The sequence below is a fragment of the Oncorhynchus mykiss genome, chromosome 19 (genome assembly GCF_013265735.2).
Source record: "Oncorhynchus mykiss isolate Arlee chromosome 19, USDA_OmykA_1.1, whole genome shotgun sequence".
NCBI lineage: Eukaryota > Metazoa > Chordata > Actinopteri > Salmoniformes > Salmonidae > Oncorhynchus > Oncorhynchus mykiss.
Window position 1 is genome coordinate 43260925 of NC_048583.1, and position 281722 is coordinate 43542646.

A 281722-nucleotide genomic window follows, 5' to 3' on the forward strand; every position below is an offset into this window, starting at 1 on the left:
CACTCCCCCAACCCACAACATAGGGCACTCCCACAATCCCACAGCACAGGGTACTCCCCCATCCCACAGCACAGGGCACTCCCCCCATCCCACAGCACAGGGCTCTCCCCCATCCCACAGCACAGGGCACTCCCCCCATCCCACAACACAGGGCTCTCCCCCATCCCACAGCACAGGGCACGCCCCCCATCCCACAACACAGGGCACTCCCCACATCCCACAACAACAGGCACTCCCCCCATCCCACAGCACAGGGCTCTCCCCCATCCCACAGCACAGTGCACTCCCCCCATCCCACAGCACAGGGCACTCCCCCCATACCACAGCACTTGGCACTCCCGCCATCCCAAAGCACAGTGCACTCCCCCCATCCCACAGCACAGGGCATGCCCCCCATCTCACAGCACTGGGAACTCCCCACAGCACAGCACAGGGCACTCCCCCATCTCAGAACACAGGGCACTCCCCACATCCCACAACAACAGGCACTCCCCCCATCCCACAACACAGGGCATACGCCTCATCCCACAGCACAGGGCAATCCCCCATACCACAGCACAGGGCTCTCCCCCATCCCACAGCACAGGGCACGCCCCTATCCCACAGCACAGTGCACTCCCCCCATCCCACAGCACAGGGCACTCCCCCCATCCCACAGCACAGACCACTCCCCCCATACCACAGCACTTGGCACTCCCTCCATACCACAGCACAGGGCACTCCCCCCATCCCACAACACAGGGCACTCCCCCAATCCCACAGCACAGGGTACTCCCCCATCCCACAGCACAGGGCACTCCCCCCATCCCACAGCACAGGGCTCTCCCCCATCCCACAGCACAGTGCACTCCCCCCATCCCACAGCACAGTGCACTCCCCCATCCCACAACACAGGGCACTCCCACAATCCCACAGCACAGGGTACTCCCCGATCCCACAGCACAGGGCACTCCCCCAATCCCACAGCACAGGGCTCTCCCCACATCCCACAGCACAGGGCACTCCCCCCATCCCACAGCACAGGCCACTCCCCCCATACCACAGCACTCGGCACTCACTCCATATCACAGCACAGGGCACTCCCCCATCCCACAACACAGGGCACTCCCACAATCCCACATCACAGGGTACTCCCCCATCCCACAGCACAGGGCACTCCCCCCATCCCACAGCACAGGGCTCTCCCCCATCCCACAGCACAGGGCACTCCCCCCATCCCACAGCACAGTGCACTCCCCCCATCCCACAGCACAGGGCACTCCCCCCATCCCACAGCACAGGCCACTTCCCCCATACCACAGCACAGGGCTCTCCCCCATCCCACAGCACAGGGCACGCCCCTATCCCACAGCACAGTGCACTCCCCCCATCCCACAGCACAGGGCACTCCCCCCATCCCACAGCACAGACCACTCCCCCCATACCACAGCACTTGGCACTCCCTCCATACCACAGCACAGGGCACTCCCCCCATCCCACAACACAGGGCACTCCCCCAATCCCACAGCACAGGGTACTCCCCCATCCCACAGCACAGGGCACTCCCCCCATCCCACAGCACAGGGCTCTCCCCCATCCCACAGCACAGTGCACTCCCCCCATCCCACAGCACAGTGCACTCCCCCATCCCACAACACAGGGCACTCCCACAATCCCACAGCACAGGGTACTCCCCGATCCCACAGCACAGGGCACTCCCCCAATCCCACAGCACAGGGCTCTCCCCCATCCCACAGCACAGGGCACGTCCCCCATCCCACAGCACAGTGCACTCCCCCCATCCCACAGCACAGGGCACTCCCCCCATCCCACAGCACAGGCCACTCCCCCCATACCACAGCACAGGGCACTCCCCCCATCCCACGACACAGGGCACTCCCCCAATCCCACAGCACAGGGTACTCCCCCATCCCACAGCACAGGGCACTCCCCCCATCCCACAGCACAGGGCTCTCCCCCATCCCACAGCACAGTGCACTCCCCCCATCCCACAGCACAGGGCACTCCCCCCATACCACAGCACTTGGCACTCCCCCCATCCCAAAGCACAGTGCACTCCCCCCATCCCACAGCACTCCCCCCATCCCACAGCACAGGGCACACCCCCATCCCACAGCACAGGGCACTCCCCCCATCCCACAGCACAGGGCATGCCCCCCATACCACAGCACTTGCCACTCCCCCAATCACACAGCACAGGGCACTCCCCCGTCCAACAGCACAGGGCAATCCCCCCATCCCACAGCACTTGGCACTCCCCCCATCCCACAGCACTCCCCCCATCCCACAGCACAGGGCACTCCCCCATCTCACAGCACTGGGAACTCCCCACAGCACAGCACAGGGCACTCCCCCATCTCACAACACAGGGCACTCCCCACATCCCACAACAACAGGCACTCCCCCCATCCCACAGCACAGGGCATACGATTCATCCCACAGCAAAGGGCACTCCCCCATCTCACAGCACAGGGCACTCCCCCATCCCACAGCACAGGGCACTCCCACATCCCACAGAACTGGGAACTCCCCTATCCCACAGCACTGGGAACTCCACACAGCACAGGGCACTCCCCCATCCCACAGCACAGGGCACTCCCCCATCTCACAACACAGGGCACTCCCCACATCCCACAACAACAGGCACTCCCCCCATCCCACAGCACAGGGCATACGCCTCATCCCACAGCACAGGGCACTCCCCCATCTCACAGCACAGGGCACTCCCCCCATCCCACAGCACAGGGCACTCCCCCATCCCACAGCACAGGGCACTCCCCGAATCCCACAGCACAGGGCACACGCCCCATCCCACAGCACAGGGCACTCCCCAATCCGACAGCACTCCCCCATCTCACAACACAGGGCACTGCCCCATCCCACAGCACAGGGCACTCCACCCATCACACAGCACAGGGCACTCCCCCATCGCACAACACAGGGCACTCACCCCCATCCCACAGCACAGGGCACTCCCCCCATCCCACAGCACAGGCCACTCCCCCCATACCACAGCACTTGGCACTCCCTCCATACCACAGCACAGGGCACTCCCCCAACCCACAACATAGGGCACTCCCACAATCCCACAGCACAGGGTACTCCCCCATCCCACAGCACAGGGCACTCCCCCCATCCCACAGCACAGGGCTCTCCCCCATCCCACAGCACAGGGCACTCCCCCCATCCCACAACACAGGGCTCTCCCCCATCCCACAGCACAGGGCACGCCCCCCATCCCACAACACAGGGCACTCCCCACATCCCACAACAACAGGCACTCCCCCCATCCCACAGCACAGGGCTCTCCCCCATCCCACAGCACAGTGCACTCCCCCCATCCCACAGCACAGGGCACTCCCCCCATACCACAGCACTTGGCACTCCCGCCATCCCAAAGCACAGTGCACTCCCCCCATCCCACAGCACAGGGCATGCCCCCCATCTCACAGCACTGGGAACTCCCCACAGCACAGCACAGGGCACTCCCCCATCTCAGAACACAGGGCACTCCCCACATCCCACAACAACAGGCACTCCCCCCATCCCACAACACAGGGCATACGCCTCATCCCACAGCACAGGGCAATCCCCCATCTCACAGCACAGGGCACTCCCCCATCCCACAGCACAGGGCACTCCCACATCCCACAGAACTGGGAACTCCCCTATCCCACAGCACTGGGAACTCCACACAGCACAGGGCACTCCCCCATCCCACAGCACAGGGCACTCCCCCATCTCACAACACAGGGCACTCCCCACATCCCACAACAACAGGCACTCCCCCCATCCCACAGCACAGGGCATACGCCTCATCCCACAGAACAGGGCACTCCCCCATCTCACAGCACAGGGCACTCCCCCCATCCCACAGCACAGGGCACTCCCCCATCCCACAGCACAGGGCACTCCCCGAATCCCACAGCACAGGGCACACGCCCCATCCCACAGCACAGGGCACTCCCCAATCCGACAGCACTCCCCCATCTCACAACACAGGGTACTGCCCCATCCCACAGCACAGGGCACTCCACCCATCACACAGCACAGGGCACTCCCCCATCCCACAACACAGGGCACTCCCCCCATCCCACAGCACAGGGCACTCCCCCCATCCCACAGCACAGGCCACTCCCCCCATACCACAGCACTTGGCACTCCCTCCATACCACAGCACAGGGCACTCCCCCATCCCACAACATAGGGCACTCCCACAATCCCACAGCACAGGGTACTCCCCCATCCCACAGCACAGGGCACTCCCCCCATCCCACAGCACTTGGCACTCCCTCCATACCACAGCACAGGGCACTCCCCCCATCCCACAACACAGGGCACTCCCCCAATCCCACAGCACAGGGTACTCCCCCATCCCACAGCACAGGGCACTCCCCCCATCCCACAGCACAGGGCTCTCCCCAATCCCACAGCACAGTGCACTCCCCCCATCCCACAGCACAGGGCACTCCCCCCATACCACAGCACTTGGCACTCCCCCCATCCCAAAGCACAGTGCACTCCCCCATCCCACAGCACTCCCCCCATCCCACAGCACAGGGCACACCCCCATCCCACAGCACAGGGCACTCCCCCCATACCACAGCACTTGGCACTCCCCCCATCCCAAAGCACAGTGCACTCCCCCCATCCCACAGCACAGGGCATGCCCCCCATACCACAGCACTTGCCACTCCCCCCATCACACAGCACAGGGCACTCCCCCGTCCAACAGCACAGGGCAATCCCCCCATCCCACAGCACTTGGCACTCCCCCCATCCCACAGCACTCCCCCCATCCCACAGCACAGGGCACTCCCCCATCTCACAGCACTGGGAACTCCCCACAGCACAGCACAGGGCACTCCCCCATCTCACAACACAGGGCACTCCCCACATCCCACAACAACAGGCACTCCCCCCATCCCACAGCACAGGGCATACGATTCATCCCACAGCACAGGGCACTCCCCCATCTCACAGCACAGGGCACTCCCCCATCCCACAGCACAGGGCACTCCCACATCCCACAGAACTGGGAACTCCCCTATCCCACAGCACTGGGAACTCCACACAGCACAGGGCACCCCCACATCCCACAACAACAGGCACTCCCCCCATCCCACAGCACAGGGCATACGCCTCATCCCACAGCACAGGGCACTCCCCCATCTCACAGCACAGGGCACTCCCCCCATCCCACAGCACAGGGCACTCCCCCATCCCACAGCACAGGGCACTCCCCGAATCCCACAGCACAGGGCACACGCCCCATCCCACAGCACAGGGCACTCCCCAATCCGACAGCACTCCCCCATCTCACAACACAGGGCACTGCCCCATCCCACAGCACAGGGCACTCCACCCATCACACAGCACAGGGCACTCCCCCATCGCACAACACAGGGCACTCACCCCCATCCCACAGCACAGGGCACTCCCCCCATCCCACAGCACAGGCCACTCCCCCCATACCACAGCACTTGGCACTCCCTCCATACCACAGCACAGGGCACTCCCCCATCCCACAACATAGGGCACTCCCACAATCCCACAGCACAGGGTACTCCCCCATCCCACAGCACAGGGCACTCCCCCCATCCCACAGCACAGGGCTCTCCCCCATCCCACAGCACAGGGCACTCCCCCCATCCCACAACACAGGGCTCTCCCCCATCCCACAGCACAGGGCACGCCCCCCATCCCACAACACAGGGCACTCCCCACATCCCACAACAACAGGCACTCCCCCCATCCCACAGCACAGGGCTCTCCCCCATCCCACAGCACAGTGCACTCCCCCCATCCCACAGCACAGGGCACTCCCCCCATACCACAGCACTTGGCACTCCCGCCATCCCAAAGCACAGTGCACTCCCCCCATCCCACAGCACAGGGCATGCCCCCCATCTCACAGCACTGGGAACTCCCCACAGCACAGCACAGGGCACTCCCCCTTCTCACAACACAGGGCACTCCCCACATCCCACAACAACAGGCACTCCCCCCATCCCACAGCACAGGGCTCTCCCCCATCCCACAGCACAGTGCACTCCCCACATCCCACAACAACAGGCACTCCCCCCATCCCACAGCACAGGGCTCTCCCCCATCCCACAGCACAGTGCACTCCCCCCATCCCACAGCACAGGGCACTCCCCCCATACCACAGCACTTGGCACTCCCGCCATCCCAAAGCACAGTGCACTCCCCCCATCCCACAGCACAGGGCATGCCCCCCATCTCACAGCACTGGGAACTCCCCACAGCACAGCACAGGGCACTCCCCCCATCCCACAACACAGGGCATACGCCTCATCCCACAGCACAGGGCAATCCCCCATCTCACAGCACAGGGCACTCCCCCATCCCACAGCACAGGGCACTCCCACATCCCACAGAACTGGGAACTCCCCTATCCCACTGCACTGGGAACTCCACACAGCACAGGGCACTCCCCCATCCCACAGCACAGGGCACTCCCCCATCTCACAACACAGGGCACTCCCCACATCCCACAACAACAGGCACTCCCCCCATCCCACAGCACAGGGCATACGCCTCATCCCACAGAACAGGGCACTCCCCCATCTCACAGCACAGGGCACTCCCCCCATCCCACAGCACAGGGCACTCCCCCATCCCACAGCACAGGGCACTCCCCGAATCCCACAGCACAGGGCACACGCCCCATCCCACAGCACAGGGCACTCCCCAATCCGACAGCACTCCCCCATCTCACAACACAGGGCACTGCCCCATCCCACAGCACAGGGCACTCCACCCATCACACAGCACAGGGCACTCCCCCATCCCACAACACAGGGCACTCCCCCCATCCCACAGCACAGGGCACTCACCCCATCCCACAGCACAGGCCACTCCCCCCATACCACAGCACTTGGCACTCCCTCCATACCACAGCACAGGGCACTCCCCCATCCCACAACATAGGGCACTCCCACCATCCCACAGCACAGGGCACTCCACCCATCCCACAGCACTTGGCACTCCCTCCATACCACAGCACAGGGCACTCCCCCCATCCCACAACACAGGGCACTCCCCCAATCCCACAGCACAGGGTACTCCCCCATCCCACAGCACAGGGCACTCCCCCCATCCCACAGCACAGGGCTCTCCCCAATCCCACAGCACAGTGCACTCCCCCCATCCCACAGCACAGGGCACTCCCCCCATACCACAGCACTTGGCACTCCCCCCATCCCAAAGCACAGTGCACTCCCCCATCCCACAGCACTCCCCCCATAACACAGCACAGGGCACACCCCCACCCCACAGCACAGGGCACTCCCCCCATCCCACAGCACAGGGCATGCCCCCCATACCACAGCACTTGGCACTCCCCCCATCACACAGCACAGGGCACTCCCCCGTCCAACAGCACAGGGCAATCCCCCCATCCCACAGCACTTGGCACTCCCCCCATCCCACAGCACTTGGCACTCCCCCATCCCACAGCACAGGGCACTCCCCCATCCCACAGCACAGGGCACTCCCCCATCCCACAGCACTTGACACTCCCCCCATCCCACAGCACTTGGCACTACCCCCATCCCACAGCACAGGGCACTCCCCCCATACCACAGCACTTGGCACTCCCCATCCCACAGCACAGGGCTCTCCCCCATCTCACAGCACAGGGCACTCCCCCCATCCCACAACACAGGGCTCTCCCCCATCCCACAGCACAGTGCCCTCCCCCCATCCCACAGCACAGGGCACTCCCCCCATCCCACAGCACAGGCCACTCCCCCCATACCACAGCACTTGGCACTCCCTCCATACCACAGCACAGGGCACTCCCCCCATCCCACAACACAGGGCACTCCCCCAATCCCACAGCACAGGGCACTCCCCCCATACCACAGCACAGGGCACTCCCCCCATCCCACAGCACAGGGTACTCCCCCATCCCACAGCACAGGGCACTCCCCCCATCCCACAGCACAGGGCTCTCCCCCATACCACAGCACAGGGCACTCCCCCCATCCCACAGCACAGGGTACTCCCCCATCCCACAGCACAGGGCTCTCCCCCATCCCACAGCACAGTGCACTCCCCTCATCCCACAGCACAGGGCACTCCCCCCAAACCACAGCACTTGGCACTCCCCCCATCCCAAAGCACAGTGCACACCCCCATCCCACAGCACTTGGCACTCCCCCTATACCACAGCACAGGGCACTCCCCCATCCCACAGCACAGGGCACTCCCCCCATACCACAGCACTTGGCACTCCACCCATCCCACAGCACAGGGCACTCCCACATCCCAAAGCACAGGGCACTCCCCCATCCCACAGCACAGGGCACTCCCCCCATACCACAGCACAGGGCACTCCCCCCATACCACAGCACAGGGTACTCCCCCCATCCCACAGCACAGGGCACTCCCCCATCCCACAGCACAGGGTACTCCCCCCATCCCACAGCACAGGGCACTCCCCCCATACCACAGCACAGGGTACTCCTCCCATCCCACAGCACAGGGCACTCCCCCCATCCCACAGCACAGGGTACTCCCCCCATCCCACAGCACAGGGTACTCCCCCCATCCCACAGCACAGGGCACTCCCCCATCCCACAGCACAGGGCACTCCCCGAATCCCACAGCACAGGGCACACGCCCCATCCCACAGCACAGGGCACTCCCCAATCCGACAGCACTCCCCCATCTCACAACACAGGGCACTGCCCCATCCCACAGCACAGGGCACTCCACCCATCACACAGCACAGGGCACTCCCCCATCCCACAACACAGGGCACTCCCCCCATCCCACAGCACAGGGCACTCCCCCCATCCCACAGCACAGGCCACTCCCCCCATACCACAGCACTTGGCACTCCCTCCATACCACAGCACAGGGCACTCCCCCATCCCACAACATAGGGCACTCCCACAATCCCACAGCACAGGGTACTCCCCCATCCCACAGCACAGGGCACTCCCCCCATCCCACAGCACTTGGCACTCCCTCCATACCACAGCACAGGGCACTCCCCCCATCCCACAACACAGGGCACTCCCCCAATCCCACAGCACAGGGTACTCCCCCATCCCACAGCACAGGGCACTCCCCCCATCCCACAGCACAGGGCTCTCCCCCATCCCACAGCACAGTGCACTCCCCCCATCCCACAGCACAGGGCACTCCCCCCATACCACAGCACTTGGCACTCCCCCCATCCCAAAGCACAGTGCACTCCCCAATCCCACAGCACTCCCCCCATAACACAGCACAGGGCACACCCCCACCCCACAGCACAGGGCACTCCCCCCATCCCACAGCACAGGGTATGCCCCCCATACCACAGCACTTGGCACTCCCCCCATCACACAGCACAGGGCACTCCCCCGTCCAACAGCACAGGGCAATCCCCCCATCCCACAGCACTTGGCACTCCCCCCATCCCACAGCACTTGGCACTCCCCCATCCCACAGCACAGGGCACTCCCCCATCCCACAGCACAGGGCACTCCCCCATCCCACAGCACTTGACACTCCCCCCATCCCACAGCACTTGGCACTACCCCCATCTCACAGCACAGGGCTCTCCCCCCATCCCACAACACAGGGCTCTCCCCCATCCCACAGCACAGTGCCCTCCCCCCATCCCACAGCACAGGGCACTCCCCCCATCCCACAGCACAGGCCACTCCCCCCATACCACAGCACTTGGCACTCCCTCCATACCACAGCACAGGGCACTCCCCCCATCCCACAACACAGGGCACTCCCCCCATCCCACAGCACAGGGCACTCCCCCCATACCACAGCACAGGGCACTCCCCCCATCCCACAGCACAGGGTACTCCCCCATCCCACAGCACAGGGCACTCCCCCCATCCCACAGCACAGGGCTCTCCCCCATACCACAGCACAGGGCACTCCCCCCATCCCACAGCACAGGGTACTCCCCCATCCCACAGCACAGGGCTCTCCCCCATCCCACAGCACAGTGCACTCCCCCCATCCCACAGCACAGGGCACTCCCCCCATACCACAGCACTTGGCACTCCCCCCATCCCAAAGCACAGTGCACACCCCCATCCCACAGCACAGGGCACTCCCCCCATACCACAGCACTTGGCACTCCCCCCATACCACAGCACAGGGCACTCCCCCCATACCACAGCACTTGGCACTCCCCCCATACCACTGCACAGGGCACTCCCCCCATACCACAGCACTTGGCACTCCCCCTATACCACAGCACAGGGCACTCCCCCATCCCACAGCACAGGGCACTCCCCCCATACCACAGCACTTGGCACTCCACCCATCCCACAGCACAGGGCACTCCCACATCCCAAAGCACAGGGCACTCCCCCCATACCACAGCACAGGGTACTCCCCCCATCCCACAGCACAGGGCACTCCCCCATCCCACAGCACAGGGTACTCCCCCCATCCCACAGCACAGGGCACTCCGCCCATACCACAGCACAGGGTACTCCTCCCATCCCACAGCACAGGGCACTCCCCCCATCCCACAGCACAGGGTACTCCCCCCATCCCACAGCACAGGGTACTCCCCCCATCCCACAGCACAGGGTACTCCCCCCATCCCACAGCACAGGGTACTCCCCCCATCCCACAGCACAGGGCACTCCCCCCATCCCACAGCACAGGGTACTCCCCCCATACCACAGCACAGGGTACTCCCCCCATCCCACAGCACAGGGTACTCCCCCCATCCCACAGCACAGGGCACTCCCCCCATACCACAGCACTTGGCACTCCACCCTTATTTACTAGTTTAGTAAAGTCATTTCTCTATTGATTTATGCTTGACTGATTCTATGTGAGTATGAGAGAGTCTCAGACTAAGTTTGACTAATGAATGGAAGGCCTCTCATATATGGAAAATGTATACTTGCTGGAAAGTTATTGCAGCAGGGTCTTTCTTGGCCTAATTGGCTGCCAGCGTGATCTGCCTTTTGAATTGGTTCCAGTGGCATTTATCAACAAGGCCAAAGACATCATGCAGAGCTTTGTTTATAAAGGGGACACTTCTAAATCATGAGGACTGTCTGCCTTCCCCACCATGTGCGGCAGAGACAAGGTCACTTAAGAACCCATTCACAATTAATGTGTTTGTTTATTTCCTGCCTGGCTAGAATGGAAATGTTGTTCTGAACAGATATGTTTTTTAAGGGTTGCCATGGACAAAATAACTCTGATGTGATAAATCTGAGACAACTATGAAACAGTCCTCTTCATGTTGGTCTGGTCTATGTCCGAGGTTCTGCTGCCCTTGATCCAAGTCCCCTGGCCCAAATCACACTTCACTTCAGCAGCTGAACCAAAACCAGATGAATGAGGAGGGCATGGAGCTGGGCAATTAAATCTCAAGCACCTTAACATTGTGATTTATGCTAATGAGAGGCAGCTGGCCTGATCACATTTCAAATTTCAGTCGTTATGTTTGGTAAACGAGCTTCTCGGAGAGTTGGGCCGACAGAGCTGGATGGGACCGGCGGGAGACCCTGTTAACCTTCAGCCCGTTGCATTCCAGCTTGCAGATGAGTTCAATCTCTGCAGGGAAGGGCCGGCAGGCGGCCCTCATGGGGCTCTCCAAGCAGACCGCTCAGGAGGGAGAGTGAGAGAAGAGTCTATGAGGGAAGCCTGGCTTGTTGAAACATTGGCTTCCTCTGATTTCAGAGTAAGGGCCCCGTCCACTATAGACACAGTTTATTACACGGGCCAGAAGACACACAAACAGGGTCGCTGAGCCCCTGCCGTGTAACCCAGAACATCAGAAACAAGACAAAGACTGTGAGCGCTACCCACACAACACATAGCCCCCCTCAAGTCAGGCAGAAACCTTACTGATCAGCCTCAACCAACACTGGACCCTGGATGGTCAGTAGGGTCATTGAGCCATACGTACGTATACCTAACAAACACAGACTCATAACACATGGAAAAATAAAGTTTGGCGGGATGAATTGAGTCCTTTTGTGCTGCAGAAAGGCCCCGACTTCAGGCCTTACCTCATTTGCTGCAGCTGGCCCCTGGATCCCTAGAACTGCCAGGAGTCATCCATATCACACACTTTGCTGTGGGAGTAGCATGTACATTATGTACTGGCAGTGCCTTTGCCAAGAAGATGTTAAGAGCAAGCACGTGTCCAGTGATGAAGGTTTGGGAGGGTGAAAGGGGTGATTTTCATTAAGAGGTTGTGGATTTGAGGGAGCTCCACTCTGAAGTTCTTCATCTGATCACGTCATCTCTGTGTGGCTAGTGCATGAAGTCTTTGTTAACCTTAAACAACTCATACCCGCAAATGAATGAAACAATCCTTCAGCTGTGAAATAATGCAGTGTGGATGTAATGCCAGTACTGGATGACATACTTGAAACTCATTGCCAAGGGTGCTGAGTTCTGTGTAACTTTGAAGTGTTACTAGACTCCCACTCTCATTTTAACATTGAGAAATGTTTCCACTTCTTCTCCAGCAATCCAGGAACTGAACAATGACACACGCACACACACACACAAAGTCTATATCGGTGTGGTATAGTGCTCTCTCAAGCCAGTACTCGCAATTCCACACAAAACATTTAAAAAGCCAAGTATGAGTATCATGAAAGGAGAAGTGGCTGTCTTAAATGCAGGTTACCGTTTTTCGTCTTATATCTTGTTCTGGAGGCAGCTCTGCAGAGTGGTCACAAGTTGGCACAGCCACAAAGTCATACAATTTTGACTTTGCTGCTGGCCCATCTCGTGGAAATTGCGCTGTTCTGCCTCCAGGACAAGACTCATCCCAATAAATGTCAACCTTCGCCCATGTGACCTAGTTCCATTGCCCCAATCTGACAGCACCTCATTTGTGCAGTACAAGCTGTGTACACCGCTTCCATTTGGTCAGGGAATGCCTCTTTTATGTAAAGTTTTTACGACGGAGGTCTAAAATGATATCTGCTCCAAGGAGAAGCTGTAAAAAATAAAAGGTCATTAATAGAATGGATATTCTATTTAAGCTGTTCCAAAATGTTATTCCATCAAAACGAGTTCCATTTCTCTCGAACTTATAAGATTTGTATTCCCTCCCCTTTTCCCCAGGTCTTGACTGCTGCACAGCCTGAACAAAATCTGTATTATGTCTGCAGTTGGGCTGCTAAAAGGGAGCAGAGGATCTTGGTACAAATGGCAGAAGGTAGCTAAGAGATGGACATTTTACATGGTCTCCTCCATCAAGGGTAGTCACTGAGGCTGGTTCAAATTGGAACACTTAAAACTACGGAGCCGTGACTTAGAATGTACTGTTGATACTTGATTACAATGAGGACCCTACATTCTGAGTGTAATAATACTGTTTGGGTTTCTAATGGGAACACTTGAACTCTGACCCCAAGGGCAGCACTCTAATGGTGAAGGCTCATTCAGTCATTGTGCCTCTGACCAAACTAACGCAAATGTGTCACTACTGGGACAGTTCCACTGACAGGCAAATCCTCCGGTGTTTGTTCCCAGATAGAATTGATTAGAAGGTGTCAAATCCATAGAATATGATGACTCAATGGCCCCACAATGCTGACCGCCTCAATGGCCTCTCATTTCACAGCACAGAGTGATCATTCAAGGGAGGGATCAGTGAGGCCCAAAGCAAAGGCACAAAGACCAGCCTGGCCTCAGAGCCATACAAAGCACACTTTACATATTTCTGAGCACCTCTAAGACGTATGACACCCACTAATGGTCTCGTTACTTTAGACAGAAACAAAAGTAGGGAGATGGTCGGGGAGGATGGATGGGTGTAATCCGCGACAAGCTAGCAATCTGAAGGTTGCGTGTTCGAGTCATGTTAGGGACAGCTGTAGCAGTTTAGCTAACCCTTCCCCTAAACCCTTATTCTAAACTTTACCAAATTCACATAACCACCATTTATTTCCCCCCCATACTTCTTCTTTGTTGTTACAACGTAACAAGGTGCTTAATGATCTTCTGAGGTCCTTAATGATCTTCTGAGGTCCTTAATGATCTTCTGAGGTCCTTAATGATCTTCTGAGGTCCTTAATGATTTTCTGAGGTCCTTAATGATCTTCTGAGGTCCTTAATGATCTTCTGAGGTCCTTAATGATTTTCTGAGGTCCTTAATGATCTTTTTGACTTTGATTTGACACCGGGTGCTGTAGATGTTCTGGAGGGCAGGCAGAGTGCCGCCGGTGATGCGTTTGGCTGCATGCACCACCCTCTGGAGAGCCATGCGGTTGAGGGTGGAGCAGTTGCCTTACCAGGCGGTGCAGCAGCCCGACAGAATGCTCTCAATGGTTCACCTGTAGAAACCCCTCACTAACTGACCCTCTGAACTCATAGCAAAGCTCAACAGACACAACACTCAATCCACCAAACTCATTGAGTGCATGTACAGTAGTCTATGTTATAGACCTAGGAATTGCCACCAATGCTTTATCAGATGATAGTGGTCGACTAGCCGGGGAGTATTTACTGCATAGACAATATAACATGTTCAATATCTATGATGTTAGGAGCAACCTTAGGAGCCTCCCAGACAATAGAGGCCAGGGCCAGGCCAACCACCCTGACGCACAGGGCAACACACCAGAGGATCGGAATGAGCACCGTCGAATCAACCCCAGAGTCATAAGACAACTGCAGCTTCCGCTCTAATTAGATTTCACATGGGCAAGAGGAGAAGCGCTAATCAGCTCCAGTATATCTCCACTACACAGCCCATGTCAGCCCTGCTCATGCTGGACAGTACACAGCCCTGGTCAGCACTGCTCTCCTCTCCTAACACACTGGACAGTACACAGCCCTGGTCAGCCCTGATCTCCTCTCCTAACACACTGGACAGTACACAGCCCTGGTCAGCCCTGATCTCCTCTCCTAAAACACTGGACAGTACACAGCCCTGGTCAGCACTGCTCTCCTCTCCTAACAAACTGGACAGTGCACAGCCCTGGTCAGCCCTGCTCTCGTCTCCTAACACACTGGACAGTACACAGCCCTGGTCAGCCCTGATCCACTCTCCTAACACACTGGACAGTACACAGCCCTGGCCAGCCCTGCTCTCCTCTCCTAACACACTGGACAGTACACAGCGCTGGTCAGCCCTGCTCTCCTCTCCTAACACACTGGACAGTACACAGCCCTGGTCAGCCCTGCTCTCCTCTCCTAACACACTGGACAGTACACAGCGCTGGTCAGCCCTGCTCTCCTCTCCTAACACACTGGACAGTACACAGCCCTGGTCAGCCCTGCTCTCCTCTCCTAACACACTGGACAGTACACAGCCCTGGTCAGCACTGCTCTCCTCTCCTAACACACTGGACAGTACACAGCGTTGATCAGCCCTGCTCTCCTCTTCTAACACACTGGACAGTACACAGCCCTGGTCAGCCCTGCTCTCCTCTCCTAACACACTGGACAGTACACAGCCCTGGTCAGCCCTGCTCTCCTCTCCTAATACACTGGACAGTACACAGCCCTGGTCAGCCCTGCTCTCCTCTCCTAACACACTGGACAGTACACAGCTCTGGTCAGCCCTGCTCTCCTCTCCTAACACACTGGACAGTACACAGCTCTGGTCAGCCCTGCACTGCTCTCCTCACGCACTGGACAGTACAAAGCTCTGGTCAGCCCTGCTCTGCTCTCCTCACGCACTGGACAGTACACAGCCCTGATCAGCCCTGCTCTCCTCTCCTCATGCACTGGACAGAACACAGCCTTGGTCAGCCCTGCTCTCCTCTCCTAACACACTGGACAGTACACAGGCCATGTCAGCCCTGCTCTCCTCTCCTCACGCACTGGACAGTACACAGCCCTGCTCTCGTCTCCTAAAACACTGGACAGTACACAGCCCTGGTCAGCACTGCTCTCGTCTCCTAACACAATGGACAGTACACAGCCCTGGTCAGCCCTGCTCTCCTCTCCTAACACACCGGACAGTACACAGCCCATGTCAGCCCTGCTCTCCTCTCCTAACACACTGGACAGTACACATCCCTGGTCAGCCCTGCTCTCCTCTCCTAACACACTGGACAGTACACAGCCATGGTCAGCCCTGCTCTCCTCTCGTAACACACTGGACAGTACACAGCTCTGGTCAGCCCTGCTCTCCTCTCCTCACGCACTGGACAGTACACAGCCCTGTTCTCCTCTCCTCACGCACTGGACAGTACACAGCCCTGGTCAGCCCTGCTCTCCTCTCCTAACACACTGGACAGTACACAGCCCTGGTCAGCCATGATCTCCTCTCCTAACACACTGGACAGTACACCGCCCTGGTCAGCCCTGCGCTCCTCTCCTAACACACTGGACAGTACACAGCTCTGGTCAGCCCTGCTCTCCTCTCCTAACACACTGGACAGTACACAGTTCTGGTCAGCCCTGCTCTCCTCTCCTAACACACTGGACAGTACACAGCTCTTGTCAGCCCTGCTCTCCTCTCCTAACACACTGGACAGTACACAGCCCTGGTCAGCCCTGCTCTCCTCTCCTCACGCACTGGACAGTACACAGCCCTGGTCAGCCCTGCTCTCCTCTCCTCACGCACTGGACAGTACACAGCCATGGTCAGCCCTGCTCTCCTCTCCTCACGCACTGGACAGTACACAGCTCTGGTTAGCCCTGCTCTCCTCTCCTAACACACTGGACAGTACACAGCCCTAGTCAGCCCTGCTCTCCTCTCGTAACACACTGGACAGTACACAGCCCTGGTCAGCCCTGCTCTCCTCTCCTAACACACTGGACAGTACACAGCTCTGGTCAGCCCTGCTCTCCTCTCCTAACACACTTGGCAGTACACAGCCCTGGTCAGCCCTGCTCTCCTCTCGTAACACACTGGACAGTACACAGCCCTGGTCAGCCCTGGTCTCCACTCCTAACACACTGGACAGTACACAGCTCTGGTCAGCCCTGCTCTCCTCTCCTAACACACTGGACAGTACACAGCCCTGGTCAGCCCTGGTCTCCTCTCCTAACACACTGGACAGTACACAGCCCTGGTCAGCCCTGCTCTCGTCTCCTAACACACTGGACAGTACACAGCCCTGGTCAGCCCTGATCCACTCTCCTAACACACTGGACAGTACACAGCCCTGGCCAGCCCTGCTCTCCTCTCCTAACACACTGGACAGTACACAGCGCTGGTCAGCCCTGCTCTCCTCTCCTAACACACTGGACAGTACACAGCTCTGGTCAGCCCTGCTCTCCTCTCCTCCCGCACTGGACAGTACACAGCTCTGGTCAGCCCTGCTCTCCTCTCCTCACGCACTAGACATGTTTGGGTTGGAAATGATCATGACTCTGAAGGGGCGAAGCTGAGCAGAGCAGGAGCGAGCTTGGTGGGTCCAATGCTCCTCTGTCAGCTGTTACTCAGAGGAAAGACAGCTAGCTTTGCTTCTCCCAAACACACAGCGAAGTTATGATGATTGTCTTGCATGTAGCAACTTCTGTTCATTAATTCCCAAGAAACTAGGTCAAAGAAATACAAACATAACCTACTTCACTTACGTGGGATAGAAAAGAAATGGACAGACCATGCATGCTGACCCAACTAGCCATTTACTTTTGTGATTTTTGGAAGATGTGTGTAACAGTAATGGTGTTTGCATGGTGGAGACAGGAGATGAAAGACATACTGTATAAGTGTATCATTGTGGTTTGAATGGGATGATGTGGCCAACTCTCTGTTGGTTGTTTAAGATCTTATGGGAGAAAATAAATGTTGTTTCCAGACAGTCAAGGACAGGGAAACTGATGATGCAGCATGGATGAAAGGGGAAGATGAATGGGATTTGTTATATAACTTCTCTAGTTTTCCAAGAACTCAAATTGAGCTTGAACTACGTGTGCATTACCCATATCCCCCACATTGTGTGACACAAAGATCATATTGTTATGTCAATGTTCAATAATGAGTGCTTGCTGTTCTACTACTACTCAATAGTTAGCCGTTTATTATTAAGTGCTATATTATACATGCATGACAAATTGACTTAATCTAGCATAGCCTACTCAATCTAAATTTGCCTTGATTAGAATGACCATTACAAAAGACTCGCAGAATAAACAATTGTCTAATTCGCCGAAAATCTGAACGCTGTAGCCTTCTGTGGTATCCAAATTGCGTGCTACACGTGCGTTTTATTCAATGGCAGAATAGAGGAGCATATTTTATTAACACACAAGGAAATATTATATCATACTGTAACTTGGTAGCAATTGTGTGGCCGCTGAGCGCTTGGACCGAGGGGGGCTGAGCGTAGGCATCAATAAGACCACGAAGGGGGAGTTTCTTCTTGTAAAATGCACGCAAAGCCTCCCAAAAATTCCCGGTGATTTCAGATCCAAGAAGGTGGTCATATCCATGGGAGCACCATTCAAAGTCGAGAACTTTCACTTCGAGTAGTACTGTGGCTCCAACCCTGGAATCTCATTGCTGCCCGCGCGCGAAAAAAACCCATGAACTATTACAGATGGATTAAAATGTATCTGACATAATTTTCATAATCGATTGTTTTTGTAAGTACAGGGAAGCTATACATTTTCGATTTTATGAGCATATGTTAAACCTGCGAATTGATATACGTATATTTAAGATATTGATATCCATTCTGCGCAATGCTTACCTGGACATTATGAAGAGCATTTTGCATGCTTGGGAAAGAATAGGACTACATTGCTGCTAAATAATTCTGTTCGCCTCAATTTAACCACTTGATATCGCGCGTGGCTATAGAAAAAACGGAATCTTGATAAGTCACCAAGGTACACGCAGCAGCAATTTATTTTTTGACAAAAATATGAACCGGTTGTGGATTGCAGTTTTAGTGGTTTTAACCATTGCAGTTGTACGAATGTGTGACTGTCGGAAGGACTCAACAGGTGGTGGACAGGAGATGTGGGATCAGCTCCGGGCGCGAGCTAGGGGGCAAGGTCACTCCGCAGGGGGAGCGAACGACGCTGACCCCGCCAGACCATCCAGAGAAAGCTCGCACAGGTCCTCTCACAATGTATCGCCCTCCGGTCGCGGGGCTCCTGTGAGCTCATTATATCAACGAGATAACAGGCACGCGACGGTAATTAAACCAGTTCCAGCTCCCATTACAGAAGCTTCCCACCGGGCGGACGATTCCACCGTTGCACAAGATGCTGCGCGCAGAGCCGCAAGACAGCTCGGCACCCATCACTCATCACAGTACAGACCCCGAATAATTTACAGACAGAGCAACAAACCCAGCTCCACGCACACCAGGCGCCTTGCAGGGTAAGATTTTGCTTGTTATCGGTTGTAAAAAAAAAATGCCTGCAGGAGTGCGTTTGAGTTTGTCTACAGATGTAGGATCTTAATTTGAGCCAGTATGCTACAGCAGGAAAATAATCCTTTAGGGGTTAACAAAGGGAAAATAAGGGAAATCGTAAGGGAAAATCAAGACTGACATTTCAAAGTGGAAATTACAAACTTCTCAAGCCTTTGTAAACCTCAAATACACAACAAGTCAAATACACTACAAGTCTCCTGCAATGGTGTGATGACGTTTAGATCCTACATATGTACCAATCATTTAAATCATTTTTTAAATACATTATACCTGCTGTCTCTTCCCGGGGTTGTAAAGTGAGTATAGGGTTCAGTGAGTGTAGGCATAGGGTAGTTATGAACACCTGTATCAAGGCTACATAATTGTCATTGGTGTTCAGAGACAGTGATTGATGTTGGTGGCTTGTGGGGAATGTCATGAATAAGCACAAGTCCATTAAAGTGAAACTTTTGCTTAGTTGGTAGGCATACACTTGCTGTTACTCTGCTATACAACAATGATTGTATTATACCATCGAACAGGGTTCCCCAACTGGGGGCTGAATCTAGTTGGTGATCTGTAGTGATCTGTAGCCTATGCAGTTGTGTGCTTGCTAACTGCAAACTGTGTGCTTATATCACACATATAGGCTAGGAAACATTGGCTATATTGCCAGTGGCGTGTATTCATGGATGCCAAGGGAAGCCAGGCTTCCCCTTTGTCTCTGTATGTGTAGGCCATCTATCTGATGCTGTCTGGTCTAAAAGAGTATGACATTGTTGCGCCTCTAGCATTGAGTGCAAGGGAGGCCAGCGAGGATTTGGCCTCCCTTGATAATTTTTTTGTGTAAAATAATAGCCAATCAATGTTGAGCTAAACTGAGTGAGCTCAACTGTGAATGGCCCTGGAGCACCAAAACAAAAGTGTCAAGGGAAGCCAGTTTGTATTTGGCTTCACTCCAATCACATCGCACCGAGAGCATACGTTTTGACAGAAACTCTTTGTGCATCTCGTTGTGTTTGTTGGCCTCCGGTGGCTAGCTAGCTAGCTAAAATGGGCCTTTTCCTAAATTAGCCATGGATGGAGATAGGGATTTGGACCCGGCCTTAGGCCTATATATCACGGTCGCAAGGCATATGAACTAACAGGTTATAGAGCAAGTAATGCAATTATCACGACACATAGGTTGTAATATGGTGTTTTTTTCTGGCTTGGCTTCCCCAGTCATTTTACACACCTCTACTGTATATTGCTCTAATCTAATTAATGAAATAACTCTATATACTGAAGAAAAATATAAATGCAACATGCAACGATTCAAAGAATTTACTGAGTTACAGTTTATATAAGGAAATTAGTCAATTGAAATAAATGAATTAGGTCCTAATCTATGGATTTCACATGACTGGGAATACAGATATGCATCTGTTGGTCACAGATACCTTTAAAAAAAAGTAGGGGCGTGGATCAGAAAACCATTCAGTATCTGGTGTGACCACCATTGAGCCTCATGGAGCGCAATCACATCTCCTTCACATAGAGTTGATCAGGCTGTTGATTGTGTCCTGTGGAATGTTGTCCCACTCCTCTTCAATGGCTGTGATAAGTTGCTTGATATTGGTGGAAAGTGGAACACACTGTCGTACACGTCAATCCAGAGCATCCCAAACATGCTCAATGTGTGACATGTCTGGTGAGCACAGTATGCAGGCCATGGAAGAATTGGGACATTTTCAGTTTCCAGGAATTGTGCACAGATCCTTGCGACATGGGGTCGTGCATGATCATTCTGAAACATGAGGTGATGGCGGCGGATGAATGGCACGACAATAGGCCTCAGGATCCCGTCATGGTATCTGTGCATTCAAACTGCCATCGAAAAAATGCAATTGTGTTCATTGTAGCTAATGCCTGCCCATACCATAACCCCACCGCCACTCTGTTCACAACATTGGCATCAGCAAACCGCTCACCCACACAATGCCATACACATGGTCTGCGGTTGTGAGGCCGGTTGGACGTACTGCCAAATTCTCTAAAACAATGTTGGTGGTGGCTTATGGTAGAGAAATGAACATTAAATTCTCTGGCAACAGCTCTGGTGGACATTCCTGCAGTCAGCATGCCAATTGCACACTCCCTCAAAACTTGAGACATTTGTGGTATTGTGTTGTGTGACAGAACTGCACATTTTAGAGTGTATTTTTAGCACCCCCAGCCCAAGGTGCACCTGTGTAATGATCATGCTGTTAAATCAGCTTCTTGATATGCCACATCTGTCAGGTGGATGAATTATCTTGGCAAAGGAAAAATGCCCACTCACAGGGATGTAATCAAATTTGTGCACAACATTTGAGAGAAATAAGCTTTTTGTGCATATTGAACATTTCTGGGATCTTTTATTTCAGCTCATGAAACATGGAACCAACACTTTACATGTTCTGTTTATATTTTTGTTCAGTGTAATTTCGCTTTTGTCTCTCTCTGTGTTTTCATAATTTTCAGTCGATTCGCAAGTCGCTGAATCTCACCTGAGAAATCATCCGAGCTAGGGAAACAGCTCCCCTTTGTCTCAGTATGTGTAGCCCATGTATCTGATGCTGTCTGGACCAAAAGAGTATAACATATTGTCGCCGTAGCATTTGATTGATTGATACCAGCAAGCATTTAGCCTCCCTTGGTTTTTTCTAAAAGTATTAGCCAATCAGCGTTAAGCTGAGCTCAACTGTGGGTTGCCCTGGTGCAGCAAAACTTCCCCCAAGGGAGGCCAGTTTGGATTTGGCTTCACACCAATCAAATCACTTCCTAAGCAAAATGTCATTTTCAGAAAAACGTGTCTGTTTCTGTGCTGCTTATAAACATTGGCCCTTTCTTAAGAAATTAAGAAATCGGCCCTTTCTTAAGCCATGGATGGAGATGGGGATTTGGACTTTTGACTTAATTCTCTGTACAGGCCAATGATTATGACGGCGATTCTGATCTAACCATAAATTAATATGTTGTGCCATTGGCCAAACAGAACCACCATCGGTTGTGTCCATTAAAACCTATTTATTTTTGCTAAATGAACCCTCGTGCAGCCAACCCTGTTTGTTCCACAAGACAAAGCATGGCACACTTAGGAAAGAGGTGTTTACATTATAATCAGAATGGACTTTAAAAGTTCACCTTGGGTTACAGACATTACCTGAATGTTAAATGGAATATTTTTGTTTGAGTATGTCTTTACAGGGCCGCTCACCGAGCCCTATAGGAATCAGGTTAAATACAGTATATGGCCAATTTCTGAGGGACACTTTATTAGCAATATGAGGATCCATTCTAATTGAGGGATGAAAGCACATACACTGCTGTATAGGCATGGTGAGGAATGCCTAGCGGACTCAATGTCTGACATTGAGTGCCCTGATGTCCAGTTCTGCTTTTGATATCTTGCTCAGGTAGGCTTTGTTGCTTGGTTCCAGAAAAGCAAACACAACACATACATTGGTCTATGGTTCCCATAGCCTTTCACAGGGAGATTTAGAGACACTCAAGCACCAGTGTGTTCAGCACCAATGTCTTTATTACTGGTACTGAAAGCAGAGCATGAAGCACTTACGTCCACACAACACTATGGGCTTGATTCCATCATACTCGGTACTGTAACCAAAAACATCTTATTTATTGCACGTTTGAATTCATGTACTCAACAAGCCAATGTTACAAAATGTGAATAAAAAATCAATTCCAATCCATGTGGCTGTCAACAGGCTTTTTCACTGCACAAACAGCAGGGGCGCAACTTTCACTGGGGACGGGGCATGTCCCCCCCACATTCTGAAATTGCAATTTTGTCCCCCCCGGTTTTATAATTTGAATGTGATACAAAACGATGCACCGGTGTGCTTTAGGACCATGTGAACGCCTCCGAGTGATTGGGTAGGCTGTTTGGAGTGTTTATCCCACTGGATAAAAAAATATAAATAATATTACATCCCCCCCACTTCTAAAACCAAAGTTGCTCCCCTGACAGAAAGAGTGTTATTATTTGTTTATCCAGAAACCTAGTTACTAGTTTGATTGAATAGGGCACTGTGAGTTTAAGGGGGTGTAACAGTTAAGGTGACATAAATCTTCCGAGGCATTACCCCGTGGTAATTCACATTTTTTTCACCTCTTTCTGATTCATTAGCTTGAAATGAATCCTCTGCTGGTCGTTAGAGAGCGTGTGTCTGCATGACACATTTCCTCTTGGAATTCCCACTCTCTCCTTACTCACCATCTGGTTTCTGGTGAGCCCTCGGGGAGAGGGAGTTTCATACGGTGTACCTGTCATGTCCTCTCCAGCAAAGTCTGTCAGGAAGACCGCTGACTGCTCCAACTCAGAAAACTGCTCAACCTGGCTGCATGAAATGGGTCATGACGAGTGCAAATATGACATCATTGATATTTATATAGCTTTTATGAATGGTTTCGCTATGAAGAGCTTGGAATACTTTTACCATGCTAGTGTACTCTCCATGAGGCTTTCAGGAATGATCCATCCATATCAGGGCTCTACAGTGCGACCATTTTATTTGCATATGTGCCTAAATATTTCGCTGTGCACCCTGGAATTTTAATTTAGGCGCACCGGTGCACCTATAAAAATGAAGAATTCTAGCTTTAATACCTCAAATATTTTTTATTGTGCTCCTAAATTTCTCTGATTGCGCCTACATTTTTCAACTTAGGCACACATGTGCTCCTTCTAAAAAAGGTCAGCGTAGAGCCCTGCATATAAGCATCAACATCCCCACAGACCTGGTCTGTTTTGTGTGGTTCATATTCATAATTTATCTTTATAAAAATGTACGACAATTTTATGGGAGGTATTGTTTTCTAAGTATTGTGTAGTTCTTGAAAAGGTAAAGGTAATTAATTACCTTCATAGCAACTACTTTGCTAAAATCTGATTGGTCAGATGTGTATTCATTGTCAAAAGAGAACAGTTGACTTAATGCATGTTTGTGAATGTGGTCAGTTCATCATTAAATGTGCATCAGAGTAATTGGTCTCCATCCAGTGTTTGTCTACAGAGAGTCATCCATCCATCCATCCACAATCTAAAGAACTCTCAAACTAGAAAAACAACAGCTGTCTGACCAGGTGATGTTAACAGAAGGCAGACAGTCCTACTGTATCCCTGTGTTTACACTAACAGTTTACTAGTCATCTCCTGACTCAGCCTAGATATCGTACCGCATCTGCATAAGTCATACAATCACTCAACAAACTGCCATTAATATCTTGTGGCAAGATGATGGGAGGTCGATTTATGCAAGCACTATTGTTATAGGTTTGAATTTGCCCTGGAGTTGCTCTTGTGGTGTGGTGGCTTTTCATGTATTTCCCTGTAAAAATTGGCCAGTGCTGTTCTTACTGATTAAAGTATGTAAAGAATCCAGTTATTACAGTTTGCCTGGAGATTTATGTAATGCGCAGCCTGGGTGCTTTTCCTGTTTCTCCTCTTCCCTCCTAGGCTCAGATAGCCATGTATTTGTTTTCACTCTAGACTCCATGCAACACAGAGAGAGTGGTGTGTGGCTCTACACTCACAGATACAGTTTCATGCTTTGCCTGAAAATGTTATTGCTTCAAATGTAATTATGTTCGAATCTCTAAGGTGCTCCTTCAATAGGCCAACCACATTAAGGGATGTGGAACTATAGTGGGGTCAGAATTAAATCTCAGATAGGAATGTTAAGGTTTGAGACCATGAACACTCTAACCATTATTCCCCTTATGAATTATGAATTGTGGGGTACTGTACTTCCTGCATGCCAGTCCATTTTAAACATTACGTACAGTATATTTTACATATCCCATTTCTGTCTCTCTCTCTGCAGGCCTAATGTATGTGGAGGTCACCAGTGCTGCTCTGGATGGGCTGTGGCTTCTGGGACCAAGCGCTGTATAAAGCGTAAGTATTCATATCTGCCCTTAGGTAAACAATCATTCATGACTGTCTCTTGACCATCTCTCTCAATCATGTCTCAAGTTGTTAACTGCTCATTCTCAGGCTTGGCCCTGGGTATGAAACACACCAAATCCAATGCCTACGAACTGTGTAAGAATATAGTGTCAGATGGTATTACGAGTGTGTCAATATTCCCTCCATGGTCATGTTATTCATGTGGATTTGCATGTAGAGTTTTAACATGTAAATTACCAGTGCTTAGCATTTGGCTCGCTCTGTTGGACGCAAGGGCTTCATTTAGGGTGTAACTGCACTATTTTTACCACAGAAATATTGGATCTTAACTGCCGCGTAAAAGTCAATGGCAGATACTGGGGGGGGAGTGAATAATTGCCCACTTTTTAAAACACAATTTCGGCAGAATTTTAACAGCTTACAAGTGTTACCAAGCTTTTCATTGTAACATTCTTGACATCTGCCTTTTTACTGTTCTGTGGGTTGTTAAGTGCTCTGTATGCTTCCTAGTAGGGGCAGCAGCCTTAAAGAATCTCTTTTGTTGAGAGAGGATTGTGACCTACAAACCAGCTCCTGGTTGCAAATATTATTCTACAGCCTACCAAAACATTTTGAGAATGTTTTTCCTTTTATTTGTGTCTGTCATCATGTTGCAGACTTAAATATCAGGATTTATATGAGAAGCTGTTTAATAGAGAGTTATCTTTAAGCTTTACAAGCACAGAATGTGAAACCCTCACAACCTGCATTTCTAGGCTGAAACAGTTCCCACAAAGACAAGACAGCAGTACACACACACACATACACTGTCCCAAACTACAGAAGCTGATGTTGTTTGCCTATCAACTCAGTCAATAAAGTCACCTTATCCGATTACAAAGCAAGCTCATTAGCCAGCCTCCTCATTATCCCTCTCTCCCTCCCACCTCTGGTTCTGCCTCTTTTTCTCAAGACAGCCAAAGGCACACGTACAGAGGTGTCAATTACTTAGGTTACTTAGAAAGTAACTTGTCCCTTCTAAACCATTCATGTTAAACACAGTACTGTAGACCATCTAAGAAGGTCTCCATCCCACTACCATCTGGTATCTGTTAGTAGTTTGGCCCTCACCCAGGTGTGGCTGGAGGGTAGGGTACTATCAGCTGTGTAGTGAACCCCACACCACGACCCCGGGTCGGGCCCTGGCCTGGTGCTAACACAAGGACCCCCCTTAATGGAGAACCTCCTCCGTGGTGGTGGAAACCCCTCACTAACTATCACATTCTCGGAGTGTGTTACTGCAGACCCTAACAGGGCAGCAGTAGTTGGGGGCGGCCGCATGAGAAAACATTTTAACTAACCCTGGGGGAAAGAAAAGGATGTCAACTGGGCCATAAGTAAAAACATATCCTCACTGAGCCACGTCGAGAAAATTCTATGTGAAGAATTTGAAGTGGTAAGTTTCACCTGGGAAAGCGGATTTGGGACTGTGACTTTGTTGTCTTGTTGTGGTTTCTCAACAATACATGCTTGTTGAATCAGGTTGAAGTCACAGCAAACACTGTACATGGCAGGAGTTAGCTTGTTAGTTGTCCAGTTAGAATGCCAACAAGGATTTCTATTTTTATTTTTTATTGATTTGAAATTTAAGCCATTTTTCTCCCCAATTTCGTGATATCCAATTGTTTAGTAGCTACTATCTTGTCTCATCGCTACAACTCCCGTATGGGCTCGGGAGAGACGAAGGTTGAAAGTCATGGGTCCTCCGATACACAACCCAACCAAGCCGCACTGCTTCTTAACACAGCGCGCATTCAACCAGGAAGCCAGCCGCACCAATGTGTCGGAGGAAACACTGTGCACCTGGCAACCTTGGTTAGCGCGCACTGTACAGTTGAAGTCGGAAGTTTACATACACTTGTGTGAAGAGTATGAAGGAATGTGAAGGAATGTGTGTGGCGTCAATATGCGTGTGTGTGTGTGTGTCAGTGTGTGTGTGGTTAGAGTCCAGTGAGTGTACATGGAGCTTGTGCAAGAGAGTCAGTGCAACAAAGAATAATACAGTTGAAGTCGGAAGTTTACATACACTTATACCCTGACTACACCGCTCGCGTCTTGTGCGCGAGCATGGCAAAATAAATGTAGGAATCTGTATTATTCAATTATTGCACCCCCACTGCTCACACGCGTCAACGAGCATCTGCGTTGCCAAGGGCTAAAATAGAAGCCAGTCCTATTTCTGATGCAGATCACGCTGCAAGTCCTGCCTCTCCCATCTCCTCATTGGTTTATAGAAGCAGGTACCCACGTGCCATCTCCTCATTGGTTATACCCACGTGGGTGATTGAAAGACAAACTGTTTTGCCGGTTGTCGTGGTAATACAATGAAAGTGTAGATGCCAATCACCATATAAGTTCAAAGATGAAAAAGTCTGGAAGGAGGAGAGATGACGAGAAACTATTCGGTTGACCGTTTTATGTGTCGATTAATTGTCGGAGTAGAGGACCTTGTGCATTTCAGGTTAAGTAACAATTCAATGTTTATATCTCAGGACAAATTTGCTAGCAACAGCAAGCTAGCTAAATATAACAAATTAGCTAGCAAGTGCATGCTAACTAGCTAAATTGCCATACATTTTTAATGCTTTTCGACCTGTCCCCAAAGTAATGTAATTGGTTCAGAGTTTGTTTTGATATTTTAGCCTACGTGTCGTGATCGCGTTTGGTGTAGAGGGACAAAATCAATTTATGCACAATAGCGCACGAGCACAGCCGGTTTGGGTTCCGTGTTAGGTTGGAGTCATTAAAACTTGTTTTTCAACCACTCCACAAATTTCTTGATAACAAACTATAGTTTTGGCAAGTCGGTTAGGACATCTACTTTGTGCATGACACAAGTCATTTTTCCAACAATTGTTTACAGACAGATTATTTCACTTATAATTCACTGTATCACAATTCCAGTGGGTCAGAAGTTTACATACACTAAGTTGACTCTGCCTTTAAACAGCTTGGAAAATTCCAGAAAATGATATCATGGCTTTAGAAGCTTCTGATAGGCTAATTGACATCATTTGAGTCAATTGGAGGTGTACCTGTGGATGTATTTCAAGGCCAACTTTCAAACTCAGTGCCTCTTGATTTTCCCATGGTGTCAAGCAAAAAGAAATCAGCCAAGACCGCAGAATTTTTTTTGTAGACCTCCACAAGTCTGGTTCATCCTTGGGAACAACTTCCAAAAGCCTGAAGGTACCACGTTTATCTGTACAAACAATAGCATGCAAGTATAAACATCATGGGACCGCACAGCTGTCATATCGCTCAGGACGGAGACGCGTTCTGTCTCCTAGAGATGAACGTACTTTGGTGCGAAAAGTGCAAATCAATCCCAGAACAACAGCAAAGGACCAGGGGAAGATGCTGGAGGAAATAGGTACAAAGTCCTATATCGACTTAAACTGAAAGGCTGCTCAGCAAGGAAGAAGCCACTGCTCCAAAACCGCCATAAAAAAGCCAGTCTACGGTTTGCAACTGCACATGAGGACAAAGATCGTACTTTTTTGGGAAATGACTGATGAAACAAAAAAGGAACTGACCATTGTTATGTTTGGAGGAAAAAGGGTGAGGCTTGCAAGCCAAAGAACACCATCTCAATCGTGAAGCACGTGGTTGGCAGCATAATGTTGTGGAAGTGCTTTGCTGCAGGAGGGACTGGTGAACTTCACGAAATAGAATGCATCAGGAGGAAGGAGAAATATGTGGATATATTGAAGCAACATCTCAAGACATCAGTCAGGAAGTTAAAGCTTGGTCGCAAATGGGTCTTCCAAATGGACAATGACCACAAGCATACTTCCACAGTTGTGGACAACAAAGTCAAGGTAATAGAGTGGCCATCACAAAGCACTGACCTCAATCCTATAGAAAATTTGTGGGCAGAACTGAAAAAGTGTATGCGAGCAAGGAGGCCTACAAACCTGACTCAGTTACACCAGCTCTGTCAGGAGGAATGGGCCCAAATTCACCCAACTTATTGTGGGAAGCTTGTGAAAGGCTACCCCAAACGTTTGACCCAAGTTAAACAATTTAAAGGCAATGCTACCAAATACTAATTGAGTGTATGTAAACTTCTGATCCACTGGGAATGTGATGAAAGAAATAAAGCTGAAATAAATAATTCTCTCTACTATTATTCTGATATTTCACATTCTTAAAATGAAATGGTGATCTTAACTGACCTAAGACAGGGGATTTTTACTTTGATTAAATGTCAGGAATTATGAAAAACTGAGTTTAAATGTATTTGGCTAAGGTGTATGTAAATTTCCGACTTCAACTGTATATACAGTACCAGTCAAAAGTTTGGACACACCTGCTCATTCCAGGTTTTTCTTTATGGAATCATGTAGTATGCAAAAATGTCTAATATAAAATATATTTTGATTTGTTTAACACATTTTTGGTTACTGCATGATTCCATATGTGTTATTTCATAGTTTTGATGTCTTAGTAAAAATTGTAAAAATAAAGATAAACCCTATATAACCCTACATAACCCTATATATATATATATATATATATTGTCATAAGCGCAACGTGACTGCAAAAGAGACACGTTAGAATGTCAATTCTCATCAAATAAATTAGAAATCTGACAGAAATACGGAACAAATCATTTTTTGTTGTTGTAAATTAGTGGTGTTTTAATTTCTTTATAAAATGTGGGACATGATTATTTGAATGTGGGACTGTTGCGCACAATCCGGGATACCTGTACATAGCCCACCTATAATTTAGCCCAAACAACTACCTCTTTCCCTACTGTATTTAATTTATTTATTTATTTTGCTCCTTTGCACCCCATTATTTTTATTTCTACTTTGCACATTCTCCCATTGCAAATCTACCATTCCAGTGTTTTACTTGCTTTATTGTATTTACTTTGCCACCATGGCCTTTTTGCCTTTACCTCCTTTATCTCACCTCATTTGCTCACATCGTATATAGACTTGTTTATACTGTATTATTGACTGTATGTTTGTTTTACTCCATGTGTAACTCTGTGTCGTTGTATGTGTCGAACTGCTTTGCTTTATCTTGGCCAGGTCGCAATTGTAAATGAGAATTTGTTCTCAACTTGCCTACCTGGTTAAATAAAGGTGAAATAAATAAATAAATATGTGATCACCCTAGTCTGGTGGGGGATCTAGATATGGATTAAAATTGTTTTAAGAGTTCTTGTCCTGTTGTGTGTTTGGTCCAACATGGGCTTTTGTCCCAGATTCTTCCAATAATATCCTGATTCTGTCTCTGTGTTGTTGTAGAAGGATGGATGGTTAACACAGTTGTTTTTTATATGTTGTGTTGCTTAGTAAGTTACATCTGTCTAAAAGAGTTTGGCGCTATGTAATATATATATATAAGCAAAAACAAGAAATATATACAGTGCATTCGGAAAGTATTCAGACCACTTGACTTTTTCCACATTTTGTTATGTTACAGCCTTATTCTAAAATTGTTGAAAAATAATGAGGATCTGCACACAATACCCCATAATGACAAAGCGAAAACACGTTTTTAGTAATTTTTGCACATTTATTAAGAATAAAAAACAAAAATATCTTATTTACATAAGTATTCAGACCCTTTGCTATGAGACTCGAAATTGAGCTCAGGTGCATCCTGTTTCCATTGATCATCCTTGAGATGTTTTTATAACTTGATTGGAGTCCACCTGTGGTAAATTCAATTGATTGGACATGATTTGGAAAGGCACACACCTGTCTTTATAAGGGCCCACAGTTGACAGTGCATGTCAGAGCAAAAACCAAGCCATGAGGTCGAAAGAATTGTCCAAAGAGCTCCGAGACAGGATTGTGTCGAGTCACAGATCTGGGGAAGGGTACCAAAAAACATCTGCAGCTTTGAAGGTCTGCACGAACACAGTGGCCTCCATCATTCTGAAATGTAAGAAGTTTGGAACCACCAAGGCTCTTCCTAGAGCTGGGCGTCCGGCCAAACTGAGCAATCAGGGGGAGAAGGGCCTTGGTCAGGGAAGTGACCAAGAACCCAATGGTCACTCTAACAAAGCTCCAGAGTTCCTCTGTGGAGATGGGAGAACCTTCCAGAAGGACAACCATCTCTGCAGCACTGCATCAATCAGGCCTTTATGGTAGGGCGACCAGACGGAAGCCACTCCTCAGTAAAAGGCACATGACAGTCCACTTGGAGCTAGCCAAAAGGCACCTAAAAGACTTTCAGACCATGAGAAACAAGATTCTCTTGTCTGATGAAACCAAGATTGAACTCTTTAGCCGGAATGCCAAATGTCACATCTGGAGGAAACCTGGCACCATCCCTACGGTGAAGCATGGTGGGGGCAGTATCATGCTGTGGGGGATGTTTTTCAGTGGCAGGGACTGGGAGACCAGTCAGGATCAAGGGAAAGATGAACGGCACAAAGTACAGAGAGACCCTTGATGAAAACCTGCTCCAGAGCACTCAGGGGCTCAGACTGGGGCAAAGGTTAAACTTCCAAAAGGACAACGATCCTAAGCAAACAGCCAAGACAACTCAGGAGTGGCTTCGGTACAAGTCTCTGAATGTCCTTAAGTGGCCAATCAGAGCCCTGACTTGAACCCGATCATCTCTGGAGAGACATTTAAATAGCTGTGCAGCGACGCTCCCCATCAAACCTGACAGAGCTTGAGAGGATCTGCAGAGAATGGGAGATGTGCCAAATACAGATGTGCCAAGCTTGTAGCGTCATACCCAAGAAGACTCGATGCTGTAATCGCTGCCAAAGGTGCTTCAACAAGGTACTGAATAAAGGGTCTGAATACTTATGTAAATGTGATATTTCCCGTTAATTGTTTTTTATACATTTGCAAAAATGTCAAAAAACTTGTTTTTGCTTTGTCATCATGATGTATTGTGTGTAGATTGATGAGGGGGGAAAAACAATTTAATCAATTTTAGAATAAGGCTGTAACGTAACAAAATGTGGAATGTCCACCAGAGTTGTTGCCAGAGAGTTGAATGTTTATTTCTCTACCATAAGCTGCCTCCAACGTCGTTTTAGAGAATTTGGCAGTACGTCCAACAGGCCTCACAACCGTAGACCACGTGTCCTGAGCCCTGGTCCTTCGGGTTCTTCACATGTGGGATCGTCTGGGGGAGGGGGGGGATTGGCTAGGCCTGGCTGCCAATTATCATGGCTGCATCCCTGCCCAGTCATGGGAAATCCATATATTAGAGCCTAATGAATTTATTTCAATTGACTGATTTCCTTATATGAACTGTAACTCAGTAAAATCTTTGAAGATGTTCCATGTGGTATTTATATTTTTGTTCAGTATACATTCTAATCAGGCTTTGAAGTTCATGTTTGACGCTTTTGTCAACATGGTCAGATGTGACCGTGGTCTGATCCAGTTGATAGCTTTCATAAGACATATAGCTCTTTGGGTTTTTCTGCTTGTATTGACAAAGGCCATAAAGTGATGCGAGATGTAACTGTGGCCAATGGCCATAGAAAAATGTCCAATTTATATTCATATTTATTTACAATCATCATTTATCCTAGCTACACCCCACAGGACCGAAATGGTGCATCTGGTTTGGGGGTCATCCTCTGTTCTCTTTACAAAAAGAAGCCTCAGTCCCAGAGAGCAAGTTTTACTGTAAAGCCCTAATACTGCTCTACACATTTTTTACCTGTGCAGGTTCCTCCTTTTGCCAGAACCGGGTTTAGAAATGATCTTAGTCAGTGGCCAATACTCATTTACAATCACAATTCACAGTTTTAAATCAAAGCATGAATGAATACTTCACCAGCAAACCAGTAATTCATGAAATGAACCAGGAATGGTAAGCAGTGGGAATGCAGTCCATCTTGATAAACAATTATTGCCAGAAGAAGAGAGGCTGAACATCGGATTAGTGGAATTCCTTTGCTTTGTATCGTAAACAGCCACAGTAACCTGTTTCCAAAATATTAAACCCTCCAAATGAAATCAAATGAGGTGGAAAGAAAAGGTCACCTTGTTAGATGGAAGGACATTTATCTTTCTGATTTATTGTCACAACCGTACCAGAATTGGAATCCAGAATTTATAATTGAGTAGGAAGAAATAGACTGTCCCCTGTTCTACTCATGCTTCACTTAGATATCTCACTCTAATCTATGGACCTGTGGTATTGAAAGTAAGATTCACAGCAGTTATCTCACAGTGAACATGATCTGGGCTACAGTATTACACAAAGTTGATCTGAGCCAACTGAGCATTCAGCTCTCATCTGTTAGTAGTGTTTATTTCTGGTTGGTTAGGAGGTTTATTCCTATTCCTTTATTCCTATCAAAGTTGAAATTTAATTCCTGACCAACAGGTGTTTACATACTGAGTCTGGCACGTGTCCACCGGCCATAGAGACAGGGCTAGCCCTTGGCATCCACACCGCCCGGGTCACTATGCATCAGTGTCATTGGGTTTGCAATGGCTTCTCCTCCCCACAATTTAGAATGCCTCTCACAGGAGAGAGAGTCCCCACCGTGCACACTGTGTCCTCCTGACCGTCTCAACCCAGCACACTGAGTTTACCCAGTGTCATGGCACAAAGACTTATCGATCCAGTAAGCTATTTCTGCAGTCATACTTACTGTACCTACTATAGTAAAGAGAAAATAGTGCATGGTATGTATTGAATTATTTCATCATTCAACAAGTATAATCAGCCATGAAAGAATGGCCCCACCATGAAAGGCATAGCATTGCCTCTTGATTTAAATCCTTAGCTGTCTTTGAGAGGGCAGATGAAAGGTGCATCATTCAAGAAAAAAAATAACGTTGTTCTCAGCCTCTTAAGTAGCCGGTGATTGACAGAGTGAAATGCAGTAGAAAGGAGGTTCTTTTTGATTTTCCTTCCAGCTTTCTTTGGCCTGCTGTGCTGCTCAGGGCCCCATCCAACCCTAAAATAACTCTTCATGCAGAAAGCCTGCCTCGGTCTCTTTCATTCACCCATTCCTTGCTATTTCTCTCCCTCTTTCCAAACATAAAATTCTCACGTGGAATGTTTCTTTAATTCCATCATATCCTCACTGCTGTTGGGGCTAGATTAAAGCCTTCCAGTGCACTTCGATTTGGAGACACCGTTGGGAATTCTGTATATTTTGCGTCAGGCTGTGCTGTGCTGCCCATGCTCAGAATTACATACTTTGTTGTTACCTCATAACATAACATATGCCTATGTACATATGCTGTATAAATGAGTCGTGGGGTTGAAAACTGTTTAATTGGGGAAAATAGTCACATTTCACAGATGAATATAATATATGTGAAATTGTGTTAATTTACCTGTCAGTTCTTCTAAGAGTAATTTGTTTTACTGATTGAGTTCTTTTGGTCCATGTTGTAAAATAGACGGCTGGCTGTAGACGGCTGGCTGTAGTGTACATGTTGTCCGTGCATGTTGTCCGTGTCTTCTCTTACAACACTGAGCCCCAGTGGTTTACAACCATCCTACTGAAACCACATACCTGTCTGGATCTCTCATTGGGGACCTGTCATGAAGCTGTCATTGGGGACCTGTCATAAAGCCTTGGTGTGAAACAGAGTCCACTTTTAATATATGTTCCTCTCACATCAACATGTGTCCACCAGCTGGTAAAGTATCAAGAACATACATGTGTGAGCGTTTTGTAAAGACTACCTTCACATAAAGAGCTTCACAATCATGTTGGGTATTATAGATTCAAAAATGTTTTGGCTTGTTATTAGTGGTGCTTTCTTCCTACTAAATAGATGATTGTGCTCCAGAGGCTAGGCATGCATTGCTACAGCTCAAAATATGTTTTAGCGTGAAGTCTGTCTTTGCATCCAACCAGTGCATATTCAAGCCTATCATTGAATCTGACAGTGTTCCTTTGCCTCCATGTCTGTGGGCCAGTTGCTCATCCTTATCAAAACCATATATGCTTGTCAGCCAAGTCACCTGTACGAGTTTTTGTTGGGGGGAAAGATTTTTATGTTCCATTCAATTGTTTGAAGAGCATACACTGCTAAATGCATTAGCTGTATGAAAGAGATATCAGGCCAATATACTGTGGAAAATGTGGTTTATATGTATTGTCATCTAGCATCACACACACATAGAGTTCAGCCCGAAATCTCTTCGAAAGGAAAGAGCATACTCAGTTTATGTATATAGGGGATGTTGACCAAATCTGCCTAATAATGTGGCTTGTCTTTAAGCCACTGGCCTCTCTGGTGACGTTGTTCAGTCAGGGGTGAAATAATTGCTACACAGACAGCTGTGTAGGCCAACTCTGCTTTACAGGCACACTGCGGATTAGCAGAGGATTGCACAGTTCACAGTTCAGGGCATAACTCTCCCTGGCAGTCTGGATGGCTTTATGGGCCATTAGACAGATCCTGTAATCAATACACACACCATGCTCACACAGCCCTATCATTACCCACACACTGGACACTTTACATTACTCTTCCCAAACCAGGAGTCCTGCCTTCTCCTCACCAGTTGTTGTCTGTGTGGAGGTGGCAATCAGGTTATTTTTGGGCCTCCTCTGGCCATATGTTTTTCTAATTGCTACCATGGACCACAAAATAGCTAGAATGGGTTATTATGGACCACAACACAGCTAGAATGAGTTACCATGGACCACAACATAGCTAGAAGGAGTTATTATGGACCTCAACATAGCTAGAATTAGTTATTATGGTCCACAACATAGCTAGAATGAGTTATTATGGACCACAACATAGCTAGAATGAGTTATTATGGACCACAACATAGCTAGAATGAGTTATTATGGACCACAACATAGGTAGAATGAGTTACCATGGATCTCAACATAGCTAGAATGAGTTACCATAGACCACAACATAGCTAGAATGAGTTACCATGGACCACAACATAGCTAGAATGAGTTACCATAGACCACAACATAGCTAGAATGAGTTACCATGGACCACAACATAGCTAGAATGAGTTACCATGGACCACAACATAGCTAGAGTGAGTTACCATGGACCACAACATAGCTAGAGTGAGTTACCATGGACCACAACATAGCTAGAATGAGATATTATGGACCACAACATAGCTAGAATGAGTTACCATGGACCACAACATAGCTAGAATGAGTTACCATGGACCACAACATAGCTAGAATGAGTTATTATGGACCACAACATAGCTAGAATGAGTTACCATGGACCACAACATAGCTAGAATGAGTTGCCATGGACCACAACCTAGCTAGAATGAGTTATTATGGACCACAACATAGCTAGAATGAGTTATTATGGACCACAACATAGCTCAAATGAGTTGCCATGGACCACAATATAACTAGAATGAGTTAGTTATGGACCACAACATAGCTAATATGAGTTGCCATGGACCACAACATAGCTAGAATGAGTTATTATGGACAACAACATAGCTAGAATGAGTTACCATGGACCACAACATAGCTCAAATGAGTTACCATAGACCACAACATAGCTAGAATGAGTTACCATGGACCACAACATAGCTAGAATGAGTTACCATGGACCACAACATAGCTCATATGAGTTGCCATGGACCACAACATAGCTAGAATGAGTTATTATGGACCACAACATAGCTAGAATGAGTTACCATGGACCACAACATAGCTAGAATAAGTTACCATGGACCACAACATAGCTAGAATGAGTTACCATGGACCACAACATAGCTAGAATGAGTTACCATGGACCACAACATAGCTAGAATGAGTTACCATGGACCACAACATAGCTAGAATGAGTTACCATGGACCACAACATAGCTAGAATGAGTTACCATGGACCACAACATAGCTAGAATGAGTTACCATGGACCACAACATAGCTAGACTGAGTTACCATGGACCACAACATAGCTAGAATGAGTTACCATGGACCACAACATAGCTAGACTGAGTTACCATGGACCACAACATAGCTAGAATGAGTTACCATGGACCACAACATAGCTAGAATAAGTTACCATGGACCACAACATAGCTAAAATGAGTTACCATTGACCACAACATAGCTAGAATGAGTTACCATGGACCACAACATAGCTAGAATGAGTTACCATGGACCACAACATAGCTAGAATGAGTTACCATGGACCACAACATAGCTAGAATGAGTTACCGCACTGTCTCTCCATATACAGTAGTTGTTTTTCTGTGGATGAGGAGGTGAAAGGGATGTCTTTCTGTTTACACATTGGTTTTGGTAGGCAAACCTCTGTTGATGTAGGGCCACTAGAGAGGGGAGCAGAGAGCTGCTACACTGCTCCAGCCGTAGGAAGTCTGTCCAGTGTAATACATTCTTCAATTACATTTAGCTGTTTCTGTTTCTTTGTGTGTGATGTAACTGGTGTCATGATGCAGAGAGTGGATATGTCAGAAATCTCTTAAATGGAGAGACTAGAGAACTGCAAGACTTTGCTTTTTTATTGATTTACTTAACCCTTATTTTACCAAGTAAGTTGACTGAGAACACATATTCATTTACATACATAACACCAAACAAAAAGCTATCCCCACCTCTGCGCCCCCCCCCCCCCCCCAACACTGTCACAGTTTATTGTGAAATAAACTCAAATTACTTATTTGAAGTTCGTGGCACCACGTGGTTTTCTGTTTCATAACGAATTTGTGTCCAGTACACAATTTCTTCAACACAAATTCCAATTTGTTGTGGCTAAAGTTAGCTCGGTGACTAATGTTAGCTAGGCTATGGGTTAAGGTTAGGGGTAGGGGTTACGGCAAGGGTTAGATTTAGGTAACATGCTAGCTAAGTAGTTGAAGGGTTTTAAGGTTAGGGTTAGCTGACATGCTAAGTAGTTAAAGGGTTTTAAGGTTAGGGTTAGCTAACATGCTAAGTAGTTAAAAAGTAGCAAGGACTTTTAAAGTGGTCTATCATGTTATTTGAACACACAACATTTGGGTTATACACGTCGCATTATACACCTACCCACCCTCCTCGACAAACCCTCTTCCTATTGTTTCTGTCTTAAGTAACCTAATGTCTTTATCTGTGATTGAAATGCACTGTATACAACATTTTTGTGGTGACTTTTTTCTTGTGTCTGTCACGAATTTCACATAAGTAACTTTTATCTATTTCACAATCATTTGTGATAGCCTTACACTCTCCTGCACGCCACAGTTTAGTCAGAACAACACATAGCCAATCATATATCATGCTCCCTCCGGCTCCATGGCCGTATGGAAAACGTTGTGATGTTACCCCGAGGAGAATGGAGTTTGTGGGTTTTGGTGACCACGACCTCTCACATTCTTAAGTTACACTTACTGTAGTGGGCACACACCCCTAGATATCCCCCAGTACATTGCTCGTTATAGGCTGAAGTAGGGAGCCTGAGGGGTGTGGCGAAGAGACATACTGTGGCTAAAGGTAATGTACACAATGTCATGGGTCAACCTCAGGTTAACTAAACCCCCCCAGACAACTTGATGTGGTAGGAGAGAGAGTGAATGCCCTAACTACTGTATTCGGTTGAAAAATTGCACTGTGACAGAAAAAGTGAAAATATATGAAAAGGGCACCTCCATTTTCTGAAAGATTACCCCTTAAGGATTTACCATAAAGGGAAAAGAGCACAAAGTACACAGAACTACCACAAAGGACCAGTCATCAGTCAGTCCTGAGCTGAGCTCCCTCACTTCTGCTGGTAATGATTAGGCTGCTAGATAGTGGTGGGTGAGAGGGATGATTCATAACTTCTGTTTTTGGATGATATATTGGGCAATGGACAGTGACAAACTCTGAAATTCTTCTTATGGATGTTAAATGATGGTACTGAAATGTGCAAATGCTCAATTTTGAAAACAATATAACCTGTGCTTTTTAATAACATAAATAATCTGATCAATATCAGGGGTGCTAAAATACCAGTGTACCACAATTCTGCTGAGACAATTCTGCAGTGTTACTTATTTGTTAGGAAACATTTTAGACATGCTTCTTTCCACTTGTAGTACCATATACTACAAGTGGCAATATATCTAGCCGATCCCAGAATCCATAACACTTAACATATAAATGGCTTCTGTCCGATCTCTGGTTCTTACCCTTCAATAGAAATGATTTCACCTCCCAGAGCCTGGCCTACCGTTTAATTATTTTAAAAGACATCCATTCAGTAGCAAAATACGAGAGTCCTTTCCTTAGTCAGTCCAACGTTCAATAATTATGACAATGTGCTTTAATAAAACCTCCTGGGAGCAGGTCTTTGTTGTATTGTAGAAGGTGAGGGAGTGTGGTAAAGTGAGGGCCAAGTGATAGTGTTATGACTTCTCTCTGATATCACACACACGGCTCAGTGTTCCAGAGTTTAGCATGTTTCCATTCTTCACTTTGAACAGATATTTTTTCATATATTTTGAAAGGGCCCTTGGTGGTGAGCTCTTTAGTTATTTGTATTCTCTACAAAGTGAGCCTCAATCCTAATTTGTTGAATGGCTCCCTGGCCCTAATGTTCTGAATGGCACATCATTTCCTCCAACCGTAAATTGAGGGGTTCCCCAAGATTATCACGATTCCGCTGTCGTTATTTATATAATTTTCAAAAAGCACCAATATCAAGTTAGCGGAGGTAGTATTGTTGATACATTTGAGACATTTTTATATGTGTTTGAGTTTCAAATTTCCTGGGCTGAGAGAGAGGATTGTAAAAGTTTGTGAGGTGGAGAGAGGGGGCAAATCTTCAGCAAATAGTAATGGCCTGAAGACATGCACTCTGTTGGAAACGAGAGCCCGGCTCCATGCAGTGAATAGTAGGGCTGGGAATTGCTAGGGACCTCACGATACTTAGGTGTTGATACAATATGTATTGCGATTCTCACAATTCAATATGTATTGCAATTCGATACTGCGTTTTTTAATTTGACATTTTAAATTTCACCTTTATTTAACCAGGTAGGCCAGTTGAGAGCAAGTTCTCATTTACAACTGCGACCTGGCCAAGATAAAGCAAAGCAGTGTGACAAAAACAACAACACAGAGTTACACATGGGATAAACAAATGTACAGTCAATAACACAATAGAAACATCTGTATACAGTGTGTGCAAATGAAGTAAGGAGGTAAGGCAATAAATAGGTCAATAGTGGCGAAGTAATTACAATTTAGCAATTTACACTGGAGTGATAGATGTGCAGATGAGGATGTGCAAGTAGAAATACTGGTGTGCAAAAGAGCACAAAAACAAATATGAGGATACGGTAGGTAGTTGGTTGGATGGGCTATTTACAGATGGGCTGTGTACAGCTGCAGCGATCGGTAAGCTGCTCTGACAGCTGACGCCTAAAGTTAGTGAAGGAGATATAAGTCTCCAACTTCAGTGATTTTTGCAAATCGTTCCAGTCATTGGCAGCAGAGAACTGGAAGGAAAGGCATCCAAACTAGGTGTTGGCTTTGGGGATGACCAGTGAGATATACCTGCTGTAGCGCGTGCTATGGGTGGGTGCTGCTATGGTGACCAGTGAGCTGAGATAAGGCGGGGCTTTACCTAGCAAGGACTTATAGATGACCTGGAGCCAGTGAGTTTGATGAATATGTAGCGAGGACCAGCCAACGAAAGCATACAGGTTGCAGTGGTGGGTAGTATATGTGATAGACTGCATCCAGTTTGCTGAGTAGAGTGTTGGAGGCTATTTTGTAAATGACATTGCCGAAGTCGAGGATCGGTAGGATAGTGTTACGGTGCGTGAATGAGGACCCAAAAGCGAATTAACTTAAACAGAGCTTCTTTAATTACCAAACATAGGTAGGCTCAGACGGACCGGCAGATTCCGACAGGACAAGACAAGGTTACAGCAAACATGACGACAGTCTGGTTCAGGCATGAAACACAACAAACAAGAATCCGACAAGGACAGGAGCAGGAACAGAGAGAGATATAGGGACCTAATCAGAGGGAAAAAGGGAACAGGTGGGAAAAGGGGTGACGAGGTGGTTAGGAGGAGACAAGGCACAGCTGGGGGAAAGAGGAGGAGAAAAGGTAACCTAACAACGACCAGCAGAGGGAGACAGGGTGAAGGGAAAGGACAGAGACAAGACACAACATGACAGTACCCCCCCACTCACCGAGCGCCTCCTGGCGCACTCGAGGAGGAAACCTGGCGGCAACGGAGGAAATCCTCGATCAGCGCACGGTCCAGCACGTCCCGAGAGGGAACCCAACTCCTCTCCTCAGGACCGTACCCCTCCCAATCTACGAGGTACTGGTGACCACGGCCCCGAGGACGCATGTCCAAAATTCTACGGACCCTGTAGATGGGTGCGCCCTCGACAAGGATGGGGGGGGGGGGGGAAGACGAGCGGGGGCGCGAAGGACGGGCTTGATGCAGGAGACATGGAAGACCGGGTGGACGCGACGAAGGTATCGCGGAAGAAGAAGTCGAACTGCGACAGGATTAATGACCCGAGAAATACGGAACGGACCAATGAACCGCGGGGTCAACTTGCGAGAAGCCGTCTTAAGGGGAAGGTTCTGAGTGGAGAGCCAAACTCTCTGACCGCGACAATATCTAGGACTCTTAGTTCTACGCTTATTAGCAGCCCTCACAGTCTGCGTCCTATAACGGCAAAGTGCAGACCTGACCCTCTTCCAGGTGCGCTCGCAACGTTGGACAAAAGCCTGAGCGGAGGGGACGCTGGACTCGGCGAACTGAGATGAGAACAGCGGAGGCTGGTACCCGAGGCTACTCTGAAAAGGAGATAGCCCGGTCGCAGACGAAGGAAGCGAGTTGTGGGCGTATTCTGCCCAGGGGAGCTGTTCTGACCAAGACGCAGGGTTGCGAAACGAGAGACTGCGTAAGATGCGACCAATAGTCTGATTGGCCCGTTCTGCTTGACCGTTAGACTGGGGGTGAAAGCCGGAAGAGAGACTGACGGAAGCCCCAATCAAACGGCAAAACTCCCTCCAAAATTGAGACGTGAATTGCGGACCTCTGTCCGAAACGACGTCTGACGGAAGGCCATGAATTCTGAAAACATTCTCGATGATGATTTGTGCCGTCTCTTTAGCAGAAGGAAGCTTAGCAAGGGGAATGAAATGAGCCGCCTTAGAGAACCTATCGACAACCGTAAGAATAACAGTCTTCCCCGCTGACGAAGGCAGTCCGGTGACAAAATCTAAGGCGATGTGAGACCACGGTCGAGAGGGAATAGGAAGCGGCCTGAGACGGCCGGCAGGAGGAGAGTTACCGGACTTAGTCTGCGCGCAGACCGAACAAGCAGCCACGAAACGACGCGTGTCATGCTCCCGGGTGGGCCACCAAAAACGCTGGCGAATGGAAGCAAGCGTACCCCGAACGCCAGGGTGGCCGGCTAACTTGGCAGAGTGAGCCCACTGAAGAACGGCCAGACGAGTAGGAACGGGAACGAAAAGAAGGTTCCTAGGACAAGCGCGCGGCGACGGAGTGTGAGTGAGCGCTTGCTTTACCTGCCTCTCAATTCCCCAGACAGTCAACCCGACAACACGCCCCTCAGGGAGAATCCCCTCGGGGTCAGTGGAGGCTACTGAAGAACTGAAGAGACGAGACAAAGCATCAGGCTTGGTGTTCTTAGAGCCCGGACGATAAGAAATCACGAACTCGAAACGAGCGAAAAACAGCGCCCAACGCGCCTGACGCGCATTAAGTCGTTTGGCAGAACGGATGTACTCAAGGTTCCTATGGTCAGTCCAAACGACAAAAGGAACGGTCGCCCCCTCCAACCACTGTCGCCATTCGCCTAGGGCTAACCGGATGGCGAGCAGTTCGCGGTTACCCACATCATAGTTACGTTCCGACGGCGACAGGCGATGAGAAAAATACGCGCATGGGTGGACCTTGTCGTCAGAGAGGGAGCGCTGAGAAAGAATGGCTCCCACGCCCACCTCTGACGCGTCAACCTCGACAACGAACTGTCTAGAGACGTCAGGTGTAACAAGGATAGGAGCGGATGTAAAACGATTCTTGAGGAGATCAAAAGCTCCCTGGGCGGAAACGGACCACTTAAAGCACGTCTTGACAGAAGTAAGGGCTGTGAGAGGAGCTGCCACCTGACCGAAATTACGGATGAAACGACGATAGAAGTTCGCGAAGCCGAGAAAGCGCTGCAGCTCGACGCGTGACTTAGGGACGGGCCAATCAATGACAGCTTGGACCTTAGCGGGATCCATCTTAATGCCTTCAGCGGAAATAACAGAACCGAGAAATGTGACGGAGGAGGCATGAAAAGTGCACTTCTCAGCCTTCACAAAAAGACAATTCTCTAAAAGGCGCTGGAGGACACGTCGAACGTGCTGAACATGAATCTGGAGTGACGGTGAAAAAATCAGGATATCGTCAAGGTAAACGAAAACAAAGATGTTCAGCATGTCTCTCAGGACATCATTGACTAATGCCTGAAAGACAGCTGGAGCGTTAGCGAGGCCGAAAGGAAGAACCCGGTATTCAAAGTGCCCTAACGGAGTGTTAAACGCCGTCTTCCACTCGTCCCCCTCCCTGATGCGCACGAGATGGTAAGCGTTACGAAGGTCCAACTTAGTGAAAAACCTGGCTCCCTGCAGGATCTCGAAGGCTGAAGACATAAGAGGAAGCGGATAACGATTCTTCACTGTTATGTCATTCAGCCCTCGATAATCTATGCAGGGGCGCAGAGACCCGTCCTTCTTCTTGACAAAAAAAAACCCTGCTCCGGCGGGAGAGGAGGAGGGGACTATGGTACCGGCGTCAAGAGCTACAGACAAATAATCTTCGAGAGCCTTACGTTCGGGAGCCGACAGAGAGTATAGTCTACCCCGGGGGGGGGGTGGTTCCTGGAAGGAGATCAATACTACAATCATACGACCGGTGTGGAGGAAGAGAGGTGGCCCTGGACCGACTGAACACCGTGCGCAGATCGTGATATTCCTCCGGCACCCCTGTCAAATCACCAGGCTCCTCCTGTGAAGAAGGGACAGAGGAAACAGGAGGGATAGCAGACATTAAACATTTCACATGACAAGAGACGTTCCAGGAGAGGATAGAATTACTAGACCAATTAATGGAAGGATTATGACAAACTAGCCAGGGATGGCCCAAAACAACAGGTGTAAAAGGTGAACGAAAAATTAAAAAAGAAATGGTTTCACTATGATTACCAGAAACAGTGAGGGTTAAAGGTAGCGTCTCACGCTGAATCCTGGGGAGAGGACTACCATCCAGGGCGAACAAGGCCGTGGGCTCCTTTAACTGTCTGAGAGGAATGTCATGTTCCCGAGCCCAGGTCTCGTCCATAAAACAGCCCTCCGCCCCAGAGTCTATTAAGGCACTGCAGGAAGCTGACGAACCGGTCCAGCGTAGATGGACCGACAAGGTAGTGCAGGATCTTGAAGGAGAGACAGGAGTAGTAGCGCTCACCAGTAGCCCTCCGCTTACTGATGAGCTCTGGCCTTTTACTGGACATGAAGTGACAAAATGACCAGTGGAACCGCAATAGAGACAGAGGCGGTTGGTGATTCTCCGTTCCCTCTCCTTAGTCGAGATGCGGATACCTCCCAGCTGCATGGGCTCAGCACCCGAGCCGGCAGAGGAAGATGGTAGTGATGCGGAGAGGGGGGCAACGGAGAACGCGAGCTCCTTTCCACGAGCTCGGTGACGAAGATCAACCCGTCGCTCAATGCGAATAGCGAGTTCAATCAAGGAATCCACGCTGGAAGGAACCTCCCGGGAGAGAATCTCATCCTTTACCTCTGCGCGGAGACCCTCCAGAAAACGAGCGAGCAAAGCCGGCTCGTTCCAGCCACTGGAGGCAGCAAGAGTGCGAAACTCAATAGAGTAGTCTGTTATGGATCGATTACCTTGACATAGGGAAGACAGGGCCCTGGAAGCCTCCTCCCCAAAAACAGATCGATCAAAAACCCGTATCATCTCCTCCTTAAAGTCCTGATACTGGTTAGTACACTCAGCCCTTGCCTCCCAGATTGCCGTGCCCCACTCACGAGCCCGTCCAATAAGGAGAGATATGACGTAGGCGACACGAGCAGTGCTCCTGGAGAAAGTGTAGGGCTGGAGAGAAAACACAATATCACACTGGGTGAGGAACGAGCGGCATTCAGTGGGCTCCCCAGAGTAACACGGCGGGTTATTGATTCTGGGCTCCGGAGATTCGAAAGCCCTGGAAGTGGCCGGTGGATCGAGGCGGAGATGGTGAACCTGTTCTGTGAGGTTGGAGACTTGGGTGGCCAGGGTCTCAACGGCATGTCGAGCAGCAGACAATTCCTGCTCGTGTCTGCCTAGCATCGCTCCCTGGATCCCGACGGCTGAGTGGAGAGGATCCGAAGTCGCTGGGTCCATTCTTGGTCGGATTCTTCTGTTACGGTGCGTGAATGAGGACCCAAAAGCGAATTAACTTAAACAGAGCTTCTTTAATTACCAAACATAGGTAGGCTCAGACGGACCGGCAGATTCCGACAGGACAAGACAAGGTTACAGCAAACATGACGACAGTCTGGTTCAGGCATGAAACACAACAAACAAGAATCCGACAAGGACAGGAGCAGGAACAGAGAGAGATATAGGGACCTAATCAGAGGGAAAAAGGGAACAGGTGGGAAAAGGGGTGACGAGGTGGTTAGGAGGAGACAAGGCACAGCTGGGGGAAAGAGGAGGAGAAAAGGTAACCTAACAACGACCAGCAGAGGGAGACAGGGTGAAGGGAAAGGACAGAGACAAGACACAACATGACAGATAGTCAGTTTTACGAGGGTATGTTTGGCAGCATGAGTGAAGGAGGCTTTGTTACGAAATAGGAAGCCAATTCTAGATTTAATGTTGGATTGGAGATGCTTAATGTGAGTCTGGAAGGAGAGTTTACAGTCTAGCCAGACACCTAGGTATTTATAGTTGTCCACATATTCTAAGTCAGAACCGTCCAGAGTAGTGGTGCTAGTCGGGCGGGCGGGTGCGGGCAGCGATCGGTTGAAGAGCATGCATTTCGTTTTGCTAGCATTTAAGAGCAGTTGGAGGAGTTGTATGGCATTGAAGCTCGTTTGGAGGTTTTTTTAACACAGTGTCCAAAGGAAGAAGGGCCAGATGTATACAGAATGGTGTTGTCTACATAGAGGTGGATCAAAGAATCACCCGCAGCAAGAGTGACATCATTGATGTATACAGAGAAAAGAGTCTGCCTGAGAATTGAACTCTGTGGCACCCCCATAGAGACTGCCAGAGTTCCGGACAACAGGCCCTCCGATTTGACACACTGAACTCTATCTGAGAAGTAGTTGGTGAACCAGGCGAGGCAGTCATTAGAGAAACCAAGGCTGTTGAGTCTGCCGATAAGAATACGGTGATTTTACTGCGGTTCGATCTTCCAAACATATTGTTGCAGAGGGACAAGAGAGAGCCATAAGAAAACGAGATTGTATCAGTCATGGGAATAATAGTGCTAAACCATGTTGTCTCACAATTTAAAAAGAAGATGGAGAACAACCTATAAAAGGAAGAATACTGGAGTTTTGGCGAAGGTACAGCTGTCTAGCGCAAAAATTATATTACGATACTGACAAAAATTATATTGTGATATATTGTCAAATTATATCCCGATCTGTAACTGTATTGATTGTTTCTCCCATCACTAGTGGATAGGGGCTGCTGCCTACCTCAAGCTTCTCTCCGACACACACAGGGCCTTAATAGGTAACTCAGACCTGCTGTGCTGTGGGAACTATGAATGCTATTTGAATGCTATAAAGGTCCTATCTTATTTTAATATACACAATTTACCACTAAATCAATCAAGAACTCATACAATACAATATCTTCAAATACTGTTTAAGCATGCTTTTTTAGAATGTTTTTTATGGACTGTTGTATAGGATTACTTTGGCCACAGAGTGAATGTTGTTTGGAAATTAGGGATTCTGCAGTAGACCTCAGCTGTCATGGGTTTGTTCAGGACTGTTATCCCCCTGACATCCTTCCCTCTCCCTTCCTTAAAACTGCCCTCAAATAACTTGGACTGGAGATTGATTTTAAGGACAGAACTTGGACTGGAGATTGGTTTTAAGGACAGAACTTGGACTGGAGATTGGTTTTAAGGACAGAACTTGGACTGGAGATTGGTTTAAGGAACTTGAACTGGATTTCACATTCATACAGTTACATGTTTGAACTGACCTCACAAAGTAGAGCTGTGATTAATGGACAGTATCTGCTTGCTTTGATTACATGGAGTACATGCTTCCATTGAATGACCAGGTCCAGTAATGCCCACGTTTATGCACTTTTCAGCTGACTGGATCTGGAATCTGACGCTTTAAATTGCTCATTCAGTCTCAGTCATAATTAACCACAACAAAGACCCTGCCAGGTATATGTTTCCCAACTTCTGTTTAGTGTTTCAAAGAAAATGAGTATTTATTATTATTCCCCAATGCAATAATTAAACCACATATTTGTGAAATAGATGGAATGTAAGGCAATTAGTTTTAATGATGTGCAAGAAAAATCTGCACGACAGCAATTACCGCGACAAAGTGTTCACCAGCCAGGCAGGGGGGCAGGCCAGCCCCATGCAGCAGGACAGACCAAGGGAAGAGAGACAGACAGCGACACTGCAGCAGCCAGGCTTGTGTGGGACTCTAGTAAGAGTCAGAAGGGCCAGGGTCAGTGCCCACTGCCCAGCCAAGCCCATTGTCAGTTAATGGAATGCATGTTTGGTGCCACATTGTGTCACTTTAATGACTGCTGTTGGGCGACAGAGCTGAAGAGGGTCATGTATTCAGGGTCACATACACAGACTGTGATGTATACCAACCGTACAATTAGGCAATTTTCTAGGCCAGTTACACAAATTGATAAATTAGTATACATATTTGTTCCAATTCAGATGGCATGGTGTCAGAGTGGGTGTGGTGGTTGGGAGGGGTGGAATTGGAAGGGGGGGGGGGGTTGCTCATTTAATGAACTCTCCCTTCCTCATATGTCTTTGGACTGTTTGATCCTCAAAGTTTCCTCAAACCCTTGTAGTCTTTGAGGTTGAACAGACTCTGGACACGATGGTGGCAACAGGCCAGCCTCAAGTCTGGTTAGTGGATGATACATTTAACTCTTTGCCAAATAGAGACAAAGCATTTCTTATTTTATCCCATAGTGTACTAGAAAACTCAGATCACATACCAAGTTACATTTCCCTGACTGAATGTGTAGTTTACTTCATCATCATTTCCCCGACTGAATGTGTAGTTTACTTCATCATCATTTCCCTGACTGAATGTGTAGTATACTTCATCATCATTTCCCTGACTGAATGTGTAGTTTACTTCATCATCATTTCCCCGACTGAATGTGTAGTATACTTCATCATCATTTCCACGACTGAATGTGTAGTTTACTTCATCATCATTTCCCCGACTGAATGTGTAGTATACTTCATCATCATTTCCCTGACTGAATGTGTAGTTTACTTCATCATCATTTCCCTGACTGAATGTGTAGTATACTTCATCATCATTTCCCCGACTGAATGTGTAGTTTACTTCATCATCATTTCCCTGACTGAATGTGTAGTATACTTCATCATCATTTCCCCGACTGAATGTGTAGTTTACTTCATCATCATTTCCCTGACTGAATGTGTAGTATACTTCATCATCATTTCCCCGACTGAATGTGTAGTTTACTTCATCATCATTTCCCTGACTGAATGTGTAGTATACTTCATCATCATTTCCCTGACTGAATGTGTAGTTTACTTCATCATCATTTCCCTGTCTGCATGTGTAGTATACTTCATCATCATTTCCCTGTCTGCATGTGTAGTATACTTTATCAGAAAGGGCTGGATTTTCCCCAAAGCAGTTCAAACTAATGCTCTAGCAAATGTGTGGGTTTAAATAGAATATACTTCACCATAAACCACAGGAATATGGTCAAGGACTATTATTTAATTCCCAGTTTGTTCGCTTTTGTCATCATGTTGTGATGATTGACTGTTTGTATTGCATACTCTCAATTAGCATACATCATGTTGTGAGAAAGTTGTGATGAATTCAAAACCATGTGGTGCTAGTTTAATTCAAATTGCCATTTCATGGTAATTTTAGGTATATTGCTCAGATACAATTAGAGAGAGCGAGAGAACAAAAGACTGAAGCCAAGCTGTGAGCAATAATGCCTGAAGGGGTGTGGTATATGGCCAATATACCACGGCTTAGTGCTGTTCTTAGTCACAACACAACGCTGAATGCCTGAATACACACCTTAGCTGTGGTATATTGGCCATATACCACAAACCCGCAAGGTGCCTTATTGCTATTATAAACTGGTAACCAACATAATTAGAACAGTAAAAATAAATGTTTTGTCATACCTGTGGTATATGGTCTGATATACCGCGGCTGTCAGCCAATCAGCATTCAGAGCTCGAACCACCCAGTTCATAAATTAGAATAATCATGTTCCTTCGTGTGGCAGCCAAGGACTCGGTCATCCTCATGCATTAGAGGACACCTAGGAGGTCCATTCGTCTCTCACACCAGACAAACTGGACCCCATGTCTGAATGGCATCATATTGCTAAAACAGGAAGCCTACAGCAGGTAGACCATGCAGCCCGTGGGGCCCTTAGCTACCAGCTCTCCTCACAGTGCCAAAAGCACAGTTTTCCTGCCTGCGATCTGTCAGTGGCACGGCATCTGTGTCAATAGCATTCCACCACTGTGGACAGAGCACTGCAGTTTGCTTTAGCTACCAGAGAGTAGCAACCTGATTTAGTGTTTGAGAACAATGTCATCAATTCTGCAGTGCTATCCAGTGCATACATTTGTGTCACAAGATGGAAAGGTTGTTTGCTATGAATCTCATGCCGCAGGTCTAAGAATAGTGTTCAAGTAGCTAGAGTGAGGTGCAGGGAGGGCCCAGATTTGGACGTGTGCAGATTGTTTTTCCATAACCATGAAATTACCTCAACGATTGCTGTATTTGCAGACAATTGAGAACTATTGTGTATACATCAATCGTTGACCAGACAAGGAAAACACATCCCCACATCCCCTGTAACTGCACGCATTAGATTTGGAATCAGTGACCAAAGGAATTTCTAGAAAAACGGCTGATCATTGGAGCACCAGCAGCATTAAGCAGAGGGCCAAGTGATAGACTCTTACCTTAGTGAGAAATGGGTTAAATGTAAGAGATCACATACATTTAGACTTAACAGGGCTGTCTTGGGCTCAGGTGAAATTGAACATGACATTCCCTCCAGGCTTTGTACTATAAGGAAACCAGAGTAAAAGCAACGGCATGGACACACAACTAATTGGTCCTTGATTGAATCACTTAAAGTAAAGCCGGCTAGTGCTGAGATAATGTAGGCCATGTCTGGAGATGCTCTTTTATGTGAAAGGCCACATGTTCTAACATGACACCGTTAAAGATCTGCCTCCATCTCTCTCTCTGCCCCCTGCAGCCGACTGCCAGCCCCCCTGCCAAAACCGTGGCTCCTGCAGCAGGCCCCACACCTGTGTGTGCCGCTCTGGGTTCCAGGGGGCCCGCTGCGAGGAGGCTGCCCCAGAGCAGGTGTACATCCACACAAGAGGGTCCCTGAGGCGCATCCAGCCAGGCACCAACCCCTTCCAGAGGGAGCAGCCCAGGAGGAAACCCACGGAGAGGCAGGCCGTAGACATCCCCAGCCCTGAGACCACCAGGCAGTCTCTCCAGCCTGTGTAAGTCCATCATTGCACTGTACCTCCTTCCTGATGGAGTATTTAGACATTTATAGATGGTTACTCACTGACCTTATTTATATCTGTTTAGCTGGAGGAACAATGTGTTTTCCCAACACAAGCTAAACTCTTAGAAGAAGGATTCCAAAAGGGTTCTTCGGTTGTCCCCATAGGAGAACCCTTTTGGGTTCCATGTAGAACTCTCTCTGGAAAGGGTTCTACTTGGACCCAAAAGGGTTCTACCTGGAACCTAAAAAGGTTGTTCAAAGGGTTATCTTATGGGGAGCAGCCAAATAACCCTTTTAAATCAAATAAAATACAATTTGCGCCAAATGCAACAGGTTGTAATGATGGGGCGGTGAGTCGGAAGCAGGTGAAACATTTGAATAAAACCAAGAACACAACACTAACTTAAGGCAGACCGCCGCTACACAAGAACAATACCAACTGGTGAGTGAACATGGGAGAGTGACATATTAAGGGGGGAAATTATGAAGGTAGTGGGGTCCAGGTATGAATCATAATGATTAACAGGTATGTGTAATGATGAATCCCAGGACTGGTGGTTAGTACTCTGGCGACGCCGGAGGGGAGGAGCAGGAGCAGACATGACACAGGTGTAATCCTTACCATGAAATGGTTACTTTACGAGCTCTAAACCAACAATGCATAGTTTATTTTTATTTTTTATTTTTTTCACCTTTATTTAACCAGGTAGGCCAGTTGGGGAACAAGTTCTCATTTACAACTGCGACCTGGCCAAGATAAAACAAAGCAGTGTGACAAAAACAACAACACAGAGTTACAGATGAGATAGACAAACATACAGTCAATAACACAATAGAACAATCTATACACAGTGTGTGCAAATGTAGTAAGATTAGGGAGGTAAGGCAATAAATGGGCCATAGTGGCAAAATAATTAAAATTTAGCATTAACACTGGCGTGATAGATGTGCAAATGATGATGTGCAAGTAGAGATACTGGAGTGCAAAAGAGCAAAAAAAATAACAATATGGGGATGAGGTAGTTGGGTGGGCTATTTACAGATGGGCTGTGATCGCTAAGCTACTCTGACAGCTGATGCTTATAGTTAATGAGGGAGATATAAGTCTCCAGCTTCAGTGACTTGTGCAATTTGTTCCAGTCATTGGCAGCAAAGAACCGTAAGGAAAGGCGGCCAAAGGAGGTGTTGGCTTTGGGGATGACCAGTGAAATATACATGCTGGAGCGCATGCTACGGGCGGGTGTTGCTATGGTGACCAGTGAGCTGAGATAAGGCGGGGTTTTACCTAGCAGAGACTTATAGATGACCTGGAGTCAGTTATGAAAATTAAGTAATAAAAATGGGCTAAATAAATAAACTAAATAAACTAGGAAAAATAGTAAGACAATAAAAATAACAGCAACAATAACGAGGATATATACTGTAGAAGGGTTACCGGCATTGAGTCAATGTGCATGTAGGTAGGGGTAAAGGGACTATGCATAGATAAACAGAGAGTAGCAGCAGCGTGGGTGAAGAGTGTGAAGGAATGTGAATGAATGTGTGTGGCGTCAATATGCGTGTGTGTGTGTGTTGGAGTGTCAGTGTAGTATGTGTGAGTGTGTGGTTAGAGTCCAGTGAGTGTACATGGAGCCTGTGCATGAGAGTCAGTGCAACAAATAATAATACAGTTGAAGTCAGAAGTTTACACACACTTAGGTTGGAGTCATTAAAACTCGTTTTTCAACCACTCCACAAATTTCTTGTTAACAAACTATAGTTCGGTTAGGACATCTACTTTGTGCATGACACAAGTAATTTTTCCAACAATTGTTTACAGACAGATTATTTCACTTATAATTCACTGTGTCACAATTCCAGTGGGTCAGAAGTTTACATACACTAAGTTGACTGTGCCTTTAAACAGCTTGGAAAATTCCCGAAAATGATGTCATGGCTTTAGATGCTTCTGATAGGCTAACTGACATAATTTGAGTCAATTGGAGGTGTACCTGTGGATGTATTTCAAGGCCGACCTTCAAACTCAATGCCTCTTTGCTTGACATTATGGGAAAATCAAAAGAAATCAGACAAGACCTCAGAAACTTTTGTAGACCTCCACAAGTCTGGTTCATCCTTGGGAGCAATTTCCAAATGCCTGAAGGTACCACGTTCATCTGTACAAACAATAGTCCACAAGTATAAACAAAATGGGACCACACAGCCGTCATACCGCTCAGGAAGGAGACACGTTCTGTCTCCTAGAGATGAACGGACTTTGGTGCGAAAAGTGCAAATCAATCCCAGAACAACAGCAAAGGACCTTGTGAAGATGCTGGAAGAAACAGGCACAAAATTATCTCTATCATCAGTAAAACAAGTCCTATATCGACATAACCTGAAAGGCCGCTCAGCAAGGAAGAAGCCACTGCTCCAAAACCGCCATAAAGGCCAGACTACGGTTTGCAGCTGCACATGGGGACTAAGGTCGTACTTTTTGGAGAAATGTCCTCTGGTCTGATGAAACAAAAATAGAAATGGTTAGCCATAATGACCATCTTCATGTTTGGAGGAAAAATGGGGTGACTTGCAAGCCGAAGAACACCATCCCAACCGTGAAGCACCGGGGTGGCAGCATCATGTTGTTGGGGTGCTTTGCTGCAGGAGCGACTGGTGCACTTCACAAAATAGATGGCATCATGAAGGAGCAAAATGATGTGGATATATTGAAACAACATCTCAAGACATCAGTCCGGAAGTTAAAGCTTGGTCGCAAATGCATCTTCCAAATGGACAATGACCCCAAGCATACTTCCAAAGTTGTGGCAAAATGGCTTTAGGACAACAAAGTCGAGGTATTGGAGAGGCCATCACAAAGCCCTGACCTCAATCCTATAGAGAATGTGTGGGCAGAACTGAAAAAGTGTGTGCAAGCAAGGAGGCCTACAGGAGGAATGGGCCAAAATGCACCTAACTTATTGTGGGAAGCTTGTGGAAGGCTACCCGAAACGTTTGACCCAAGTTAAACAATTTAAAGGCAATGCTACTAAATACTAATTGAGTGTATGTAAACTCCTGACCCACTGGGAATGTGATGAAAGAAATAAAAGCTGAAATAAATAATTCATTCAACTATTATTCTGACATTATCACATTCTTAAAATAAAGTGGTGATCCTAACTGACCTAAGACAGGGAATTGTGAAAAAAGGAGTTTAAATGTATTTTGCTAAGGTATATGTAAACTTCTGACCAACTGTATATAAAGTAAAGGGGTCAATGTAAATAGTCTGGGTAGCCATTTGATTAACTGGTCAGGAGTCTTATGGCTTGGGGGTAGAAGCTGTTAAGGAGCCTTTTGGTCCCTGACTTGGCACTCTGGCACCGCTTGCCGTCTTGTAGCAGAGAGAACAGTCTATGACTTTGGTGGCTGGAGTCTATGACAATTTTTAGGGCATTCCTCTGACACCGTCTGGTATGTAGGTCCTGGATGGTAGGGAGCTCAGCCCCACTGATGTACTGGGCCGTACGCACTATCCTCTGTAGTGCCTTGCGGTCGGATGTCGAGCAGTTGCCATACCAAGCTGAAAGACAGGATGCTTTTGAAGGTGCAGCTGTAGAACCTTTTGTGGATCTAAGGACCCATGCCAAATCTTTGCAGCCTCCTGAGGGGGAATAGGCGTTGTCGTGCCCCGCTTAAGACTGTGTTAGTGTGTTTGGACCATGATAGGTCCATAGTGATGTGGACACCAAGGAACTTGACACGCTCAACCTTCACCACTACAGCCCAGTCGATGAGAATGGGGCATGCTTGGCCCTCCTTTTCCTGTAGTCCACGATCATCTCCTTTGTCTTGCTCACATTGAGGGATAGGTTGTTGTTCTAGCTCCACACTGGCAGGTCTCTGACCTCCTCCCTATAGGCTGTCTCATCGTCGTCAGTGATCAGGCCTATCACCGCTGTGTTGTCGGCAAACTTAATGATGGTGTTGGAGTCGTGCGTGGCCATGAAGTCGTGGGTGAACAGGGTGTACAGGAGGGGATTAAGAACGCAACCCTGAGGGGCCCCCGTGTTGAGAGTCAGTGTGGAAGATGGGGGGCCCGTCAGTAAGTCCATTATCCAGTTGCAGAGGGAGGTGGTCATTCCCAGGATCCTTAGCTTAGTGATGAGCTTGGAGGTCACTATGGCGTAGTCAATGAACAACATTCTCACGTAGGCTTTCCTATGGGGCAGTAGTCATTTAGGCAGGTTACCTTGGCTTTCTTGGGCACAGGGACTATGGTGGTCTGAATTGATTTAGCATTGATTTGATTTAGCCTGTCTGGTATTTGTAATCCGTAATGGTTTGCAAGCCCTGCCACATCTGACAAGCATCAAATTTAGTCCTGTATTGACGCTTTACCTGTTTGATGGTTTGTTGAAGGGCATAGCAGGATTTATTTTAAGAGTCCGTATTAGTGTCCCGCTCCTTGAAAGCGGCAGCTATAGCCTTTTTTCTCAGTGCGGATGTTGCCTATAATCCATGGCTTCTGGTTGGGATATGGTCGTACGGCCACTGTGGGGACGACGTTGTCAATGCACTTATTAATGAAGCCGGTGACTGATGTGGTATGCTCTTCAATGCAATCGGATGAATCCCGGAACATATTCCAGTCTGTGCTAACAAAACAGTCCTCTAGCTTAGCATCCGCTTCATCGGACCACTTCCATATTGAGCATGTTGCTGGTACTTCCTGTTTGAGTTTTTGCTTGTAAGCGGGAATCAAGAGGATACAGTTATGGTCAGATTTGCTAAATGGAGGGTGAGGGAGAGCTTTGTACGTGTCTCTGTGTGTGGAGTAAAGGCGATCTAGAGGTTTTACCCCTATTTGCACATGTGAGATGCTGGTAGAAATGAAGTAAAACATATTTCAGTTTTCATGCATTAAAGTCCCCGGCCACTAGGAGCGCTGCCTCTGGATGAGCATTTTCTTGTTTGCTTATGGCCTTTTACAGCTCGTTGAGTGTGGTCTTAGTGCCAGCATCGCTATGAAGAATATACAGTCGTGGCCAAAAGTTTTGAGAATGACACAATTATAAATTTTCACAAAGTCTGCTGCCTCAGTTTCGATGATGACAATTTGCATATACTCCAGAATGTTATGAAGAGTGATCCGATGAATTGTAATTCATTGCAAAGTCCCTCTTTGCCATGCAAATGAACTGAATCACCAAAAAACATTTCCACTGCATTTCAGCCTTGCCACAAAAGGACCAGCTGACATCATGTCAGTGATTCTCTCGTTAACACAGGTGTGTGTTGACGAGCACAAGGCTGGAGATCACTCTGTCATGCTGATTGAGTTCGAAAACAGACTGGAAGCTTCAAAAAGAGGGTGGTGCTTGGAATCATTGTTTTTCCTCTGTCAAACATGGTTACCTGCAAGGAAACACGTGCCGTCATCATTACTTTGCACAAAAAGGGCTTCACAGGCAAGGATATTGCTGCCAGTAAGATTGCACCTAAATCAACCATTTATCGGAGCATCAAGTACTTCAAGGAGAGCGGTTCAATTGTTGTGAAGAAGGCTTCAGGACGCCCAAGAAAGTCCAGAAAGCGCCAGGACTGTCTAAAGTTGATTCAGTTGCGGGATCGGGGCACCACCAGTACAGAGCTTGCTCAGGAATGGCAGCAGGCAGGTCAAATCAAATCAAATGTTATTTGTCACATACACATGGTTAGCAGATGTTAATGTGAGTGTAGCGAAATGCTTGTGTTTCTAGTTCCGACAATGCAGTAATAACCAACGAGTAATCTAACCTAACAATTTCACAACAACTACCTTATACACACAAGTGTAAAGGGATGAAGAATATGTACATAAATATATATGAATGAGTGATGGTACAGAACGGCATAGGCAAGATGCAGTAGATGGTATCGAGTACAGTATATACATATGAGATGAGTAATGTAGGGTATGTAAACATTATATTAAGTGGCATTGTTTAAAGTAGCTAGTGATACATTTTTTACATCAATTTTTCCATTATTAAAGTGGCTGGAGTTGAGTCAGTATGTTGGCAGCAGCCACTCAATGTTAGTGGTGGCTGTTTAACAGTCTGATGGCCTTGAGATAGAAGCTGTTTTTCAGTCTCTCGGTCCCTGCTTTGATGCACCTGTACTGACCTCGCCTTCTGGATGATAGAGGGGTGAACAGGCAGTGGCTCGGGTGGTTGTTGTCATTGATGATCTTTATGGCCTTTCTGTGACACAGGGTGGTGTAGGTGTCCTGAAGGGCAGGTAGTTTGCCTCCGGTGATGTGTTGTGCAGACCTCACTACCATCTGGAGAGCCTTACGGTTGTGGGCGGAGCAGTTGCTGTACCAGGCGGTGATACAGCCCGACAGGATGCTCTCGATTGTGCATCTGTAAAAGTTGAGTGTTTTTGGTGACAAGCCAAATTTCTTCAGCCTCCTGAGGTTGGAGAGGCGCTGCTGCGCCTTCTTCACCACGTTGTCTGTGTGGGTGGACCAATTCGGTTCGAACTTAAAACGTACTACCCTCTCCACTACTGTCCCGTCAATGTGGATAGGGGGGTGCTCCCTCTGCTGTTTCCTGAAGCCTATGATCATCTCCTTTGTTTTGTTGACGTTGAGTGTGAGGTTATTTTCCTGACACCACACTCCGAGGGCCCTCACCTCCTCCCTGTAGGCCGTCTCGTCGTTGTTGGTAATCAAGCCTACCACTGTAGTGTCGTCTGCAAACTTGATGATTCAGTTGGAGGCGTGCATGGCCACACAGTCGTGGGTGAACAGGGAGTACAGGAGAGGGCTCAGAACGCATCCTTGTGGGGCCCCAGTGTTGAGGAACAGCTGGGTGGAGATTTTGTTACCTACCCTCACCACCTGGGGGCGGCCTGTCAGGAAGTCCAGTACCCAGTTGCACAGGGCGGGGTCGAGACCCAGGTTCGAGTTTGAAGGGTACTATGGTGTTAAATGCTGAGCTGTATTCGATGAACAGCATTCTCACATAGGTGTTCCTCTTGTCCAGATGGGTTAGGGCAGTGTGCAGAATGGTTGCAATTGTGTCGTCTGTCTACTTATTGGGGCGGTAAGCAAATTGGAGTGGGACTAGGGTGTCAGGTAGGGTGGAGGTGATATGGTCCTTGACTAGTCTCTCAAAGCACTTCATGATGACGGAAATGAGTGCTACGGGGCGATAGTCGTTTAGCTCCGTTACCTTAGCTTTCTTGGGAACAGGAACAATGGTGGCCATGTTGAAGCATGTGGGAACAGCACACTGGGATAAGGTGTGAGTGCATCTGCACGCACAGTGAGGCAAAGGCTTTTGGAGGATGGCCTGGTGTCAAGAAGGGCAGCAAAGAAGCCACTCGGGGACAGACTGATATTCTGCTAAAGGTACAGGGATTGGACTGCTGAGGACTGGGGTAAAGCCATTTTCTCTGATGAATCCCCTTTCCGATTGTTTGGGGCATCCGGAAAAAAGCTTGTCCGGAGAAGACAAGGTGAGGGCTACCATCAGTCCTGTGTCATGCCAACAATAAAGCATCCTGAGAACATTCATATGTGGGGTTTTCAGCCAAGGGATTGGGCTCACTCACAATTTTGCCTAAGAACACAGCTATGTATAAAGAATGGTACCAACACATCCCCCGAGAGCAACTTCTCCCAACCATCCAGGAACAGTTTGGTGACGAACAATGTTTTTTCCAGCACGATGGAGCACCTTGCCACAAGGCAAAAGTGATATCTAAGTGGCTCGGGGAACAAAACATTGATATTTTGGGTCCATGACCAGGAAACTCCCCAGACCTTAATCCCATTGAGAACTTTTGGTCAATCCTCAAGAGGCGGGTGGACAAACAAAAACCCACAAATTCTGACAAACTCCAAGCATCAATTATGAAATAATGGGCTGCCATCAGTCAGGATGTGGCCCAGAAGTGAATTGACAGCATGCCAGGGTGGATTGCAGAGGTCTTGAAAAAGAAGGGTTAACACTGCAAATATTGACTCTTTGCATCAACTTCATGTAATTGTCAATAAAAGCCTTTGACACTTGTCAAATGCTTGCAAATATACTTCAGTATTCCAGAGTAACATCTGACAAAAATATCTAAAGATACTGAAGCAGCAAACTTTGTGGAAATTAATATTTGTGTCATTCTCAAAACTTTTGGCCACGACTGTAGATGAAAACTCTCTTGGTAAATACTATGGTCTACAGCTTATCATGAGGTACATTACTCAAAAGCAGGCGAGCAGAACCTTGAGACTTCCTTAATATTAGCGATTGCGCACCAGCTGTTGTTAATAAAGAGACAAAGACCCCCCCCCCCGATCTTACCAGAGGCTGCTGTTCTGCCTAGTAGATGCACGGAAAACCCAGCTAACTGTGTATTATCTATGTCCTTGTTTAGCCACGACTCAGTGAAACATAGGCTATTACAATTTTTAATTCCTGTTGATAGGATAGTCTCGAACGGAGCTCATTCAATTTATTCTCCAGTGATTAAACATTCGCCAATAGAACGGAGGGTAGAAGTGGATTATCCACTCACCTACTCAGTTTCACTAGGCATCCGGCTCGCCAACCCCTGTAACCCCCCATCTCCTCTTCATACGAATGACGGGGATTTGGGCCTGGTCCAGGAGGAGCAGTATATCCTTTGTGTCTGACTCATTAAAGAAAAATACCTTGTCCAGTTCGAGGTGAGTAAATGCTGTTCTGATGTCCAGAAGGTATTTTCAGTCATAGGAAACTTTTTCGAAAACATTATGTACAAGAAAAGTTAAAAACAGTGCAAACACACAAAATAGCACAATTGCTCAGGATCCCATAAAACGGTGGCTTAATAGGATAGGGGCTTTAATAGGATAGGGGCTTTAAGAGGATAGGGGCTTTAATAGGATAGGGGCTTTAAGAGGATAGGGGCTTTAAGAGGATAGGGGCTTTAAGAGGATAGGGGCTTTAAGAAGAGAGGGGCTTTTATAGGAGAGGGGCTTTTATAGGAGAGGGGCTTTAAGAGGATAGGGGCTTTAAGAGGATAGGGGCTTTAAGATGATAGGGGCTTTAAGAGGATAGGGGCTTTAAGAGGATAGGGGCTTTAAGAGAATAGGGGCTTTAAGATAATAGGGGCTTTAAGAGGATAGGAGCTTTAAGAGGATAGGAGCTTTACGAGGATAGGGGCTTTAAGAGGATAGTGGCTTTAAGAGAATAGGGGCTTTAAGAGGATAGGGGCTTTAAGAGAATAGGGGCTTTAAGATAATAGGGGCTTTAAGAGGATAGGAGCTTTAAGAGGATAGGAGCTTTACGAGGATAGGGGCTTTAAGAGGATAGTGGCTTTAAGAGAATAGGGGCTTTAAGAGGATAGGGGCTTTAAGAGAATAGGAGCTCAGTAAACATTGAATATGTAATACTGGGGTGGCAGGTAGCCTAGTGGTTAGAGCTTTAGGCCAGTAACCGAAAGGTTGCTGGATCGAATCCCCGAGATAACAAGGTAAAATTCTGTTGTTCTGCCCCTGAACAAGGCAGTTAACACACTGTTCGTAGGCCGTCATTGTAAGTAATACTTTTTTCTCAACTGACTTGCCTAGTTAAATAAAGGTTAAATATAAAAAGAGGATAGGGGCTTTAGGAGCTCAGTAAACACTGCATATGTAATTCTGGACTTTTTCCCAAGATGCATACATTCTGGATTTGTAACACACTAAATAATGGGGTGACAGTCAAAAAATCTTGGTTTCTATTCCAAGCAGACAGTGGGTCTTTAAAGTGTAATCAATACTGATGTTCTAGATCACTGACATCTGAGATTTGTTTAAATTGTTGTTGTTCAGAATCTATGATGGCAGTCTCACATGTGGGCATGCCAACCCCGAGGCGTATTGAAATGTTTTTGGCCGGTGTCATGGCATATCCTTCTTCATTTGAACATGGAATTTGTCTCACAGTCAAACTTGGACTCAAGTGTTGATTCTGCGGTTTATTCTGATAAAACGTTGCTCATATAAAAACGAGTATTGCCTCTAAGCTCCTCATTTATAAAATACGAACACATAATACTTTTTTCTCATCTAATGAAAATCATCCTTATTCTGACAGGAGTATGTAAAGGGAGTAGAAAGGCAATGTACTCTCCCCACCACCATTAGTTACACTACAACAACAGTTACATAGACAATGTAATACATGCTGTCATGTAAGTGCAATGGTATTCTCTGTGATGTGTATGTACAACATACGGCATACAGACGTTTTTTTATTCTGGTTTGCATTATGATTTGTGTTTGTTATTTGGTTGAATCAAACCAGAAGAGCGGGTCCATATGTTAAATGTTTAATACTTAATGCTTAATGCTGTGTAAAACCAGAGCTAAACAACCTAGCATGTCTTTCCTTCTTCACCATTGAAAAGAGCTGCTCCGTGGCTGAAAACCCATGAAGATCAACATGTAGAATGAAAGGAAACAGCGTCTGATTGGCCAGATAGGAAAGTCACAGTAACGCTTGCCATTTGCTATGAATATATAAACATGATTTGAATGAATAATGTATTTTCTTTGGGTTTGTGTAACACTATAAAAAATGACATTTATTCTGTATTGGACTGGACTAACAATGACTACCGATGCACATAGCGTGACAACTGGTCAGACTAGGCCCTCTCACAGCACATTCAGCTACTCTCAGAAGACCATTAATCAAACCAGAGAATGGCATCAGACTTTTGGCTTCGACAGCAGTCTATTTTTGTCGCAATTACTCTGGAAATGATACTCAAGAGCATTATTATGCTCACAATATTGAGTTTTTTCCTCCCTCCGCTGTTTGCTTAAGGACATTGTTAAGCCTGGAGGTCACTGCCAAATCTTCTGATTAAGCTTGTGTTATGGTTTGAACCGTATTTCTGACTGAGGGTGTTGAAATGTGATGCTTGTTTGTGTCTATGACTGTTCAGGCATATTGTTTGCTATGAATGGGATAGGTTTATCTTGTCAAATGCTTCTCTGCCTTGGATGAGAGCCCAATGGTTTTCTAATCCTCAGGCAGTTGTATAAAGTGCCATAATTAGTTTGAGCACTGAGGTCACCCTTCATTTTCAGCCAAAGTGTCATCTGGGTAATATCGTTCTCCTAAAACTCCGTATTCTATTCGATTACAGTTGACGTTTATGGTCCAGTATGTTCTAATAGCGAGTGCCTTTTACGTGGTTATGTCACATCGGATTTCTGTGTTATGGAATTACTCTGGCAAAACCCCTCTGATGCCTGTAGTAGCTTGAAGTAACCCAAGTAAATGTTTTGGCAGATGTTTTCCTAAAGCAGTGTTACTCTTTTTTCACTTGCATTGTTTCTTAGTCACGATAAATCTTGCTATACATATGTGTGCTTTGATATTCATTGAGTGGACATATTTGTAGCCTGAGTCACAGATCTGGGACAAACAAGAGAGCAAAACTGCACATTTTACATTAGAAGAGGAAGACACCATTACTGAGTCACACACAACCTGGCGATGTGCGGCTTGATCTCTCTCGTCTCTAATGGAGCTGACTAACACATCTCAGCAGGTGCTGTTAATCTGAAGATGAGCCATTTCCTATTCCACAACACAAGCCCGCTCAAATGAAAGCTTGTGGACGCCCTGGTAAACCCATCCACTTAGAAAAAAGGGGATTTGAAGACAGAAACAGGGCCAAACTATGAGAAGTATAGAAAACAGTGTGTATGTGGACATTTGGAAAATATTATTCATATAGCCCACTCGAAGAGTGGCAGCCCACATGAAAAAATACTACAGTTTACTATAGAATACTATAGTACTACTACTGTAGAATACTATACTAAATACACACTGTATTATCCCTCGAACATGTGTAGTACTTACTATAGAATGTTGTAGTACACTGTGGAATACTATAGTAAATACTACAGTATTATCCACTAAAAAACTATGTAGTAAATAACACAGGAATGTCCGCAAAAACACTATAGTAAATACTACAGTATACTACAGAATACAAAAACACTAAAGTAAATACTATAGTATACTACAATCCACAAAAACACTACATTAATTACTATAGTGTATACTCTAGTTTTCTTTTACTAGAGTATTTATACTATAGTTAACTGTATTCTACAGTAAATACTATTGTATTCGCTGTTGTGTTTCCCCAGACTTTAGCCTGGGGAAAAAACTACAGTGAAAACTACATTTAAAGTCTCCAAAAACACTACAGTGAATACTATAGTATTTATACCATAGTATACTTTAGTATTTTTTCATGTGGGAGGTTCACATGTGTCTGCATTTACTTAGTAGAGAGCTAGTGCTCAGAAGTTTATGTGATGTATTCTGTTGGTCAAGTTCTAGTGAGCAACATTCTCCGCTCAGGCTCTGTTGAAAGCCAGAGGTGGAGCAATTTACCCCTGGATCATCAGGGGACCTGGGGCTTTGTCTTAGATATCAGGTTTTGGTTGTGCTGTGGCCAGAGGTGTAGGAGCAATATGAGGTCACTGAGAGAGTGTAAAGCGGTGCCAAGCCAAAATTAACGAGTCAGGGTAGCCACCTCTGCAAAGATTACAACGTCCTGCAGGTTTTACCCTCTCTCCTCTCTTGGCTTGGAGAAGGGCACAACATCCCCAGACCACTGCCTCTGCTGCCTCTCCTCTCCTGCCTCCAGCCTGTCCAGGCCTTTCCTGTTCACCATAAGAGGGAAGGTGTGAGGTATGTCTGGGAAACAGATTTGGGTGGTTATGCCAGTAGCACCTAGTTGCTGACTTTGCCTGTATTGCATGTTGGGTTGTGCACTGACAATGGGGGCATTTTTATTAGCGCTTTCAAGCGGAGCTGGGCTTAAGGTGGGCCAAATTGGCCAGCAGTGATAAGGGCATGAGAAGTCGCCTGGCTGGCTGACGTGGAGTGATTTGGGAGTCCAGACGGCCTGCTCTCCAGACCTGCCAGTTGGCCTCCCTCGGTAATGAAATCACCCTGTGTGCACTGCGTCAGCAGCAGATGGAGAAAGCATACTGTCTACTGAATTTCGTGAAGTGGTTTGTCAACACATGGGAATATCGGGACGGTCTGTAAGACATTCCAGTAAAACAGGTGTAGATGTTTGCTGCACTTAACTCAATTTACAGAAGGCCTGTGTAGAGTAGTAAAAGAGGCCACTCGGGAAAGAAAAGAGTGTTCATGATGTTTGCAGATGACATGTTTTACTGTAACCATGCCAATAACATTCTGCATCAGGGTTTGTCACTGTTTCCACCTTTGACTGGCTATCATTAGCAGGTAGAACGCTGAACTCTTCACTGCAGCGGATGGACAGTTCCTTAGGAATGGCCTTGCCGGCAGGTGTCACTGATTGGTAGTTCTGTCACTTGGCGCCATGCTTGGGTTTGTGGCTACCGCTGTCTAAACAACATGGTGATGCTATATTAGTTATAATGACCTCTTTTAGTCAAAATTCGATCTGCACTTCATTCACTTTACCACTATATGGGAAGGCTGTTATATCCATTCCATTACTAATTGTCTGTCAGACTCTACTTGGAATTTGAAGTCGACTTGACTCACACAGGCAGAAATTCCCAGAGAGTGAGACACTTCAAATGTAATTTTACGAAACCCAAACGTGGAAAAATTAAAAAGGCAATCCTGTAGCATCAGATGTTCTTAAAAATATGTTCTTTCATGGTCACGCTAGCGAGATCCCACTGTAAAGGGCCTCCAGCTCTACAGCAGAGGAGGATAAACTATTATTGTGGATAAACTGCAAAGTGAATAATCAAATCAAAGTTTATTTGTCACTTGCGCCAAATACAACATGTGTAGACCTTACAGTGAAATACTTACTTACAGACTCTAACCAATAGTGCAAAAAAGGTATTAGGTGAACAATAGGTAAGTAAAGAAATAAAACAACAGTAAAAATACAGGCTATATACAGTAGCGAGGCTATAAAGGTAGCGAGGCTACATACAGACACCGGTTAGTCAGGCTGATTGAGAAAGTATGTAGATGTGGTTAAAGTGACTATGCATATATGATGAACAGAGAGTAGCAGTAGAGTAAAAGAGGAGTTGGTGGGTGGCGGGACACAACACAGATAGCCCGGTTAGCCACTGTGCGCGAGCACTGGTTGGTTGGCCCAATTGAGCTAGTATGTGCATGAATGTATAGTTAAAGTGACTATGCATATATGATAAACAGAGAGTAGCAGCAGCGTAAAAAGAGGGGTTGGGGGCACACAATGCAAATAGTCCGGGTAGCCATTTGATTACCTGTTCAGGAGTCTTATGGCTTGGGGGTAAAAACTGTTGAGAAGCCTTTTTGTCCTAGACTTGGCACTCCAGTACCGCTTGCCATGCGGTAGTAGAGTGAACAGTCTATGACTGGGGTTGCTGGGGTCTTTGACAATTGTTAGGACCTTCCTATGACACCGCCTGGTGTAGAGGTCCTGGATGGCAGGAAGCTTAGCCCCAGTGATGTACTGGGCCGTATGCACTACCCTCTGTAGTGCCTTGTGGTCAGAGGCCGAGCAAATGCCGTACCAGGCAGTGATGTTGCAGCTGTAGAACCTTTTGAGGTTCTCAGGACCCATGTCAAATCTTTTTAGTTTCCTGAGGGGGAATAGGCTTTGTCGTGCCCTCTTCACGACTGTCTTGGTGTGTTTGGACCATTCTAGTTTGTTGTTGATGTGGACGCCAAGGAACTTGAAGCTCTCAACCTGCTCCACTACAGCCCCATCGATGAGAATTGGGGCATGCTCGGTCCTCATTTTCCTGTAGTCCAATCATCTCCTTAGTCTTGGTTACGTTGAGGGATAGGTTGTTATTCTGGCACCATCCGGCCAGGTCTCTGACTTCCTCCCTATAGGCTGTCTCGTCGTTGTCTGTGATCAGGCCTACCACTGTTGTGTTATCTGCAAACTTATTGATGGTGTTGCAGTCGTGCCTGGCCATGACCAACATTTCAAAGCAATTCATGGGTACGGACGTGAGTGCTATGGGTCTGTAGTAATTTAGGCAGGTTGCCTTTGTGTTCTTGGGCACAGGGACTATGGTGGTCTGCTTGAAACATGTTGGTATTACAGACACAATCAGGGACATGTTGAAAATGTCAGTGAAGACCCCTGCCAGTTGGTCAGCACATTTTATTTCATTTTTATTTAACCTTTATTTAACCAGGTAGGCTAGTTGAGAACAAGTTCTCATTTGCAACTGCGACATGGCCAAGATAAAGCAAAACAGTTCGACACATACAACAACACAGAGTTACACATGGAATAAACAAACATACAATCAATAATACAGTAAAAAAATCTATATACAGCATGTGGAAATGAGGAAGGATAAGAGAGGTAAGGCAATAAATAGGCCATGGTGGCGAAGTAATTACAGTATAGCAATTAAACACTGGAATGGTAGAATGTGCAGAAGATGACTGTGCAAGTAGAGATACTGGGGTGCAAAGGTGCAAGACATGCCCGGAGCACACGTCCTGGTTATCCGTCTGGCCCCGCAGCCTTGTGTATGTTGACCTGTTTAAAAGGTCTTACTCACATCGGCTATGGAGAGCGTGATCACACAGTTGTCCGGAACAGCTGATGCTCTCATGCATGCCTCAGTGTTGCTTGCCTTGAAGCGAGCATAGAAGTGATTTAGCTCGTCTGGTAGGCTCGCGGCTGTGCTTCCCTTTGTAGTCGGTAATAGTTTGCAAGCCCTGCCACATAAGACGACTGTCAGAGCCAGTGTAGTATGATTCAATCTTAGCCCTGTATTGACACTTTACCTGTTTGATGGTTCGTCACAGGGCATAGCAGGATTTCTTGTAAGCTTCCGGGTTAGAGTCCCGCACCCCGGCAGCTCTACCCTTTAGCTCAGGCAAATGTTGCCTGTAATCCATGGATTCTGGTTGGGTTATGTACGTACAGTCACTGTGGGGACGACGTCCTCGATGCACTTATTGATAAAACCAGTGTGGTGTACTCCTCAATGCCATCGGAAGAATCCCGGATCCCGGAACATGTTCCAGTCTGTGCTAGCAAAACAGTCCTGTAGTTTAGCATCTGACCACTTTTTTAATTTTAAATTTTTATTTTACCCCCTTTCGTGGTAGTTACTATCTTGTCTCATCGCTACAACTCCCGTACGGGCTCGGGAGAGAGCCATGCGTCCTCCGAAACACAACCCAACCAAGCCGCGCCGCTTCTTAACACAGCGCGCATCCAACCCAGAAACCAGCCGCACCGGAGGAAACACTGTGCACCTGGTGACCTGGTTGGCGTGCACTGCGCCCGGCCCGCCACAGGAGTCGCTAGTGCACGATGAGACAAGGATATCCCTACCGGGCAGGCCCTCCCTAACCCGGACGACGCTAGGCCAGTTGTGCATCGCCCCACGAACCTCCCGGTCGCGGCCAGCTGCGACAGAGCCTGTGCGCGAACCCAGAATCTCTGGTGGCACTGCGATGCAGTGCCCTAGACCACTGCATCACCCGGGAGGCCCCCATCTGACCACTTTTTTCACTGGTGCTTCCTGCTTTGATTTTTGCTTGTAAGAAGGAATCAGGAGGATAGAGTTGTGGTCGGATTTATCAAATGGAGGGCGAGGGAGAGCTTTGTACGCGTCTCTGTGGAGTAAAGGTGATCTAGAATTTTTTTCCCCGCCCCGCCGCCCTGTGCAACTGGGCCCTGGACTTCCTGACGGACCGCCCCTAAGTGGTGAGGGTAGGAAACAACATCTCCACCCCGCTGATCCTCAACACTGGGGCCCCACAAGGGTGCGTTCTCAGCCCTCTCCCTGTTCACCCATTACTGCGTGACTATGCACACCTCCAACTCAATAATCAAGTTTGCAGATGACACTACAGTGGTAGGCTTGATTAACAACAACGACGGGGCGACCTACAAGGAGGAGGTGAGGGCCCTCGGAGTGTGGTGTCAGGAAAATAACCTCACACTCAATGTCAACAAAACAAAGGAGATGACCGTGGACTTCAGGAAACAGCAGAGGGAGCAGCCCCCTATCCACATTGACGGGAGAGTAGTGGAGAAGGTGGAAAGTTTTAAGTTCCTCTGCGTACACATCAGGGACAAACTGAAATGGTCCACCCACACAGACAGCGTGGTGAAGAAGGCGCAGCGGCACCTCTTCAACCTCAGGAGGCTGAAGAAATTCAGCTTGTCACCAAAAACACTCACAAACCTTTACAGATGCACAATCGAGAGCATCCTGTCGGGCTGTATCACCGCCTGGTACGGCAAATGCTCCGCCCAGAACCGTAAGGCTCTCCAGAGGGTAGTGAGGTCTGCACAACGCATCACCCGGGGCAAACTACCTGCCCTCCAGGACACCTACACCACCCGATGTCACAGGAAGGCCAAAATGATCATCAAGGACAACAACCACTCGAGCCACTGCCTGTTCACCCCGCTATCATCCAGAAGGCGAGGTCAGTACAAGTGCATCAAAGCTGGGACCGAGAGACTGAAAAACAGCTTCTATCTCAAGGCCATCAGATTGTTAAACAGCCATCACTAACATTGAGTGGCTGCTGCCAACATACTGACTCAACTCTAGCCACTTTAATAATGGAAAAATGTATGTAATAAATGTATCACCAGCCACTTTAAACAATGCCACTTTATATAATGTTTACATACCCTGCATTACTCATCTCATATGTATATACTGTACTCTGTACCATGTACTGCATCTTGCCTATGCCATTCTTCCCTTGCTCATCCATATATTTATATGTACATATTCTTAATAATTCCTTTACACTTGTGTGTATAACGTAGGTGTTCTGAAATTGTTAAATTACTTGTTAGATAGTACTGCATGGTTGGAACTAGAAGCACAAGAATTTCACTACACTCGCATTAACATCTGCTAACCATGTGTATGTGACAAATAAAATTTGATTTGATTCGGTAGAACTGATTTAAGTTTCCCTGCATTATTGTCTCCGGCTACTAGGAGCGCCGCCTCTGGGTAAGTGGTTTCCTGTTTGCTCATTTCCTTATACAGCTGACTGAGTGGGTTCAGCATCTGTCTGTGGTGGTAAATAAACAGCCACGAAAAGTATAGCTGAAAACTCTCTAGGCAAAGTAGTGTGGCCGGCAGTTTATCACAATATATTCTACTTCAGGCGTGCAAAATATAGAGACTTCCTTAGATTTCGTGCACCAGCTGTTGTTTACAAATATGCACAGACCGCCCCTCCTCGTCTGTTCTATCCTGCTGGTGCAGAGTATATCCCGCTAGATGAACATCCATGTCGTCATTCAGCCACCATTCCGTAAAACATAGGATATTACAGTTTGATGTCCCGTTAGTAGGATATTTGTGATCGTACCTCATCTAATTTATTGTCCAATGACTGCACGTTGGCGAGTAGTATTGACGGTAATGGCAGCTTTCCCACTCGCCTTCTCCGGGTCCTGACGAGGCATCCGACTCTTTGTCCTCTGTACCTGAATCGCTTCCTCTTGCAAATAAAGGGGATGTCGGCCCTGTGTGGTGTTTGGAGAATGTCATGTGCGTCCTCCTTGTTATAGAAACAATCTTTGAGTGATAGCTGTCCTGATATCCAGAAGCATTTTTTTGCCGTAAGATACGGTTGCAGAAAAATCATGTACAAAATAAGTTACAAATAATGCACAAAAAAACCACATAATAGCACAATTGGATTGGCGCCCGTAAAACTGCTGCCATTTCTTCCGCCGCCATTTTATGAGTGACAGTCAGGGGGTATCAATCAGTGCTGAGTCAATGTGCGGCGGTACAGGTTAGTCGAGGTAATTTGTAAAGTGACTATGTATAGATAACAAACAGCAAGTAGCAGCAGTGTAAAAACAAAGGGGGAGGGTGTCAATGTAAATAGTCCGGGTGGCCATTTGATTAGTTGTTCAGCAGTCTTGTGGCTTGGGGATAGAAGCTGTTGAGGAGCCTTTTGGTCAAAGCCTTGACCCTCCGGTACCACTTGCCATGCGGTTGCAGAGAGAACAGTCTATGACTTGGGTGACTGGAGTCTTTGACCAGTTTTTGGGCCCTCCTCTGACACTGCCTAGTGTATAAGTCCTGGATGTCAGGAAGCTTGGCCCCAGTGACGTACTGGGCCGTACACACAACCCTCTGTAGCGCCTTACAGTCAAATGCCGAGCAGACCTGACAGAGGTTCAGCGGAACGCAAGATTTCCTGTGGGGGCCTTTGCTCAGCTTAAGTAGTGAAACTTCCTTCCCTGCCAGCAAGAGATCCTGGTGGTCACAGCCAGTCTGTCAGCCCGTTTTATGAGGGTCAGGGCCAGCCATGAACCGCTCCACTCCAGGCTCAGTTGAATCGGTGATAAAGAACGGCATGGAGGACACATTCACTGCCTCCCCTGGGTCCTTCCTCTCTCCCGTCCCTCTCTGACATCAGGCCTCCACAGGAAACAGGCCAGGCCAGGGGCAGAGCAGGATGTGTGTGCAGCATGCACTGACATCTCTCCAAAGGTGATTTCTCTATGTGCTCCATGATTACATAATCACACATGGAGGAGGAGGAGGGACCTGGATCCTACTGCATGACATCCTAAATAGCAATCTTTTCACTTGTGCTAGCTTATCTGGAAATGGCAGATTTTTTATGGAATATCTACATAGGTGTACAGAGGCCCATTATCAGCAACCATCACTCCTGTTTTCCAATGGCACGTTGTGTTAGCTAATGCAAGTTTATAATTTTAAAAGGCTAATTTATCATTAGATAACCCTTTTGCAATTACGTTAGCACAGCTGAAAACTGTTGTGCTGATTTAAATAAGCAATAAAACTGACCTTCTATAGACTAGTTGAGTATCTGGAGCATCAGCTTTTGTGGGTTCGATTACATATAATAATGATAATGGGCCTCTGTACGCCTATGTAGATATTCCATAAAAAATCAGCCGTTTCCAGCTACAATAGTAATTTACAACATTAACAATGTCTACACTGTATTTCTGATCAATTTGATGTTATTTTAATGGACAAAAAATGTGCTTTTCTTTCAAAAACAAGGACATTTCTAAGTGACCCCAAACTTTTGAACGGTAGTGTATCATACTGCAGGCTGTAACTGTTTTCCTCATATCGGCCCACCTTTGTTGCTGGTTGACTAATAGGCCCAGTGGTTACAGCGCTTGTTGACTCAAGGCTTTACACTGACCCACACAGTCACTTTTCAGAGGAAACTGTGGTCAGTGAGGGAGTTCTCCATGTTAATCATGGAACAGTCATTCCTTTTTAGCCTAACCCCAGACAGACCACACCACTCTCACTACTGCAAGCTACTGTCAACATGCCACCGTAGGTGTTTACGGAACTGCCAGAAAGTATTAGTTTCCACATAAAAAAAATACTATAGTGTATACTATGGTAGGAATATTATAGTATTCACTTTAGTGTTTTTGTGGAGTTTACTATAGTATTCACTGTAGTCCGCAAAAACCCTACAGCGAATACTGTAGTGTTTACTGTAGTATTCTGTAGGCAGGTAGCCTAGCGGTTTAGAGTCTTGGGCCAGTAACCGAAAGGTCGCTGGTTTGAATCCTCAAGCTGATTGGTGAAAAATGTGCCCTGGAGCAAGGCACTCAACCGTAATTGGTCTTGTAAGTCAAATCATATTTTCAAATCAAATTGTATTTGTCAAATGCGCCGATACAACAGCCTTACAGTGAATTGCTTCCTTACAAGCCCTTAACCAACTATGCAGTTTTAAGAAAAATAAATGTTCAGTAAGTCACTCTGGATAAATGACTAAAATATAAATGTATACTGTAGTATTTACAGTTTACTAAAGTATAAATACTGTAGTAAAACAAGAGTAATATACTATAGTAATTACTGTAGTGTTTTTCCGGACTGTAGTACATTATAGTGTAGTATTTACTGTAGTGATTTTGAGGACGGTTGTATACTGTAGTATTTACTGCAGTGTTTTTGTGGGCATTACTTTAGTATTCACTGAAGTTTGTTTTTGTTTTATTATCTTTGACATACGTGGGTGTCACGCCCTGACCTTAGAGAATAAAAAGGATCTCTATGTTTGGTTAGGTCAGGGTGTGACTCGGGTGGGAAAGTCTATGTTTTCTATTTCTTTGTTTTTGGCCGTGTGTGTGTGTGTGTGTGTGTGTGTGTGTGTGTGTGTGTGTGTGTGTGTGTGTGTGTGTGTGTGTGTGTGTGTGGTTCCCAGAGGCAGCTGTCTATCGTTGTCTCTGATTGGGGATCACATATAAGTTGTCATTTTCCTTTTGGTGTTTGTGGGATCTTGTTTTCTGTTTAGTTTTTTTCCTGATAGAACTGTGTGCTTTCGGTTTCTCCTTTTGTCATTTGGTTTGAGTGTTTTAAAAAAAAAACATTAAATCATGAACACTTTCCATGCTGTGCTTTGGTCTCATTCCTGACGACAGCCATTACAGTGGGGGGCTTTCTCCTACTGGAGAAATACTAAATGAGCAAATGTTCCATAACGTGTAGGTAGGACAGGGTTGTGATCAGAGAGTTCAAAGCTTCTGCTCTTTTCTATACCCATAGGGAACTAAATATATGGTGTGTATATACTTTGAATGTACGTTTCTCATGTATGTGTGGCACAAACTGGGAAATGGGGGAGGGGAATTGGCATGGTATATCCAAATTAAACACTGTAGTATTTTCTATAGTAAAATGTTTTATGTTTTTGGGGACTGTAGTGTTTTTGCAGACATTTCTGTAGTATTTATTACATTGTTTTTGGGGGATAATACTGTAGTATTTACTATAGTACTCTACAGTATACTGCAAAATGATTTACTAAGTACTATACTACACAGTGGGATACTACAGTGTATAATATACTACAGTTTACTATGTAATTCTATATTAGGTACTATAGTATTCTATAGTAAACTGTAGTATTTTTATGTGGGTTGTTAGGTGATATATCTGTAGCTGTTATTGTTGTAGAATTAGGAGCAGTGTGAGACATGGTATTAGCAGTAGGTTTGCTGGGAGGCCTAGTGAGGGTGATATAGATGTTTTTTCAGTATACAACACACTGACGTCAGGCACGGATGTGCACACATCAAGGATGCAGAAAGAGCGCCATCCCATCTGCCCCCATTTAACATAGCTTACATTTACGTAATTATTACTTTTAAATAAAAATAAAAACGTTTTGGGGTTCTGATATGCTTACAATGTTGTTTTGATTATTGCTTGAAAAGTCGCTCAGATTATGTATTTGGCGGTCATCTTTGCAAAATACCTATTTTGAATGCAGTAATTGTTAGCTAGAATGTCAACGGTCATTGACATAGGCTGTAGCAAATGCAAGCCAAAGAGCCATTTTACTGGTTGAAGTTGTTTTTAAGTGTAAGAAGTTGATTTGTGATGATGACACAAACATTATGTTAAGAAGGACATTCATACAAGCCTTAAATTCCAATTATAATCCAAAAGTAGTGTGAAAAGCACTCCTAAGCAACATGTACATGGCTCTCTATGAGAACTTCTGTGTTCTGCCATTAACATGGCACGCATCGCTCTCATTTACAAACACAGAAAGGGGTCTATTAGCAATAGTGGTGGAATGGCAGCTGTAATGTTGAAAGCAAGGAAATACATTTTTCCTCATAACTACAGAGTAGGGAAAAATGTCAAAGAGCAAATCCCATGGTAGCTTTAGTTGAGGTCTCTGATACTCTTGGCACTTTGAATCCTGTTTGCTCTTTATGCTAAGCCGTTCTGCCTGGGAAAGTTATCCTGCCATCTGGTAGTCAGCTATCCTAATCAGGGAGGAAGACCAAGAGTCATCCCCTTGTCTCCAGATTCTGCAGCCAAAAGAGTATGCCTTGAGCTGGGGGAATAGAGGGCTATGTAGGGGGAGTTTGGAATCAGTGTTAATTCCCATATGTCATAACTGTTTAACCTTTACCCATTTCAGTTCAATCTGTTCTTTCTAACCTCTGCAGGGATAGACTGTAGGGTGTGGATCCCTGATCTGTTTCACTAGTCTGGGTGTGAATGAACTTAAATGAGGCCTGGGCAGGGTTAGTGTGCAGTGTTAGGGAGGGAGGGACGGGCTGTTTGTCTTTGTGCTGATGCTACAAACTTGACCTCTGGCTCGACCCTGGTCACTGATGAGCACTTTCACTTGTGATGTGAATGGATAAGGGCATTGTGTTTCTCTGCCAACTCTGGATTACAGAACGTCACATGGCAACGAGTGCTGACTCTGCTCTGGAGGCTACTTTGTCCTCACATGAACCCTTGTGGGGTTTAGGATGGGAAGGTGTGGGGATGTTTGGAATTTGTACAAACCAGCTGTCACATTTAAAGTTACTTGTTTCTGCATACTTGTTTGTGTGTTTATGTTGGTATTCTATGGAAGAGCTGGTTTGTTGTATATCAGTCAAAGTTTACATTTTACATGAAATTGAGGGAAACAAAAGAATGTGAAACAGGAAATTAGAATGTTTCTGGTGATATTTAAATTGTAATTATATAAACATGTACTAACTACAGTGTGGGTATACAATGCTACATACTTTTGCTACATACAATGCTACATATACAATGCTACATACAACTATTACAGGGTTAGACGACTGATTTGGGAGAGGGAAGTCAACTCAACACAAAGAAAGTAGCCTTTAGCACAGACACAGGGATATTGGCAGAGTAAGACTGAAGATTAGAGTTTGTTCCCCTGTTGCAAAGATAAACCCAACAAAGACCCATGAGTGGTTGACTTCCTTGTCAGGCCACAGGGAACAAAGGTTCTTAGAAAGCTCTGCAGCACGGAACAGATATGGCTCTATGTTCGCCAAGCTCTCTAGGGCCTCGTCAGACACCCACTTACTGCCACAGTGCCGGCCCAGCCTGGTCTGGCCCGGCGGGCTGTAGGTTCCAAGCCAAATCCTAATCCAGCACATCAATCAGCAGGCCTCTCTGATGCAGCTGTCGTTAGCAGAGACAACAACAACAATTTATGGGAAACAAAGTGTCCCTCCCACACTGCACTTCATCATCCAGCACAACATCGGTCTGAGTTCCCATGATGGGGCTTGGTGTTGAAAACAGGAATTATCAGTATGGCTGTGCATGCATGGGACCAGTTAATCCACAGAGGTTAGAGCGCTGGATCCCTGGGGACTAAGGTCGTGTCTACACTTGACACTTACATGCGACTTCTGCTATCAGAATCCAAAGATCACATTGAAAAGACGGGTCTCGACACAAAGGTCGCTTTGTAATCTGATTGTGTTCAGATCTGGCTGACCACTTCAGGAGGTGGTCATGGATGCATTGTATGCGGATTTCTCCTCAGTCTGGACCCAATCAGGCTGCCGAAAGCGCATACAGTGGGCGACGTCATCAGCACCACCCACAAGACTCCAGAAAACGTGTTTTGGAACAGAGAGGCACCTTTTCATTATAACGTTGGAGGAAATATGTTCCCAGCGTGTGAGGAATGTGTTTGCTGGCCTCATAAATGCTAGCAAGCTAGCTAATATTTAGATGAAAAAAATGTTTGGCTGGAGTTATGCTAACCCGTCTGCAATTCCTTTAGTGTTGCTTGATAGCTTGCCGACTAGCTACAGAAGTTAGCTGGCTAGTTAGCTACAGTAGTTAGCTACTGCCATCCGTTGTTGGTGAGTTAATATCATATTTAGCCTATTCTACCGTTTGTAGAATGCACACTGGCATTTTAATATAGCACGGGAAAAGGCAATTCAGACCCACGGTGGACACGGTAGACACATTTAAATGTAGGTGTAACGCGCTTGGAATTTCATGATCAGAACTCAAAACAAATCAAAATCAAATCAAATGTTATTTGTCACACACTCCAAATACAACAGGTGTAGGTAGACCTTACCATGAAATGCTTACTTATTTAACCAACAATGCAGTTCAAGAAATAGAGTTAAGAAAATATTTACTAAATAAAATGTAAAAAAGTAACATAGATATAACGAGGCTATATACAGCGGGGTACAGGTTAGTCGAGGTCATTTGTAATATGATCAGAATGTTAAAGCTGCATGAACTGTCAAGTCTAGATACAGCCTGAGGCAGTGGAACACAACTTCCAGCTCAAAATATCTAACAGTGTCCGCCTCTGGTCCTTGGTGAGCACTAGCTAGTTTATGGTGTGCTGCTCAATAGGTGATTACATACATATCTGACATGTGTGGGTCCCCCACTGAAAAATTGAATTTATCGCCGGTTCTTGTTTCCAGATGTCGGAAAACGATTTTTGTTGGACATTTTTTGCTGTTTTTAGGTTGTTCATGGCTGTGCATGCATGGGACCAGTTCATCCAGGCAGAGGTCAGAGAGCTGGATCCCTGGGGACTGAGGCAGTGGAGCACAACTTCCAGTGCAAAATATCTAACAATGTCCGCCTCTGGTCCTTGGTGAGCACTAGCTAACTTATGGTGTGCTGCTCAATAGGTGATTACATACATATCTGATGTGTGTGGGTCCCCCACTGAAAAATATCATTTATCGCTGGTTCTTGTTTCCAGATGTCGGGGGGAAAAAATAATTCTCTGGCCTTTTTTTGCTGTTTTTAGGTCGTTCTCAGTATAAAGAAATGTTTTGTATTGCTTTTAAATTAACTTCCTCGGGCTGTATTCATCAGTCTTCTTGTTTGTGCACCTGCTCAGCTTAAAGGGCCAATAACCAGTTGAAACAATTTTCCCCGCCACTGTTTCAGTAAACGCTGAGGGATGGGGGTGGAGAAATGTCATCACTCTCAAATTCATAGACAGACCTATGGATGCAAGGACTGACCATCCATGATATCAACATAGTTTTAACTCTGTTTTGAGGCTATACCGTGTTTGTTTACATTTACTTTGTTTACAAAAAATGGAGTAAAACAAGCTTATATTTTGGGTTAGGATGGGAACGACAGTTTAACTAAGCTCATGAGACATTTATACGTTAAATTCTTCAAGAATGAATGAGTACATACCATTAAAGGTAGACTCAGCAATATGATGTACACTACATGACCAAAAGTATGTGGACAACTCATTCCAAAATAATGGGCATTAATATGGAGTTGATCCCCCCCTTTGCTGCTAGAGACTCCACTCTTCTGGGAAGGCATTCCACTAGATGTTGGAGTACTGCTTAGGGGACTTGCATCCATTCAGCCACAAGAACATTAGTGAGGTCGGGCACTGATGTTGGGCGATTAGGCCTGGCTCGCAGTTGGCGTTCCAATTCATCCCAAAGTTATTTGATGGGGTTGAGGTCAGAGCTCTGGGCAGGCCAGTCAAGTTCATCCACACCGATCTCGACAAACCATTTCTGTATTTCGCTTTGTGCACGGGGGCATTGTCATGCTGAAAGAGGAAAGGGCTTTTCCCAAAATGTTACAACAAAGTTGTAAGCACAGAATTATCTAGAATGTCATTGTATGCTGTAGCGTTAAGATTTCCCTTCACTGGAACTAAGGGTGAGAAACACCCCCAGACAATTATTCCTCCTCCACCAAACATTACAGTTGGCAATATGCATTGGGCCAGGTAGCGTTTTCCTAGCATCCAACAAACCCAGATTCGTCCTTCGGACGATTCATCACTCCAGAGAACGTGTTTCCCCTGCTCCAGAGTCCAATGGCAGCGAGCTTTACACCACTCCAGCCGACGCTTGGCATTGTGCATGGTGATCTTAGGCTTGTGTGAGTCTGCTCGGCCATGGAAAACCATTTTATGAAGCTAATGACAAACAGTTATTGTGCTTACGTTGCTTCCAGAGGTAGTTTGGAACTCAATAGTGAATGTTGCAACCGAGGACAGACCATTTTTATGCCCTACGCGCTTCAGCGGTCCCGTTCTGTGAGCTTGTGTGGCCTACCACTTTGCGGCTGAGTTGTTGTTACTCCAAGAGGTTTCCATTTCACTTACAGTTGATTTGATTTGAGTTGACCGGGGCAACTCTAGCAGGGCAGAAATGTGACAAACTGACTTGTTGGCACCCAAAAACTGTGTCACATTGAAAGTCACTAAGCTCTTCAGTAAGGACAATTTACTGCCAATGTTTGTCTAGAGAGGTTGCATGGCTGTGTGCTCGATTTTATGCACCTGTCAGCAACGGTATGGCTAAAATAGCCGAATCCACTAATCCGAAGTGGTGTCCTCATACATTTGTATAAATAGTTTAGATGCAGAAAGTGAACAGCAAAGTGGGTCAATTTCCGCAACAACTACGAGCGCCGAAGTGTGAGGCTCAACATCTCTGCTGTTTTGGCCAAGCGGCTACCACGATGTCAACAGCGTGAATCGAACCCATGCACATGTGCAGATACTGTGTGTGACTGGGTGAGAGTGAAGTCTTGCATATAGCTCATCTCAGTATCTGCAATGCTGCTCGTGACAACCTCATTTTGCTGAGTCTACCTTTAATTAACATCCAAAAATGGATGTAGCAACTACTGATTGAAAATCTAGGAAGATCTGACATTTCAGAACAAAACCATGCTTTTATTTTATTAGGACTTGGCATCACAGAACACCTCTTCCTGCTGAGCTGTCTCGCTATAATTTGGTAAATTAATTATCAGAGCGACTGTAATATATTGGAGAGGTTTGAATGGCTTCTCAGTTTTCCATGTCTTTTGGGCCTATTCCCTGAACCAGACAAACCACAGGCCTCTTTTCCCCTCCCATCCTGTCCAAGCACAGCTCTCTGGCCTGCCTCTCACAGCCTTACACTCCTCACGCTCTCCAAGAAACCAGGTGGAAATTGATGGACTGGCGAGGGAGTCACATAATATGGCCCCCTAGGGAGGACGTAACAACAGATTATTTCACAGATTTTTGGCCCGAAGTAAACCGGACGGAAGAATAGTGGACAGAAATATAGTGGACAGAAATATAGTGGGCAGAAAAATAGTGGGCATGAATGTAGTGGACAGAAATATAGTGGACAGAAATATAGTGGACAGACATATAGTGCACAAAAATATAGTGGACAAAAATATGGTGGACAGACAAATAGTGGACAAAAATATGGTGGACAGACATATTGGACAGACATATAGTGGGCATGAATGTAGTGGACAGAAATATAGTGGACAGAAATATAGTGGACAAAAATATGGTGGACAGACATAATGGACAGACATATAGTGGACAGAAATATCGTGGACAGAAATATAGTGGACAAAAATATGGTGGACAGACATAATGGACAGACATATAGTGGGCATGAATGTAGTGGACAGAAATATAGTGGACAGAAATATGGTGGACAGAAATATAGTCATTCACTTGCACATAGAGCATCTCTGTTTACCTCGTTGGAATAAAGTTTAGAAAAAGTATATTCTGATGTAAATCATGAGGGGAAAAATGAAGGAAAAGGTTTTCAGTTCTATGTGGTTAGCACCTAAATCAAACCCATTAGAGTACCTTGTAAGGAGGAGAGGACACTGTGCTGTGCTCGCTCTCCTACCTCCGGAAGGCACAGTTTGTCCTCTGATTTAAGCCTTGTCCCCCGGGGGCACATAGAGGCTGAGGTAGGAGTTGGCATGGAGCTACTTCAATACAGCTCACTGATTTAATCTAACTCTTTTCTAATTCATTGCACCCAGGCAATGGCTGCTACCAACAGGATTCCTGGGAGGCTAGACAGGAGAACATGAATTAATCCAGCGTCTACGTCTAGTGTGATCCGCTCTGTGACGCACCCATAGATTTTCATGAGGGGAAAATAATCTGCCAGGAGCCACAATTAGCCAAGCGATAATGACTAGAGGTGCTATCAAAGCACAATAGGCCAATCTTGGCTTGATGTTTGGCCCTGTGCAACTATGTAATGAGAAGACCCAGAACTCTCTCCTGTTCTGTGGTTAGAACATTATGTCCACTAACCAGGTGTTTTTCTCTTATGAGATGGGACCAACAATAGCACTAATGTGCAGTGTGGTTGGTTGCATGCATACAGTGCCTTGCGAAAGTATTCGGCCCCCTTGAACTTTGCGACATTTTGCCACATTTCAGGCTTCAAACATAAAGATATAAAACTGTATTTTTTTGTGAAGAATCAACAACAAGTGGGACACAATCATGAAGTGGAACGACATTTATTGGATATTTCAAACTTTTTTAACAAATCAAAAACTGAAAAATTGGGCGTGCAAAATTATTCAGCCCCCTTAAGTTAATACTTTGTAGCGCCACCTTTTGCTGCGATTACAGCTGTAAGTCGCTTGGGGTATGTCTCTATCAGTTTTGCACATCGAGAGACTGAAATTTTTTCCCATTCCTCCTTGCAAAACAGCTCGAGCTCAGTGAGGTTGGATGGAGAGCATTTGTGAACAGCAGTTTTCAGTTCTTTCCACAGATTCTAGATTGGATTCAGGTCTGGACTTTGACTTGGCCATTCTAACACCTGGATATGTTTATTTTTGAACCATTCCATTGTAGATTTTGCTTTATGTTTGGGATCATTGTCTTGTTGGAAGACAATTCTCCGTCCCAGTCTCAGGTCTTTTGCAAACTCCATCAGATTTTCTTCCAGAATGGTCCTGTATTTGGCTCCATCCATCTTCCCATCAATTTTAACCATCTTCCCTGTCCCTGCTGAAGAAAAGCAGGCGCAAACCATGATGCTGCCACCGCCATGTTTGACAGTGGGGATGGTGTGTTCAGCTGTGTTGCTTTTACGCCAAACATAACGTTTTGCATTGTTGCCAAAAAGTTCAATTTTGGTGTCATCTGACCAGAGCACCTTCTTCCACATGTATGGTGTGTCTCCCAGGTGGCTTGTGGCAAACTTTAAACAACACTTTTTATGGATATCTTTAAGAAATGGCTTTCTTCTTGCCACTCTTCCATAAAGGCCAGATTTGTGCAATATACGACTGATTGTTGTCCTATGGACAGAGTCTCCCACCTCAGCTGTAGATCTCTGCAGTTCATCCAGAGTGATCATGGGCCTCTTGGCTGCATCTCTGATCAGTCTTCTCCTTGTATGAGCTGAAAGTTCAGAGGGACGGCCAGGTCTTGGTAGATTTGCAGTGGTCTGATACTCCTTCCATTTCAATATTATCGCTTGCACAGTGCTCCTTGGGATGTTTAAAGCTTGGGAAATCTTTTTGTATCCAAATCCGGCTTTAAACTTCTTCACAACAGTATCTCGGACCTGCCTGGTGTGTTCCTTGTTCTTCATGATGCTCTCTGCGCTTTTAACGGACCTCTGAGACTATCACAGTGCAGGTGCATTTATACGGAGACTTGATTACACACAGGTGAATTGTATTTATCATCATTAGTCATTTAGGTCAACATTGGATTATTCAGAGATCCTCACTGAACTTCTGGAGAGAGTTTGCTGCACTGAAAGTAAACGGGCTGAATAATTTTGCACGCCCAATTTTTCAGTTTTTGATTTGTTAAAAAAGTTTGAAATATCCAATAAATGTCGTTCCACTTCATGATTGTGTCCCACTTGTTGTTGATTCTTCACAAAAAAATACAGTTTTATATCTTTATGTTTGAAGCCTGAAATGTGGCAAAAGGTCGCAAAGTTCAAGGGGGCCGAATACTTTCGCAAGGCACTGTATACGCCGGAGAAAATACCTCAAAGTAACATCTAGTTTCAGGAGACAGGGTTGTTTAGGGATTCATCAAACACATAGGAAAAACACATGGACGTGTTGTAAGATTTGTTACTTGAATTGTAGTTGCTCTGGGTTTGAGAATGTGTGTGGATTACAGGGGATAGAGGGAGGTATTTGCTCAGAAGTGCAGCCATGGTGGATGTTCAGCAGCACTGTTCAGGCTGCTTCCAACATGGAGGTCAGTGGTACAGCTTCTATCTGCATAGCGATGTGTTATATATTTCAACAGTTGGTTGGTGCTTTTTAATGTGGTGCCGATCTGCAGCCAGGAGAGGGTGAAACTTCAATCAAATCCTCAGTTAGCTTCCTCAGCTGCTCGTTTGCTGCTCCCATAAAAAAAGTATTTTGGATAATGTCGTAATGGGAGCTCGCTAGAGAACGCTCCTCGTATCCCCCTGTGTCCTCGCTCCTGATTGAATCCACATATATCTGGTAAAATGTTACTACATGGCAAATTGATAATGAGGACATTGTTTCCTTACATCCCGTTAAGTAAGATCCAGGCAGATGTCAATAAACATGAATTGCTAAAGCCTGTGTCCAAAGGAACAACGGATAAGGTTTTATGACATTTTTGGATGAAGATGTATTGTTTGGTTGAGATACAAAGAAGCTACAGTGTAGGAGCAACAGCTCAGCGCCAGTTCTGAAAACAGGCCAATGGCTTTTTTCTTCCCAAGCTTTCACTTTACACCACAACCCAGCAGATATGTAGGGCCCGGTTTACACGACTGACCACAGATTAAACCTTCACAGAGGCTATAATTATAGGTCAGGCTTTGATGTGACAGAGACTACTGGGTTATTTTAGGTTTTCCAATGAACACCAATGTTTCCGTGGCTCACAGAATTGTCCAAGTTGCCATGAGGAATAAGCTACAACAATACATGAAATAAGCCCAGTGCTGTCAGGGTATCATATTTATTATAGCCTGTTCAGTGTCAAGCTTTGAGGTCTTTATTGAAAGGAGCACAGAGAGAGAGCTCAATCCACCCATTGCGTATGGGCTCTAGAAATAAAGCCAGGGAAATTTGATATGCCACTGGGGCGGTGGTTGACCACTGTGGGGGCAGCTGTGCTGCTATTCTGTTTAAGTAATATAACATTAATGCTCTCACAGCCTCTTCTCACTGTTTCCCAAACAACCCAGTTGAATCTACAATGAATTTCCAGACAAATAAGAGATACAGTTGATGTCGGAAATTTACATACACCTTAGCCAAATGCATTTAAACTCAGTTTCACGATTCCTGACATTTAATCCTAGTAAACATTCCCTGTCTTAGGTCAGATAGGATCACCACTTTATTTTAAGAATGTGAAATATCAGAATAATAGTAGAGAGAATGATTTATTTCAACTTGTATTTCTTTCATCACATTCCCAGTGGGTCAGAAGATTACATACACTCAATTAGTATTTGGTAGCTTTGCCTTTAAATTGTTTAACTTGGGTCAAACGTTTCGGGTAGCCTTCCACAAGCTTCCCACAACAAGTTGGGTGAATATTGGCCCATTCCTCCTATCAGAGCTGGTGTAACTGAGTCAGGTTTGTAGGCTTTCTTGCCCGCACACACTTTTTCAGTTCAGCACACACATTTTCTATAGGATTGATGTCAGGGCTTTGTGATGGCCACTCCAATACTTTGACTTTGTTGTCCTTCAGCAATTTTGCCACAACTTTTGAAGTATGCTTGGGGTCATTGTCCATTTGGAAGACCGATTTGCGACCAAGCTTGAGATGTTTCAATATAATCACATCATTTTACTCCCTCATGATGCCATCTATTTTGTGAAGTGCAGCAGTCCCTCCTGCAGCAATGCACCCCCACAACATGATGCTGACGCCCCCATGCTTCACGGTTGGGATGGTATTCTTCCGCTTGCAAGCCTCCCGCTTTTTCCTCCAAACATAACGATGGCCATTATGGCCAAACAGTTCTATTTTTGTTTCATCAGACCAGAGGACATTTCTCCAAAAAGTACGATCTTTGTCCCCTTGTGCAGTTCCAAACCGTAGTCTGGCTTTTTTTAATGGCGGTTTTGAAGCAGTGGCTTCTTCCTTGCTGAGCAGCCTTTCAGGTTATGTCGATATACAGTTGAAGTCGGAAGTTTACATACACATAGGTTGGAGTCATTAAAACTTGTTTTTCATCCACTCTACAAAGTTATTGTTAAGAAACTATAGTTTTGGTAAGTCGGTTAGGACATCTACTTTGTGCATGACACAAGTCATTTTTCCAACAATTGTTTACAGACAGATTATTTCACTTATAATTCACTCCAACCTATGTGTATGTAAACTTCCGACTTCAACTGTATATCGACATAACCTGAAAGGCTGCTCAGCAAGGAAGAAGCCACTGCTTCAAAACCGCCATTAAAAAAAGCCAGACTACGGTTTGGAACTGCACAAGGGGACAAAGATCGTACTTTTTGGAGAAATGTCCTCTGGTCTGATGAAACAAAAAAAGAACTGTTTGGCCATAATGACCATCGTTATGTTTGGAGGAAAAAGCGGGAGGCTTGCAAGCTGAAAAATACCATCCCAACCGTGAAGCATGGGGGCGGCAGCATCATGTTGTGGGGGTGCATTGCTGCAGGAGGGACTGCTGCACTTCACAAAATAGATGGCATCATGAGGGAGTAAAATTATGTGATTATATTGAAACATCTCAAGCTTGGTCGCAAATCGGTCTTCCAAATGGACAATGACCCCAAGCATACTTCCAAAGTTGTGGCAAAATGGCTGAAGGACAACAAAGTCAAAGTATTGGAGTGGCCATCACAAAGCCCTGACATCAATCCTATAGAAAATGTGTGTGCTGAACTGAAAAAGTGTGTGCGGGCAAAGAGGCCTACAAACCTGACTCAGTTACACCAGCTCTGATAGGAGGAATGGGCCAATATTCACCCAACTTGTTGTGGGAAGCTTGTTGTTACGGTGCGTGAATGAGGACCCAAAAGCGAATTAACGTAAACAGAGCTTCTTTAATAACCAAACATAGGTAGGCTCAGATGGACCGGCAGATTCCGACAGGACAGGACAAGGTTGCAGCAAACATGACGATAGTCTGGTTCAGGCATGAAACACAAACAAGAATCCGACAAAGACAGGAACAAAAACAGAGAGAGATATAGAGGACTAATCAGAGGGAAAAAGGGAACAGGTGGGAAAAGGGGTTACGAGGTAGTTAGGAGGAGACAAGGAACAGCTGGGGGAAAGAGGGGGAGAAAAGGTAACCTAAAACGACCAGCAGAGGGAGACAGGGTGAAGGGAAAGGACAGAAACAAGACACAACATGACAATACATGACAGTACCCCCCCACTCACCGAGCGCCTCCTGGCGCACTCGAGGAGGAAACCTGGCGGCAACGGAGGAAATCATCGATCAGCGCACGGTCTAGCACGTCCCGAGAGGGAACCCAACTCCTCTCCTCAGGACCGTACCCCTCCCAATCTACTAGGTACTGATGACCACGGCCCCGAGGACGCATGTCCAAAATCCTACGGACCCTGTAGATGGGTGCGCCCTCGACAAGGATGGGGGGGGGGGGGGGGAGACGAGCGGGGGCGCGAAGAACGGGCTTGACACAGGAGACATGGAAGACCGGGTGGACGCGACGAAGATATCGCGGAAGAAGAAGTCGCACTGCGACAGGATTAATGATCTGAGAAATACGGAAAGGACCAATGAACCGCAGGGTCAACTTGCGAGAAGCGGTCTTGAGGGGAAGGTTCTGAGTGGAGAGCCAAACTCTCTGACCGCGACAATATCTAGGACTCTTAGTTCTTCGCTTATTAGCAGCTCTCACAGTCTGCGCCCTATAACGGCAAAGTGCAGACCTGACCCTCTTCCAGGTGCGCTCGCAACGTTGGACAAAAGCCTGAGCGGAGGGGACGCTGGACTCGGCGAACTGAGATGAGAACAGCGGAGGCTGGTACCCGAGGCTACTCTGAAAAGGAGATAGCCCGGTCGCAGACGAAGGAAGCGAGTTGTGGGCGTATTCTGCCCAGGGGAGCTGTTCTGACCAAGACGCAGGGTTGCGAAAAGAAAGACTGCGTAAGATGCGACCAATAGTCTGATTGGCCCGTTCTGCTTGACCGTTAGACTGGGGGTGAAAGCCGGAAGAGAGACTGACGGAAGCCCCAATCAAACGGCAAAACTCCCTCCAAAATTGAGACGTGAATTGCGGACCTCTGTCCGAAACGACGTCTGACGGAAGGCCATGAATTCTGAAAACATTCTCGATGATGATTTGTGCCGTCTCTTTAGCAGAAGGAAGCTTAGCAAGGGGAATGAAATGAGCCGCCTTAGAGAACCTATCGACAACCGTAAGAATAACAGTCTTCCCCGCTGACGAAGGCAGTCCGGTGACAAAATCTAAGGCGATGTGAGACCACGGTCGAGAGGGAATGGGAAGCGGCCTGAGACGGCCGGCAGGAGGGGAGTTACCGGACTTAGTCTGCGCGCAGACCGAACAAGCAGCCACGAAACAACGCGTGTCATGCTCCCGGGTGGGCCACCAAAAACGCTGGCGAATGGAAGCAAGCGTACCCCGAACGCCAGGGTGGCCGGCTAACTTGGCAGAGTGAGCCCACTGAAGAACGGCCAGACGAGTAGGAACAGGAACGAAAAGAAGGTTCCCAGGACAAGCGCGCGGCGACGGAGTGTGAGTGAGTGCTTGCTTTACCTGCCTCTCAATTCCCCAGACAGTCAACCCGACAACACGCCCCTCAGGGAGAATCCCCTCGGGGTCAGTGGAGGCTACTGAAGAACTGAAGAGACGAGATAAAGCATCAGGCTTGGTGTTCTTAGAGCCCGGACGATAAGAAATCACAAACTCGAAACGAGCGAAAAACAGCGCCCAACGCGCCTGACGCGCATTAAGTCGTTTGGCAGAACGGATGTACTCAAGGTTCCTATGGTCAGTCCAAACGACAAAAGGAACGGTCGCCCCCTCCAACCACTGTCGCCATTCGCCTAGGGCTAAGCGGATGGCGAGCAGTTCGCGGTTTCCCACATCATAGTTACGTTCCGATGGCGACAGGCGATGAGAAAAATACGCGCATGGGTGGACCTTGTCGTCAGAGAGGGAGCGCTGAGAAAGAATGGCTCCCACGCCCACCTCTGACGCGTCAACCTCGACAACGAACTGTCTAGAGACGTCAGGTGTAACAAGGATAGGAGCGGATGTAAAACGATTCTTGAGGAGATCAAAAGCTCCCTGGGCGGAAACGGACCACTTAAAGCACGTCTTGACAGAAGTAAGGGCTGTGAGAGGAGCTGCCACCTGACCGAAATTACGGATGAAACGACGATAGAAGTTCGCGAAGCCGAGAAAGCGCTGCAGCTCGACGCGTGACTTAGGGACGGGCCAATCAATGACAGCTTGGACCTTAGCGGGATCCATCTTAATGCCTTCAGCGGAAATAACAGAACCGAGAAATGTGACGGAGGAGGCATGAAAAGTGCACTTCTCAGCCTTCACAAAAAGACAATTCTCTAAAAGGCGCTGGAGGACACGTCGAACGTGCTGAACATGAATCTGGAGTGACGGTGAAAAAATCAGGATATCGTCAAGGTAAACGAAAACAAAGATGTTCAGCATGTCTCTCAGGACATCATTGACTAATGCCTGAAAGACAGCTGGAGCGTTAGCGAGGCCGAAAGGAAGAACCCGGTATTCAAAGTGCCCTAACGGAGTGTTAAACGCCGTCTTCCACTCGTCCCCCTCCCTGATGCGCACGAGATGGTAAGCGTTACGAAGGTCCAACTTAGTGAAAAACCTGGCTCCCTGCAGGATCTCGAAGGCTGAAGACATAAGAGGAAGCGGATAACGATTCTTCACTGTTATGTCATTCAGCCCTCGATAATCTATGCAGGGGCGCAGAGACCCGTCCTTCTTCTTGACAAAAAAAAACCCCGCTCCGGCGGGAGAGGAGGAGGGGACTATGGTACCGGCGTCAAGAGCTACAGACAAATAATCTTCGAGAGCCTTACGTTCGGGAGCCGACAGAGAGTATAGTCTACCCCGGGGGGGAGTGGTTCCCGGAAGGAGATCAATACTACAATCATACGACCGGTGTGGAGGAAGAGAGGTGGCCCTGGACCGACTGAACACCGTGCGCAGATCGTGATATTCCTCCGGCACCCCTGTCAAATCACCAGGCTCCTCCTGTGAAGAAGAGACAGAGGAAACAGGAGGGATAGCAGACATTAAACATTTCACATGACAAGAGACGTTCCAGGAGAGGATAGAATTACTAGACCAATTAATAGAAGGATTATGACAAACTAGCCAGGGATGGCCCAAAACAACAGGTGTAAAAGGTGAACGAAAAATTAAAAAATAAATGGTTTCGCTATGATTACCAGAGACAGTGAGGGTTAAAGGTAGCGTCTCACGCTGAATCCTGGGGAGAGGACTACCATCCAAAGCGAACAAGGCCGTGGGCTCCCTTAACTGTCTGAGAGGAATGTTATGTTCCCGAGCCCAGGTCTCGTCCATAAAACAGCCCTCCGCCCCAGAGTCTATTAAGGCACTGCAGGAAGCTGACGAACCGGTCCAGCGTAGATGGACCGACAAGGTAGTGCAGGATCTTGAAGGAGAGACAGGAGTAGTAGCGCTCACCAGTAGCCCTCCGCTTACTGATGAGCTCTTGGCTTTTACTGGACATGAAGTGACAAAATGACCAGCGGAACCGCAATAGAGACAGAGGCGGTTGGTGATTCTTCGTTCCCTCTCCTTAGTCGAGATGCGGATACCTCCCAGCTGCATAGGCTCAGCACCCGAGCCGGCAGAGGAAGATGGTAGTGATGCGGAGAGGGGGGCAACGGAGAACGCGAGCTCCTTTCCACGAGCTCGGTGACGAAGATCAACCCGTCGCTCAATGCGAATAGCGAGTTCAATCAAGGAATCCACGCTGGAAGGAACCTCCCGGGAGAGAATCTCATCCTTTACCTCTGCGCGGAGACCCTCCAGAAAACGAGCGAGCAAAGCCGGCTCGTTCCAGCCACTGGAGGCAGCAAGAGTGCGAAACTCAATAGAGTAGTCTGTTATGGATCGATTACCTTGACATAGGGAAGACAGGACCCTGGAAGCTTCCTCCCCAAAAACAGAACGATCAAAAACCCGTATCATCTCCTCCTTAAAGTCCTGATACTGGTTAGTACACTCAGCCCTTGCCTCCCAGATTGCCGTGCCCCACTCACGAGCCCGTCCAGTAAGGAGAGATATGACGTAGGCGATTTGAGCTGTGCTCCTGGAGTAAGTGTTGGGCTGGAGAGAAAACACAATATCACACTGGGTGAGGAACGAGCGGCATTCAGTGGGCTCCCCAGAGTAACACGGCGGGTTATTGATTCTGGGCTCCGGAGATTCGAAAGCCCTGGAAGTGGCCGGTGGATCGAGGCGGAGATGGTGAACCTGTTCTGTGAGGTTGGAGACTTGGGCGGCCAGGGTCTCAACGGCATGTCGAGCAGCAGACAATTCCTGCTCGTGTCTGCCTAGCATCGCTCCCCGGATCTCGACGGCAGAGTGGAGAGGATCCGAAGTCGCTGGGTCCATTCTTGGTCGGATTCTTCTGTTACGGTGCGTGAATGAGGACCCAAAAGCGAATTAACGTAAACAGAGCTTCTTTAATAACCAAACATAGGTAGGCTCAGATGGACCGGCAGATTCCGACAGGACAGGACAAGGTTGCAGCAAACATGACGATAGTCTGGTTCAGGCATGAAACACAAACAAGAATCCGACAAAGACAGGAACAAAAACAGAGAGAGATATAGAGGACTAATCAGAGGGAAAAAGGGAACAGGTGGGAAAAGGGGTGACGAGGTAGTTAGGAGGAGACAAGGAACAGCTGGGGGAAAGAGGGGGAGAAAAGGTAACCTAAAACGACCAGCAGAGGGAGACAGGGTGAAGGGAAAGGACAGAAACAAGACACAACATGACAATACATGACACTTGTGGAAGGCTACCCGAAACATTTGACCCAAGTTAAACAATTTAAAGGCAATGCTACCAAATACTAATTGAGTGTATGTAAACTTCTGACCCACTGGGAATGTGATGAAAGAAATACAAGTTGAAATAAATCATTCTCTCTACTATTATTTATTATTATTTATTATTTGGAAAGCCATTTCGGTAGCCATTTGATTAGCTATTTAGCAGTATTGTTTAGCAGTCTTATGGCTTGGGGGTCAAAGCTTTTCGGGGTCCTATTGGATGGAGTTGGTGCACTGGTACAGCTTGCCGTGCAGTAGCAGAGAGAACAGTCTATGGCTTGGGTGGCTGGAGTCTTTGACAATTTGACACCGCCTGGTATAGAGGTTCTGGATGACGGGGAGCTCGGCCCCAATAGCCAATAGCCATCCTCTCAAAAGCTGTAGAGCTTTTCGGGGATCTGAAGGCCCATGTCAAATCTTTTCCGTCTCTTGAGGGGGAAGAAGCGCTGTCGTGCCCTGTTCATCTATTGTTTAAATTCAACCCAGGATTCATCTAAACATAGACAAAACATATTCTGTAGGCCCAGGGTTTCAACCTCAGGTTTATTTCAAATGTAATGCTATTTAGTGATATTGAACTGTGTTTGGTTGTCAACGCAACCAAATATCAACATTTGAAGGATATGTATCTTCTGCTGCGATAGTTCCATCTGTGCCACGGACTTAGTCTGGCTTTAATTCCAGTTTGTTTACAAATTAATAATTTTTATGTTGGATTCACATCTCGATTTCAACCAACAATTTTTAAGTTAAAGAATAGGACAAAATGAAATCAAACTTGATTTAAAATGCATTTAAAGTTTGATTCGATTTAGCCCTATTCTTTAACTTATATTTTTGGTTGAGATGGAGTTGTGAATCCAACATAGCCTATCAATTATTAATTTGTAGACAAACTGTAATTAAAGCCAGACTAAGTCAGCGGCACAGATGAAACTATCCAAGCAGTAAATACATCTTCAAATGTTGATATTTGGTTTCGTTGACAACCAAAAACTATTCAATATCACTTTTGAAATACAATAAATAAATATAAACAGTATGGGGATGAGGTAGGTAAATTGGGTGGGCTATTTACCGATAAACTATGTACAGCTGCAGCGATCGGTTAGCTGCTCAGATAGCAGATGTTTGAAGTTGGTGAGGGAGATAAAAGTCTCCAACTTCAGCGATTTTTGCAATTCGTTCCAGTCACAGGCAGCAGAGAACTGGAACGAAAGGCGGCCAAATGAGGTGTTGTCTTTAGGGATGATCAGTGAGATACACCTGCTGGAGCGCGTGCTACGGGTGGGTGTTGCCATCGTGACCAGTGAACTGAGATAAGGCGGAGCTTTACCTAGCATGGACTTGTAGATGATCTGGAGCTAGTGGGTCTGGCGACGAATATGTAGCGAGGGCCAGCCGACTAGAGCATACAGGTCGCAGTGGTGGGTGGTATAAGGTGCTTTAGTAACAAAACGGATGGCACTGTCATAAACTACATCCAGTTTGCTGAGTAGAGTATTGGAAGCTATTTTGTAGATGACATCGCAGAAGTCGAGGATCGGTAGGATAGTCAGTTTTACTTGGGTAAGTTTGGCGGCGTGAGTGAAGGAGGCTTTGTTGCGGAATAGAAAGCCGACTCTAGATTTGATTTTAGATTAGAGATATTTGACATGAGTCTGGAAGGAGAATTTACAGGTTAGCCAGACACCTAGGTACTTATAGATGTCCACATATTCTAGGTCGGAACCATCCAGGTTGGTGATGCTAGTCGGGCATGCGAGTGCAGGCAGCGAACGGTTGAAAAGCATGCATTTGGTTTTACTAGCGTTTAAGAGCAGTTGGAGGCCACGGAAGGAGTGTTGTATGGCGTTGAAGCTCGTTTGGAGGTTAGATAGCACAGTGTCCAAAGAAGGGCCGGAAGTATACAGAATGGTGTCGTCTGCGTAGAGGTGGATCAGGGAATCGCCCGCAGCAAGAGCAACATCATTGATATATACAGAGAAAAGAGTCGGCCCGAGAATTGAACCCTGTGGCACCCCCATAGACTGCCAGAGGACCGGACAACATGCCCTCCGATTTGACACACTGAACTCTGTCTGCAAAGTAGTTGGTGAACCAGGCATGGCAGTCATTAGAAAAACCGAGGCTACTGAGTCTGCCGATAAGAATATGGTGATGACAGAGTCGAAAGCCTTGGCCAGGTCGATGAAGACGGCTGCACAGTACTGTCTTTTATCAATGGCGGTTATGATATCGTTTAGTACCTTGAGCGTGGTTGAGGTGCACCCGTGACCGGCTCGGAAACCAGATTGCACAGCGGAGAAGGTACGGTGGGATTCGAGATGGTCAGTGACCTGTTTGTTGACTTGGCTTTCGAAGACCTTAGATAGGCAGGGCAGGATGGATATAGGTCTGTAACAGTTTGGGTCCAGGGTGTCTCCCCCTTTGAAGAGGGGGATGACTGCGGCAGCTTTCCAATCCAGACGATATGAAAGAAAGGTTGAACAGGCTGGTAATAGGGGTTGCAAAAATGGCGGTGGATAGTTTCAGAAATAGAGGGTCCAATATGTCAAGCCCAGCTGATTTGTACGGGTCCAGGTTTTGCAGCTCTTTCAGAACATCTGCTATCTGGATTTGGGTAAAGGAGATCCTGGAGAGGCTTGGGCGAGTAGATGCGGGGGGGTGGGGAGCTGTTGGCCGAGGTTGGAGTAGCCAGAAGGAAGCCGTTGAGAAATGCTTGTTGAAGTTTTCGATAATCATGGATTTATCGGTGGTGACCGTGTTACCTAGCCTCAATGTAGTGGGCAGCTGGGAGGAGGTGCTCTTGTTCTCCATGGACCTTACAGTGTCCCAGAACTTTTTGGATTTAGAGCTACAGGATGCAAATTTCTGCCTGAAGAAGCTGGCCTTGGCTTTCCTGACTGACTGCGTGTATTGGTTGAACTTCACCTAACTTTCTGGTTTTCCCCTTTAGTTAACACTATCAATGTTTCCCTTTACTGTGTGAATTGTGATCGAATCAACGCAATACTAGCCACTTTCAATGCAATATACCAAAACAAAACAAACTATACAAGAGATTTCTTGTAGGCAGAGCGCATTGGAGTAGGATTCTATTGCTTTGACAGGGACGACTCAGGCCCATACGTTACACAGATTGGTGCACCATAAACAGTCAGTGCTGCAGTATCCCTATATGCAAATAGACCATTTACATATATATATCTGTACCATTCACTTTGAACACTACACATTGGCTGCTACTGTAGGCTGAATGATAGTACAGCTATTTCCATGTTAAAATGTTATGGGATGCATTTTCTCCAATGTTTTTTTTATGGTAGGCCACGTTGATAGGCCTACATTATGATCAAATAGCCACAGTAGCCTACTTGGCCACTGTTATAACTGTAACTTAAAGCAGTTACAGCCTCAATGTTCCCAGTAAAGGCGCACCAGAAGTGTCTGAAAAGATTATAGGGAACATTGCCTACATCTCCTTTCAATGTTGATATTTGGTTGCGTGTTAACCAAACACAATTCAATATTACTTTTGTAATACAGTAAATAGGTTCAAATTAAGGCTATCTTACAAACTAATATAAAACAAACCTTAAAATGTGTAACACATCCATGGTGACATTTTGAGGTTACTGTAACTAGGAATGTCTTCTAATGTAATCATATAAAGTGTGCATTTTCAAGTTAACATGCATAGGTCGTTGCAGGTCTGTGGAGATTTTCACAATTGCTGTAATCACATGCACCATGTACTTTTAATGTAATCTCAACTGCCATCCAGGACATTTGATTCTGCTAATAGATGAAGCACAGCGATTACACATGAATACGGCATTGTATTTCCATTTGTGCGTCCCTGTGCTTTGAAATGGTTGAAAGTGCAGTGATAGACATTTGGGTGAAAACAAAAAACGGACATTGTTTTTACATTGTATTTTGATTGTGGTTTTAGATGGTTGAAAGCTTAGTGATAAAGCATTGGAAATTCAACTATCTTTTGGCTCTTTTTGAGTGAGTTGTAATTGATCAATGTCTCAACCAAATATTACCCATATCCACGTTGAAATGACAGTGTGGCCAGTGGGAAGCTTACAGTAAAGAATTACACAGTTCCCTGTTCAAGCTCATTCTCACAATATACTGTACCCATAAATCGTCTCTACTTTGATTGCCAAAAAAGGTGTTTACAGTACAATGACTGTGTAGTACAACCTTATCACTGTTGAAGCCACAATCTGTAAATTCAATAACAATTGGCCCATTTGCCAGGTTACTGTTGTTCCTCCAAATTAGTCTGATGATCTACATATTCAATCTTCATCATCCAAGTGAAGTTCTCTTGCTTATATTTTCTTATAATGAGAAAACTGTACAAAATGTACAAACTTGGATTTCCACTTGATCTTTGATGACCATAATTTACTTTCCTATTTGCCAACTAGCCTTCAAATTGCTGCTAATTGCGAGCGATGGAGGTAAATGGAGACATTAAAGCTGGAATCCTTAATGGTGAAACAGCTACATCCGTTTGCGATATTACAACAACAAAGAAGTTACTCAAAACAACAGACACAGTTTTTTCCCCTCGGACATCATTGCACATATGATTTAAGAGCGCGTTATGTACTGCACCCCCCCCCCCCCCCCATGCTGTGTGACACTGTGTGACACTCCTCTGTTGGGGCGGCCAGTGGAGCTGTTTCCCCCTACTACAGATTCCATCTTCAAGAATTTTGTGTAAATAAAGAGAGAAAAAAAATCACTGGGTTATTATTGCCATGATAGAGTGAGCAATTCTTCTGGTGATTAGTTGTGGCATTATAGATTGGCCCTGGGGACATGCCACATTTCTTTCTGGAGGCATGTTCAGTGCGAAGCTAAATATAAGGGCTGTACAAAGGAGGCAATGTGGCCACCGTGCACTGAGCTGTGTGCTGTGGAGGTCAGACCCAGACAAGGACGGCCACACTTCTGCCGTCAAACAAGCTTGTTTAGACAGTCGATACAAAGCCAAATTGCTTTTCCAACATCCATATCGGTCTACACTGAGAGTACAAAACATTAGGAACACATTTCTAACATTGAGTTTCACCCCCTTTTGCAATCAGAACAGCCTCAATTTGTTGGGGCATGGACTCTCCAAGGTGCTGAAAGCGTTCCACAGGGATGCTGGTTGTGTTGACTCCAGTGCTTCCCTTGGTTAAGTCAAGTTGGCTGGATGTCCTTTGGGTGGTGGACCATTCTTGATACACACAGGAAACGTTTGAGCGTGAAAAACCAAGCAGCGTTGCAGTTGAAACATTCTAACCTAACCTGCCCAGGGACTGCGGTTGAAAATTAGCCGGCTGGCTAAAACCGGCACTTTTACTGAAACGTTGATTAATGCCTGTAGTCCCTGTAGAAATAAAATCAAACTCAAACTCAAACCAGTGCCTGCACCTACTACCATACCCCGTTCAAAGGCATTTTATTATTTTTTTATTGCCCCTTCACCCTCTGAATGGCACACATACACAATCCATGTCTCAATTGTCTCAAGGCTTAAAAATCCTTCTTTAACCTGTCTCCTCCCCTTTATCTACACTGATTGAAGTTGGGGGTGGGGGGTAGAGTTCTGAGAGAGCTGTATAAAACCTGTTTGTATGAAAGCCCTGTGCATCTTTCCAGGCCACCTGGAAGTCCAACGAAACAAGATTCTGTTATTGAAACGCATTCGTCTCTAACTGACTGATTTATGATATATTTAGTGTGGATTAGCAGTGATCAGACAGCATTCTGGAAGATGCTACAGTATGTCCTGTATTGTCCTGAACTATGGATCCTCTTTGCATTTTTACCAGGTTGACAATGTGCAGTAAGCCTGTGATGATCAAATCAAATCAAATGTTATTTGTCACATACACATGGTTAGCAGATGTTAATGAGAGTGTAGCGAAATGCTTGTGCTTCTAGTTCCGACAATGCAGTAATAACCAACGAGTAATCTAACCTAACAATTCCAAAACTACTACCTTATACACACAAGTGTAAAGGGATAAATAATATGTACATAAAGATATATGAATGAGTGATGGTACAGAACGGCATAGGCAAGATGCAGTAGATGGTATCGAGTACAGTATATACATATGAGATGAGTAATGTAGGGTATGTAAACAAAGTGGCATAGTTTAAAGTGGCTAGTGATATATTTTTCCATCAATTTCCATCATTAAAGTGGCTGGAGTTGAGTCAGTGTGTAGGCAGCAGCCACTCAATGTTAGTGGTGGCTGTTTAACAGTCTGATGGCCTTGAGATAGAAGCTGTTTTTCAGTCTCTCGGTCCCTGCTTGATGCACCTGTACTGACCTCGCCTTCTGGATGATAGCGGGGTGAACAGGCAGTGGCTCGAGTGGTTGTTGTCCTTGATGATCTTTATGGCCTTCCTGTGACGCCAAGTGTACGCCAAGGAACTTAAAACTTACTACCCTCTCCACTACTGTCCCGTCGATGTGGATAGGGGGGTGCTCCCTCTGCTGTTTCCTGAAGTCCACAATCATCTCCTTTGTTTTGTTGACGTTGAGTGTGAGGGTATTTTCCTGACACCACACTCCGAGGGCCCTCACCTCCTCCCTGTAGGCCGTCTCGTCGTTGTTGTTAATCAAGCCTACCACTGTAGTGTCGTCCGCAAACTTGATGAATGAGTTGGAGGCGTGCATGGCCACGCAGTCGTGGGTGAACAGGGAGTACAGGAGAGGGCTCAGAACGCACCCTTGTGGGGCCCCAGTGTTGAGGATCAGCGGGGTGGAGATGTTGTTACCTACCCTCGCCACCTCGGCCCGTCAGGAAGTTCAGTACCCAGTTCCACGGGGCGGGGTCGAGACCCAGGGTCTCGAGCTTGATGACGAGTTTGGAAGGTACTATGGTGTTAAATGCTGAGCTGGAGTCGATGAACAGCATTCTCACATAGGTATTCCTCTTGTCCAGATGGGTTAGGGCAGTGTGCTGTGTGGTTGCGATTGCGTCGTCTGTGGACCTATTTGGGCGGTAAGCAAATTGGAGTGGGTCTAGGGTGTCAGGTAGGATGGAGGTGATATGGTTCTTGACTAGTCTCTCAAAGCACTTCATGATGACAGAAGTGAGTGCTACAGTCGTTTAGCTCAGTTACCTTAGCTTTCTTGGGAACAGGAACAATGGTGGCCCTCTTGAAACATATGGGAACAGCAGACTGGGATAAGGATTGATTGAATATGTCCGTAAATACACCAGCCAGCTGGTCTGCGCATGCTCTGAGGACGCGGCTTGGCATGCAGTCTGGGCCTGCAGTCTTGCGAGGGTTAACATGTTAAAATGTTTTACTCACGTCGGCTGCAGTGAAGGAGAGTCCGCAGGTTTTGGTTGCGGGCCGTGTCAGTGGCACTGTATTGTCCTCAAAGCGGGCAAAAAAGTTATTTACTTAGTCTGGCTAGGAGCAAGACATCCTGGTCCGCGACGGGGCTGGTTTTCTTTTTGTAATCCGTGATTGACTGTAGACCCTGCCACATACCTCTTGTGTCTGAGCCGTTGAATTGCGACTCTACTTTGTCTCTATACTGACGCTTAGCTTGTTTCATTGACTTGCGGAGGGAATAGCTACACTGTTTGTATTCGGTCATGTTTCCGGTCACCTTGCCCTGGTTAAAAGCAGTGGTTCGCGCTGTGGTTCGTGCTTTTTTTTGATCAAGGGGTTAGTTTGAGAATAGGGCTGGCCGATATGGCCAAAATATCATATTGCAATATTTTTCTCATTTTTGGCAGTATGTGACGGTATCTGATGTTTCTGAATGGGTGGAGCAGGGTAGTGGTGGGGTGGGTATAGGGGGTGGGGGGTAGAGCAGGGTAGTGGTGGGGTGGGTATAGGGGGTGGGGGGTAGAGCAGGGTAGTGGTGGGGTGGGTATAGGGGGTGGGGGGTAGAGCAGGGTAGTGGTGGGGTGGGTCTAGGGGGTGGAGGGTAGAGCAGGGTAGTGGCGGGGTGGGTATAGGGGGTGGGGGGTAGAGCAGGGTAGTGGTGGGGTGGGTCTAGGGGGTGGGGGGTAGAGCAGGGTAGTGGTGGGGTGGGTCTAGGGGGTGGGGAGTAGAGGTGGGGGGTAGAGCAGGGTAGTGGTGGGGTGGGTCTAGGTGGTGGGGGTTAGAGCAGGGTAGTGGTAGGGTGGGTCTAGGTGGTGAGGGGTAGAGCAGGGTAGTGGTGGGGTGGGTCTAGGTGATGAGGGGTAGAGCAGGGTAGTGGTGGGGTGGGTCTAAGTGGTGGGGGGTAAAGCAGGGTAGTGGTGGGGTGGGTCTAGGTGGTGGGGGTTAGAGCAGGGTAGTGGTAGGGTGGGTCTAGGTGGTGGGAGGTAGAGCAGGGTAGTGGTGGGGTGGGTCTAGGTGGTGGGGGGTAGAGCAGGGTAGTGGTGGGGTGGGTCTAGGTGGTGGGGGGTAGAGCAGGGTAGTGGTGGGGTGGGTCTAGGTGGTGGGGGGTAGAGCAGGGTAGTGGTGGGGTGGGTCTAAGTGTTGGGGGGTAAAGCAGGGTAGTGGTGGGGTGGGTCTAGGTGGTGGGGGGTAGAGCAGGGTAGTGGTGGGGTGGGTCTAAGTGGTGGGGGGTAGAGCAGGGTAGTGGTGGGGTGGGTCTAGGTGGTGGGGGGTAGAGCAGGGTAGTGGTGGGGTGGGTCTAGGTGGTGAGGGGTAGAGCAGGGTAGTGATGGGGTGGGTCTAAGTGTTGGGGGGTAAAGCAGGGTAGTGGTGGGGTGGCTCTAGGTGGTGGGGGTTAGAGCAGGGTAGTGGTGGGGTGGGTCTAGGTGGTGGGGGGTAAAGCATGGTAGTGGTGGGGTGGGTCTAGGTGGTGGGGGGTAGAGCAGGGTAGTGGTGGGGTGGGTCTAAGTGGTGGGGGGTAGAGCGGGGTAGTGGTGGGGTGGGTCTAGGTGGTGGGGGGTAGAGCAGGGTAGTGGTGGGGTGGGTCTAGGTGGTGGGGGGTAGAGCAGGGTAGTGGTGGGGGGTAAAGCAGGGTAGTGGTGGGGGGTAGAGCAGGGTAGTGGTGGGGTGGGTCTAGGTGGTGGGGGTTATAGCAGGGTAGTGGTAGGGTGGGTCTAGGTGGTGGGGGGTAGAGCAGGGTAGTGGTGGGGTGGGTCTAGGTGGTGGGGGGTAGAGCAGGGTAGTGGTGGGGTGGGTCTAGGTGGTGAGGGGTAGAGCAGGGTAGTGGTAGGGTGGGTCTAGGTGGTGGGGAGTAGAGCATGGTAGTGGTGGGGTGGGTCTATGGGGTGGGGGGTGGAGCATGGTAGTGGTGGGGTGGGTCTAGGTGGTGGGGGTAGAGCAGGGTAGTGGTGGGGTGGATCTAGGTGTTGGGGGGTAGAGCAGGGTAGTGGTGGGGTGGGTCTAGGGGGTGGGGGTGGAGCAGGGTAGTGGTGGGGTGGGTCTAGGTGGTGGGGGGTAGAGCAGGGTAGTGGTGGGGTGGGTCTAGGTGGTGAGGGGTAGAGCAGGGTAGTGGTAGGGTGGGTCTAGGTGGTGGGGAGTAGAGCATGGTAGTGGTGGGGTGGGTCTATGGGGTGGGGGGTGGAGCATGGTAGTGGTGGGGTGGGTCTAGGTGGTGGGGAGTAGAGCATGGTAGTAGTGGGGTGGGTCTATGGGGTGGGGGGTGGAGCATGGTAGTGGTGGGGCGGGTCTAGGTGGTGGGGAGTAGAGCAGGGTAGTGGTGGGGTGGGTCTAGGTGGTGGGGAGTAGAGCATGGTAGTGGTGGGTTGGGTCTATGGGGTGGGGGGTGGAGCATGGTGGTAGTGTATCTGGGACCATCAGATGAATGTAGGCGCTGCCTGGGGCCTAGCTTATAGTGCTGCTGTTTCTGACGTGCACCACTAGCAGAAGTGATCTGTTTTGAGAGCCCCCCTAGTATCTGGCTGTTCCTGGTAGCACAACAAAGCCGCCTCGCAGGATATCACAACGAAAGCATCGGTTTCTACACCCCCCACTTCAAAGAATGCCTGCCATTTTACTTGGCAGGGTTATTGTAATTGAAAGATATTAACAACTCGATTTACGGGAATCTTCTTCAGTTCCTGGTTCTGTCCTCTGTTTTGATTGGGCTGTACTATCAGCACAGGGCGATATCACCCCCTAATTGGCCCCTGATCCCTCTCTTATTATTGTCAAATGCTACGGTAGGAGCAGCCAATCACATTGCCTTCCACTTTTTGCAAGACGTGTTATGCCTATGTCTTAATGCTGAAATGGGTTTGAAGATCATAACAACCCCTTGCCATAATAGTTAAAGGCCTACAGTCTAATGCTTAGGAAGGACTACGATATGTGTTTTTCTACCAAGCAGGACTAGACTGATACAGTGATTAGTGATTTCCCAAACGTGATAACTTCTAATTTTCTCCCACATATGTAGAATGACCAACGAAAGCAGTCACTGACAAACCAAGCTTCCTGCTCAGAATGATTCCCAAAAGTCAGTTGTAATCATCCCAGGGCTTTCTTCAGGTGTTTGATCACAGATTGTCTTGTGTGTTTAAGGTCCTCTGAGATCTGCCATAGTTTTGATTTCTTTACAATGATAATGCTGTAAAGTAGAAGCAGGCCTTGCTGGTACTGGGTTTAGACAGTAAAGATCCAGGCCTTGTCTCCATCCGGATCTCACCTCTACCTGTAGTGTACTCTAACTCTGAGGGGTGAAAGCATAGGATAAAATAGGAGTAAATCCAGAATTAGAAGGTATTTTAATTTGTGAAACGCCTTCCATGCAAACTCAAAACCCAACAATGCAATAATCAATAACAATGTAATACTAGAAAAAAACACAAGAAAAAATAATAAATATGAAGAACACAATAAAGTACTGTAAGTAAGTAAGCAGGATCAGTTCATATACCATATTTACAATGTGCAGGGATACTGGAGTGATGGAGGTAAATATGTACAGGGGTAAGGTGACAGGGATACTAGAGTGATGGAGGTAGATATGTACAGGGGTAAGGTGACTAGGCAACAGGATATAAGATAAACAGAGTAGCAGCAGCTTGTAAGTGCGTGGGTGTGCGTGTGTGTAGAGTCCACATAAATGAACGTGCATATTACTTGTGAATGAGCAGATGATGGAATGAGTGTGTGTGTGTGTGTGTGAGTGTGCAGGGCCCAGTGAGTGTGCATAGAGACAGTGCAACACTAAAAGGTCAATAAGGATACAAGGTTAATTTGTTTTGACAGCAACATGTGTTTCTAACAACTTTATATCATCCATCACACGCATGCACACACACGGCCCCTAAGTATGGCTCTCAGACGTTTGTAATTTCATTTGCTGAGTGGTAAACGTAATTATTATTTGGTCTCACATGAATTCAATCATGAAGTACTCAAAAGCCTAAGGTCTATTGAGGTGGGGGACAGTTCAGTTGGTAATTAGTTGTTAGTTGTTCAGCTGTGTTTTAGCTATGTAGTCCCATTCACAGCTCTCACAGCATTTACACAGAAATCCCAATTCTGATATTTTCTTCACTAATTGCTCTTTTGAACAATCAGATCAGCTCTGAAAAAGATCTGATGTGATTGGTCAAAAGAATAATTAGTGGGGAAGAAAAGATCAGAATTGGGCTGCCTGTCTATACGCAGCCTAAAGGCGTCCGCATGCTTACCAGTCGAAACAGTTTGGAAGAGTTTGTGCATATATTCTAACAACATTTTGTGACGTTTTTGTTTGATTTTGGATACAACATTTCGGAGCCGAAGTCTACGCTCCTTCGTCGGTGATTGGTCAACAGTAGGGATTCTTCAATAAAGTCTACGCTCCTTCGTCGGTGATTGGTCAACAGTAGGGATTCTTCAATAAAGTCTATGCTCCTTCGTCGGTGATTGGTCAACAGTAGGGATTCTTCAATAAAGTCTACGCTCCTTCGTCGGTGATTGGTCAACAGTAGGGATTCGTCAATAAAGTCTACGCTCCTTCGTCGGTGATTGGTCAACAGTAGGGATTCTTCAATAAAGTCTACGCTCCTTCGTCGGTGATTGGTCAACAGTAGGGATTCTTCAATAAAGTCTACGCTCCTTCGTCGGTGATTGGTCAACAGTAGGGATTCTTCAATAAAGTCTACACTCCTTCGTCGGTGATTGGTCAACAGTAGGGATTCTTCAATAAAGTCTACACTCCTTCGTCGGTGATTGGTCAACAGTAGGGATTCTTCAATAAAGTCTACACTCCTTCGTCGGTGATTGGTCAACAGTAGGGATTCTTCAATAAAGTATTTGTTGTCATTCAATGAGAGATGACTCGCTTTCATACACATTTTTACATTGGGAAATACTGCACCAAACATCTTAGAGATGGAAAATTGTACGACTAAGAACTCCTCGGCAAACACGTACAAATGTATGACATATTTCTTGAGTTATCTTAGATTAATTTAGACTATTTTGAGGAAGTGTATACTGGCTATGGCGTCTCAAAATGGACAAACTTTTTCGGCTGCTTTTTTTCTTGTTTTTCAAGCGAATGTCTTTTAAGACCACTCGTTCGGTTCGGCTAGTCGACTTCAGCTAGGTGCCAGCCGAACTGAAGCATGCTGGCGCCTTAAGAGATCCCAGCCTGGTTTATTACTACCAGCCTGGTCCGTGGAGTTCAGGAACACATATCTGTGTGTGAGTGGCGACATGAGACTCAAGCCTGTATTTCTATTTTTGACCATGGAAGGCAAGAGCAAATTCAATACATTTGTTTCAACTAATTCAATCAGTCCTCATTGCTGTCTTTTGTTCTTCATCATCATGATGATAATGTGGCCCTCCCTGTCATGGCAGATACTAATTTAATTAAAATGGAATGGTATAGCATTTTCTACTGAGTGTGGACCCATTGCACTTTTCTGTTTGTGTGAATTCACTGGTTTTACACACCAGCCAAGCTTCTTGGAGAGCGCTATGTTTCCCTTTTGATATCATTTTATACTGAATATTGTTTGTACGGCTCACCTCATGCTTTGAGGAAATAGTTTGCCATTGGGAGCAAAAACATCTGGCTTGGCCCAGGAAGTGAAGTGAGGCAGGCCAGATGTCACACTCAGGAACAGAAAAAAAAACATCATGACCTGGGCTGGGCTGGCAACCGCACCGCCATGCACCTCTCCCCTGCTCCAACACCCGGCTGACTGATGACTGATACAAGCACATCAGGTTTCCCCAATGTCATTTCCTACGGAGAGGGTCTCTAGTAGGGGAGTCAGGAAGGACTGGGTCAACAGCTGTCAGCTAGGTGCATGTTGTCTTTCTGAAGGATGGTTTATATGAGGACCGTTTGTCTCCATTTCTCCTTTTCAATGAGGGTCATGTTACGCTGGCAACAGGAATGTGGTTTGGACTCTCTGAATAGCAACATGCTGAGTCTTGAGCTGCTCAGTACAGCTGAGGCGGTGGGTTTGTAGTTTTTTAAGACAGAGGACCCGGCAGCCAATTTAGTTAGATAGTGTGGAGCAGCAACATCCTAAAAGGACCGACCCAACACCTGACATAAACCATTCACATTTGAAACAGGTATATTGTTAATGAACAGTTATTGTACACTTTTACAGCAATAATAGGGCTATTGCACACTTTACATTACAATGGCTGTTAACATGGCATGATAAGTATAAACATTTGCGTTTCTGATAAGCAATGAAAACACCCCCGAAACGGGAGAAACCAATTACCAGGAGGCGTGTAAATACAATGCTAAACATTTCTAAATAGATTATAAAGGTAACCAGACTGCCATTTGTTCAGTCAATAAAAAGTACAATGTGTGATGGGACTAGTGATGGCATAGGCCTAGCTAATTTAACAAGCATTGTTTGTACCAAACAAACAATTGTTTGGTGAGAAATCGAGGGAAGTTCCCAATGTCATGTGACGCATATTCAGTGTGTGTGTGTTTTATGTGTTCGTGTGTGCCTGACTGAAACCACATATGTAATGAATGTTATTGTGATTTTTAAAAATGTTCTATTTTTTTACCCCCTTTTTCTCCCCAATTTCATGGTATCCAATTGTTAGTAGCTACTATCTTGTCTCAACGCTACAACTCCCGTACGGGCTCAGGAGAGACGATGGCCGAAAGTCATGCGTCCCCCGAAACACAACCCAACCAAGCCACACTGCTTCTTAACACAACGAGCATCGAACCCGGAAGCCAGCCGCACCAATGTGTTCGAGGAAACACCGTGCACCTAGCGACCTGGTCAGCACACACTGCACCCGGCCCGCCACAGGAGTCACTAGTGCGCGATGAGACAAGGATATCCCTACCGGCCAAACCCTCCCTAACCCAGACGATGCTAGGCCAATTGTGCGTCGCCCCATGGACCTCCCGGTCGCGGCCGGCTGTGACAGAGCCTGGGCTTGAACCCAGAGTCTCTGGTTTTACAGAGAGACCACTGCGCCACCCGGGAGGCGAATGTTATTGTTATTCTAAATCAGTGGTTTCATTTCATCCTTCAATAACTTGAAGCGTTGCAGGTGTACAACTGATTCTCTGACTAAGGGCTTGGGTCTGTCTCCTCTCTGTCTTGTGTTGTAGTCTGCAGACCAGTGTGGTCGGTGGGAGACCAGACCAGTGGGATGCAGATGTTTTAAGGGGTGAAGTAATTCCCGTCCGTGGCGTAATGCTGCCCACAGAGCCCAGGTAGAGGAGGTTTGACAGGGAAAGCACGTGCCTGGTCCACTGCTCTCACATGAGCTCAGCTTCTCCCCCGCACACTGCTGCTGTTTGTAATTACACCAAATCAAATGCTCACAGCACAGGCAGCCAGAAGTGTGACCGCTTTGTTCTTCCACCAGATTTGTAATACTTCCTCCAACACTGTTTAACACTCGGGCTGATGCCCACCAGACACTCACACATGCATGCACTCACACACACACACACACACACACACACACACACACACACACACACACACACACACACACACACACACACACACACACACACACACACACACACACACACACACACACACACACACACGTGCAGATGGATCCAAAGGGAAATCATGAGTGTTATTCACCCAATTCCTGGATGCTTTATTTTCTCTTAATCAGTGGTGACTGGTCGTATATTACAAAATGCCTTTTATACTAAACATAATCTTCTATTAATTAGCCATGCACATGCTGCTCTGACCAACAACAGATGTGAGACAGTGGATTACTATAGGACCTAAGTACTGTATAATATTCTTGATTCAATTAAAGCAAAATATGTAAAAAAAATAGGTAGGTAGGTAATGCTATGACCTAAGACAAATATAATGCTATGACCTAAGACAAATATAATGCTATGACCTAAGACAGATATAATGCTATGACCTAAGACAGATATAATGCTATGACCTAAGACAGACATAATGCTATGACCTAAGACAGATATAATGCTATGGTCTAAGACAGGTATAATGCTATGACAAATAATGATGGCGCCAGAGTGGCTGGCTGATGTCTTATCGGTTCAAAACCAAAAATGCCATTTTGTTTGTTTTTTCGCATTTGTTTGTAACTTGTTTTGTACATAATGTTGCTGCTACCATCTCTTATGGCGGAAAAGAGGTTCTGGACATCAGAACTCCGATTACTCACCTCAGATTAGACAAAGAGTTTTTCTTCAATGAGTCGGACGGGAGGGATATACTGCAGACACCCAACCAGATCCCCGTCATTCGCTGGAGAAGGAGACTGAGATTTCGCAGAAAAATATCAGGGTGCCTTGTCAAGACCAGGCGACGAGTGGCTAATCTGCCTCTGCCTTCCATCCTGCTAGCTAATGTTCAATCGCTGGAAAATAAATGGGACGAACTGAAAGCACGTATATCCTACAAACGGGACATTAAAAACTGTAATATCTTATGTTTCACCGAGTCGTGGCTGAACGACGACATTAAGAACATACAGCTGGCGGGTTATACATTCTATCGGCAGGATAGAACAGCAGCCTCTGGTAAGACACGGGGCTGGGGCCTATGCATATATGTAAACAACAGCTGGTGCACAATATCTAAGAAAGTCGAGGTTTTGCTCGCCTATCTACCAAGAGAGTTTTCATCTTTATTTTTTGTAGCTGTCTACATACCACTACAGACCTATGCTGGCACTAAAACCGCACTCAATGAGCTGTATACCGCCATAAGCAAACAGGAAAGAGCTCATCCAGAGGCGGCACTCCTAGTGGCCGGGGACTTTAATGCAGGGAAACTTAAATTACCTAATTTCTATCAGCATGTTAAATGTGCAACCAGAGGGAAAAAAAATCTAGACCACCGTTACTCTACACACACAGACATGTACAAAGCTCTCCCTTGCCCTCCATTTGGCAAATCTGACCGTAATTCTATCCTCCTGATTCCTGTTTCAGTCACTGGCTTTCACATCAGTCACTGGCTTTATCAGTAAGTGCATCGATGACATCGTCCCCACAGTGACTGCACGTACATACCCCAATCAGAAGCCATGGATTACATGCAGCATTCGCACTGAGCTAAAGGGTAGATCTACCGCTTTCAAGGAGCGGGACTCTAACCCGAAAGCTTATAAGAAATCCCGCTATGCCCTCTGACGAACCATCAAACAGGAAAAGCTTCGATACAGGACTAAGATCGAATCGTCGTACACCGACTCCGACGCGCGTCGGATGTGGCAGGGCTTGCAAACTATTACAGACTACAAGCACAGCCAAGAGCTGCCCAGTGACATGAGCTTACCGAACAAGCTAAACTCCTTCTATGCTCGCTTCGAGGCAAGTAACACTGAAACAGTACACTCTCCGCAGCCGATGTGAGTAAGACCTTTAAACAGGTCAACATTCACAAGGCCGCAGGGCCATACGGATTACCAGGATATGTACTGCGAGCATGCGCTGACCAACTGGCAAGTGTCTTCAATGACATTTTCAACCTCTCCCTGTCTGAGGCTGTAATACCAACAAGTTTCAAGCAGACCACCATAGTCCCTGTGCCCAAGAATACTAAGGTAACCTGCTTAAATGACTACCAACCCGTAGCACTCACGTCTGTAGCACTCACGCCATGAAATGCTTTGAAAGGCTGGTCATGGCTCACATCAACACCATTATTCCAGAAACCCTAGACCCACTCCAATTTGCATACCGCACCAACAGATCCACAGATTATGCAATCTCTATTGCACACCACACTGTGCCTTTCACACCAGGACAAAGGAACACATATGTGAGAATGCTATTCATTGACTACAGCTCAGCGTTCAACACCATAGTGCCCTCAATGCTCATCACTAAGCTAAGGACCATGGGACTTGAACACCTCCCTCTGCACTTGGATTCTGGACTTCCTGATGGGCCGCCCACAGGTGGTAATGGTAGGTAACAACACATCTGATCCTCAACACGTGGGCCCCTCATGGGTGCGGGCTCAGTCCCCTCCTGTACTCCCTGTTCACCCATGACTGCATGGCCAGGCACGACTCCAACACCATCATTAAGTTTGCTGATGACACAACAGTGGTAGGCCTGATCACCGACAACGATGAGACAGCCTATAGGGAGGAGGTCAGAGACCTGATTGTGTGGTGCAAGGACAACAACCTCTCCCTGAACGTGATCAAGACTAAGGAGATGATTGTGGACTACAGGACAAGGAGGACTGAGCGCGCCCCCATTCTCATCGACGAGGTTGTAGTGGAGCAGGTTGAGAACTTCAAGTTCCTTGGCGTCCACGTCACCAACAAACTAACATGGTCCAAGCACACCAAGACAGTCGTGAAGAGGGCCTGACAAAACCTACTCCCCCTCAGGAGACTGAAAAGATTTGGCATGAATCCTCAGATCCTCAAAAGGTTTTACAGCTGCACCATCGAGAGCATCCTGATGGGTTGCATCACTGCCTGGTATGGCAACTGCTCGGCCTCCGACCGCAAGGCACTACAGAGGGTAGTGCGAACGGCCCAGTACATCACTGGGGCCAAGCTTCCTGCCATCCAGGACCTCTATACCATGCGGTGTCAGAGGATGGCCCTAAAAATTGTCCGACTCCAAGTCATAAGACTCCTGAACATCTAATCAAATGGCTATCTAGACTTTTTGCATTACCCTCCCTCCCCCTCTTTTACACCGCTGCTACTCTCTGTTGTTATCATCTATGCTTAGTCACTTTAATAACTCTACCTACATGTACATATTACCTCAACTAACCGGTGCCCCCACACATTGACTCTGTACCGGTACCCCCCTGTATATAGTCTCGCTATTGTTATTTTACTGCAGCTCTTCATTTTTTTGTTATTATTGTCTCTTACTTTTTGGGGGGTATTTTCTTAAAACTGCATTGTTGGTTACAGACTTGTACGTAAGCATTCCACTGTAAGGTCTAATATCTGTTGTATTCGGTGCATGTGACAAATAACATTTGATTTTACCTAAGACAGACATAATGCAATGACCTAAGACAGACACAAATCAAATCAAACTTTATTTGCCACATGCACCGAATACAACAAGTGTAGACTTTACCAGTGCATGTCATGTATTGTCATGTTGTGTCTTGTTTCTGTCCTTTCCCTTCACCCTGTCTCCCTCTGCTGGTCGTTATTAGGTTACCTTTTCTCCCCCTCTTTCCCCCAGCTGTTCCTTGTCTCCTCCTAACTACCTCGTCACCCCTTTTCCCACCTGTTCCCTTTTTCCCTCTGATTAGTCCTCTATATCTCTCTCTGTTTTTGTTTCTGTCTTTGTCGGATTCTTGTTTGTGTTATTCATGCCTGAACCAGACTATCGTCATGTTTGCTGCAACCTTGTCCTGTCCTGTCGGAATCTGCCGGTCCATCTGAGCCTACCTATGTTTTGTTATTAAAGAAGCTCTGTTTACGTTAATTCGCTTTTGGGTCCTCATTCACGCACAGTAACAGAAGAATCCGACCAAGAATGGACCCAGCGACTTCGGATCCTCTCCACTCAGCCGTCGAGATCCAGGGAGCGATGCTAGGCAGACACGAGCAGGAATTGTCTGCTGCTCGACATGCCGTTGAGACCCTGGCCACCCAAGTCTCCAACCTCACAGAACAGGTTCACCATCTCCGCCTCGATCCACCGGCCACTTCCAGGGCTTTCGAATCTCCGGAGCCCAGAATCAATAACCCGCCGTGTTACTCTGGGGAGCCCACTGAATGCCGCTCGTTCCTCACCCAGTGTGATATTGTGTTTTCTCTCCAGCCCAACACTTACTCCAGGAGCACTGCTCGTGTCGCCTACGTCATATCCCTCCTTACTGGACGGGCTCGTGAGTGGGGCACGGCAATCTGGGAGGCAAGGGCTGAGTGTACTAACCAGTATCAGGACTTTAAGGAGGAGATGATACGGGTTTTTGATCGATCTGTTTTTGGGGAGGAGGCTTCCAGGGCCCTGTCTTCCCTATGTCAAGGTAATCGATCCATAACAGACTACTCTATTGAGTTTCGCACTCTTGCTGCCTCCAGTGGCTGGAACGAGCCGGCTTTGCTCGCTCGTTTTCTGGAGGGTCTCCGCGCAGAGGTAAAGGATGAGATTCTCTCCCGGGAGGTTCCTTCCAGCGTGGATTCCTTGATTGAACTCGCTATTCGCATTGAGCGACGGGTTGATCTTCGTCACCGAGCTCGTGGAAAGGAGCTTGCGTTCTCCGTTGCCCCCCTCTCCGCATCACTACCATCTTCCTCTGCCGGCTCGGGTGCTGAGCCTATGCAGCTGGGAGGTATCCGCATCTCGACTAAGGAGAGGGAACGGAGAATCACCAACCGCCTCTGTCTCTATTGCGGTTCTGCTGGTCATTTTGTCACTTCATGTCCAGTAAAAGCCAGAGCTCATCAGTAAGCGGAGGGCTACTGGTGAGCGCTACTACTCCTGTCTCTCCTTCAAGATCCTGCACTACCTTGTCGGTCCATCTACGCTGGACCGGTTCGTCAGCTTCCTGCAGTGCCTTAATAGACTCTGGGGCGGAGGGCTGTTTTATGGACGAGACCTGGGCTCGGGAACATGACATTCCTCTCAGACAGTTAAGGGAGTCCACGGCCTTGTTCGCCCTGGATGGTAGTCCTCTCCCCAGGATTCAGCGTGAGACGCTACCTTTAACCCTCACTGTTTCTGGTAATCATAGCGAAACCATTTCTTTTTTAATTTTTCGTTCACCTTTTACACCTGTTGTTTTGGGCCATCCCTGGCTAGTTTGTCATAATCCTTCCATTAATTGGTCTAGTAATTCTATCCTCTCCTGGAACGTCTCTTGTCATGTGAAATGTTTAATGTCTGCTATCCCTCCTGTTTCCTCTGTCTCTTCTTCACAGGAGGAGCCTGGTGATTTGACAGGGGTGCCGGAGGAATATCACGATCTGCGCACGGTGTTCAGTCGGTCCAGGGCCACCTCTCTTCCTCCACACCGGTCGTATGATTGTAGTATTGATCTCCTTCCGGGAACCACTCCCCCCCGGGGTAGACTATACTCTCTGTCGGCTCCCGAACGTAAGGCTCTCGAAGATTATTTGTCTGTAGCTCTTGCCGCCGGTACCATAGTCCCCTCCTCCTCTCCCGCCGGAGCGGGGTTTTTTTTTGTTAAGAAGAAGGACGGGTCCCTGCGCCCCTGCATAGATTATCGAGGGCTGAATGACATAACAGTGAAGAATCGTTATCCGCTTCCTCTTATGTCTTCAGCCTTCGAGATCCTGCAGGGAGCCAGGTTTTTCACTAAGTTGGACCTTCGTAACGCTTACCATCTCGTGCGCATCAGGGAGGGGGACGAGTGGAAGACGGCGTTTAACACTCCGTTAGGGCACTTTGAATACCGGGTTCTTCCTTTCGGCCTCGCTAACGCTCCAGCTGTCTTTCAGGCATTAGTCAATGATGTCCTGAGAGACATGCTGAACATCTTTGTTTTCGTTTACCTTGACGATATCCTGATTTTTTCACCGTCACTCCAGATTCATGTTCAGCACGTTCGACGTGTCCTCCAGCGCCTTTTAGAGAATTGTCTTTTTGTGAAGGCTGAGAAGTGCTCTTTTCATGCCTCCTCCGTCACATTTCTCGGTTCTGTTATTTCCGCTGAAGGCATTAAGATGGATCCCGCTAAGGTCCAAGCTGTCATTGATTGGCCCGTCCCTAAGTCACGCGTCGAGCTGCAGCGCTTTCTCGGCTTCGCGAACTTCTATCGTCGTTTCATCCGTAATTTCGGTCAGGTGGCAGCTCCTCTCACAGCCCTTACTTCTGTCAAGACGTGCTTTAAGTGGTCCGTTTCCGCCCAGGGAGCTTTTGATCTCCTCAAGAATCGTTTTACATCCGCACCTATCCTTGTTACACCTGACGTCACTAGACAGTTCGTTGTCGAGGTTGACGCGTCAGAGGTGGGCGTGGGAGCCATTCTTTCTCAGCGCTCCCTCTCTGACGACAAGGTCCACCCTTGCGCGTATTTTTCTCATCGCCTGTCGCCGTCGGAACGTAACTATGATGTGGGAAACCGCGAACTGCTCGCCATCCGCTTAGCCCTAGGCGAATGGCGACAGTGGTTGGAGGGGGCGACCGTTCCTTTTGTCGTTTGGACTGACCATAGGAACCTTGAGTACATCCGTTCTGCCAAACGACTTAATGCGCGTCAGGCGCGTTGGGCGCTGTTTTTCGCTCGTTTCGAGTTTGTGATTTCTTATCGTCCGGGCTCTAAGAACACCAAGCCTGATGCTTTATCTCGTCTCTTCAGTTCTTCAGTAGCCTCCACTGACCCCGAGGGGATTCTCCCTGAGGGGCGTGTTGTCGGGTTGACTGTCTGGGGAATTGAGAGGCAGGTAAAGCAAGCACTCACTCAAACTCCGTCGCCGCGCGCTTGTCCTAGGAACCTTCTTTTCGTTCCCGTTCCTACTCGTCTGGCCGTTCTTCAGTGGGCTCACTCTGCCAAGTTAGCCGGCCACCCTGGCGTTCGGGGTACGCTTGCTTCCATTCGCCAGCGTTTTTGGTGGCCCACCCGGGAGCATGACACGTTTCGCTTCGTGGCTGCTTGTTCGGTCTGCGCGCAGACTAAGTCCGGTAACTCCCCTCCTGCCGGCCGTCTCAGGCCGCTTCCCATTCCCTCTCGACCGTGGTCTCACATCGCCTTAGATTTTGTCACCGGACTGCCTTCGTCAGCGGGGAAGACTGTTATTCTTACGGTTGTCGACAGGTTCTCTATTGCGGCTCATTTTATTCCCCTTGCTAAGCTTCCTTCTGCTAAAGAGACGGCACAAATCATCATCGAGAATGTTTTCAGAATTCATGGCCTTCCGTCAGACGTCGTTTCGGACAGAGGTCCGCAATTCACGTCTCAATTTTGGAGGGAGTTTTGCCGTTTGATTGGGGCTTCCGTCAGTCTCTCTTCCGGCTTTCACCCCCAGTCTAACGGTCAAGCAGAACGGGCCAATCAGACTATTGGTCGCATCTTACGCAGTCTTTCTTTTCGCAACCCTGCGTCTTGGTCAGAACAGCTCCCCTGGGCAGAATACGCCCACAACTCGCTTCCTTCGTCTGCGACCGGGCTATCTCCTTTTCAGAGTAGCCTCGGGTACCAGCCTCCGCTGTTCTCATCTCAGTTCGCCGAGTCCAGCGTCCCCTCCGCTCAGGCTTTTGTCCAACGTTGCGAGCGCACCTGGAAGAGGGTCAGGTCTGCACTTTGCCGTTATAGGGCGCAGACTGTGAGAGCTGCTAATAAGCGTAGAAATAAGAGTCCTAGATATTGTCGCGGTCAGAGAGTTTGGCTCTCCACTCAGAACCTTCCCCTTAAGACCGCTTCTCGCAAGTTGACCCCGCGGTTCATTGGTCCGTTCCGTATTTCTCGGATCATTAATCCTGTCGCAGTGCGACTTCTTCTTCCGCGATATCTTCGTCGCGTCCACCCGGTCTTCCATGTCTCCTGTGTCAAGCCCGTTCTTCGCGCCCCCGCTCGTCTTCCCCCCCCCCCCCCCCCCCATCCTTGTCGAGGGCGCACCCATCTACAGGGTCCGTAGGATTTTGGACATGCGTCCTCGGGGCCGTGGTCATCAGTACCTAGTAGATTGGGAGGGGTACGGTCCTGAGGAGAGGAGTTGGGTTCCCTCTCGGGACGTGCTGGACCGTGCGCTGATCGATGATTTCCTCCGTTGCCGCCAGGTTTCCTCCTCGAGTGCGCCAGGAGGCGCTCGGTGAGTGGGGGGGTACTGTCATGTATTGTCATGTTGTGTCTTGTTTCTGTCCTTTCCCTTCACCCTGTCTCCCTCTGCTGGTCGTTATTAGGTTACCTTTTCTCCCCCTCTTTCCCCCAGCTGTTCCTTGTCTCCTCCTAACTACCTCGTCACCCCTTTTCCCACCTGTTCCCTTTTTCCCTCTGATTAGTCCTCTATATCTCTCTCTGTTTTTGTTTCTGTCTTTGTCGGATTCTTGTTTGTGTTATTCATGCCTGAACCAGACTATCGTCATGTTTGCTGCAACCTTGTCCTGTCCTGTCGGAATCTGCCGGTCCATCTGAGCCTACCTATGTTTTGTTATTAAAGAAGCTCTGTTTACGTTAATTCGCTTTTGGGTCCTCATTCACGCACCGTAACAGTGCAGTTCAAGAAGAAGAAAATATTTACCAAGTAGGCTAAAATATAAAGTAATAATAAAAAGTAACACAATAAGAATAACAATAACGAGGCTATATACAGGACACACCGGTACTGAGTCAGTGTGCAGGGGTACAGGCCAGTTGAGGTAATCTGTACATGTAGGTGGGGGCGATAACAGACATAATGCAATGACCGAAGACAGACATAATGCTATAACCAAAGACAGACATAATGCTATGACCAAAGACAGACATAATGCTATGACCGAAGACAGACATAATGCTATGACCAAAGACAGACATAATGCTATGACCAAAGACAGACATAATGCTATGACCAAAGACAGACATAACGCTATGACCTAAGACAGACATAATGCTATGACCAAAGACAGACATAATGCTATGACCAAAGACAGACATAATGCTATGACCAAAGACAGACATAATGCTATGACCAAAGACAGACATAACGCTATGACCTAAGACAGACATAACACAAATACAGTAGGACGTTATGTTTAACATGTTGACCATGTGTAAGTGGCGGTGTTCTGTATGTGGTTTGTGTTTGTTTAGTGACTGCTGTTGAGAGAGAGTTTTAAAGGATCTGGTGTCATCTGTCTTGTTACCAGGACCCAGGTGAGGCGAGGACCAGCCGACTCTTCGTCTCCCCAGCAGACTGGGACGTCTCGCACAGTCAAACGATACCCATCATCCACTGGCCCCATCACCTCCAACGCCCTGCCCAATGGCAACGGACATGACAATGGGAAGGGGAATGGTCGTAACGGCCACAGACCCACCACCAATGTCCACACCGACAGACAAGTCAACGATGCAGTGGCGCCAGCAGGTAATGACCAGAAAAGACAAAAAGAGTTTCATCCAGTCGATACCACTGTTCTTTATTTCTTTATTACCCTGCTTTCTAACAAAGTTAAAACAAATATACCCTACGGTATGCAGGACACACACACACACACACACACATTTTTTTCCCGCACCATTGGTTAGAGCCTGTAAGTAAGCATTTCACTGTAAGGTCTGTACATGTAGGTGGGGGCGATGACAGACATAATGCTATGACTGAAGGGTCCACTGTAAGGTAACCTGTTGTATTCGGCGCACGTGACAAATAAACTTTGATTTGATTTGCCACATACACACACAGTGAATTTCTGTCTTCACTGAATGGAACATTAGATTTGGGGGGGGAGTGGTGTTGGCTCCGTCCCGGGCTCCCCTCCCTCCCTGTGGTTTTCATCACATGAGCAACAGACGTTTGATATCCGCTCTCTGCTCTGGAGTGTCTGCAGTGTTCAATCACTGGACAGCCGTGCTCCCTCCCTTAGGACCCAGAGAGGGAGGTGGGAAGAAGGGGGAGGCACCACGGTCCTCATTGTCACCTCAGCCCCATGACAGGCTGCACCCTGACATAACCCTCCCCCCCACCACCAGAAACTTCCAGAAACCCCTCCAACCCTCTCAGATCAGAACAGAGCCCTCTGTGATGCTGTCTGCTGTCTAAGTTTCTCTTGTTTTTCCCTGCTACTAGGGCAACGGTGTTGAACAGCTTCCCACCATTACAGGTTTACTCACACATCTAGAACACCTTTTCCCAATAATAAAGGCTTGGAGGACAGGCATCCTCTCAGCTGTACAGTTCCATTGCCAAGGCACTGACACATACACACTCACGCATAAACAAACACACACACGCCCAAACACACACACTCATATTAACCTCCCCTTCTGTTGGGCTAGCCAGGCAGCAGGGCCAGAGATTGTCTGTCTGTCTGTCTGTGGCTCGTTAAGAATGCAGCTCTTCTCCAGCGCAACGCTGCTCCTGCTCACCCAGGTCTCTGTGTGTCGCTGTGCTCCAGGAGCCAACCTTACCTCCAACCTGGACCGCATCAAAATCGTCTTCACCCCCATGGTGTGTCGGAGGGTGTGCAGTGGCGGCCGCTGCTACAACAACTGTGAGAAGGGTGACACCACCACCGTCTACAGTGAGAACCAGCACCAGCCACCCAAGACCCAGGGCTTCAGACTCTGTGAGTTCCCCCTTTTCTTGTCTCTCTCTCTCTCTCTCTCTCTCCCTCTCTCTCTCCCCCCCCCCCCCCCCCCCCCACTGTCTGAATGTAGTCCAGGGGAAAGAGGGGATCCTGATAGGTAAACCCATTCCCACTGCGGCACTGTCAACACTGAATAGCAGGCAGTCAGGGAGAGAGAGGGGACAAAGTGGGGGAGATTATGCATGGTCGGGAACAGTGTGACAGAGAGAGAGATGGGCAGAGGGGAGAGAGCGAGGGGGAGGGGAGAGCAGATTAAGAGCAGGTCTCCCTGCCCATTGTGTTGCAGGGCTCAGTGGAGGGGGTTAAGCTGACCACACACGTGGAAGCGGCGCTCTCACGCTCCCAACACTTAGCACAGTCTTTTTGTGCTTTACGTCTCGCTCTCAGCGCCACTGTTAACCATTTAACGTGCTCACTGGGAGCGATGGAGGGAAGGAAATAGAGAGAAAGAGAGGGAGTAACCGCGTGAACAGGATTTTATAGGGATTACATTAAAGCTGCCATTTATCCACAGGCTTTGCTACAAACTCACACAGGAGAGTAGTCTCCCTCCCTGTCTCTCCATGGTGGGGGAGAACAATAACCAATGCTGGGGTTCCGGCCCTGTTTCCATAGTGTTCCCCTCAGCCCCTACCACACAACTAAGGCTCACAGTAATCACTCAAACTGATTAGAAGTGAAGAGCGCCCATATCAAATACACACACCGCCGCCGCCCCACACTTAACACACTAAGCTCCTCCTGGGAGGAACTGGCTGAGTTCTGAATAGATAAACAGATTGTTTTGCAGATTTATGCTCCCATTAATAGGTTTTGGGAAAATGTTAACTTACTCCAAACACTTCAATGGCTTGGCAGAGAAATTTCACAATGCATTCCTTGGAACTTCTGGGTGATCCTGAGAAGTAGTTTGTTTTTATGTTTGATTTTATTTTAAAGAAATCTCTGACCATTAAAACATCTGTAAAAAGACTCTGTTAAAGGAAATTTCTCGACATCCAAGCTGGCATTTTGTTGTTGCTGAAGTGCGTGTTCCTCAAGGAATGTCAAGTGGACAGCGAACAGTTATGTCATGTTGTTATGTTCCCAATGTGGGGCAGTAAAAACTAGGTGGATAACATCATTACACTGTTGGGCTCCCTGGATTCACAACATTGAACAGTTATTCTAAACCCTGACATTACTGGGACAAGAGACTTAGAGAAGCCATTTAACAATGCATTTCAAAGACATCCGTGGTGGTGTGTGGCATGGGCCTGAATTGTATCTTCCTATCTGTCTGGTAGGTAGAGGTTGGGTAAGAGGAAAAAGTCAGGTTGTTGTCTAGGAATAATTCCTGCTCCATGCTGAGGTTAACTAGGGCTAGGCTGAAGTTGAAGTTGACTGAGACTGTGTCTGCGGTGAGGCTGAGACTGTGTCTGCGGCGAGGCTGAGACTGTGTCTGCGGCGAGGCTGAGACTGTGTCTGCGGCGAGGCTGAGACTGTGTCTGCGGCGAGGCTGAGACTGTGTCTGCGGCGAGGCTGAGACTGTGTCTGTGGCGAGGCTGAGACTGTGTTTGCGGCGAGGCTGAGACTGTGTCTGCGGCGAGTCTGAGGCTGAGACTGTGTCTGCGGCGAGGCTGAGACTGTGTCTGCGGCGAGGCTGAGACTGTCTGCGGCGAGGCTGAGACTGTGACTGCGGCGAGGCTGAGACTGTGTCTGCGGCGAGGCTGAGGCTGTGTCTGCGTCGAGGCTGAGACTGTGTCTGCGGCGAGGTTGAGACTGTGTCTGCGGCGAGGCTGAGACTGTGTCTGCGGCGAGGCTGAGACTGTGTCTGCGGCGAGGCTGAGACTGTGTCTGCGGCGAGGCTGAGACTGTGTCTGCGGCGAGACTGAGACTGTGTCTGCGGCGAGGCTGAGACTGTGTCTGCGGCGAGGCTGAGACTGTGTCTGCGGCGAGGCTGAGTCTGTGTCTGCGGCGAGGCTGAGACTGTGTCTGCGGCGAGACTGTGTCTGTCGTGGGTGATGTTGATTTTCATTTTGTGTATGGGTATAAGCATAAATCAACTAATTAAAGCTGGCGGTTTCTTACACTAACTAACCTTTCTCTTTGGTAATGACCTTGGTCTCTCTTGCTCTCTCTCCTGCAGTCTTCTGTCAGATCCCCTGTCTGAATGGTGGGCGCTGCATTGGCAGGGACCAGTGCTGGTGCCCATCAAACTCGACAGGGAAGTTCTGCCACCTCCCGGCCCCCCCTTCTGCCAGACCAACCCTCAGCCGGAAGGACGGCAGCCTGGCCGGACTTAACTCCTCATCCCATTCCATGTACACCCTGCCGCTGTCCAATCAACAAGGTAATCACCTAGCCATCTGTCTGGCTGGCTCGATGGAACACAAGGACACAGTCTCTGGCCAGGTCTCCAGGGCCTCCCCAGCCCGGTCTTCTGTAGACACACTGTTTCCTCCAGTTCTGCTCATTTTACTGCTGTCCTTTATAAATTGAATTAATCATACCCTCTCAACTGTTCTGGTTCTGTTTGAACTAACTCAGGTTTATTTGTTGATGTGCAACGGCCCATTAGTAACTGTGCCGTAATCTACCTTTGCGAAGCAGCAGTGAATGGATTCTCAGTAGAATATGTAATGGGGTGTTTTGAGGATAGTGCTCCATCTATCAACAGAAGACCCTATAGTGAATGAGAAACAGATCATGCCCTAACCAGTGCCATGAAGAGCAGCAAAATGAACAGCCAGCGGGGTGCTGTGGGATTATTTAAAATGTCCTTGAAGAGGTAGGGTTTAAGATGTTTTCGGAAGATGGGCAGAGACTATGCTGTCCTAGGTTCAGGGGGAAGCTGGTTCCACCATTGGGGTGCCAGGACAGGGAAGCACTTGGACTGGGCTGAGCGGGAGTTGCCCTCCTATAGGGGTGGGAGGGCCAAGAGACCAGAGGTGGCAGAACGGTGTACTCGGGTTTGAGCAGAGGCTGAAGGTAGGTAGGGACAGTTCTTGTTGCTGCTCCGTAGGCAAGTAACATGGTCTTGTAGTGGATGCAAGCTTCGACTGGAAGCCAGTGGAGTGTGCAGAGGAGCGGGGTGACATGGGAGAATTATGGAAGGTTGAACACCAGGCAGCCTGCAGCTTTCTTGATAAGAAGCAGGGGTTTGATGGCACAAGTGGGGAGCCCAGCCATAAGCGAGTTGCAGTAGTCCAGATGAGAGATGACAAATGCCTGGATTAGGTTCTGCTCTGTTTCCTGTGTGAAGTAGGGTCGAATGTTGTAGAGCATGAATCTGCAGGAGCGGGTCACTGCTTTGATGCTTGCAGAGAATGACAAGGTGTTGTCCTGGGTCACGCCAAGGTTCTTTACACTCTGGGAGGGGGATACCAAGAAGTTGTCAACTGTGATGGAGAGGTCTTGCAGCAGGCAGGCCTTCCCCAGGAGGAAGAGCAGCTCCGTCTTGTCGTGATTGAGCTTGAGCTGGTGGGCCAACATTCAAGTTGATATATCTGCCAGGCACGCAGAGATCTGTGTCGCCACCTGAGTTTCAGAAGGGGGGAAGGGGAAAGGTAGTTTATTGCAGAGCCGACTGATTTGGTGTATAGAAAGAAGACAAGAGGTCCTAGAACTGTGCCCTGAGGGACACCAGTAGTGAGAGTACAGACCACCTGGTAGGAGCGGACTGCCAGGTAGGATGCAATCCAAGAGTGTGCAGAACCTGAGACCCCCAGCTCTGAGAGGGTAGAGAGGATAATCTGATGGTTCACGGTATCGAAGGCAGCAGATAGATCTAGGAGGATAAGAACCTAGAAGAGAGAGCCAGCTTTGACTGGTTAGGGTCAAGAAGATAGTTTTGAGAGAGATTGCGAGAGAGTTGGTCAGAGACAGCACGCTCAAGTGTTTTGGAGAGAAAAGAAAGAAGGGATACCGGTCTGTAGTTTCTGACTTCAGAGGGGTCGAGTGTTGGTTTCTTGAGGAGGTGGGCTATATGATCACATTGGTAATAGATCAGTTGATGTATTACATGTGAGGCACAGCTGAGTGAGCATACATTTACATAATTAGATTTTTATTTTTATTTTACTGGCTGATGGTACCTGCATCTGATGGTCAGTCTCAGCAGAGGGAGAGAGCAGCAGACTGATGTTTTGCCTCTCAACGTCTCTCCACTCTCCCTGTCCTCCACTCCATGTCCATCCAGCCTGGGTTCAAGGTGTTTCTGCTGGTGTGATGGTAGAGAGTTTTGCCTGACTGACTGTGCTGTGCGTTTTGTGTACTGTCCAGTCTCTCTACATCCGTCCCTGGTGAATGTCCACATCCAGCACCCCCATGAGGCTGAGGTCCAGATCCACCAGGTAGCCCGGGTCAAGCTTGGCCAGAGACCCCCCGCAGCCGAGGGGGGTCACTCTATACAGCAGCGCTCCCAACCTGGCCATGGCAACGGCAATGGGCATGAGCATGGGCACTCCAATGGAAACGGACACGGGAATGGGAATGGCCACGGAAACGGACACACCTTAGCCAACGGGAACGGCAGCAGCAACTCCAGACCCCACACTCGGCAGAACGGATATGTGGGAAGGTGCTTCCAAGAGACCGTCGATGGACAGGTACAGTGCTCTGAGTGAAGTACACTGAACACAGTAAATTATAGTTGATGATGATCCTAGCTAGGGCTGTGGAGGCCATGACATTTTGTCAGCCGTTAACTGTCATACAAATAACTGCCGGTCTCACGGTAATTGATCCTTAATTAATAAAACGCGTTTAGTATCTGCGGGCTTTCACGCATAGCCTACAAGCCACTGATGCGGACCTTTGGAACATCTACATTTTAAAAAGTCTAATAAATGTATTTAATATAGCCTACACCTGTACAATAAATACATTATTTATTTTAGGCAGGTCTAAAGAAATGATGATATGAAGAAAATGTTGTTTATTTCAGAAGAACAGATTAGCGTATTCTGAGTTGTCCTTATGTTAGGGCCTGACATGACTGTGGGCAGACAAGATTTGCTAAGATTTCCCGTACCATTATTTTATAATAAGAATAATACAATTGAACATAGCTGAATAAAATAGAAAGGATATTTTGTCCAAACGTTTTTCGAGGGAGTATGCACATGCGCCTATTCTGTGTCAAGCGATTAACAAAGTCACAATTTGAAACAGGTCCTCCTATATGCTTGATTTATAATTATTTATGCAACTTTTTAATTGAGATTCAAACCTTAGGCTATATGTTTTGAATTCTAATGCATTGTAAGGCTGCATGATGCGACTCTAATGATGATTTGAAAATAGGCTACGCTAACAGTTAGTTGTGATACACACCTTATATAGGCCTATGGGCAAGGCTACATGATGCGTGTCACTATGATTCTCACTCATCAGACTATTCTCAATGTAATCTTGTCTTTAAATACAGTATACTAAATAATATATGTGTGAAATTAGTTTTGGTTTAGAATGGGCCGTTATCATGCACCTGTCGGAACAAGAGCAGGGGAAAAAAGACATGTCATCAGTATGCACTTGAATAGCGAATGGAGGATGCTAGGATGCTAATAGCGAATGGAGGATGCTAGGATTCTAATAGCGAATGGAGGATGCTAGGATGCTAATAGCGAATGGAGGATGCTAGGATGCTAATAGCGAATGGTAGGCTACTCTGGTGTAAAGCAAACCAATGTGCTAATATTAGGAAAGTTGAGAAATAAATATAGTAGGCCTTAATAGAGGCCATCAAAACTGTGTTTTCTCATGCAATTGGATAGTATAGCCAATAGAAATGTTGCATAACATGGGTTTATAAGAACACTTATTTCATTCCGTTCATCAACCAGCTATGAGGAGCTGGCTCTCGCTCCACAACAGGTGATCCTTTTCTACTCAAACTCTGAATGCAAGAACTCTTAAGTGTTTGATTTTCAATTGCATTTGCATTGACATCAGAGTGATTAGAGGGACAGTAGAGCCCTGAGTACCAGGCCATTAGTGACTGGCTGTTAGCAAGTTTGGTAGACTACTAATGACCATCAGTGGCATCAGAATGCAGTTTTGGAGAAGCCTAGTTACCATGACTGGTTATACGGTCAGGATGTTTGCCTAGTCTTTGAGGTGAAGACCAAGTTTGGCTTCTGTGTGTTTTACCGTTTGTGCCGCAGGGCAGCATACCTACTTTCCCTCCTCTGTCTGTCTGGTAGAAGCTGCCTATGTTCTAATTTATCCTGCATTCAGGATTTATGAGTTGTCAACACATTGGTCATCTCATGTTCCCCTCCCAACACACACAGGCGTGTTAGAAGTTAGTTATGAGTTAGGCCTGAAATGAAGGGAAAAGGAAGGAGACTGAAATCCACTACTTGCCTCAAAGACAAGGCGAACTGCTACACCCACAATGCATCTCCTTCACACTCTCTCACACACACAGAGTAAATAAAGACAGAGCAGTGGTGGCCAGTAGAGGAAGAAATTGGAGGACAGGCTCTTTGGAATGGAATGATTGGAAAGGTATCAAACTCATGGAAACCATATGTTTGCGATACCGTTCCATTCCAGCCATTACCATGAGCCGTTACTCAGATTTCTAACTCCACTGGCTGCCACTGGTAATTAGAGTTCCTCACGGAGGTCCTGTACAGGCAGCATCTGTTGGCTAGGCTGTAAGAGATGCTCCTTCCTTCTGTGTTTCCAACCCTAACGGTAGTTTCCTCTGTAGAGCTGCTGCCAGGCCAGTGTTGGGCTATGTGATATCTGCTGCTGGACACAGAGCAGAGGAGCAGAGGGAGAGTATGTTTGTGCTGGAGGGGATCTCTCATTGTCTATGCCATGTCTTCATCCTGCGGTTGCTTACTGGTTTTCCTCAAATAAGATCTCTGTTTGGTCTTGACTGACTTTGCCAGTGCCCTAGTTAGGTGTTCCATAGCAATGTGTCCTTATCTTTTCTTCCCAAAGATCTTTGAGGCACCATTTGCCAGGCAGTGAGGTTTGATAATAATCTCTCCAAAATTAGCCAAGCTCCTTAAACAAACCATGCCAGCAGCAGCAGCAGCATTAGAGCTATTTGTGGATCAGCCTGATTATGTCCTCTGCTGCTGTCTAACCAGTCTCAGGTGTGTTCTGTTCAGCTCACTCTGTCCTCTTTCCGATGGGAAGACTCACACACTACTACACACCCATGCATACACACACAGCACACACACAATCCAATTAAACACACACAAACACACACACACACACACACACACACACAGGTATTACACACACACAAATACAGTGACGTTAAGCAACATACTATCAAATGAAGTGGAAAAGGAAGGTGTCAGTGATGTGTCCTGTGTTGTGTGAGTGTGTTGAGATGTGTGTGTGTTGTCATTGCAGTGTGGGAAGCCTCTTCCTGGCCTGACCAAACAGGATGACTGCTGTGGAAGTGTGGGAGCCTCATGGGGCCTGAACAAGTGCACAGAGTGTCCAACCAAACCAGGTGAGTCCCCTCACATACTGAACACACTGAACCACTGAACCTCCTCTAGTGCTTTACCTTGTGTTATATATTTGTTATGATGTGTTAATGTAGCTAAACATCTCCTTTTACTTCATTCATAAACACAATGTATCTCGGAGAATAACAGTCAATTACTTTAACATGGGGTGATAATTCAGGATGATTGCTGATTTGTGTATTCCAGATTAGAAGGATTGTGCCTCGACTCCATTGGCATTACTTGTCGTCTTATTATAAAATTAAGCAGTTTTCAATTCTATTAAAAAAAAACACGGCACCAAATGAAAACACATTTAGCATGAATAACAGCGGCTGGCAGGCTGACTCTCCCTCTCCTACTTTAAGTAACAGAAGAGAATGAACCGCAGTGGTCCCTGACCATAGCTGCCTGGACTGTTGCTGCTGTGTGTTCCATCATTGTGTTTGTAGTAGAAGAGCACTCCTGACCCCTGATGACCCCCCCAAGGACCCCCAAGTGCTGTTACTGGAGCTCTCCAAGGAGGTGTGTGATGGTTGGGAGAGACTGTCCCTGCCCTTCACTGTTAATTCCTATCAGGAAGAGGTCTGGCTGCGGTAGATGTCAATTGCCTGCACAGGGTGCTGTCATAGCCTGTCCCTATTTAGTGTCTGTCTGTCTGTCTGCCGGAGCTCTAATCGCGAGCAGACATCATCTCACTCAGGTCCATTCATCACAAACACAAATCTATTCTTCTCTTCTCTCTGTGCCAGAATCTCTCTCTCTCAAGACCCACATCAGCATCTCTTTTGGATTCCAGATGGTTTCCTCTCCTCTGTCCTTTGAAGTGGGGAGAAACAGAACTATCCCTCCGTTCTCTCATTATGTAGTTGTTTAGGGGCAGCTTGGGCCTCGGTCCCAGGTCACATGCAGAGTCAGATGAGAGAATGAAAGACAAAAAGAGAAGGATGAAGCCACATAGGTCCCATGCTAGTTGGTATACTTTGAAGGACTTAATAGGGAATACTTGGCATTTCTTTCCAGTCTTATTGTTCCCTGTATAGAAATGTGTCCAGAACTCGCTTTAACTGGCTTGATTATACTTTGTATAACTAAAACAAGTGGACAAGCATAAATTAAGAGTAATCATTTTGTCATCCCGTACATCTCTCTGGGACTGGTCAGGTCAGTCAGTTAAAGGCTTGATGACAAGAATCTGTAAGGAAGTAATTTTGTCATGTAAGTCATTGCGGACATCGACGTCTTGCTCCCAGACAAATTAAACAACTTCTTTGCTCGCTTTGAGGACAATACAGTGCCACTGACACGGCCCACTACGAAAGCCTGTGGGCTCTCCTTCACCGTGGCCAACGTGAGTAAAACATTTAAACGTGTTAACCCTCTCAAGACTGCCGGCCCAGACGGCATCCCTAGCCACGTCCGCAGAGCATGCGCAGACCAGCTGGCTGGTGTGTTTACGGACGTATTCAATCAATCCCTATCCCAGTTTGCTGTGCCCACATGCTTCAAGATGGCGACCATTGTTCCTGTTCTCAAAAAGCTAAGGTACAGTAACTGAGCTAAACGACTACCGCCCCCGTAGCACTCACTTCTGGCATCATTAAGTGCTTTGAGAGACTAGTCAAGGATCATATCACCTCCACCCTACATGATACCCTAGACCCACTTCAATTAGCTTACCGCCCCAATAGGTCCGCAGACAACGAAATCGCCATCACACTGCCCTATCCCATCTGGACAATAGGAATACCTATGTGAGAATGCTGTTCACTGACTACAGTTCATCATTTAACACCATAGTACCCTCCAAACTCGTCATCAAGCTGGAGACTCTGGTCTCGACCCCGCCATGTGCAACTGGGTCCTGGACTTTCTGACAGGCCGCCCCCAGGTGGTGAAGGTAGAAAACAACATTTCCACCCCTCTGATCCTCAACACTGGGGCCCCACAAGGGTGCTTTCTCAGCCCTCTCCTCTGTTCTCCCTGTTCACCCATGACTGCGTGGCCATGCACACCTCCAACTCAATCATCAAGTTTGCAGACGACACAACAGTGATTGGCCTGAATGGGAGCATCCCCCCATTTACATCGATGGGACAGTCGTGGAGAAGGTGAAAAGTTTTAAGTTCCTCGGAGTATACATCACAGACAAACTGAAACGGTCCATCCACACAGACAGCGTGGTGAAGAAGGCACAACAGCACCTCTTAATCCTCAGGAGGCTGAAGAAATTTGGCTTGTCACCAAAAACACTCACAAACTTTTACAGATGCACAATCGAGAGCATCCTGTCGGGCTGTATCACCGCCTGGTACAGTAACTGCTCCGCCCACAACTGAAATGCTCTCCAGAGGGTAGTGAGGTCTGCACAATGGATCACAGGGGGCAAACTACCTGCCCTCCAGGACACCTACACCACCCAATGTCACACAAAGGCTAAAAAGATAACCAAGGACAACAACCACCCGAGCCACTGGCTGTTCACCCCACTATCATCCAGAAGGCGAGGTCAGTACAGGTGCATCAAAGCTGGGACCCAGAGACTGAAAAATAGCTTCTATCTCAAGGCCATCAAACTGTTAAACAGCCATCACTAACATTGAGTGGCTGCTGCCTACATACAGTACAGACTCAAATCTCTGGCCACTTTAATACATTTAATAAATTGATTTAATAAAGGTATCACTAGTCACTTTAAATAATGCTACTTTAATAATGTCTACATATCCTACATTACTCATCTCATATGTAAAGTGCCTTGCGAAAGTATTCGGCCCCCTTGAACTTTGCGACCTTTTGCCACAGTTCAGGCTTCAAACATAAAGATATAAAACTGTATTTTTTTGTGAAGAATCAACAACAAGTGGGACACAATCATGAAGTGGAACGACATTTATTGGATATTTCAAACTTTTTTAACAAATCAAAAACTTAACAATTGGGAACTTGAAGCTCTAAACTTGCTCGACTACAGCCCTGTCGATGAGAATGGGGGCGCACTCGGTCCTCCTTTTCCTTTAGTCCACAATCATCTCCTTTGTCTTGAGCACGTTGAGGGAGAGGTTGTTATCCTTGCACCACACTGTCAGGTCTCTGTCCACCTCCCAATAGGCTGTCTCATTGTTGTCGGTGATCAGGCTACCACTGTTGTGTCATCAGCAAACTGAATGATGGTGTTGGAGTCGTGCCTGGCCGTGCAGTCATGAGTTAACAAGGAGTACAGGAGGGGACTGAGCACGCACCCCTGAGAGGCCCCCTGTGTTGAGGATCAGCATGGTGGATGTGTTGTTACCTGCCCTTACCACCTGGGGGCGGCCCGTCAGGAAGTCCAAGATCCAGTTGCAGAGGGAGGTGTTTAGTCCTTAGCTTAGTGATGAGCTTTGAGGGCACTATGGTGTTGAACGCTGAGCTGTAGTCAATGAACAACATTGCCAGTTGGTCAGCGCATGCTCGCAGTACACATCCTTGTAATCCGTCTGGCCCTGCAGCCTTGTGAATGTTGACCTGTTTAAAGTTCTTACTCACATCAACTGTGGAGAGTGTGATCACACAGTCGTCCAGAACAGCTGATGCTCTCATGTGTATTTCAGTGTTACTTGCCTCGAAGCGAGGCATAGAAGTTATATAGCTTGCCTGGTAAGTTCATGTGACTGGGCAGCTCTTGGCTGTGCTTCCCATTGTAGTCTGTAATAGTTTGCAATTGCTGCCACATCCGACGTGTGTCGGAGCCGGTGTAGTACGATTCCATCTTAGTCCTGTATTGATGCTTTTCCTGTTAGATGTTTAATCGGAGGGCATAGTGGAATTTCTTATAAGCTTCCGGGTTAGAGTCCTGCTCCTTGACTAAGTCAGCTCTACCCTTTAGCTCAGTGCGAATGTTGCCTGTAATCAATGGCTTGTGGTTGGGGTATGTACGTACAGTTACTGTGGGGACGACATCCTCGATGCACTTATTGATAAAGCCAGTGACTGATGTGGTCTACTCCTCAATGTCATCGGAAGAATCCCGGAACATGTCCCAGTCTGTGATAGCAAAACAGTCCTGTAGTTTATCATCTGCTTTAGCATCTGCTGATAGAAATGAGGTAAAACTGATTTAAGTTTCCCTGCATTAAAGTCCCCGGCCACTAGGAGCGCCGCCTCTGGATGAGCTCTTTCCTGTTTGCTTATGGCGGTATACAGCTCATTGAGTGTGGTTTTAGTGGCAGCATCGGTCTGTGGAGATACATCCCTGGATGTATCTCTCTGCTCCCTGTCTTTGTCTTCAGTCTTAACTCTGATTCCCACACCATTCCCACATCTTTCTCCTGTTGTTCTCCCTCTATCCGATGGCAAGGATTCACTGAACTCTGACTGATTTGGTAAGAGATTTCCCATCCAAGACACTGCCAGACTACATTGTTATTTTTGGTAGTTAAAGTATTATTATTGTTAAATGGAGTGGAGAAAGCCATGGTGCAGTGGGGAAACTAATGGGTTTGTGTTTTTGGGAAGGACGGAGGTTGACGTAATGGAGGTTATGACAGTGAGATGTGCTTGTCAGTCCCAGGCCTACACTGTGGAAGCCCCAGCCCTGTTCAGCCTTGTAGGATCGAATGCACTGTAAACCCACATGCTGCAAATTCCAATGCGTAATGAACTCCAGTTAAATAAGACCGTGTTCATCTCTCCTCTCCCTTTGGTTCTCATGAGGCTGAGAGAGAGAGAGAGAGAGAGAGAGAGAGAGAGAGAGAGAGAGAGAGAGACAGAGAGAGAGAGAGAGAGAGAGAGAGGTTGAGAGAGAGAGAGAGAGTCGCAGGAGAGGAGATGGAAGCAGTTAGAGCTGCTTGTCCCCCTGGGATGCAAGATGAAACCTGATTGGATGAGGAAAGGAAAGTGTTAGGTATGTAGTTGACAGCTAATTTGCTTTCGAAGTATATTAGGAAACATATCTAATGAAGTGAATCCAGCTCTTTGTAGAGACAGTAGATCAGATCACTAAAATGATAGTGCCCGAGAAGCCGGTGTTTGGAGGATACATTGGTACTGTGTTGTCGAGGGCCGGCTGGTCGTTCGTTCTGTCGGATCAGTTGCCAGAGACGCGACCCAGTCGTTAAGTATTTTTGTTCTGTATCTATGGACGCTACCCAGTCGTTTGTTCTAAATGTTCCATTGCCATCCCGGCTGGCAACATTCTTATCCCCTGCTTGCTAGCTAGCCAACTATAGCTAACTTAGTCATGTCAAACAGTGCAGCTGGGAATAACAACAAAGTAGCTTCATTTTCATTTGTTTAAGATGTTTTCTAGTGACATTTATTTGGATACATCCATAACAATGAGCTAATGATGCGCGATTTTGCCTGGCATAGAAAATGTGCTCTCACTGTTGTTCAGAGGAGCTAGACAACAACCCCGCACACACAATCACTGCAAACTAGCTGCATTTAATTTTGTTTTACCTGTTTTCTATTGACATTTATTTGTATATAACCATAAAAATGATGCCAGCTGATTCATGATTTCGACTGGCTGAGAAAAGCTGTCTGCCTGTCTGTCTCGTCCCAACTAACATTTCTATAGCACAGCCACAGCTGGAGATCAAATTTCAGTATTAAAACAATGTTGCAAATGTTGAATAGACAGACAGCAAGGTCTATACAAATTGAAGTTCAGAACCAAATGCTAGTCTAAAAGAAGATAACGTCTAGATGCTTATTATAGTGCAAATCAAGTTTATAAATTGCCTGGCTGGGCTGATGAGAGAGTATATTGCTCAGTGAGATGGAACAGAGTAAATAGGCATTTCACCGTCATAGCTTTAGCCGGTGGTAACTTGTGGAATAGACACCGGCTGGAATGTGGTTTTAACCAATCAGCATCCAGGATTAGACTCTCCCATTGTATAATGACTGATATATCAGTGCCTCAGACTTTTTGGAACAGGGACCAACATGCTCTGGTTTTCTACATTGATCACTTTAAGTGAAAGGTTCATCATGTAAAATAATCTGAGACACTTTAGAAGAGGCCACTGGCTCTGCCCTGAGTGTGACTCTTTGACCTGGTGTGAGAGTGACTCTATATGGAGTATATGGCCACCCATAGTACTTATATTTCTATGGTGCCACTAGGGTTGGGCAGTATACAGTCAGAGACTGTATAAAATGTTCTCAATGGGCTCATTAGCATTTAGCTGGATACCACCTAATCGCCACCACTCCCTGTGTGTTCCATGGTTTATGTAATTCCATAAAGCATGGCTCCGGTTGTCTCCCTATCTGTCATTCCGGGAAGTCTTCCCTCCCATTGACTCTTCTACTCTGGGACGATGGGATGCTTCCCAGGGAGCAGGATCAGGGGTACCCCGGGCCCACATAAATCACAGTCCCAACCACAGGAGCCCTGGCCCTGGAAGCACCTCCTCCCTAGGCCACTGAGGTCACACCGTGATGCCACAGCATGATGATGTCAGCCTCCTGGCCCTCTGCCCCTCCTTCCTTGACCCCTTCCTATACTGAGAAAGCACCCTCTCTTTGACTCTCTCTCTCTCTCTCTCTCTCTCGTTATTCCTGACCATTAGATCACTAATATAACATGAGGAGGAGGAGAGGGCAAGTTGCAAATTGACCCACATGAGATCATCCCTCCCAGTCCCATGGAGAAGTATTGAATCTGCCATTCATTTAGGACCAAAGCATGTGCGTGTTACTTTTTATTAGCAGTGATCAAACATTGAACACTTGTTAATGACCAAGATCAAAACCAAGCAACGGGTGTGACTTTGCTAAACATCTGCTGTGGTCCGTGCCAAGGTTCCAGGCTGCTCTCTCTCTTTACTGCTGCATCCACTCTCTCATGGTGATTAGACAGAGACGTTTCCATCCTTTGATACGTTCCGATTCGTTCTGTGTTGATTTAGTTTAATGCCGGGTGCAAACAGTGTGAATCTTTTAGATAGACAGTGGTGTGGCTAAGGAGGGCTGACTTGGCCTGGCTGCTCACAGGTATAAATCCTAATGCAGACATAATCTATCTGTCCCAGAGAGTACCGCTGTCCAAGGCACCGTGCCAGTGAGTTGGAGGCACATGGAAATGAAATGTGTGTAATAAGATACATGTTAGGCTTGTTCATCATAGGGTATGGACTGTACCATGTCGTCTCTTGGCCTTGCCCCAGTGGTAAATATTTAATGTTGAGTGGCGGCAGTGGGGGATTATGAGAGTGTGTCTGTTTTTAAATGGGAGGTCACAACCACACTGCCATGGGCATCGTAAAGAAGGGAGGAGAGAAAATGATAAACTGTCAAACTACGAACAAAGATGCAAAATGCATCAAATGATGTTAAACACTGAGATAATTAATAGGATGTTTTTGAATAAGGATTCAATCAAACCGAACATGATTGAGATCAATGCCTTGATCGAAGCAGCTCAATTGTCTATATAGAATGTCTGCCACAACATGGTAATTGTCGGTGCCTGTGAACACACAGCTGGGAATTTAATTTACTCAATATCAAACTTTTAGCTGGTATACTGAGTTTTTTTGTAAGACAAATGTTTGCTTTGCATTAGTGTATTTATGTCTGGGACTGATCTCATCATGGGGATGTTGATGTTGGGCTAATTATTTACATTTGAGTTATTTAGCAGACAGTCTTATCGAGAGCGACTGGTCCCCTGTGGGAGTCATTGCAAGCACCATGCTCTACCAACTGAATCACAGGGGACCTAGGCTCATGTGACTATCTCATCTGATGTCCCAGCGCTTGACTGGCTGGCTGCTACTGAAGGTCTTATTTACAGGGCTGGTGATATGGGCCATGCCAGATTGGCAAACTTGGCGTGTGCCAAACAGACTTTCTGCTTTGAAAGCAAATGACTTCCCCTTAGCTGTTTTCTCTAATCAGCCGTTGGCCTGGAGGCCAGAGGGAGATGACTTCTTTCTCATCTTCATCTCAAAGGGAATGAAACAACTCCTTGTGATTAAAGAGTTGAGTTTGGTTTGCCCCTTGGGTCTCTCCATGGCGCCAGTTTGTCCCATGGCGGTTTGTTCTCTGAAAGCATGTCACTTAAAGGGTCTTGAAGGGTCTTGGCACTCATGTCTTGTGTTCCTATAGAATATCTAACGTTGGAATGGAGAGGGAAGATTGTCTCCCCTTCTCCTGTGGATTGCATCCATTCCCCCTCTCTGGTCTACCTCTTCTTCTCAGGTTCTCCAGCGGGGGTTCTGGATTAGCCTGGAGGTAGGGAGTGACTGGGGGCAGGCCTCATGGGGGAGCTGGATATTGTGGGTTCAGTACAGTGCTATGCCTGTGAAGGATGTGCCAATCGGACCTCAAAATAGGCCTCCACATTATGATTGCACTAAATTTCCAATTAGATTTCTGTCAAGCAGAACCCGTTTGACTAGCTAGACCTGCCCCTCTTCCTCCCCACTCCCCCTCTCTCTCCTTACCATCACTCCTCTTTTGCGTAACCTCTCCTCGTCTCTAAATACACTCAGTAAACCCCCACATTGAAGCCTGTCCTAAGGTAGCTTTGACACCTGTTTTAGAGTAGAGCTTTCACTGAAATTTATTTGGCTCTCAAAAGAAAGCAATGCCACCTACTAAGAAATTGTATATGACGCTAAAGCTTCTATATGTATCTTTTTGGGTGACCAGACCAAATTCACATAGTAATGTGAGTTATAGATCTGCCATTCATTGAAAGCAAGTCTAAGAAGCGGTAGATATGTTCTATATGCGCTATTTCTATGCTTCCCGTTCTTAAGTTTTATTTTTGCATCTTTTACTTTTGGTTTTGTACACCAGCTTCAAACATCTGAAAATACAATATTTGGGGTTTGAAAATATATTTCACAACGGTTTAGATTAAAATTAGGCAAACTATTAGAATTTTAGCAACCAGGAAATGGTGAAGCGATTTCAGCATATTGCACAGTTAACTGTTTATAAGCAAATAGAGCTGAATGGTTGCAAATAAAATTCCTGATGCAATTTCAAGATGACTGTTGAAGTACAACAAATCAGTCAGGGGTGACAGTCTTTTGCAGTGAATGAATGAAGGGGGATACAAGTAAGGCCAACAGTCTGTGTCCCTGTGCTTCCTCTTTGTAAAGCACAATGAATATGCACCAGTCTGGTTTCTCTGTCCCAGCATACATGTAACCAGGGGGAACACTAATGATGCAGCAAGGTCACTCTTGCGTTCGACTGCTTTGGGATCTGTGACAATGAACATTGTCTGGGTCAGCATGACGGCATGTCAAAACCATTCCACAGTGGCATTCTACCCACAAAACATCCTGAACTAGGATATATGCTAGATACATAGCCTACAATAGATTTCGCTCTTTGGGTATGTTTGTTGTCGATTGCACTAGCCTATAACTAGAGCCCAGAGTTTTTCCTGGTAGGGTAGTTAGGCAAAACTTCTGGTCCTATTTATGCAGTATATTTTTGGTTTGCCATTGTCTTTAGAAGTGGGTTGACCATAGAGATGATGACGTGTCATCTCAGGTAACCTGCTGGTGAAGCTACTTCAGACAGACCTGCTCTCCTCTGTGTTCCCTCTAGTCTCTCAGTACTAATAAGCTTGACTGGGAGGCCCGCCCCCTGCTGGGCATCTCTTGGCATGTGCTCCTGCAGTCACTCAGGGCAGAATCTGATCCTGTCCTCATGGGGGGTCGCACCTGTACAACCCGCTGCCCCGTCACAACAGCTCATTACCCAGATGCATCCCTGGGGATTCCATGGGTGCAGGACGGGGAGGGCAGACAGGAACAGGCGCTTCACTTTGACACAATTATCTCCGACCCAACAGAGGAGCTCCCGTCTGGTCTGACCCACTTCTGATCTGCTGTGTGAACCTTCAGGTACTTCCACTAGCCCTGCCTGTTCCACAGCCCTGAACGCACACTGCGTTGTGTCTGTCTCACAACCACTCAGATGGGATAACATGGAAAATGATTCAACACCATAAATAAGATTGTAGGTACATTCCAGGTACCCAACAAGACTTCACCCTCCTCATCCCTGCGATATTGATAGCCTGTTGATGAACTGAGGATCACCAATCCCACAAACGGAGAGAACTTTTGCAGCTGGATCTGGAATCGGAATTCCACCTAATGTTTTCCAATTAACAGCTTATTACCTGTGTATGAAAGAAAAGGAAAATAAATGGCAGGGGTTCCCAAACAGAGGAAGAGGAGGGCTGACTGCAGGGTCTCTGTGTGGTGTGTGTCCTACAGTGCTACATGGTGAGGTAAGGGCAGATGTGCTGATGTGGCTGTGGGGATGCCGGGCCTGTTTGCTTGAAAGGGGCTCTTGTCAGGTCCTGTTGACCCACCGTCTACTTGCCTGTCAGACGGCCTGCATCACCACTGTCTGTCAGACGGCCTGCGTCACCACTGTCTGTCAGACTGCCTGCCTGCGACACCACTGTCTGTCAGACGGCCTGCGTCACCACTGTCTGTCAGACGGCCTGCGTCACCACTGTCTGTCAGACTACCTGTCTGCGACACCACTGTCTGTCAGACTGCCTGCCTGCGTCACCACTGTCTGTCAGACTGCCTGCCTGCGACACCACTGTCTGTCAGACTGCCTGCCTGCGACACCACTGTCTGTCAGACTGCCTGCCTGCGACACCACTGTCTGTCAGACTGCCTGCCTGCGACACCACTGTCTGTCAGACTGCCTGCCTGCGTCACCACTGTCTGTCAGACTGCCTGCCTGCGTCACCACTGTCTGTCAGACTGCCTGCCTGCGTCACCACTGTCTGTCAGACTGCCTGTCTGTGACACCACTGTCTGTCAGACTGCCTGCCTGCGACACCACTGTCTGTCAGACTGCCTGCCTGCGACACCACTGTCTGCCAGACTGCCTGTCTGCGACACCACTGTCTGACAGACTGCCTGTCTGCGACACCACTGTCTGACAGACTTTCTGCCTGCGACACCACTGTCTGTCAGACTGCCTGCCTGCGACACCACTGTCTGTCAGACTGCCTGCCTGCGACACCACTGTCTGTCAGACTGTCTGCCTGCGACACCACTGTCTGTCAGACTGTCTGCGACACCACTGTCTGTCAGACTGCCTGCCTGCGACACCACTGTCCGTCAGACTGCCTGTCTGCGACACCACTGTCTGTCAGACTGCCTGCTCGCCTGCGACACCACTGTCTGTCAGACTGCCTGCTCGCCTGCAACACCACTGTCTGTCAGACGGCCTGCCTGCGACACCACTGTCTGTCAGACGGCCTGCCTGCGTCACCACTGTCTGACAGACTGCCTGCGACACCACTGTCTGTCAGACTGCCTGCCTGCGTCACCACTGTCTGTCAGACTTTCTGCCTGCGACACCACTGTCTGTCAGACTGCCTGCCTGCAACACCACTGTCTGTCAGACTGCCTGCTCGCCTGCGACACCCTAGATATTGATGGTACTTATGGAGCTCACATATACAGTTTGTCATACTGTGTACGTGTTTCAAGCTATGAATGAGAATGTGTGTGTGTGTGTAGACAATATATGCTGGAAGATTTTTATCAGATGAGATCTCAATATCCTTTTCTAAGCTTGTGTTTGGCGCGATCTGATCAACTGGAAAAGACCAGAATGGTCTGGAAGTCACATGAAGTCAACATTGTTTTACTCTTCCACTGGATGTAAAGGGAGTGAATACATTGTACTGTCCCATCATGTTGAAATGAAAAAGACACCCTAGCCAGACTACAAAATTATGAGGAGGGCCATTCTCCTTGTAACATGTGTCTGATGATATTCTAGGATGCTCTTCGTCTGCGTCTCCTCTTTCAGTTTTCCATAACTGTGAAATCTGTGACTAATCACATTGCTCCTGTCCAACATTCAGCTCCGATTTGCACCTACCTCAATCCCACCTCAACCCTTCCCCCTATCCCTACAAGTGACGGCTCAGTGATTGCCATCTGATATTGAGAATAGCCTCCTTCCTCAGTACCAACAACTAAAGGAGCCGAATTAATAATGACATCATGTTTTCAGGCCTCAGCAAGTGCATGGTTGCGCTGGGGGCATGAATGGACACAGAGTACAATGATGTACTGGCTCTGTTTTCTGTGTATGTGTCCCCAGGGTCTATGTAATATGATTATTAATGATGTTGTGTGTTGTTGATGATTTTATGTGATGGCAGTACTGTCTTATAACAGTGGTTGATGGGGATCCATTTACATGGCAGCGTTTTGGTGTCCCACAGGGCCCAGCTGTGGGTCCCCATCTAATTTCTCCCCCCGCTAAGCTCAGCACATCTGTAACATATGCTAGACATGAACCATCCCTCTCCCTCCATCTGTGTGTTACAGATGTAATGCTTTTTAAAGTAGACAAGCAGAATGTGATGTCTCTTTCTCTGATCTTTTTTTCTTTTATCCCACAGCGTATGCAGTGATTGCGAACGGCCAAGTGGAATGCCCCAAGGGTTACAAGAGGGTGAACCTGACTCATTGTCAAGGTAAGGGGACGGAGATGACAGAGATGAAGATGATGTCCTGTTGATTTGCTTGTGTTTAGTTATACCAATAGCGCAGTGGTCACCAAGTTAGTCAAGCTCACTTTCACAGTCAAAAAGCAAGTTGAGATCTACCACTCAGAATTTTTTACATTACATTAATACATTATAACATTACCCTAATAATAACAGTTTTGGAAGAATGAGGTTTGGGCAGTAGGCCTAATACTTTATCACAGCATATTGGCTATATGCCTGCCCTGACAATATTGTTCTTCTCAGACCATATTATATCTCAAACTTGAGTTTTGATAACAAAATAGATCAGTTGGTGTAGCACTTGCGAGGCAACGCTGAGCATAAAATGAAATAATTTGCTAATAATTTGCTTTTTATTTGACTTGACTGATGGTACCTGCTTCTGATGGTCATGGTGCTTTCAAGACAACTGGGAACTCGGGGAAAAAAAATATAAAATCATGATGCCAGTGATCTTCAGGTCAAAAAGTCGGAGCTGTAGAAAGATGCCAACGATTCGAGTTGGATGACCACCCCGCCAAAAAATCCCAGTCGCATCTTGTTTTTTTGGGGGGAGAGTTCCAAGTTGTCTTGAACGCACTGAAGTTGTAAGTCGGAGATATCCAAATTCCCAGTTGTTTTGAACACGGCATTAGTCTCAGCAGAGGGAGGGAGAGAGCAGCAGAGGGTCCGCCTCTCATGGTCCCTACTCTCTCCTTCCTTTCTTCTGGTGAGACTGACCAGAGAGAGGAGACACCGTCTTCCACCGGATGGCAAAACTACAGTCGCACCTGCACAAATTCATGTAGTTCCCATGACCAGAGAAAGTTAAAATAGACACTACCAGCTGCTAATAATGATAAAAAACGCAGGGCTATCGATACACTTGGCTACTCATATATTGCAGCTGTATTGCGAGTGGAAGTAGGGAGAAGCGCGTTTTATGTTTTTAATCATGCTGAAAAGTGTTGACAGTGCTGAATAAAAACTTAGATATGATCTCACTCATAAAAACAGCAGTTCTTTGCTGTGTTCTTTGACATTCTCTCTCTGGTCAGTGTTTTAAACCGGGATGCTGGCCTTCTAGGCAGAGTTCTTCTGTCCAGTGTCTGTTCTTTTGCCCATCTGAATCTTTTATTTTTATTGGCCAGTCTGAGATATGGCTTTTTCTTTGCAACTCTGCCTAAAAGGCCAGCATCCTGGAGTCACCTCTTCACTGTTGACGTTGAGACTGGTGTTTTGTGGGTACTATTTAATGAAGCTGCCAGTTGAGGACTTGTGAGGTGTCTGTTTCTCAAACTAAACACTCTAATGTACTTGTGCTCAGGCCTCCCACACCTCTTTTTATTCTGGTTAGTACCAGTTTGCGCTGTTCTGTGAAGGGAGTAGTACACAGAGTTGTACGAGATCTTCATTTTCTTGGCAACTTCTCGCATGGAATAGCCTTCATTTCTCAGAACACGAATAGACTGACGAGTTTCAGAAGAAAGTTCTTTGTTTCTGGCCATTTTGTGCCTGTAATCGAAACCACAAATGCTGATGCTCCAGATATTCAACTAGTCTAAAGAAGGCCAGTTTTATTGCTTCTTTAATCAGAACAACAGTTTTCAGCTGTGGTAACATAATTGCAAAAGGGTTTTCTATTGACCAATTAGCCTTTTAAAATTATAAACTTGGATTAGCTAACACAATGTGCCATTGGAACACAGGAGTGTTGTTTGATGATAATGGGCCTCTATGTAATGTAGATATTCAATTAAAAATCTGCCGTTTCCAGCTAGAATAGTGATTTACATCATTAGCAATGTACAGTGTATTTCTGATCAATATGATGTTATTTAATGGACAAAAAATGTGCTTTTCTTTCAAAAACAAGGACGATTCTAAGTGACCCCAAACTTTTGAACCGTAGTGTATGAACATAAAATAAAAGCTGTGGACAAGGACACTTTATGCTGTCCAAAATGGTGTCAAGAGTTGCCAGCAAACGCAGTAATTAATCTAACTTTGATTCAACTTGCTTTTTCTGATCACTTCAAGATGTTAACTAACAGTCCCTCATTTTTTGAGGCTGAAAAACCAAACTGACAGATATTCACAATATTTACTGGCCAACTTCAAAGTCTTATTCCCATTCTGCTGGAGCTCCATTCCCAAAAATCATTTTGAATTTCAGCCTTTAGAACAACTGCCAAGGATGCAAAACTGAGATTCTTCTGGGATGCTGTCATTATTATCAAGCAGGTGTCCTCCTTGCCAAAGTGTGATTCCTCACAGGAGGAGAAAGAGTCTTGTGTCATATTGTGTGTCTGAGCACAGACGTGATTCGCCCTGCTCTCTCTTTTTGCTCCTGGTGCTGGGCTCGGGGGCTTACAGTGGGCCTCACGTCACAGTGGGCCTTACAATGGCCCCTCAGAAATACAAGCTGTTTTGTGACCTCAGGAGAGGCCTGTGTCTTCCAAACACTCCAGAAAAACACTGTAGAGGAACTGGTTCGGCTGGAGTCACCTATAGGGCTTCTTATGTAATGGAACATCTATGGCCTCACTGCCAGACGTTTAGTATGGGCTGAATCATTTATTTATTTTTTACCTCCGGTCTGAGATATGGCTTTTTCTAGAGAGAATATAGGCAGAGCGACAGGCAAGCATTTCCATATTGGGCTTTTGAGGAATAACACATTGCTGTTCAGCTAAGGACAGGTCAAGTTCTTAACTGAGTAACATGCATCTCCAATTAATAGCAGCTTTGGAAAGGTTTGGAAAAGGATCACTCACTATTCCCAAGTCCTCGAATGGATGGGGTTTTTGCCTCATGACTTATGTTTAGTGTCTGATTCAAAACATTTAAACAGCTCTGTCTTATTTGACAGAGAACCTCCCAGTCCCCACTCTAGCAGTACTCAACAATAATCCTGGATATTACTGTTAAATAAAGTATGGCTAGGTATTTCCTTTACAATGGCAGTAAATAATTATCATGGTTGTTTATGTGAATCCTCTACAAGTTTATTTTGGCCATGCAGTCATAAAGTAAGAAATTACAGGTCGAGTGAGTTCAGGACAGGCAGGTTGTCAGTTTAAGCGCAGTCAGGGGACTCTTTGGCTGGAGTCATCATTCTGTGTCATTACTACAATAACAATGGTGTCATGAGAAACCTGTCGAGGAGAACTCTGATGGACGTCTGTGTGTTCCGTCTGTACCGTGTACAATAAAAGAGAATGTCTGCGGCAGAATGAGCGCGCGACCAACCATGAAGTCAGATAGGTGTTGAGATTAGTGGAGGTCATGACAGGCTTTCATTCTCGTCAGTTCCAATCCCTTACCCTCGACCAGACTGTAGCACTAACACTATCCTGAATCAACCTAACCCTGGATTACAGACCCCATGTGATGAAGGAAGGCTGAGCCTAACGTTGAACTTCAGCCTTCAGTTCAACATCCAGATAACATGCAGCTTAAACCGGTCTCAAGTAGTCCCTATAGTCCCACAGCGCCTCCACAGCAGTGTTGTTGTCTCGCTAAGTGGGAGGTAGCAGAGTTTCCCCAAGAGAAATGGTTTGGTTAGAGCTCACAGTGTATAACCCCATGACAGCAGTTGTCCATTGCATCTTCTTTATGTGCAGCGTGGCTCACCCAAACAGGAAATATTGTCCGCCCATTTGCTTACAATTGAGTCAGCCTGTTTACATCATTAATAACAGAGGGGCTGGGGAAAGGTCAGCTAACGTTATGACCTTGAACTGGTTCCCCTTTTAATCCTCCATACCACCAACACACACACACACACACACACACACACACACACGCACACAGGCACGTACATAGACACACAAAGACAAGCACACAGGCACGGACACACAGATCCACACACAGACACACGCATGCACACACAACCACGCACACACATACATACTCACATACACACACATACACACAGCGAGAGAAGGAGAGGCCTGTACTCTCATGGTAGTTTTGCTTTTCCTCCCATCACTCCCCAGACTTTCCCTGTTCTCTTATAAGCTATCTTTTTCCACCGGCCAGCACAACAGCGAAACAAGAGCAGATTCATTATTATTGGGAAAATCTGCCATGGCAACTTGTCAGGTTCCAGTCGTCACGGCGATGGGAAAAGGCCTAATGATTTACTGTTGTTCAACACTAGAACCGCCATAGGCCAATGGACACTGACGTTTGATTTTGTAAATAAAAAATATCAGTCCAAAAAAGCTATGTCCTGCTTCTTCTCTGACTTTTCCTAAATGTTTGTATTTTACACTGCTCATTTGTCAGCATTTTGGAATCACAAACAGAAAAGTATTTAGGGTCTTTTTACCTTTTCACACCTATTCCCAACTTAACCCCCCAAGACAATGTGCTGTAGGATGTTGGTACCCATCCAGGCGCTAATGCCTATTTCTCTCCTCACTGAATTAATGCCAAATGAACGCATGTACGATAATTGTGCGCCTTACTTCACAAATGAATTTAAATTAGGCCTAACTGAATGATAAGGAGGGTGATGAGGTTGATTAATGATGAGTTTGTGTTATGCCTATTTACAGTTGAAGTCGGAAGTTTACATACACTTAGGTTGGAGTCATTAAAACTTGTTTTTCAACCACTCTACAAATGTCTTGTTAACAAACTATAATTTAGGCAAGTCGGTTAGGACATCTACTTTGTGCATGACACAAGTCATTTGTCCAACAATTATTTACAGACAGATTATTTCACTTATAACTGTATCACAATTCCAGTGGGTCAGAAGTTTACATACACTAAGTTGACTGTGCCATCAAACAGCATGGAATATACCATAAAATTATGTCATGGCTTTAGAAGCTTCTGATAGGCTAATTGACATCATTTGAGTCAATTGGAGGTGTACTTGTGGATGTATTTCAAGGCCTACCTTCAAACTCAGTGCCTCTTTGCTTGACATCATGGGAAAATCAAAAGAAATTAGCCATGACCTCAGAAAAAAAATGTAGACCTGGTTCATCCTTGGGTGCAATTTCTAAATGCCTGAAGGTACCACGTTCATCTGTACAAACAATAATATGCAAGCATAAACTCCATGGGACCACGCAGCCATCATACCGTTAAGGAAGGAGACGTGTTCTGTCTCCTAGAGATGAACATACTTTGGTGCGAAAAGTGCAAATCAATCCCAGAACAACAGCAAACGACCTTGTGAAGATGCTGGAGGAAACAGATACAAAAGTATCTATATCCACAGTAAAACAAGTCCTATATCGATATAACCTGAAAGGCCGCTCAGCAAGGAAGAAGCCACTGCTCCAAAACAGCCATAGAAAAGCCAGACTATGGTTTGCAACTGCACATGGGGACAAAGATCACACTTTCTGGAGAAATGTCCTCTGTTCTGATGAAACAAAAATGGAACTGTTTGGCCATAATGACCATCGTTATGTTTGGAGGAAAAAGGGGGAGGTTTGCAAGCCGAAGAATTACCATCCCAACCTTGAAGCACGGGGGTGGCAGCGTCATGTTGTGGGGGTGCTTTACTGCAGGAGGGACTGGTGCACTTCACAAAATATATGGCATCATGAGGGAGCAAAATTATGTGGATATATTGAAGCAACATCTCAAGACATCAGTTAAAGCTTGGTCGCAAATGGGTCTTCCAAATGGACAATGACCCCAAGCATACTTCCAAAGTTGTGGCAAAATGGCTTAAGGACAACAAAGTCAAGGTTTTGGAGTGGCCATCACAAAGCCCTGACCTCAGTCCTATAGAAAATGTGTGGGCAGAACTGAAAAAGCATGTGCGAGCAAGGAGGCCTACAATCCTGACTCAGTTACACCAGCTCTGTCACGAGGAATGGACCAAAATGTACCTATCTTATTGTGGGAAGCTTGTGGAAGGCTACCCAAAACGTTTGAACCAAGTTAAACAATTTAAAGGCAATGCTACCAAATACTAATTGAGTGTATGTAATCTTCTAATCCACTGGGAATGTGATGAAAGAAATAAAAGCTGAAATAAATCATTCTCTACTATTATTCTGACATTTCACATTCTTAAAATGAAGTGGTGATCCTAACTGACCTAAGACAGGGAAGTTTTACTAGGATTAAATGTCAGGAATTGTGAAAAACTGAGTTTAAATGTATTTGGCTAAGGTGTATGTTAACTTCCGACTTCAACTGTATCAGCAGCAAATAATTTGACCACACACCTTTGGGGTTGATACCATTTTCTTTTACGTTTTACTTTGTAAAAATAAGCTGTTATGGGACTGTTTTATTTGCTATCTCTATTACTAATCGAATTTATTGTAAGGGAAATGAAAGCATGCTATGTGTTGCAGTAGGCCTTTAGAGTAATGCAAAACATATCCTTGACTATCTAACTTAGTGATTGGGAAACAAACGATACCAGTCAGCCTGCGCAGCTGGTCCATCGAAACTATACCGAAACTAATTTCACACATAATAAGAGTTAGCCTATAGGCAAAATGAAATTGACAATCTGATGAGCATATTCTGCAGGTTCTATTACACTTACATTTGTCAAATAGCTCTCATAATTCAAGAATTTAGTTTAGTTTATTAATTCGACCATCTAAAAAATAACAAGCACACATAAAACTTGAAAAAGCAATACATGCACATGAGTAAAATCATGGAGGATAACACACAATAAAGTCTGGGACTGATTACCATTGTTCAATCATGGAGGATAACACAAAGTCTGGGACTTATTACCATTGCGGTCCTCTTGAGACGAGATGGCTAGGCAAGATCGAATACAGTTAAACACAGTATGGCATTGAGATAATAAAACATAAAAACAGAGAAGAAGAACATATATCTCCTCATTCCAGTTACATCATAGGGGTTATTCATATGGGCACAGAAGATATCAAACATATTTTTACTTTATTTTTAAAGCTGTCCAGAGAGGACGTCATTTTTATGGGCAGAGGCAACTCATTCCACTCTGAGGCTCCAGTATACAAGACAGTACCTTTCCCAGCATTACTCCTGAACCTGTATAAGCACACATCAGCAACACCTGATCTGGCATTAACCTTCCCTAGCACCTTATTGGCCATGCTCACACCTCCCAAGCTTCCATCAAGGATACATCCCAAGTAGCTAACAGAGGTTTTAGTAGTCAGCACCTCACCCCTTCACTCTGATTTCAGACGACCTACTCAATTTAGGTCTGGACCCAAAGTTCATTGCCTAAGTGCAGAGATAGCTTATTATCTCCAAGCCATTTGCCAATGTTAGTAAGCTCTGTGCTAAATATGCTCTCCAACATAGTTTTACTTTAGTGAGACACCAGAAGAGTAGAGTCATCGGCATAAAGGAAAAGTTGGCCAGAACAAGCGTCTTTCATATCGTTAATATACAGTAAAAACAGTAGAGGCCCAAGCGGTGCAGCTCTATTTCCAAATGTCACTTTTCCCAAGAATATCGGTGCTGCCCATGCATTCAACACATGACCACCCGCGCGGCAGCATTGGTCTGGCAACTAAGCAAAAACTAGTAGCATAATAAACGTACCAATTTAAATATGCTATTTTGTCGCCAATGGATCAATCAATCAATCAAATGTATTTATAAAGCCCTTTTTACATTAGCCGATGTCACAAAGTGCTATACAGAAACCCAGCCTAAAACGCCAAACAGCAAGCAATGCAGATGTAGAAGCACAGTGGCTAGAAAGGCAGTTTTTCCTAGACACCGTGAATGGGCAATGAACGGGCAATAGACACCAGATAGAAACTGATAATTGTGTATGTGACTTCAGTGAACTGAATGATGAGGAGGGTGATTTAATTTAATTGATCTGAATGATGAGGGTGAAGAGGATGATTTAATTTAGAACAATAGTGTCATTTTGATGAAGAACTGTGGGTGGTCTAATTATTTTATTATGAAAGGCTGGACATGGTGTATAATTTCCCCTGGGAGAGTGAACTGAGTACAACATACAATGTGTGTAGTTCACAATGGCAAGCCGAACCAAACAAATGGACGCACTGACAGCATTGCAAATACTGCAGAATCTAGATGAGTTGGAGTCGGATGGAGGATCAGATATTGAGCTTGAAATCGACGTTGCTGATGAAGAGCCTTCATCTGATTCTGATGTTGATATCGAGCCTCTGCCTTCGATGCTGAGCGCCTCAGAAAAAAACAGAACAAAGCCAACTGAGACGGTGATCTCAACTGCCACGGTGAGACAGGAGTCTGGGAGCGATGGCACGGTGAGACAGGAGTCTGGGAGGGATGGCACGGTGAGACAGGAGTCTGGGAGGAATGGCACGGTGAGACAGGAGTCTGGGAGCGATGGCACGGTGAGACAGGAGTCTGGGAGCGATGGCACGGTGAGACAAGAGTCTGGGAACGATGGCACAGTGAGACAGGAGTCTGGGAGCAATGGCACGGTGAGACAGGAGTCTGGGAGCGATGGCACGGTGAGACAGGAGTCTGGGAGGGATGGCGCGGTGAGACAGGAGTCTGGGAGCGATGGCACGGTGAGAGAGGAGTCTGGGAGAGATGGCACGGTGAGAGAGGAGTCTGGGAGCGATGGCACGGTGAGAGAGGAGTCTGGGAGGGCTGGCACGGTGAGACAGGAGTCTGGGAGGGATGGCACGGTGAGAGAGGAGTCTGGGAGGGATGGCACGGTGAGAGAGGAGTCTGGGAGGGATGGCACGGTGAGAGAGGAGTCTTGGAGGGATGGCACGGTGAGACAGGAGTCTGGGAGGGATGGCACGGTGAGACAGGAGTCTGGGAGCGATGGCACAGTGAGACAGGAGTCTGGGAGCGATGACACAGTGAGACAGGAGTCTGGGAGCGATGGCGCGGTGAGAGAGGAGTCTGGGAGGGATGGCACGGTGAGACAGGAGTCTGGGAGGGATGGCACGGTTTGGGTAGAACAGAGATGCACATGTTGCAGCACATCAGAGATCGTACTGTTGCTCATGCACACAGAAAAGGAATCAGTAGGTGGCCAATGTCTATGAACTGTAAGCATTTATTGCACTCTTGTATGTCCACGGGGCGTACGGCAGAAAGAGCACGGATGTGGATTCATTTTGGTCTGATTGGTATGGGTTGGACACAACCGCTTCAGAGAGATTGTGCGACACCTGCGGCAGGTGCACACGATACCATGCCCTTGAAAACTATGTGCAGTACAACCGATTTGTTTGTGGGGCTTACTCACACAAAGCCCCGAAGCTGTATGCTGATTGTGGACCCAAAGCATGAAGAGAAGATGAGATTAGTTTATGTGTAAGGGCATGGGTATAAGGGCACAATACAGGGTCCGATGCAATCAACAAATGACTGTTTTTATATCTTGTCATGAATATATTTCCACTGATATTCATTTATGCAATTCATCCTTTACAATTGTTCATGCAGTGGTGCTTTTGTTTAGGAATACAGCAAATCATTTTTAATTTCTACTTTGTCAAAATAAGCTGTAACTGGACTTAATTAATTACTATATCTTTATTACTAATCAAATCTACAAATAAAGTTGATCAAATGGATTACACTGTAATGTTTTTATTGTGAAGGAAACGAAAATATGCTATAGGCCTACATTTTTTCTAGGACTTTGTATAATTATACTAAATATATTCTTGACTAACTATTGTCATTATTATTTATTTTATATATTTCCACGGCAACGTTCTCTAGCGGGTACTTATTGTCACACCTGCTTCCGCTCCCCCTCCCTGGCGCTCAAGGGCGCCAGGCTGCCCATCATTACGCACACCTGTCACCTTCTTTATGCGCATCAGTGCTTCATTGGACTCACCTGTACTCCTTCATGTTTTGATTGCCTTTCCTATATCTGTCTGTTCCTCTGTTTCATCCCCGTGTCAGTATTATTGTCATTATGTTTTTCATGTCCAGACACTATTCTGTCGTCTTCAATCATCTGTCCTTACACTTTTAGGCTGAAAGGTCAGGCAGTTCTAGGGCGTCTATCATTTGTCATCTAGGGCATCTATCACATGTCATCTAGGGCATCTATCATCTGTCATCTAGGGCATCTATCATCTGTCATCTAGGGCATCTATCACATGTCATCTAGGGCATCTATCACATGTCATCTAGGGCATCTATCATCTGTCATCTAGGGCATCTATCACATGTCATCTAGGGCATCTATCATATGTCATCTAGGGTATCTATCATGTCATCAAGGGCATCTATCATGTGTCATCTAGGGCATCTATCACATGTCATCACTTGCCAGTAGCTAATGGTTTTGATTACTTACATATTACTACTTGGGCATATCTCAATGTGTGATGATGACAAATGATTAACTTCCTCCATCTTCTCTACCTGTCAGAAACGTTGTAGAATACAACACATTTTTGTGTATGGGAGTCTGTAATAAATGTAGACTTAGGGATGAGAGTAAGTAACTTATTCTTATACATGGAGATGTGTAATTGGATATGAGATCATTATTACATAATGAAAGAGTTTTTTTTTTTTTTTTGTCATCCTGACACCAAAAACATTGCCTCGATGCCTTGTTACAACCCAACAATCAGATACTGTACTATTTATTTGATGTATTTGTTGAACCTTTTTTAACTAGGCAAGTCTGCCATGGTGTGTTTTCTTCTCCTAGACATCAACGAGTGCCTGATGAATGGGATCTGTAAGAACGCTGAGTGTCTGAATACCAGAGGAAGCTACAGATGCACCTGTAAACTAGGCTACATGCTGGACCCTGCCAGGAGCCACTGTGTCTGTGAGTACTCCTACTGTCTGTTGCTATGACTGATGGCCTGTCTGTCATATGGTCTTTCCTTGGTGTGTGAAGTCTGTCTGATGAAGGTGTATATGTTTTTTCGGACAGCGGACAAGGCTGTGTCGGACCAGAGGGGGATGTGTTACCGCTCAGCATCAGCAGGGGCCTGCTCTCTGCCTCTCACCCAGCACATCACCAAACAGATCTGCTGCTGCAGCCGTGTGGGCAAGGCCTGGGGCACGGCCTGGGGCACGGTCTGGGGCACGGCCTGCGAGAGGTGCCCTCTGCCAGACACAGGTACCCACACACACAGATCCTACTTCTACCACTCTGTCTATTGCGCTCTTTTTCTCTAGTACATGTGGTGGAGATGGCCACTCCAACCTCGATGAACTGGTCAAATACTTTGATTACACTAGGTGAACATTTGTTGGCTGGGTCGGATTTTAAAGGTGGTATGAAATGTGTGATCTTAATGAAAACATACGTGCTACTCAACACAACAGTCGTTCAGGCTTCACTCACCGTATTATGCTGGCTGTCTCGGCCCGCCAGTCATGTAATGCAGTTCAAAGAAAACCCTAAATGTTTAATGTGGAATAAGCTCAAAACAACAGAACCTTCATATGTCAAAGCTGCATAATATTAAAATAGTGGAAGTCAATCTTGTATCACACAGGTTCTTGGAGGTAAATGACAGTAATAGTCCAGCTAGCAATCCCCCCCCCCCCTCCTTCGAAAAGAGAGTCAGGCCAAATGAAACATGGAAAATGGTTTTTATCCTATTTTATACTTGCAGATTTTATCTTCAAAGTCAGAGAAAATAACATTATTTAGAGTGGTGCCTGTTTGGGTGAGTGATTCATGGAGGTTGTCACAGATCAGCAGATATTTGAGAGCCAGACCAGACCTCCATGGTGCTCTGCCAGACTAGTACTCTACTCTGTGGCTCTGTGTGCAGATATAGTCCACATACAGCCTGAGTACCCTGAGTCAGACACTGGCTGTTGTATGACCTGACAATCTGTTAGAGCCATGTTGAACACAGAGAATCCCGACTCATTATTAGTAGTCTGGTAATAGGAGCACGTTGACTTCACATCATGTCAGACTTAAGGCTCTGATGTGTATACAGCCACAAACCCCCAGCTCCATCCGCATTATAGACATCAGTCAGGAGACTATCATCATAGCCACACTTCCTGCATTTAACCACAATGCTATCAATATTAGAGATTCTCCGTCCTTTATAACATTCCCCTCTGTTCCAGGGGCCTCTGTTCCAGGGGCCTCTGTTCCAGGTCAGACAGGGGACAATACTGTTTAACTGTAATAGATTTACCCCTGCTGAAGTCTGTTGGGCTCCAACACAAAGAGATGCAATCACCCTCCTTTTACCTCTTCAGTCAGTCTTCTACTGCCCAGAGTTCAAAGGTCAGATATGTTATATGATCCTCTACTTCCCCCTTGGCACTGCCCTGAGTGTCTGACACATCCAAATCCACCCTGTGATATCCTCTCTGACGGCTGTCACTGCCCTGGCAGCTCCCTCCCTGGCCATGGCTGAAAACCAATCCCCTTCACAGAGGAGAGACTACAGTATGGCATGCTGTACATAATGGTATTACACGGATGGCTTATGGTATTGCTGCGAACACCAGACAGAAATGCGATCCATAATTACTGTCTGGCAGTGTTTTATGTTAGCTCAGGGGGGAATATGGCCTTATGATGTTTTCTATGGTTCTTTGTTTGCCCCTGTACGCCTGCAGACCATTTCAAGGAGATCTGTCCCGCTGGCCACGGCTACACATACTCGCGCTCCGATGTGCAGATCTCCCTGAGACAGCTGGAGGAAGAGGAGCTGAGGAGGACAGTTGTTTCCTGGGAGGCCCAGAACCCTAGTGACCCCCAACTGCCCCAGCAGCCAGCTCAGCCCCCGCAGCAGCTGCCCCACGTCCCACTGACCCCACAGATCCCACAATACCCCCACCATCCACAGCACCCCCAAGAGCTCCCACAGCACTCCCACCATCCAGAGCACCCCCAGACACCTCAGAACCCTCAGTACCCTCACACTGTACAACAACCCCAGAACCCTCTCCATCCAGACCCAGACACACAGCATCCTGCTGAGGAGACCCACAGCCAGCCACAAGGTGAGAACAATGATAATATTATACATACTTTGTGGCGTTTGTGTCGACCACTGATAATATTATTTCTACAACACACTAAAATGGATTTAAAGTTGCAAGGTTACACAATGGAAACCCTTTTAGTAGACAAGGACGAGGACTTAATCCACACAGGTCAAACATCTGCGACCTCTGGATCTTCTGTGAAACATTCTTCTGATTTGCAGTTATGAGATCGTTTATCGCCATGGCCCGAGAAAAATGATTCATAGATTGTGTCTTAATTATCTAAGATACCTATTCTCCCTTCTTTTTTCCATGGACTGTAGTGTTCATTATTATCAGAGTCCAGGTCTTCTCCCCGGCTTAAAGGATAAATATTTTATTGGAAACAAAGACCTTAAGATGGCTTCTAAACAGTAAAATGCCCGATGAGAACATAGATTGATATCTCAATGGTTAAATGTGATAATGCAAACAGAATGTCAGCTTTCTCTATTGATAAAACGGCCTCTTCTCTGTCTCCTAACAGATGTGGAAATATTGAACCCGGTGAGTTCCTCTTCCTGGAAAAAAGCACATGCTTTTGAAATGTTTATTGTAGAAAAAGCTTCCAGCATCTCTCAGCTGTAAGACACATATGGTATTAGGTCTTTCCATACAACATATGAAGAACATATTTGAGTTTGATGGTTATGACGCGTCTTAAAACCCAATTATAAGCTATTCTTGCTTATTCCACAGTCTCCTGTTGCGACAGACTCACCATTGAAGTACTCAGGTAATTTATCTAATTTCCAATTCATCAAAGAACCTTGTCACAATGGTGTCATATTCATAACTCATAATGCCGGTTTCAGCCTGTCATTTACTGTGGTGTTTTTACACAGTGGTCCTGTAGGTCATGGTGCATTGATAAAGCAAATGAGCGCGGTTTTACCATGCAGTAAGGCACGTGGGGTCCTGATCCATTTTCTATAAATCGCTCACACACAGCACACAGCAGAGGCAGCCTGCCCCGGTACTCCCCTGCCAATGAAATTGATAAAGTATATAGGTTGAGTTGATCTATGAGTCCCGCTGATGTCTTTTATTGTGCCGTTTTTATCCAGCAGAAAGGGCATATTTCATCTTTACATCCCTGCCATGCTACCGTAAGATGACCTTGTGAGTGATTGTCATGACATTGCCGGTTGGAAAAGCAGATACTATATCAGTGTCTCTCTCTCTCTCTCTTTCCCTCTCCCTCCCTCTCTCTCCGTCTCTCTCCCTCCCCCCAACTCTCTCCAGTAGATGTGGTAGAGAAAGTCACTCCTGACTCTCCCGTCAACCTGGGGCCTGAGTCTGAGGGCCAGCGTACAGCCTCCATCATCGTGGCCACTCAGGTCACAGGTGAGAGTCATGGTCACAGTACACTGCATGGCCACGCCACTTCAATGAAATTACGTTGAACCAACGTGGAATAGATGTTGATTTGACATCACTGTGCCTTTGACATCCACTGATTTTACGTTAGTAACAGTACATTAAGAGATGCAGTTTTATTTTGATTTGATGAGGTGAACAGTCTACTCATAATTCTCCCCAATAACTATATAAATGATGACTTGCAAGTAAACTTTATTCTTTCTAGATACAGATGGGATCTCAGTGAATTTGTGAGTTGTGTCCAACAGGCCTATTTGATAGACATTTCTGAGGGCTGACCTGTAGTTTAGCAAGGGTCTCTTAGTGGACCCTCTACTCCAAGCCAACTCGGCTTCATGCTTCCGAGTAGCACAGAGGGTGAGAAACCAGAGAGAGGGCGAGAAACCAGAGAGAGTGTGCCTTTTGGAAGAGATAAATGGACTGGACAGCTGCCAGGCGCTGGGCCTGCATGAAAAGAAGAGAGAGAAGACTGTGTGTTAGTGACTCGCGGTCATCCTATGGAGAGGGTCAGAGCTCTGAGCCAAACCCAGTAGCCCACCCTCAGCTTGTGCTTACAAGAACCACTTTGGACTGAAACAAACAACGACAAGTCCAATGACAGGCTTAACAGTGCGTTGCCCTTCTTCTCGTTCTGACCCTTAATGAGCACCTGCCCCCTCTTACAACACTACACCAATCTGTCCTCCCATCCAAGGCTCCACCATAAAACAACCTGAACGTTTCCATGGAGAATAACATGTGGTGGACGTGTGAATTAGGAAGAGTTGTGAACAAAGGGTTACCCAATAGGATCGGACGAACACGGCATGTCTATGTACTGAGGTATTGTCTTGAATGTTTACACAGGTTACTCAGTGTCAGTATCTCCTCACAGATATTGACAAGTGCGCCATCACTCCAACCATATGTGGCCATGGGCTGTGCGTGCCAGTGCAGACAGGCTACACCTGCTACTGTGACCCCGGCTACAAGCTGAGCGCGCTCCAGACCAACTGCATCGGTAAGACGGGAAGAGGCGGGCGGGTAAAGGGGGCTTCTCCGAGGGTTCTGTCAGCTCTCCATATCATTGTCTCAACACGAGCTTCGCTGTTCACACCACATACTATACAAGCACAGAGACCTTGAGAAATCAAGAGCCAAGTGAAAGCAATCCCTGTGTTTATGTTGACCCGTTATGCGATGCCTGACAACACGGTCGGAGTGATCCAGAGAGCTGCCACGGAGCTTTAATCCGTTACCTCACTCTGCAGTCGCCGTCCAAGCCCTGCTCTGGGCCATCACGAAGGAATGCCTGCACTGTGGAGGGGCTCCAGAGTGAAGGGTTGGAAAGTGCAAGGTCTTCAGTGGTGAAATGTAACTGAAATGTAACACTCTGGCCTCTCCTCCCACTCCACTCTCTCTCTCTCTCGCTCTCTCTCTCTCTCTCTCTCTCTCCCTCTCCCTCTCTCTCTCTCTCTCTCTCTCTCTCTCTCTCTCATATTCTTTTTCTCCAGATGTGAATGAGTGTGAGGAAGACCCTTGTGGAGGGAAGGGCCGTTGTGTGAACACCTTTGGCTCCTACACTTGCCACTGCTACAGCGGCTACAGCAAGGTCATCACCCAGAACAGGAAGTTCTGCCATGGTAAGAGGAGGAGGCAAAGCATGCTGGGTGCTGTAGTTTTAGCTGTAGTTTTCCTGCTCTCATACCAGAAAAGAACTGGTAAGGACAAATTCAGACAAGCAATGTTCCTCTAAGCCAGATTCGTAGAACAAGTCTTCTTTGTTACTCTGACTTGTTCGGGTGATTTTGTGCAGATATAAATGAGTGTGACATGGCCAACAAGTGCCAGGATGGGGACTGTTTCAACACAGAGGGATCTTACTCCTGTGAATGCAAGAGTGGCTACGCCAAGTCCTGGAGGGGACAGTGTGAAGGTGAGTCCAGCACAGAGACAGATAGGCTTAACACTCTGAACTAACAGAACATCACACTGCAGCTTGGCCAGCGGTGTTTATTGACTGCCCTGGGTTCCTGTCCAATCCAGCCACAGAACAGCCATTGTTGTATTTTCCTTAGTTCTGTGCCAGGGGAAAAACAATGTAGAGACTTTAAATTGGAGGCCGTACCAGAGAGGGGCTGTGTGCATGGGTATTGGTCTGTGTGTGTGTAAATGCAGACTGGATCCAGCTAATCGAAGGCTTGTTTTAATGGTATTTCCTCACCTCCCCTCTCCCTCCCCTGTTCCCTGGCCAGATGTGGATGAGTGCCGGGACCCCCACTCATGCCCCAGTGGAAGGTGTGTCAACGCCCCAGGCTCCTTCCAGTGCCAGGCTTGTGGCCCCGGGTTCAAGGCTGCCAGAGGGAGATGTCTGGGTAAGAGTGGCCTCCAAAGGCCATGCCTGGAAATGAACTGGGTTTCCCTCTTAAACTTCTTTATGATTGGATAATATTCCCCCAGCCTGCCTGGCACATTTTACGTGAGCAAAGCTTGCTGTTGGTAACACCAGAAATGACAAATAAGACGTCATCAGTGCAACAGTGAATGGTCTTAAGGACGTGTTGACAGGCCTGATACTCTACAGTTTGCCTTCAAATTGGACACAGCTGAATTAGATTTTTCACTAGTGTTTTAGCTCAAAAGTCTGGAATCATTGAGGATTCTAGAATAATTATCTCAGGGCTTGAGTGAGTGACTCCTCGACTAGGTCCTCTAATCTCACGTTTTAATTGTTTATTTTTTTACACTTCACATACAAACTTATACATATAACAACAACTTACAGACACACACAAACAATGACTACATCTTATCTGCCCTGACCCGCATGCTCACTCCCCCATCCCTCATTATCGTTTGCCACTTGGCCTTAAATTGTAGCAATTCGTTTTTTCTCGGTTGCCAATGGTATTTCAATAATAAATCATTTGATTTTTCCATTGTGTCAATGATGGCGGATTGATTGACTTCCAAGATTTTAGTATATGTTTTTTTCAAGATGAGTGATAAGAAGAAAATCCTCCTGCCCATTGGGTCTCACTACACCCCCATATGCCATGTCTTGAAATATGCAGACAGATGGATTCAAAGTAAGTTTACATTGTAATACAGTACTTCTGACAGCCAACTTTCTAGCTCGGCCCACAACTTCCAAGACTTTATAGCATTCCAAGAAAGCATGGATTATTGAGTCATTATTCGTTTTACACTTGAGACATGACTCTGCCTGAAGGATTTGTGAATTTTGTCTCTTGTATAAAACATTCTATACATTAGTTTAAACTGGATTAAGCATAAATAACTGTAATTTCCTTAGTTATGCTCCAACTTTCCCTCCATCAGTTCTTTTTAAGTCTTGGTTCCAATAGTTTATATTTTTTTCTAGGAGATTGTCAGTTGGATATGCTCTCTGCAAGGTTTTATATATCTTACCTATCATATGAACATCCATTTCTGACTCAAATAAGATTCCCTCAAGGTTGCTTTGATGTCCAAAAGTGATATGCCTCTTTTAAGTTGCATGTTTTTAAAACGATCTACATTGGTCAGTCCAAAATGTATTTTTAATTCTGCCATGGAAATACATGTACTGTTTATGGTTTCTATGCCTTTATGTTTCTATGGTTTCTAAGGCTTAATATTGGATGTTGTATTTTCAGGGGACTACCACATCACCCCAACCACAGTGCAGAGTAGCAGTAGAGGCCTGGTGGGCCTTGAGTGATGGCAGTGAGTTAGTGACACCTAGGCTAGGTCCTCCACTCTCTCACTCTTTCCCTTCCAGTGGCTCCATTATTTGTGTAATATCTGCCCCTCCTGCTCTCCCCACCTATCCCTAGCCCCCGGGGCCAGACCCATATTGTTTAAACACATCGCCTTGTTATTGCTGATCTTTTCATATCATCTGCTGCTGTAAAAGATTGTTTATAATACTTCATTTTGGGAGAGTCAAAATATTTTCCCTTGGCCTCAGCCTTAAACAAACAGCCTATTATTTTTTGAATGGCTCTGGCCACTGCAGTGGAGTCCGGAGTGAGGACTGAGTGAGGACTGAGTGAGGACTGAGTGAGGACTGAGATATATGGAGGGGTTAATATTGTGGTTATATTGGTTATGTGGTTATTCACCTATAGCCCTGCCTCTGTTACACTATAAAACCTCTGAGGGTTTATACAGCTCCAATACACAGTCCATGACACACTATACAAGGTCTGTAGCATGCTGAAGGAGCCAACAACACAGCGTAGCAACCCCGCTAACCTCGAGGTGCTCATGTTACATAAGAGGCACTCCTGGCTGGTATTGCGTCATCTTCTCCCTCTCGCCACTACCATCCCCACTCATCAAGAAAAGGGTTGAATATTTGAGCTTCTGAGGTGATTCATTTGTCAAATTCAAGTTCTCCCAGTCAGTGGTGTAAAAATACTTTAAAGTACTACTTAAGTCGTTTTTTGGGATATCTGTACTTTACTTTACTAAAATTGTGCTATCTGGTTTGCTTAATATAAGGAATTTTCAATTATTTGTACATTTACTTTTGATACTTAAGTAAATGTAATACCAAATACTTGTAGGCTTTTACTCAAGTAGGATTTAACTGGGTGACTTTCACTTTTACTTGAGTCATTTTCCATTAAGGTATCTTTTAATCAAGTATGAAAATGGAGTACTTTTCCCCCACTGCTTCCAGTCTGAACTCACATGTGAAAGGTGAACGTAATGTTCAGTCAGTTTTTGACATTTCTAAAATGTCTTCCCAATGATTCCTATGACTAAACAAGGCTGGAGCTTACCTCATGGGTTCTTTGATTACTTCAATCTGATTCCCTTCAAAGAAAGTACTACATTAGCTCCACTGTTGTCTGCTAAGAGGTCTTTAAACACATACAATCAATCCTCTCATAGCGTTCTATGTTATGATGTGGAGTATAACTAGCTGCTGAGAGGCACTTCCTCTGGAAATGAGGTGGAACACAGGAGTTAAATAAACCCCCACTAAAAGGACCAGCAACAGGCTAATATCCACATGGTGAAGAAACTCAACTCAACCAGGGACCATGTATGCAAGCAGCAAGTGTGTTCCCCATGTTTGTTTCCAGCATCTGCCTTAGTCAATTGCCTGTACACTCTTTACACTCTTAGAAAACCTAAAAGGGTTCTTTGACTGTCCCCATAGAGAACCCTTTTTGGTGCCAGGAACCCTTTTGAGTTCTATGTAGAAGCCTTTCCACAGAGAGTTCTACATGGAACCCAAAACGTTGAACCTGGAACCAAAAATGGTTCTCTTATGGGGACAGAACCAAAGAAACCTTATGGAATCCTTTTTTCTAAGAGCGTAGGACAGTAGTTGGAATCCAATTGGCTGCGTAAATGGATAAGCTTAGTTGGTTGTGCGATAGAGAGAACAGCTCCAGCCCCATGTCAGACATATCGTAGAGGACTGAGAGATGCCAGGAGATTGCAGAAACAACGTTTTGGGCCGTACTGACAGACGTCTGGCTAGAGCCACCGCAGGCAAGGCAAGGCACACACAAAGCCCTGCCTGTGTTCCACTGGATGTTTTCAGCGCTGTAGCCGTCTGTTTCTACTGTCTCATTCACCTCACATTAAAGCTGCCTGCACAGCTGTGTGGAGAGAGTTCAACTCTGCCCACTCACACACACACATCTCCATGCTCGATCCACACACGAGATAGAACCGTCTGGCACATGCTTAGATCCATGAAATACAGTTTTTGATTTATGCCTTTTGGAGTCTACTTTAAAACAATATTTTTGCATGAATGTTTCTACACAAATAAAGTGTTTCTTCCGTTATCCTGTGTATTGACTTAGAGCGTGAAGTGGAACATATTAAGGCAGGACAATAGATAACGACAAACATTCACGGTAACAGTGTATTCCTACTGATCATGTCATGGGTTGTGGGTGTTTTTCATACCTGTCATGGTGACCTTAATGTTATTGACCTGTCTCGCCCTCAGACGTAAACGAGTGTTTGGACCAATCGGTGTGCTTCCATGGTAGGTGTGTCAACTCCGAGGGCTCTTACAGCTGTAACTGTTACCAAGGATACCAGGCCTCTTTGGACAACAACAGTTGTCAAGGTACTTGTTTGTGAGAACAGTCACACATACATTTCCCAGGTTTGGTCTTAAAGTGACAGTTCTCTGAATGGGCAATAGTGCTACTGAAGAAGCCTTAGAGGTCCAGGGCTTTCAATAAATGTTGTTAACCGTGAGGAGCAGTGGTGGTTTAACGAGGTCCTCCTCCACACTGTCTTTTCTCCAGATATGGATGAGTGTCTGCTCCCTGGTGCCTGCCTCCATGGCAGGTGTGTCAATCTGGATGGCTCCCACAGGTGCAGCTGTAACCCTGGTTACCAAACCACTCCTGACAGCAGGGCCTGTGAAGGTCTGTAAAGGATTAGATGTGATGTGTGTGAAATATGACTCTTCACGGTATAACGCAGCTCTCTTTGAGCCCTGAGCTCTCTGTGGCTTTTTTAATGCCTCATCATTGTTTTATTAGATGTCGATGAGTGTGCTACTCCTAATGTGTGCCCCGGGGGAATTTGCACTAATACCAAAGATTCCTACTCATGCAAGAACTGCAGCCCGGGATTCCAGCGATCAGCTGATGGACAGAGATGTGAAGGTACTGTATGTAACCTGTACAACATTTAGTGTTTCAGTCAATGGTATAACTACCATGTCAGATAGTGTGTAGCAACCTACTTTACATTCTTAATCCCTGTCCTTGTTCCAGATGTGGATGAGTGCTCCCAAGCAGACATGTGTCTAGGAGGGGTATGTGCCAACACAGAGGGCTCCTTCACCTGCACCAGCTGTAAGGACGGATACCGGGTTTCCCAGGACAGGCAGAGGTGTGAGGGTGAGTGCAGTCAAAGCCTTCCCCAGCTGGCACATTCACCCACGCCTTCTAAGACTTGCCCTTTGCGTGTATCAACTGTATCAATAGTAGATCTTGTCTGTGCTTGTCTGCGTGTCTCCTCCAGATATTGATGAGTGCCAGTCTGGGTCTGTGTGTGCTAATGGAATCTGTCTGAACTCTGAGGGCTCCTACTCCTGCATCACCTGTCCCTCAGGCTACAGCGTCTCCCTTGATGGAGAGCTTTGTGAAGGTTTGTCCATCCTCCCTGAAACCACATCTAATGGTCTGTCCTGAAGGAGTTGTATGTTACCGACCAGTCTGAGTTTGTTTGTTACTTATTGGAACAGATATTGATGAGTGTGCGCTGCCCACTACGTGCCCCAAGGGAACATGCACCAACACAGAGGGTTCTTTCATCTGCACCACCTGCAGGCCAGGCTACAGAGTGACTGAGGATGGGCTGGAGTGTGAAGGTGTGTTATGGTATGCTGTGTAAGGATGTTAGGTTCTGCCCTCGGCCCTGCGTGTGTCAGACGTAAGAGAGGGTGCCAGGAACACCCCACTGGGCCCTGTGTGAGTCCAGCCAGGCCTCTCTCTCACACATTGCCTGTTTTAACAGCAGGCTCAGGTTGTCTGTAAATGGCATCAGGTGTGACGACTTGGACACAAAGCCCCTCTCCTGAGCTAAAGATCCCAAAATACTCCTCCCAGACATCACATCATAACTGGGTCCTGGATCCCTCTCCCTCTGGCACCATGTGTTCGAAAGAATGAGCCATAGGCCTCAAATATAACACAGTGAAGTCAGCCTGTCCCACTGATAGATCAGCTGGAGAGATAGATGTGTTGACAGTGGAACTTTATGCCATATCATTTATAAACTGATCAAAATGATTACATGTGGCACACTGTCATGTCTTCCACCAGGCCTGCTGACCTCTGCGACAGCTCAGGGATGTAGTTAACAGGGCTTCTCTCTGTCTCTCTGTCCTGTTGTTCAGATGTGGATGAGTGCTTGGTGGCTAACGTGTGCCCAGGCCAGCTGTGTAGGAACAGTCCCGGATCCTTCTCCTGCAGGAGCTGTGGGACTGGCTTTACCCTGTCTGAGGACGGCTCCCACTGCATGGGTAAGACTGCCTAACTAACCTCTGGAAAACACTTACCCCCACCCTCCCCTTCTTCTCCCCAAGAGGAAGACTACAAATCCAGTCCGTTATTATTCAATGTTATTTAATGGAAGGGTGGATCGAGACCAGGACAAAGATATCCTTTTTGAAATGTTTTGCTCTGGGAAAATCCTGAAAACAAGTTCAATTCAGATTTTGATTGGGTTTTAATGGATGTCTCCATGCCAGGATTAACGGCCTAATTTGAAATTAAACCGACCTCTGCCCTGCTCTTATGTAGTCGGTACACACTGTGGAACTCCTCTTTTGACCCACAGGCAAACAGAGCCATTTCAATCACTTAACAATGGAATGCACTATTTTCCCAATATTAAATATAATCTGTACCAGAGCAAGGAATTTTCAATGATCACATAACAGAGAGCCAGGGAGTGTTTGTTGATAAAGTAATTATACCCAACCTGTAATAGCTTGCTGTTTTGGAATCGATGCCTGTCCTGCATACTTAGCCTGTCTCTCCATCCTTTTTAATAAAGCACTGTCAGTGCAAGCTAATAAAGGAGGCTTTGCTTACTGTATGTGCAGACTGACTCCTTGCATTCAGCCATTAGTCATGTTATCAGGCCAGAGACTCTGAGAGGCTGTCTCCTTGCATTCAGCCATTAGTCATGTTATCAGGCCAGAGACTCTGAGAGGCTGTCTCCTTGCATTCAGCCATTAGTCATGTTATCAGGCCAGAGACTCTGAGAGGCTGTCTCCTTGCATTCAGCCATTAGTCATGTTATCAGGCCAGAGACTCTGAGAGGCTGTCTCCTTGCATTCAGCCATTAGTCATGTTATCAGGCCAGAGACTCTGAGAGGCTGTCTCCTTGCATTCAGCCATTAGTCATGTTATCAGGCCAGAGACTCTGAGAGGCTGTCTCCTTGCATTCCGCCATTAGTCATGTTATCAGGCCAGAGACTCTGAGAGGCTGACTCCTTGCATTCATCCATTAGTCATGTTATCAGGCCAGAGACTCTGAGAGGCTGTCTCCTTGCATTCAGCCATTAGTCATGTTATCAGGCCAGAGACTCTGAGAGGCTGTCTCCTTGAACTGATAGGCTAGATCTGACCTCACTCATGTTATGATGATCTCTCTCTCAATCTCTCTCCTTCTCTCTCTCTCTCTCCTTCAGACATAAACGAGTGCCTGTCCATGGGGGTCTGTCCCATGGGCGTTTGCAACAACACAGAGGGCTCTTACTCCTGTATGACCTGTGACCTTGGCTACACGCTGGCGCCCAATAAGCTCTCCTGTGAAGGTACACATTTTTTTACTAGGGACCTAACTCTAATGTCCCTTCACTCATGCTGGAAGTTCTCCTCTTAAGCTGATGATTTATTTCCAGTCAGTCACAGCTCTGCATGGTAGACCAACACTGATATGTGTCGTCATAATTCCCTGAAGTCAATTCTGAAAATGATGTATATTCTTGTGGGAGGTTGTAACACTTTCCTCAAAGTTTTGGCCACATTATTTGGAGGATAAACTGAGAACCCACTTGGATTAATAGCCAATGATCTGCCATCTGTGGTGTGAATGTGTCACGCTACATTAGACTGTATGGTATGTGTGTTTCCCCTCCGTGTCCCCTCCCCGGCAGACATCAATGAGTGTGAGGACAGCGGTCTGTGTCTGGGAGGACAGTGCACCAACAGCCCCGGCTCCTACAGCTGCTCCTGTCCCCCGGGTCTGGAGCTGGTGGATGGGACGTCCTGTAGAGGTACACACACAAACACATCAAAAGTGGAATTCTAGGATCCCAACACAACCACAGAGACAAATACAGTGCCTTCAGAAAGTATTCATGCCCCTTGACTTATTCCATTTTTTTGTGTTACAGCCTGAATTCACAGTGGATTACGTACATTTTTTTCACCCATCTGCACACAATACCCCATAATGACAAAGTGAAAACATGTTTTTAGAAATGTTGGCAAATTTATTGATAATTAAGTACAGAAATCTTATTTACATAAGTATTCACACCCCTTTGTTATGACACTCCAAATTAAGCTCAGGTGCATCCAATTTCCTTTGATCATCCTTGGGATTTCCCTTCAACTTGATTGGAGTCCACCTATGGCCAATTCAATTGTTTGGACATTATTTAGAAAGAAACATACCTGTCTATAAGGTCCCACAGTTGATACTGAATGTCAGAGCAGAAACTATACCATGAACTCCAAGGAACTGTCCGTAGATCTCCGAGGTAGAATCGTGATGAAGCATATACAGTATCTGGGGAAGGGTATACATCAATTTCTAGAGTGTTTCAAGTTTCCAAGCGCACCGTGGTCTCCATCATTGGCAAATTAAAAAAATATGGAACTACCAAGACTCTGCCTAGAGCTGGCCGTCCAAACTGAACAAGAAGGACCCTGGTCAGGAAGGTGACCAAGAACCCAATGACCACTCTGACAGAACTACAGAGTTCCTTGAGATGGGAGAACCTGCCAGAAGCACAAGTCTCTACAGCACTTTACCAATCTGGGCTTTATGAGAGAGTGACCAGACAGCGTCAGGGACTGGGAGACTGGTAAGGATAGAGGGAACAATGAATGGAGCAAAATACAGACAAATCTTTGACGAGAACCTGCTTCAGAGTGCAAATGACTTTAGACTGGGGCGAAGATTTAAGTTCCAACAGGACAATGACCCCAGGCATACAACCAAAGCAACGCTGGAATGGCTTCAGAACAAGAATGTGAAAGTCCTTGAGTGGCCTAACCAAAGCCCAGACTTGAATCCGTTTTAAAAATCAGTGGAAAGACTTGAAGATTGCTCTTCACCGCCGATCCCCATCTAACTTAACAGAACTTGAGAAACTCTGCAAGGAAGAATGGAAGAAAATCCCCAAATCCAGAAGTGCAACGCTGATAGACATACCCAAGGTGACTCAGAGCTGTAATCACCCCCAAAGGTGCTTCTACAAAGTATTGACTCAGATGTATGAATACTTATGTAAATGTGACATTTCTATATTTCATTTAATACATTTGCAAAAATGTCTAAACATGTTCTCACTGTCATTATGGGGTATTGTGTGTAGATGGGTGAATTCAGGCTGTAGCGCAACAAAATGTGGAATAGCCAAGGGGTATGAATACTTTCTGAAGGCACTGTAAGTACAATGAAAAGGCTCTTTATTGCTGATCTTAAGTAGCATTAGTTGATTGATTCTGTTTTAAATTAAGCGCCCAGTTAAACGTTTAAGGAGGCTAGGAGTTAGGACTGCGGTATAGCCTGAATTTAACATTGAGCCCAGAGGAAAAACTAACAGCTGCAGAGTTACTTCACTCACACAGAGCATTGGTTTACATTCGTGCAGGGTTGCCCACCGTACGTGGCTTCGTTGAGGGATGTGGCGTTGAAACTGTGTTCCCCAACAACTCTGGTGGGGAACCTCCCAGTGGCTGTGTACAGTACTTAGGCTGCACTCACATACTCTGGAACAAACACTTTCCTTTAGATGGTGCTTCTGTGAGCGTTGTACAGGTGAGTATGTAGAACTGGGACATTTTCAGTTTCAAGGAATTGTGTACAGATCCTTGCGACATGGGACCGTGCATTATCATGCTGAAACATGAGGTGATGGCGACGGATGAGTGGGACTACATTGGACCTCAGGATCTCGTCATTTCCATTAATAAAATGGAATTATGTTCGTTGTCCGTAGCTTATGCCTGCCCATATCATAACCCCACCTCCATCATGGGGCACTCTGTTTACAACGTTGACATCAGTAAACCATTCGCCCACATGACACCGTACACGTGGTCTGCGGTTGTGAGTCCTGTTGGATGTACTGCCAAATTCTCTAAAATGGCATTGGTGGCTGCTTATGATAGAGAAATGAACATTAAATTCTCTGGCAACATCTCTGGTGAACATTCCTGCAGTCAGCATGCCAATTGTGCACTCCTTCAAAACTTGAGACATCTGTGGCATTGTGTTTGGTGTCAAAACTGCATATTTTAGAGTGGTATTTTATTGTCCCCAGTACAAGGTCCACCTGTGTAATGATCATGCTGTTTAATCAGCTTCTTGATATTCCACACCTGTCAGGTGGATGGATTATCTTCACAAAGGAGAAATGCTCACTAACAAGGATGTAAACACATTTGTGCACAGAATTTGAGATAAATAAGCTTTTTGTGCATATGAAAAATGTAGGGGATCTTTTATTTCAGCTCATGAAACATGGGACCAACACTTTACATGTTGCGTTCAGCAAGAGTCAGTATCATTTGTGACACACCCATCCTCTCTCTGGGGATGTCCTTAGTGTGTATCAGTCATGTGGATTTGGAGGAAATGGGACAGTTAAATCTCCTGTTCAGCTGCGGATGAGTGTCAGTCTAGGGTGATCAGTGGAGAAGGGGACTGTCTGAACACAGATGGTTCCTACCTCTGCATCTGTCCCTATGGATGCACCACAGAGGGAAACGGCTTCCAAGATGAGCGAGAACAAGCTATAATGCTAGGATTATAACTAACTACCAACTGGTTTGAATGCATTACCACAATTAGCACGAGCCACAAGTTCCTCCTGTCTGGGTAAGGACAGACAGTGCATGCAGAGGGCAGCTTGTACTCCCTGATCCTGTCTCTCTCTGGGCTGACCCCTTTCCCCCTTGCTCTCCCCACAGCTCCAGCTCCAGTTAGGCAGCAGGGATCAAACCCAGCCATTTTTTCTAATAGGCTATTGCCAGACATCAACAGTCTCACTGCTCCTCCTCTTTCACCTCCAATTGACCAGGTTTTATGTCATTCCAGCCGCACCCATTGCCCTGGTCACACCAGAGAGAGAAATGCTGCTCCTGACTGTTGGCCAGAGCACTAGCTAGCCTTTCACTGGAACTTTCTGGAGCATTAGCTGTCAAAATACAGAGGAATGGAGCACTCTGGAAGAATCAATATGAAAGGAATGTAACTCCGGCTAAAGCTGCATATTATTGATTCTGGCCTGTTTTACTGCTGAGAGGTATCGAGCATTAGCGTAACCTGAATGACAAATCATTGGGCAGTACACAGTGCATGTTATCGCTGTGATGCAGGCAAGCATGGAGCAGGGCCACTCTCTGGGGGTGGAAGATCCTGGAGAGGGCTATAGTGGGTGAGGGGCCCAGGGTGCGAGGGGACTGGACCTCTTCCAGGCCATACGTACCCGGCAGGCTAGGCAGCCCCTCCCCAGTGCCCTGTGATGATGGCTGGGCTTTCCATTCAGTCTGCTGGGCTGTGGCCATGTACTGTAGCACCAGACATCATCCACAATAGAGAGCAAGGCAGGTCCAACCTGCACTCACCTGGCCCTCTGCCACAGCAAATATTATTCTATAAATCAGAGGCTGGGCATATATATTCAGGTCGTCTGCCATTGTGTGTGCAGTGCTGACACAGTGAAAGCCAGGCCTCTCTGCCATGGGCCCTGCAGGGAGAGGAGACGGGGGAAGGAGGGGTCAGGTGAGCCCGAGTGGTTGGCCTTCTGGTTGGCTCACAGGTGAACTGGCTGGATGGCTTGCTGCTTACAGGGCTATGGGCGCTGGTACTGTCTGGGACATAACCATGGACAGTGGACTAACCTCAATAAATCATAAAGATGAACTACTAATCACTAGTCAATCTAGTATAACCTGCCATACAGCTCTGTTTTAGATAAATCATTGCTGTAATGTTTGTATCGAATCACATGGCTATTAAACCGGAACATAAATTGAGGTGCTGTCCCATGCTGTTTTCAGAATGTTTTGTTCCCTTTACCCCTACATGTGTTTACTGTCTACATTGAAAAATTTGTCTCATTATCAGCCCTTGGCAAAATATGTTTTATTTTTGTTGCTTTTCTGCCTTGACCCCACTTATTAGGCTATTCAGTCCAAATACCTTGTAAGTTGTGTTGTAATGTGGCAATTACACCAATCTACATTTAATCAAGCATATAGCCATCATTATATGCTTTTTACTAGTCGGAGGGAATGTTCCCAGACCAATAGCTAGGTTACATACTGTTTTCATATTTTGCCAGTACCATAAAGTGTTCCAAATGGACAATGTATCTTATGCTCAGACAAGCCCTTGATTGCAGACATGTATTATTTTCTTCATGTTAAGAGAGAATGAGATTCTCGGTGGCTGACTGATTCATAGTACACCAAAGAAGAAAATACGCCATGACTTTCATAAACATAGAACACTTTCTTTCATACTTTCCTCTCTTCTTATTTCCATTTCTCTCTCTCTGTGTCTCTCTGTCTCTGTGTCTTTCTCTCTGTCTGTGTCTCTGTCTTGCTGTGTCTGTCTCTCTCTGACTCTTTCTCTCCCCCTCTCCTGCTCCTCCTCTTTCCCTCCAGATGTTAATGAGTGCAGTAAGGACGGCGTGTGCTCCCATGGCCAGTGTCTCAACACAGATGGCTCCTACCTCTGCCTGTGTGAGGCTGGCTTCAAGTACTCTGCAGACACAGCTGACTGTGAGGGTAAGAACACTCTACCGACTTCATAACTCCCTCACTCTACCCACAATCCACTGCTTCTGCCCCAGCTGAAACACAGTGTTTTCACAACATTTCAGAAGAGTTAATAGAACATTCCGGTCCCTTTAGACCAGAGTCCGCCCTGTGTGTGAAACGTTTTTGTAACGATTGATTATGTAGCTGTAGTCAATGCAGTGTCAATGGTGACATTCCCTCAGTGAGAGTCCAACTATGGCCCAGAGGCTTTCCTCGGGCTGTAGTCTTGCGCCACAGGGAGCTCCCTGTGGCTGGAGCTCTGCTCCCCATCTTCCCTTGGGGAGTATGAATCACCCCATTGTGGGATGGAGGTGTTTCTCCCTCTGGAACGTGTCCCTTTGCTTCTTCACAAGTTCTTCGGTTCCTGTGCAAATATTGTTCTTGGCCATGCCCAGTGTCTGCTGCTGAGCACTGAGGACAGCAGCACCACAGGCCTCCTGGCCGGGCCTACTCATGCTGGGGAAACATTGTACTGTGAGGAGTGGAGGGGGAATTGGATTGGTGATTGAGTGAGTGTGTGTGCATGTGTGTGTGCATGTATGACATAAGCACATGGATATCTCAGTCCTCCTGGCCGGGCCTACTCATGCTGGATATCCATGCTGCTGTGAAGGGTGAAGAATAGGAATGATGTGTGTATGACATTAGTACATCTTTCTCTCCACAGATCAGAATGAGTGTAAGGAGTATGGTAGCTCGGTGTGTGGCATCTGGCTCTGTGAGAACACCATTGGCTCGTATCGCTGCTTCATGGGCTGCCAGCCTGGCCTGTATGGACAGGACAACCCAGACTGTGGTAAGTAAGTGGACCACAGGCCCTGTGCTTAGTCAACAGGCAATGTACTTACTTAGGGGATAGCTGAAGGCACTTGAATATCAGCCTTACTGCTCATTCACCTTGGGCAGTTGTCTGAAAGAAACACTCTGCGTTGTCTCGATGGCCCCCCTAGCCCACCCCCATCCTACAGAGATACCGATATCAGCCTGGCACTCACACACAAAGAGGCTCATGTGAATCAAACGCTATCAGGTGCACTCAGCCTTCCTGGTCAGGGGAGCAGAGTGAGGGGAAATGGGCCCTGAAATTGGGCCACTTGATAATAGGGCCAGGTCTCATCCTCCAGACAATGGGGCTAATGGAGTTTTTTTGGCAAGGGCGATGGGTATAACCTGATCGCCACTGTTCTCCTCTCTAAGTGGGGCAGGGCTGTCATCTGATGGGACATACGGTGCACCCCACCCCTCCCAGCCAGCCTTTGCCCTCCTCATGCCATTGCGACAGACACCCAGTCGGGTGGTCACCTGGTATGGCCTGGGAGGGGTGGAGACAACCGACACATCTGGGTCTAACATCTATCCAACAACAACAAAACAGCCCTGTCTCCATGACAACAGAAAACAACCCCGCCTGTGTGTTAACTGGCAAAGACAGACCATCAGTCTGTGTATGTGTGTGTCTATGAGAGATTAACATAATTTTACTATATTCAGAAGAGTGTTTGATTAGTGCTGGAGCACACCCGTTTTCGAAGCAGTTTGTATTGGCGGTGGCTGCCGCTGTTGTTCCCCTCTGCTGGTAAACTTCTCAGTTACCGTAAAACATGAATCAAGTCGGTTTTAGAAGAGGCATAGCTGACATTGAACAAAAACATACAGGCCATTTGCTCTTATCAAAATGGCTTCCAAACAGGCAAGGCCAGGACTGAAGGGCAGAGTGTGATAGCATGATCTACTGGAATGATCTAGTGAGCCCCGGATGGGGCGGACTGAGAGAGAGGGTTTTGAGATGCATTGAGCACCATGTTATATTCTCATCGCCATGACTCTTTATTTGACTCACACTGGAGAGCGGAGCGGCAGCACACCGGGGCCGATGACAGAGCCTGGCTTGGTGTGGCCCTCTCCCCTCGGAGGACTATGATGTTGTGTGGCTGGATCCCATCATGGAGGGTGTTGTGAGAGGTGGCCAGATCCAAAACAGCTGCTCACAGCCTCCTCACCTCTGTTTTACCATTTAGCGTCAACATGGCCCATCCTCTGCTCGCAGAGGCTCAATTCAATATAGTCTGAATAAGTTCTGTGATGTAAATACGTGCAGATGGTAATTGCATTAGGGCCCCACCGGGTAGCCATGTTGTTGTGTAACTGTCTCCTCTTACTTATCTAACCACCAATAAGGTTTTTCCACAGCAGCTTGACTGTTACGATCACACATTGTGGATGATGATCCACCACACTGTTTAGGTTGAGCCTGTTAAAACTCAACAGTCCAAATTATAACACCCCAGAGCATTGTAACAGCTCCATCCTCTCTGGTCCAGTCCAGTGATGCAGCCAGCCGTGGCCGTCTCTGACCCACTCTCTCTTCACCTCTGCTCTGATGCCAGCCTCCCTCCTCTCTTCCAGGCTACCCAGCATCTCCCTGGGACATACAGTGGGGCAAAAAAGTATTTTGTCAGTTACCAATTGTGCAAGTTCTCCCACTTAAAAAGATGAGAGAGGCCTGTAATTTTCATCATAGGTACACTTCAACTATGACAGACAAAATGAGAAAAAAAATCCATAAAATCACATTGTAGGATTTTTTATGAATTTATTTGCAAATTATGGTGGAAAATAAGTATTTGGTCAATAACAAAAGTTTATCTCAATACTTTGTTATATACCCTTTGTTGGCAATGACAGAGGTCAAACGTTTTCTGTAAGTCTTCACAAGGTTTTCACAACCTGTTGCTGGTATTTTGGCCCATTCCTCCATGCAGATCTCCTCTAGAGCAGTGATGTTTTGGGGCTGTTGCTGGGCAACATGGACTTTCAACTCCCTCCAAAGATTTTCTATAGGGTTGAGATCTGGAGACTGGCTAGGCCACTCCAGGACCTTGAAATGCTTCTTACGAAGCCACTCCTTCGTTGCCCGGGCGGTGTGTTTGGGATCATTGTCATGCTGAAAGACCCAGCCACGTTTCATCTTCAATGCCCTTGCTGATGGAAGGAGGTTTTCAATCAAAATCTCACGATACATGGCCCCATTCATTCTTTCCTTTACACGGATCAGTCGTCCTGGTCCCTTTGCAGAAAAACATCCCCAAAGCATGATGTTTCCACCCCCATGCTTCACAGTAGGTATGGTGTTCTTCGGATGCAACTCAGCATTCTTTGTCTTCCAAACACGACGAGTTGAGTTTTTACCAAAAAGTTCTATTTTGGTTTCATCTGACCATATGACATTCTCCCAATCTTCTTCTGGATCATCCAAATGCTCTCTAGCAAACTTCAGACGGGCCTGGACATATACTGGCATAAGCAGGGGGACACGTCTGGCACTGCAGGATTTGAGTCCCTGGCGGCGTAGTGTGTTGCTGATGGTAGGCTTTGTTACTTTGGTCCCAGCTCTCTGCAGGTCATTCACTAGGTCCCCCCGTGTGGTTCTGGGATTTTTGCTCACCGTTCTTTTGATCATTTTGACCCCACGGGGTGAGATCTTGCGTGGAGCCCCAGATCGAGGGAGATTATCAGTGGTCTTGTATGTCTTCCATTTCCTAATAATTGCTCCCACAGTTGATTTCTTCAAACCAAGCTACTTACCTATTGCAGATTCAGTCTTCCCAGCCTGGAGCAGGTCTACAATTTTGCTTCTGGTGTCCTTTGACAGCTCTTTGGTCTTGGCCATAGTGGAGTTTGGAGTGTGACTGTTTGAGGTTGTGGACAGGTGTCTTTTATACTGATAACAAGTTCAAACAGGTGCCATTAATACAGGTAACGAGTGGAGGACAGAGGAGCCTCTTAAAGAAGAAGTTACAGGTCTGTGAGAGCCAGAAATCTTGCTTGTTTGTAGGTGACCAAATACTTATTTTCCACCATAATTTGCAAATAAATTCATTAAAAATCCTACAATGTGATTTTCTGAATTTTCTTTTCTCATTTTGCCTGTCATAGTTAAAGTGTACCTATGATGAAAATTACAGGCCTCTCTCATCTTTTTAAGTGGGAGAACTTGCACAATTGGTGGCTGACTAAATACTTTTTTGCCCCACTGTACATACAGTACATCCCCACAAAGCATCACAGACATTGACCACAGAGCTTCTCCTCCCCTCCAGTCCCTGGCCTCAACTCCCTCAGCCTGGGCTGTGGAATCTGAGGAGCAAGCCCTCTCGCCTCTCTCTCGCCCCTCCACAGCTCAGCATCTTGCACAAAGGCCACTTGTTCCAAGGCATTATGTGAGGTTATGGGAGATGCTGCCGTCACCCCAATAAAACGTCCGGGGAGGGAGCTCAATTACTCTTAGACATTTTTGTCTGCTTGTAAAAATCATCCAATATTTAAGAAGGCCATACGCTGTAATTTGCCATTTCTCAGAGGGGCGTTGATTTATTTTTACTCCTGGGCCTCCGATGGGGCGGCGGTTGTCTTTGGCTCTGCTCACCACACTCAATTTGTGGCCATAATACAAAATGGGAAAACAGACGTTCTCCTCAGCAGAGCTTCAGCTGCCACTACGCTCTACCTCCATCCATTGGAGTTGTTCACTCAGCCCTGCTATGACAGCCTACTGTATAGAGTGACGAAGGTAACGTGTTACGTAATCAGATTACTTTTATATGTAGTAAAGTTATGCGGTACTTTTTCAAATTGGGTAATACTATTACAGTTACTTTGTCAAACAATGTTTGCATTACTTTCTGAATTATATCTCTACCGGGCGCGTGTTTCCATGATCCGATCTTGACTTGTTTCCTCATTTACTTCTCGAGTAAGCAGAGAAAGGTCATGACTACAGCTGTTATGGTTACCGTATTACCGCCACACCAGCGGTCAAGAGTCATGACCGCAGTCAAATTCCATGTGAGCATTTAGTCATGGTAACTAGGCTTCTCCAAGCTCTGATGCTGCTGATGGTCATTAGTAGCCTATCAAACTTGCTGATCCTCAGCACTCTACTGTCCATCTAATCACTCTGACATAAATGCAAATGAAAAATCTGAACACTTAATGGGAGCCCTTCAGCTCATGTTGCACAAACTTTTTATAGGCTGTGCAATGGAGTGAGTTTTGATGGCCTCTATTAAAAAGAGGAGGATCCCATCAGCTTTCTATAGGCTAGGCCTACTATATTTATTTATCCACTTTCCTAATATTAAACACATTGCTTTGCTATACAACAGGAGTATAGCCTACCTAGCTGGCATGAATATGAACCATGGGGAAAGTGTCCTCCATTTAAGTGCATAGATTACATATTTTGTTTCCCCTGTTCCGAGACGGGTGCATGATAATGGTCCATTCTAAATCAAAACTGTATTATTTAGTATATGTAAAGACAATATTCAATTAAGAATAGTCTGATGGGTGACAATGTTAGCCTATAGTGTGTTAAGTGAGGCAAGATAATAATATGCCCAGTGTGTGAAGTCAGGCAAGAAACAGGCCATGCATTTTTTTTGTGCAACTCTTTCAAATCATAGTCACACACCTCATGTAGCTCAGCCCATAGGCCTATATGTTTTGATATGGTTTGTATCACAACGAAAGTGGCCAAATAACTGAGGATCCCATCAGCTTTCTATAGGCTAGGCCTACTATATTTATTAACTTTCCTAAAATGAAGCACATTAATACGCTTTACAACTGCTGTAGAGCCTAACTGGCATACATAGGCAGCCCTAGTCATGACAGCTGCTGTCCATAGAAATGTATAGAGGGCGCATCTCTGATCGTTGCCATTGATGTTTTCGGTGATAGCAAAGTCCATAGAGGGCTTTCCCTTCTAGTTGCAAGTGTGCCCTCTATACATCTCTATGGGTCCGTGTACTTGCGATCTATAACCAGAACTGGCTGCTCAAGAGAAAGATTTTGAATGAAAAGATAGGAAATCTGTACAGATGCTTGGCTTAAAGTATATATGGCTAATTAAGCAGCCAATATATATAGTGTAGCACTTGTAGACTTCCACAGGAAAGCCGTGCAACAGATGAAAGGGGAAACTAGTGATCAAACATGAGTAAGCAACCTATTTTTGGTAGGGCTTACCTTGCTCCCTCTGACAGTCAAACAGTGAGATGTTTTAATGAAAGTAACCCAAAGTAATATAACTGGTAATATAACATGTTACTTTCCACACAGAATAATATTGTAAAGTAACGTGTTAGTTTTGTTAAATGTAAAGAGTAATATCCAACTTATCCCAACACTGGTGAGTACTGTATGAGAAAAGCAGTGTGTGATTGTCAATGTGTTGGAAAAGAAACCTGCATCTCATTTAGATCCTGTCTTTCCAGCTGTAGTTCGGCGTTGTGGCTATCAATTTTGTGTGGCTACGGCTTGTCTTTAATAAGGCATAGAGGGCTGGAAATGGTTTGTGGTCACACTGTCTCCTACCTCCCACACTGACTAATGTATGGAAATGTGACGCGTTTCAAAAGACATTTAGCCCGCTGTGGTCACTGTGGTCTAGATGTAGGGCAATGGGCGTGCATACGCAGTTTATTAAACAGGGTTTAACCCAGGAGGTGACCCAGGTCTGGCGGGGTCGGGAATGAAACAACGGATGAAACAGGGGAAATAAATATCCATCCTCATCCCCGACCAATCCTACGCATCAAATAACCCTGGCCTGCATATGGGTTCAATCAGGCCAGGGTTTAACCAGGGAACCAGGAGTAGGGGAGACGTGTGAAGGGTGAGCCAGCAGTCAGCTAGCCTCACAGGCCCACCATGTGCTCCACATTACAACACGGCACAGAGACCCCCACTTAACCTGCTCACCTGATCTAGCCTGCACCATTACCAAGCCGGGTTGATCCACACTCAGGAAGGGGCTCCTGGGTCAGACCATTAGGAAGGGGGGGGGGGGGGGGGGGGTGTAATGGAGAAGATGGCCCTAGATAGCCTGTATTGTTAGAGTATGCATTTCCCATAGGCCATTTGGCCTCAGGTATTTTATTAACATGCTCACTCTCTGGCTGGACAGTCAGTCTTAATTAAAGAGTTTAGTAGGTCTGTTAGTCCAAGCGTTTCGAAGGATCCAAGTCAAAGACATGGCCATGGAAAGACTTTTAAATAAATTTGGCCCAGACATTTCCCTTGGTCCCCGAGATGATGATTTGATAGCATCATGCACCCCACTACATGTAAAAATGGGAACATTGTTTCCATGTTTCAGATGGATGAAAACCTTGAGGCAGACACTGATTATTTCATGTAGCAGCTGAGTGCTTAGATGACCTTCCTGAGAGACCTCCCAGCTGGCTGCATTACTTACGCTGACCATCCAAAACCCCACTTAAGTTCTTCACATATGCCAAAATGTTCTTCAGTGTTACAGTATACACCTCATCTTACTACAAGTCTGTAGCAAGGCCCCAAAGTCCAAAAGTAAACATTTTAATGGGGAAACGGCTACATGTTTTTGATAATTGCCACATCCAATAGGTTTGTAAACACAAAGTTTGGATTTTGGTGGCTCTTATTTATGTCCCAATGTCAACTTTTGTCTTCATCATGTCAGAGTCATTTGGCTGACATCACTATTAGCACCATCTTCTGGATGGCTTTGCCTCTCCCTGCCCCCTGGACAGTGGGTCAGGCCTCCCAGAATGCACTCCTCTGTAATGTAATAGTAGAGCAGGGCCCAAGCCAAGCCCTCTCCGTCCCTGCTGAATAGATTGCTTAATGCAGTCGCTCTGGCTGACTCTCCTCATTCCTCGAATGATGCAGCATTTATGAGAGCTAGGAGACAGAATAAAAATCTGATAGACAATATGTGAATGTCATTTATTTTTTTCCTCTACAAACTTGCTGACTTATGTAGCCACTGTATTTTCATTTGCTCCCAATTGATGCGTTAGCATGTTTAATAAGACACACTGGGCTACTAGATGCCCTGAAGGTGATGTATACTTTACTACCTACTGTACCTGGCATTATGTCATGCCCCTAACGCTGTGACATATAGTGAAAAGAATACAGTACCAGATACTTCTCCTATTCCCCACTACTGTAAATGCCCTGTAAACCATTAGCTTTTGCTGAGTCAGGCGTTTTGATTCTAATTAGAAAATAACACACACAGCATGTGGCCTCTATCAATGGAGATGTTGGCAGACTTCCCTCAAATTCCTCAACAAAGGTGCCCTTCCAAAAAAAATTCATTTTTATGAATGTGGCTTTTGTGTGCGTTTTACCTTTGTGTGATCTCTAGGGCAGGGTTTCCCAAACCCGGTGCCGGGCCCCCCCCCTGGGTGCACGTTTTGTTTTTTGCCCTATCACTACACAGCTGACTCAAATAATCCATGCTTGATGATGAGATGGTTATTTGAATCAGCTGTGTAGTGCTGGGGGGTGGTGGTGGTGGGGGGGGGGGGGGGGGGGGGTGCACATGTGATAACATAGAGAAGTGTTGTAGGAACATAATAATGGTTGTGTGTCACATAACCTGGTGACTTGGCCAGTGCACAAACAGGTTAACATTGACCAGTGATCAAACCATATATTTGTTTTTTTAAACAATTATAATCAGTCTGGCCTCTCTAAGAGTATCTGTCTTTGGCCTCTGCGCTGTGCAATGTACGCCAAGAAATACGAAATTATGTATGTGAGAAATTGCTAACAAATGTTCCCTTAAAACAGAGGGTGGTTGGGAATCAGAGCTGTTAGCACTAGTGTTATATGATCCAGTGTTAAGGTCCATACATTCCTCTGCTCACACATTCAATGTACACATAACAAGGTCTTTCCTCTGGCTTCGTTAAACATGCTTTATGATATATGGCTGTGCATGCAAGCAGCTGCACACAGTTGCCAGGTCTGGTCCGCTCCATCCTTTTGCACGCAGAAAATATTCTGAATGAGTCCAGATCAGCTCCCCTGTTTAGATTTCTTGCATGGGACACATTTTTGGAATTACAAAAGTAAGATGTCAAATTAAAAAATAGGGAAATTTAGGAAACAATGCGGGCCTGTCAGAGTTGTTGCACTAAATGTGCATTCATTCAAATGTTAGTTACCCGTAGCCGGTTTGACAAAATGTCTCTGAAGTAACTTATGTGGATGTGCAGGCCCCTCTATGTCTGTAAGCCAGTCCCATGTTGTTACATAATCCAAGACCTCACTGGGCCAGAAAGTAAGCAACAGGTCACTTCTCACTCCATAGACCCCAGCAGAGGAACCCTTAGATCCTAAAGGCTTCCAGATGCTGGCTCTACTTTAATACAATGTAGCCATGCTGAGTGGCAGCCCTTACAGACGTTTCACTGGGCTCATTGATAGCCATCGGAGTCAGCAGAATGGATTCAATCAATTGATCTGTGTCCCCCACAAAGCTGTAAACGATCCCATTCTCCCCCTGTATTCATTTGACATGTTATGATGATGGTGATTGCTATTGCAAGTTTTAGCGGCAGTAGTGTTTATTTTAGTATTGCAACACACTCTCATTAGCAAGCCAGTCATGTGAAATGGTACAGTTATACACATGTAGCCGAGAAACATTGGAATGTGTTATTTTATGCTCACCTTTGGGTGCCCTCTTGTTTAGATATCGATGAGTGTGTGAATGAGAACATCTGTGGGGACCATGGCTTCTGTGAGAACACAGACGGCTCCTACCGTTGTCAGTGTGACCGGGGTTACACCAACCCCCCTGGTGATGCCGGGGCCCATGGCTGTGTAGGTAAGTAACTGTTAAATGATACACTCCACTGGTCAGCATGGTCAGTTACTGTATACAGTACCAATGTGCAGTACGTACTGTATTCATTGTACATGGTGGTATGTGTGTTTGTACGCACACTTGTGTCTGTATGTACATGCTTTGCATTCGTATGTGAACCTCAGTGTGACTTTAACCCCTCTCTCCCATTCCGTGGAGACGTGAACGAGTGTGAGATGAGCACAGCGCTGTGTGGAGAGGCCCTGTGTGAGAACGTGGACGGCAGCTTCCTGTGCATCTGCCCCAGCGACAATGAGGAATTTGATCCCATCACCAGCCAGTGCCGCCCGCAGGGTAACAGCACACACAGGGACTTATGGGACTTAAGGGTTCGTCCTATCGCTGGGGGATTGAATTTTCACTGTCTTCACATCTGGGGAATAAATTGCAGGAAAGAACAAATTGCAGAAAAACTATTCCAGCTATCCTTTACAGAATTGATTTGCTGTGCTCAGAGAACAACTCACTCCAAATTCTCCCTCATGGTCAAATCTCCCCCTGTCAAATTCCCCCGAAGACATACAAGGATAAGGTATAGCTATTGGCAAAACTGCCATGGAAAGATCTCTCTCAGAAACACTAACAGTGTTCACTGTAAACAGATTACAGAAATAAAGGTCAAGCTTACCTTGTCTGTGGCATTGGCTTGTCTTTAGCTTGACATGGGCATGAATACACAGACGGGACATATTTACATTAATAAGCACAATGTTCTCGGCGGGATGTTTTTCTTCTCGTTCAGTATTAAACCCCAAGTATGCCTTGTGTACTTTGACCACATTTGACTTTTGACGTGTGCTAATCAATCATGTCAGAATGAACGGTGTGTTGATTCCCATGCCAGTGTTTCCATTTGGCCATGCCCACTGCTTAACTGTGAATGCCTGAGAGCATGTCTGTGGATAAATGAGCAGCTGAAGGTACTCCAGCCTACTGCCTGCCTGCCCTACTGTAAGACATGGTTCTCTTGACCAGGGGAAATAGTGGCACTCATTAATACTGTTAGACATGGGGCTAATTAGACTGACTGATTCTCACTGATATCATGATGGCAATAAATATGATATCTAGTGGTAATAGATGTAGTCTTTACTCTAGTAATTCAACTAGTCACAATGTATTCTGCAAATCCCCTCCAATTATTCCCCTCTGCATCTATTTCTCTTCATGAGTGGTCTGATTGTCCCACAGCTGCTACAGATGAAGATGCTCCTCCTCATCCTCCTAAGCCAGCCTCACCCACGGAGGAGCAGAGGAAGGAGTGTTACTACAACCTGAACGATGCTAACTTCTGTGACAACGTGCTGTCTCGCAACACCACCAAGCAGGAGTGCTGCTGCACGGTGGGGTCTGGTTGGGGGGACGACTGTGAGATCCACCCCTGCCCTGTCCCAGGGAGAGGTAGGCTTACGACAGTATGATTTGGGACTGAGTGACACTCCCAAGACAGATTCAGATACAACGTTTCACATACTGTATGCTTACTCCTTCTCAATACACTATGTATGATGCAGTGTTACAGTATGTTTGTCCATTCATTCTTGTTTGTTTCTTCAGAGGAGTATAACCAGTTGTGTCCACATGGTAGTGGTCTTCTTCCCCAAGCTGTTTCCTCCCACAGCCTGGAACAGCAGAGTTTCAAAGGTACTTTACTCCCATGTTGCCTCCTCAAGCCACTTCTATAGATTCTATAGACATTCACCTTGGCCTACACAAAGGCAGATTCCAGAGGTGAAATAGGAAAGAAAAGGTGATTTTGTGTATAGTAGTATGTGACTTTATTTGAACAGGTATTGATTCTTCACCCCTCTTTTCCTCCCTCTTGTTCTCTCTCTGTGTTTGTCCATCTCTCCTCTCACCAGATGTGGATGAGTGTAAGATGTTTGGGCAAGATATCTGTAAGAATGGCCGTTGTTCTAACATCTTCTCCTCGTACTCCTGCTTCTGCCGTACAGGCTTCTACTACGACAACATCCGGCTGGAGTGTTTGGGTAAGGGCCCCTCGTTGTCACTCTGCTTTTCCCTGTTCCACCAAACCTGCTCCAAATCTCAACTTTTAGACCCAGTTGTTGACGTGTGTTTATGTGTGTGTGTTCCAGATTATGACGAGTGCCTGACAGAGAAGGCGTGTGTCTGTGGGGTGTGTGTGAATACCCCTGGCTCTTTCAACTGCTTCTGCAGTCCTCCTCTGGTCCTGGACACCACCTGCCGCCACTGCATCAGCGTCAACACCACCGAGGGTGCGATTCAGACACACACTCTCTCTCTCACACACACTCACACAGCAGCAGCAGCACACTTTTACAGATAAACTACATCCTCTATCTCAGTTTATCCAGATGAAATGGTTACCAGACAGATTATTGATTCATCTGTTCAACATTGACAACATAAAGTTTGTAAAACCTCTTCCAACTCCATCCTTTCCTCTTTTGTAAATCACTCTCTTCCCTTCTTCCTTCCTTCCCTCTCTCATCTCTCCTCCATCCCTTGCCCCACAGAGATTGATGAGCCTGATGAGGACATCCATCTGGACATCTGCTGGCGGGACATGATAGAATTGTATGTGTGTATCCAGCCCCTCATCGGATGGAGGACCACCTACACAGAGTGCTGCTGTCTCTATGGAGTGGCCTGGAGTGAACAATGTGCCTTCTGCCCAAGTAGGGACTCTGGTAAATAACAAATGGCAGATGTAGTTGTCATTCATAGTTATTATGTAGCTGAAATCATTTGTGTGACCTGTGATGGTTTGTAACGGTCTAAATGCAACACTGACGTGTGTGTGTGTGTGTGTGTGTGTTGGATCAGATGACTACGCATTACTTTGTAACCTGCCTAGGAGAAGGGGCTCTGACAGTCTACGAGAGAGGCCAGGCAATGAGTACGGCCCTGGTGTCGAGGGTCCTGAAGGGCCCTATGTCCCCCCCTACTGGGACAACTATGGAGGAGTGCCCATCTCTGGGCCTGGGGGTACCTACTACAACCCAGAGGACACCCAGGGCAATACCAATGACTATGGCTCACGAGTGAGAGACAGAGAACCGTCGCTACGCGTCCCCATCCACCGGCCAAGAGAGTTCCAGCCTCACCCTGTAGACTCTAACAATGGTAACCTTATTAAAAATATATATATTCTTTAAAGACACATTTATTCATATTATTGCTAAAGCATGGTGAAATGCTACCTCTGTAGGGACTCCTAATTATTTCATATTCTGTTTGCAATCAGACCACTATGATGGCTTTGAAGGCCTGCGAGCAGAAGAGTGTGGTATCCTGAACGGCTGTGAGAATGGCCGGTGTGTGCGCGTGAGGGAAGGTTACACCTGTGACTGCTTTGATGGATACGAGCTTGACCTCACCAAAATGGCCTGCATCGGTAGGTTCTTCTCCCAGTGTCTCATAATGAACCAACCACATTCAGTCTCAGATTCTCCTCTGTGTTTCAAGTAAATATATCATTGCTTTTTGGAATTCCTAGAAACAAATTATTCAATGATCTGTTCCATTTTCCCACTTTTGAAAATGATGTATGTTGTGGGGCTAAGATCAAACCCTGCTTTAGAATGAAGAAGCCTCCCCCCGGGGTTTATGCCTTTTGGAGACGAGTCTCTCTTGATGAGGTAACTCACCATGCAATATCGCTCAGCCCAATGAAAGACTCACATTTACAATCTTGCTTTGGTTATTTTTAATGGGAAACTGATCAAAGTACTCCGAGTGGATTGTTCTTTACTCTCCTGACTGAATATATAGACACACCCTGCCAACAGGCCGAGAGGCCTTGAATCGCAGCCACATCGTGTAATACATGGATATTACACATTTGAAATGTGTTGTGTTTGTTTAATTTGAAAGTGAAACCCCTCTCATAATGATGTGCTGAGATTACTGAATGGACCAGGACTCTATTCCCATAGAGAATCATCAGCCCCGAGGCCAACACAGGGCGAATGGAGTGGATTCCCACTCTGTGCTTCTAATTTGTGAAAACACTTGTGGGAGCGAAGCTCTCCTTTCCAAGTGTCATATTATAGATACCACCAACATTTCCCACACAGAAATTAGGTCAACAGAGAGAGGAGGTTTGAGTTTGACTGCAGAGAAATGACACCAAACCTCCCATGCCAGATTAGGAAATAGAAACCACTTGAAGGCCAACAATGTAATAGCATTTTAGTGTAAGCAAAAACATCTGACTTGTCAGATGTACTGTATGTATGGCCAGAGAAGAGTTCATGTCTTCATCAAACCCAAACACGCAATACGACGCCATGCTTGATCTGTGTAAATGATTACTGTGCTGCTGCCTTTCAGATAAAATTGCATAACACGTATACAGAGAAGGGGGGCAGAAAGAGATGGGTGTGTGACAGAGAGGTGAAATGAGTGAACATGTGGGAAGAGAGAACAAAAGTGCTTAAGTGATACGTGTGAATGTATTTTTCATAAGTACTGAGAGTCGGGCTTCCCTCTAGGCCCCTCTGTCGCCAGAGAACTGCTGTACGTGACTATGGTCCCATCCTACCACCCACACTGACCAGGCCACTCCGCTGGACTGTTGACACAGGACATGTGGAGGGAACAGATGCAGTGAAATTGGTCTACTCTCTTAACACTGCCTGTCTCCTTTTCCTGCAGACATAAACGAGTGTGAGGACATCAGTGACAACGTGGCGCTGTGTAAGAACGGGGCCTGTACCAACACTGAGGGGTCGTACAAGTGCACCTGCCTGCCCGGCTTCCAGGCCTCCGCCAAGCCCCATGAATGTATCCCAGAGGTCCCATTGTCTGGCCTCAGAGAGAGTGGCTGGAAACTGAGAGTGTAGCTGTTGGGAGGTTCTACTCTCCTCCCTCCACCACCCCTCATCACCGCCCTCTCACAGGGCCTGGCACTAAACCTCCAAGAACTCTGAAACGTCCACGCTTATCCCCTAAACACACACACCGACACACATACAATTCTCTTATTGGCTTTTTCATATTTTCTTTCTACCACACAAACATACTCATTCACATTTCCACAGGGGACCAGAAGCTATGCAGTGAGTGTATTCCATGGGATATCCTATTTCTTAACATTTGCATTTTGCCTTAAAGGGATTTTATTCAGTGACCCCAGACAGTTTGCTATGCATACATACAGTGCCTTGCGAAAGTATTCGGCCCCCTTGAACTTTGCGACCTTTTGCCATATTTCAGGCTTCAAACATAAAGATATAAAAATGTCTTTTTTTGTGAAGAATCAACAACAAGTGGGACACAATCATGAAGTGGAACGACATTTATTGGATATTTCAAACTTTTTTAACAAATCAAAAACTGAAAAATTGGGCGTGCAAAATTATTCAGCCCCCTTAAGTTAATACTTTGTAGCGCCACCTTTTGCTGCGATTACAGCTGTAAGTCGCTTGGGGTAAGTCTCTATCAGTTTTGCACATCGAGAGACTGAAATGTTTTCCCATTCCTCCTTGCAAAACAGCTCGAGCTCAGTGAGATTGGATGGAGAGCATTTGTGAACAGCAGTTTTCAGTTCTTTCCACAGATTCTCGATTGGATTCAGGTCTGGACTTTGACTTGGCCATTCTAACACCTGGATATGTTTATTTTTGAACCATTCCATTGTAGATTTTGCTTTATGTTTTGGATCATTGTCTTGTTGGAAGACAAATCTCCGTCCCAGTCTCAGGTCTTTTGCAGACTCCATCAGGTTTTCTTCCAGAATGGTCCTGTATTTGGCTCCATCCATCTTCCCATCAATTTTAACCATCTTCCCTGTCCCTGCTGAAGAAAAGCAGGCCCAAACCATGATGCTGCCACCACCATGTTTGACAGTGGGTATGGTGTGTTCAGGGTGATGAGCTGTGTTGCTTTTACGCCAAACATAACGTTTTGCATTGTTGCCAAAAAGTTCCATTTTGGTTTCATCTGACCAGAGCACCTTCTTCCATATGTTTGGTGTGTCTCCCAGGTGGCTTGTGGCAAACTATAAACAACACTTTTTATGGATATCTTTAAGAAATGGCTTTCTTCTTGCCACTCTTCCATAAAGGCCAGATTTGTGCAATATACGACTGATTGTTGTCCTATGGACAGAGTCTCCCACCTCAGCTGTAGATCTCTGCAGTTCATCCAGAGTGATCATGGGCCTCTTGGCTGCATCTCTGATCAGTCTTCTCCTTGTATGAGCTGAAAGTTTAGAGGGACGGCCAGGTCTTGGTAGATTTGCAGTGGTCTGATACTCCTTCCATTTCAATATTATCGCTTGCACAGTGCTCCTTGGGATGTTTAAAGCTTGGGAAATCTTTTTGTATCCAAATCCGGCTTTAAACTTCTTCACAACAGTATCTCGGATCTGCCTGGTGTGTTCCTTGTTCTTCATGATGCTCTCTGCGCTTTTAATGGACCTCTGAGACTATCACAGTGCAGGTGCATTTATACGGAGACTTGATTACACACAGGTGGATTGTATTTATCATCATTAGTCATTTAGGTCAACATTGGATCATTCAGAGATCCTCACTGAACTTCTGGAGAGTTTGCTGCACTGAAAGTAAAGCGGCCGAATAATTTTGCACGCCCAATTTTTCTGTTTTTGATTTGTTAAAAAAGTTAAAAAAAGTGAAATATCCAATAAATGTCGTTCCACTTCATGATTGTGTCCCACTTGTTGTTGATTCTTCACAAAAAAATACAGTTTTACATCTTTATGTTTGAAGCCTGAAATATGGCAAAAGGTCGCAAAGTTCAAGGGGGCCGAATACTTTCGCAAGGCACTGTACATATTTTATGCATTGTTTTTCTCCTCCATTTATCTTTTGGGTTAATTATTTATTTCATGTACATGACAAGGCTCTGCAAAGTTACAATGAAAACCATTTCAGAGGGCACATATGATTTATATTGTCTTATTTGTCAGACCAATAGACTTTACTAATGATGAGAGGAAACAGTGTGAATCGTTTTTGAAGTTGGATAACTAAACCTGGAGGAAGCTGATTGCATGCCACATGTTATTCATATTGTAACATAATAATCACATTGCTATACAGGGAGTCACTTTGAAACCACTTTTTACTTGTATTTGGGATGCTTTGGTGGTCAGCGAGGCCTAGAAAAAGAACCAACCACTCCTTCCACTGGTCTTCTGCGTTTCTCTGGGTCTTGAAAAACCACTTGGACTTGCATAACAGTCCTTGGTCCTCATCATCCAAGCTAAAAGGTTCCAAAGGTGGCAAGGTAGTCAGTCTCAAGAGCAAGAACTGGGATCAAACAAGGTCCAGCTCATCTTCACAGGCTGTTACAATGTTGCTTCAATCTGTCACCAGCACAAAAGTATACTGAAGAAGAAAAGGGCATTGAGTATGGGCTTGGAAAGGCTGTAAATGTATATGATGGTCTATGATAGATATGTAATATGTTTGTATAGGGTCCACTAGCACTTTCCCACTAGTCAGAGTAAAAGACACGTACAATATCCCGAGGCAAATTTTCCTTACATTCAACCACACATTCACAATTGACTTCAGATCCCATGTAAGAACATTCCCATTGATGCATCTCTGAATGTGAGTAAAGGCTTTGTTGAAAAGGTTTGGGATATTTTGTACAGATCTAGTACTATGTATTAATTTTTTGTTACATTCAAATAATGCATATAGTGCAACCAATATTTTTGTTTGACAAAAAAAATCCAGCATTACAGTTTAGCAATATGTAGATTTATATATATTTCTGTTAAAATGTTTTTAAACATATCTTTATGTATGAGAAAAGTGTTTTACACTGTACCAGATAAAGTGTATGTATCCTGCCCTGTGGAGCAGACATTGAAATGTAATTTTAGGGGAATGGCAGCACTGTTTTCAACACAATGTGGTGCCATTGATCCTACAAGTACAAAACAAAGACATGCCTTTTTAAAATGCAACCATTATCTGTTGTGCCATTAAAACTAAACCTTTTTTGCCTTTCAAATAATCTTACTGGGATCAGCATGTCATTCTAGTGACGTTTTTCAATCAATTTAGTGATCACATTCAGCATTTCCAATTAAAAATAAACATTGTCCTTCGCATTCAAGTCACTAGAAACACATGATTGCTGATGTTCTCAAACTTTCCATTCAGAGAGATCTTTCCAGAACCTATCTTATACATATTTTGGAGGATGCCTTCTTTCAATGGCTGATGTCCTTGGCCTGTATTCAAAGAGATTACGGTCTGTACTCTTATCTATACTGTATGATTCATGCCTCCACACGTCTTACATTGATGTTATACAAATTGTGAACATGTATTCGATATTACTTAAGAAAATATCATGTTCATTCCTTTTGTTTACCTCTAAACTATAGTTACTATCAGTCATCAAAATAAAATTTGAAAATATCTACATTTCTCTCCCTTATCTGTGGAATATGCTACACACATTACACAATAATATACTTCATTACAATAATATTTCTACACCGTATGTTTATAATGCAAATATACTGTACTTTCAGCTCAAATGGAGAATGTTATGTGTTGTGAGCATCCGTTGACAGTGTGAGCCTGTGATTTATTGTGCTCTGACGCCACCCAGTGGCCTTCTAGTACAGCTCAAACACGGACAGTGCAAAACAGATCCTTGGGATGTCCTTACCCTAAACCCTAACCTTAACTAGAACCATAACCATTACCTACCCCTAACCAATTTAAATGTCAACTTCAATGGGATATGGACGTCCCAAGGACTCCGGATAGCACGGACCGCTCAACCACAGCGTATGGAAGGATTTTCCCACGGTTATGAGGCTAGTACTGAATTTCAGTTGGATACAGGGAAATTGTGTCGATATCGGTGGATCCTATTTCTTTCGTGAAGGATGGAAAAGCATACATATCCCAGAAACAACGCGCTGTGCCGCTAAATTTGGAGCGTTGAGAAGTGACTACATTGTGCGCACTTTTTGCAGATATTTTCTGAAACACATCGGGTAATTTTGACATCTGTGCACCGTGTAACGCAAACGCAGAGAGGAGTGCATGCAAGGATATGAGTTTTATTTTGAGAAATGCTTGTTTCCAAAGCCGATTTTTTTTGCCAACAATCACATAGGCTGTGAAGTCCTGCTTTTAATGCATTGCATACACTGAATATCACGTAAAAACAAGAATGAGAAGAACTGATTAGATTTACATTCCCTTTGGGCTCCCGAGTGGCGCGGTCTAAGGCACTGCATCTCAGTGCTTGAGGCGTCACTACAGACACGCTAGTTCGATTCCAGGTTGTATCACAACCGGCTGTGATTGGGAGTCCCATAGGGTGGCGCACAGGTTGTTCTTAAATGGCTTGCCTAGTTAAATAAAGGTATAAAAAAATAGGTACAAAGCTGTTTGATAGCTGTTTCTGCAAGCTAGCTTGTTACAATGCTAACTAGTGTGTAAGGATAACATTACAAGTGATACATTTATTGCCATTTATGCCAAGTTCTTACTAGTTAGCTATTCCCTGTACAATGTAATAGGGGACTTGTCGGGCTGCGTTTGTTGGCTATGTTGCAGCAGGCTGTCACAAGCGTTCCACTGATAAGAATTATTATTTCCTAAGTTATCTTTGAACAGTTAGGAGGGTTCAAAGAAAACCAATTGACGGACCTTATTCCAGTTGTAATTAACAATTCTGAAGGAGACCCCAAACTCTCAATGGAATATTGAGGATCACATCAAAACCAAATTTAGCCTACTTTCCTTTCAGATTTTTTTATGGTGTTCCCACTGATTGATATGCGATGCTGTGTGTGTGCTTAATGCCTAATATTAATTGAAATTTGTGTTTTTTTTGTTTTTGTGTGCGTATTGATAGTGCCCAACATTAGCCTTTCATTGCTAAAGCCCCACTTCCTAGAGTTCAACATCATCATGATCAGGGTGAGAGAACAAAAGAACACGCATCTCACTGTACTTCACATTTTCCCACATACTTATTGGATTAATTACAACGAAATGTCTATTGTTACAGGGTAACAGTGGGTTGAAGCCCAAAGACAATGAAATTAACCCTAAACCCTGGCCAATCAACTACCAGGTTAGCATGTTGAATACTTCAGTGTGGTTTGACAGTCCCATAAAAATATTAACTTATCACTGTGCCTTTGTTCTGTTTCTGTAAAGGGATAGAGGTTCTCAGGAGTGAATGAGACAGAATACCGTGTCTACCAGTTAGGGAACCCTGTAAGTACCTCTCTCCACTCAGAGTATGCTAACCCTGCTATAATATAGCTAAATCTGGAACTCCTCTGCAGGTGATCTGGTGGCTGAACCTGGTCAGTCTGGGCCTGTATGTGGTTATGGTGGCAGCAGCCTCTCTGGCCCGCCGCAGAGGAGTCCAGCTGGACAAGAGAAAAGTAGGTAGGAGGATTTAGAACTTCCCTGTCACTGTCATGAGTAACTTATTTTGAGTACCTCATTCTAACGCTGATGTGTATGTGCAGAGCATTGTTGCGTGCTGATGGAAGGTGGAGGACTGCTGTTCCTGAGCTGGCTGCTGCACTACGTACCCTTCTACACCACAGGCCACATCCTTTACTACCACCACTACTTCCCTGCCATGCTCTTCAGCAGCATGCTAACAGATACAGTGGGCCTACCACAAAAACACATGCTCCCCATAATTCCCCCGGTTAGTATAGGTCCTTGGAGTGGAAGGTTGGGAGTTCGATTCATACCAAAAGACAAAAAATATGATCCGATGCGTCTCTGCCTGGAGCCACCACAGCATCAAGGAGATCGATTGGGGGTAAGGCCATCAAGCTGCCTCATGCTGCAGAAACAGGAGGTAGGCTCCTGCTCCAATGAGCTGTTCCGGCTTGCACAAGGCTACTTACAGTTGAAGTCGGAAGTTTACATACACTTAGGTTGGAGTCATTAAAACTAATTTTTCAACCACTCCACAAATTTCTTGTTAACAAACTATAGTTTTGGCAAGTCGGTTAGGACATCTACTTTGTGCATGAGACAAGAATTGTTCCAACAATTGTTTACAGGCAGATGATTTCACTTATAATTCACTATCACAATTCCAGTAGGTCAGAAGTTTACATACACTAAGTTGAGTGTGCCTTTAAACAGCTTGGAAAATTCCAGAAAATGATGTCATGGCTTTAGAAGCTTCTGATAGGCTAATTGACATCATTTGAGTCAATTGGAGGTGTACATGTGGATGTATTTCAAGGGCCACTGTCAAACTCAGTGCCTCTTTGCTTGACATCATGGGAAAATCAAAAGAAATCAGCCAACACCTCAACAAAAAAAATTGTAGACCTCCACAAGTCTGGTTCATCCTTGGGAGCAATTTCCAAACACCTAACGGTACCACGTTCATCTGTACAAACAATAGTACGCAAGTATAAACATCATGGAACCACGCAGCTGTCATACCACTCAGGAAGGAGACACGTTCTGTCTCCTAGAGATGAACGGACTTTGGTGCGAAAAGTGCAAATCAATCCCAGAACAACAGTAAAGGACCTTGTGAAGATGCTGAAGGAAACAGGTGTTTGGCCATAATGACCATGTTTGGAGGGAAAAGGGGGAAGATTGCAAGCTGAATAACACCATCCCAACCGTGAAGCACGGGTGGCAGCATGTTGTGGGGGTGCTTTGCTGCAGGAGGGACTAGTGCACTTCACAAAATAGATGGCATTACGAGGAGGAAAATTGTGGGTATATTGAAGCAACATCTCAAGACCTCAGTCAGGAAACTAAAGCTTGGTCGCAAATGGGTCTTCCAAATAGGCAATGACCTCAAGCATACTTCCAAAATGTGGCAATAGCAGGCCACCCTGCTAGAGTGCTGACCTGTGGCTCTGCCTACACTATTCCCACTGGCTGCTCAGAGGAGGACAGGCAATGCTATTCTTCACCATCCTCTACAGGTGAGCTAATAATACGGCCTCCTTGTTATTCATACTGTTGATATGCCTTGGAGCTTAATAAAATGTTAACTGTAAGTTATGTTCATGTTAGTGTTATTGCCTACAGTATGACATTGGGGCAACAGTAAATCTACACACAAAAAAAACAATATTTTGAAATTGGTTTATGTTCTCTTCAGCTTACATTTCAGTTTCCCTCTCAGCTTTTCTAACCCATGCAGATTTGACCTGTTTAAACCTCTTGTCTTATGGTATGAGGGCCGCTAGCCCATGACCCTGCCAGTACCATGGCTGGCCTGAAGTGAATAGACTCCTGGAAGTTTGTCAGGTGAACAGTCAGGGAGAGTTCTGACTGACATAGTGATATTGTTATTTTTTTTTGTTTTTATCAGTGGTATTTTATTGACTGCTAATGTCTACTAAACTGCCTTAACATGTTTAGTTTTTTTCTTGACTGAGTTGCAATAATGAGCTAAGTGCCTAAATACATTTGAGAATGCAAATATTCTATTTAAATGTTTTATGATATGAATGAATGAACCTGTTTCTCTTTTTATAATGTCAAATATTGACTGTTTTATCTTGCAATTTTTGCTCAAAGAAAAAACACATCTTAGTGTTCACCGTATTGTATGAATCTTTGGCAAGATAGTGCTTTCAATGATTTTCCGTTCTGCATTGTGCTTTCTCAATGAAAGGAATCTGATACTTTTCAAAACAGCCGTTCTTTACCTGTTAGTTTGTATATCTTTTTGTTCATTTTAATAGTAAATATTAATGGCCTTTTTCATTGCTCTTGGTGTGTCCCATTTTGTTTGTTGCAGTGTTTGGGGCTCCAGAGTGGCGCAGCGGTCTAAGGCACTATCTCAGTGCTAGAGGCGTCACTACAGACCCTGGTTTGATTCAAGGCTGTATCACAACCGGCCGTGATTGGGAGTCGCATCGGGTGGCGCACAATTGGCTCAGCATTGTCTGGGTTAGACCGTCATTGTAAATAAGAATTTGTTCTTAACTGACTTGCCTAGTTAAATAAAGTAAAATAAATTGATCTTATGTTGTGTGGTTATGAATAAATACTCTTATACATTTGATCATGTGTTTGTGACAAGTTAACAGACATCATTGTCTTACTTCTCGAATGCAGAAAAGGAGCACTGAATGTCATGCATCATTTTTCTCTATAGTTACAAGCAATGGATATTTTTGGAATCCATATTATACCTAGTATATATTGTAGGCTGCTGCCATGTAATCACCTAGAGGTTCATCTAGATGTTTTAATAATTTGAGCATAGTAACATATGAATGTTTTTTTCTTAAATATTAAATGATTTATATTGAACATTATAAATGCAACAATTTTACTGAGTTACAGTTCATATAAGGAAATCAGTCAATTGAAATCAATTCATTAGGCCCTAATCTATGGATTTCACATGAATTATGGCCCATAGGTGGGCATAGGCCCACCCACTTGGAAGCTAGGACCCCACAAAAGGGCTTTATTACAGACAGAAATACTCCTGTTTCTTCAACTGTCCAGGACTCTGATGATCCCACAGGTGACGAAGCCGGATGTGGAGGTCCTGGGCTGGTGTGGTTACATGTTATGCCGGTTGGACATACTGCCAAATTCTTTAAAATGATGTTGGAGAGGGTTTATGGTATCTGGCAACAGCTGTTGTGGATATTCCTGCAGTCAGCATGCCAATTGCACACTCCCCCAAAACTTAGACATGTGGTATTGTGTGACAAAACTGCACATTTTAGTAGCCCTTTATTGTCCCCAGCACAAGGGGAACCCGTAACGATCATGCTGTTTAATCATCTTCTTGATATGCCACACCTGTCAGGTGTCAAATGAGAAATGTTCACTAACAGGGATGTAAATACATTTGTGCAAAAATGTTGAGGTAAATATTGTGTATATTGGAAAATTCTGCGATCTTTTATTTCAGCTCATGAAACATGGTACCAACAATACATTTTGCGTTTGTTTTTGTTCAGTAGAAGAATCTTTGATGCAGTTGTGTGGCACTGTGATACATATGCCACCTACTGACAGACGTTTGTAGTGCAGCCTGGTGCAGACACGTCAATCTGAAGCAACATCAACCCATTGGCTGCATTCTATCACGTGTGTGGATCTGAAAATGGCGTCTCCAAATGGAGGTAAATTCTAATTTCGTTGTTGAGTGTATAAATTGATATCTTGATACCGAGATGCTAATGAAACCAGTATGCTTCGTATTTCTATTTGGTGAAACATTCTGAGTTCATATGTTGTACAAATAATGTCTCACGTTTTTCACCAGGCTATGCTCACACAACAGGTTATGTCAGACAAATCAAAACAAGCCAGCTAGCAATGCCCTTCTTCCTACTTGATAACTATGCAGTTTGTCTTATTAGCCATCTCGGCCTATCCAATTTAACAGTAACGGCAATTTTAATGGACACGGCCATAGCTAGGTGGTCAGCAAAGGAACAGTAGCTGTAATGACTAATTCATGTGCATGCTAGTAGCTAGCTACTAAAGATTGGGTGTCCAATACTGGGCGTTACAAGAAAGCCCCATACAAACCACCACCAATAGATTTGTCAACTAACCTGTTCTTGGCAATGCTTTCTAAGTTATTGATTCTGTGGAAAAAGTACCTATCTTAGCAATGTCCGTTTCCAGTTGCAGGTGGTTCTACAAAAAACATCGAAAACTCAAAGATCATCCATGTTTTGTACCTTGCGTGGGAGTTCCTCTCCGTTTTAGCTGCTGCACATCTAGCATTTCCCAACATCTTTGCAGGAAATCTATGTGATGACAGTGCGTCACACAGTGTGACCAAAACACAAGGTCTTCACACATGCATGTATCTCACTCGATGATAAACATGGATTTAATATCTGAGTTTTTGCCGGATTTTGTAGAACCACCTGTATGGAGGTACATTTGTGTCTTTTCCACACACCTGCAACTGGAAATTGACATTTCTAAGATACTAGTAAGTTCTTGATTCAGTGAAAAAAATTAAGGCAAGAACTGGTTAGTTGAACAAAAAGGTCTGTCTAGCTATAGAATGTAGACACCAGTAGTTGGAACTGGTTCAGGGAACAGAACCGAAAATTGGAAAATAAAACAATTTTGAGGAACAGAACTGAGAACGAAAGTGATCTATACTGTTCCGGAACGAACCAGTTATTACCGTTATTTTACATTTTCCAGTCCCACAAAAAAACGCAACAAGGCGCCAATACATAGTCCTCACTGTTATTCAGAAATGTGTTCCAGTGTCTGCCTGCCAGCTGAACATCTTTGCCAGTTTTTGTGTAGGCTACCTTCCCCTCCCTCCGAAGCATGCATAGTCTAATGTAGCTACTGACATTACAGGCATGATTTAGAAATTAGGGAGAGATTTTTTGATTAGAGAACAATGAATTAACATTTTCAATGTTAGTTAAGGATACTATAGTTATCACGTTTCACATTGGATTTATTAACTACAAAAATGTAAGATGTCTTATTTTAATTCTGGTGCCACTCTGCTCACACAAGTTTGTCTGGTCTAGCGCTCAAACTCTAGGCAGCATTATGTGTAATGTAATGAATGTAATGGAACTGAGAGTCATGATCAAGAGCTAGCTCTGGTCCAAAGTTAGTTAAGCCAACTCTCTGAAGTTCAAAGACATTCAAAGTTCCTTCATAGAAGCTGCTCCTCCGTAGATATAATTCTGTGGGCCTAATTCAGACAATGCATTTCATAAAAACAAGATGCCCAGTGCTCACCTGCAAAATTTCAGTCGCATGTCGCACCCTACACTACACTTGTCTGTCCAATGCATGTACATAGCTTTCCCGCTCCATAGCAAGCAGCTCTATCCATTGGTGAACTAATTTAATGTTGTTTTCAGAGGACTAAAAAGGAACAGAAAGGAACAATATAAACCGTTACTTCTTTGGGGTTCGAAACTGGTCAGAACTTTATTTTGCTGGTCGGACCAGTGGAACGGAATGAAAACAATAATGGTTCTGTTCAGAACTAAACTATTGGAAAATAATTCCGGTTCCAACCCCTGGTAGAGCCTTAACAAAGCCTGCACTCAAACTCACTGTACATGGAGAAGAAAGGATTATGGCTCCTTTCATAACATTATGTTAAATTCAAACCCAATCCCTAATTACTTATACTAAATGAGCCCTGTTAATGTAGCAAGCAAGCAAGCACAATGACTCAGCGTGAACAGCACTTAGCTAAAGGCTGCTCTTTCACATTTATTAGTGTTGAATCGGTTGATGACGACTAAAATACATTTTCCCCCTTTGTAAGGTGATGATTTTGAGTCCTCTCTGCTGAGTTTTGAGAAGCTGGATAGAGCATCTCCTGACCTATGGCCAGAGCAACGTAAGTTTGTCTTCTCCTCTGTGTTCGCTTCATAAAGCCTATCATTTCAATTTACTCATTCCTGATTCTGATTCTCACAGTGCCAGGAGTTGCAGAATTTGCTGCATCTTGCAAAAATGTGAGTGTTTTTCCAAGATCTATAGCTAGCGTTGATAAATGAATAGACCTACATGGCTGAGAGAATGCACATTCTTCTTATTTTTTGTCTTGCAGCCAATTACCAATTCTCCACCCAAATGGATGGCTGAACTGGAGAGTGAGGACATTGAAATGTTAAAAGGTAAAGTACAGTAGTGTCATATGGTACACTTACTGTTGAGCATTGCCTACTTGTGAAAATAGACTAATAAGGATTCACTGACTGCACTCCAACTCTATTCCTCCCACAGAGCTGGGGAGTCTGACCACAGCAAACCTGATGGAGAAGGTCAAAGGGCTACAGAACCTGGCCTACCAGCTGGGCCTTGAGGAGTGTAAGTATACACACATTATACACATACACACTCACAACCAGTTGGGGACAAGAGCCCTGCACGGGCATATATTTTAAGGCCTACCCATGCCCGTGATACTCAGGCCCTACCCTACCCGGGCCCGATTGCTTCTGCCAAATTTAAGGCCCTGCCCGAAATTAGAAATAGTTTCCTCCGTTAGTAAATCCATAACTTTCTTACTGTGCGCTGCTCAATCTGCATGCGCTCTGCTCATGGCGGCTCTGGATCTGTGAGTATCCATAGCAACGGCTCCGCTTGAGCTGCTCTGCTCATTGACGAGACATATATAGAGAGCAGTTAGCTACTTTTCATCACTCTAAACTCTTACAAAACTCAATGAACTTGATTATTTTCTGTGAAATAATCTCTCTCGTCTTATATTTGACGAGGTTGAAGCGCTTCTGACACCATGTTGTGATCTTAGTCAGATACTGTTGACTGTACTGCGCAGCAGAGCACAAGGAAATGACTCTGCTTCAAAATGTTGATGATCAATTTAGTGATGCCCTGCCCGTACCCTAGTTATTGATGATAAAACAGCCCTAACCAAGGCCCATCGGTCTCGGGTCGTGTAGCAGAGCTCTAGTTGTCATTCCATAGGCTACCTCTAGATGGTGCTGCTAGCCTTATGGCTAATTTATGTCTGAACAGTCAAGGAACATCTCAAGTATTTGCTACAGTCATTCAACTCATTTTACATTTCACGAAGTAGACACCGCTTATTAAGATTCAATGTATTTCTACTCTTTCTGAATATTGTTATGACTTAGACAGAAATAGATTGTAAATGGAGAGTATTGGAGTGATTCCTCATGAAATCCAGACAAAAAAATAACGTGATTTTTGTAATTTTCACAAAATGTGATCCATAGAATAGTCCATTGGAGGATGGATTGTTGAGATATATTTGACATTTGTATCTAAAAGCATAATTGAGAAATAATTAAAGTTGGCATATTTATGACGTTTTAGCCTTAACCAAAGACTCCATCATTTTTCATCTTTCATCAGATGCTACAAAGCAAAATAAATAGTGTCATTTTAAGCTTTATCGCTTGCTCTGTAATATTTTGATTTAAATATATATATATATATTATGAATATTGAAACTTCTAAACATGAAAATATATTTTAAAAAATATTTGGAAAATATTAAAATATAATGCCTTCAGAAAGTATTCATACCCCTTGAGTTATTTTACATTTTGTTGTTACAGCCTGAGTTTAATTTTCTTTTTTTTTTAAGTCAGCCATCTACAGTACTCACAATACCTCATAAAGACAAAGTGAAAACATGTTTTTAGATTTTTTTTTTAGCATGTTTTGGAAATTAAATACAGAAATATCTCATTTAAATATGTATTCACCCCTGAGTGTTAGAATCACCTTTGGCAGTCTCTAAGAACTTTGTACAACTGTATTGTACAATATTTGCACATTATTAATTTTTTTATTCTTCATGCTCTGTGAAGTTGGTTTTTGACCATTGCTAGACAACCAATCTTGCCATAGATGTTCAAGCCTATTTAACTAAAAACGGTAACTAGGACACTCTGGAACATTCAAAGTCGTCTTGGTAAGAAACTCCAGTGAATATTTGACCTTGTGTTTTAGGTTATTGTCCTGCTGAAAGGTGAATTTGTCTCCCAGTGTCTGTTGGAAAGCAGACTGAACCAGGTCTTCTAGGATTTTGCCTGTGCTTAGCTCTATTCCGTTTATTTTTATCAACAACAAAAAAAACTCCCTTGCCGATGACAAGTATACCCTTAACATGATGCAGCCTTCACCATGCTTGAAAATATGAAGAGTATTTCAATACAACACTTTGTAATCAGGGTATAAAAGTGTATTTCTTTGCCACATTTTGCCACAAGGACAAATGTCCTTTGTTTCTCTTTGTCATTTAGGTTAATATTGTTTAGTAACTACAATGTTGCCCTCGTGGTGAAATCCCTGAGTGGTTTTCTTCCTCTCCTGCACTTGAGTTAGGCAGGACGCTTGTATCTTTGTTGTGGCTGGTTGTGTTGATACACCACCATGTCATTAATAACAACATGCTCAAAGGAATATTCAATGTCTACTTTTTAAATTTTGACTCAAGACATTTCAGCTTTTCATTATTCATTAATTTGTAAAAATGTCTAAAAACATAATTCCTATTTGACATTATGGGATTTAATCCATTTTAAATTCAGGCTGTAACACAACAAAATTTGGAAAAACTCAAGGGGTGTAAATACTTTCTGAAGGTACTGTAATTTTGGCTAGTTTAAAGTTATGGCTATTTTATACAGAGAAATTGGCAGTAGTAGGCAATCACAGCTCTCCTTTTACTTGTATCATTGCGCGTCAGCAGAGGGCAACCATTTTGAATGCATTTTCACATTAAAGGGTAGTTAGCATAAACAAATGGATTTACATTAGTATACGCATCAAAATTTCCAATGCAAAGTTACACCTCACTTTTCAAAACTTGTTTTGTTATTAAATAAAATGGATGAGAATGCCAAAATCATGACGGAAACATTTTTGCGGGATGTGGAGGTATATGGAGGACCCGGCAAGCCAGCCTATTCCCTGTAATGTAAACTCCAGCAGAAATTACTTCAAATGTATAACTTAAAATTAAACCAAATCGTTTGCACTCATGACTAAGGGTTTCAATTTAATTTTCAGCCAATTTACAAGTAAATACTTGGATTTATTGTTACAAATCAGCTTCCTAGGTTGCTAGCCAACTAGCCCTACTTGCATGCTAAAGTTAACCCTACCAGCCTGCTAAGCACTTCATGAGTCAGCCACTTGCTATCAACACCAATTTACAGCTACATTAAAGTACTGGAGTGACTGCGGTTCCGACATGCCGTAGCTATTGATACGAATATTTCTACGCAGGTGCAGGAATTTGTTTTACTTAGCTGCTGCACACTGCTGCCAATGTAACTTCTGCTCTGTGTTCCCACTGTTCCGCTGCCACTTCCATGGAGGGGGAAACGTCATGTTGTGCACTAAAGATATGGTCGAAATGTTCGAACTATCCATTCCATGCCTCAAGCGCGATTTCATGTTCTTTTTTCAGTAGGGGTGTTAAGCTACATGCAACTATCATGTTGTACACCAAAGACGTGTGCAAAGCTGTCATCAAGACAAAGGGTGGCTACTTTGAAGAATATCAAATATAAAATATGTTTTGATTTGCTGAACACTTTTTTTGCTTACTACATGATTCCATATGTGTTGTTTCATAGTTTTTATGTCTTCACTAATTATTCTATGATGTAGAAAATGAGTAGGTGTGTCCAAACGTTTGACTGGTACTGTCAAACGTTTAGAAGTCTGGTAATGTAGTGGCAGGTCTCACATAACACAACAAGTATTGAAGCATGTGATGGATGCAAAATGTGGATTGACAGATTTTCTGCATCCATTGTCCTAATCCATAAAGTGTGGATTAGAGAGATGTAGCCTAGCTAAGTGCTCCTTTTTTTCCTAAAAGGAATATGGGTACTTAGCTCGCTATGGACAAGCACACCATGCACAAACCCAGAAACAAAACGCCGTGACAGAGATTTGATACAGACTTAAATCATTTCCTCTCAAAGTATTTTTTTGCTGCCAAAATTAAAGTATTGTTGAATTCTAACTATGAATTTAACATTGGCTGCACTCGTTTTGCACACACTCTTGTTGTAGAATAGAGCACTCCCTTAAGTCTATGCTCTCTGGGTGGAGTTCTACCTTAAATCTGGACTGGATTTAGCCTCCATTCAATGCTTAAACAGAAACTGTAATCTTGTAGAGTGAGGATGAGGAACCCTCTGCCCCCCTTTGTGATTCGGAGAGATGTAGAGCATGCTGGTTATGCAGAGGGGGTGCAGGGCTGATAGGTCCCGCTCCACAGCGAGCTCACCGCTGATTTGTCAAATTCCATAAAGACAGAATGATTAAAGTAGACTCATTCTGGAAAGGATTATTGCAAACATGATTTGTCTGGGCTTTGCCCTGCTCGCTCATAGAAATGAGAGAGATATTTTTGTTTAACGGCAACGTTTATGTTGATCAAGCAAGCCAGCTACCTCGAGATATAGCGCATGACTTGACCGCTTGAGTGACAATGAATTGCCTCAAAGTGCACGTAGACTTGGTGGGGATGGCAAAAGCAATGACACTGCTCGAATGTCTCATTATTATGCAGCAGGCATTATGAAAGCTCAGATTAGTGTCATCGATTTCAGCATAGCTGTAGATAACACATTTTATCTGCTTATTCCAGGCTCATATTTACAGGTCAGGATCCGCTCTGTCTACCACACATATTATAGCTAAATATTGTAACTAAATACAAATGAAACAAGCTGATCATACAGTCTGATCCAGGGTCTGTGGGACCAGTCTCACCCAAACGTGATAAGCTTAATTTACAGGTATTTATGGGAAAATGACGCTATCTGATGTTCCTCACATTTTTCAGATCAGCTTGTCTCGTGCCCTGAGCATGCAGTGATCTGTTCATGTTCTTTCATTTGATTAAATGCTTCATGTTGTCTACCATACGACATATTTGTTAGTTATGAAGATGTTAGCAGCCATAAAGGAAGGGATGTTGTCTTTGCAACCATGTCATGTACCTCGGGATGAAGTAACACAATGATGGTTATTATCGGTCTCAGAGCAGCTTGTATTGATGCCTTTTTAATGTGCTCTGGTTTAATTTTCTTGTTTTCCCGGCTGTCAGAGGAGGCCTTGTAAATCTCAGCTACTTTTTCATCATGTTTGTTTCCTCAGAGAGAGAGAGAGAGAGAAACACAAACCAGGGCAGGGGACACGATTTACTACCCCCCTTTAAACATGTGGCCCATTAAACTGAGCTGGTTAATGGACAGAGCACAATCAGCCAGTGAAAACACCCGCCTTGATGCCTGTGGAGGAAGGGGAAGGGCCAGACGTAGACACCTCTGACCTAGAGGACACTGATTTCACCTGAACCTTCAGAAGGACTTGGAACACCAGCCTAATGTCATGTAAAATGGCTAAATGTAGCCTAATCTTTGGAGATCCAAAGGCAGAATACCTGTAGAACAGAGGCCCCAAGTGTGGAAGGCAAGTGGGGCAGCACTGCATGTACAGTGGGGCAAAAAAGTATTTAGTCAGCCACCAATTGTGTAAGTTCTCCCACTTAAAAAGATGAGAGAGGCCTGTAATTTTCATCATAGGTACACTTCAACTATGACAGACAAAATGAGGAAAAAAATCAAAAAAATCACATTGTAGGATTTTTAATGAATTGATTTGCAAATTATGGTGGAACATTTAAGTATTTGGTCACCTACAAACAAGCAACATTTCTGGCTCTCACAGACCTGTAACTTCTTCTTTAAGAGGCTACTCTGTCCTCCACTCGTTACCTGTATTAATGGCACCTGTTTGAACTTGTTATCAGTATAAAAGACACCTGTCCACAACCTCAAACAGTCACACTCCAAACTCCACTATGGCCAAGACCAAAGAGCTGTCAAAGGACACCAGAAGCAAAATTGTAGACCTGCACCAGGCTGGGAAGACTGAATCTGCAATAGGTAAGCAGCTTGGTTTGAAGAAATCAACTGTGGGTGCAATTATTAGGAAATGGAAGACATACAAGACCACTGATAATCTCCCTCGATCTGGGGCTCCACGCAAGATCTCACCCCGTGGGGTCAAAATGATCACAAGAACGGTGAGCAAAAATCCCAGAACCACACGGGGGGACCTAGTGAATGACCTGCAGAGAGCTGGGACCAAAGTAACAAAGCCTACCATCAGTAACACACTACGCCGCCAGGGACTCAAATCCTGCAGTGCCAGACGTGTCCCCCTGCTTAAGCCAGTACATGTCCAGGCCCATCTGAAGTTTGCTAGAGAGCATTTGGATGATCCAGAAGAAGATTGGAAGAATGTCATATGATCAGATGAGACCAAAATATAACTTTTTGGTAAAAACTCAACTCGTCGTGTTTGGAGGACAAGGAATGCTGAGTTGCATCCCAAGAACACCATACCTACTGTGAAGCATGGGGGTGGAAACATCATGCTTTGGGGCTGTTTTTCTGCAAAGGGACCAGGACAACTGATCCGTGTTAAGGAAAGAATGAATGGGGCCATGTATCGTAAGATTTTGATTGAAAACCTCCTTCCATCAGCAAGGGCATTGAAGATGAAACGTGGCTGGTTCTTTCAGCATGACAATGATCCCAAACACACCGCTCGGGCAACGAAAGAGTGGCTTCGTAAGAAGCATTTCCAGGTCCTGGAGTGGCCTAGCCAGTCTCCAGATCTCAACCCCATAGAAAATCTTTGGAGGGAGTTGAAAGTCCGTGTTGCCCAGCAACAGCCCCAAAACATCACTGCTCTAGAGGAGATCTGCTTGGAGGAATGGGCCAAAATACCAGCAACAGTGTGTGAAAACCTTGTGAAGACTTACAGAAAACGTTTGACCTCTGTCATTGCCAGCAAAGGGTATATAACAAAGTATTGAGATAAACTTTTGTTATTGACCAAATACTCATTTTCCACCATAATTTGCAAATATATTCATTTTTTTTTCTCATTTTGTCTGTCATAGTTGAAGTGTACCTATGTTTAAAATTACAGGCCTCTCACATCTTTTTAAGTGGGAGAACTTGCACAATTGGTGGCTGACTAAATACTTTTTTGCCCCACTGTACATTATGCATGCACATATGTGTTTGTATGGGTGTTTAATCCCCCCCCCATGGCTGTGTGATGCTGCCACAGTGTTCCCCAGGGGGGACCTGGCGCATGCCTCCTCCCCAGACCCCAGCTGCTGCCTCGACCTGTGATGAATGCCCCTGTCGTGGGCCGCTGAGCTCGGCATCAGGCCCTGGGTCCCAGGAGAGTGCTGACTACTGTGATAAGTGCTGTTATTGGAGGTAATTGAAAGGGGATTGGTCCTGAGGGACAAGCCTCAGGCTGCTGCTCTAACACACTTGTAGGTTTCACTGATCCCCACCACCACCACCGGCTGACTGGACTGACTGAGACTTGGCTCCTTGCTAATGCATTGATATCTTTATCTATGATGTGGCCAAATATGGAGCCAAGCAGCTTCCCTATGCAGAGACCGTTTAGTGTAGACTGATATCATTTTTTCTATATAATTCTTTAGAGTCAGATGATGAGGACAAGTACTGTACAGAACCAGCCTCCTGATTTTTCACTGCAATGGATTTATTGTTGGAAATAGATTCAGATTTAAGTCAAATTTACCACATAATTTTTTTGTGCGTGTTAAAATTTCTAAATGGTTTGAAACAGAATTAAAAAAGATTTTCATGCAGGAATAAAAGTGAATATTTGCAAATTGGCTATTAACTTCACCTATACAATATCATATGCCTAGGACTATACATCCCTTTAAGAAGGGTTCATAAAACATTGGTAAGTCAAATTCAAGGACTTTCAGGAACTTTTTTAAGCAGTTCATTGAAGGACCTCTGTTATAGAATTGTAAAGACAGAATTTAATAATATAGACCCCCCCTCCCCCTAAAAAAGCATTTAAGAAAAATTATTTTTTTTGGGGGGGGGGGGGGGGGGGGGTCTTGCCAATGCATTGATTTTCAAATTATTATTACATTCTAAAATATGTGAGAATAATGTGGACATTACCTGACTAAATAGATTGGATGGCCATTTTTCTGTAGCCTATGTGGCCGACGCAGGCACACATAATAAAGCCATGAATAGCGATAGCATTCATCTCACCATCTCTGTTTTCATAGTGAGAAAGTGAGCAAAAAACAGGTTCCTTTTTTATTGGAAGAATTTGTCAATTTGTCAATCAATTGAAGTGGCAGAAAACAAACGAAAGTGGCCACATCTCACAAAAACGGATAAAATTGAGCTCATGGAAAATTATAAGGGAGCAGGAGAACTTATAAATTGGCTAAATATTTACAAGGACTTTTCAAGCACCAAATGTCTGATTCTCAAGGTAGGCCTATTCAAATACTTTAATTTCTGACCTCCAAATTAAAGTTCAAGTAGGCTACTTCAAGCCCCTTGTACTGTTTAAAATTGCAGGTGCAACATGGAAAACAAAATGTATTTTTCATGTTATTTCATTACCAAGTTATATTGTGAGTAAGCCCACTGGGGTATGTAATTTGTCATTATATCCAGAATAATTAATAGGAATAGCGTTGGGTGTTGCGCAAAAGCCTATCTTACACAATTGAGCGCAGTAGACTCGGTGTCCAATCCGAGGCACAAAAATATATGAAAACATGAACTCATTATCTTAATACTTTCTCTGTTAAATCTAACAAGACCCCTGCTCTAAATGAAGCAGACAACAGATTATCAACATCATTTCGCTAGGGATTTTAGCTCTAACGTGAATCCAAGCACAACTGTCTTCACCAGCAACAAGTGACACACAAATATTCCTCGCAAACTCCTTTTTTTCCAGCACTTGAGCTGTTGTTGCATGGTATGCGCTATCACAACAGCTGTTTGTCACTTGACTGTCCTTCCCTCATGGATCAGATGATGATGTGTGAAAATATCATGGTGTAACTAATCAGCTGGACACCAAATGCCCATCGAATAAGTGTTATACATAATTATTGAAGAACCACGTTAATGACAGTATTGATTTAGGTTTTAAGTATCAAGGTAAGGTGACACTTTCAGTTAGAAGCATGCGATTTTGCAATCTCATACATCATTTTTGATTTGTGTGCCCATGAAAACTGTTTTCACCCCGTAACATAAGGAGACACAATGTTACCTAGTTAGTTACACTGCATTTCTCCGATCTCTATACAAAAAACTGTCTGACAGCTAGATCCAGGATTCATACTTAATATATTACATAATGACAACTTGCACTGCCATAAAAGCAAGGACAGAAAAGTAACGTTTTATGTCACACAATTTTTTGACAAATCCGTCAAGACACCAACCATGATAAAGGGTTAAACAGGTTTTAAATCAACTCGTGAATTTTATTGAATATAGCTATGTTCTCCCCGTATATCTTCATGTAATGAGATGAAAAAAATGGCAGATTATTATCAATGACTTATCAACAGCTGTAACAAGTTGTCTAGTGTAGGAAATCCTCACTGGTGCACTAGTTTATATAAAGATCCATTTGCATGTCAAAGTGCTTAAAGTGCATATTAGTCTAAGATCTTGTTAATTTTGAAGTATTGCACTTGAATAAAATACTTTCTGTCTCTGTTGGTTTTTCCTTTTGGCTGCCTGTAGCTGTGGACAGAGGGGAGGGGTTGGAATTTGGTGTGGAGTGGATGGAAAGAGTCTGATGTGATTTTAGTCGCCTTCTGCAGAGCTCTGCACAGATGGACAGATGACAGGTCTTGCTGCTGCCACATTATTTTACAGCAAGACCTGCCAATCTTCCTCAATGAGGCTGTCATAATCATCCAGGTAATCCTCCAGGTTTGGTTTGGTACAAGGGAACGCCAGTCAAGACCAGTCCTGCTTAGTATTGGCTGGCGGTGGCGAAGAGCTGTCCTGGTCTAAACACCACTGTGCCGCCACCACAGTACAGCCAGGATGACCCCTACATCCCTGCCTATGTGGAGTTGAGGCTGAAGGTCAATGCTGACAGCTCCTAATGGCCCAGCATCAATCTCCTTCCTATTAAGAGGCCAGGGCTGCTGAATATGATTGCATTCACACTGGCCCATGGTGCTAATGTGCCTTCATCAATCCATCAGGGCGGCCTGAGCGACCGCTGGGCGGGCCGTTATGAAGTTCTGCTCCCTGACAACCTCTGAATGAGGAACAGGGGACCCACCCCCTCCTCTCCTCCTCTGTCCTCCTCTCCGCACCGGCCTGCTTTATGAGCTCATAGTGGAGATGAATAGCAAGGCCCACCCGCTGGAGAATTGTCCGTGGTGAAGACGCCATTAGGAATGGCGTGATGGGAAACTGAAACGAGTCAAACGATGATGTGTGTTGATAAGTTTTCTGTATATTTTTTTGCTATTTGAGATGCATACTTTGGGGGAAATGTTGTTTGGCTTGAGGAGATGAAATTGCTGGTATGAGAAAATAGTCCCTAAAAAAAAACATTTCTGTTTAGCAAAATATGTACCAAGTTAATCCAGAAGCCTCAAACCAGTGTTGCATGGTTAACGCAGTTTAGTTTCCTGACTGTTTGTTTAGTGCTGCTGTTGAAGCATGTAGCGACAGTCAGTGCTGAATCGCAATCGTACAATCAGAATTGTGGTTCATCAAACTCTTAAACTCACTTTTAGCAATTTTGAATGTTCAACTATTACACTAAGATTGTCTAAACAGCCTAGAAGCTATGGTGAGGTGGCCTCTGTATCAGTGTTGGAGGTGTGTATCATGGTAGAGGGAAAGAGAGCTGCACATACCGCCTGTTCTTCAGCCCTGCCTGCCTGCCGCTTCCCTGAGCAGATCGGAAATGACACCTCATTTCCATAAACGCATTAGGAATTCATTGGATTTTCTTTCCCAGCTAATCATAGTGGCGGTGTAAAACCTTTTAGGCATTTTAATGAATGAATTTTGACTGATTGCCTATTAATAAGGACACTTCTTGAACAGGGATAGGCTATGGCATGGGTGGGGAGGTGTAGATGTGTTTGTTTGTGCGAGCGTGTGTGTGTGTCTCAGTGCACACAGGCAGGAATATATTGGAGGGAGAGAAGAGGGGGGAGAGGAGCGCTCGGTTGGGACATAAAGAGGAACCAGTGGCTCCCCTGGGAAATCACTGGCTGTGTCTGCATCTTAAATATCCCTGTGAAGTATCAATAAGTAGGTAATTGAATTGTGAACACAAACATGAGCGTCAGGTGTAGGCTATGTTTTGCGAGGCGGGTGTGTATATGGGAAGGGGGGGGGTGAGTGAATGTGTTAATGGGGGAAGGAGGGGTTTGTGGGGGGTGTCATCCCCGGGTCCCAGGGGAAGTGGACAGTGAGAATGGATGTTAAATCCATTAAGTAAAGCTTACAACCAGTAATAGCTGAGTGGCACTTAAAGATGGGCAGCAGGGGTCAGATTAGTCTGCTTGAGTCTTAATGATAGTGAATTGTGGAAGTCGGGGCTGGAGGCTGGGACGCCAGTTAACCCAGGTGGTCATCTGTCTCTAGGACTAACAGGGGTCTGGCTGGCTCCTCTGGCGTGTGCCTGGAGAGATGAAGCGGCCTGACCATGATTACTACCATTCTACACACGGGGGGGCGAGTTGATGTGACAATGACACCCGGATCACCCACTCCAAGTGGTAGGAAGGTGATGTCACACATTTAGGCTATACATTTACATTGGGAGAATGCTATTTTGAGAAGTGCTTGAGGACGAATATTGTATTCAGTATTGGATATTCATTTGGTTGAGGGGGACATTTTGTCATTTTATTTCCCATCAGTCCCACGTTGTGATGGCATCCCCAGGCCAGCCCAGCCAGGGCTAAATGATAATTAGAGCTCAACTAATCAACAGGGTGAAGACATGGCCCTCACAATCCATAAGGTGTTATTTAGTATGGCTGGCAGCTGTAACAAGTCACTGATAAATAAGTACAGAATTAGTGATTGACCTTTGTAATCAACTAAACACATCTCTAACTCCCTGTAATCAGTATTGATTGCCCCTGCTGTGTAACAGCGTCTATGTGTGGGCATGTGCACATGCATCTGTGTGTGGGGCGGGGGGGTGTCTGCGGTCTATGTTGGTGTCTTCCACTCCGTGTGCGAGAGTCCAGTTGCCTGAGGGTGGCTGACCGGCTGATCATTTCTCTTCCCGCTTTTAATATTTATCTTACAATGCAAATCATATGAGTCTCTATGTGACAGAGGCGGATGCTAAACTGAACTCGTAATTAATGAGTGGCTCAGAGGGGTTAGTCTTCATCAAGGGGGGGTGGGGGGGGGGGGTCTACAGCCACAGACCAGGCTGCCATCATTTATTGTTGGGGGGATCGAGAGAGATACGGAGGGAGAGGGCCACCAGTCTCTCCCATTAGCAGGCCTCTCCAGAAACCTGTGGTCCATTTAACACGCTCTTAGCAGAGAGATCAGAAAGATAAACTGGGATTAGGAGACCAATGACTCAATAGTATTCTCTAAAGCAGGGGTATTTAACTGTTAGGGTGTTTTCACATATAGTCCTCAGTCCTCTTTTAATGTGAACTCGGTAAAAAAAACAAAGCAAAATAACTCTGTTCTCTTTGTATTCACACTGCCCTTGCATTTGCATGAGGACTCAACTCTTTTGCCAGTTCACTTCACCTTTTTTGAGGTCTTTGTCCTCTTTGCATTCAAATTGGTATGTCCTGCAAGGAACCAAGATATTTTTCCAACATTCACTCAATGCACTCTGGGTAAAAGTACAGGACAAGCCATTCTATCAGAACGTGTTATCGGACAGCTAGATATACCAACATTTTGTAAACTAATTGATTTAGTTAAAAAAAACATTATTGTAATCAGATGATAATATTAACATGTAAATATCATTGATAACAGATTAAATAGCAGAAGAATTTACTGGAGATTAAATAATGCTGTAGGCCTACCTGAAAATTGTGCACCCAATGTAGGCTACTGCCCCTTTAAGAGATGGAATGAATTTTGTACCTTATGTTTTGATTATCAGCAACTATGTTGTTGTCTTCTCACACCATTCAAACCCCACAATTGAATAATCAGTTTATGAATCTCTCAGCCTATAGATCAATATATTGCAAACAAATAATCTCAACATTCGTGTCAGTACAAAACTCCACGTATATTTTGGAAGTAGTCAATATCCAAAAGCAGTTTTTTCTACGAACCTGCACATCATCTTCTCTCTCCAATGTGAGGGGTTAATGCAGGGGAAACAGTATTGCAGTAGTCTAGTGTGGGGTTATGGCAGGGGAAACAGTGTTGCAGTAGTCTAGTGTGAGGGGTTATGGCAGGGGAAACAGTGTTGCAGTAGTCTAGTGTGGGGTTATGGCAGGGGAAACAGTGTTGCAGTAGTCTAGTGTGAGGGGTTATGGCAGGGGAAACAGTGTTGCAGTAGTCTAGTGTGGGGTTATGGCAGGGGAAACAGTATTGCAGTAGTCTAGTGTGAGGGGTTATGGCAGGGGAAACAGTGTTGCAGTAGTCTAGTGTGAGGGGTTAATGCAGGGGAAACAGTGTTGCAGTAGTCTAGTGTGAGGGGTTATGGCAGGAGAAACAGTGTTGCAGTAGTCTAGTGTGAGGGGTTATGGCAGGGGAAACAGTCATGCAGTAGTCTAGTGTGAGGGGTTATGGCAGGGGAAACAGTGTTGCAGTAGTCTAGTGTGAGGGGTTAATAAAGGGGAAACAGTATTGCAGTAGTCTAGTGTGAGGGGTTATGGCAGGGAAAACAGTGTTGCAGTAGTCTAGTGTGAGGGGTTATGGCAGGAGAAAAAGTGTTGCAGTAGTCTAGTGTGTGGCACGGGAACCTGGGAGGCTTTGTGTTCACATTGCACTAAAAAAGGGAACTGGGCCTGCCGAGTGGTGCAGTGTTCTAAGGCACTGCAGCGCAGTGCTAGACGCGGCGTCACTACAGACCCGGGTTCGATCCCAGGCTGTGTCGCAGACAGTCGCGACCGGGAGACCCATGAGGCAGCACACAGTTGGCCCAGCATCATCCAGGTTAGGGGAGGGTTTGGCCGGCCGGGATGTCCTTGTCCAATCGCACTCTAGCGACTCCTTGTGGCGGGCCGGGCGCATGCGCGCTGAATTCGGTCGCCATGGTGTTTCCTCCGACACATTGGTGCGGCTGGCTTCCGGGTTAAGCGAGCAGTGTGTCAAGAAGCAGTGCTGCCATAGCATCGAATAGTACCCACAATATGAAACTGTTCAGGGAAGTCAGGAACCAATACACGCAGAAATTCACATCCTGTAGCTCTAACTCCAAAAAGTGTTGGGACACTGTAAAGTCCATGGAGAACAAGAGCACCTCCTCCCAGCTTCCCACTGCACTGAGTCTAGGTAACACGGTCACCACTGATAAATCCATGATAATCGAACATTTCAATAAGCATTTATCAACGGCTGGCCATGCCTTCCTTCTGGCTACTCCAACCCCGGCCAACAGCTCCGCCATCCCCCCGCAGCTACTCGCCCAAGCCTCCCCAGCTTCTCCTTCACCCATATCCAGACAGCAGATGTTCTGAAAGAGCTGCAAAACCTGGACCAGTACAAATCAGCTGGGCTAGACAATCTGGAACCTCTCTTTCTAAAACTATCCGCCACCATTGCTGCAACTCCTATTAGCAGCCTGTTCAATCTCTCTTTTGTATCGTCTAAGATCCCTCGGACCGCTGCCGCGGTCATCCCCCTCTTCAAAGGGGGTGACACCCTAGACCCAAACTGTTACAGACATATATCCATCCTGCCCTGCCTATCTAAAGTCTTCGAAAGCCAAGTTAATAAACAGATCACTGACCATTTCGAATCCCACCGTACCTTCACCTCTGTGCAATCCGGCTTCCGAGCCGGTCACGGGTGCACCTCAGCCACGCTCAAGATACTAAACGATATCATAACCGCCATCGATAAAAGACAGTACTGTGGAGCCGTCTTCATCGACCTGGCCAAGGCTTTCGACTCTGTCAATCACCGTATTCTTATCGGTAGACTCAATAGCCTTGGGTTTTCTGACGACTGCCTCGCCTGGTTCACCAACTACTTTACAGAAATAGTTCAGTGTGTCAAATCTGAGGGCATGTTGTCTGGACCTCTGGCAGTCTCTATGGGGGTACCACAGGGTTCAATTCTCGGGCCGACTCTTTTCTCTGTATATATCAATGATGTCGCTCTTGCTGCGGGCGATTCCCTGATCCACCTCTACGCAGACGACACCATTCTGTATACTTCTGGCCCTTCCTTGGACACTGTACTAACTAACCTCCAAATGAGCTTCAATGCCATACAACACTCCTTCCGTGCCCTCCAACTGCTCTTAAACGCTAGTAAAACCAAATGCATGCTTTTCAACCCGCCCGACTAGCATCACCACCCTGGATGGTTCCGACCTAGAATATGTGGACAACTATAAATACCTAATTGTCTGGCTAGACTGTAAACTCTCCTTCCAGACTCATATTAAACATCTCCAATCCAGAATCAAATCTAGAATCTGCTTTCTATTTTGCAACAAAGCCTCCTTCACTCACGCCGCCAAACTTACCCTAGTAAAACTGACTATACCGATCCTCGACTTCGGCGATGTCATCTACAAAATAACTTCCAACACTCTACTCAGCAAACTGGATGCAGTCTATCACAGTGCCATCCGTTTTGTTACCAAATCACCTTATACCACCCACCCCTGCGACCTGTGTGCTCTAGTCGGCTGGCCCTCGCTACATATTCATCGCCAGACCCACTGGCTCCAGGTCATCTATAAGTCTATGCTCGGTAAAGCTCCGCCTTATCTCAGTTCACTGGTCACGATAACAACACCCACCTGTAGCACACGTTCCAGCCGGTATATCTCACTGATCATCCCCAAAGCCAACACCTCATTTGGCCGCCTTTCCTTCCAGTTCTCTGCTGCCAGTGACTGGAACGATTTGCAAAAATCGCTGAACTTGGAGAATTTTATTTCCCTCACCAACTTTAAACATCAACTATCTGAGCAGCTAACCGATCACTGCAGCTGTAGTCCATCTGTAAATAGCCCACCCAATCTACCTACCTCATCCCCATACTGTTTTTATTTTATTTACTTTTCTGCTCTTTTGCACACCAGTATCTCTACTTGCACATCATCATCTGCTCATTTATCACTCCAGTTTTAATCTGCTAAATTGTAACTATTCGCTCCTATGGCCTATTTATTGCCTACCTCCTCATGCCTTTTGCACACACTGTATATAGACTTTCTTTTCTCTACTGTGTCATTGACTTGTTTGTGTTATTGGCTTGTTTATTGTTTACTCCATGTGTAACTCTGTGTTGTTGTTTGTGTCACACTGCTTTGCTTTGTCTTGGCCAGGTCGCAGTTGCAAATGAGAACTTGTTCTCAACTAGCCTACCTGGTTAAATAAAGGTGTTCTCAACTAGCCTACCTGGTTAAATAAAGGTGAAAAATAATAAAATAATTAAGTACGGCTTGGTGGGGTGTTTTTTTGGAGAACGTGTGGCTCTCGACCTTCGCCTCTCACGAGTCCGTACAGGAGTTGCAGTGATGGGACAAGACTGTAACTACAAATTGGATATCACAAAACTGGGGAGAAAAAGGGGTAAAAGTAAAATACAATTTAAAAATAAGGGAACCAGACCGCAGAATTCAAACAAACCGAACTCAGACCACATATCGAGATGGTCTCAGTTTTGGTTCACTTTGGGGTCTCTTTTGATGTGTCTGAGTTCCTTTTGGAGTCTTCACACTCCACAAAAAAATGTCTGAAAGGGACCAAGTGTGAAAACACCCTACGATGTCCGGAGCGTGCTGGTTTTCTGTTCTGCTTGATAATTAATTGCACACAGGTGTTCCAGGTCTAGAGGGCAACAATGAGAAAATGCAGTGGAACTGGCTTTGAGGTCCAGAATTGAGTTTGAAGGCTCTAGAGGTCCTGTCTCCATGCACATGAAGTATGTCATTTGTATATGAACGCAATACAGCGATAAATCTATAATTTTAGGTTATAGTTTTATCTACACTCTTGTCTTTTTATTTAGTGTCATCAAATACATGGTCATAGCAGACTACTAATCATGCTGTTGGATCTATCTTCTCTATTTAACGTGTAGATCTCTATTCCTCTGTGCGATGTGTAGGCCTAATTAGTGATATTTAACACTGTTGTGGTAGCCTTTGGCTCACCAAGCCCAACTCTTCCAAATAGGGAAATGATATCTGTGCACCAGTCGTTTTGGGTCATCCTAATTCATTACATCCCACCTGATACTGATTGTTTCATTCGATCTAAGACCCTGTCTGCCTGTCTGTCCAGGGGCTCTGATTATTTTGTTTAGTGTTATTCGAAGAGACAGCAGCGCCGCACAAAATGTATCAATCCCAATCCAATTAGCGTCATGTTAACCTGATGATGGACACCTCAAGGTGAAGCGGCCCTTGCTCAGCCGGGGCATTATCATTCCAGGCTGGGCGGCTCATCTAAATTACAATCCACCCTGGTTTTTCATTAGCCGCTAACCCCTTCACCATATACCACACCGCTCTGCACAACCCAACAAACACCCAGACACCCAGGCTGCTCATCAGCACTGGTGTCAGGTTCAACGAGCAGAGACAGACACTTCTACAACTGTGGACCTTCTGTGTTGGTGGGAAAGCTTGGGACTGTGGTATTTGAATGCATGTTTTTCCAAAAAGATACCAGATGGAAGGGCCACTTGAAATGTGTTGCCTGTATTGCTCTTCATGTCCTGGTGGGTATGCTTAGGTAACTGTATGAAGGAGGTGGTTTTTGTGCAGGTTCGAAGAGGTGATCCCTGCTCCCCTCTTGGCCCTGCCTGAGCTTTGATTCTCTGCTGGTGCTAAGAGCCTTCTTCTCTTATTACCAAGAACAAAGAGTAATTACTGGGCCTGGATGAGGCCTCTCCAGGGTCACACTGATGCTGGAGGAACATCCCTGTAGCTTCCATTGTGACATAATCTGGCTATTGTTGACTGAAAACCTCCTGAAATACTCTCCTTGCCAGATAGAAGCAAAGTGACAAAAGGCCTTCAGTTGGGGCCAATCTGTTGTCGCGCTACAGTATGGGGTTGGCACAGATCCAGAACTATTGCACAGAGCTTGTTTTGTAGACCCCCACCAAGTGCTTTTCATTATGTCTCTACAAAGTACTTCTCCCAGTTCATAGGCTTTTCTAGCTAACCTTTATGGTCTGTGTATCTGATCAGTGTCTTTGGTTCTTACTACGGTATTTCAGTGGTAAGTGTATAGTAATGGCAGTCAGTGAGGAAAAATGTGGATATCGCCATAGTCTCTTACACATAAGGCACACTTATTCTGGTTAAAGACCATTTGCGCTGTTCTGTGAAGGGAGTAGTACACAGCGTTGTACGAGATCTTCAGTTTCTTGGCAATTTCTCGCATGGAATAGCCTTAATTTCTCAGATCAAGAATAGACTGACGAGTTTCAGAAGAAAGTTATTTGTTTCTGGCCATTTTGAGCCTGTAATCGAAACCACAAATGCTGATGCTCCAGATACTCAACTAGTCTAAAGAAGGACAGTTTTATTGCTTCTTTAATCAAAACAACAGTTTTCAGCTGTGGTAACATAATTGCAAAAGGGTTTTCTAATGACCAATTAGCCTTTTAAAATGATACTTGGATAAGCTAACACAATGTGCCATTGGAACACAGGAGTGATGGTTGCTGATAATGGGCCTATTCCATAAAAAATTGCCATTTCCAGCTACAATAGTCATTTACAACATTAACCATGTCTACGCTGTATTTCTGATAAATGTTATGTTATTTTAATGGACAAAAAAAATAGCTCTTCTTTCAAAAACAAGGAAATTTCGAAGTGACCCCAAACTTTTGAATGGTAGTGTGCATACTGAGATGCTTGAATACCTGTATCTGGCTGCCTTGAGACGGCAATCACAATTGTAGCTTATTGTCTTTGGTAGCTAGTCTGCATCTTAGGTTGTTTTCCATGCCCAGAATGGAACAGATGTTGGTGTAAATTACCTCCCTGTTAGACATCTCACAAATGAAATGCATGCTTTGCATTGATAAGTGATTCTGCTCTGAAGTGGGGGGCTGAGAGATGTAGTGCTGTAGCTTGTTTTAGTCTAAAACCCTGGTCAAAGCGTGTTTTGACAGCATACGGTTTGTAGTGTTCCCAGTAGTGACGCGCGGGTTGACTCATAACCCGTTGTCCCCGCGGTTATATCTGACGGGTTTAGGATCATTAAATATTGTGTGGCTGCAAGGCATGTGGGTGGTGGGCGGGTTGAATAAAGAGAAAACAATACCTTAAATCTATAAATGTATAGTTCTTGTGCAATTTATATGTATAGGCTACATTAAGGTTTTTCTTTCATTAATTTAGGCTGTCTGGTATTAGTGCATAAGCCTAAGCTTAACTGTACGTGCGCCAAATAGCCTACACGCCAATCAACTAATGCTTTTGGGAAGTTCATGTCAATCCAAGGAGGCAAAACGGACATTGTCGAAGTTTAATTCATTAAGACAAAAGCTATGAAAGGAGAGTTGAAAATGAACAGAAAGGAGGGCCAGAAAAAGTCATGTTTGGGAAAGATTTGGTGAAGTGGTAAAAGAGGATGACAGCTGTGTGTGATGATGGTGTGGTGCTATCCAAATTCAACAGTCACAAAATGGGACTTCACATAGGCCTATGGCATGTCAAGGGAACTGTAGCCTACTGTTAAGATGGATTAAATGGAAACTGAAATCTGGATACTTTTTGTAGGTCTATAACCTCTCACATAGTCTTAATATTAAATCCTGCAGAATAAAAAAATCCCTGCAGTAAAAAAAGACATCAAATGTAGGCAAAATGTGGACTTGGGAAAAGGATTGGAGAAAAATAATTTATTTATTTCAGCATCTTCAAATCAAATTTTATTGGTCACATACTCATGGTTAGCAGATGTTAATGCGAGTGTAGCGAAATGCTTGTGCTTCTAGTTCCGACCATGCAGTAATAACCAACGAGTAATCTAACAATTTCACAACAACTACCTTATGCACACAAGTGTAAAGGAATGATTAAGAATATGTACATATAAATATATGGATGAGCGATGGCCGAACGGCATAGGCAAGATGCAGTAGATGGTATAGAATACAGTATATACATATGAGATGTGTAATGTAGGATATGTAAACATTATATGAAGTGGCATTGTTTAAGTGACTAGTGATACATTTATTACATCCCATTATTAATTATTAAAGTGCTTAGAGATTAAGTCTGTATGTTGGCAGCAGCCACTCAATGTTAGTGGTGGCTGTTTAACAGTCTGATGGCCTTGAGATAGAAGCTGTTTTTCAGTTTCTCGGTCCCAGCTTTGATGCACCTGTACTGACCTCGCCTTCTGGATGATAGCGGGGTGAACAGGCAGTGGCCCGGGTGGTTGTTGTCTTTGACGATCTTTTTGGCCTTCCTGTGACATCGGGTGGTGTAGGTGTCCTGAAGGGCAGGTAGTTTGCCCCCGGTGATGCGTTGTGCAGACCTCACTACCCTCTGGAGAGCCTTACGGTTGTGGGCAGAGCAGTTGCCGTACCAGGCGGTGATACAGCACGACAGGATGCTCTCGATTGTGCATCTGTAAAAGTTTGTGAGTGTTTTTGGTGACAAGCCAAATTTCTTCAGCCTTCTGAGGTTGAAGAGGCGCTGTTGTGCCTTCTTCACCACGCTGTCTGTGTGGGTGGACCATTTCAGTCTGTCCGTGATATGTACGCTGAGGAACTTTAAAACTTTCCACCTTCTCCACTACTGTCCCATTGATGTGGATAGGGGGGTGCTCCCTCTGCTGTTTCCTGAAGTCCACAATCATCTCCTTTGTTTTGTTGACGTTGAGTGTGAGGTTATTTTCCTGACACCAGGAAACCCTTGAGACACTTGAGAGAATGTGAATGCTCAGATACCATCTGTAGAGATGCTGTCTTTATCAGCATCATAAAATCTGATAGTATTTCAACCACATGAAATATGCATCGAAGCTGAACTCAAATCTTATCAGAAACACATTGTGTCGTTTTCACAGCTTTCTATTTCCGTTACAACCAGTCAGACAGCTGTCATTTGGATGTTTTGTAAAGAAAAACGTGTCCTTTTTGTGTGTGTGTGTATGTATGTGTGTTATTGCATTGGTCCGTGAAATAGGATGACAGAGAGAACTTTACCAATGTCAACTAAATTGAAGCATTCGTTCTATCAATCTATTACATTATTCTGTTGAGCAAGGGTTTATTTAGTGTTCTAGGGCAATGACAATAGAGAAGGTGCATGTATTTAATTATAGACTAACAAATAGCCTACCCAAATGACGGCAATTATACGCAGAATCATACACTATATATACAAAGGTGTGTGGACACCCCTTCAAATTAGTAGATTTGGCTATTTCAGCCACACCCGTAGCAGACAGGTGTATAAAATCGAGCACACCGCCATGCAATCTCCATAGACAAACATTGCCAATAGAATGGCCTTACTGAAGTGCTCAGTGACTTTCAAAGTGGCACTGTAATAGGATGTCACCTTTCCAACAAGCCAGTTCATCAAATTTCTGACCTGCTAGAGCTGCCCCGGTCAACTGTAAGTGCTGTTATTGTGAAATGGAAATGTCTAGGAGCAACAACAGCTCAGCCACAAAGTGGTAGGCCACACAAGCTCACAGAACCCGACTGCTGAAGTGCGTAGTGCGTATAAATCGTCTGTCCTTGGTTGCAACACTCACTAATGAGTTCCAAACTGCCTCTGAAAGCAAAGTCAGCACAATAACTGTTCGTCGGCAGCTTCATGAAATGGGTTTCCATGGCCGAGCAGCCACACACAAGCCTAAGATCACCATGGGCGATGCACTTTGGCTGGAGTGGTGTAAAGCTCGCCGCTATTGGACTCTGGAGCATTGGAAACACTTTCTCTGGCGTGATGAATCCCGCTTTACCATCTGGCAGTTCAACAAATTCATCTGGGTTTGGCTGATGCCAGGAGAATGCTACCAGTCCCAATGCATAGTGCCAACTGTAAAGTTTGGTGGAGTAGGAATAATGTTCTGGGACTGTTTTTCATGGTTCGGGCTAGGCCCCTTAGTTCCAGTGAAGGGAAATCTTAACACTACTGTACGACTAGGGTTGCAAAATTCTGGGAACTTTTTAATTCCCTGGTTTTCCAGAAAGTCTGGTTGGAGAATTCTGGATTTCCTGCTTATTCTGGGAAATCTGCAACTGGGAATTTATTGAAAGTTCATGGAATTTTGCAACCCTAGAAATTCTAGACGTTTCTCTGCTTCCAACTTTGTGGCAACAATTTTCTATATCAGCTGGTTAGGGTTGGGTGTGGATTTGATCTATCACACATATTTGGGCGGTTGCGGATGGGTTATTAGCAATTGTGGGCAGGTGAACAAACAGCAGACCCGTGCATCACTAGTTCCCAGAAGCATATAGAGAATGAGTGGAAATAGTTTTAATTAACAAATTGTTTTTAGGTAGGTTACCTCAAGTTGAATAAGAGGTGCTCCAAAACGTTCGATTTCTGAAATGTTCAGTTGTTGATATTTACATTGTATCATTTGTTAATTCTCCAGCCAGGGAGATGACCAGGGGGAAGTTCCTGAACATCCTGGAGAGACCCAAGAAGTGAAGACCCCAGGACTGCTCTTTACACAGTATGTCTGCAAAGAGAGTAATACAACACCCAGATGACTGATTTAAGAATCAGACTTATGCCTTCATGTATACACTCATACTACAACCATCATCAAGTTCCTGGACTTTTCATTTAAATAGAGACAGTTGGGCTAAATTCACTCACTGCAGAGTTCTCCTCTAACAGACCCTACACACTCTATGCAAATGGGGAGTGTCGTATTTGATCCGCACAAAGTACGTAGAGCATTATGTATTTGGAGCATTATTTTCACCCCCTGTTGCATAATTAGGTGAGACGATGCCTCAGACTGTTCCTAGCTGGAGATGTCGCAGGGGCTCTGGCCGCGCTGGGGAGCAGTCACTCTCACAAGTTACAAATCTCCACTGGCCACTAATAAGCCCCTAATTGTCTTTCCAATTGACACGGACAGAGCCATCCACTGTCCAAGGGGCTGCACCCCCTGCCTCGTTTGTGTAAAGTGTGTAACGTCCTTAAGAGTCCAATGACTGCAACACTTTTCACCTCCTGTGGTCCTTAAAGAAGGTTCCATTTACTTTTATAATGATTTGAAATGGTGAGTCACTTTCAATTTCCTTTTTAGCTAGCTCGTAGGACTGTTTTGTAAATGTATTTACTGTATTTATTCATATTTTTTATTTGTATTTGGAGCATTATTTACATTTTGGTAATTTGTAGAAGAAAATTATGTAATAAAGTCTTAAAATTTTAAATATTTTTCCTCCATCATTTTAGAGCTGGGCGATATGGCCAAAATATCATATTGAAGTATAAAATAAAATAACATTTGACGGTATGATTGTAGTTTGTTTTTTAATAAGAAAGGTTTTACATTTGCTTCATGCGTAGTGCTTGACCCTAGGGTTGCAACACACACATTCTAAGTTATTTTAATGGGTCTTTATCCATTCTGATTGTTTTATAATGTTAAATTGGTCTTCAACCAAAAATGAGTGACGGGACGGGGTTAGGTCTGTGTGGAAAGCGGCAGAGAGAGATGACTCGTGTAGCAAAGTAAACGATACTGAACAAAAAATATAAATGCAACTTGCAACAATTTCAAAGATTCTACCGAGTTACTGTTCATATAAGGAAATCAGTCAATTGAAATACATTCATTAGGCCATAATCTCTGGATTTCACATGATTGGGCAGGGCCCAGCCATGGGAGGCATAGACGCACCTACTGGGGTGTCAGGTCCAGCCAATCAGAATTCGTTTTTCCATACAAAAAGGCTTTACTAGAGACATAAATACTCCTCAATTTAATCAGCTGTCCAGTCAGCAGGTGAAGAATCCAGATTGGGAGGTCCTGGGCTGGCATGGTTAAGAGAAATAAGCTTTTTGTGTGAATGGAAAATGTATGGGATCTATTATTTCAGCTCATATTACATGGGACCAACAATTTACATGTTGCGTCTATATTTTTGTTCAGTATATAAAAATTGACACAGCATACACACAGCTTATCACATTTAGCAAACCAAACATTCAAATACCGTTATAGGAGGTAAAGTAAAAACCAAAACCGGTCCGTGCATCAGTACCGGTATATCATAAAAAACAGTATATTGTCCAGCCCTACATCTTTTAGTGTAGTAACATATTTATTAATCAACCGAATTGGAAATCAACCTCAGTGTGCGTCTGTGAATACAATTGCATCTTTCAATAGGGTAGGATACAATGGAATTCACTTCAGAAACTGGTTTCAAGATGCGACAGTTTTTTGGGGGACTCAAACTTTTAATTAGGGCAATAACTTCATGCATGTGCCACTCCATAGACACTCTGTTAGAGCACCTCTCTGGCTTTGGACATGTAAGGAGCTGTGACATGAGAGTGCTTCCCTGCTACAAGGGCATTTTTCCATTTAATGAGGATTGGAAGTAGAGGCCCTACACAAAACAATGCGTAAAAATAATATTGCTCATTCTCGTCCCTTTTAATGAGAGTTTACATAATTACTAGGACCATTTATTTTCTAATTAGCACACTTCCAGCGACGTCGGAGCTAGCGGCCAGGCAGAAAGGGAATCAGACAGGCATGCTGAATGGTAAACAAAAAGAAGTCCGTCCAGCATAATTAGGTGAGACAATGTCTCGGACTGTTCCCGGCTGGAGATGTCGCAGGGGCTCTGGCCACACTGGGGAGCTCTCACTCTCCACAAGTTACACATCTCCACAGGTTGCTAATAAGCCCCTAATTGTCTTTCCGATTCACACAGACAGAGGCTACCCAAGTGGCTGCACCCCCTGCCTCTCGCACGGACCCAGCTTCAACTCTTACAAAATAACGATTATATACAGTACTAGTCAAAAGTTTGGACACCTATTCATTCAAGGGTTTTTCTTTATTTTTACTATTTTCTACATAGTAGAATAATAGTGAAGACATCACAACTATGAAAAACACATGGAATAATGTGTTTTTGGAGTAACCAAAAAAGTGTTAGACAAATTATTTGAGATTCTTCAAAGTAGCCACCCTTTTCCTTGTTGACAGCTTTGCACACTCTTAATATTCTCTCAAACAGTCTTAAAGGAGTTCCCACATATGCTGAGCACTTGTTGGATGCTTTTCCTTCACTCTGCAGTCCAACTGAGGTCGGGTGATTGTGGATGCCAGGTCATCTGATGCAGCACCATCACTCTTGGTCAAATAGCTCTTACACAGCCTGGAGGTGTGTTGGGTTGTTGTCCTGTTGCAAAGCAAATGATAGTCACTCTAAGCTCAAACCGAATGGGATGGCATATCGCTGCAGAATGCTGTGGTAGCCATGCTGTGTAAGTGTGCCTTGAAATCTAAATAAATCACAGACAGTGTCACCAGCAAAGCACCATCACACCCCTCTTCCGTGCTTAATGGTGGGAACCACACATGCAGAGATCATCCGTTCACCTACTCTGCATTTCACAAAGACAAAAATCGCAAATTTGGACTCATCAGACCAAAGGACAGATTTCCACCGGTCTAATGTCCATTGCTCATGTTTCTTGGCCCAAGCAAGTCTCTTCTTATTACTGGTGTCCTTTAGTAGTGGTTTCTTTGCAGCAATTCGACCATGAAGGCCTGATTCACACAGTCTCCTCTGAACAGTTGATGTTGAGATGTGTCTGTTATTTGAACTCTGTGAAGCATTTATTTAGGCTGCAATTTCTGAGGCTGGTAACTCTAATGAACTTATCTTCTGCAGCAGAGGTAACTCTGGGTCTTCCTTTCCTTTGGTGGTCCTCATGAGAGCCAGTTTCATCATAAACCATCATCATGGTTTTTGCGACTGCACTTGAAGAAAATGTCAAAGTTCTTGAAATGTTCCACATTGACTGATCGTCATGTCTCAAAGTAATGATGGACTGTCGTTTTTTTTCTTTGCTTATTTGAGCTGTTCTTGCCATAATATGGACTTGGTCCTTTACCAAATAGGGCTATCTTCAGTATACCAACCCTACCTACCTCATAACACAACTGATTGGCTCAAATGCATTAAGAAGGAAAGAAATACCACAAATTAACTTTAAAACAAGGCACACCTGTTAATTGAAATGCCTCATGGAGCTGTGACTAACTCATGAAGCTGGTTGAGAGAATGCCAAGAGTGTGCAAAGCTGTCATCAAGGCAAAGGGTGGCTACTTTGAAGAATATAACATATATTTTGATTTATTTAACACTTTTTTGGTTACTACATTATTCCATATGTGTTATTTCATAGTTTTGATGTCTTGATGTCTTGTCACACTTGAGTGAGTAGGTGCGTCCAAACTTTTGACTGGTACTGTATTGTGTGTGTGTGTATATATATATATATATATATATATATATATATAATTTCCCCATTCCCAGACAGCGTGTGTGTTTTCCTGTGTGGATGGGGTTAGGGGAGTGGATGTGCAGCATCGACTGATGGGCAGGAATTTAAAATGTGGGAGGAGGGCAATCTACTTATTTTACCCCCAATGCATCCAAGGTTTATTATGGTCCCTTGTAGTCTGTTTAATTGGTCTGCTCTAGTCTAGTGTACAGTGTGTTTGTTTTTTGTCAAATAACCACTATGGAAGCTTTTAACAGAAGTTTTACATCATTAGAAGTGTGAAAAGGGACTGTTTAGCTCAGGTAGTGTAGAGCTGACTGGTTGACACTGGTTTACATGGCATATTGCTGAGTTGGCTGGCTAACACTTGTTGTTACTGGCTGATGTACATTGATCAGTCTACTGAGCGTTGACACAGTAAGTGACCTGACGTTCACAATATGCTGCAATCGCTGGTGGCTGCCTGTCATGCGAAGCCTCCAGTCCAGCCAGACATGCTCCTCAAGAAACAGGTCATTCCCCATGGAGGGGTCGTCTATACAGAGAGAAAAAAACTCCTCCATCCATCAACAATACATAGACCTGACCTCCCCGAGCCTCGCTGCCCCGACAAACGTCAATCCGATGTGCCCTCAGGCCTTTAATTAGCTGTCAATTAGTGCAAATTAATCAACTCCTCGCCTAGTTAAGCAATGCCGGCAGGCAGCTCCCAAACACGCCATTGTAGAGGAGCCATGAGAACTGGAGCTTGCAAACTCACTTTGCATCAGGGGGTCATCACGCCCTTGGCAGCGCTTTGGGGAAAGAAAAAAAACAGAACCTCTTGCAGTATTTTAGTTTTCCCTTGACTCGGCACAAGATGTGTTCTGTCATCAGGACAGGCTCCCTGTTTCAACACAGAGCTATAGAGTTAGGAGCCGGGCTTGATTCAGAACTATAACAGCTGAATCACAAAATGTGTTGGATTTACCTGCTGGCACAGTCTGATTAGAGTTGAAAAATGCTGCGTCTCGTTTGTTATATCTGCACAGTATAGGGTGAATGCAGATGTATGGCTGTGTGAGCATCAGTGATCCTTCATTTAGATTGCATAGTATGAGATATCAAGTTCAAGCAATCTGCAGGGGCTGTGCAAATGCATAGTTATATTACTTATACAGCCCATCATCTAGTGACCTTCCTGTATACTGAAAGTTCTTTACCTATTCATTATAAATAGACATCAAGCTTTTCCCATCAAAATGACAGCAGACTGAAGACTCCATTCATATTCAAAGGGGGAGTTTTTTTTTTTGCGACATTAAGATATCTGGTGAAATGGAAAGTGACAGTTAAACATCCTCTGGTTTGATCTCTCGTCTATGAAGGTCAAGAAGTTTACTTCAGATGACCTCAGTTTGTCTAACACACTAGATAGTCATATTTGGAATGGCTATGTAATAATGTGGTTTAAAGTTGAAGCACACATTTGTTTATTTCTTCTCCATTTCTGCCTCCTTTCGTCGAGTTGAAATCTTAACCTATATTTGTTTCTCATTTGAGGGCAATCTGGTTTACACAACATGACAACTCTCCCACAGTAAGATGGAAACAGAGGGAAAGGGGGAACAGAACAGATAAACCCATTTTTGCAACAGCTGTTTGCCTTTTAATCTGCAGCCTTCAGATCTTGTGGTCTTTGATGAGCAACCAAATACACGAATGACTGAACTAAATCTTCCCTTAATCTAGAGCCCTATTAGACTCTCCTCTCCTCTGCATGTAAATCAGGGTGGAGTCATTTTCATATGGAGATGGATTATTAAAAGCCATACTGAGAAAGAGGGTCTCTTGCAACAATAAACAACAAAGCCGCGATAGATTGCAACAGAAGTGGAGTGAGGGCAGGAACACACGGTGTAATTGACAGGTCATCCTGACTCACGGTTCCATGTGAATAGATGGGTTTATCTCGACTGGCTGATGCGTCATTAGCATATCCTGATAACATTGATTTCTTCATTACCCGTAATGAAATTTCCACTTAATAGCCTCCTAATTAGTTTCAACTGGTGATCGAGTAATTGTTGCGGTAATGTTTTTCTCCCTCTTAATCAGTGGCTCAATTTTAACAGTTTGATGTAGTTTACAATATTTATTTTGTTTTAGCATCCATGACTCATTCACCCCATTGACTAGATCAGATATGGACATAATCACACATTTCAAGAACAAAATGCAATTTAGCCTGCCAGAATAACCATTTTACCAAACGTTTCCTTTTTGACACAAATTGCCATGCCCTAATGGCTATTTACAGTGCCTTCAAAAAGTATTCACACCCCTTGACTTTTTCCACATTTTGTTGTGTTACGGCCTGAATTTAAAATGTATTAAATAGAGATTTTTTTTTATCATTAGCCAACATACAATACCCCATAATGTCAAAGTGGAATTATGTTTTTAGAAATGTGTAAAAATGTCTTGAGTGAATAAGTATTCAACCCCTTTGTTAATGGCAAGCCTAAATAAATTGAGGAGTAAAAATGTGCTTAACAAGTCACATAAAAGTTGCATGGACTCACTCTGTGTGCAGTAATAGTGTTTAACATGATTTTTGAATGACTACCTCATCTCCACCACACACACAATTATCTGTAAGGTCCCTCAGTCGAGCAGTGAATTTAAGCATAGGGAAGTTAGTAATGACACTTTGGATGGTGTATCAATACACCCAGTCACCACAAAGATACAGGCGTCCTTCCTAATGGATTTCACCATGAGGGCAATGGTGAATTTAAAACAGTTACAGAGTTTAATGGCTGTGATAGGACAAAACTGAGGATGGATCCAAAACATTGTAGTTACTCCAAAATACTAACCTAACTGACAAAGGGAAAAGAAGGAAGCCTGTACAGAATACAACTTTTCCAATACATGTATCCTGTTTGCAACAAGGTACTAAAGTAATACAGCAAATCCAATGCAACACATTACTGAGTACCATTCTCCATATTTTCAAGCATAGCGGTGGCTGCATCATGTTATGGGTATGCTTGTATTCGGGATACAAAAGAAACAGAATGGAGCTAAGCACAGGCAAAATCCTATAGGAAAACCTGGTTCAGTCTGCTTTCCACCAGACACTGGGAGATTAATTCACCTTTCAGCAGGACAATAACCTAAAACACAAGGCCAAATCTACAATGGCATTGCTTACCAAGAACAGTTTTAATTTAAATCTACTTGGAAATCTATGGCAAAATCTGAAAATGGTTGCCTAGCAATTTTTTAAAAATGATTATTTAACTAGGCAAGTCAGTTAATAACACATTCTTATTTACAATGACGGCCTAGGAACAGTGGGTTAACTACCTTATTCAGGGGCAGAACGACAGATGTTTACCTTGTCAGCTCGGGGATTCGATCTAGCAACCTGTCGGGTACTGGCCCAACGTGATATTTCTATATTTCGTTTTCTATACATTTACTAAACTGTCTAAAAATATGTTTTCACTTTGTCATTATGGGGTATTGTTTGTAGACGGGTGAAATAATATATATTTCATACATGTTTAATTCCGTCTGTAACACAACAAACTGTGGCATAAATCAAAGGGTATGAATACTTTCCTAAGGCACTGTATCTACATCGAAATGGGGTTATCTTCAAAGTGTAAATTGTATATTGAATGAACCGCTCTGTAGCCATGGATAGGTCGGTTTTAGCCTGACGTAAATCAGAGAGCCTGTGGGCTAATGGTATGAGGTGTCTTGTTTATACATGATAACCCACACCTGGCTCCAACGGGATTATGTCTCTATCAGTAGCCATGGCTGGACATCATCCGTAAATGTTCACATTCACAATAACATCAAGTTCCCATCGAATCAGTATGTGTCATTTCTTGTGGAATAACTAAGTAGGCATAATACCTAACGCGCTTCTTGTCTACTTTAAACCAGGACATTTATTAATCTATTACCACGTGGCACCTAGATAAGATCGGAGTTAGCTTTGTCCCCCTCAGATAGTTTCAACTCATTTCCATAAATTATCTGGGTGTAATTATCTGTCCAGATGTCCAAATTGTCCCACACACATGTCCAAACGCATCCAAACCCTATGCGGAAAACAATGATTGTATGACTTATTTGACCCATTAGTAGGCCTAATCGTAAACCTGCTCACAACAGCTTGACAAAAGAATGCTGCCATATACAAGCATTTAGCTACACCAAGAGCATTTCGCTACACCCGCAATAACATCTGCTAAATATGTGTATGTAACCAATAAAATGTCATTACATTCGAAACTAACTAAGTAGGTCACTCTGTGAATTGAACCAAATGAAGTATACTATTCCTCTCAAATGAAACGACTTATTCTGTGGAAAATACCTGGTGGCTATCTAATTTATTGTTGGAACAATTATACGAATAATGCCAATTTAATTTATATAAAATCTATGTTTTTCAAATAGACTAATTCGATACAATTTAGAACAAAATAGTCGAAATAGATTTTGACGTTAAAATAGGCCTGCCTGCATGTTCTCTCCAAATATTTAACATAAACTGCCTTTATTCAAACAATGTTAATTGTGCATATAAATTGCGTTGGATTGCGCCGGGGATTAAAATGTGAATTGAAAAGAAAAGCAATTAAAAAGACAAATAAAGAAATGTATGTAACACATTAAACATCCGATAAAATGGTGACATTTTTGATAATGGTAATCATCTTTATTCATTTGAACATCGTGCACGCATGCTTAGCATGCTCCCCATGCATCAGTAACTTTTGGGGTTTAAGAGGTTTAAAACAACTCGGCCTATCCTTTTCTAAACTATTGAAAGTGAAACAGTAGGCTAATGTTGCTTTTGTTTGTATAATTAATTAGACACCACGTTGTTTAATAAATAGCTTCTAATAGGCCTAAGCGTTGGTAGCCCAGATTGTTTCCTAATTTTCCATTTCTCATGTGAAATAAATATCTCCATAATCTGTAATGTACTGCCGCTGTTGTGAAATAGCAGTCTGTGGCGAGGCAGAGATGTGTGTTCGCGTCCAGCTGTCGTTTTGGAGAGGCTTTGATTTCTGTGTGGTTTCCTCTGTAGCATCTGGAGATCAATTATCCGTTCATGTGAGGCAACGGATGGACATGGAGATCATAGAAGATAGAAATAGCACTAGAAGCTGGTCTGAAATATATTCAATGAAGAGGCTATTTTATGAAATCGGTAACTTAATCCAGATCCCAGGTCGATTCAATCCCTCTCAAATAATTGTAATCCTGCATGAAACGTGTAATATCGAGATCACGTTTAAATACCAGAATAATTGTCATATTCTATATACAGTATAAACGGTCACACATATCAATGAAAAACATAGCAAACGGCGTGTGGCTATTTATGTTTCTCAGTACATTGGATAGATAGCATAGCTTCGTATTAGCCTACATTCTTCAAATCAGTCCACCTGTTTCATCTTCTTTATCCGCAGGCGTTTTGGGTTAACCTGACACTCTGGTTTGTGTAGCCTACCTACAGCCTTATAATATATCAGTTATTTCGGAATAAGCCGTTTCCAAAGGCGCGTAATAATGCCTGATGCGCAGGAATCCGGAAAAATCCCTCGTATCTGATTGGCTGCTGGACTCTGACTCTTGTTGGGATGGACCTGTTGGATAAAAGGACCATTTTAGAGAGTCTCGAGTGATACATCGTGGCTAGTGCACTGGGGACCGACCTGTGAGCCGATACAAATAGGGAATAGGCCAACTATCGAAGACACCATGACAGGTAAACAAGGAGCTGCGGTGCTATCGGAAACGTTGAATATATCCAAAACGTCCTCTATCGGTGCTAACGGAGGGAATAACAGCCTGCACCAACAATCAAAGAACAGCGCCACGCACCCTCCCAGATGCACGGGATTCGGGATACAGGAGATTTTAGGGCTGAATAAAGAGCCTTCGGCGGCCCCGAGGAGCGCCTTGCAGTCGCTGCCAGCTGGGGCGCACCTGCTTGCCGCCAGGTCAATGCTTGGCCCCGCTGGTGTAGGAGTTGGGATGGGATTAATCGGGCCTGGAGGGATTCCGTCATTCTACAGGCAACCAGCGTTTTTGGAGGTCCTGCAGGATGCGCAGAACGTTCACTTGCAAACCCACAATAGAACTGTGGGACATCTGGACCACAGTCAGTCCCCCAGTTCAGGTAGGAATTGCAGTCGTCATTACATTAAAGACTTAACATATACAGTTGTATTATTATTAGTAGTAATAGTAGTACTATTATTAGTAGTTAGCCTATTATTCTTATTAGTGGTAGTAGTAGTAGTAGTAGTAGTAGTAGTAGTAGTAAGCTAGTATTAGTATTCATATTATTATTAGGCTGAACTTTAAAAGCACAATGGATAACCATAGGCAACTTAAAATATTAAATTATACTAACAATAATACAAATAGGCTACTTATGTCAGTATTATGACAAGAACAGAATATAATAACATCTTTGTTATACGTTGTTTCTTAGCCTACTCAATTTTAACACTACAATTGTGATAACATATTGAATATGTCTAATTCCTCAAACGAGTCATTCATGTTATTCCAACGTTTTCTAATATTCACAGACTCAGAAGATGTGTCATCAAGCGAACGAAAACTCTCAAAGAACTCATTAAGCCAGAGCAAGAAACGGAAGAAAAGACGGCACCGGTAGGTGTTGCATTCCAACACATGATAAGCCTATTGTTGTTTATCAGAACGCTATAGCCTAATAGCTTCAAATTCTGAAGCGCACGTTTCAACATTTTTTTGTTTGGCCTAACGATACTTGTTTTTTGTTTAGGGCTTTTGAACTGTCTTAATTCAAGAACAACTATTTTGGATTTTGAGAAGGCTATTGTAACAGGATTGAAAAAATAGAAAATGTATTGAAGAATTGAAAAAGTAGCCCATGCTAATTACTGAGCTGACAAACAGCTTGTCCTTTTCCAATATCAATAACCTTGTAACAAATATGGAATTACATTTAATGGGGTCTAGGCCTAGATGTTATAAAGTTAATACAAATTATTTTTATGCAGTTAGGCTTACAACTAATTTCCTTGTTTAATGGTCTTTGGATTCCATTTTTCCATATAGCAAATTAATGATTTAGGCCTACAAGTGTGAATTTACAGGCTAGTCTACTCTAACAATTCCGTATTATTTCATACATTTTTGTTAATTCATTTTGATGTACATTTGTTTTGGGCTGTGAAAGCATCAGCGTTTTGTTGCGAATCAGCCCCGGTCAATTCATGATGCATGGGCCTATTTTGAATATAGACTTTTTACAATCGAGTGTATAGACCTAATAGTACACCATATGGATATACCTACCTTTTACTTATTAAAACGTTTCATAAAGATATAGGCTTAGTCTGTGTAGACTTTATAATTCCTTTATGAGGGGGATGAGACATTGAAATGGAAATAGATCATTTCCTTTTCCTCCAGCATAAAGAAAGAAAGGGGATTAGAGCCTGCTAAATGTTTTGCTAATCTTTTTTACATTTATTTCCATTTATTTATACTCACTTACCGAGTGCATGAAAATGATGCAATATCCCTCCCTACACGTTGCTTTCTGGCTTACATGCATTGGCTACTGAATACTTGTTATTGTAATGAAATTCTATGATGGGCAGCTGCTTTTGGATGGCATGTGGAGGAGATGGTCGCTGCATTGAGTTAGGCCTACTCTATTTTTTTAAATGCACCATTGTTTTGCATGTACCTAAGATTAAATGCATACCACCAAAACCTTTGTATATATAAGATGTACTGGGCCACCGTGCAAATTAAGGTGTGCATTTGTACAGCTGATCTGTTTAAAATAAATAATAGCCAATCCGAGCTTGCCTATTTATTTGCATTGCGACCATTTTTTCAATGTGGCCAATTTACATATTTCATATTTCTTCAGAACCATATTCACATCTTACCAGCTCGAGGAGTTGGAGAAGGCCTTTAATGAAGCTCACTACCCAGATGTGTATGCAAGAGAGATGCTGGCTATGAAAACAGAGCTTCCTGAGGACAGAATACAGGTATGACAGCAGGCTGTTGATGTTGGCAGTTTCTTATTGTATATCATGTCAGAGGAAAAACATTTTTTTGTCTTGAGTTCTTCCTCCCCAACATAAATGCATTCAATTTATTAGCATAAACTAAAATAGCATTTAAATGTCTCAGAACAGCATTATTCATGTTTATAGCCTATTATTTTTTATTTATCTACTGGATAAAATGACTGGAATATTATGTCAGATATAGTTTATTTTTTATTTTTTACATCTTACTCAGTGTCCTTGCAAAGAAAATCTAACTGGAATATTGTTACTCTGCAAAATATTTAATACAGGAGAACTTGTGCTAATTGTAAAAAATCTTTCTCCAATAATCATAATTCAATGTACATGATAATGGTTGTAGTTTTGCTAACAAATTAATGATCATTTGGGCCTTAAGGGCCCAATGCAGCCGTTTTTATATCAATATCAAATCATTTCTGGCTAACAATGAAGTACCTTACTTAAATAGATTACCATTAAAATGGGCAAAAGTAGCTATTTATCAAAAAACTATTTGTCAAGCAAACATTTGGCTAGGACTGTCTGGGAGTGGTCTGAGGGAGGAGGGGAAAACTAGCTTTCATTAGCAGAGAGGTTTGGAACTGTCTTTGTTATTGGTCTATTAACCAATTTACCACATGGTGATGTCACCATGGAAAGCCAAAACTCCTGTGGAATATCATATCATTCCTTTATGGACAGAGTACAGGACACTAATGGCCGGAATGGAGGAAATTAAATGGCATCAAACACCTGGAAACCATGTGTTTGATGTATTTGATACCATTCCATTGATTCCACCCCAGTCATTACCACGACCCCGTTCTCACCAATCAAGGTACCGCCAACCTCCTGTGCTGCTGGTGATGTCATCACACCAAACAGGCTAAAATTTCAGGAAGTCTTTTCCAACAGCTCTTACACTAAAAGGGCATTACCATCAATTTCACAGCATTATTCCAACCTCATAATATACATATAATTGCCAAAATAAAAGACACACTTGAGTAAATGTTTGATTCAAAGTGTAGCAGGGGCTTCCACACGGGTGTGGTTCCTGAGTTAATTAAGCAATTAAAACATCCCATCATGCTTAGGGTCATGAATAAAAATGCACAGTTGCACATTATTTTGGCTAACATGGCTAGAAGAAGAGATCTCAGTGACTTTCAAAGAGGGGTTTCAAAGGAGCATAAGGGGTTTAAAGTGTATGTGTGTGTGTGTGTGTGTGTGTGTGTCTCAGTCACCAGATCTCAACCCAATTGAACACTTATAGGAGATTCTGGAGCAGGGAATGAGACTGCTTTTTCCACCACTATCAACAAAACACCATCCTTCCATCCTTGCATCCTTCCAATAGAGTGCCAGACACTTGTAGAATATATGCCAAGACGCATCAAAGCTGCCCTGACGCCTCTGGCGGATGTGTCAGCCCAACGCCCTATTAAGATACTTTATATTGGTATTTCCTTTATTTTTTCAATTACCTGTATATAAAACATAGGAAAATGAAGATGTTGACTGCACTGGACCTTTACGTTGAAATAGACTCGTCTCAACATTTTGGGCTTTAGCCGTGTGATTTAAATAGCCTTGATTCAGACTAAAGCAGATATTAGAAAAACAATGAATTGATTAAAAAATGAAAAGTGGAGGGATCTAGGGCTAGCCTACTCTGCACTTGACGAACTAGTTAACCACATAATGTTTTACGGAGGATGCAAGTAAGCCCACATAAATCGATCAGAGATGTCAAATACACCTCTAGCAGCATCCTCGCCAGAGCAGATCATCTCTCATCAGGCGCAGTTGGATGTGAAACAATTTGTTCTCGGAGAGGAGCACTAACGACCTAATCATGCTATCAAGGCGGAAGAAGATTGCGGTGTGACCTGGACCATCCATCTGCCCGAGCGCCTTTTAATTTCGTTCTCATTAAGGCTCTTCGCCGCGAATAAATAATAAGGAAATAAATAAATAAACGTAGGCTATTCCTATCCTAAATAAAATTAACACCCAATTTTCTCATAGATTGTAATTAGTTAAATCAGACGAGCTTGCCTTGTTCCAGGGGGAGGCTCGCTCGAGACACTGGGAGTTCAGACGAAATAACTACATTGAATTTATTAGTACGGGTCAATAGCGCCGTTCCCCCGAGTCCCGCTCGTTTAATTTCCCGTGATATTTGCCCGCCTGTCCACCATCGATTGGGCTTGAAATTAACTTATTTTTCAATCAGCCTCGGCGTGCCCTAGGGGTCGCTTCTGCTCGCAGCTTCCCCCTCGGCTTCCTTTGAGGGCCAGAGAAACAATTTCTCATAAAAAAGCATCTTGTATGAAATGAGGACTATCATCAGAATTACCAGAAAAAGGTTCTAAATGGTTTTGATCATTTTCAATTTAATGTCTGGTCCCCCTCCACAGTCGAGACATCTCTGTGCTTGCTCCTCTTATTTTTTTTTGCACTGCACATACAGCCATCAGAAGTGGCCAAGGCTGTTTAACAGCTCTGTGTTGTGCTATGAAATCAATTTGGCCTCTCACTGAGCTGACAGATAGCCTGGGGGCCCCAACCACTAGTCATGGTTGGGCAAGTGAAGTATCTTAATGTTTTAGTCACTATCCATCTACACTACCTCAGGCTGGAGGGAGATAGGGACTGACAGAAGGCAGAGATCATTCAGAGACCACCAGCAGCCTGTATGGGAAATCAATGTGCTGAATCAAATCAAATGAGTTTTATCTTATGTCACCACACATTACCTAAGAGATCTTACAGATATCTCAAAACAACACAACACTGAAGTGAATGTTAACTGGAATAATAGTGAGAGAAACAAGACCAGATTAAGTTATGTAGTTTTCACAAATAAAGTAAAATCATTGGCATAAAGGGCCATTAGGTCTGCCAAAGATTGGGCTGGATTTTTCACAGGGTGGACAACTGTGTCACAATGTGATGCCAGTGCTAGAGCCAGTTAAGGTGGTGGTGTCTGTCAGTTAGTAGACTCATTGATGCTGCTTGTGTCAGTGTGTCTGAATATTGCTAGTTTCAGTGTTGGTCAGGGGTACTGAATAATTCCTCCTGGGTTTACAGGTCTGGTTCCAGAACCGCAGGGCCAAATGGAGGAAGAGGGAGAAGTGCTGGGGTCGCAGCAGTGTGATGGCAGAGTATGGGCTGTATGGAGCCATGGTCCGCCACTCCATCCCCCTACCGGATTCCATCCTCAAGTCTGCCAAGGATGGCATCATGGACTCCTGTGCCCCATGGCTGCTTGGTATGAGACTAATGTTTTATCTACAGCAGGTTTCACCCTCCATGCTTACTCTCAGATATTTTCCACATTTTACTTTCCTACTTGTGATTGTGGGTTGTGTTCCTCGTCATTCAGGGAAGAGGCCAAACACACCATTTCATACTTGATTTCATCTTTTCATCAAATGAAATGATCAAGATATCATAATTTACATATCGCTTAGTGGGAGAAAAAAACTATTCAGCAAATATTTATTATCATTTTACACTTATTATGAATCCTCAATTTGAAGATCATATTCCTATAGCTAAATCAGAACTATTTCTTTGCTTACTATTTTCAGTTCAAGATGGCTTTCCAATCAGCAGACGCTTTTCTAAATCCGAATACCCACAATTCTTTACAGGGATGCACAAAAAGTCCATGGAGACCACGGTCGTCCAGCCAAAAGGGAAGTCCGATGTTCCCCAGCAGCCAGCCATTCAGAGGGCTGAAGAGTGCGACGTGGAGGAGAAGAGGGCGGAGGGCAAGTCACCCATCTCCAAAGAGGAACTGCGGGAGAACAGCATCGCAGCACTCAGGGCAAAAGCACAGGAGCACAGTGCCAAGGTGCTCGGGACTGTTACATGCGAGAGATCAGAGAGCAAAGTGGAGAGACAGGCGACAGAGGAAAAATCTAGTGGCCCTTTGAGTCCAGTGGAAGAGCCCAAGAGTCCATAGACCCTCACTTTGTACAGACTTTGCAGTGCCCTTGACTGTGCTCTAAACATCTGTATGGACTCAACTAGATTGATCAGTATTACAGTGTTCTCTGAGAGGTTTTTACATGTTGAACATCCTAGATCTCTATTATACTGTTTTAAAATGACCTGCTTTATACTGGTCTTCCTATTGGAAAGATTAAATATCTACATTTGTATTTTATTGACTAAGAAAAACCCCAATGCACTTTCTGTCTTTCTTACTCACTGACATTCATACAAATATTGATGCTTACATATGGTTGAAAATGGTTTAATATGGGGTTAGCAGTCCATACAGATGTATATTGCTGATAACCCCTATAACTAGAAGATACCCACTTTACACATTTCTATCATTGAATATTCTTAAACTACTAATTCAGTGTGCAAAGTGCATACTTGTGTTTGTTATAATGAACCAATTAGGACATTTGTTGATATATAAGTTTGTTGATATATAAGTAGCCAATCTCTGAAACTATACTGTACTCTATATTGAATTCACAGCATCCATAGTGTTGATGCTGACTGTGTTTCTTGTCTAGTCGCTCCACTGAAGCGACTAGACATCTGTGGGATGATGATGTACGAAAGGGAAACCATTATTCCACTCATTTGGAACACACCATAATTAAAACGTCTTACATTGTTCTTATGCTGTATATAATGGAGAAAAAGACGGCTCACAAAGGCACTGTTAAAATATACTTTCATGTAGTCTTTAAATGTTTGTGTTTTTGTTTCACAGTCTGTATAGTATGCAATACAAAGTATTAAACCATTTTTTATGAGTTCTGCTGTTACATTATTTTGTGTATTACCTCATCACAAAGCCAAGTGGCCAGATGAACCTGCATGAGAGAAGCTGTAGGTCTATAATTATTGATATTCATCACTACCTGGGCTTACTTATGATATTTACATCTTCCGCAAGCAGCAAGAAGTAAGTCCTGGACTGCTGTACCAGACAAAGGATGCTCTAAAATCCACCAGAGTTGTCCTTGTTGTCGTTCCCTGTGCATGATGCTCCGTTGGTCATGCTCATTAGAAGGTGGCTAGCTGGTCCTATAACTGAACGCTCTGCCTGTTCCCAGGGCAGCCAAGTGTAGCACTGTGGTCTGTCTGCAATCTGTTGCAGTTGAGAGACTTCAATCTCTCAAATTAAACTATGGGGCCGATGCATGAGGACTATATGGAAGAACCAGTGAAACAGCCCAGATGAGAAGCTCTCAGCCTGTATTAAAGGCGCCTGCTCTGATACTTACCAAGAACCTTATCAGGCTCTAGTAATGCTTTTTTATCCCTTCATTTCAGATGTTTAGATCACTTATCCATCCCAGCTTTTTTATGTATGCACATACTGCTAGCTGCAAAGTTGAGCTAACGTATATGCATTGGTTCACAAGTCAACGTGACGCAAGGGATTTTAGATTTAGATTTGATTTATTAAGAGTGGATGCAAGATGGGATCCATCAGATTGCATGTTGAATCAGATTCACTCCTCAGTGGCAGATGAGTGTCAGTAGGCATCAACATGTTTGCACGCCAGAATATTATAATAATCTTTGGCTACGTTTACACAGGCAGCCCAATTCTGATCTTTTGTCCAATTATTGGCAAAATACCAATTAGTGGAAACAGATCGGTATTGGGCTGCCTGTGTCACATGTTAGGGGAAATACTGGCAATTTCTAACTGACAGAAACAAGCATACATAAATAATAATGATAAGGAAATAGCATTACTAGAGGCAGCATAATAGGAATATTAAAACATTCCAAATAAGTGTTGTATTTCATTTGGAATGTTAAGGAACTTGACCACTTTATAAATGGTATTAGGCCTACTGTAGTACTAATAGCCAGATGTGGGGATGCAGCCTGCTCAACACTAATCTCCTATAGTGTATCTGCAGCACTCTGTCCATCCTGAATCATCACTACTGGATCTTTGATTCCAGCTGCTCCTCATCATCATTGACCCTGTATGGCTAGTGCCACTGTCATCAGATTTACACTGTTCATTTGACCCTAATTTAATAAAGTGTAATCAATTCAATGACATCTGGTGTGATAATGACTGATTTGTCTAAAAAATATATGTTTTAGGAACATCGATTTCATTCATTGAGGGATATTTGCCACTATTGATTCAATGGTCCAGTTTATTAGAAATGCCGGACATTTCAGATCACATGCCATTTACAGTGTACTCGGAAAGTATTCAGACCCCTTGACTTTTTCTACATTTTGTTATGTTACAGCCTTATTCTAAAATGGATTTAAAAAATGTTTTATCCTCAATCTACACAAAAGACCTCATAATGAGAAAGCAAAAACAAGTTTTGGGCAATTTTTGCAAATGTCTAAAAAAATAAAAACAGAAATAACACATTTACATAAGTATTCAGACCATTTACTTAGTACTTTGTTCAAGCACCTTTTGCAGCGATTACACCCTCAAGTCTTCTTGGGCATTAAGCTACAAGCTTGGCACACCTAGGTTTGGGGAGTTCCTCACATTCTTTTCTGCAGATCCTCTCAAGCTCTATCAGGTTTAATGGGGAGCGTTGCTGCTCAGCTAGTTTCAGGTCTCTCCAGAGATGTGAGATCGGGTTCAAGTCCAGGCTCTGGCTGGGTCACTCAAGGACATTCAGGGAGGTGACCCGGAGCGACTCCTGCGTTGTCTTGGTTGTGTGCTTTGGGTCATTGTCCTGTTGGAAGGTGAACCTTTCATCTGACCAGATAATCTTGTTTCTCATGGTCTGAGAGTCTTTAAGTGCCTTTTGGCAAACTCCAAGTGTGCTGTCATGTGCATTTTACTGAAGAGTGGCTTCTGTCTTGCCACTCTACCATAAAGGCCTGATTGGTGGAGTGCTGCAGAGATGGTTGTCCTTCTGGAAGGATCTTCCATTTCCACAGAGGAACTCTGGAGCTCTGTCTGAGTGACCATCAGGTTCTTGGTCACCTCCCTGAGCAAGGCCCTTCTCCCCTGATTGCTCAGTTTAGAAGAGTCTTAGTGGTTCCAAGCTTCTTCCATTTAAGAATGATGGAGGCAACTGTGTTCTTGGGGACCTTTGATGCTGCAAAAATGTTTTGGTACCCTTCCCCAGATCTGTGCCTCGACACAATCCTGTCTCGAAGCTCTACGGACAATTCCTTCGACCTCATGGCTTGGTTTTTGCTCTGACATTCACTGTCAACTGTGGGACCTTCTATAGACTGGTGTGTGCCTTTCCAAATTATGTCCAATCAATTTGAATTTACGACAGGTTGACTCCAATCAAGTTGTGGAAACATCTCAAGGATGATCAATGGAAACAGGATGCACTTGAGCTCAATTTCGAGTCTCATAGCAAAGGGTCTAAATACTTAGAAATAAGTTATTTCTGTTTTTTCATTTTTTGTACATTTGCAGGTATTGACCGGATATACGTCATCAGATACATCATCAGAGAGCGCAACAGAACATTGTACTGTCTACACTCGGTTTGTTGTTTATGTTAAAACATTTTCATTAAATCGACTAAAGTCGAACTAAAGTTTTGTTCCTAAGGATTTATGTCTAAAATGTTAGCCTTGACGGCTGGGACTGCAAGTTTGTTTTCCTTTTTTTTTACGAGGATTCCGCGAGTTCGAGCTGGCTGTACTACAGACACTCTGGATACTAAAGGAGATCCTGAGGGAATTTGATGAGTACCAACAGCTTTACGCTATGGAGGAACAACATACTCCATCATGGAAACATCCGACCACCTCACAAAATAACTTTCACCTGACAAAAAAAAGAAAAACAGATTAATCTGCATACATGGACAATTTACTTACCATTGAGGTAGAGGCTAGTGCTCTGGCTGGAATCCATGCAACACTGGAAACATTTGCGAGGAGTGTGAGCAGGGCTGGGGGGGAGTTTGGAGTTCAGCCAGAGTGAAATTCTCCCGCTCCAAAGAGAAAACAATACACTCACAGCCAAGGTAAAAATCCACGATCCCAACATGGATTGTCTACTCAGGGAAAACAGGGTGAGGAAGGAGTCGCTACTAGACATACAAAGTCGTAGCATGCGTGAAAATATTATTTTTTCTGGGATTCCCGAGGACGCATCCAATAATCCAGAGGGCGAAAATAAAGAATTCATGCAATCCGCCTTGAAACTTCTTATAGAGACTGTAAACAAGGTGGCTTTCCACCGAGTACACAGACTTGGAGCTCAGAGAGACAAGACCAAGGGTCCCCTTGGAGCTGATCAAAAGCAGGGGAAGGGAGCTTAAACCTGTTTGGGATAGGGGGCAGCATTTTAACTTTTGGATGAATAGCGTGCCCAGAGTGAACTGCCTCCTACTCAGTCCCAGATGCTAATATATGCATATTATTAGTAGTATTGGATAGAAAACACTCGGAAGTTTCCAAAACTGTTTGAAGGATGTCTGTGAGAATAACAGAACTCATATGGCAGGCGAAAACCTGAGAAAAATCCAACCAGGAAGTGGGAAATCAGAGTTAGCTCTCGTTCCAGTGCTTTTCTACAGACAATGGAATTCTCCGGTTGGAACCTTATTGATAATTTATGTTAAAAACATCCTAAAGATTGATTCCATACATCGTTTGACTTGTTTCTACGACCTGTAATGGAACTTTTCGAGTTTTTGTATGGACGCAGTGCTCGTGCCTCATGAAGATGGATTACTGGGCTGAACACTCTAACAACAAGTGGCTATTTGGACTTAAATGATGGACTTTATGGAACAAATCAGTTATTTATTGTCGAACTGGGATTCCTGGGAGTGCATTCTGATGAAGATCATCAAAGGTAAGTGAATATTTATAATGTTATTTCTAACTTCTGTTGACTCCTACATGGCAGATATTTCTTTGGCTGGAATGGGCTCTGAGCGCCGTATGCTTTTTCCGTAAAGTTTTTTTGAAATGTGACACAGCGGTTGCATTAAGGAGAAGTCTATCTTTAATTATGTGAATACCACTTGTATCTTTTATCAATGTTTATTATGAGTATTTCTGCAAAATCACCAGATGTTTTGGAATCAAAACATTACTGCACGTAACGCGCCAATGTAAACTGAGATTTTTGGATATAAATATGCATATTATCGAACAAAACATACATGTATTGTGTAACATGATGTCCTATGATTGTCATCTGATGAAGATCATCAAAGGTTAGTGATTAATTTGATCTATATTTCTGCTTTTAGTGACTCCTATCTTTGGCTGGAAAAATGGCTGCGTGTTTTTTTGACTTGACTCTGACCTAACATAATCATATGTGGGTCTTTCGCTGTAAAGCCTTTTTGAAATCGAACACAATGGGTAGATTAACAAGAAGTTTATCTTTCATTTGCTGTCTTGGACTTAATGTGTGAAAGTTACATATTTCCAAAAAAAATATTTTTGAATTTCGCACACTGCCTTTTCAGCGGAATGTTGTCGAGGGGTCCTGCTAGCGGAACGCCTGCCCTAGAAAGGTTAAAGGGACCAAATTCGGTCTCAATGACCAATTTCCAAGGGAGATAAACAAATGTCGTAAGAGACTGTATCCGGTACAAAGACAACAAAGGGAGAATGGCTAGCGTGTCTTTATCATTGTGGACAAACTCTTTACAGATGGACAGCTATTCTGAGACAGCTCCATAACACCATGGCTGTACTAAATTCAACAGGGACTTCAGGTTACGAAAAAATAAGGTATGGGAACTGTACAAATATCTGAACATTATGAAGTGGATATGAACACACACATACTCAATTAGTTGCTTGCTTACACATACAGACTTATACAGTGCCTTGCGAAAGTATTCGGCCCCCTTGAACTTTGCGACCTTTTGCCACATTTCAGGCTTCAAACATAAAGATATAAAACTGTATTTTTTTGTGAAGAATCAAAAACAAGTGGGACACAATCATGAAGTGGAATGACATTTATTGGATATTTCAAACTTTTTTAACAAATCAAAAACTGAAAAATTGGCCGTGCAAAATTATTCAGCCCCTTTACTTTCAGTGCAGCAAACTCTCTCCAGAAGTTCAGTGAGGATCTCTGAATGATCCAATGTTGACCTAAATAACTAATGATGATAAATACAATCCACCTGTGTGTAATCAAGTCTCCGTATAAATGCACCTGCACTGTGATAGTCTCAGAGGTCCGTTAAAAGCGCAGAGAGCATCATGAAGAACAAGGAACACACCAGGCAGGTCCGAGATACTGTTGTGAAGAAGTTTAAAGCCGGATTTGGATACAAAAAGATTTCCCAAGCTTTAAACATCCCAAGGAGCACTGTGCAAGCGATAATATTGAATTGGAAGGAGTATCAGACCACTGCAAATCTACCAAGACCTGGCCGTCCCTCTAAACTTTCAGCTCATACAAGGAGAAGACTGATCAGAGATGCAGCCAAGAGGCCCATGATCACTCTGGATGAACTGCAGAGATCTACAGCTGAGGTGGGAGACTCTGTCCATAGGACAACAATCAGTCATATATTGCACAAATCTGGCCTTTATGGAAGAGTGGCAAGAAGAAAGCCATTTCTTAAAGATATCCATAAAAAGTGTTGTTTAAAGTTTGCCACAAGCCACCTGGGAGACACACCAAACATGTGGAAGAAGGTGCTCTGGTCAGATGAAACCAAAATTGAACTTTTTGGCAACAATGCAAAACGTTATGTTTGGCGTAAAAGCAACACAGCTCATCACCCTGAACACACCATACCCACTGTCAAACATGGTGGTGGCAGCATCATGGTTTGGGCCTGCTTTTCTTCAGCAGGGACAGGGAAGATGGTTAAAATTGATGGGAAGATGGATGGAGCCAAATACAGGACCATTCTGGAAGAAAACCTGATGGAGTCTGCAAAAGACCTGAGACTGGGACGGAGATTTGTCTTCCAACAAGACAATGATCCAAAACATAAAGCAAAATCTACAATGGAATGGTTCAAAAATAAACATATCCAGCTGTTAGAATGGCCAAGTCAAAGTCCAGACCTGAATCCAATCGAGAATCTGTCAATCTAAATAAACTGGAGGCCCCTTAGACTTCAATGTTGTGATGCAAAAATACTAGCAGAATGCATATCACTCAGAATTAAAAGGGGTTTTACCAGGTATTGTTCATCCTGATCAGACAGGTTTTTTACATGGACAATACATTGGAGATAATATTCAACAACTACTAGAAATAATAACGTATAAGAAGCCAGTAATGGTATGTATAGCAGATTTTGAAAAGGCATTTGATAAAGTAAGACTGGATTTTATTTATAAATGCCTGTATTTTTAAAATTTCTGTAATTATCTTATAAAATGGGTAAAAATATTGAATAGCAACTCCAGGTGTAAAATAGTAAATAACGGCTAAATAACGGCTCAGAGAGTTTTGAATTGTCAAGTTGAGTTAAACTAGGGTGTCCGCTGTCACCATATCTATTCGTTATGGCCATTGAAATGCTAGCTATTAAAATCAGATCCAATAACAACAGAGGATTAGAAATCCAAGGCTTAAAAACAAAGGTGTCCATGTATGCCGATGACTCAAGTTTTATATTCAGTCCGTAAACTAGATCCCTGCAATGTCTCATTGAAGATCTAGATAGTTTTTCTGTACTCTCTGGATTAAAACCTAATTATGATAAGTGTACAATATTACATATTGGATCCTTAAAAAATACAACTTTTACATTACCCTGCAGCTTACCTATAAAATGGGCTGATGGTGAAGTAGACATACTCGGTATTCATATCACAAAATATATAAATAAGCTCTCCACAATGCATTTCAATAGAAATCTTGTAAAAATAAACAAGATCTTGCAACCATGGAGAGGTAAATACTTGTATTTTTATGGAAATATTGCCCCGATTAACTCCTTAGTCATATCTCAGTTTACTTACTTATGGCGCTGCCTACTCCTGATGATTTGTTTCTCAAATCTTATGAGCAAAAAATATTTTGCTTTATCTGGGACGCTAAATCAAACAAAATAAAACGTGCCTATCTCTATAATGAAGATGAATTGGGTGGGTTGAGATTATTAAATATAAAAGCCCTAAACCTCTCTCTAAAAACTTCACTCATTCAAAAGTTTTATTTGAACCCTAAATGGTTCTCAAGTAGATTACTAAGAAAAACTCATTGTTTAAAAAATTGCCTTTTTGTCTTTGTGCAGATTGCCATGTCTCATTTTCGATTAATTAAAAATGATAACTTTTTTCAAAGTATCTCTCTTTTTCAAACAAGCATTGCAGAGCTGGCTACAATTTCCGTTTCATCCCCCTGAAAAGATAGAACAAATATTACAACAAAAATGATGGCTGAACTCAAATGTGCTGGTTGATAAAATACCTGTATTTATGGGAATGTTTGAAAAGGGCATTTTGTTCTTAAGTGATATTGTAAATTGGAATGGTAGAGTTATGTCCTTCATGGAGTTATCCGAATTGTACGGAATGGTCTGCTCAATCCAAGAGTACAACCAAATGATTACAGCATTACCCCAAAAATGGAGGAGGCAGGTGGCAGCGGGAGGAGGCAGGGAACTGGTCGGTCTGCCCAATATGAAGGATCAAAGCTGGCGGAGGAATAAAAATAGCATAAATAGGAAAGTATACCAGTTTAATTTGAGGACCAGGATGTTGACAACTGTGCCATACAGATTGCAAAATAGTTGGGAAGAGATCTTTGATGTACCAATTCCATGGTACAGGGTGTATGAGTTGATATGTAAAACAACGCAAGATTCAAGACTTCGTGCTTTTCAGCTAAAATTATTATATACAATTCTTGCCACCAACAAAATGTTGAATATTTTGTGCATAAAATCATTGAAGCTCTGCAGATTCTGTTGTGAGGATACAGAATCAATATACTATTTATTTTGGTATTGCCCTCAGGTAGCCTGTTTCTGGTCTCAGGTTCAGGAATGGCTGAAAATGCATAGCGTTGATCTAAAATTGACCCTAGAAATAGTACTGTTAGGATATCTGGAGAGACCGGGTCAGGCAACTACTAACATACTACTTTTAGTAAAAGTATTTATTTTCAACTCGCAATCTGTGGATTCTATTCGATTAGACAGATTGAAATTGTACGTTAAACATCACAGCATAGTTGAAAGATATGTGTTGCGTAGAAACCCGAAGTGGGTGGCCAGCAGAGATAGATGGGATGGGCTGAGGGACGCTGGTATGTGGAATTGGAGACAAGTGGTAGTTGCTGTGTGGGAGATAGAATGATGGTCAAAGATAAAAGTTTAAAAAATTTAAATAATAAAGTCTAAATAAAACATAATAAAAGTACATTTGAATGACACTAAGTGGCAGTGTTTTTACAACTAATGCCGGTTTGCCTGAGGCTGATGCCGTTCAGGTGTTTGTACGCATGCATATACACACACTCTCATTCAAATAAACACATACAAGAACATTCCTGGGGGGGACTGTGGGAGGGGTCTCGAATGGTTGAAGGACAGCTATTGGGGAACTGTAGGGGGGATCTTGGAGGGTTCAGGTTCATGTTTTTTGGCCTGGTAAGTAGATCGGTCAACATGCCCTTGAGCAGGGCATTGACCCTGGATGCTTCTGTGTGTGAATGGGAATCTGTTGGATGACTGGTATGATGTAGTTGTTGAGCAGCTTCACTGCAAGTATATTGTATGTTTAGAATATTCAATAAAAAAAATAAAAAAAATATTTCTGTTTTTTCATTTTTGATACATTTGCAAAAAATTCTAAAAACCCAGTTTTTACTTTTTCATTTTGGGCTATTGTGTAGATTGATGGGGATTTTTTTAAAAATGTAACACATTTTAGAATAAGGCTTTAATGTAACACAATTTGGAAAAAGTCAAGGGGTATGAATACTTTCGAAAGCACTGTATACACATCTAAACCTTTGTAATACTTTGAATCTTAATATCCACTCTGGTTTATGTTTGCTGGATCAAAAATAATAACAATAATCTCACAGGGATAAACAAAATGAAGTTGGCGTCCTGAATTTTAAAACTAGGCAAAGAAGTTAATGGGTAAAAGTTTCATAATTTCATTTGAACATCTGCTGTAGAAATGAGACTAACCATTAGCTGTTTGAGAGGATATTTGTCTGTCAGAAACATTATACAGCTTTGTTGTTGAGTTATCCTTACAGTTTAGAGGGACAAAATGTGTAATGCCACGTTGTGGATCCTCGGAATCCTGACAGTATAGCAAATAGTGAACTGGACCCTTAGCCACAATACATAAACTCACAAATTCAATTACTTGGGCCAAATCATATGCAGAGTGAAGATTATTCATCTAAGTGCAAAACTATTTAATCCTCTGAACATGGAATGGATGCCTACGAGGGATCAGATTTGTTGATGAGCAAGCTGTTTATATTAGTTATGAGGAGGTAATTCAACATTTTTCTTCTGATGGACAGATCAAACTCTTTAAACTGTAAGATAAGAGGTTTATGTAAAATAGTCTTCTTAATACAACATTTAGAGTGATTGTCTTGGTCAAATAATGTATAAAGTATAAGAAAAAACTTGAGTAAATCTATGAGATGAGGCAGCTGAAGCTCATAAGCCATGTTACTAACAGCAGATTAGGGTCAATTGAAGATGTAACACCAACATAATTTCCTATGGCAACAGCTCAACAGTGGCAAATTAAAGTGACCATCGCAAGATCATTATACATGTCAATAACCCATTTCCATTCCACCTTCTCATTCCACCAGTCTGTTAATTTCAGAGGTAAACTGCACTGCAAGTAGAGGACTAAAAACTATGGATCCTGGTTCATCACAAGAGCAATTCAGACCTTACTATCTGTATATCACTTCCTTTATAGTCAGCAGCTGATGCCAAATCAGCAATTGATCTGTTAATAGTGGTTACATTACTGCGACCTCCATTTAGGGGTACTTTAGAAAGTCCTTTTATGGTAGTCATAGTGAATTTAATTAATAAACTAACGTAAACTTTATAGAAACATTGCTATATATGTGCGTTACATTTTTCAATAGATGCAGTTGCTTGTAAATTGACATAACTTGACAGCAGCCGTACAAATGTAATGTTGTTCTGCCATCTGTTGGCCACTCCAGGGAATGCATCTAAAGCAGTGTTTCACTGATGGTGAGATGATGGGTTTTGAGGACTAGAGTTTTTATACTCTTGTAGTTACTACAGTTAACTCCCAAAATCAAGGAAACACTTGAGTAAATGAGGGATACAAAGTATATTGAAAGCAGGTCCTTCCATACAGGTGGGGTTCATTAGTTAATTTAGCAATTAACCTCCCATCATGCTTTTGGGCTCCCGAGTAGCGCAGCGGTCTAAGGCACTGCATCTCAGTGCAGTCCCATAGGGCTTCACACAATTGTCCCATAGGGCTGCACACAATTGTCCCAGCATCGTCCAGGTTTGGCCGGTGTAGGCTGCCATTGTAAATAAGAATTTGTTATTAACTGACTTGCCTAGTTAAATAAAGGTTAAATATATATATTTTTAATGTAGGGTCATTTATAAAAATGCCCAGTTGACCATTATTTTGTCTACCATGGCTAGAAGAAATCTCAGTGACTTTGATAGAGGGGTCTCAAAGGAGCATAGGGGGTTTAAAGGGTGTGTGTGTGAGTGTGTGTGTGCTTGTGTGTGTCTCAGTCACCAGATCTCATCCCAATTGAACACTGGGATGAGGTCTGGTGACAGCGTTTTCCACCACCATCAACAAAACACCAAAATATGGAATTTCTCATAAAAGAATGGTGTTGCATCCCTCTAATTGAGTTCCAGACACTTGTAGAATCTATGCCAAGGTGCGTTGAAGCTGTTCTGGCCCGTGGTGTCCCAACACCCTATTAAGTCACTTTATGTTGGTGTTTCCTTTATTTTGGCAGTTGCCTGTATATGTATGTCTGTCTATGGTCAATATGCTCCAGAGGGAGCAGAAGAATAAAGTCAAGCTAGACATTCAACCTCATGCATACTTTGAGTTAGGTATGAATTTTACCTACTAGCTTGCTGTTCTTTGTTTGCTTGTTGTTTTCAACATGGTTGAGATTAACCACAAAAATAATATGGAGAAATGTGGTGCTGACTTCTTCTATTATTGTTCTCCTCATACCTTGTCATGCTGTCCATCAGGGGGAATATACTGTAGCAGGAGAAAATGGACCATAGAAAGGAAAGGAGGGCTTGAATATGTGGCATTCACCACTAGATGTTCATCTTGAATATATTGTATTCACCACAAGACCTGTTATCTTGAGTAAGTGGCATTCACCACTAGATGGTCATCTTGAATAAGTGGCATTTACCACAGGATGTTCATCTTGAGTAAGTGGCATTTACCACAGGATGTTCATCTTGAGTAAGTGGCATTTACCACAGGATGTTCATCTTGAGTAAGTGGCATTTACCACAGGATGTTCATCTTGAGTAAGTGGCATTTACCACAGGATGTTCATCTTGAGTAAGTGGCATTTACCACAGGATGTTCATCTTGAGTAAGTGGCATTTACCACAGGATTTTCATCTTGAGTAAGTGGCATTTACCACAGGATGTTCATCTTGAGTAAGTGGCATTCACCACAGGATGTTCATCTTGAATATATGGCATTCACCACAGGATGGTCCTCTCGAATATGTGGCATTCACCACAAGATGGTAATCTTGAGCTTTACATGAAATTCAAAAGGAAAATATAATTTATTACATAATACAGTAAACACAACATTTGAGAACCTGTCTTTGGAAACTGTTTATGCCTGTAAATGGTATTATTGTAATTACTATTTTGCATTTACTCATTGTTACACTGTAGGGTAAGGCCGGGATGTATAAATGAAACTAATATACTAATGAATGGATGAACGTGATACTCCATGAAGCTAGGGTTATGTTTATGGTTGGGGTTGAACCGGGGTGTGGAAATGAATCTAGGGTTTGGGTTATGGCTAAGTTTAAGGTTGAGCTGGGGTTTGGACATGAAGCTACGGTTAGGCCTAGAGTTAGGGTTGAGATGGGGTGTGGACATGAAGCTACGGTTAGGCCTAGGGTTAGGGTTGAGCTGGGGTGTGGACATGAAGCTACGGGTAGGCCTAGGGTTAGGGTTGAGCTGGGGTTTGGACATGAAGCTACGGTTAGGCCTAGGGTTAGGGTTGAGCTGGGGTGTAGACGTGAAGCTAGTGTTAGGGCTAGGGTTGATCTAGGGTGTAGATGTGAAGCTAGTGTTAGGGCTAGGGTTGATCTAGGGTGTAGATGTGAAGCTAGTGTTAGGGTTAGGGTTGATCTAGGGTGTGAACATGAAGCTAGTAGGGTTATTTTATTTTATTTTTTATTTCACCTTTATTTAACCAGGTAGGCTAGTTGAGAACAAGTTCTCATTTGCAACTGCGACCTGGCCAAGATAAAGCATAGCAGTGTGAACAGACAACACAGAGTTACACATGGAGTAAACAATTAACAAGTCAATAACACAGTAGAAAAAAAGGGGGATTCTATATACAATGTGTGCAAAAGGCATGAGGAGGTAGGCGAATAATTACAATTTAGCAGATTAACACTGGAGTGATAAATGATCAGATGGTCATGTACAGGTAGGTGTGCGTCTGGCGACGAATATGTAGCGAGGGCCAGCCGACTAGAGCATACAAGTCGCAGTGGTGGGTGGTATAAGGTGCTTTAGTGACAAAACGGATGGCACTGTGATAGACTGCATCCAGTTTGCTGAGTAGAGTGTTGGAAGCCATTTTGTAGATGACATCGCCGAAGTCGAGGATCGGTAGGATAGTCAGTTTTACTAGGGTAAGCTTGGCGGCGTGAGTGAAGGAGGCTTTGTTGCGGAATAGAAAGCCGACTCTTGATTTGATTTTCGATTGGAGATGTTTGATATGAGTCTGGAAGGAGAGTTTGCAGTCTAGCCAGACACCTAGGTACTTATAGATGTCCACATATTCAAGGTCGGAACCATCCAGGGTGGTGATGCTAGTTGGGCATGCGGGTGCAGGCAGCGATCGGATGAAAAGCATGCATTTGGTTTTACTAGCGTTTAAGAGCAGTTGGAGGCCGCGGAAGGAGTGTTGTATGGCATTGAAGCTCGTTTGGAGGTTAGATAGCACAGTGTCCAATGACGGGCCGAAGGTATATAGAATGGTGTCGTCTGCGTAGAGGTGGATCAGGGAATCGCCCGCAGCAAGAGCAACATCATTGATATATACAGAGAAAAGAGTCGGCCCGAGAATTGAACCCTGCGGCACCCCCATAGAGACTGCCAGAGGACCGGACAGCATGCCCTCCGATTTGACACACTGAACTCTGTCTGCAAAGTAATTGGTGAACCAGGCGAGGCAGTCATCCGAAAAACCGAGGCTATTGAGTCTGCCGATAAGAATATGGTGATTGACAGAGTCGAAAGCCTTGGCAAGGTCGATGAAGACGGCTGCACAGTACTGTCTTTTATCGATGGCGGTTATGATATCGTTTAGTACCTTGAGTGTGGCTGAGGTGCACCCGTGACCGGCTCGGAAACCAGATTGCACATCGGAGAAGGTACGGTGGGATTCAAGATTAGGGTTAGGGTTGATCTAGGGTGTGTAAATGAAGCTAGTAGGGTTAGGGTTAGGATAGGGCTAGTGTTAGGGCTAGGGTTAGGGTAGGGCTATTGTTAGGGTAGGGCTAGGGTTAGGGTAGGGCTAGGGTTAGGGTTAGGGATAGGGTTAGGACTAGGGCTAGAGCTAGGATAAGGGTTAGGGTTAGGGCTAGGGCTAGGGCTAGGGCTAGGGTTAGGGTTAGGGCTAGGGTTCTTCATGTCATAATATTCAATAGAGGAACTGTTTGGGTTAGGGTTAAGGTTAGGGTTAGGGCTAGGGTTCTTCATGTCATAGTTTTCAATAGAGGTAGTGAGATGGAGATCAGGTGGATAACTGTTTTAATTTCCATCAATACATTAAAACATGATAAAGTATGCTTTAGTCTACTTATGGAGCCATGAACTTCTCAGCCAGTGGTTCTTGATGTTGCGTTATTGCCATACTATGGAAGTTAAATGGATAAAATCACTCTAATCTAGTCATGGGGTAATCTTTGAGTTGAGAGTAGTGATTCTGTGCCTGGTAACCTTCACTACCACCACACAGCTCTGCTGGACGCCAGATACTTAATAATTGTTGCCTGGCCTGGCCAACACTTTAATACTGAAAATATCTTGTACAGTTAGCATTGACAGCATGGTCTAGAAAGATTTATGATGTGTGGCAAGACACCAGCAGCCCACCCCCTGAGCTGTGTATTTTCAGCAGGCCATCTGTGGACAGTTTTGGGTGCCAGTTCTCATCTGCCAGGCTAAAATAACGTTATTTCCAGTTCACTTCAATAATACCTTTTAAAAAATCACCCATCACATGATCCACCAAGCCAGCTTAATTTTGACCTGATGTGTGCTGCTAACTCAAATGTAGTAATAGTAGTAGCTAATTAGAAACGTTCCCATTTGTCTGTCCCTCTTATCTCTCAGCTGCATTAGACTCAAATCACTCCACAGCTGGCACAAGACAGCAGTTTTGAGGGACGTTCATAGCACAAAAGTGTCCAGTCACTGTTTATCATGGAAAGGAAAATAAGCGAAAAGAGATAGAGTTTCCTTGTTGCCTGGGAGAGATAAGTCAAGCCCAAAATGTGCTGCATGTTATCTTCCCAGAGACTGTTCTGGCAAATGCTGTTGCCGTGGAGAGGAACATGTTGCTGTGCAGCTAAGGTGTGAGGGCAGATAAGCATGCTTGTGAACAGGTTCAAAGACGCACTGGACTCTGAAGTGAAGCTGTGGCTCTTGAAAGAAGCTGGGCTTTATTAGAGATTGATGCTGATGGCTAGGCTGCTGAATCTGTATGTCTTCATTTCTTTTTTTCTAAAGAAGATAGTGTGTTTTGGGGAGCACAGATTGGCTTCAAAACCAAAGAGAATCCTTGAGTTGTAAAACAAATACTGGGGCCACAGTAAAGCGCCATATGAGTTTCCCTTTTATTTAGATTTCTGTCATTAAGAGGCCAGCAATATGAGGTGCCAAGGACTTTCCACGACCGAAGACATTTTATTAAGTTTATATCAAAACATACAGTGCCTTGCGAAAGTATTCGGCCCCCTTGAACTTTGCGACCTTTTGCCACATTTCAGGCTTCAAACATAAAGATATAAAACTGTATTTTTTTGTGAAGAATCAACAATAAGTGGGACACAATCATGAAGTGGAACGACATATTGGATATTTCAAACTTTTTTAACAAATCAAAAACTGAAAAATTGGGCGTGCAAAATTATTCAGCCCCCTTAAGTTAATACTTTGTAGCGCCACCTTTTGCTGTGATTACAGCTGTAAGTCGCTTGGGGTATGTCTCTATCAGTTTTGCACATCGAGAGACTGACATTTTTTCCCATTCCTCCTTGCAAAACAGCTCGAGCTCAGTGAGGTTGGATGGAGAGCATTTGAGAACAGCAGTTTTCAGTTCTTTCCACAGATTCTCGATTGGATTCAGGTCTGGACTTTGACTTGGCCATTCTAACACCTGGATATGTTTATTTTTGAACCATTCCATTGTAGATTTTGCTTTATGTTTTGGATCATTGTCTTGTTGGAAGACAAATCTCCGTCCCAGTCTCAGGTCTTTTGCAGACTACATCAGGTTTTCTTCCAGAATGGTCCTGTATTTGGCTCCATCCATCTTCCCATCAATTTTAACCATCTTCCCTGTCCCTGCTGAAGAAAAGCAGGCCCAAACCATGATGCTGCCACCACCATGTTTGACAGTGGGCATGGTGTGTTCAGGGTGATGAGCTGTGTTGCTTTTACGCCAAACATAACGTTTTGCATTGTTGCCAAAAAGTTCAATTTTGGTTTCATCTGACCAGAGCACCTTCTTCCACATGTTTGGTGTGTCTCCCAGTTGGCTTGTGGCAAACTTTAAACAACACTTTTTATGGATATCTTTAAGAAATGGCTTTCTTCTTGCCACTCTTCCATAAAGGCCAGATTTGTGCAATATACGACTGATTGTTGTCCTATGGACAGAGTCTCCCACCTCAGCTGTAGATCTCTGCAGTTCATCCAGAGTGATCATGGGCCTCTTGGCTGCATCTCTGATCAGTCTTCTCCTTGTATGAGCTGAAAGTTTAGAGGGACGGCCAGGTCTTGGTAGATTTGCAGTGGTCTGATACTCCTTCCATTTCAATATTATCGCTTTCACAGTGCTTCTTGGGATGTTTAAAGCTTGGGAAATCTTTTTGTATCCAAATCCGGCTTTAAACTTCTTCACAACAGTATCTCGGACCTGCCTGGTGTGTTCCTTGTTCTTCATGATGCTCTCTGCGCTTTTAACGGACCTCTGAGACTATCACAGTGCAGGTGCATTTATATGGAGACTTGATTACACACAGGTGGATTGTATTTATCATCATTAGTCATTTAGGTCAACATTGGATCATTCAGAGATCCTCACTGAACTTCTGGAGAGAGTTTGCTGCACTGAAAGTAAAGGGGCTGAATAATTTTGCACGCCCAATTTTTCAGTTTTTGATTTGTTAAAAAAGTTTGAAATATCCAATAAATGTTGTTCCACTTCATGATTGTGTCCCACTTGTTGTTGATTCTTCACAAAAAAATACAGTTTTATATCTTTATGTTTGAAGCCTGAAATGTGGCAAAAGGTCGCAAAGTTCAAGGGGGCCGAATACTTTCACAAGGCACTGTAAGAGGTTGATTTGAGTTTAGCTGGTATAAAATAGTTAATTGACAACTCAAAGCATTGGGGTGCTAAAGTGGTCATATTCCAATAAAACATTTTGGTGAATTTAAGTCATATTATATCTTTATTGTATCCTCAACGATAACGTAAGTATATTAGTATAAACGACAGCTATCCAAATCATGAAAATGGATGTTAATTATTACAATAACTTTAACATTGTCTTTGGTCTGCTCATCCCAGATTATCTGTGGAAGGAATATTATAAAACGTTACAATAGTGATATTGAATGTGTAAAGAAACATCATATAACTGCAGATGACACCTACGACATATTCAAACGACATCAGTGCAAGATCTGTCCTTACACTTGACCTTGAATGTCCTACTGTGTAACATTAATGTCATAATTAAACTAATATAAAATAATCATCTCTGGATGAACATCAAACTGCACTAGAGCATCTGTCATCTACACAATTGACTTTGAAGCTCCAATTTGGGACAATTCACAATATAGCGTGTGGTGCAGCTTAATAAGGGTTGTGCAGTTTCGTCACTAATAAGACACAGTATTTCACAATTCACCCTTTTTTCTTACATAGTCTATTCTGTAGGAGGATGTTTTCACAAGGGATATGTCCTTATGCTGTTGCCACAGAGATGAAGAGTTAGCAGCTACAATTTGTTAACGAATGTTGCAGAAACCCGTCCTCTACACTAAAAAGGCCTAGGGCAGGTAATATGCCTCTGGTAATAATATAACATAGTGCCTGAAGAATTCATTTTGCAGAATGAGCTATACTCCTATAATAGCTAATAAAACAGACCGGAGAACATTGACCCTCTCACCCAACACTGCAAGTATTCACTCAAGACAGCAGAATTTAGAGTTATACATGGCAATTAGATCATTTAGATGAGCATTTTCTTCAGACTGTTGTTCTTTAACTAAAAAACAAACATCTTCACTGCAGGTAATCTTGAAATGCATTTAATGCACTGTGAAGAATAAGACATTGGCAATCATGTAAATACATAGGGAAATGCATGAACACAGCTAACTAATGTCAGAGTAAGATACATTGTCTCATCTTGATATCAGGAACATGCTAGTGATAGAGGATATCATTTGCAGGCAATTGTGACAGGTACTGTAGGGATAGCATAGTGATAATGGGTCATGGATGTATGAACGTTCAAATCTTAATATACATAGTGGCTCTCTAATATTTTTTTGTCATTCCACTCCTTGACAGTTCCTTATCCATGTTGTTCTCTTCCATTTCCTCCCTCAGTTCAATGTGGATATGCCCCATTCCATTTCCTCCCTCAGTTCAATGGGGATATGCCCCATTCCATTTCCTCCCTCAGTTCAATGTGGATATGCCCCATTCCATTTCCTCCCTCAGTTCAATGTGGATATGCCCCATTCCATTTCCTCCCTCAGTTCAATGTGGATATGCCCCATTCCATTTCCTCCCTCAGTTCAATGCGGATATGCCCCATTCCATCTCCTCCCTCAGTTCAATGTGGATATGCCCAATTCAATTTCCTCCCTGTCATTTTTTTAGAGGGAAATGAAAGGTCTTTGGATTTGACACTCATTTTCATGTAGACACAGTCAAGCAGCAGTGATAGGATTCTGTCTGAATCAGAAAACGTTACAATGTCTAGACTGGAAAGGTGTTTTAGACCAAATAAGCAATACAAAGTGCATAAAAATACAGACAAATGTATGATTCTCAAATAATATATCTGCCCTGTTCTGCATGTTTATTCTGCTCAAAAGAAGGGAATGAACCAAATTCAATAATTAGTTACCACAGTTCAAACACATCCTGCAGTTATTTACAAAGTTGTATTCCAAGTGGGGTGGATGACTTACAGTAAACAGTATGAATCAGTTTGCTTCTGGTGGTCTGAGCTTTCCTCTCTATTGAACAGATAACTGCACTCTTCACTCACTCACTCACTCACTCACTCACTCACTCACTCACTCACTCACTCACCCACTCTCACCGACCTTCAACACCCCATCCAGAATTCATTGATGAGAGGAGCTCTTTTGACCCCATCCTCCCCGCTGGACCATTCTCTCCATTAGAGTCCTGAGCTACTGAAAAGGGAGTGGAGCTGAAAAGGGAACAGATGAGGTCACATTAAAACCTGCACACTTCCTTCCCCCTAGCCATCTACTAGGTCTATATCTATTCCCCACCTTGAATGAAAGAGCACTAATGCCACTTTCCCATAATGGTGGTCAATGGTCTCCTTCATCTCAGAGTAGGACGGTAAACATTCTGTTCTCTGTTAACATTAGCTGTTTGCTGTGACTGCTTCAACAATAATTCAGCTGGAGGTGCCCTTGACAGGTAGGTAGTTATCTGTATACGTCATTTCTATTCATCACTGTGCATCACTGAGTTCAAAGATTATATCATATCCGGTGGTTCATGTTCTTATTCAATCTCACAATGAGGGAACTCAAGGACATGTTAAGAGTTAAGAATGTCTCCCGTGTATTTGGGTCATTATGCTGGCGTTGAAAGAGAGTGTGAGAGAGAGCAGGAGAGAGATACATAGATAACATAGAGAAGGGGGGGAGGAGAGAGAGAGAGAGAGATAGAGAGAGAGAGAGAGAGAGAGAGAGATGGGCTTGATGGCTCTCCAGTCTCCAGGTGAATAAAATACTGCACTCGTTTCGTTCTGACATCCTGACTCCAGAATGTATTCTTTGTGCCTGAGCTTTCAGCTTCTTGGCAGCTAGAGTCACCTCATGAGAGATGCCAAACGCAGATAACAGAATAAGCCATGCCAGTGTGGGGAGAAGCTGGGAGGTGAGCAAATTGACAAAATACAGTACCAGTCAAAAGTTTGGAAACACCCACTCAAGGATTTTCTATGAAATAGCACGTGGAATCATGTAGTAAATTACCAGTATTTAATACTGGTGTGCATTGTTAAAAGTTAATTTGTGGAATTTCATTCCTTCTTAATGTGTTTGAGCCAATCAGTTGTGTTGTGACAAGGTAGAGGTGGTATATAGAAGATGGCCCTATTTGGTAAAATACCAAGTCTATATTATGGCAAGAACAGCCCAAATAAGCAAAGAGAAACAACAGTCCATCCTTACTTTAAGACATGACGATCAGTCAATCCGGAAAATTTCAAGAACTTTAAAAAACAATTCAAGAGCAGTCGCAGAAAGCATCAAGGGCTATGATGAAACTGGCTCTCATGAGGACTGCCACAGGAAAGAAAGACCCAGAGTTACCTCTGCTGCAGAGAACAAGTTAATTAGAGTTAACTTCACCTCAGATTGCAGGCCAAATAAATGCTTCACAGAGTTCAAGTAACAGACAGATCTCAACATCAACTGTTCAGAGGAGACTGCGTGAATCAGGACTTCATGGTTGAATTGCTGCAACGAAACCACTACTAAAGGACACCAAAAAGAAGAATAGACTTGCTTGAGCCAAGAAACATGGGCAATGGACATTAGAATGGTGGAAATCTGTCATTTGGTCTGATGAGTCCAAATTTGAGATTTTTGGTTCCAACCGCCCTGTCTTTGTGAGACGCAGAATAGGTGAACGAATCTCTCCATGTGTGGCTCCCACTGTGAAGCATGGAGGAGGAGGTGTGATGGTGTGGGGGTGCTTTGCTGGTGACACTATCAGTGATTTATTTAGAATTCAAGGCACACTTAACCAGCATGTCTACCAGAGCATTCTGCAGCAATACGCCATCCCATCTGGTTTGTGCTTAGTGGGATTATCATTTTATTTCAATAGGACAATGACCCAAAAACCCACCTCCAGGCTGTGTAAAGGCTATTTGACCAGGAAGGAGAGTGATGGTGCTGCATCAGATGACCTGGCCTCCACAACAACCCAATTAAGATGGTTTGGGATGAGTTGGACCGCAGAGTGAAGGAAAAGCAGCCAACAAGGCTCAGCATATGTGGGAACTCCTTCAAGATAGTTGGAAAAGCATTCCTCATGAAGCTTGTTGAGAGAATGCCAAGAGTATGCAAAGTTGTTATCAAGGCAAAGGGTGGCTACTTTGAAGAATCTAAAATCAAAAATATATTTAGATTTGTTTAAAACTTTTTTGGTTACTAAATTATTTCATAAGTGTTATTTCATAGTTTTGATGTCATCACTATTATTCTACAATGTGGAAAATTGTACAATAAAGAAAAACTGTTGAATGAGTAGGTGTGTCCAAACTTTTGACTGTTTCTGTAACTCACATTGTTCAACAGTGCATTCTGATGCCCCTCTATTACACCGTCAGTGATGCCTCTCTCCACAGAGAAAGACAGGAAACAGAAAACTCATTATTCAATGTATTTATTCTGACAGGATATACAGTGCACAATAAACACAGTTTTCTTTGTCTAGAGTCTATTAAGGGATGGCAGTTGATTCTCCTGGACTGGACTGACGAACAGTTTGATGAATAATCATGAAAGTATGCCTTCTTGGTTTTGCATTTTAGACACAATGGCAGGTTCATTATAACTCACTGTGGCATGAAAATCAATACGACCAAAAACACCATCTGCACAAGAAGTATTTACAGAGAACAGCTACAAATATGGACGGGGCCTCCAATGATCATAATGAAGATCAGTGAAGGTGGTTAGCTCTCAAATTTAGGTAGTACTGTATCATCACATCTACTTCACTATCTTTCATCTCATTCATGTAGAGGAGCAGAACAGTCATTGTGGGACAATAGTTCTTCTTTCCTTTAGGGGTTTTCCCTCATTATTTTGTGATCCTCAAAAATCCTTACCAGGTAGATAGACCTAGACAAAAGTGGCTGTCTCTCTCCCTGGTCCTTCTCCTCCTCCTCTCAGCTGCTCCAAAACCAAAACATTCCTACAGAGCCACATGTAGACTGGTGCTTCAGGGTTGCCATAGCAGGGAAGATTTCCCAAGCACTCTCCCCTGTGGCCCTGGTCCTGCTCCTATATGTGTCCCCTAGACTTGGACAGGTAGGCTACAAGGGCCACCACCACCCCCACGTACATCCCTGCCCCAATGGTGATGGAGAGAGCAGCGAGAAACAGGGCTCTTCTGGAGCTACGGCCTGCCCTAGAGAAGTCTCCCTTAGCCATGGCCTTGCTAGTCTGAGACAAAGGAGAGAGAAATTAGTCATGATTTCATGTGACTGAGAAACATTTGAGTAGGTGTAAATTCACTGTAGGGAGAGAAAACAATGAATTGTTCCCGGGGAGCCATTAGTTGCTAAGGCAATTATGTCACTACCATTTTGACAGTAACTAATGTGTTGTTTAGATGTTTTTGGATCCCTCTGAAAAAGACTGGCCCATAACCCATCTGTCCATTTGAATCCTTTATTAGGGTCATTTTGCATTTTAATTGTCTTTGCAATTAGTTTGAGAGATGTTGCGATACACTGAGATATATTGTAGTTGGATTAAGGGGCAGGGAGGGGACCTGCTGCATTCAGGACCTGCTCACTAAAGTGCTGCTATTTATAGATAGACCTGGGGTTCAATATAATCACAATGTCACAATGGCGAGAGAGTCCCAGGGGAAGCAGATCATGTCTATTCATTATTTACTGAAAAATACATGTAGCTAGATAGTATCTGCTAGATGGTCATGTGGGCAATGTATTGCTAACATAAAATAACATGTATTATGAGGCTTTTGATTGACTAAATGACAATAAAATAAAACATACTGCATATGTGGCACAGTCAACCTTAAGTTTGAACTGTACACAGTTTACATTTCTCTCTCAGTGGTATTGCTGCTTGTGTTCACAAGAGTAAAAGGGGACAGAACCTATGCGGTTTACGCAGTCAATGGTCTGCAATAATTGGTAGAGGGTGGCGGGTGTAGAAAATGGGCTGTGTTAGCACTTGAGAGAGAGAGAGCACTTGTGCCTACTGACCTTGCAGAGAGTCCTGGGGGTAATTAGCATTAATAACAGGGTAGTAGCTATAAAGGGGTGAAGTGGGGCCTGGGTCCTGGACTCACCCTCTGGGAGAAGTAGAAGGCAGCGATCCCTAGGGGCCAGAAGCAGCAGAGCATGGAGAAGATGGCCAGGCCCAGGTGGTCCCGAGGGGGCAGCATGATGAAGTTGTCCTCACTCTCAGTGTCACTGGAGCTGTCGCTCTGGGAAGGAGAAAAGGAGAGAGGGGGGACCCGACAGGCCTGGTATGTGAGCTACTCGTGTCATATTCTACTGCCACAATTGGATGCGTTCTCAGTATAGTTTGTGCTGTGAGTAAGCGTGTCCCACCAATAGGGGCACATCACTTTTATTTATAAAACAATAATCAGCAAGGTTGTAGGATCAGATTAGACAACATTGTTCCATGGACCTGAATCCGACTCTGACTATAGAGATACTGTCAATAATGTGTGAGCCCACACCTTGCTGTTACCGTTGCTGTAACACCTAACAGTTTGACATCAGATGACAAAAACCACCAGGCATATCTGCCCTTGTTCTGCTTACATGTAGGACATGATGGGCTCAGCCAGGCAGAGAAGATTTGTATTTCTATCAACACCCATGAGCGGCATGACAGATAACACTGGATTAACAGATTGTTTCATCCCCACCAGATGACAGGAGAAACAGGAAGAACACATTGCCTTTTATGTGCTAAATTGCCTCCCTTTCTCCACACGCACCCCACCACCCCTTGTCATTTTGCCCGTCTTGCTTGAAAGGCTGTGAATGTTCTGAGGGCCAGTGTGGTCTCTTCCCATACTGTACCTTGATTTTCCTCAGAGGCCCCTGGGTAGCTGAGGGGCTAATGAATAGGACAGTCAGACCCTGCTGTGGGCACTCTGGCACGGGGACAAAAGTGAATAGCAAAACACGAGGAGCCACATCACTGGGATGACCTTTAACAAGAGATGGCCTCACCTTTGCAGTTCTCCCAGAGCGGGACATGCTGTTTGTTTAAATGAATGTCCCTCCATCAGGATAGGATTCATTTGTTAGTTTTGTTACTAACAGGGATCAAACAAACCTGTGGGACTGAGGGAGGATAGAAAATGGAAATGGATGTTCAGGGCTGAAAATAAATGAGCCAATTTAAAAAGGACGAGAGGAGAGAGGAAGAGGCATAGAGAGTGTGTAGACAAAGTGGACATAGCAGCAAAATCCTCATCTCACCCTCTCACCCATTGGCAAACATGATAGAGAGAGGGATAAGCATTTTGAAGTGTTCTTGCATTGTGCATGAAATGCTACGAGTACTATGCTTGTAGAGAGAAAGTGACAGAGGGCCTAAAATGTATTACATAATACTTACCATATATAGCTACAGAAGCTATGGCAATTATGTTTGAAGTTACACACAGAGACCCACATGCATAACCAATGTTCACGAGACTTTTTCACACAATTGGCATTTGAAATGATCTATTTCATTCCTGGTGTACACCTGAAGCACCAGGTGAGATTCTCCACATCCAAGCACATTTATAATGGATTCCCATGCTCCAGTGGATACATTTGTAGACTTAGGCCTAGATTCAACTGTGTACTGGGAAAAGGCTGGCCTGGGGGCCGTATGCGGCCCGTGTTCTGATTCAACACAGCCCGTGGAATCATGCTCAGATCACATAAAGAATTTGCGATAATAAAGTTTTGAAAAACATATTTGTAATTAAAATTAAAAGCCCAATGAATACTCGCCTTTGTGTAATGATTTAACTCCCACCGCATGTGGGCCAATTGTTTTGAAGGCATATAAATAACAACTGCACGAGGACAGACTGACAGGCTGACACACACGTCACAGTTACAAATAGTAGCTAGCTAGAAATTGCGCAAAAACTAGTTTTTCAAAGATTTCAAAGAAAAGGAAAGTAGACAATGTGTAGACATCAACATATTTCTTTATTGAGGTATCAGGGAAAGCTGCGTGCTTAGTGTGCAAAGAGAGCATCACTGTCTTGAAAGACTACAACTTGTCCCAACACTTCCAGACGAAGCACGCAGAGAAATATATCAGTGTCTTCTGAGCAGAAGGCAAGTGCATCGAAAGAGTTGCTTTCTCAGTTGCAAAAGCAGCAAGGACTTTTCACAAAATTGCATTCACCAAAGACGGAATGGCGAGAGCTAGCTATGCACTGTCCCACAAAATTGCTAAACATAACAAGTCATTCGCTGAGGGCAAATTCATGAAAAAAATGTATTGTCTGCAGCAATACTTTGTCCCGACAAGAAAGAGCTGTTTGAAAATGTTTCCCAGGCAAGTCGAACAGTGACACGGCGTGTTGAGGACGTCACAGAGAATATGGAACAACAGTTGAAAGACAAGGTAAAGGATTTCACCTATTTCTCCTTGGCCATGGATGAGAGCTGTGATGCACATGACACGGCACAGTTGTTGATATTCTTATGAGGCATAACCCCAGACTTTGAAATTACAGAGGAGCTTCAGTGCAGTCAATGAAGAGCACAACCACAGGGAAATATTTATTGGAGGAGGTTAATAAGTGTGTGGCAAAGCTGGGACTGAGTTTTGAAAGTTATCCAGTGTGACCACAGATGGGTGCCCAAACTTGACAGGAAAAAACGCTGGCCTTTTGAAAATGATACAAGATCAAGTAGCTGAGCTGAACCCAGAACAGAAAATATTTTTTCTGTATTGCATTATTCATCAGGAGGTGCTCTGTAAATGTGTTCTGAAAATGAGCCATGTTGTGGATACAGTCACTCAAGTGGTAAACTTCATAAGAGCAAAATCTTTAAACCACAGGCAGTTTGTCTCACTTTTGGAAGAGACAGTCTGGTCATGCAGATCTACCCTACCACACAAACGTGAGATAGCTGATTTTGGGGCTGATTTTGGGGAAGGTGCTTAAAAGGGTGTGGGACCTGAAGTCGGATATTGCTGAGTTTCTGCAAATGAAAGGAAAATATGTGGATTTCTCTCAAATGCAAGATAAAGAATGGTTGGCTGATTTTGCCTTCACCATGAACATCATGGCCTTCATGAATTAACTGAATTCCAAACTACAAGGGAAGGGCCTTTTTGCACATCTGATGTACAACCTTGTCAAAGCCTTCAAGGGAAAATTACTCCTCCTCACCAATCAAGTAGAAGCCAACAATCTCACCCACCTTCTGACGCTACTAGTCTGTTCCCTATCAGATGACCAGCGGGAGAAGTATACATTGCTGCTGCGTGCTTTGAACAGTGAGTGTTCTCGTTGTTTTGAGGATTTCAAAGTGTTGGAAAATGACATGCTCTTGGTTTCCTCTCCTTTCACCTTCAATGTGGAAAATGCTCCTACTGGCCTGCAACTTGAGCTTATCGATCTTCAGTCTGATGCAGTGATTGGAGAACTAGTGAGGTTCTATGCATCTCTCGATGAATTAAACTTTCCAAAGATTAGGAGTCAGGCTCAGAGATGTTTGTACTGTTTGGGTCAACCTATGTATGTGAACAGACATGTAATGTTGAGCTCCCTCTCTTTCTTGTGTTTTTGTACATACCCGTTAACAAGAGTTCTGTCCGTGGTGCTGAATGCACAATGTATCTTTCTCTCTGTGTAGTTCATTGCATGTTTAATAATGAAAATACCTACCAAAAGGAGAACATGGATGTGGTTTATTTCTGTGCATGTTAAAAAGTAAAATAACTAGCATATCTGGACATGATTTACAGTAGATATATCTGTCAACACAGTCAAACACATGGTGTATAATCCTGTAATATGATTCTGGCCCACGATGGCAGAAATATATTCTAATGTGGCCCTCCATGGAAAATAATTGCCCAGGACTGGTCTAAACTCTAGAACCTAACCCGCCTACCCCTTCAATGTATCAGGATACATATGGAAATAAAAGATGAATTGGTCATTGGTCAGAATAATCAGATCCGATCGTGATGTCATGGTCTGGGCCAAAAAATCCATCAGGCTGAAATTCCAGGATTTCTTTTCAAACCATTCTTACACAAAAAGGCCATTATCATAACAATTTGGAAAATCACATTTTTTACAGCACTGCCCCTTTAAACTAAATAATGATGGATAATGATAAGGAGGATTTCTATCAGCCTAATCGAGGTGTAGATTACATCTCTCATTCCAGTGTTCAAACTTGTAAACAAGGCTGCAAGAGATTTCTATTAATGAAACTCTGTGCAGCCAATAGCACCGACAGAGCTGGTCGCCTCACTTCGAGTCCTTAGGAAACTATGCAGTATTTAGTTTTTTATGTATTATTTCTTACATTGTTACCCCAGGAAATCATAAGTCTTATTACATATGGCCGGGAAGAACTATTGGATATAAGAGTGACGTCAACTCTCTCTCTCTCTCTCTCTCTCTCTCTCTCTCTCTCTCTCTCTCTCTCTCTCTCTCTCTCTCTCTCTCTCTGGGAAGAGGAAGGGCGGAGAGAGAGAGAGAGAGAGAGAGAGAGAGATATGTTGTCGGAATTGGTACAGCCACCGGGCTTCTCCATAACATCGCACCAACAGAGATAAACACCTCTCTGGGAAGAGGAAGGGCGGGGGTGTATGCTTCACGTTTAACGACTCATGGTGTAATCATAACAACATACAGGAACTCAAGTCCTTCTGCTCACCAGACCTAGAATTCCTTACATTCAAACGCCTGCCATATTACCTCCCAAGAGAATTTTCATCAGTTATCGTCACAGCTGTGTACATTCCCCCTCAAGCAGACACCAAGACGGCCCTCAAGCAATTTCACTGGACTCAATGTAAACTGGAAACCATGTATCCCGAGGCTGCATTTATTGTAGTTGGGGATTTTAACAAATCAAATTTGAGAACAAGGCAACCTAAATTCTATCAGCATTTTGATTGCACTTCTCACGGGGGTAATACACTCGATCACAGCTACTCTAACTTCCGCGATGCATACAAAGCCCTCCCTTCGGCAAATCCAACCATGTCGTCATCTTGCTCCTACCGTCTTATAGGCAGAAACTCAAACAGGATATACCAGTGACTAGAACCATTCAACGTGGGTCTGACCAATCGGAATCCACTCTACAAGATTGTTCTGATCACGCAGAGTGGGATATGTTCCAGTCAGCCTCAGATAACAACATCTATCTATATGCTGACTCGGTGAGTGAGTTTATAAAGAAGTACATTGGAGGTGTACCCACTGTTACTATTAAAACCTACCCTAACCAGAAATCATGGATGGATGGCGACATTCACGCAAAACTGAAAGCGCAAACCACTGCATTTAACCATGGAAAGATGTCTGGGAATAAGGCTGAATATAAACAGTGTAGTTGTTCCCTCCGCAAGGCAATCAAACAAGTGAAATGCCTGTACAGGGACAAAGTGGAGTCACAATTCAATGGCTCAGACACGAGACGTATGTGGCAGGGTCTACAGGAAATCCCAGACTACAAAAAGAAAACCAGCCACATCACAGACACCGACGTCACGTTTCCAGACAAACTAAACACTTTCTTTGCCCGCTTTGAAGATAATACAATGCAACCGTCGCAGTCCGCTAACAAGGACTGCGCCCCCCCCTCCTCTCCTTCTCCATTGCCGACGTGAGTAAATCATTTAAACGTGTTAACCCTCGCAAGGCTGCTGGCCCAGACAGCCTCCCAAGCTGCGTCCTCAGAGCATGCACAGATCAGCTGGCTCGTGTGTTTACGGACATATTCAATCGCTCCCTATTCCAGTCTGCTGTCCCCACATACTTCAAGATGGCCACCATTTTTCCTGTACCCAAGAAGGCAAAAATAACTAAACTAAATGACTACCGCCCCGTAGCACTCACTTCTGTCATCTTTAAGTGCTTTGAGAGACTAGTCAAGTGTCATATCCCCTCCACCTTACCGGCCACCCTAGACCCACCGCCCCAACAGGTCCACAGACATTGCAATCACCATCACACTGCACACTGCCCTATCCCATCTGGACAAGAGGAATACCTATGTAAGAATACTGTTCATTGACTACAGCTCAGCATTCAACACCATAGTACCCTCCAAGCTCATCACCAAGCTGGAGGCCCTGGGTCTCAACTCCGCCCTGTGCAATTGGGTCCTGGACCTGACGGGCCGCCCAGGTGGTGAAGGTAGGAAACCACATACATCTCCACTTCGCTGACCCACAGCACTGGGGCCCACAAGGGTGCATGGACAGCCCCTCATGTACTCCCTGTTCACCCATGATTGCGTGGCCATGCACGCCTCCAACTTAATCATCAAGTTTGCAGACGACACAACAGTAGTGGGCTTGATTACTAACAACAATGAGAAGCAGGGACCGAGAGACTGAAAAACAGCTTCTATCTCAAGGCCATCAGACTGCTAAACAGCAGTCACTAACTCAGAGAGGCTGCTGCCTACATTGAGACACAATCACTGGCCACGTTAATAAATGGATCACTTAAATGGATCATAATGCCACTTTAAATAATTCCATTTCAATAATGTTTACATATCTTACATTACTCATATCATATGTATATACTGTATTTTATACCATCTATTGCACCTTTCCTATGCTGCTCGGCCATCACTCATCCATATATTTATATGTACATATTCTCATTCACCCCTTTAGATTTATGTGTATTAAGTAGTTGTTGGGAAATTGCTAGATTACTTGTTAGATATTACTGCTGTCGGAACTAGAAGTACAAGCATTTCACTACACTCGCATTAACATCTGCTAACCATGTGTATGTGACCAATAACATTTTATTTTATTTTATTTGGGAGCCTCTTGTGGATTTGACAGCTCTAACTCAGTTCCACCTCCAACACCGCCAAAACAACTTCTTTGCAGGTGTCGGCTTACGCGGATCTGATACAATCTAGCCCCTAGGTGTGGGCAAACTGACAGACACTGGTGCATTACACTAACACCCAATCTGAGAGTCAGTCAGTCAGCCAGTGAGCCAGTCAGCCAGTAATGGCAAGCTGAGCTACCAGTGCGTTTTGAGGCCAGTGTAATTGATGAGACTCCTCCACTGCCCTGGTCTGTTAATTATCCTCGGGCTGCTCTACCAGAAGGCTTGTTAATGACGGCAGGGGACACTGGGCACACCTTCATGGCACACAGAGACGGCCATGGCCCATGTCACTAGGCACTGGCATCATCCACCCACACCTAGGCCTAAATCTCATTTTACCCCCCTACACACCAGCAATGTCCTGATTCCCCATCAAACTAAAGTGTTGGCATTTTGGAAAACGTTGCTTTCTGCAATTGTGGGGGCTGTTTTGTTAGACTTCAGTGTGGCTTTTGACATTATCGATCATAGTCTGTTGCTGGAAAAACGTATGTGTTATGGCTTTACAGAGTTACCTGTCAAGCAGAACACAGAGGGTGTTCTTTCATGGAAGCCTCTCCAACATAATCCAGGTACAACCAGGAATTCCCCAGGGCAGCTCTCTAGACCCCTTACTTTTTTCAGTCTTTACTAATGACACGTCACTGGCTTTGAGTAATGTATGCTAATGACAACACATACACGTCAGCTACTACAGCGACTGAAATGACTGCAACACTTAACAAAGAGCTGCAGTTAGTTTCAGAGTGGGTGGCAAGGAATAAGTTAGTTCTAAATATTTCTAAAACTAAAAGCATTGTATTTGGGACAAATTATTCACTAAAGCCTAAACCTCAACGAAATATTGTAATAGATAACGTGGTTTTCGGTGACTAAATTGCTTGGAGTAACCCTGGATTGTAAACTGTCATGGTTAAAATATGTTGATACAACAGTAGCTAAGATGGGGAGAAGTCTGTCCATAATAAAGGGTTGATCTACCTTCTTAACAGCACTATCAACAAGGCAGGTCCTACATGCCCTAGTTTTGTCGCACCTGGACCAGTCGACCAGTTGGCTCAGAACAGGGCAGCACGGCTGGCCCTTGGATGTACACAGAGAGCTAACATTAATAATATGCATGCCACACACACGCACACACACGATAACATACGCACTATACACACATGTACACATGGATTTTGTATTGTAGATATGTGGTAGTGGTGGAGTAGGGACCTGAGGACACACAGTGTATAGTGAAATCTGTGAATGTATTGTAATCTTTTTAAATTTGTATAACTGCCTTAATTTTGCTGGACCCCAGGAAGAGTAGCTGCTGTGATTGGCAGCAGCTAATGGGGATCCATAATAAAGACAAATACAAATATAAAACATTGCCAGAGAGTTTACCAAAACAAAATAATTGAGATGGGTGCCATTGAGGCCATGGTCCAGTCATGTGTTATTGTGTGGAATAGTTAAATCCATCATATCCCTGTATTCCTACTGAGAACCATGTCTTGTCTGTATACAAATGCAGGGTTTCTGGAATAATTTATGATGAACACAAACACGTGTAGAATAACTAATCGCAGATATTGGCTTTGACATGTAAGATCTATCATCTGGCTCTTTCCCTCTTGTCTTAGTGTGCTGAGAGCATGTTCACTTTAAAAGACTTCTGCAGAGCTCTGATCTCCACCTGGCTGCCACACTCACTCCATCTCCAATTCCTGGAACTACATCTACCAACACACAGTGTACCACACACATGCACACATACACACACACACACGCACACGCACACACACGCACGCACGCACGCACACACACACACACACACACACACACACACACACACACACACACACACACACACACACACACACACACAAACTGCTTCGAACAGAGGGAAAGAAAAGTCTTAAAGTTTGAAATGGGAAATGTTTATTTTATGTGTCCACATAACTGAGTATGTGACTAACCTTGTGAAACTATGTGAATCTGTCTGACTATAATCTCCTGTTCTTGTGAGTATCATCCTGCATCCTTGTATAGATAAAGTAACAGGAAACTATATAGATATACGCTTATCATCCAATGCTTCGGAATTCAGACTGTCTACAGTGCGCTATGTAAATCTGTTACTCTCTGAGCTCAGAAATAAAGAATCTTGGTTTGATTTGGACTCCAACAGATCCTTATTTTCTATATCAACCACAAGTTAAAATGATTAAATGGTGAGCCTATCATTAGCTGATGTATTGGTGACTAAACAAAATGCGCTCCTGTTATTTCACGGAAAACATTGATTTTGCATAAAGGACTCATGGGTGAAAGATGTGTGAAACCCCAATGAATGCGCAATCATACCACTTACATCTGAAACATTTGGCAAAATGCTTGATTTTCTTTTTTGAATCAGATGAATTTGTTCTGTGAATCGACCTGGAATAACTGATCTGCTGGGTTACCTGTGTCGGGGCCATGTTTCAGCCCAGTCTCCACTTAATAATACTTTCAAAGCACTGCATTCTGGCATTAATGAATGTATCTGCTGTGCATCTATCCATCTGCTAGTGACAGGAGCTGGACCGATGGTAAGACCAGTTAGGGATCACTCCCCTGCTGCCAACTCACAGCACTGGGTATTTCACAACCCTACTGCATGAAATTAGATGTAGCCACTTTTCTAAAAAATTTGCTCTCCCACTGTCACCATTTTTATTTGCAGTGGTTATTCACAGTTTTGTCCTAACATAACAAAAGGCCTGGATTGATATGATCAAAGATGAATAGGGAGATTTGCCAACAATTATGGAACAGAAAAACTAACGCTCTATTGGATTTGTAAGTGCTATAAAATACATCAAATTTTCCATTTAGTGAACAGACGGTTAGATGGAACAAATAGGCATGAATCATGCTGCCAGCTTTAACAGCCTATTAGTAGGGAGCTTTGTTAATTAACATGAACAGTATTGAGTGCCCTGACCGATTATTCTGTTAATATACATCCCCTACAACTAATAAAATGCACACAATTTGAGGTAACCTTGTTATTTTATTTGTCCTATTCGTTTTCTATGTCCAACGGCTCTCCACTAATGAAAAAAAGCCTTTTGATTTTAACAACGCTCAATGTTTTGCTTGTATGAGCATCATCACATCCCAATTCCAAAGTTCTAGCTGGTCACTTATAGTTGGTTGCCCTCTGTGTGAACTCTCACCTCATACTCATGTCCCTCCTCCTCCACCTCATAGGAGACTGTTTGGATCTTCACATCCTTCTCTCCCAGTAGTTTGTCCTGAGGGTCCTCTATGGGGGCTCCCTCCACTCCCACTACACTGTCCTTGTTCTCTGTGAAGGTGGTCTCAGAGCTCTCGCTCTTAGAGTCCTTGCTCTGGAGGCTGACATCGTCCTTGTACAGGATTAAGTTGGGCCTATAGAAGGCCTCCACTGCCAGGTGCAGAGAGGTGGCATCCAGAAACTGCTGGGCCTTGGTCTTGCCGTTGCTCCCTGTGACGAAGTAGCCAATGATGTTCTCCTGGCACTGACGGTTCGGGTAGTCGCCCTGGTAAGCCTGGTAGTCGTTGTGGACCATGTGTCTGCTGCTGGTCTTATCTAGGAGCGGGTTCTGCAGTTCACTCAGACTCTCCATGGTGGGGGACAGAGAGGGACTTCAGGGAGATCAGAGTGGATAGACTGCAAACGTTGATAACAGGCTGGGAGCTAGAAAGGACAAGACAGGTATAGTTATGGAAAGTGGGATGAGGTATGATACGTGATGACATTCAATTGTATGAAACTCTCACTGATGCATTTACAATAGAATCAGCTAAATGCATCTATATAGGGTGTTGATCAGAAGAAGCTGATGCAGCACACGTAGATTGGAGACATGGTTTATGGGCTGGGAATATTCTTCACATAGTATTACACCTCACATGGTATTAATCACCATATTACCATCTGTCCCTGTTGCACATTTCATGCCCCTGAATTCATATACAAATGGTGGTAAAAAGTCCCCCATCATTTTCCAAGCTCCCTCCATTCCAACAAGTGAGATGAAGACAGATGTTGGAGGATTTTTTAATGCATACTGATCATAGTGCTAAGATATCCTCTATGAACTAGTCATCTCTGCATCGTTGGAGTACCCAGTTCTAGAAGTGGGGGGAAGCCTCTCATAGGTCATGAGTAAGCTGCAGTTATGTTGACTGTTGAGACACTTGACTTTTAAAAAGCTAAACAAAGCACGAAAGGAAATAGCAAAGGTATTTTCGCGGTAAGTGTATTCTCAAGATGCTATTTCAATAATGTCAGTAACAGCACCAGGGGAGCGTGTCGCCAGGATAACATGTCCTCCTGTGAGCTAGTTTGTTGTTTTAAGCAGTATGATTCATGCGCTCTGAAATGCTGGGAAAACTCACCACTATTCCCTCTCTCACTAGCAGACAGGGAAATTAGCATAAATAGAACTAGTAGCCAACGAAAGCGTATCAGCTCAGTCCCAGAGGAGGTCAATGAGATGACCTTCTTGTACAGCTAATTAATCTTTCCACCCAAGCTTACTCACTGAGGCTCTGATGAGAGGAGAGCATATAAGCTTAATTTTCTCTCACACATCTCAGGCAATGAAAAAACCCAGTGAGCATATATCCTGTATCCTATAGCATAATCACTGCATCTTATATGTCTTATATGGAAGGATGGCATTAAGATGGCTATGTCAGATTAGTCATCGTGTAGCTGTTTCTGTGTGGAAGAAGAAGGCTTGGCGTGACGGAATTCTGAATATGAATTTATCCTTCATTCTAGGAAATGTTTTGGGAGATTCATTCACCCAGGAGCAATATCACAGAACATGTACATTAAGGAGCTTATCTAAGGGCTGGAGAAATAATGTCATTTCAGCCTGGACCTTTGACTCTATGAAAAATCATGTCCATTTGGGAAGATTCCCACAGCACGCAAGTGCCTTCTCTGCATGTCAAGGCAAAGCATCAATTATGGTTTGTGTTTTTTCAGTGTGCTACCTTCGCTTTAGAATTACAAAGTGATTCTCATATGCCTTTGAGGATGCATCTCTGTTGCTTTTCAGAAAAGAGGAATGTTCCCTTCACAGTACATTACACAACAAAGAGCATATTTTATGTCCACTAATAATTCATCAGACAGACAGTGACATGCACTTATGTTTATATGAGTCTCTGGTTGGAGAGCTCAGTTTAGTAAGCGTGAAGAGGGCTCATGAGCTGCTCTCTCTCTTGTTGATTAATGTGAGTAGAATACATTTTTGAGAGGTGACAACAATGATCTGAAATGACAAATCATTTCTAGCAGTCTTTTACGGTGCTTAGTCCAATTTGGAATACAACTATGGCTAATTGAATGTCCAATTCTGAAATGTCACACATTCATTGCTATTCCACACGTTCATCAATCGCAGTCTGTCTCTATAAATACGTTATTACATTAAATATTCATATCTAATGGAATTGAAAATGCATGACAGTATGTAATGCAATTAATTCTAGGCAAGTCAAGGTAATCAATTAGTCCATCGATCTTACCTATTCTACAAGATCCTGCCACGGACTGCCTCAATAGCATTCCGCTTTTACTGTTGTCCAGGAGCTGATGGAAAGGGAATGGGGTTCCAAATCATACCCCGGCAACTCTGTAGTCCACATAACATTGGAGACATTGATAAAAGACAACGAGGACCAATGTGCAGGTAACTTTCAGTCTCTACTGGAGCATGCAGTGACGAACCGCGCTCTCTGAGCTGACAAGACAGACCGCTGCGTATTGGAGAGGTGTTGATTACGCACACTCACCACATAGTTTCACTTCCGCAATAACTCTCTAAATAACTATCAATAATAGCTATAGCTCATATAAAGTACGTTGAATATATGTTTTCCATCCACTGCGATAGGCTACAAAGTCGGTTGTAGCCTAGTCTACTGAGTTTGCTTTGTCGTAAAATCACCCCTGCTCATGTGTTTCAGTGCGCGGTGCCGGTGATGATGCCTCCAGCCGCAAGCATCATCGTATGGACAGACACTCTTGATGTCCTACACTAGTATCGACTGACACAGACTTCTATGTTCCTTTTCTCTCGGCGGGTGACTGAGTATGACTGTTGTATCAGTAGGCTACTCATTTTACTTCTAACTTCTCTGTACTCTTCTTTTTTAGGCATAACCTCCCCCATACTTTTTTTTAGGGCATCCTGCATTTTTACACAATCCAATATGCCGTCTCTATTTAGAACAAAAAGTAAGCAATAATGCCCACAGTAATCAAGCTAGGTAAGAGATCATTATTACTTATGTTTAAGTGATTAATAAGACTGGACTAGATCAAATGTAATTCAATAATACATTTTGTGTTGTACCTTTAACCAAGAGCCTAACAAATGGACAACTCTTTAAAAAATACAAAGACCTTTGATTGTCTGTATTAAAACCTCAAATTTCAGCCAGACCGACCAGCATCCCGAGCCGCCTGCACACCGAGCCCCACCAGTCTAGTCAATAACTCAACTCTCTACCAACACAATTTCCTTCCTAGTTCACAGCTTAAACAACATGTATTCCCAAGAGAACGGTTTGTAAACAAAAAAAACACAAACACCTCAAATAAAAGAAATGCCCCTTTTTCAGGACCCTGTCTTTCAAAGATAATTAGTAAAAATCTAAATAACTTCACAGATCGTTGTTAGTGTCTTAACAACCGTTCAGCAGGTGCATGTTCATAATTGTTAATGTTTCATTGAAGAAGCATGGGAAACAGTGTTTAAAACCTTTACAATGAAGATCTGTGAAGTTATTTAGATTTTCACTAATTATCTTTGAAAGACAGGGTCCTGAAGAAGGGATGTTTCTTTGTGTTTCTCTCAACCCTTGATACAGTTTTGAAATCAACTTTGGAGATTTGTCAGACTGCCTTAAAATAGCACATGGCTTGTCCAGTGTTTGCTGCACAGAGAGAATAAAGTGTTGTATCCGAGCGGTAGTTTTTCTGTTCCACAGACTGGTCTTCCCTGACTGCCTGACCCTGCTGAGACCCCTGTCACCATCTGATCCTCCTAAAACGAGGCATGACAAAGAATGACCTTTGTGTACATTTATACATTATATTATTCAAGAATAGAATCAATAGTTCAATCATTTAAATGACCATTATTCCCAGAACCCAGACTGTAGCTTTAAACTGCTGTCCTGTAACTACAGTAGGTTTACCCATCAATTCAAGATGGAACATTGTATCATTCACTGATATTGTTAATATACTGCAAAATTCACCTGAGCTTTATTGATAGACTGGTCGTCCCTGACCGTCTGACCCTGCTGGGACCCGTGCCACCATCTGATTCTGCTAAGAAATGATGGGCAGTGTTGTGTACTGACTGTGCACTAGAGGGCTGACTGTGCACTAGAGGGCTGACTGTGCACTAGAGGGCTGACTGTGCACTAGAGGACTGACTGTGCACTAGAGGGCTGACTGTACACCAGAGGGCTGACTGTGCACTAGAGGGCTGACTGTGCACTAGAGGGCTGACTGTACACTAGAGGGCTGACTGTACACTAGAGGGCTGACTGTGCACTAGAGGGCTGACTGTGCACTAGAGGGCTGACTGTACACTAGAGGGCTGACTGTGCACTAGAGAGCTGACTCTGCACTAGAGGGCTGACTGTGCACTAGAGGGCTGACTGTGCACTAGAGTGCTGACTGTGCACTAGAGGGCTGACTGTGCACTAGAGGGCTGACTGTGCACCCTACAGAGATCATTTCGACGTGGTCGTCATTTTGTATGCTGCTGGCAGTCAGACATACGACTTCGGGATGGAAATATTTTTGTTGTCCCACAGATTATTTGGAAATGGTCCTCTTTCTGCTTTGTATGCGTTAGCCTACCGATTTTATTAAAAACACATTTTTGGCATTATTCACTACTTCAATAGTAGCCTACCTCTCCTAGTTGGGAGTTAGAGTTCAAGTACACTATGGGTGGTCTCATTGAAATAGAGGAGGCTGCAAACCTGGGCGGAGAATCACGAGCAGTTAACTTAAATAGGAAATTAACTTAAATATGATTTGACTGTAGTTTACTCCATTGTCTGTAAATAAATAGGCTATTGATAATGGAAAAAAGTGGAGGGTGCTCAATCATGATTCATAGTGTAATCAAAATGTTTAATCAGCAATGAAAAGGAAAAGGCACAACGGGCACATAGGTTAGGCTACTATGGTGAGCGAGCGTTGCGTCCTTTCATTTTCAAAAAGTTTTTTTTTTTTTTGTCTATACCTAAAACAAGGTATGCTATATTCTATAGGCCTATGCAAAATATAGCAAGTGTCGCTGTCATCATTCTTACTGCTTCAAGTTCAGTAGCCATACCTGCTAACATATTGATACAACACTGGCTAGGATGAGGAGAAGTCTATAATAAAGTGTTGCTCTGCATTCTTAACAGCACTATCAACAAGGCAGGTCCTACAGGCCCTAGTTTTGTTGCACATGAACTACTGTTCAGTCGTGTGGTCAGGTCCCACAAATAGAGACTTATGAAAATTGCAATTGGCTCGGAACAGGGCAGCACAGCTGGCCCTTGGATGTACAAAGAGAGCTAACATTGATAATATGCATGTCAATTTCTCCTGGCTCAAGTGGAGGAGAGATTGACTTCATCACTACTTGTATGTGTTCAGTCTAGAGGGGATGAAACATTAGCTAACATTACATGTCAGTTACAATACTAGCTCAGCACTGCAAATAAACACTAGTTTAGTTTGTTCTGTTAAGTTAAACAGTAGTTACCTTGTCAGGTACATCAGTCAGCTAAAGAGTAGCCAGTTTCTGCTCTGCTTGCCTTAACAACTTGGTGAAAGAGCGCAACACATACACACTGAACTACTGTATGCTCATGTCTCCCATCCAGCCAGCGTTCCAGAAGCTTTGCCTTCACATAGCATGTCAGCCCGGTCCTAAATCCAGCTAGCAGAACACTCCAAACAGCCTACCCGACTGCTCAGAGGCGTCTGCATGGTCCTACACACACTGTTTCTGCTTTTTGTATCAAATTAAAATAATAAAACTGGGGGGGAGAAAAATTAAATTTAAGAATGTGTCTGGGGGGGGGGGGGGGCATGACCCCCATACCCAGTGAAAGTGTATTTTTAATTTCCTCTGTTTCTGTAACAGAGCCTTACATAATCTACCATGCAAATGGTCTATGTCTGAGTCTGAGCTCAAGGACATGGTCAAACTTAAAATAAATCAAACCCTAACATTCAGGTGCTGTGTATGAGAAACACAATAATACTTTTAAAATCACTGCATTTACATTTGATACATTTTTTAGATAAAACTCATGCATTTATCATAAGCCTGCCAATTTGGTTGTCCTTTATGCCCTCATAAGCGTCTTAAGATTTCATGCCTATAATTTATCATTGTAAATAGTATTTACATAACATTAATATAGATGGGATTTGAATGCAAGTATAGCAAAACAGTGACGTGATACATTCTGCACACTGGAATTAAGCTTTAATACTTTTGACATGTCACCAGGAGAATATATTAGGCAATGACTTAACCATTTACAGGATGCAAATAGCTAAATCCAACCACATCCGAATCAGAAGTTGTTTAGTGCCAGTAAATACACTACATGACCAAAAGTATGTGGACACGTGGAAGGCTGTCCAATAGATGTTGGAACATTTCTGCAGGGACTTGCTTCCATTCAGCCACAAGAGCATCAGTGAGTTTGGGCACTGATGTTGGGTAATTAGGCCTGGCTCACAGTCGGCGTTCCAATTCATCCCAAAGGTGTCGATGGGGTTGAGGTCAGGGCTCTGTGCAGGCCAGTCAAGTTCTTCCACACCAATCTTGACAAAGCGTTTCTGTATGGACCTCGCTTTGTGCACGAGAGCATTGTCATGCTGAAACAGGAACGGGCCTTCCCCACATTGTTGGTAGCACAGAATCGTCTAGAATGTAATTGTATGCTTTTGTGTTAAGATTTCCCTTCACTGGAGCTAAGGGGCCTAGCCCAAACCATGAAAAACAGCCCCAGACTATTATTTATCTCCACCAAACTTTACAGTTGGCACTATGCATTGGGGCAGGTAGCGTTCTCCTGGCATCAGCCAAACCCATATTCGTCCATCGAACTGCCAGATGGTGAAGCGTGATTCATCAGTCCAATGGCGGTGAGCTTTACACCACTCCAGCTGACGCTTGGCATTGCACATGGTGATATTAAGCTTGTGTGTGGCTGTTTGGCTATGGAAACCCATTTCATGAAGCTCCAGATGAACAGTTCTTCTGCTAACGTTGCTTCCAGAGGCTGTTTGGAACTCTGTAGTGAGGGTTGCAACTGAGGACAGACCATTTTTACGTGCTTCAGCGCTCAACGGTCCCGCTCTGTGAGCTTGTGTGGCCTACCACTTCGCGGCTGAGCTGTTGTTGCTCGTAGACGTTTCCACTTCACAATAACAGCACTTACAGTTGACCGGGGCAGCTCTAGCAGAGCAAATATAATGAACTGATTTGTTGGAAATGTGGCATCCTATGACGGTGCCACGTTGAAAGTCATTGAGCTCTTCTGTAAGGCCATTCTACTGCCAGTGTTTGTTTATGGAGATTGCATGCATGGGTGCGTGCTCAATTTTATACACCATTCAGCAATGGCTGAAATAGCTGAATCCACTCATTTGAAGGGGTGTACACATACTTTTGTATATATGGTGCATATTTCTGAACGTCATCAAACTAAATACACGAGTTACTAGACACAAAAATGTAATCATTTTCCTAATTCAGAAGCCAAGCTATCAACACATTGCTTGTTTTCTTTCAGACCTTCATGCAGTGCCTTGCATGATAGAAGCTAGGGGTTGTTTCCAGCTCATGACTATAGTCTCTCTTTAGTAGCCTATTTTCCATAGAAAAACAACCACATTCTTTACAATGTGTGTCTCTATGTCTGCCTCTCCTCTGTCAGATGCGCTGGGTGAAGCAATAACATTCTGATGGGGACTTTATGAGGGAAACATGAGGCTGCATTTACAAGCCTGTGGTCTCTGATGAGCTGTGTCTGTCACAGAGTCACCTTGTGTTTAGATGGACGAGGCGATTGGGCAAGACCAAACAAGTCTCTATGATGGGGGGGCTGGTCCAACTTGAGGCCAACTTGAGGTATCAACCCCCCCTATGTAAAAAATATTTTCAAATTACCGTCCCTTTGCACTGTAGAAAAATGCATACTCTGCCCCATAATAGAGTTAACAGAAAATTATGTTTAGGACCACAAATAACAATAACCGTAATCGTTCATAAATGTGGACATCGACTTTGTCACTTCAGCATGCTTTTTATGGCACTGTCGATGTCACGTAGCGCTACTGGCCAGAAGGTTGGGTTCGCAGACTACCATGGACAGTTCCCTCTCCCTGCCTGTTTTATTTACTACATTATGATCAGAGGCGGCTGCACACAATGATCAGCTATGTGTAAATCAGATGTAAATCAGATTTTAAATATGTGTTTATATTTATAATTATATTAAACATATCCAACGTATTTTCCACCAACAGGTTTCTGTGTGGTGCACACAACCAATAGGCAAGACATACCGAGTTTCCTTGCGCTTTAATATCATGGTTTGCGTTTTCAACACTACAATCAAATAGACTATGTCAATCTCGACAAACAGAAAATACATCCCTCCCTGTAGGGTTACCCAGTTTCAAAGGCTTGTCTTGACAATCTCCGAATGTCATTAAACTGTTTGCAACAGATGTCTCTTTCCTTTCATCAAATGTTCAGATATTCAGACAGTTCAGATGCTGGAATTATATTTTGGACGAACGTGCGCAGGTAGTCTACCGGATACTTTTGAAGTAGCCTAATCAGATGAAAACACTTTGACTGGTTGTGTTTATGCCACATATAAAAGGTAGTGCATTTAAAAAGTTAAATGACAAATATTTGGGCGATATTGAAGCGTTCTAGGTGTGCGAGCCGCGAGGAATAGCCGCTACGATTGTAGAGGAGGCAGCGCGGTAAGCTTTCTTGAATAATTGGACCTGCCGGGAGCATTTGTGGCTTGTATGACGACCTGGGAGAATGATGATCTGCAACAGACAGCGCATCTCCGTATCAGAAGTAGAAATACAGCCAGACTCGCCTGCTATTGAGCCTTTATAGACCTTAGAAACTGTCGAGAGTAGACCCACATCTGATCCAAATGGAATGAAACATTCAAATCACAGGGCTCTTCAAATTACATTTTCACTGCAGCCTATGAATGGTGGATAGAGGGCAGGATAGGCAGGTAGACTGGTAGACTATATTGACTTGTTGTATAGTAATAGTTAGCCAGCAGAATGTATAGTGCATAAGGGAAGTACCAAACACCTTGATCTAGGGAAGGCACATGCAAGCAGATGAGGAAATGTGGCTAGGATGGAATAAATTATATAGTAAAACCTGCAAAAGGGTGAATGTAAACCAGGCAAAAACACTGGTTTGGCAAAAATAATACGTTTTTTGACAATCCTCAGCTAAATTGTAGATTTCAAAAGTTGACAATAAAAGACCCATTGCAGTAACACTTTGAAAACTACATGGCAATATTTGTCAATTTATCCATAATGTATAGTAGTAGTTCAATCTTTGCCATCTGGGTATAGCTGGACACTTGTTTGTGAAAATGTATGGTGTTCAACCTTGGCCCCCTTCTCTGTTCCATTTTCTGGTCTACATTTATGTCCTGTGTCACCGAATGCAATCAGTCAAACCAATGTTTATGGTCTTACCTTATTTCATAGTCTTCAAAGTAGGAAAATGGAGTTTGATTGGAACATGCTTTATAAACAGTTTTCCTAGAAATAAACAAGAAAATTCAAGAATATTTAATTGAAGCTGTGAGGCTTAGGACCTACCATATACAGTGTTTGTTTGATAGTGAGGCATTTGCCCACCTCTCTTTGATTTCCCAGCCAACACTGAGACCCTGGGCTGGAAGTCCTCCCTAACACCCATTAACAGGCTTTAATCATTTAAACACTGTTGGGAATTAATCGGCTTAATCCTCTTTGCAGAGGAAGTATTAAACCACTTAATTTGATCTGTTCTCGCCAGCTTTTGTCAAGAAAGGAGGGATTTAAGCCGCTTTCCTCAAGGATCATTCTGGGTATTATTTCCTCTGATTGAGCACTTTGACAAAGCACACCAATACCACCTCTGACCACTGAACCCACCTCAGGAATGGATAAAACAATCTACAGTATTGAAAAGCTTCTGTCAGGACCTGTTTAAATGGCCAGAATCAAGGTTGGGTAATATTAGCAGAAGTCTAATAGCGTATTAGTGGTATAATAAATCTGTTACTGCATCTTCTATTCTAGAAACACCCTCAATTTATCTTCACTATATCAACTTTGTTCCTTGGTACAAGTATCTCTGATCTATTTCTCTCCTGGTGATCACTGTGAACATTAGACACTGTCTGACAATCTGATCCATTGAAGTAAAGAGGTGTCAGCCCTGAGAGAAGGTTGTGATCAGACTCAGGCCTCAGCCGGCCACTGCTGCAAGATTACTGGTGATTGGAGGAGGTGATAAGTCAATAAGGATCATGGGTTGTCCAATAAATAACATATCCAGCTGTTTTATGGCCAAAGTGGCACTTTTCTCTTAACTAAGCAAGAAATCTTGTTTGGGCATTGGAGCTGACAAACAAACAAAAAACCCAAACCATTTGGAAGGATTTCTGAATGAAGGATAAACATTTAGTAACTTATGGTTGTGATAGTAAAGCCAACCTGCCTGTAATGAATGAAGCTGCTATATGGAGCATTTAGATGGATGGATTTATGGGCCTTGTAAACATGGCAGGGAAATGAGTGTGTCTCTCTGTGTCCAGTCAGAGAATGCCCAAGTTTATGAGAAGCAATTTCATTTAGCATCTAAAAGTTGTACTGACTCTTCAAGGTCTTCTCCGAAAATTAAATCAAAGCATTTATGGTTGCGCTGGATGGGGGCCCATGCAGGCACTTGAGAACTATGTGATTTAGAAAATGTGTGGGGAGCAGAGAAGGAGCGGCAGAGGCCTTCGGCAATATAATTATCTCTCGCACAAATGTATTAAGTGGTCCTGCAAGGAGAAAGCACTCAGAATCGAGGGGAAAGGTTGAGGTTTGTTATCCTGGATTTCAGAGAGGAGGACTGCTCACTAGCTCCTCTCATACAGTACCTGAGGCACATCCATATGGAGAGATGAGTCCAGACTAAGAGATAACCCCCTGCCTGAAACGAATCAGTCCATCAAGGACAATATTGGGTTGAGTCACTGATATGATCTTCCTGTATGTATTTGAGTCCCCTGGATCTCGTGCGGTGGGGAGATCTTTGTGGGGTATACTTGGCCTTGTCTCTGTGGTAAGTTAGTGGTTGGTCTTAAATGCTCTTAAATGCAAGTAAAACAAAATGCATGCTCTTCAATCGATCGCTGCCCACACCTGCCCGCCTGTCCAGCATCACTACTCTGGACGGTTCTGACTTAGAATATGTGGACAACTACAAATACCTAGGTGTCTGGTTAGACTGTAAACTCTCCTTCCAGACTCACATTAAGCATCTCCAATCCAAAATTAAATCTAGAATCGGCTTCCTATTTCGCAATAAAGCATCCTTCACTCATGCTGCCAAAGATACCCTCGTAAAACTGACTATCCTACCGATCCTTGACTTCGGCAATGTCATTTACAAATAGCCTCCAACACTCTACTCAGCAAATTGGATACAGTCTACCACAGTGCCATCCGTTTTGTCACCAAAGCCCCATACAGTATACTACCCACCACTGCGACCTGTATGCTTCATATTCGTCGCCAAACCCACTGGCTCCAGGTCATCTATAAGTCTTTGCTAGGTAAAGCTCCGCCTTATCTCAGCTCACTAGTCACCATAGCAGCACCCAGCCGTAGCACGCGCTCCAGCAGGTGTATCTCACTGGTCACCCCCAAAGCCAATTCCTCCTTTGGCCGTCTTTCCTTCCAGTTCTCTGCTGCCAATGACTGGAACGAATTGCAAAAATCCCTGAAGCTGGCGACCAATAACTCCTTCACTAACTTTAAGCACCAGCTGTCAGAGCAGCTCACAGATCACTGCACCTGTACATAGCCCACCTGTAAATAGCACATCCAACTACCTCATCCCCATACGGTTATTTATTTATTTTTGCTCCTTTGCACCCCAGTATCTCTATTTACACATTCATCTTCTGCACATCTATCACTCCGGTGATTAATTGCTAAATTATAATTATTTCACCAATATGGCCTATTTATTGCCTACCTCCCTTATCTTACCTCATTTGCACACACTGGTATATATACTTTTTCTCTATTGTGTTATTGACTGTATGTTTGTTTATTCCATGTGTAACTCTGTGTTGTTGTTTGTGTCGCACTGCTATGCTTTAACTTGGCCAGGTCGCAGTTGTAAATGAGAACTTGTTCTCAACTAGCCTACCTGGTTAAATAAAGGTGAAATTATTATTATATATTTTTTAAAAATATCCCTTTAGTGGTGTGGGGGCTATGCTTTAGCAAAGTGGGTGGGGTTATAGCCTTAGTCCCCAGTATCTATTCTGCAAGAATCTATGTGCTGGGGGTCTATGGTCAGTCTGTCCTATCTGGTGTAATTCTCCTGTCTTATCTGGTGTCCTGTGTGATTTTAGGTATGCTTCCTATAATTCTCACATCTCTCTCCTCTCTCTCTCTATCTCCCCTCCCAGAGGACCTGAGCCCAAGGAACATGCCTCAGGACTACCTGGCCTGACAACTCGTGGCTGTCCCGATCCCCAGTCCACCTGGTCGTGCTGCTGATCCAGTTTCTGGTGTTCTGCCTGCCACTATGGAACCCTGACCTGTTCACCGGATGTGCTACCTTGTCCCGGACCTGCTGTTTCAACTCTCTCTCTCGACCTCTGAATGCTCGGCTATGAAAAGCCAACTGACAACCACTGTGATTATTATTTGACCCTGCTGGTCATCTATGAACATTTGCTCTTTGGGGTTTTAGGCTGGGTATCTGAATAAGGACTTTGATATAACTGCTGATGTAAAAAGGGCTTTATAAAATAAATTTCAATGATTGCTTGATCTTAATATAGGTTCATTTGCAGTTTGTAGAGTTATTAGTCCAGTGAATGTAATCAAATCTCTGGCTGTGGTGCAGTAGGAGTCCTGCCCTGGAGAATGGGATGACCACAGATTCATTATATTCTCTGTAGTGAGAGTTGATCGTTTCATTAAAGGTGCGCCAGTGAGAATTTATTTGGACAGCAGAGCTTTTCGGCATGAATAATGTGGTGCCCCCTGGATCATCAGTATGATAAATTCCTCTAAATACAGTAGCTAATGTCGTGTCAGCGACGCACTCGAAACACTATAACATTTTATCACATCTGATAAAATACCTAGGCCTACAGCCAAAAGTAGAATGTTATGGGTGATGTGTGAATATTTTAATGAAAGCAATTGAAGCCAGGTGTTTGACAGGGCTGTGCCCTCTTTCAGTCCAGATGTAACATGTGGGTGACCCAGGCCAAATCCTGATGCAGTGTCTCCACAGTGTGTATTCTCCTGACTAGGTCTAGTGCGTCAGACCGACAGACGGGGCCACCCCTGTCCCCCCGCTTCCACCTGGGCCTTGGTTTTATTCACAGCCCGAACTAATCAGCCTCAATAAAAACGGAAATAAAGGTGCTCAGCCTTGTCAGAGCTGCTCTTCCTGATGTGTCATGGGGGCAGGCTGCATATATAAAAGATTGTAGACATTAATAGAACGTATTGTCATGTGTAATACTGTGTAAGATAGCTCTCAGAATACTCTGAACAAAATTATAAACGCTAAATGCAACAATTTCAAAGATTTCAGTGAGTTACGTTCCACATAAGGAAATCAGTCAATTGTAATTCATTAATTAGGCTCTAATCTATGACTGGGAATAAAGATATGCATCTGTTGGTCACAGACACCTTAAAGAAAAGGTAGGGGCGTGGATCAGAAAACCAGTCAGTATCTGGTGTGACTACCATTTGCCTCACGCAGTGGGACACGTCTCCTTCGAATAGAATTGATCAGGATGTTGATTGTGGCCTGTGGACTATTCCCTCACTCCTCTTCAATGACTGTGCGAAGTTGCTTGATGTTGGCGGGAACTGGAACACGCTGTCGTACAGTCGATCCAGAGCATCCCAAACATGCTCAATGGATGACATGTCTGGTGAGTATGCAGGTCATGAAAAAACTGGGACATTTTCAGCTTCCAGGAATTGTGTACAGATCGTTGATGAAACATGAGGTGATGGTGGTGGATGAATGGCACGATAAAAGGCCATCACATAATCTCAGTGCATTCAAATTGCCATCGATAAAATGCAATTGTGTTTGTTTTCCGTAGTTTATTCCTGCCGATACCATAACCCCACCGCCACCATGGGGCACTCTGTTCACAATGTTGACATCAGCAAATCGCTCACCCACATGACGCCATACACGTGGTCTGGGGTTGTGAGGCCGGTTGGACGTACTGCCAAGTTCTCTAAAACGATGTTCAATTCTCTGGTGGACATTCCTGCAGTCAGCATGCCAGTTGCATGCTCATTCAAAACTTGATACAACTGTGGCATTGTGTTGTGTGACAAAACTGCACATTTTAAAATGCCTTTTATTGGCCACAGCACTTGGTGCACCTGTGCAATGATCATGCTGTTTTATCCTCTTCTTGACATGCCACACCTGTCAGATGGATGGATTATCTTGGCAAAGGAGAAATACTCACTAACAGGGATGTAAACAAATTAGTGCTCAAAATTTGGGAGAAATAATTGTTTTGTGCATATGGAACATTTCTGGGATCTTTTATTTGAACTCATGAAACATGGGACCAACACTTTACATGTTGTGATTATATTTTTGTTCAGTATATATTTTCCACACACTGGACAATGGACTAAACATATTACAGTGGAACATATTTTGGCATGAAAAGATTACGTTTGAAAGAGGGTCACAGTCAGCTTGTATAAGATTTGTTTAAGATTAGGGAAATCTGAATTTAGTGTAGAGTTATTTACAGAGGTCCTATGTGTTTTGGCTATCCTTAAAGGAGATTGGAGCACAAGAGCCCAGGTACATTGAGAAGGATGGCATGTCATGGGAAACTATTACTAGAGGCGGTGGAATAGCTGGGATGGGTCATAAATAAGTGAGCGTTTGGGGGGCTGCTCTGGGTCAGGCACACTGGGACACTCCCTGCAGGGGTGACTCATCACCCTGTCTATTTGAATCATGTCAGCTGCCTGGGTCTTTGTGTTCCCTTGGATGCTCACCACCTCTCTCTCTCTGACTGTGGGGGTCTGCATCTTCCCCTGTCCACCTGAGTGTTGGGTCTAGAGAATATTTTTCAGACACCCTCTCACCCACCCACTCAGTCCTCTCCTGGGAACTGAGTCCAAGACACATAATGTCTGTCAACTTTACGCGTGAAACGATCTATACGGTCAAGCAACCTGTCGGTTCCTAGTGGAAGAACACCTTTCTCCATGCACTGTAATTTACCAATTGATAAGAGTTAGGTCAAGGAGTAAGCCATTTGGATAAGTGGATTGCTTTATGTCTATTTTAAGTTTTAATCGCTGGAGACAAACGTGAAACCAGTCATATTGCAGCAAACTGAAGCATATCAAAATATCACCTTTTCCACAGTGAAGTTTATGAAATGGTGGCCTAATAATTTGTGAGGAAATTTGGAGTCATACGGAAATGACAATATAGCGCCAAACCTACCAAGTTGATTTATGATTTCTAGAATCATACATTTTCTGTATTTTTTTTAAAACAATTTGTATCGTGTTAAGTATTAGACACTATCGGTAGCCACCGTCAGTTATAATCACATACATTAATAATTGTCACTGACTTGTGTTAGTTTCCTTACATTTTGCATCATTCAGATGCATCGTTAGTTTACCACACGTTTGTTTGGTTGTTCCTGAGGATCGCTAGCATTATTGTATCATATTAGGCTAACGTATTACAAGTTATGCAATAATTAGGGACATGTAGCCTATTTGAATCATGATGGAACGCAGACCACACGTAGCAGTTTAAACCTGGAGCCGGGCACACCGCTATCATCAGAGTTCCATGATTAGTGAGAATTAGGGTAGATTTATAGGACTGTTGTTCAACCCCTATTGTACACTTTTTTTCTACCTTCCAATATTTTATGGATTAAACAGTTGAATATGGCAACTGTAAGGATGAATCAAACCACTGCATTTTTGAATCACCAATATATTTAATGCAGGCTCTGGGCACTATGCCTATCCCTGAGTCCCTTTACTCTTATCAGCAGCTTTGATTTGAAAGCAGTTTCAGAGACCTGAAGGATTTTCCATTTATGAAGCTTACGCAAACTCAATGGAGGAGATGTAGAGAGTGCCATTACTTGACCAGCTGTTTTCGATCCAGACTGCCACTGTAGGTTGTGCTGTGACTAACAAATAGGGGAAGCGTCTCTCTCCATTCAAGGTTCACCATGGTGTTAGTACAGAGCAGCTACTTGTTACTCTATTTATAAATATTGCGCATTCTCCATGCCCCATGCTACAATCCATTATTCCCAGAAACATATAATGGGCAACAGAAGATTTGCCCAGTTTCCACGGTGATGCTCCATTCTTTCCATAATGTTCACATCTAAAAATCCATGCTCTCTGTCACATGACCTTTAACTGTGTCAATACTAGCTCAGTCTCCCACGCAGCCACTCAACATGATCTCTGTTTATTTGCTCAGGCTTTAAAAAAAAATCTATAAACTCACATGCCCACAAATTGACCCCCCAGAAAGAGATGTAAGCACTGGGGTCCCTGGTCAAAGAAGCTGGAGGCAGAGGAACATAATTCTTAACTGCTCATCCATTTCAACAGGCTGGTCAAAACTCTGTAAATTATAACTCTGCCCTTTCATGTTCACATGTTCATCTGTCTCCAGACAGCAAACACTGCAGTTTACTGACACAGTGAGAAGTACAATACCATTGTATACTTTATATCTCAGAATAGGATGACAGCCACACTACGGGTGATAAAATATAGGGCTACTGTAGTCTTATGGCAAAATACTTATAGCCACAGTATTGGATGGATAATTTGTAATGGAGCTGAGGGGTTCACAGACTCTTTAAGACCAACATAATAGGGAAAAATATTCATGTAATTTGGCAAAACGAAAGGTATCGGTGCACGTATCAGTTCTCAAGAGACTGATTACTGGAAGTGTCTACATGGTCTGAGCAGAGATGATGCTTGACAACATGTTATTGCTGTGCTTTGACACATCTTCCTCTTGTTAAACTGAATAATACATGTATTCTATGCATAATTCATTAGCAAAGGAAGGTTTGCAAATAAATGAATGTCTATATATACTGTATAAATAGCTCAGTCATTTGTCATTCTGTTTTCTGGAGTTGAGCGGTTGAGTTGGCGAAGCATCACTATTGATTGTTTATCTTCAACATGAGCAGAGCTACTGTCTATTGTCTGCCTCTGTGAGTGTTTAATAAGCTCACCACTTCATTTCACTGAGTGCATCCCAAATGACACCCTATTCCCTATGGAGTGTACTACTTTTGACAAGAGCATGGTCAGAAGTAGTGCACTACAAAAGGTATAGGGTGTCACACCCTGATCAGTTTCACCTGTCCTTGTTATTGCCTCTACCCTCTCCAGGTGTCGCTTGCTTTCTCCAGTGTATTCAACCCTGTGTTTCCTGTCTCTCTGTGTCAGTTCATCTTGTATGTTTCCAAGTCAACCAGCGGTTATACCGTTTGCCTGCTTTTTGCATTCTCCTTTTCCTAGTCCTCCTGGTTTTGACCCTTTCCTGTTCTGGACTCTGTACCCGTCTGCCTGACCATTCTGCCTGCCTTGACCACGAGCCTGTCTGCCACTCTGTACCTCCTGGACTCTGATCTGGTTTTGACCTTTTTGCCTGTCCACGACCATTCTCTTGCCTACCCCCTTGGATTAACAAATATTGTAAGACTCCAAGCATCTGCCTCCTGTGTCTGCATTTGGGTCTCGCCTTGTGCCTTGATATAGGAAGCCACTTGGGACAGATTTGTGTTGTTGTGAAAATAATGTGACCCTGTTACACTCAACACCTGGTGAAGTCCTCTGCAGCCAATGGTATGGTAGAGCCAATACATCACTGTCCAATCACAAATGGACTGGCTTTTCATTTCAGTAGTGAGAAGTGAGATGAATACCTGTAACCAGAGTCTACGCAGGCTGATCAGGGTTTAAAAATTGTAATAACTTCCCAGCTAATCCATAAAGATACAAGACATTGCAGTCAAGTCCAGTCCAGTAGCACAGGGCCTGGTGAAAGTATACATATTTTATTGAAGTGTTCATTTTAGTGGTCAGCAAATTGAGTGATGGCTCGGCTAGAGATTTAATCAGCTCTTTTTAAAACATCTCTCACTCACGGCATAATGCCATATTTCCTTCTTGACATTGACTTCTGAAATCCTAGTATGCCGTTATAGAAAAGTAAGGAAAATGTACATAATGTCCCTATTGACCCCACAGTTTTCACCCTATCACTGGCGATAAAGGGGGAACAGATGTTTTATACAAGTTCTGAATCCACTGCTGTAACACCCAAGGACATTTATGTATTATTTATGGCAAGATCTCTCACCAGTTTTTAACCTCATACACACTCTGTTCATCTAACTATAGTAGAGGAGACATACTCTTGTAACTCAGGTTTCTATGTTAAAATAGTTTATTCACAATGTTAAAGTAATGTCAATCCGAATTTTGATTATAGACCCACCGTACAAATTGGTCAGAACAATTATTTGCAACACCCTTTCCTGGTGTTAATATTAGTTACATAACGGCTGTAACAGAGCAGCACCCACACACATCCTCCTGCAGATGAAGTTGTGTGGTGCACTGTGCACTAATCTATGGGATGAAATAGTTTTCTTAAAATAGTATGACAAAGTGGGAGATGTGGTTTCCATGGTTACCCAGTCTGTGGGAGAGGCAACCAAAGCATTCAGTAGACCAACCTCGCCAGTAGAAGTTGGCCATCT

The 281722-nt window shown here is 44.7% G+C and overlaps 4 protein-coding genes and 1 long non-coding RNA gene across 8 annotated transcripts; 4 read left to right on the forward strand and 1 right to left on the reverse strand.

Moving 5' to 3' along the window:
- Positions 1-18348: 18348 nt before the first annotated feature.
- On the forward strand, positions 18349-179104 carry LOC110497931 (latent-transforming growth factor beta-binding protein 2). Of its 2 annotated transcripts, XM_036954882.1 has the most exons (40): positions 18349-19267; positions 25172-25245; positions 50747-51002; positions 113856-114076; positions 115107-115277; positions 117427-117630; positions 119562-119887; positions 122664-122766; positions 135171-135245; positions 145906-146028; positions 146137-146325; positions 147801-148187; positions 148699-148718; positions 148911-148947; positions 149460-149558; positions 150469-150594; positions 151088-151216; positions 151390-151509; positions 151829-151948; positions 155557-155679; positions 155864-155986; positions 156104-156229; positions 156341-156466; positions 156591-156716; positions 156814-156939; positions 157468-157593; positions 158770-158895; positions 159238-159357; positions 163988-164110; positions 164811-164939; positions 173679-173813; positions 174012-174146; positions 175044-175253; positions 175410-175496; positions 175715-175843; positions 175952-176092; positions 176354-176527; positions 176664-176963; positions 177085-177234; positions 178497-179104. In XM_036954882.1, exons 1-40 carry the CDS (start codon positions 18804-18806, stop codon positions 178682-178684), a joined length of 6267 nt encoding a protein of 2088 aa, XP_036810777.1. In that variant the 5' UTR covers positions 18349-18803; the 3' UTR covers positions 178685-179104. The 2 variants fall into 2 exon arrangements, with proteins under 2 accessions (XP_036810777.1, XP_036810778.1); XM_036954883.1 differs by lacking the exon at positions 156814-156939.
- A 3304-nt stretch (positions 179105-182408) lies between these two features.
- On the forward strand, positions 182409-184825 carry LOC110498578. 2 transcript variants are annotated; one of them, XR_005037608.1, is made up of 6 exons: positions 182409-182835; positions 183705-183769; positions 183861-183926; positions 184013-184072; positions 184144-184245; positions 184333-184825. It is a non-coding gene; the product is annotated as an uncharacterized LOC110498578 (long non-coding RNA). The 2 variants fall into 2 exon arrangements; XR_005037607.1 differs by having other exon boundaries at positions 183861-184072.
- Positions 184826-187806: 2981 nt separating this feature from the next.
- Positions 187807-213744, forward strand: LOC110497932 (protein lin-52 homolog). The gene is made up of 6 exons (XM_021574409.2): positions 187807-187947; positions 190098-190172; positions 190253-190290; positions 190386-190452; positions 190562-190645; positions 212949-213744. The coding sequence occupies exons 1-6, from the start codon at positions 187929-187931 to the stop codon at positions 213002-213004; spliced, it is 339 nt and encodes a 112-aa protein (XP_021430084.1). The 5' UTR covers positions 187807-187928; the 3' UTR covers positions 213005-213744.
- Positions 213745-222539: 8795 nt separating this feature from the next.
- On the forward strand, positions 222540-229742 carry LOC110497933 (visual system homeobox 2-like). Of its 2 annotated transcripts, none has more exons than XM_021574410.2 (5): positions 222540-223046; positions 223465-223549; positions 224805-224928; positions 228049-228229; positions 228552-229742. In XM_021574410.2, the coding sequence occupies exons 1-5, from the start codon at positions 222626-222628 to the stop codon at positions 228926-228928; spliced, it is 1188 nt and encodes a 395-aa protein (XP_021430085.1). In that variant the 5' UTR covers positions 222540-222625; the 3' UTR covers positions 228929-229742. The 2 variants fall into 2 exon arrangements, with proteins under 2 accessions (XP_021430085.1, XP_021430086.1); XM_021574411.2 differs by having other exon boundaries at positions 222543-223046; positions 228615-229742.
- A 21301-nt stretch (positions 229743-251043) lies between these two features.
- On the reverse strand, positions 251044-265553 carry LOC110497934 (synapse differentiation-inducing gene protein 1-like). The gene is made up of 4 exons (XM_021574412.2): positions 265085-265553; positions 262735-263237; positions 252725-252862; positions 251044-251844 (listed from the first exon to the last, which is right to left on the reverse strand). The coding sequence occupies exons 2-4, from the start codon at positions 263164-263166 to the stop codon at positions 251683-251685; spliced, it is 732 nt and encodes a 243-aa protein (XP_021430087.2). The 5' UTR covers positions 263167-263237; positions 265085-265553; the 3' UTR covers positions 251044-251682.
- Positions 265554-281722: the final 16169 nt, after the last annotated feature.

What these genes read in the sequence shown, in the direction of transcription:
- LOC110497931 (XM_036954882.1), top strand. Translation starts at nt 18,804, where the DNA reads ATGAACCGGTTGTGGATTGCAGTTTTAGTGGTTTTAACCATTGCAGTT. An exon ending in CTGGAGGGGACAGTGTGAAG is followed by an intron (nt 151,510 to 151,828) that starts GTGAGTCCAGCA and finishes TTCCCTGGCCAG; the next exon opens with ATGTGGATGAGTGCCGGGAC. An exon ending in CAGCCAGTGCCGCCCGCAGG is followed by an intron (nt 174,147 to 175,043) that starts GTAACAGCACAC and finishes ATTGTCCCACAG; the next exon opens with CTGCTACAGATGAAGATGCT.
- LOC110497932 (XM_021574409.2), top strand. An exon ending in GGACATTGAAATGTTAAAAG is followed by an intron (nt 190,453 to 190,561) that starts GTAAAGTACAGT and finishes TTCCTCCCACAG; the next exon opens with AGCTGGGGAGTCTGACCACA. An exon ending in CCAGCTGGGCCTTGAGGAGT is followed by an intron (nt 190,646 to 212,948) that starts GTAAGTATACAC and finishes TTAATTCTCCAG; the next exon opens with CCAGGGAGATGACCAGGGGG.
- LOC110497933 (XM_021574410.2), top strand. Translation starts at nt 222,626, where the DNA reads ATGACAGGTAAACAAGGAGCTGCGGTGCTATCGGAAACGTTGAATATA. An exon ending in CAGTCAGTCCCCCAGTTCAG is followed by an intron (nt 223,047 to 223,464) that starts GTAGGAATTGCA and finishes TAATATTCACAG; the next exon opens with ACTCAGAAGATGTGTCATCA. An exon ending in CGGAAGAAAAGACGGCACCG is followed by an intron (nt 223,550 to 224,804) that starts GTAGGTGTTGCA and finishes ATATTTCTTCAG; the next exon opens with AACCATATTCACATCTTACC.
- LOC110497934 (XM_021574412.2), bottom strand. Translation starts at nt 263,166, where the DNA reads ATGGAGAGTCTGAGTGAACTGCAGAACCCGCTCCTAGATAAGACCAGC. An exon ending in AGGAGGGACATGAGTATGAG is followed by an intron (nt 252,863 to 262,734) that starts GTGAGAGTTCAC and finishes TCTCCTTCCCAG; the next exon opens with AGCGACAGCTCCAGTGACAC. An exon ending in CCTTCTACTTCTCCCAGAGG is followed by an intron (nt 251,845 to 252,724) that starts GTGAGTCCAGGA and finishes CCTTTGTCTCAG; the next exon opens with ACTAGCAAGGCCATGGCTAA.